The 240,767-nt window shown below is 48.8% G+C and overlaps 9 protein-coding genes and 5 long non-coding RNA genes across 23 annotated transcripts; 7 read left to right on the top strand and 7 right to left on the bottom strand.

Moving 5' to 3' along the window:
- The first annotated feature begins 5,208 nt into the window (after positions 1 to 5,208).
- Positions 5,209 to 13,164, top strand: PPP1R1A (protein phosphatase 1 regulatory inhibitor subunit 1A). The gene is made up of 7 exons (XM_019419637.2): positions 5,209 to 5,460; positions 9,251 to 9,311; positions 10,320 to 10,357; positions 10,678 to 10,741; positions 11,337 to 11,492; positions 12,391 to 12,497; positions 13,034 to 13,164. Exons 1-7 carry the CDS (start codon positions 5,377 to 5,379, stop codon positions 13,037 to 13,039), a joined length of 516 nt encoding a protein of 171 aa, XP_019275182.2. The 5' UTR covers positions 5,209 to 5,376; the 3' UTR covers positions 13,040 to 13,164.
- A 978-nt stretch (positions 13,165 to 14,142) lies between these two features.
- Positions 14,143 to 41,846, bottom strand: PDE1B (phosphodiesterase 1B). Of its 2 annotated transcripts, XM_019419635.2 has the most exons (16): positions 41,576 to 41,846; positions 41,363 to 41,485; positions 24,890 to 25,003; positions 23,352 to 23,534; positions 23,089 to 23,155; positions 22,625 to 22,741; positions 20,322 to 20,462; positions 19,812 to 19,912; positions 19,578 to 19,703; positions 19,351 to 19,452; positions 18,105 to 18,225; positions 17,723 to 17,804; positions 17,284 to 17,392; positions 16,676 to 16,806; positions 16,048 to 16,167; positions 14,143 to 15,552 (listed from the first exon to the last, which is right to left on the bottom strand). In XM_019419635.2, exons 2-15 carry the CDS (start codon positions 41,470 to 41,472, stop codon positions 16,064 to 16,066), a joined length of 1,608 nt encoding a protein of 535 aa, XP_019275180.1. In that variant the 5' UTR covers positions 41,473 to 41,485; positions 41,576 to 41,846; the 3' UTR covers positions 14,143 to 15,552; positions 16,048 to 16,063. The 2 variants fall into 2 exon arrangements, with proteins under 2 accessions (XP_019275180.1, XP_053750796.1); XM_053894821.1 differs by lacking the exons at positions 41,363 to 41,485; positions 41,576 to 41,846 and adding an exon at positions 29,407 to 30,180.
- A 5,523-nt stretch (positions 41,847 to 47,369) lies between these two features.
- Positions 47,370 to 86,104, bottom strand: NCKAP1L (NCK associated protein 1 like). Its single transcript, XM_019419633.2, has 31 exons — positions 85,935 to 86,104; positions 84,716 to 84,826; positions 83,891 to 83,983; positions 78,290 to 78,346; positions 77,660 to 77,802; positions 76,630 to 76,720; positions 76,402 to 76,539; positions 75,541 to 75,589; positions 75,286 to 75,442; positions 72,537 to 72,593; positions 72,183 to 72,279; positions 71,521 to 71,630; positions 71,218 to 71,350; positions 70,665 to 70,746; positions 70,425 to 70,483; positions 70,064 to 70,209; positions 68,558 to 68,690; positions 68,168 to 68,287; positions 65,949 to 66,094; positions 65,534 to 65,665; positions 63,840 to 64,058; positions 61,581 to 61,711; positions 58,772 to 58,869; positions 58,543 to 58,636; positions 58,304 to 58,386; positions 57,924 to 58,004; positions 54,866 to 54,959; positions 53,831 to 53,947; positions 53,346 to 53,455; positions 51,774 to 51,863; positions 47,370 to 47,895 (listed from the first exon to the last, which is right to left on the bottom strand). Exons 1-31 carry the CDS (start codon positions 86,034 to 86,036, stop codon positions 47,764 to 47,766), a joined length of 3,405 nt encoding a protein of 1,134 aa, XP_019275178.1. The 5' UTR covers positions 86,037 to 86,104; the 3' UTR covers positions 47,370 to 47,763.
- Positions 86,105 to 89,840: 3,736 nt separating this feature from the next.
- On the top strand, positions 89,841 to 96,136 carry LOC109249256 (gametocyte-specific factor 1-like). Its single transcript, XM_053895567.1, has 7 exons — positions 89,841 to 89,945; positions 91,508 to 91,620; positions 92,064 to 92,188; positions 92,357 to 92,457; positions 93,625 to 93,691; positions 95,149 to 95,219; positions 95,963 to 96,136. Exons 2-7 carry the CDS (start codon positions 91,528 to 91,530, stop codon positions 95,974 to 95,976), a joined length of 471 nt encoding a protein of 156 aa, XP_053751542.1. The 5' UTR covers positions 89,841 to 89,945; positions 91,508 to 91,527; the 3' UTR covers positions 95,977 to 96,136.
- Positions 96,137 to 104,458: 8,322 nt separating this feature from the next.
- On the top strand, positions 104,459 to 119,699 carry GTSF1 (gametocyte specific factor 1). 2 transcript variants are annotated; one of them, XM_019419630.2, is made up of 9 exons: positions 104,459 to 104,668; positions 106,268 to 106,312; positions 111,935 to 112,035; positions 113,825 to 113,951; positions 114,390 to 114,473; positions 114,922 to 114,985; positions 116,355 to 116,449; positions 117,360 to 117,396; positions 119,492 to 119,699. In XM_019419630.2, the coding sequence occupies exons 2-8, from the start codon at positions 106,297 to 106,299 to the stop codon at positions 117,374 to 117,376; spliced, it is 504 nt and encodes a 167-aa protein (XP_019275175.1). In that variant the 5' UTR covers positions 104,459 to 104,668; positions 106,268 to 106,296; the 3' UTR covers positions 117,377 to 117,396; positions 119,492 to 119,699. The 2 variants fall into 2 exon arrangements, with proteins under 2 accessions (XP_019275175.1, XP_019275174.1); XM_019419629.2 differs by lacking the exon at positions 104,459 to 104,668 and adding an exon at positions 105,551 to 105,694.
- On the bottom strand, positions 115,896 to 144,712 carry LOC109249254 (uncharacterized). 2 transcript variants are annotated; one of them, XR_002072510.2, is made up of 4 exons: positions 144,605 to 144,712; positions 125,144 to 125,360; positions 118,104 to 118,214; positions 115,896 to 116,822 (listed from the first exon to the last, which is right to left on the bottom strand). It is a non-coding gene; the product is annotated as an uncharacterized LOC109249254 (long non-coding RNA). The 2 variants fall into 2 exon arrangements; XR_002072508.2 differs by lacking the exon at positions 144,605 to 144,712 and adding an exon at positions 127,844 to 128,019.
- Positions 144,713 to 152,947: 8,235 nt separating this feature from the next.
- Positions 152,948 to 175,538, top strand: ITGA5 (integrin subunit alpha 5). Its single transcript, XM_019419628.2, has 30 exons — positions 152,948 to 153,439; positions 159,841 to 159,971; positions 161,566 to 161,678; positions 161,814 to 161,934; positions 162,112 to 162,173; positions 162,263 to 162,308; positions 162,573 to 162,698; positions 162,930 to 162,974; positions 163,112 to 163,155; positions 165,258 to 165,314; positions 165,494 to 165,546; positions 165,854 to 166,062; positions 166,371 to 166,562; positions 166,790 to 166,835; positions 167,001 to 167,102; positions 167,287 to 167,342; positions 167,482 to 167,636; positions 167,962 to 168,099; positions 168,233 to 168,300; positions 168,681 to 168,831; positions 168,917 to 169,009; positions 169,156 to 169,235; positions 169,353 to 169,433; positions 169,543 to 169,648; positions 170,084 to 170,236; positions 171,401 to 171,487; positions 171,567 to 171,680; positions 172,529 to 172,630; positions 173,225 to 173,347; positions 174,439 to 175,538. The coding sequence occupies exons 1-30, from the start codon at positions 153,060 to 153,062 to the stop codon at positions 174,520 to 174,522; spliced, it is 3,318 nt and encodes a 1,105-aa protein (XP_019275173.2). The 5' UTR covers positions 152,948 to 153,059; the 3' UTR covers positions 174,523 to 175,538.
- On the bottom strand, positions 156,910 to 159,515 carry LOC109249252 (uncharacterized). The gene is made up of 2 exons (XR_002072507.2): positions 159,381 to 159,515; positions 156,910 to 157,176 (listed from the first exon to the last, which is right to left on the bottom strand). It is a non-coding gene; the product is annotated as an uncharacterized LOC109249252 (long non-coding RNA).
- Positions 163,557 to 172,065, bottom strand: LOC128775093 (uncharacterized). The gene is made up of 2 exons (XR_008419737.1): positions 171,190 to 172,065; positions 163,557 to 168,386 (listed from the first exon to the last, which is right to left on the bottom strand). It is a non-coding gene; the product is annotated as an uncharacterized LOC128775093 (long non-coding RNA).
- Positions 175,539 to 179,198: 3,660 nt separating the features above from the next.
- On the top strand, positions 179,199 to 200,184 carry ZNF385A (zinc finger protein 385A). Of its 7 annotated transcripts, none has more exons than XM_019419620.2 (8): positions 179,199 to 179,306; positions 185,961 to 186,097; positions 193,840 to 193,950; positions 195,563 to 195,725; positions 197,596 to 197,838; positions 198,183 to 198,352; positions 198,575 to 198,670; positions 198,818 to 200,184. In XM_019419620.2, exons 1-8 carry the CDS (start codon positions 179,297 to 179,299, stop codon positions 199,046 to 199,048), a joined length of 1,161 nt encoding a protein of 386 aa, XP_019275165.2. In that variant the 5' UTR covers positions 179,199 to 179,296; the 3' UTR covers positions 199,049 to 200,184. The 7 variants fall into 7 exon arrangements, with proteins under 7 accessions (XP_019275165.2, XP_053751847.1, XP_019275172.2 ...); XM_053895872.1 differs by having other exon boundaries at positions 179,284 to 179,306; positions 185,965 to 186,097; XM_019419627.2 differs by lacking the exon at positions 179,199 to 179,306 and adding an exon at positions 184,732 to 184,862.
- Positions 200,185 to 204,607: 4,423 nt separating this feature from the next.
- Positions 204,608 to 206,949, top strand: GPR84 (G protein-coupled receptor 84). The gene is made up of 2 exons (XM_019419619.2): positions 204,608 to 205,028; positions 205,540 to 206,949. Exon 2 carries the CDS (start codon positions 205,548 to 205,550, stop codon positions 206,730 to 206,732), a length of 1,185 nt encoding a protein of 394 aa, XP_019275164.1. The 5' UTR covers positions 204,608 to 205,028; positions 205,540 to 205,547; the 3' UTR covers positions 206,733 to 206,949.
- Positions 206,950 to 212,608: 5,659 nt separating this feature from the next.
- On the bottom strand, positions 212,609 to 216,231 carry LOC109249248 (uncharacterized). Its single transcript, XR_002072506.2, has 2 exons — positions 215,529 to 216,231; positions 212,609 to 213,570 (listed from the first exon to the last, which is right to left on the bottom strand). It is a non-coding gene; the product is annotated as an uncharacterized LOC109249248 (long non-coding RNA).
- Positions 216,232 to 216,494: 263 nt separating this feature from the next.
- COPZ1 (COPI coat complex subunit zeta 1) lies at positions 216,495 to 236,751 on the bottom strand. Its single transcript, XM_019419617.2, has 9 exons — positions 236,656 to 236,751; positions 225,384 to 225,452; positions 223,947 to 224,028; positions 223,240 to 223,331; positions 221,622 to 221,677; positions 220,210 to 220,287; positions 219,998 to 220,049; positions 218,780 to 218,818; positions 216,495 to 217,932 (listed from the first exon to the last, which is right to left on the bottom strand). Exons 1-9 carry the CDS (start codon positions 236,671 to 236,673, stop codon positions 217,885 to 217,887), a joined length of 534 nt encoding a protein of 177 aa, XP_019275162.1. The 5' UTR covers positions 236,674 to 236,751; the 3' UTR covers positions 216,495 to 217,884.
- LOC109249247 (uncharacterized) lies at positions 220,021 to 222,303 on the top strand. Its single transcript, XR_002072505.2, has 2 exons — positions 220,021 to 220,416; positions 221,600 to 222,303. It is a non-coding gene; the product is annotated as an uncharacterized LOC109249247 (long non-coding RNA).
- Positions 236,752 to 240,767: the final 4,016 nt, after the last annotated feature.

The following is a 240,767-nucleotide window of genomic DNA, read 5'->3' on the forward strand; positions in this document are numbered from 1 at the left end:
TGGTTCAAGAAGACGCAAAGCACTTTGGAAATGAGCAGCCCCTGTGTTTGAATCACCAGCTTTGGCCCCATTCCCGAGAGCGCCAGCTGCAGGGGGGTGTACCCACGCCTGGCAGAGTTGCAACGATGGGCTTTTTCACAGGCAAACCAGGACGTACACAGTGGAGGGAGGCTGGGCCTTCCAAGTCATCCCCCTAGACGCCACACATCCCCACCATTGGTGCTGCTGGGGCTCACAAGAAGCTCTGGAAACTTCTCTTGCAGAGAGACCTTCTAGATGGGTGTCAGAGCCATAGGGGACATGCAGCCTCACTCCGGGGTACCCGCACCTCAGTTCCAGATCAAGTTCTTCTCCCCACCTGGCTTCCCTCCTTCACAATGCATGACCCCTGAAGACTCTCAGGCGTTTCCAGAAGAGCAAAGCCACTCCAAAGCACAAAGATTCACTCTACCATGAGGATTTTCAGAGCATATGTCACAAGACCTCAGATGATTCCAAAAGTTTCCAGAAATGTTTGAGAAACTGCAGCAAATCGGTATGAACATATGGCTTCCCAGGGGGACCACTTGGATGGGGTCGTTGCTCCTTTGGGTGTATAAATCAGTCTCTAGCCTCACCTCCTCAGAGCTATATGTGTGAAAAAGTATGCATGCGGGGTGCCTGGGTGGCTCCGTCGGTTAAGCGTCCAACTTCAGCTCAGGTCATGATCTCGCAGTTTATGAGTTCAAGCCCCACATGGGGCTCTGTGCTGACAGCTCAGAGCCTGGAGCCTGCTTTTGATTCTGTGTCTCCTCCTCTCTCTGCCGCTCCCCTGCTCACGCTCTGTCTCTGTCTCTCAGTAATAAATGTTTAAAAAAAAAAAAAAAAAGTATGCATGCATTATGTATCCAACAGACAGGGGTTTAACCCCTGCCACAGTGGCCAGGCAGGGAGACATGCAAAGATAGAGGTGAGGTCCCTACCTCTGGGTCCCAACCCTGGGTCTGAGACTTCCCAATATGTGGCTAGAGCACCCCTAACCCCAAATGACAAAATATTAGAATGGGGAGAAACCCACGTAGTCACCTGCTCCCCTCATTTACAGGTGAGGAAACAAAGGCCACTGTGTGTTCGGGGTAGGGAGGTAGCGATTGCCCCACAGTGGCCCAGAGAGTTGGCAGCAGAGGGAAGAATTGACCTCTAACCTCCCAAACGCCAACCCAAGCGGCCCATCCCAGCATCAGTTTGCTCCACGGCCCCGCCCATGAAGAGTAAAATAAAGATCCTAACATATGCCTCCCTCCTGGTCAGTTGTGAGGAGTCGTGAATTAATGCCTGAGAAGCTGAGTGGGGGTAAGGAGGACAAATAAATAAGAGAAGACCGTGCTGAGAGCGAAAAGAGCAGCCCCATCAACCCAGAGTCCAGCTCCCAGAGCAGGGCGGGTGGGAGCTAAGGCTAAGTGACTGCATCACCAAGTCACATCCCTGTAGCCTTAAATATTTCATGGACCCAGAAGGGCACTGCGCAGAACAGCGGCCGCTCCTCCGGCCTGGCTGTGACTGCAGCGGGGATGGGAACGCTCCTACAAACGAGCACGCTCGCACAGACACAAGCGAGCTGGGGAAGGTCTGGGGCGGCGCAGGCTCCACCTCTTATTCTAGAGGGTTCCAAGAGCGGATGGCAGGACCTCCGCAACTCCCCAGCCCCGTGTGTGAGCAACCCGTGCCTTCTTCCACCCACAAGCCCATCAGACACAGCCACTCACCCAGCTCTGGCATGAATAAAGGTCCAAACAGGACACACGGACAGACCCGTTGTAGCCCACGCGGAGACCCCAGCACCAGGAGCTGAGGCCAGTCACACTCCACCTCCCCACTACCCAGAAACGCTTCGCCCACCCGCACCCAGCCTCCTCCTGGAAAAGCCAAGCCGGGTACTGGGAGCTGTCTCCTCCCTCTCCCGGCTCTCTCCTCCTCTGCCTCCACCCCAGCACCGGCTGCTCCCCAGACCCTTCTTCCCACACAGACCCTCATGGGGCATCTCCCCAAGGCCTGAGCAATCGGGGCCCCTCTCCCTACCTGTAGCTTTCGGACCATGGGTTCGGAGACTCTGGAGCTTGAGGAAGCAACATGAAGGGTGGGTGTAGGACTTGGGGAGGAATTTCCATGGCCAGACCAAAGTCTGAGGGATACAAGGGAAAGAGGCCCAGGCAAATTGGATGACTGGGGTAGGGTAGAGGTTCTCCTGATGAAACCCTGGAGGGATGTCTCCCCAAACTCTGCTGTCTGCTAGGAGATAACAAGACAGTAACGACAGCAGCCATGGGTTCATCGAGGGTCTTCTACATGCCAGTATCTTACCTCAGATGATACCCTATCAGGTGGAGACTCTTCTCCCATTTTACAAATGAGGAAACTGAAGCTCAGTGAGGGGATTCTGGGGCTCCAGAGATCCAGGAATGTGAGAATCCTGGCTTCAAGTTCCAGAGTCCCGGTGGAATGGGGTAAGGGATGTGCCAGTCACCTATGTAGAGGATACTCTGGACTCTGCTCTGGGTATGCATGGTTGGGAGGTGAGTGAGTGAGGAGGAAACCAAAGTGCCTGCCTACTAATGGGTCCTGCGTTCCCCACCCCATCTTTATTCTCTTGGCTTCAGTGTCTTCTTATCCCCTCCCTCCCCAGTCACTCTGGTTGGGGGCATGGGGGTAGTTTCAGGGGAGGGGCTGGGAAATACAATCAGTTGTTTTCCTGGTTGGCCTTGCTACGTCAAAGAGAGGCTAAAGGCAAAAAGATATCTGCACCCCCACGTTCATGGCAGCATTATTTACAATAGGAAGACACACAACCACTGATGGATGAAGCGATAACCTTGTGAGATAGATATAGATAGATATAGACATAGATTAGAGATAGATATAGATTTATAGATATAATGGAATATTTTTCAGCCATAAAAAAAATGAGGAAATTCTGCCATTTGTGACAACATGGATGGACCTTGAGAGCATTATGCTAAGTGAAATAAATCAGACAAAGACAAATACTGTATGACCTCACTTATATGTGGAATCTTAAAAAATAATTGAACTCAGAGAAAAGGAGATAAGATTGGTGGTTATCAGAAGCGGAAGACAGGGGGAGGGGGAGTGGAGGAAGGTAGTCAAAAGGTCGAACCTCCAGATTTCAGATAAATAAGTGCTCAGTTGGTTAAATATCAGACTTCAGCTCAGGTCATGATCTCACGGTTTGTGGGTTCAAGCTCCGCATCGGGCTCTGTGCTGAGAGCTCGGAGCCTGGAGCCTGCTTCGGATTCTGTGTCTCCCTCTCTCTCTGCCCCTCCCCTGCTCATGCTCTCCCTCTCTCTTTCCCCAAAATAAATAAACATTAAACAAAATTTTAAATAAGTAAATAAATAAGGGATGGAACATACAACATGATGACTATAGCTATATAGCTATATAGGGAAGTTGTTAACAGAGTAAATCCTGAATTCTTATCACAAGGAGCAATGTTTTTCCCCTTTTTTTCTTTTTCTTTCTTTCTTTTTTTTTTTTTTTTTGTATCTATATGAGAAGATGGATGTTAGCTGACCCTATTGTGGTCATCATTTCACAATATATGTAAATCAAATCATCATACTGTATGCCTTAAATTTATACAGTGATGCATGTCAATTACTTTTCAATAAAACTGGAAAAATGTTTTTTAAAACAATGAAAAGCCCCCCCCCCACAAGTGCATCCTGAGTGTAGGGGGTCATTCCTAGAGTCTAGTGACAACAAAATGGGGTCAGTTAGCATGCAAATGGAGGTCTGGCTGGCCCACTGGGTCCCTATACCCCAGTGTTGTCCTGAGAAAACTGAGCTGAGCCTGGCATGTGTAAAGAGATATGGCTGGGGGGAGGGGGGGGGGAGGTTATTTTGGGAGGTAAAAGGGGAAGGGGTGGTGTGAAATCCAGGTCAGGGAAGGGTTGCCCAGGAGAGGAGGCAACTAAGAGTTGAGGCTGACCCCTTAGAGGAAAGAGTGATCATAGGGACCCCAGAGAACCAGGCATTAATCTGTATGGAACTTGCAGTTGCTGGGCTTAAGGCTAAAGAAACAGATCTCTGGCCCTGGCCCTGGCCCAGCCCCTCCCCACATTACTCCCTGTCCCTTCTCCTCCCTACTTCTTCTCCTCCCCCCCCAACCCACCCCCCCCCCCGTGGTTCATCAGCACTGCCCCTCCTCAGGTCCATGGCACCTCTTTTCCCCTCTATGCGATGGCCCCCAGGCCCTAGCATGGTGCCCCCAACAGCTCCTATGAATATCCTATCTGCCTCACTCACTAGTCCTGATTGACATCTGGTCCTACACCAAGGTGGTAAGTTCTTCACCTAGTCTAACCTCCATCCCTTCAGTTACAGCAGATCACTTTCATTATCCCGCCAGTAGTGGAACTGGAAATCAACCCCAACTGCAAACGAGCCACCCCACCAGGAGTTTCCCTTCCATCCCCCAGCATTCTCCCCTTGCAGGCCTTTCACCTGCTTTCCCAGCCCCGTAGTTTAGCAAGCAGAAAGAGAAATCTATTTCACAAGCATCATCAGCTCCCCACCCCCAACACTCCTTCTGCTGAGTCCCAGATGGTCCTCTCTCCCTGAGCCCTCCACCCACTCCCATCGGTACTTCAACAGAGAGGCTCTGGCCTCTGGAGACTCTGTAAGGCCTCAGTTCCCCCCTGCCTGCCGGCCGAGTGAACAGAAGACCTGCGCCCAGCCCTCACACCTCCCCTCCGAGTTTTCCCCTTCGCTCTACTGTTTTCTTCTCAAGGGAAAGTCCCTCTCCGTGTCTAGCCTTCATCCCTCCTGCTGCATGCCTAAATCCCCTTCCCTTCTTTGCTCTATGAGACAACCCCTTGCAAGATCATAAACGAAATCTTCCTCTCGCGTTTGCCGCCTCCTCCTGCCAGCGCCCCTCCACCTTCCCGCTCCTAAAACCTGTCCCCCTAGCCTGGAGAAGTTCTCCGTACCGCTCCCCACCCCCACTCCCTGCCCCGAGCTCTGAGGACACCCGGAGGCCCGCCTGGGCCGCCGACCCAGTCTGGGACCCGGCCACGCCCGGCTCGCCCGCCCGCGGGGCGGAGACCCCCGCAGCCCGCGGCGCAGCCACGACGGGGTTAAGGTTCCGGGCGGGGGGGGAGGGGGAGGGGGCCGGGAGGGGCGGGTGCGGAGCCAATCGGCGGCCGCAGAGTCCCCGGGGCCGCGAGCGGGGAGCGCCGAGCAGGGCGCCGGGAGCCGAGCGCGCCGGGCTGGGGCCGGGGCCGGAGCGGAGCGGAGAGCGAGCGCGCCCGCCCCAGCCCCGAGTCCCGCCGCCTTCCCTCCCGCCGCAGCGCCGGCCCAGCGGCCGCCGCCCCAGCCATGGAGCAAGACAACAGCCCCCGGAAGATCCAGTTCACGGTCCCGCTGCTGGAGCCGCACCTTGACCCCGAGGCGGCGGAGCAGGTGCGGAGCCGGGCGGGGTGGCAGGGGACTCGCCCTGCAAAGAACGAGGGACCTCCTGGGCTGGGGGATCTGAGAAACCTGCTTCGTCCGCCCTCGGCAGTGCGCCCCTGTGAGGGCGACCGCGCTCAGTTGGGGGGGAGGGGGGTCTTCTATCCCCTCCCCCACTGTTGGAGCCACCTCTCCCTGTCCGTGCTAGCACGAGCGCCTCCACTCGAAGCCTGTCCCCGCAGAGTCGCTCTCTGCGCCCCAGCCCTGGGGGAGGGGGCCTGCCTGAGGACACGACCCCAACCCCCTTCGCCAGTCTGGCATCCCCCACTCAGTCAACCCCCGCCAGAGTTTCTGAGCTCGAGTGGGGGAGGGGGCGCCGTAGGGGCCCGGCAGCCTTGCGGGAGGGGTTAGGGGAGGAGGCCGGGAACGGAGGGAGCCTGGTGCTGCAGAAAGGAGTTGAAAGAAGAGAAATAGCTCTCCCAGCCCTCCCCTCATTGAAGGCCACCTTGCGTGACTCCAGAGAGTGAGAACCAGAAGGAACCTAGGAAAACCAAGAGCGCCCGGGCTTTGGGGAGAGGGGTGGTTGGGTCTGCAGGCTGAGGCTCCCCTCTAATGCAAGTCTGGACACGTGGGTCCTTATTCCCAACTCCTGCCCTTCGGAGCAGAGAGTGGGGGTGGCCTGCAGAGAATGGCGCTGGGAAGCCAGAGGCAGGGGCTCTCTGGGAGCTGGGTGCAAGGGACTCCCTAAACACGGGAGCAGCACTGCGCTGGCCTGGGCTCAAGGGGTGGGAGTCAAGGCCCTGGCCCAGCCGTGGGCCTGGCCTATTTTTAGCTCAGAGCAGCCTGGCAGAGGCGGCAGTGGATGAGAGTGTGTGAGCAAGTGTGTGTCTCAGGGAGAGTGAGCATGTGTGTGGAGAGGGTGACCACCCGTGGTCACTACTACCGCCCATTTGCCAAATATTTGCTCATTTGCGCCATCTCGTTTTGTGTTCTCTGTCCATTTGCCTGGACATCCCCGGTCCTAAAGAATATCTGTCGGCCACAAGGTCAGTTCTCCATTTCCCCTACGCGGCTGCCAGGGCTCTGGCGGGGCCTCCCCACCTGACAACACCCTGTGACCTCTTGGGATGGGCTGGAGAGGGTTCTCTGTGTGGGCTCCAGCTGTTTGGGAGAAGAAGGTCAGGATCTGAAGGGAGGGATAGGTGCACATAGTCTCCCTGCAACTTCAGCTTCCCCAAGTGTGGGGAGGGGTGAGGAACCTGATCTGTCCTCTCCCTGGCCTGGGGGGAGCCCCATCTCCAGACCCCCAAGGTGTGACAGCAGGATGGACTGTGGTGAGGCCTCAAGCCTGGTGAGGATGAGCAGGGTGGAGAGCCCGAGCCTGGGGAGTGTCCCCCCAGAGTCAGGGGCAAGACTGTTAACGCCTGGAGGCAAGGGATTAGCTAAGATACCCTCAGCCCCAGGAAACGGGCGTGAGTGTGGGCTGGGGGTGGTTAGGGGTGAGGTTCCAAGGACTGCCTTCCACTGGCACAGACAGGTCTCCCTGACACCTACATCTGTTTGGTGTTAGAGACGGCAGGTGTCCATGTGTATTGGGAGGAGGAGGGGGTAGTCCAGCTGGTTCAGGGGTCGGGAGACACAGGAGGAGAAGATAGTTCTCTGGAGCCAGAGGGAAAAAGAGAGAGACGGGACTGCCGCCTGTTTTTCTCCAGTCTTCAGAAATCGGTGTCCTGTCCACTAGACCTGAAATTCTAGCTGCAGCCTAACCTCAGCCCTTCTCGCTGTGTCGTCCAAGTGTGTTACCCAAGCAAAAAGCTCCAGGCGTGGCAAGAGGGCCTAGTCCAGACTGACATGGGAGAGCAAAGGGGGTTAGAAGCTAGGAGTTACAGAGCACAGAGTGGCAGGGGATGGAGGGGCGCCCACGGCGACCAGGTATTTGGTGTGACTGGTTTGGCAATAAATCAGAGGCAAAGGCACGAGGTATCCTTGAGCACTCGGAATTTGGGGAGGTGCAAGAAAAAGAAGAAAGACCATCTATTCACTTCCTAGTAGTTCAGGTACCTGGGGTGGGGGTGGGGGGTTACTTTAGGAAGTCTGACTTTACTCCCTTCTCTGATATCTCTAGGATATCAAAATTGTCAAAGACTCTGAGCGCCTAGAGATCTTGTCCAAGGTTAAGGAAGGGACCTGTCCAACATCACAGAGCCCTGGTGCCCTCTCAAAAGCCCTTTCCGGCATGCTTGTGGTCTCCTTCTCGGACTCCCAACTTCCACTAACACCCCCACCCTCTCCCTGTCTCTCTGACTCTTCCACAACCAGCACTCCCCCTCTGCCTACAGCAGGAGAGAAATAAAAAGGAGTCCTCTCCTAGGAAAGGATGGCCCTCACCCCACATTCGGGAAGAACAAGTACCCGCCTGCTGGTGCCCAGCACATCTGTACCAGGAATGGCCAGACGGACTCACAGCTCATGTGTGTGTAGTGCATATGTGTATGCATATGTGTATGACTGCACACACACACACACACACACACACACACACACACATGCACACACACACACACAACCAGCACTGCCAGGGACCTTGAAATGTCACCCAAAACAGATGCCACTGGATTTTCCAGAGAAAACAGTGACCCACCCCAAGAGCCCCCCATTCTGTGCATCTCACTTCTTTGGGGAGAATCCCCCTCTCAGACTAACACTGTGCCTCTTGCTAAGGCTGACATCCATTTTCTGGGCATAGAAAGGGGCGGGCGTCTTACCACCCCCGCCCCCAGTGGTAGTGATACTAAATAATGGACACAGAGAGAGAGAGGAATTCCATCCTTCAGTATCCTCGCCCTACCGTGCTCAGCCCTGGATGATCTTAACCCCTCTCCCAGCCCTTTGGCTTTCCCCAGCTCTGCTCCCCCGGAAGGTTGCTGTAGGGACTCCAGCCCCATGCGTTCCCCTCACTTCCAAGCCTCAAAACCCTCCTGAGAAAGGAAAGAAAACCTACATGTCCCAAGAGTCCTTGGACTGACTGCAACAACAATCAACTTTATTGGCAGCCTGGCAGAAGAGCAGCAGTTGGCAGAGGGGCTCAGAGGCCCAGGAGTCAACCAGCTTTTATATGTTAATTTCTTAGAATGGGACCCTGGGCCCCCCCGCATAAGATTTTTCAGGTAACTTTAGCACCACCCCCCCCCACTAGGTCCTGCCTGTATTTTATTTACCGTTACAAGGATTTGCCCAGACCACACTTGCTGACAAATTAGAAAGGCAGTGTGTCCGATGACAGAGGGAGAAATTTAGAGAGGGGCATGGAATTTAGAGAGGGGCATGGGCGAGGGAACGCACCTTCAGACCTACCTTCCTGGTGCCGTAGCCCAGGCTGGGCTGGGTGTGAGGGGTGCTGCCCACAGATGCTGGCGCACAAAACGTTCCTGTCTGTCTGGGGTGGTGGGCTAGAAGACTGGGGGAAAGCCCTCGTGCCCTGTCAGGTTATTTCTGACCATCGATCAGGATGGACGGAAGGACAGCAGGCCAGAGATCGATGCATTTGAGCAGATACAGCTGCTGAGAGGGAGAGCTGGGGAGATGCGGAAACAGAAAGGGGGATGGGGGATAGAGGGGGCGGGGGTGATCTTTTGTGTCCCTAAGGGAAAGGGATGGGTCCAAGAATGTCCACCCTGGGACCTGAGGCTCAGTGTAATGTGGTCATTTTTGAGGTATGTTAAGCGGGTGGCCTGGATTATGTTGCTGAAGGGTACTGGGTGGGTCTTTGAGACTGCCACGTGCATTTGACCTCTCCCCTCAGATTCGGAGGCGCCGCCCCACCCCCGCCACCCTCGTGCTGACCAGTGACCAGTCATCCCCAGGTAACCCCCCCAGGATGGGTCGCTGAAGGGACTGGGGGCTGCTGAGGGGGTCCAGTGAGAGAAGGGGGGGCGCTGGCTGGAAGAAGGGCAGATCTGAGGAGTCCGAGAGCTTCTAGGTCCCAGGGTCGGGAAAGCGGGCGGCTGGATTAGCAGGAGGATTTCCTTTGCTTTGGAAAGATGGAGCAGTGCTAGGGAGGGGAGGGAACGCACCTGCGTCCTAAGCCCCCCCAGGAATTGGGGTGGTCAACTGAGTGCCGTTGCTGCGGCAACAGTCTTCCAGGTTTCTCGAGCAACTGAGACGCTGAGGCCCCCACCCCCAGAGGCAGTGACAGCTGTGAGGGGGAGACACCGCCTCCATCAGCTAGCCTCACAGCCCCCAGAGGGGAAGGGGAAGGTTAGACACAGCTCAGGGAGCAGCTGGCATGCCGGTCACCACTGTGCCCAGCAAGGTCTGGGGAGAGAACAGGGTCTCAGGGAATGTCGGGGAGAGGTGGTCATGCTAATAAGCCAGACTGGAGTTCAAGATGCCTGAATGTCCGGCTTGCCCCCAACTACCAAAATTGGTTGTACCTCCCTGCGCAGGATAAACTTGCTCTTTTTTATCTGGTATTCCCTCCCGTGCACGGTTCCGTTCTGAACCTGGGGTCGGGGCAATGATTGGGAGGAGAAAGAGCTATGGATACTTCAGAGAGAGGAAAGGAGCAAAAACACCACACCGATCCCACTTCGGGAACCTCCAGGTCTGAGGCGAGGATGTAGATACACGATGGACCACAGAGTCAAGGACAGGACTACGTACCGGGAAGAAAGCAAGGCAGGGGGGAGCTGAAGAGAGCAGGCCTGGGGCAGCCAGACATCAAGGCTGACTTCCTAGCGGCCGATGTGAGGGACAGATCAGGAAAGAGGTGATCACAGAGGCTCCTCCCCTTGGGAAGTCAGCTCTTTTTTGGGGGTCCCCCCCCGGGTTTTCAGTCCTCTTCACTTTCTCCTTTCCCTGTTCCCCCTCAGAGATAGATGAAGACCGGATCCCCAACCCACTTCTCAAGGTGAGCTGGTCCCTCAGGCTCAGCCCAGCCCAGAGAATTATTAGAGGATTATTCCTCAGCCCTTCCAATCTCTAGGGCCTTCCGACTCCCCCTTCTCTGCGTCCCTCCCAATGAGCGGACACACACTCACACCATATCCCCCCACACTCAGTCTCTTTGCTCACTGTGGGGACGGGGGTAGGGGTGGCTGGGAAGCAGGAATGTTCTCCCCCACTTTCTGAAGCCCACGCCGACCCCCCAATCTCCAGTCCAAAGCATGGCAAGACACAGAAGGTGGGCGAGACCGGCCGGCCCCCATCTGTGCCCTGTGTCCTTCACAGTCCACTTTGTCCATGTCTCCACGGCAACGGAAGAAGGTGACGAGGACCACACCCACAATGAAAGGTTAGGAACACCCTTCCCATCCCCTTCTGCCCCGCTGTGCCTGAGGCTGAGCCGTAGACCTAAATGACCCCTTTGCAGGGAACTGTTGCGAAGTCTTGAAACCTGCCTCTGTTAGAGTTGAATCGTTTGCTAGACAGTCTGGGCTGGACTCCGGTTCTGGCTCCCACCAGCTGGGTGGCCTGGCAGAACCTGCTTAACCTACTGAGCCCTGAGTACCACCTCACTATGGCAGTTAAATAAAATATGCAGTGCTCACCACACAGAAGGTACTCAAATATTTCTTGAACCTAAACTGAGTCTTTTCTTTTGCCCCAAGTATCCCAGCAAGTTAGGAGGGTCTTTTCTTCCTGAAGGCCCTGCCCCTCGCCTCTCTGACTTTTGAAGGAAGTATGTTTTATTGTCTAGCTTTAGGCCCTCCTTAGTGCCCAGCGCATATCTTTCCCCACCCCCCCCTCCCCCCCACCAACCCCCCCCCCCCCCCCCCCCCCGTTCAGATCTCAGGGGATGGAAATGTCACACCAGCAATGTCTGCCGGCCCTTCAGCGGCGCTGTTGAGACTCTGAGCAGTCACGTCCCTCCCTTTCTGTGCCCCCAGAGCTCCAGATGATGGTTGAACATCACCTGGGGCAACAGCAGCAGGGAGAGGAACCTGAGGGAGCCGCCGAGAGCACAGGGACCCAGGAGTCCTGCCCACCTGGGATCACAGACACAGAAGCGGAGTTAAGGCTGGGCCCTTCTGGGAAAGCACAAAGTACGTTGAGGCTGGGGAGGGACTGGCCCGGGAGGAGGCAGACCTTAGCCGTGATAGGGAGGGGTCTACTAGGAGCCGGAAACTGTCCTGGGAATATGGATATGTCTGGATGTATTCCATGTATTTGCGTCTCACCTTTGCTTACTGAATGAGAGCAAACCCTCCCCACCTGGGCTGCAGGGCTCCCTGCTGTACGGGGGGAGGGAGCGAGCCCACCGTGGTGGGTCCAGCACGCACAAGCTAGAATCCTCCTCACTTGACCAGCCCGGAGGCCTCCAGCGACTCACTTAACCTCAGTCTGTAAAATGATAACGACGTTGCCTATTGCATTGGGTTGTTTGCGAAAATGAAAGGAGACCGGTTCCTAGCCCAGCAGCTGACACATGCAATGAACCGGAAGCTGCTGGTAGTGCTGTTAACACATCTCCACAGTCCCTCATCCCAGGTGGGATTCCAGAATCCAGAGCTTTTCCCATTCTACGAAGGTGACATGGTGTGTGTATATATCTACTGATATTACGTAATACCCTCCAACAGAGCACCCTGTAATCACACACATTAATATTTCTGCAGTGAAATGAATGGTCCTACCAAATGGGATAAAGACTAAAAGGAGTCCCGTTATCATCTCAGGTCAGGTTTTGCCCAATTGTACCCAAACTTTTTTGAACTCCCCTTTGAAGCGTTTTTTTATCTTTCAATTTCTGATTGCAAATTTAAAAAGTGAGCCTGTAGTAATCATTGTGATGAGAGAAAACACCGCTGGGCTTGTCCGGTTGCCCGCAGCCTGGTCTTGGGCCCCTCTCAGAGGTCACTGGATGTAGTGAGAGGAGCAGCTCCCTCTCCAAGCTTTCATGAATACTGCCTCTCCCTCCCACCACCCCTTTTCCCTCCTTAGAGCCTGCAGAATCCATCCCTAAAACTCAGGAGAGGGGCAGTGAGAAACCCAGCACAGAGGAACCCACAACCCATATACCACCATTGGATTCCCAGGGAGCCAACTCGGTAAGAGCCTAGGGCTGGGGCTGCCTGGTCTACAGGAGAGCAGGCTGTGTCAATGAGGGCAAGGACTAAGATCTGGAATTAGGGGATGGGGGAACAGAGGACCGGCTTCAGTCACTGAAGAGCTATTGTCTGAGGCAAGAAGATTTGGGGGTATTACGTATCCGTGGACAGAGAGAAATGGGATTAAGCTGCAGGAGGAAGGGTTGAGGTTAGACTCTGTATTGGGGTTTCTGGCTCCTGGACTGGGTGATGAAGTAGACCGTGGACTTTCTGAGAAAGGGCATTTGGAACCTAAAGGGAGAGCCTCATGTCCAAGCTGGGCGAGCAGTGGTCATGCCTGGAGCGGAGGCATTGATGAAACAGCCTCGTGGACTCTGATTTTACGGTCCTCCCTCCCCTGCGTAGGCCGGGCAAGCAGGGCGACTGGCGTCAGACATCAGAGGTTAGATGCTTGAGGATGGGCGGACTAGTAGGGATGGGGACAGTAGGACCTCTGGTCTCTCACATGCCCTCTTTCTGCCCCTCCCCCACAACAGGTCTGAGAGTGAAGGAGGTATCCTGGAATCAAGACTGCAGTTGGGATGCATGGACACTGGATTTGTTTCTTATTCTTCACTTTTGGGAAAAATCTCCTGTTTTTAAAAAGTGATAAATTTGGTGTTAGGTGCTTGGCATTTTCCTTCTTTCCCAACTTAGAGAATCCTTTCTCCCTCCCTTCTTGTCCTGCCCCCTCTACAACTCCCTGCTCTTCTGCCCAGCTCCTTCTGGAAAGAAATGGGGAAGCTGGGCAGGAGAAATGGGGAAGCTGGGCAGGAGCCTTGAGAAGGGGTTGGGGTGGGGGGAGTTCTCCCCCAACCCTGCCCTTACTTGCTCTGGGAAGAGAGATGGGGGTCAGACAGGTGGAAGGACTAACTTCCAGGGCACCAAGAAGGAAAAAAGGCCTGGGTTCTCTTTTCTTAATTGCAGAAAAGATACCGCCACCTGGCAGGGTTGCCCTGCAGCTGTGAGACTTGGGAGTTGTAAGGCCGGTCCGGCTGCGACTGTGCTGTGGCCGCCGCCTGCTGGACAGGAGGTGGAACTGCACCCTGGCTCGCCCATTGGAAAGAGGTGTTGCTTGTGTGGATGCCTTTGCAAGTCCTCCAAACCTTAATGATTCCCACACTTCAGGGTGTGTTCCCTCCTCCAGCCATGAGGAGACCACACCCCCTGCTCCAACCCGTTAGCAAAGACGCGTGGAGAACACAGTGGCTATTAACAAAGAGGCCTTTGCTGGGACCAGGAAAGATCATCTCTCCCTTGTCCTAGACACTGAGGGGCCAGGGGAAAACACAAAAGCCAGCACAGGCGAAGAAACTTCCATAGTCAGGCCTCTCCTGCTTTTGTCTTTCCAGGGGGGAGAGGGGAAGAGGGAAGGCAAGATTCGCCCTTCCTTACTGAAGCAGCACTCTGATGGAGAGAAAAAGAACCTGGGTGTAAGGTCCCACTTCTGCCATTCCTAGTATGTGCTCTCAGGCAAGACCCCAGCTTACCCACCTACACATCAGATAGGGAGAACACCACACCAGGATTTTCTCGAGCTTAAGGAGTCCGTGTACATGAAGATGTCCAGTGGACTTCTACCCAGTGAACACCAAACACATCCAGGCCTGGTCTCCCTTCTTTATTGATCTCTGGCTATAGCAGGGTTCTGGGAGACCCAGGGCAGGGGTGAGTCACATGCGTCTCTGCCCCACTCGGGGTGGGGTAGGAGGGACAAGTGTCAGGGTGGCAGGTCTGAGAGACCATGGATATGGACTTCACACGAACAGGACCCACTGTACAAATGCATGGTTGGTATTTACAAGAAAGGAGGAGGGCAGTCACCTGGACTTGGACCTTTCCTGGGACAAGGCGGCTCAAGGAGCCTGAGAAGAGGAAGGGGCACAGGGCCTGGCTGGGCAGTCTTCAGGGGACACCCGGCAGCAGCCCTGAGTCCCTCCCACCTGCCTTCCACCCACCACCCTCCACTTGTCCCGGGGGAGGGGCCTCTTGGTGTCAGCAGCTGGGCAGGTGCTGGAAGGGGGAGGGAGGGGAGGGACCCTCTCTGTTAGCAGTGCAGGATTACTGGATTCTACGTCACCCTCCCCATGCACCCTTGACCCCAACCCAGCTGGTCTCTCCTGCCTGTGCTCCTAAGATGCATCCTGAAGGTGCTTTGCTGGGGAGACCTCAAAGCACTTTACAGACATTGGTCGGATGGGAGCCTCCTGGCCCCAGGGGAGGGGAAGGAGGCAAAGGGCTCAGGACAGCCAGGGTAGGTAAGTGATAAGCCCCAAGGGCCTAGACCAATCCCAAGTTCTTGAGGACCCCAGGGAAGGCTTCCTCTTTTCCCCCAGTCGACATTTCAGAATGGGAGGGAAGGAAGATTGGGATGGAGCGGGGGGCGGGCTGAGGATGGCGCTGAAGCAGTACAGGTCTGGGGTAAAGAGGATATCCCCCCCCCCCCATTCCCAGGCCCTAGAAAGGTATCATGCCCTGAAGGAGCCCACTCACCTCTTCACACATAGGGCTCTGAAAAACCCCAGCTTTCTATCCTATTCCAGCCCCTCCCAGGGGAGGAAAAGGGGGACCCAGACCCGCCAGCTAAGATCTGGGGGGGGCTGAGGGAACCCCCCAAAATGTATTGCTTAGAAACTTGGAGGCAAAAAGGATGGGGGAGGGCCTGGGGGCTGGCATCTCTGACCCTCCCCTCTGGGCCCTGGGAAGCCTCCAAGAAGCTCCCCTCCCCCAGCCTGCCATCTGGCCACTGAGGGGGTGGGGCAGGTCCAGAGGCAGGGGGATGGGCACAGTGACCATTGGGACCCTAAAGTTCCCCAGTCTTGCTGCTGGGAAATTGAAGTGTGCCCCAATGGGTGTCGGGTGGGGAGGGGCCCTTCCCCCAACCCCACAATCTCTGGCATTTGGCCTTCGGGTGGGTTGTCTATTCCTCAACCTCCGTGCTCCCTTGGAGCAGATGGGGGAGCCGGTCCCGATGGATGGTGCTGATGACATCGAACACTTTGGACTCACTGAGGACCTGGGAAAGAGGGAGAGGTCTCAGTGCTCAGCTCTTTGCCTTATCTCCAGCCTGACTCACCTTCTCCAGGTCCCCCCACTCAGTCCCATATACAGTTGTGCCCAAACCACTTGCACAGGGTGCCCAGCCAAGGGTGTGGTGTTGGGGGATGGTTTTCGACCTCACAGAATCTTGCACCCTGACTGGGCCCTGTTCCTGAACCCTCTCAAAGGTGCTACAGAGGCTGGCTGCTCAGGTCCTCCCTGTTCTGAGGAGCTTCTTCCTTCCTTCCTGCAGGGAGTGGACAGAGGGAGGGAAAAATTCCTTGCTTCCCACTCACACCCTGGCTCAGTTCTGTGTCCACTTCCTCCATTTTCCTCCCCAGGAAGAGTGAGGGAGAACTTCACATCCACTGAACCCCAGAGATGACCCTTCTAAGATGCCTTGTCGGACACCCAGCTCTCCCTACTCCCTACAGAATCTCCAGACCCTCCCCACTCCACCACACAGGCTCACCCGGCCCAGTCCCAGACTAGTCCAGATTCCCGTTCTGGTTGTGTTCATCTTCAGCAGGGGAGGGCAGGGTGTCTTCCTCACAGGGGGACAGTTCGTCAATGGACATCTGGTTGGTGATACCTGCAGGGGACATTTAGGAAGTCAGGACCAGACCAAGAAATATTTTTCCCCAGAACCCAAAAAGTATATAGAGAAAAGTAAAGGATTCTCATGCATCCTTCCGCCTTCAAGATGAACTATACTCAACCCATGCCAACTTAGGGAGAGCCCCTCTAGCCGTGCTAACATTCACAACCCTCAATTCACCCATAAAGGAAGAGATTTCCCAGCCAAGGCCACCAAGTTACCCAAATCTAACGGGGCGCCATTTGCAGACCACAATATGCATGGAGTCCCTCGGGTTGTGGAATATGGCTGTTCTATCTTCTCTCCTGTCCCCGTTCTAGAATGATCCAGGCCAGTCAGCTCAACAGTCTTTCCTGGGATCTAACTTTAGTCTGATTAGCTCCATCCTCAATTCTGGGAGTCACACAAAGGGACACTCCAGGGCTTAAGGAAAATGGTCCTGCTACTGCTCCATCAGCCACCCTCCCCACAAGGCCTCATCCCCGCTTCCAACGGTACCTACCACTTGCTGCCCGTTCCTTCCATTTCTGCTTGTTCTCCTGAATGTATTTGGTCCAGGTAGAGCGGAAGCTGACCACATCAGGGTTGGGGTCTCCCACTTCCACATCCAGAGAAGGCTGGCGCCACTGGAAGCTAAAGCAGGCCCCCCAGCTCGAGAGGTGAGACCCGGCCCACTCCAGAGCTGCCTTCACCAGCCCTCAGAGTGGAGGGGAAGGAAGACCAGGAGGAGGCTTAAGGAGACTTATCCTTCTCTCCCTTTCCCTCTGCTAGGTACCCCCAAGTCCCTGGCCCTCTTCACTCAATTTCACCCCTCCCTCTCCACACCTTCCCTCCTACTAGAAGGAAAATAAAAACAAGATTAGCAGAGAGGCAAGAGAGACAGAGCTAATGGAAGAAACAAAAATTGGTGGAGGGCACCACAGGTGCGGGTCACACCCTTCTGGTCTCATCCTTTCACCCCTGTGTGTGACACACATCAGGGACTCCCAAGTTTTGAGTAGCCTGCTTCTCCGCCGGCCCCACCATGGCTGTACCTCCTCCGTGGGCTCTCTGTGAGTCCCTCTTGCCTCCCCCAGAAGCAGGAGACCCGGCTACCCCAGCATCCCTCACCTGGGCTGGTTTTTAGACTTGGAGTCGTCATCCACCAGGGGTTGGACGCTCTTCTCAGCCACATCAGTCAACACAGAGAAGGTGGGCTCCACGATGAAGTCAATGAAGCCTGCAGGGAAGGGGGAGCAGGATGGAGAGGCCTCACCTGGAGGGCTGGGCAGAGGACGGGGGCCTGTGTGGCTGGCACCCCCTGCTGCGTGGAAAATGGGGTAACCCGGGGCTGAGGAGTCCCCAGTGGGGGCAGCCTTTGGAATAATGCCTTTCTGACCCTGCCTTTGCACCCCCAGGCCTTTCACCCAGGACCCCGTGCTCTAGCACAGGCTTACTCGATAGGAAGACTGGTTTTGAGGGATGGCAACTTGGAGCAACCCTGGGCCAGGCCGAGAAGGCATCCTCTCCCCTTCCCGGTACTCCCCTCCTTATGGGAAAGGACACTCACCAATCTGGGACTGCGCCACCAGAGTGGACGTGCGATCGCACAGTGGAGAGAAGGGCAGGCCCAGCTCTGCCTCCTTGTCACCCTGGGAAAAGACAGGGCAGGGAAAGCTGGAGGGGGTGCCTCAGACTACCAGATCCAGGGTGAGGCTGGGGGAGCTTGGGAGTTGTGGGAGAAGAGGAATTTCAGCGCCTCTGGCCTGGAAATGGATGAGACGCAAGGGGAATGCAACTACAGTTAAGCTTCTGGGAAAATGACATCTGATCCCAGGGGTTTGGGATCAAGTCAGAGGTTGCAGGTAGCTGCACGAAGATCTGGAGGTGGAGTGCGAACCTGGAGAACAAAGGGGAGAGAAGGGCAGGGGTGGGTGAAGACGCCATGCTACCTGGCGGAAGAATTCCTCCATGAGGGCCTTGGTCCAGCGGCTGTGGACTGACCACTGCTTGGTTGGGTGGCTGATGTCAGCAGCGTGGAGCAGGAGAGACAGGGCCTTGGACTTGTCAATCCTGGCCAGGGCAGGTGGCAAGCGAAGGGAGACCAATCTTTTAGGATAAGGAAACCTGGACCATTCCTAACTTCCCATCACATGCATGTCCTTGGATCCTTGCGGGCAACTTCAACTGGTCTCTGAGATGACACGCATGTGCACGCACCCACACAGGTACACACGCGCGCACGCACACGCTCCTATACGTATAGGGAGCAGCCCGAGCTCTTGGAACCAGAGGCCCTGGGTTCGAATCCCCACTCTACCTACCACTCCCTAGCTGTGAGACACAGAGCAAGTTACTTAAAATCTCCATATTTCACTTTCCTCAAGGCTAACTGGAAATAGTAACAAAGTCCGCCCCACAGGGTAGTTCTGAGAATTAAATGACACACAACATACAAGCATTTAGTAGAGTGTCTGGCACGTGGTAAGTGCTGAGTAGTTATTATCTATAATAACATTAGTAACAATTATTATTATTATTACTGTTATATTATTATTCCCCGACAATGCCACACTGCACGCTGTCCCACGCAGAGACGCCGTACGGGACACACCTTCAGGACACACACACACACAGTCTGTTCTCTCTTAAACGCATTTATAGACTCCCACCCACTTTTAAGCAACATTCAGCAATCACGGCATTTGTTCTGTGCTGTTTTTCTTTAACCTCCAATGATTCTCTCAATAGCCCTATTAGCAGCGGAACTGGCTGTAAGCCGTTGCAGGGAAGCCTGTCACTCTCACACTGCACAGAGAAGAAAGCGAGTCCAGAAAGGTTGCCTGATTTTGCCAACGTTCCAGGGAAAGGCTGTCCTGCAGGGGCTGTAACGTTCATTTCAGACTCCTGGCCCAAAGTGCTCTCCAGGAGACCGACAGCCTGGGCTGTACATAAACCCAGGGCCGTGGACACACACGTGTCACACACACACACACACACACACACACACACACACACACACACGTACACACACACACATACACACACAGGGCCACAGAGACAGACTCAGATACCTGGGGCCAGGAGAGTTCCTACATCCAGGTAAAGACCTGGCACCCCAATTGCCCACATACGTGTCCCCATTTCACACAGCCCTCACTCTGGCCGAGTCCCGGTCACACCCCCACCAGATGTCACCTCTCCAGCTGCTGCAAGGCCGTCTTCATGCACTTCACTTGCTGGAAATGGCAGGACATGTCTGTGGCCAACACCATCTCGATGACCAGGGCCCGTAGCTCTCTGGATGGACAGAAGCAGAAAAGCGATCAGCCCCTACAGCACCCAGAGGCAGGAGGGCCAGGAAGGAGGAAGACAGGGTTGGGTGAGGGGTCTCTCCGGGACGGCCACTGCCGCCTTCGGCTCACACAAACTCATCCTTGGTGAGGTTGATGAAAATGTTCATCTCATCATCCTGCATCATTCGGAAGACAGAGCTGATGTGGTGATTCTCCAGCACGGAGCGATCATTGTACAAGATGGCACATTCTGACCTGCAAAGCCAAGGGTCATCAGGCCCAGCTCCCTATAGGTGGCGACTCCGGTGACCGCCCCCACCCCCACTTGGCCCCTCCTGCCCCTGCCACATCTGCACCCCTCACTTGGTCTGGATGTGGAAGCTGTTGGTCGTGCCTGTGTGCTCATAGTCATGGATGGCTGCAGCAAAGACGATGGCTAAGACCTCGATCTCGGACAGGCAGTGCTGGGAGAAAGGGACAGGATGAGAGGGGTCTGACCCCTGCCCTTCACTGCCCAAAGACCTCCACACCAGGCTATACCACTCAGCCCATCCCTTCCATTCTTCGAGGCCAGCTCTTGGGCTAAGACGGCAGGTTTCTCAGCTCCCAGAATGGCGGAATGCCCTCCCTTACCCCACCATGCAACACTCCCACTGCATCCCAGCACACGTCCCCAGCATTGCCCATGAAGTTATGGTCCACCCAGGAATTCTCTAGAATTGAGCGAAGTCCAATTTGACTTTGTAAAGACTTTGAGATACCAAAGGCAAGGAACCAAAGAGACAGAAAGGGAAATGGGAGTACAGTCTGGACTTCCCAGTTCTGCAGCCGTTAGACCCTAAACCACGGAAGAATGATCTCCTGGGCACCTACCACCATCCCTGTGCGGAGCAAGAAGCAATGGACTGTCTGGGTAACATCTGCTGCGTGGATCTGGTTGTGGTAAGGGTTCTTGTACTTCCCATAGCCTGTCTCCAATGCATCCAAGAAAGTCATCAAAAACACAGTGGGAATCTGCAGTGGGAAGGAGAAAATCGAGGATCTGCAGGAATGGCCTGCAGCCGAGGACTGACATCAGCAATGCCGCCTGTCTACAGGAGGCAGTGAGGCCCAGGGAGAAAGCACGAGCTCGGCAGTCAGGTGAACCTGGGCTCACACCCCGCCTCCACCACCTGCTGGCCCTGTGACCTTGGGTAAGCCACGTGCCTCCGATACTTCATTGCAGAATGAAGATAATACCACCTACCTTGAATTTAATGAGATAAGTACAAGGCACTTAGTAAGTGCTCTCTAAAGAGTAGCTGTAATTATTATTATTTCCCTGGGGATTTTTAAGAAAAGAAAACTTCCCTCCTATCTTCCAACCACCCCATCCCATCCCCAATCTGAGACCATGGAGAGAAGTTCAGGGGAAAGAATAAGATGACCCTTCCAGACACACCCACCCACCCACACCCACACACACACACACTCAAGCACCGGGAGCCAGAGCTCTGTCCAGCTACTGTGAGTTGTCTCCGTATATGCCCTTGGAGCATGCCTGCCTCCTTCAAAGGCCCAAGGCTCCCAGAGGGCAGGGCTGGTGTCTGCACCAGTCTCCCTGGATCTGCTGAGGCTGTGAGGAGAGCGAGGTTCAAGACTGGGGCAGGCTTCTGTAGAGGTGAGCAATAGTGAGGAGACGTAGAAGATGCACCACTAATCAGTCAGACCCTAACATCTCCCACCCCCACCCCGGAGGGCTGTGCCCCAAATTCAGGGAATTTTAAAGGACCGTTTCCATGACAACTGCCCTTGCTTCTGCGTTGCCATGGTGTCCCTGGAGGGAAGGGAAGGGACGCAGGGGAGGGGCTGGGTGCCCAGGAAGGGAACGTGGAGCCTGACAAGGGCGGCTCCGACTGGAATCTCTGCCCTGAGTGAACACTAAAGCAGGAAGTGCCCCTCTCTAATTGCCTTGGCGCACAGTGGACCGGGGCTGGGCCAAACCCAACCTGATGCAGTTATTCTCGGGGTCCCTCAAAACCAGTCCTTCCAGGCAAGGAAGCAAAGTTTAGGAGAACCTGGCGTCTGGAGTATGTCTGAGAACCAGTTTGGAGAAACAGGAGCTGGGAAAAAGCTTAGGAAAAGGAAGACCCTGCTGTTCTCTGGCCTGGAGAAGGCAGGATTGGAAGGAAGAAAATGAGGCTGCAGAAGGACTGGCCTCAGGAAGGCACCGAGGAAAATCTCAACTGAGCATCTCAGGAAAGTTCTGGAAACCTTGAGAGTTGTTGTAAAATGAGGAGTCAAGGGTCAAGGAAAGGCTCACACGCACCAACGGCGTATAGCAGTGAAGCAGAGGCAGAGGACGGTTGGACGATCTTCCAAAGCCCTCCGAGAAAGGCCCCTCCAACTAGACCCCTTTGTCCCCAGCCTGGCCCCCTCAGAACATTCACGTTTTCCTCTGCTCTAACATCTAGGCCCACCCCCACCTAAGCGCTGGCCAAATATTCCCAATGTGACCCTTCAACCCCTTTACCCTCCAACTCCTAGTGTGGTTTTTCCACATGGAAGTGGTTTTTTCCAGCCCCTATTCCCCAAAGACACTCTCCCCTGGCACAGAATCTGGAGAGGACTTTAATCCCGTATTCTTTGTGGTCAGCCAAGCTGAAGAACAAACTGAGTTCACACACCCTCCCTCCCCTCAGACAGCCCCACCCAGCCTCGCCAAGAGTTGATCCTCTCCATAAAACTCCCTGGCCAGAGACTAGAGTTGAGGGGGAAGGGAAGGAGTAGCCAGGAAACAAATGGAGAGACTCTAGTCCCAAGGGCACAGGCTGACAGCATCTGGACTCTAGGCCTCGGGTGTCCACAGGCAGGAGGCAGGGTAGCTGACACAGGGAGTTGAACCTCAGGCCAGCCTGGAGAGGACAAGTTATGAGAAAGAAGCAAAGCGGGAGAGAGCAGAACCCTAGGCTGGAAGGTTGCAGACCTAGAATCTTCTCCTCGAAAACAATAAATGAAGTCAGAAGCTCAGGATGGAGCAAGTGAAAGAGAGGCTGCGTGGGTGGGCACAGGGACACTTCCCTGATGGTGAGACTGAGTGAGGGAGCCTGTGGGACCTGCTCGTTGGGAATCTTCTAGAATAGGAGTGATGGGAGCCGAGAACCCTGCCCAGGAAGAGGGGTCCGATGCTGCCCAACCTTAAAGCGGCTGATGAGGTTATGCCGAGTCAGTAACTCAAAAACAATGGTCCTCAGGGCGTGGTCATCTGCTGCCCGGTTCAAGGAGAAGACGTCAAAGCACCAGAGGTCCAGGTTCTGTGGAAACAACAGACTAGGCAGGGAGACTCCCAGGGGAGCTTCCCAGCCTCCGCGAGGGTTACAATTAGACTTCAAGGAGGACTTCCCAATGTTTACAGAGGCTTGGGAAGCAGGAAGACAAAGACGTGGTGAAGCGGGGCCTCCTTCTTCTCAACACATCTCTCAGTACAGAGGAGACAAAAACGTAGGAGTCTGCCTCTGGAGTGGGCAACATGTCGTTTTGAGGAGCATGGGAATGGCAGTTAAAAGGGAAAGCAAAAATCACCCCATGAAGAGTCGGAAAGTCCCAATGAGCATTCCATCCCCCACCCTTCTTCCTCTTTCCCAAAAACCCGGGGGGTCACCTTGAGACAGTTGAGGACCACAGTGGAATAGGTGGGGCCCACAGAGGTATACGTTCTCCGGAACATCCTAAGGGCGAATGATGAAAAGAAGCGCAGGTAAGAAGGTTGGGGAAGTGGGGTCTGAGTGGGGCAGGCTGTGAGGCTGCGCGCTGGGCGCAGGGGGGCCACACTGGCGGTCCAGTAGGGGCCCCGGAAGCCCTGGGTGTCTGGGGGACAGGGTCACATCTAGAGGCAGAGGGAGGCTGGGCACGGGCGGGCCTCACCGTTCCACAAAGATGCCGGCCTGCACGGCGTGCACGATGCTGCGGAACTTGGGCTTCTCCTCCGCGCGGCGGCCTTTGGCCCGGGCCTGCTGCGTGAAGGTGGAGGCCAGCCAGTCCCGCACCTCCGAAGGCACAGCATCCGACCGCAGCTCCTGCAGCTCGTCCTCCGTGTCCAAGATTTGCCTGAGGCCCCGGAGGGGGAGTCACAGAACAAAGACAGCGGGTGCTTCCACAACCTAGAGACGCTGGGCCCAGCCACACCCCACCGCTCAACAACTCTCCTCGCTCCCTTCTCTGACCCTCCCTTGCCTTTCTCTCACTACATTTTTTTTTTAACGTTTATTTATTTTTGAGACAGGGAGAGGGGCAGAGTGCAAGCGGAGGCGGAGGGGCAGGCAGAGGGAGACGCGGAATCCGAACCGGGCTCTAGGCTCCGAGCTGTCAGCACGGAGCCCGCCGCGGGGCGGGGCTCGAACTCACTAACCAAACCGTGAGATCGTGACCTGAGCCGAAGTCAGAGGCTTACCGCTTAACCGACTGAGCCACTCAGGAGTGCTCTCTCACTACATTTTTTAAATGTCTGTCTCTCTCTATCCGATGCCTCCAATAATGAAACAGCTCACTATGTGAGGTAGTGAGCCTCCCAACTCTGCAAGTGCTCAAGCAGAAAATGGACCGGGTACCGCCTTGTCAGGGAGCCTGGAGACCGGCAGCACTGTCCAACGGAAATAAAATGCAAGCCACACATAAGTAATTTGAAATTGCTTAGTAGCCATATTAAAAAAGTAAAAAGAGGGGTGCCTGGGTGGCTCAGTCGGTTAGGTGCTGGACTTTGGCTCAGGTCACGATCCCCTAGTTCGTCAGTTCAAGCCCCACGTTGGGCTCTGTGCTGGCAGGCAGCTCAGAGCCTGGAGCCTGCTTGGGTTTCTGTGTCTCCCTCTAGGTCTGCCTCTCTCTCTCTCTCTCTCTCTCAAAAATAAATAGACATCAAAAAAAAATTAATAAATAAAATAAAAAAGTAAAAAGAACCAGGTGAAACTCATTTTAATGATAAGGTTTCTTTAACCGAATACACCCAAAATATTAGCATTTCTATGTGAAGTCAACAAGTATATTGAGATATTTTACAATCCTTTTTCTCACTCTTTGAAAACCAGCGTGCATTTTACATACACACACACGACTCAATTCATACTTGAGCTCAACAGCCACCTGTGACCAGTGGCTCCCATCCTGGGCAGCACAGGTCTAGAGGGATTCCTCCCCCACCCGCCAGGCAAGAAGGTTAGGACCACATGAGCTTCAAGGTCCCTTCCAGCTCGGAAGGTCTTCTCTCCTTGGTACCTGTGTCTGTCTCTACCTCTGTTACTCCCTATCTGTTCCTCTGCTTCTTTACCTCCATGACATCTCTATCTACAGTTCTGCTCTCCCATCCTGCTCCGGCCCTGGCACGCGTCTCTGTACCAGCTTTCTGTCTTACTCCCAACCCTGGATCACTGTGCCTGTCTGGGATCTTCCTGTGTGTGCAGCTCTCTCACCGTGTCTCGTCTATATAGACGGCCTCCAGGAGAGAAGCTGTGTACTCCAGGTTTTTCTTCAGTTCCTCGATGTTCACTTCCCCATTCTCCAACTGCTTCACCATGTAGCGCAGCCTGTGGGGGGTGGGTACGCAGAGCCCGGTCAGACGCTGCTGCTACGTTGTCGTAGTAACACAACACCCTCTGATGGGGTGCATGTTACAGACCCGGCCTCAGTCTTCCACAGATCATTACTCTTTCTAACAGTAAGCATCATAGCTAGTGTCTCTCATCCCAGGCTACTGCCACTGCCTATATTAAATTTATCTACCCCCAAAGTTTCATCCTGGGCTTTTTTCTGGCCCCACCATCCCCACCTATCTCTGACCTCTCAACACCTCCCTTCAGTCACTGTTTCCTGAAAACTCTGGCTCAGACTGCCCCGAGCGCAGCACCATTAGGTAGGTACAAGCCCCTGGGGCAATGTTTTGGGGATGATCTGTTTCGTAGCCTGGATAACCAAGAGCTGAGATTGCCAATTTCCCCCAGAAGAGTGAGCTGTGGGGTCAACAGCAAGCAAAAGAGCTCCCGAGATTCTTCCATTATGTCCCTTGGTCATGGCAGGGAGGGGGGTACATGTCCACAACCCCTCCGTCCCTGTCAGGGATGGCGAAGACACAGAACAAAGACCAATCTGAATGCTTTCGCCTGGCCTCACTCCATCCAGGCAGAGCTAATGGATTATGATTCCTGAATCCATCAACCCGGACAAAGCAGGATTAACCCCTGCCTCCCCAATGCTGTGCCAAAGAGAAGCATTGGCAATGTGTGACTGTGCCGATCCCCAACGTCTGCCCCACAGCAGCTTCCCCCAGAGCCAGAGTGGTGGGAGTGAGGTCATGGGTCTCACTTACGGGATGCTTTGCCTGAAGGTACAATCCCTCATCTTTTGCACCCGTGAGTGCTGGGGGTCAGAGATTAAGTGGGAGACTTCTTAGAAGTCCAGCGAGTCCAGCCCAGGCAGCCACAAAGCCAACAAAACTCTGACTTTAGATGATGATTTTAAAGAAAGCAAAGAAACATTCCCCTCTCACTCTTTCCCCCAGCTCTGCCCTGCCTCGCCTAAAACCAAGGTGGGGGGTGAAATGGTAGCCATGACACTTCCCCACTGAGAGGGGCTTCAGAAACCCAAGGTCACCCTATGAGTCAGGAAGGAGAAAAGAATGAGTCAGGGACCAGAGGCTGAAATTAGCATCAATTCCCAGGGATGCCGGGGAGGGAGAACAATGGTACTCCTGAACAGAAGCGGCTCCAGAATCCTGGGGTCTCAGCAGCTTTGGAAAGGGGGTGCCCGAAATAGCCAGCCAGAGGGAGAGTCACAGTCCAACTCTCACCTCAGGGGCCAGCAGTCCTGATGAAGACAGTCAGAATGCAAATGGGGCAGAAGGGAAAGGGGGAAAGGGAGGAAGAAAACAGTTGAGGACGATGCGGCAGCTTCCTCAGTGGATCATCTTCAAACCCCACTTCTGACCTTCCTGCTGCATGTGCAAATGGCAGGAAAGAAGCCAGCTTCAGTAAAGCTGCTGCCCCAGCTAGGGCTTCATTAGGGAGGTGGGATAGAGGCTAGTCAACATAAAAAAACAATGAGCTGGGAAGAGGGACTGAGCCAGCCTCTCCCAGACTGCTATCCCAGAGATGGCAGAACAAAGAGGTTCGCTCCGCCTCTGGGCCTTTGGAGCCCAGGCACAAGCCAGGGCTTCCCTTTCCTGGTCAGTCCCTGTGGCCAGGGACCCTCAAATCTGGGGACACACAACCCAAGAAGAAAGAAAAGCCTCTGGTCTCATCTCTCTTCACGGATTCCCGCCCCAGCCCTCATCTTCCACTTTGGTCAGCCCTTTTTAAAACCCAAAACTAAACTCACCAAAGTTCTTCCACTTCCTTTCTCGACCCACCTCTTGAAACATCCCAGCACAGGCTCCCAAAGTGAACAGCCAAGCCCACGCGTGTTCATTTGCATGTATTCGCATAATCGTTAGCAGTGCCGCCAGCTCTACATTTTAAAAAGTGATTTCTCCCACATTATCTCATATTATCTTCACAATGGGCCTAGAGGGAGGGAGGGAGTTGGGAGGAAATCGCTACCCCTATTTCCAAGGCAGAAACCGAGGCTGAGTTCTGGGAGGCAGGAATCCTGGATTCAAATCTATCACCTCTTGGCTCTGAGCCCTTGGGCAAGTCACTGACTAATTCTCAATCAGGAGCTATCAAAATGTGGCCTGCAGACCACTGGCACCAGAATCACCTGGACTACTTGTGAAAAATTGAGATTCTAGGTCCCCCTGCATACCTACTGACCCAGGATTTCTGAGGTCATGGTCCAAGGATCTGCAAACATGTTTAACAAACACCCAGGATGGTTCTCCTGCACACAAGTTTGAGAACCTTTCTTTTAGAGCCTCTTTTCCTTCATCTGTAAAACAGTGAAGATAATGATAAACCACCTGTGAAGGGCTGTCAACAAGAGGACTAAATGAAATAATGTGTGCGAAGGGCCTGACACACAATGATGGGTTTCTATAAACGTGATGTGAATCGGAATGAACTGACCAGCATCACGCTGGCCCCACCCCAACCAGCTCACCCGCCGTTGCCTTTGAATCCAACAAGCGCCTGCCTTCTCCATCCCAAGTCCGGGTGAAGGGTGAGTCTAGTTTGGACGGAGGCTGGTGATTAGGAAGCCCCCTAACAGGGGAAATGGGGCAGTGAACCTGGCCATGATCTCTCCTTCATAGTGACAAACCTCTCGTGGGCCACACAATCACCTGATGAGGGAGGTTAAGTGACTGGCCCAAGGTCACACAACTTGTCAATCTCAGTCAGGCGGGCAAGCCCACGACTCACACTACTGGAGCCTAGCTGTGCCCCGCACACCAAAGGTGTTGGGCAGAAGGAGCTCCAGCATGTAACTTGCGTGGAGAGAAGCTAGAACCCATTTCATCATGGCTCCTCAGTGCGCCACCAGGAAGTGCTCGTGTCTGTCGGCCCATAGCAGCCTGTAAGCACCTTAGCGACGCTAACAGTGACTTTGCTTATTCTGCTGCTATACCCAGCACAGCACCCAGTACGTGCTCAGTGAATGTTCGTTCAATAAACAAAGGGAGAGGGGGCAGAGGAATCAGGTGCGGAGTTATCTGCCAGAGCTCACGATGGAGATCTCTGAGGCAGGGCTTCTGAAACCCTAATGGAGAGCCTGCAGAGAAGAATGAAGTTGTGGCTGGCTTTAACACACCCTTCCCTCCAAGTTCCTCCTGCCTCCCCCTCTAGATCTTGCTCTTTTATAGCTTCTGGTGAAATCTGAACCCGACATGATCCAGACACCAGAAGGAACGGGGAGGGAGGGAAAGAAAGATTAAAGAATACATTTGACAAACGGGGAGTCCAAGAAGGGGACCTGGACTCGGGCAGCTAGAAGGCTCCAGGTGCTGGACGTCACCCTCCTGAAGTCCTCTATCTCTCCCACACCACCCTTCCAGCCTGGCAGTGGCCTTGGTTCTAAAGTCCTTCAGGGCTGCGGAGTTAGGATCTCCCCAGACCTGCCCACAGCCCTCACCTCAGCATTCTGCAGGAAGTCCCACTTCTCCACCTATGGCAGTATCATTCCACCCCCTCTGGTTCGGTCCTCAGAGAGTCCAGGAAAGGGTCCCTTTCCCTGCACAACAGGATGCTCACCCCTGTCCAGTCCTCATCCCGGCCTAAGGAAAACTGGAAGCTTCCCCAGCAATCCTTCCACCTCCACCCCTAGCCCTGTTTCTCCACACCCGCTTCTTTCTCCTTTCCCTTCAGCCCCTGCGCCCCAGGAAAAGTCTCAGACCCTGACCCCTGGGAAGGCCCAGTCTCTCCCAGCTCTAGGCAGCCGAAAGGAAAGGCTCAGGGCAGTAACAATCCCAACACCCCAGAAGAGCTCAGCTTCCCCAGCACTTCATTTCTTTGGATCATCATGGCTGATGATCTGGCCATTTCCAAAGCTCCCTGTATTACTTCCAGCAACCACACTCCTAAAAAAATCACTGTGAGTGGGCGCTTAGGACAGGACTGCCTCAGGTCAAAGGGCTAGGGGTTGGGAGAAGAATCCTATTTCCCTCTGGGGTTCTTAAGACCAGATGAGGAGATTTCAGAGGAATGTGAGGTCCTAAGGATGCTGGGGTGAGGAGAGAAAGGGGGGAGGCACTGCTAAGTCACCTGCCACCGTTAATAGGAAGCCAAAGAAAGGAAGAAGAAACAAAGAAAGAAACAAAGAAAAGGGAGATGGAAATGGAAGGAGAATAAGGCGAAGGGTAAGACAGATGGTGTAAAAGGTGGAGAAGGCCACATACACACACACACACACACACACACACACACACACACACACACCCCACATATGGGGGCCATCAAGTCTTGATCCCTCCCCCTCCACCAAAGTACTAGTGGTGGACCCACAGCAACCTGTCCTCCTTCTCCTCCTCCCCCCCTCTCCCCTTCTCAGCCCTGGTGCCTACCTGAGGATGGGGACCTGGAGGTGGCTCCTTTGCACAGGAACAGGGTTTGCCATGGGAATCAAAGTGTCCTACTTCAGAGTTATCAAAATGCCGCCCCCAGGGCCCCAGGGCCCCTGAGGGGAATGACTCCCTCTTGGGCCCAACTTCCTCCTCCAGGTCTCGGCAGAACTGAGCAACTGACCAGAGAGAACTTTGGGGAGGGGAACAGGAGGGGCCTGACGGGAGGAAGAAGGGAGTGATGAGACAGAGAAGCAGCCCACAGCAACTGGGTGAGAGGCCACGGGAAAAGTTTCACATCTGAATCAGACCGAAAACAAGAATCTGTTCTCAGAAGAATCCCAGAAAGGACAGAAATAGCACAGTCCAGCCCCTTGTTCTGAGGAGGTGGGGCTCCTCTTTGGGGAGAAGGGGTGAGCAGAAGGCTTAAGGGTACAGGGCCAGGGACCCACCCTGAACCTGTTGTGGAGAGGAAGTCCGCCCGTGGGAGGGGAAGGGACCCTGCAAGGGCCCCCTGGAGGGGCTAAGGCAGATTCAGCTCCCTCCCAGGGTCTTCCTCCGGGGCCATTCTTCAAAATGAGCTTTAACCCACCTGAAAGGACAGAAGCAAGACAGCATGAGAAGCAGAAACTACAGGGGAGGGGCTTATGGAAGCCAGGAATCAGGGGAATCCTCACCCAGAGACCCGCTCAAGGGGGAGGGAAGGCCCCGCCCAAGCAGTGAATGAAAGTCGGGAGGACTCACTCATAGAAACCAAGAGGTTGGGCAAGTTACTTTCCCACTCCCAGCCCCCCCCCCCCCCCCCCCACCGTGGTCTCATCTAGAAAACGCGGACTGGGGGATAACTGTGAATGAACTGGGGAGAGGCCAGTCCAGCCCAGAGGGAGAAGAGAATTGATGGGACAGCCTAGGACGGGCCTGGGACCAGGCACCCCCCACCCCCCACCCCTTCCGCCTCCAGGCTTTGCTCTCGCTCAGGTTGGGGGACAGAAGCCGGCCTCTGCGGCGCGAAGTGGACGTGCGCGTACAGCCCCAGCCCGCCTCCCGATTGGCTGTGAGGTGACGTCACTGATACAAGCGCACCGGGGCCGCGATTGGTCAGCTGAGGGGCCGGGCGGGGCCAAGGAGGAGAGCCCCGGGTGAAGACAAACGCATCCAGGGAAGAGTCCCGCGCGACTGCCTTCTCCTTAATCCAGGGTTTAGAGCTGGGGATAATATGGAGATGAGGAAAGGGGACTAGTGGGGATGAGTATGACAGGAGAAAGGGAAAAGAGAAGAAACAGACCAAGAGCTAGGATTTTATGACGGGAAGTCTTCCCCCCGCCAGCTCTATCCCCAAAAAGCGGAGAGAAATTAAAATACCTTGTCACTGTGCCAAAGCCTTGAAGGATTATAAACAAATGAAGTTTGGGAACCTGCTGTTTCTCAGTCTCACTGAGCACTGGGACAAGTGGAAGTGGGCTTCAACAGCAACAGAGGAATGGAGGTTAAATATCTACAAGTTGTTTCCTGGCGTACGTCCCGGTAGCCATGAAGCGGGGCTGCTGCAGATTTTGGAAGAAAGGAAACCCTCTCTGGGCCCATCTCATTCTCTCTGCTCTCCCAACACACACACACACACACACACACACACACACACACACACACTGATGAGTGTTTTTTAGAGAAAAAAGGGACTAGACCCAAAGTCAGAGACCCAGAACTTGACACCCAGGGAATGAGGGACAAGTCACTGGCCTGGCCTGTGGACATGCTTGCTTGGAGGGACATGCATGGGCTAGGAGTGGAGGAAGGTGGTAGCCAGCTGCACGCAGCCTGGAAAACCAACAAACACCAAGCCAGGGCAGCTCCCCCACCCCCCACCCCCAACTCCAGGCCCTGCCACGTCAAGTACTCACGAACCTCAACCCTCCCACAGAAAGGTGCAGGTTTCTTTCCCTCTGCTCTCTTGCTCAGTAAAACCAAAGCTGGTGGGACAAGTGACTGCTGACCACCTCACCCCACATACATACATGCTGCATCATCCCAGCATGTATCCCATACCTGCTCATCCCAGCCTGGTATTATTATGAACTGTTCCTAATAAGGAAGGATATTGGCCAACCACCACCCCTTCCTGGGGAGAACAATTTCACACACATCCACTCACCTACGCATCTACAGACACCCCACACTTCTGTCTGAGCTAACGAGACTTCCCTGGGTGGAAGGCAGGGCATAGATAGGATGACCCCAGCAGCGTCCAGCATGGGCTTTCCTTTAGTCCTTAAATTTAGTTTAAAAATAGCAAGGAGCACAAGCATAACGCCTCCCTCCCAGGCCTTTTCCCAGCATTCCCCACCTGCACTGAATAGGAGTTGGGACAGGGGGTAAACAAAGAACTGGAAACCCTGCCTCTGGTCAGAGGAGTGTAAGAGAGGGGGTGGAGATGGGGGAGTGGATGAGAGCAGGGGTGGAGGTGGGGAGGGTTAGGGAAGGGATTAACTGGCTGATGTCAAGGCTCCAAAATCTCAGAAATTGAAAGAGCCAAAGAAATCACCTACATCCAATGGAAAGAGGACATGAATTAAAATCAGGAGACTTTTGCCTAGACTTTGTCACCATGTATGACCTTGGGCAGGACACTCTGAGGTCCTTTCGTTGTCTGTAAAATGGGAAAGTAATATGTGCTTCACAGAATTCATACAAGGATCAAATGAGATCACATGAGAGCACCTTGCAAACTATAAAGTGATACATGAAGGTCACAGATTATTCCTTAGCCCAGAGCTTTATTTAGTTAGTTATTTGTTCAGCAAACATTCACTGGGAGTCCTCCATGAACAAAGCCTCCTATGCTCACCCTTGTACCCAGGCCCCCTGGTGTGGAAAAGCCCCAGTCACCCTGCCACCACCACTCCAGATGTTTAGGGCTTCTCCCTGGCTCCTGAGTCCACAGGGGCCAGGAGGCAGTCAGAAGCAGAAAGTGGCAAAAATGCAGAGTGCTCCAGCAACCAAGAACAACCAGATCTCTACCTTCCCCAAGCACTGCTGCTCCCCTCACTCCCCTGGCTTCCCCCATTGCTATACAAGCAGCCTCAGTTCTGGCAGCTGGCTGGGCACGGTGGCGGCGGGGGTGGCTCTAGGGATAAAAATAGCCCCCCTGGTGGCAGAGCTGGGGTGCCATCCTGGGAGGCAGTGGGCCTCAGGTTGACATGGCAGCGGTAGTAAGAGATCTCTAGGCACTGGACGGAGGAGCTGGGTGGAGGGAGGGTGGTGGAGGGCGGCAGGGAGTGGGAGAAGAACAGAAACCAAGAGAGTGCAGGGAGAGGAGGAGGAGGAGGAGCAGTGAGGACTAAGGGGGCAGGGAGGGAAAGAGAGATTTGAAAGATGCTGAAGAAGAGGGTCTGGGGAAACACTGAAGCAGAGGTGAAGGGGCTGGCCCCAACCCATGCTGTGTCTGAAAGTACTCCTCCTCTGCCTCCTGACCAGAAGCCGTTTCTAACAGGTGTTCCTAGCAAAAGCCCAGAACAGCTCAGATCAGATGAGGAAGAGGGTAACCAAACCGCTTGAGCCTCAGCCCAGACCAATAAGACCCCAGATATCCTGGCTCCCAGCCCAGCCCAGCCGGCAAATGAGTCACCTCTCCCTGAGGCTTCAGCCCTTCAGAGAAGGAGGAACTGGGAGGGGTGGGCAATAGAGTCCAAGGAAGGCTAGCTAATGAGGGAGGAGGCCCCCAGGACCCAATCCTTAAGATCTCTCTCTCTCTCTCTGCCTCACTTGTCCCTCCCTCCCTGCATTGTTTAATTCTGCTCATTAACCACCTCCATGTGGACCACCCCACCAGCCCTCCAAACCACATCCCAGCAGATGTTCCAGCAGATGCCCTGTGTCCAGGGGGCCTAGCAGATGTTGAAGGCGGCCTGGGATGGGAAAGTGAGCTGGAAGCTTGGAAAGGGACTGACTGCAGGTGTGATACTCCAGCGTGGCACAAAACTGTGGACTAGCGAGATTGGAGCCTAGTCCCAGCCCTGCCCCCCAACCTTACCAACCATCTCTAGGCATCACTTTCCTCCGCTGAACATTTTTTAAAATTTTTTAATGTTTATTTATTTTTGAGAGAGAGAGAGCACAAGCAGAGGAGGGGCAGAGAGAGAGAGAGAGAGAGAGAGAGAGACAGACAGACAGACAGACAGAATCTGAAGCAGGCTCCAGGCTCTGAGCTGTCAGCACTTGCGAACTGTGAGATCATGACCTGAGGCAAAGTCCACGCTTAACAGACTGAGCCACCCAGGCGCTCCCTCCTCTGAACATTTTATGATTCTCAGATTCAGTGCCTGGGTTGGAGGCACTCAGGAAACAAGATGCCTGGGTCTCGATTCCCTGGTTCAAGTTCATCCTTTCTGAGTAGCTCACCGCTTCCCCAACTCACCCCTACCCTGATGTAAAAGGAGGGTGATGGTTTTCTTCTTTATCACAGGAACGTCACATTCTAACCTCCATGAACTTTCCAGGAAGTTCTCCTGTGTATCTCTGTTTATTCCATCTTGCTGCAATCAAAACAACAGCCAATCTTCTGGGCATTTCAAGAAGGAACAGAAAGGAAGAGAACAACCAGGACACAGAAGTCTTTAGGGTGAGTCTGGTACAATCTGATTTATAATATTTCTTCAAGACTGGAATTTCTAAAGCTACTGTTTGGTAGATATGGTCCATGTTTAGGGAGCTTGGCGACGCTGTTGGGATGTGTGCTCACTCAGCTCAGGCCCCAAGAAGTTTCCAAACAAGGTGGGCCTAGAGGAGAGAGCCAATCACATTAGATATGGAAGAGCTGATAAACAGGGGAGCAGGGAAGCCAAGGAACAGGAAGGAAAGGGACGTTTCTCTAGCCCTCGGGTCTTGCCTGCCAAAAAAATCACTAAGCCCCCTGGAAGCTAAGCTCCCTTCCCAAAACTAAATGGTGCCAACAGCAGCTGGCAGCCTAATCACGCCACTGCAGCCACAGTAATTATTTGCAAATCTGACTTCTCTTTGCAGCTATGGAATCTGCTGACCAAGGACCCAGGCTGTATCCAACAGCACCACCTGAAGCACCCCCTTTCTCGCTCTTCTCCCAGCCTCCTCCCCCCACCCAGGTCACTCCCTGGATATACCCTACCCTTTTCCCACCAAGCCTGCTTCTTCACCAAAACCTCATCACGGCTCCCTCAGTGGACTCCTGCCAGGTCTAAGATGCTGAAGTCGAATCCTAACCTGGTGTTTCCTTCTCAGACTCACACAAATGCAGCAGGAGCTGAGGGGAGAGAAGCCACTGCAGGATAAAGGGGGGCGGAGGGGTGGATATTCAGGACAAAGGGGCAAAAGCACCTGCATTAGGGACCTCTCGGCATTGAATGGACAACAATGAATGTTTTTTTCCCTTCACGTTTTTTTCCCTTTGCCCCCACTAAATAGCCCCAGGATGCTCTCCCAGTTCCCGGGGACCATTAAGTCTTCCTCTCTAGTGGAGGGTCTCATTATCTAACAACTTCCCATCTCTTGGGTGTCTCCCCTGCACCCCACCTGCTGCCCTGGTTTTGTCCCTTTTTCTCAGTCCTGAAGAGGGTTGGAAAATAGCTACTCAACTTCCGTACCTGAGAAAATCAGCCCCCTGAGATCCAAAGGCAATTACTTGGCTTCCTCCCCAGGGAGGCTGGGAGGATGAGGTCACTGAGAAGGCAAAAGAAAGGCGGTGCAGAAGGTGCAGAATACAGCCGTTGAGGCTGGACTCCTAACGTGGTCCCAAAGGGCGCCTGCAGCAAACTCACCCTGCACTATCACCACCATTCCTGGGGGCAGGGAGGGGGAAGAGGAGGGGGAGGCCCCAGGGATGGCCTGGCCCCTGGCCAAGGTGAGAAAGGGGTAGGAGAATTGAGGGCCAGAGAAGCCAGGTCAAAGGGAATAGGGAGAGAGGAAGTGGTACAAGAGATAAGAGCAAAACACACCCCAGCAGAGAAAGACAGGAACAAAGGAGGGAAGGGACAGAGGAAAGGATGCAAGAAAAATAAAAGAGGAGGAAAGCAGAGGGAGCAGAGGAGCCGGAAACAAATCCTCGATGATTCCTTTAAAGACTCACAAGAGAGGGAAAGATCTGTTTCAAGGTCCCCTGCTCCTCCATCCCAGTCAGATGGGAGCGGCCAAAAAAAAAAGGGGAAGATAGGAAACAGCTAGTCACTTCATTGACTTCAGGGGCTCCCTGGACAGCGGGCAGGTAGAAAGGGGTCTCGAGAAGTCTAGGCTTTTCTCTCCTGCTGGGTCTCTCACCTGGCCTTCCAGTACCGGTACATCACACCTCACCATCCTCCCCTTCCTCCTGGCAAATGCAATCTCCACTGTAGAATTTCCTCTCTCGGTCTTTCCAACTGGCCTCCTGGGGCCTCTGGGCAAACAAAGTGATATTTGGGTTCTGAGAGACTTTAGAGATTCTCTAGTATAGGATGTGGCATACCTGATCATATCACTCCCAACAAGACCTAGAAATTTAGGATAAATGCCAGAGAAGAGTTTCTCCAATGCTCCCAGAACTCGCCAGTGGCAGTCCCGGGGCTCCCCACACCCACCATGTCTTAGAACTACAACTGGCCCATCCACTTCTAGCTTGACCCACTGGGAAAAGGGGTGACGGGAGTTAAGTCCTTCTCTTTTCTTTTGACTTCAGTGTCCCACATCCTTTGTAAGACAGCCAGCCTGCAACCCCACTCAGTCTTCTACTGTCTAAGCTCAGACACCTGTCTCACCCCTCCAGACAACCATTTATCAACAAGACTCTACCAAATCATGTCCCAGACACCGGGACTTCAACCCATTAAGTAATTCATATTCCTGCTTCTTGAATCTTTAGCTTTCCCCCCCCCCCCATCCAAGCCAACGGTCACCCATTCATTCCCCCTGCCTCTTCACACAGCAAGCTCTCCAATGCTGAAAGAACTCCAGACTTTGCCATCTACAAACCTTCACGTGGATGGTATCAAATGAAGAACTGAGATCAGAGGGACTACGTGTGACTTCAAGGTCATGCAGCTACTAACTGGCGGCATGGGCACACGAACTCCAACTCAAGTCTCCCACCATTCCCTATGTTCTTCCACCACCACCACTCGGCCATGCTCGTTCTCTCCAGCCACCCGCTCCGACCAGAGGTTTGTGAAGTTCTTCCTTTGGTCTAAATTGATGTCCTCCCTCCCTGCACCTCCCTTTCCCTTACTGCAAGAGTTTTTCACCTTCTACCATCGAGATGCCTCACTCAAGACACAGCTGATGAAGGAAATGGAAAGACGGGAGGTATTGGTGAGACGGGGGGCTAGAAAACCCAGGAAGGAGAGATTCCCTTTGCCATGGTTGGAAATAAAAGAGGGACTTGGGCTGATCTGAGGAAGGAGGCACTAAAACTCATCCCTGCCAGGGCCTGGGAGAAATGGGGCCTTTTCTCCAGAGATCCAGGGAGCCACAGTTTATCTTGCAATCTTCACAGCAGCCCCACAGCCATATGCAGAAAAAGGAGAACGGCTGCACAGCTTTCAAAAACAGTAAGAGCCACTGAAGATCACTCTGTGGGTCACATACAAAATGAGGACACAAGGGGGGATAAATCAATCAGTGAGGCACCCAGTCCAGTCCCTCAGCTTCCTCCGACTGCCCTTTTCATCTCCCCAGTATTGTAAAAAAAAAAAAAAAAAAAAAAAAAAAAAAAAAGTTAGTGTATCGCAAACACATACACAAGATCACACATACTTATTATCCCATTACCTACATGCCCATGCGCATGCACACACACACACACACTCATCATCATCATCATCATCATCATCATCATCATCATCATCTCATTCATACATAGGACAATTTCGGGTATTCAGGGAAGTGCATGTCTTCCCGACATATTTATTATCACAAATGCCATTTATAAATATGAAAACAAAGAGGCATCCTCATGGAGGTCTGACTCCACAAGCTGCCCCCCCCCCACAACCTTCACCCAGACACATATGTACCCATGTCAGGCATTACAGTTTTATCCTCATACATCTCATCCACACACCCAAATAACGTTTCTGTATCCTCTCTGCAACTCCTTCAGTTCCAGGCTCCGTCCTGTGGTCCTCAAACACCACGCCTTTCAAACATCGCCTTCTCAAAACACAATACCATCTCCTTTTCCTCCATCCCTATCTCCTGCTACCCCACCCCCCTCCACCCACACGCAGGAACACACGCACCACAGAATCAGAGACAGAACTGGGCTCTGTGACATGTACACATAGACTCATTAATTCATTTGTTCATTCCTTTTATTTAACGGCATTTATTGAGTGCCTATTATGTTTCAGGTAGCACACTAGACTCTGATGAAACAAAGAAGACCAAAACTAATGCCCAGCTGGGTCCTTGTTCCAGCTCAGCCGTAATGACCTTGAACCACAGCTTAGGACATAGCACCTAGATCTGGGGAGTCCTGAGTCCATGTGAAGAAAGAAGAGGAAGGGATTGTGTTTATACTATCCCAAAGGAAAAGGGAAGTTCTGTCTGTAAAATTCCAGGAGAAATTGGGACAGAGAGAAGAAAGTGATGCTTGCACTATCCTGGGAGAAAGAGAAAGAATTCATTTCTATGCTTTTCTTGGTGTCTAGGCCCCCTCAGAGGAAAAGTTTAGGCAGAAACTGGAGTGGTAGAGCTTTACCACTTGGATGGATGTAGCAAAATGAGGAACAGGGTGCCTTATCCCCTCTCCACTGCACTTTACTCCAGATTACAAACTCCATAGGAGCAGGGACCGTCTACTTTGTTCACTAGTATATCCCAGCCTCCAGCACGTCACCTGACCCTCAGGAGGCAGTCAATTAATAGTTGTTGAATGAATGAATGAGCTAAGGATGGCAAGCCAACCAATCTCTGTTCACAGATTTTCTTGATTCACAAAATACACAGAAAACCTCCTTCTACTGACCCTACCCTACACTCCTCAAGGCCCTCTCGTCTCAGAGAAGGGTAGGCAGTCCAGTCAAATCCTTCACTCAGAGTTAGAGATACTCACCCTGCTCGACCCATCATCTCCAGACTGTCTATCCCAGCCTCTCTTGTGCCTCCCCTCACAGGTCTGCGCTGTTAGGAAAATTTTCCTGCCAGGTAGAGGTGAAATCCCATAGCTAGAGACACTTCAGCTCATAGCTTCCAGATTTTAAGTTAATCTTTGGCAGAGTCCTACTGTGGGAAACAGGAGTCCTGGATGCCCTTCCCAAGAAGAAACTGCCCTGCACAATGAGATTCATTGATGGGCTTTGTATGGGCTTTGTAACCCAAGGCAAAAACACCAGACCCAGCCTCCCTGAATGGAGGACTCCCTCTAGATGTCCTATATTAGAAACTGAAAGGCTATGGGGCGCCACCTGGGTGGCTCAGTCGGTGGTTGAGGGTTTGGAGTGACTTCAGCTCAGGTCATGATCTTGCAGTTCACGAGTTCGAGCCCCGCATTGGACTCTATGCTGACAGCTCAGAGCCTGGAGCCTGCTTTGGATTCTGTGTCTCCCTCTCTCTCTGCCCTTCCCCTGCTCACGCTCTGTCTCTCTCTCTCTCTCTCTCTCTCTCTCTCTCAAAAACAAATAAACATTAAATAATTTTTTTAAAAAGAAACTGAAAGGACAGTTGGGGGGCTGGGGGGATAGGATATGTTGTGTAGAGGCCTTTATAAGGCCTTTATACATATGTCTTCATTTCTATTCAGAACCCACTCATGGGATAATCATGTCCATCCCCCTCTTTCCACATTCAAGCCTCCCCAATATTCAAACAGGGCCAAATCCAATAAGCCATCAACTCGGGATCTACCTTGATATCAAAATCTTTCTCTGCTCTGAGAAAGGGAGATCAAGAATCTATTCCTGGTGACTGATAATATGAAAACGGGCCTTTTCTGGATAAGTTATGACATGCAGCTAGCACTCTTAAGAACCAGACTGCTGACAGGAGTGAAGACCAGAATAATTCAATCAATAAGGCTAGCGATCCCTGTCCACCATGATCTCCTGTAAGGATATCTCAGCTAATGCAGTCTGTAGGGGCAGCTGCTTCTATTCCCTTCTTTCCCTGGGCTTCAGTGCCTCCTCTGGGGATCCTCTTCTCTCACCAGTGAGCACTTCTCATAGTCAAGGAAGAAAGAGCAATTTTCTTCCAGGAAAGACTTTGGGTTAGAAAGGTGTGGGAGACAGTGAACAGGTAAAACCCGCTCTCTTGCAGGTCTCATTCATTACCTGGAAAGGAGGCAAGGAAAGTATATGATGAGCTATGAGCGCTATGGGGAAGCCGTCCTGGGACACCTTGAATTCTCTAATGTATGAACCATGAGGTCCCTTCTTTGCTTTTCCACCACTTCCTTACCTGCCCACCCCCACCCCAACCCTGGCTTAGTCACCATTAACAGAGCACCGTCTTCTGTCAAGAATCACCCAGTGCTCCTCCCAACAAAAATCAATTCAATCCGGTTTTCCATTTCTTCGTCCCAGAACTCATTCCAAGGCTGCGCTTCATAGAGCCCAGCAAATTGCATTGGCTGGAGGCAGCAAAGGAGAGGAACTGAGAAGCACATTTGGATGCCAAGCCTTGTTGCCCACTGTGCCTCAGTTCTCCCTAAGCCCTCTCCGAGCAGCTACAGTATAAATCAGACAGACCCACCCAATATCAAGGGGTCATCTTATTACCATAGATATAGTATTTTAAAAACAAAGCAACCACTAGCATCCATCCATCTCCTACCACCGTCTCTCCCGCTGCCAGAACCCAGTAAATGGAAAGCTTCAGTGCTCACTATTGAGGATAATGGGGAGGAACTGGGTTTCAGGGCTATGGTTCCCGCATTTCCTCACCAAACATCTACAGCCTTTTTCCTGGGACCATTGGGAGTCATATCAGGGAGAAGGACACCTTCCCTTGTTCTCTGATTAAGAATCAACAGACTGCGGAGATTACCCGATGGCGTCTGACTGCGAGATAAACATGGTGCATGGTCTGTCTTTGACCCAATCCTCTCCTCCTCTGAGGAACAGAAAGAAAAGTTGCTTCCCTCCCCTGGGACCGGAGTATGGGACACCTGAGTCCCTTGTTTCCCTGTTTATCCATCCTCCCCCCGTGCCCTTCTCCTGCAACAACAAGAAAAGATGCCTAAATGTGCTTGGAGATCCTTGGGAGATCATATAGCAACAAAAAGGTTTTGACAGTTACCTTATCCCTGTCAATTAATTTTTCTTCACCACCACCACCACCACCACCACCACCACCACCACCGGGGGCTCCCAGGTAGGGGCTCCACCCCCCTCTTCCAGATCCCAGATGGGTCCCCCATCATTACTGTGCACAGTGGATTTCCAGGCCCCAAGAGAAATGAGGGGCTCAGGTACGGGGCGCCCCCCATCCCCATCCCCTGAAAGATGCAGGAGGCTGAAACCACCAATCCCAACGGAGACCCATATGACCCACAGGTTGGCACAAGTATCCCCATGCACTAGATCTGCAGCTGTGTGCCATCACTCTACACACATCTGTGTGTCCCACGGACCCTCATGCACACACATGTGTTCTCACATCTGCACGACCCTGCACACGGATACGTGTGAGTCAGCCTGGCACCTCCCGAAAGCTGCCCGTCTGCAGCCCTGCCACACGGCGCATCCCGTGCCGCCTCTCCGCGCTGCGTGTGTCCCCCGGGGGGTCCACCGGCACGGGCGCGTCGTTAGCTTTGCAACTCCTAAACCCTCTCCAACCGGCCGACTTGCTCCGCACATGCCTTTTGCACATGTGGCCTGGCTCTGCGCGTCAGGGCCGCTTATTTCCTCGCACCTGCCAACATGTGTGCCGGAGGGAATCCACCAGCCCGGCTCCAGCTACCCACCCACCCCCACCCCCTTCCGGGCTCCCTAAGATCCCTTCCCCCCACGCCCGGCCGGGGACTCACAGCGAGCGAAGCTTAATCCACATCTTCTTGCTGGGGGCTGACTTCAGCTCCAGGGGTGACGGGCAATCCGACTCCAGCATCTCGGGAGGGCTGCGGGGGGACAGCTCCATGCTCAGCCTCAATCTATGGAACCGAGGGAGGAGACGGCACCGCGGCTCAGCCTCAGCCCCAAGCCGGGAGAGCCCCTCACCGCCCGCCCCAACCACTTCCCACCTGCGGCTGGCGCCGACCAGCCAGGCCGGGATCTCCGGGCTCGGCCCAAGCTGGCGGAGCTGCAGTTCCTGCGGCTCCTGCTCTCGCGCTGTCCAGCCGAGCTCTGGCTCCCAGTCCGAGCCCTCCGCGCCGCCGCCGCCGCCGCCGCCGCCGCCGCCGCCGGGGCCGCCTCCTCTGCTCTCTCCTCCTCCCCCGGCCGGCCCCCCTCCCTGCGCGCCCTCCCTCCTCGGCCTGCCGGCTCGTCTCTCACTCCGCGCAGCCCCTCCTCCCCCTCCCCGAGGAGCGCGGGGGAGCCGGGGGCACACGCAGACACAGGCGCCGAGGGCGAGCGCACGCACCCGGGCGCCCGGGACGAGCGGCGGCGCGTGTGCCCCGCGCGGGGGGTGCGAGTGCGTGTTTACAGAGTGCCTGGCGCGCGGGCGGCCGCAGCGCTCCGTGTGGGCGGCTGGGCGCCTTCCCCGGTGTGTGTTTTGAGTTTCGGTGTGCGTGCGTGTGGCTTCGTGGATCCGCGGGTGCCTAGCCGCCCGTGCGCCCCAGGTGGGGCGGGAGGGGGAGGGGTCGAGTCCCCCCGCCGCCCCCCACCCCCCGCCACTCTCTCTCTGCCTCGGGGAACCCGTGCGCCGTGGCCGACCGAAGCCATCCACCCTCCGAAACCCAGCCCCAGACCAGACAGACCCTCACACCTTGTGCTCCTGCCTTCATGTGAAGGGAAAAGTTCAAGGTCTGCTCTGAGTTGCCACGGGATCCCGTTCCTCTCCCCAGTTCCCTTAACTTGGTGGTCCTGATATGTCTCCATCCCTGTGGCCTTCCCCCTCGTGCCTCTCTCCATCTCCCTGGCCTGTGGGGGTTTCTTCCAAGCTTAAAGCTCTCCAGACGGAATCCACCAGAGCAGGCAGGACCGCATCATCTTTGTACAGAACTCCGCAAGAACCAGGAAACCGTTCCTGGTATCTCATCTCAAACCCTCCTGTAGCGGGGCCTTCTTATTTCCTCTTATTCTGTCTTCAGTAAAAGAAATCTAGTGCCTAAGGGCCCACACCAAACAGCCTGGCTGCTGAAACACTTGTAAAACAATTAATGAACCCAAATTTGAATTCAAGACCTTGTGACAGGCAAAGCCTCTTGCATTGGACTGAATCCTACTAAGGATTCTGGCAGGAACCACCTTAGGATTCCTCAGAATGGCTCTCCTCCTTAATAACCACCTACCTTGGCATTATGGGAAAATCCTATGTAAATAGAAACTGGGGATGTATTCACTAACTGCTGGATCCCAAGCAGGCCACTAATCCAGAATCCCAAACTGTGAGTTTTCATTTCAAGAACCCTGGAGGTTGGCAGGAGGGATGATCAGAAGATATTTACTCCATTCTAAATGGGGGAGGGGAGTTCTCCCCCTGCCCCCCCCCCCCACCTTCCCAGGCAATGGAGGAGAAAAGAAGCAGCTGGACAGAAGTGAAGTGGCAAAGACTTCCTACATAAAAGAATTGCCTTTTAGGGGATTAGATTAGGTCGGGCCTTCAGAACTAGCAGGACAGAGAAGAATCAGCAACACCAGCTCCCAGGAAGTTACACAGGCAGAGGCAGAGGTGGAAAAAAAGCAGAAAGAGTAGGAGACTTCCCTCGCTGTGTCCATCGAACTTCCGCATCCATCACCCTTTCCCCTCTCTCCTGAGGAAGAGCCCCAGGCAGGACAAAGCTGCAACCCGAGACCCCAGTCAGACTCCTACGCAATCCAGTTCTCAAACTCGAGAGCAATCACCTCCCTTAACAACTGAAAAAGAATGGGCTGGAAACTACAAAAGAATTGCAAATTAGGATCCAAGCTAAGGAGCTTCCCAAATTAGGCAGGTATTTAAACACAAAGAGGTGGGAAAGAGGCGGGAGATGTACTTTCAGAGGGATCTCAGATCATCCGTTGACACTTCTTGTCAACACAATGGCATATCCCACCCCGATCTCCCAGGCCCCCAACTCCCAACCCATTTGAAGAAAAGGAAAATTCACCAACACAAAACAAAAAGTTATTCATGAAGGATGCTTTAGAGTCCATCGAGTCTAACCCCCTTCATTCAACAAATGGGAAAACTAAGCCCAGAAAAATGACGCGGTCCCCACAGAGAGTAAAGCAACAAAGCCAGGGCCAAGTCTCCTAACCTTTTTCTTGTGTTTTTTCCATTCTGTGGCTCTCTTTCTCCTTCTTTAGTTACCCGTCCTGGTGTTTAACCTCAACCTCTTCCTTCTGGCAGCAATCTCATTCCAGTTCTGCCTTCCTCTACCTCCAGACAGATAAGAACCAGATATATCTGCTCCATCCACAGGCTCAACAGACCACTATTTTTCTCTCCCTGTCCTCTCGTCCCCAACCCCCCTTTTCCAGGTTCCTGCTGCCAACCTCATTCCTTTCCTTTTTCCCTTCCAAATGGCCCCTGCCTCTCGAAGACCCTGCCTCATCACTCCCCTAACCCCACAATGCCTCCCAACAAGCTCTGAGTTTGATAGAGACCAAAAATGATGCTTTGGCAGCAGTGACGGATGGATGTGATGTGCCTCCTACGGGAATGCTATTTAAAGGGGCAGCCTCACAATCCTCTCCCTCCAAAGTGACAAGAGAAAAGCCTGCTCCTCAATTTCTCCAGAGCTGCAAACTCAGCTCAAGTTAACTTCTGACTTCCTCAACCTGCAGCCTGGCCTGTGCGCCTGCTTCCTATTCAGGTGGGAGGAGAGCGCTTGACACTCACTGAGGTGTGGGGGCTGAGGGGGGACTCATCTTCAACTCTTTTGATGACAGCTACTTGGGAGAAGCAGGAGGCCCTGTAGGGGGAGAACTGGAAGAACACGCTTCCCCCAACCTCGTGAGTGCATTTCAGCCATGTGCCAGCTTCTTCCGAGAGTCAAACTTTGTTGGAGAAGAACTGATACGGGCACAGAGGACCTGTGTGAAGGAAGCTTTTCCCTAGCTGGAACCTCCCTCCCTCCTGGGGCCCGGTGCTCAAACGGCTGGCCGTTCCTCCCAGGCCAAGGACCAACAGGCAAGATCCCCTCTGCCAGGCTCCGGCCCCACCTGCCCACTGAACCGAACACCATAGTGGGGGGAGCAGTGTTTGTCCCTCCCAAAGGAAAGGGATCTCCTCTACAAGCATCTCACCCCAGCCCCGTGGGAGAGATAATTCCATCTCACTGCCACAAACAAGTTAATGGAGACTTTAATGAAAACACTGCACTAATCAAAATGCTGAGCCTAGAACCTACTCTCTGCCTGCAAGACAAAACAAACTGGAGTCAGAATTTCTCCCTCAGAATTCATTCCTCAGTTCCTTTTAAGGCCTGAATAAAATAAGCTGGGCATCTGATAGCAGAAGGCGGCTTATCGTGGATTGTGTCCCCAGCTGTCTGGGGTCAGAGAACCTCCTGGTCAAGGAAGCAAACCGCCTGAAATGCTGATGGGTCCCTTCACCTCTAGACACTTTTTGTTTCAGGTGGTGAAGGCCATCATGTCCAAACCTTCTCCTATTCGCTCATTCTAGGGTCTCTGGTTCCTAACAGCGAAAGCTCCCAGATGCGGAAGCAGTCTGGTCAGGTAGAAAACGTCGAGGATTGAGACACCAGACTCGGGTCCTGGGTCTAGACGTACTGTTAAACACGTGACCTTCATGAAATCATTGAACGTCTCTGAATCTGTTGACTGGCCTCAAATAGGGAAGCCTTCCCCAGCTACCTTGCAGAATTGTCATAGAAGTTGTGAAAGCACTTCGGAAAAGTATACGTAGCAGAGAAATGTGTGTGTAATTACATGTTTGTGAAAAGATATTATGTCAAATGACAACATTTTCTAGAAAAGGAGAACAGATTTGTATTGCCAAGTGTTCGGGAAGGCGAAGGGGATGTGGCTGTAAAAAAGCTGTACGGAACAACATTTTGTACACACAGAGGAACAAGAATAAGTAAAACTGGGAAAATCTGGATTAGATCATGAATTGTATCAATGTCAATATCCTGGTTATGATAGTAGACTATAATTTTGCAAGAGGCTACCTCTGGGAGAAACTGGTAACGATACACGAGAGCTCTCTGTGTTTTCCTTTTTTTTTTTTAATTGGAGTATAGTAGACACACAGTGTCTCTGTGTTATTTCTCACAAGTGCATGTGGATTAATTATCTCAATAAAAAAAATTTTTTTAAGTAAGCTTTACACCCAACGTGGGGTTTGAACTCATGACCCTGAGATAAAGAGTCACGTGCTCTAAGGACAGCCAGCCAGGCATCCCATCTCAATAAAAATTTTAATTGAAAAAAAAAGAAGTATCATGTCTACCCTCTACTCTCCTGCAGCAACTTATCTCTTCTGTCCTTAAGAGGCTCCTCTTGGGGTGCCTGGGTGGTTCAGTCAGGCAACCAACTTCACTCAGGTCATGATCTCACAGATCAGGAGTTCGAGCCCCGCATCGGGCTCTGTGCTGACAGTTCAGTGCCTGGAGCCTGCTTCGGATTCTGGGTCTCCCCCTCTCTCTCTGCCCCTCCCTGACTCACATTCTATCTCTCTCCTTCAAGAGTAAATAAACATTTAAAAAAATTAAAAAAAAAAAAAAGAGGCTCCTCTTACGTAGTGCTACACGTGCATGGAAAAGAGGTCTCCATCTCAAGAGTAAGATCTTAGCAGAGTAGGATGCAGGAGTAGTTGTTCAGATACGTCTGAGACTCCTCTTCCTGATCAACTTTGCCCTCAGTCTCAATAGGCCTGACCCTGAATCACTCCTTTACAACATAATGTCCCTTCCACAGCAAGGAAGGACAACCAGCTGACGCCTGAAGCTGGATCCTCAGTTGCTCCTATCCTGAAGAGCAGACAACTGTTGCTAAGAAAAACTTGTGTATCGATTATGAATGCTAAGTTTAAGAACTATTGACTAAGCCTGGGTACTGAGAAGTAAAGATCAGACGTGCATACAAAATCCCAAAACAGCTATCAAATAGCTTAATGATGGACATGACCCTAATTAATCAACTAATTATATTCGCCCATTTCCACCACTCTCAACCTGTGACCTACAGTCTGTTGCCCCAGTCCTCCTTGGCCGTGGTGCACAGAAGTGATGGATGGGGCCACTGTTTTCCTGCCACGGAGTTAACTGAATCTAGTTTAGTGCTATCTTGAACGCCCCAGGCTTTGTGACACTTGAAATTCTAATTAGTGCAGAAAAGGGCTAAGTTGAAACAGCTTGGACTCCCTCAAGTATACCCACTCTCAGGGCCCTATAATCTAATGAGGTCTATGAAATTTAAGATCTAGCAGAGAAATCCCTGCCTACAGCAACAGCTGTACCCAGGATGACAACAAGGGGATTTGGGTTAAATTAGGGGCTCCAGATAGCAGGGAGAGTATCCCCAAACAATCTGGGAGGGAGACCCACATGACTCGGATCCCACTCGTTGTGGTGTGACTTAGAATTAGCTAGATTGACTCATGGCTCTGGGTTGTGGCATGTCAAAGAAAAAGCAGGAGGGGTTATGGCTACACAGATGGGAGAACTTAGTCCCTACAAGGTGTGGTAGAGCAGGTGAGGGCAGCTGGGGCCAGAGAGAATCTCTCAAGGGCACTCCCTCTTGTAGGCAGTAGAGATGGAGGAGAGGAAGAGACCCGTGACTCCTGAAAGAGCCCCCACAAAGGAAAAAGGAAGTTCCTTTGCTATTAACTACTTTGCAGTAGGAGCAGGCTGAATGTTTGCCGAACACATTTGGAAGAGGAAGAGAGGAGATAATCGTCCTAATGAATGTGCAGGAGACAATAGCAGCTCCAGTGGGAGAATTATAAGCTCATTATGGTTTAATATGATGATTGATCATCTCTGCCCGCCAGCATTATCCTAGAATAGTGATGAAGGTCGAGAGACCCATGCCAGTCAGAGCTCAAGCACCAGCCACCACAAGCTAGAAAACATGATTTATATGTTACTATGTTAAAATGTACACACGTGGCCCCAGTTCCCTAATTTTTCCCGTCACCTGTCCTCCGTCTCCCGCCCCCGCCCCCACCCCCTACCGTCTGCCCCATTTCTCTTTGATTTCTCAGCCGTGGATGGTTTTGGTTTTGTTCCTCCATATGTCTGTTCATCAGCTCTGGCTCCTGACCCCATCCCTTGAGAAAATGGCTACAGCTTCCTGGGTTTAGGTAGGTCCAAATGGCCCTTCAGTGGGTACTAGTTGGCACTCGGTTCAGGTGGAAGGTCCGGGATACCTCCCGATAGGCATTTCGAAGCAGGACGTAAGGGAAACAGGACTCCAGCATGTCCAGGGTCAGGAAGGAGGACTCCTCTACCACCTGGAAGGGAAACAGGTCAAGAGATGAGAACCTCAGGGAGGGTATAACTCTGTGACACCCTGTTCCTTCGTTCAGTTTCCTGGGCCCTCTGAGGCTCTTAGAGTTGCAAGTGAACAAGTTTCTAAATCACACCCCCTCCTTCTTCCCCTCACTTGGTTTAGCTTTAGGAAAGCAACGTGGCCTCTTCAGCTTCCCTATAATGGCCCCTGTGTCCCTTCTCAGGGTTACAGGAAAAGGTCAGAAGCAGAAGGCAGGAAAGAATCACTTCTCCAGTGGCAGAAAAACTCCCATTTTCCCCATTCTGGATGCCAAATCATTTGCGGGGGGCAGCACAGAAGCAGGTAAGGTTGGATAAAAGCGCCAATGACAGAGCTTTACAGAGAAGGCAACAATCACCACTGCAGGCCAAGAAAGAAGGGCCTGGAATCCACATGGGTCCTCTTGTGCTGGGTCTCAGTCTCCTCCCTCCCTCAGTACAGTGCTTGGGGAGCAGTAAGGATGCTGCATAAAGGAGCAGGCATGATTAATTAGTTTAATTAGAAGCCTGTGTGCTATGGTGATCCCAGCAGCCCCCACAGCCAAGCAGAAAGATAGATCAAGATGCCTGGATAAGACTGAGGGTAGAGGGGGTGGGGGAAGGGGGGCATATTAGCGAAGAGCCCACAGCCTAGCATTGGGCTGGAGGCTCCCCATCCCGGAAGAAGAAACAGGGTGTATTTCCTTCAGTGCTCTCCTCATCCATGAAGTTGTGGGACTAAAAAACACACTCTGGAGAGAAGTGTCCTGTATCCTCTGGCAATTTACACAGATGGGCCCTCCCCAATATGTCTGGTGTTTTTGATTCCTCAAAATTCATCCTGGAAAGAGAATCTACTATATCAACTCTAATGTGTTTATTTCTCTGAAGTCCTTTCAAGTTTTAAATTTTATAAGATTCTGCTATTCTCAAATATGTGCACATACAAACGCACACAAACAGCCTCAGAGGAACAGACACGGCAGGCTGGAGGAAAGGAAATCTGCCAGAAAAACAGTAGCTCCGATCGTAGGTTGGATAACACAAGGAATTTCTCGCTAGGCAAGACTTTCAAACCGTAAGCCAGGAGAGAGATAGGGTCTCTTTTCTAGGATATGACCCTCAGGTCCAGGGAAATGAGTGATGGCTTCACGAAGAATCCACTGGCCCAAGACTTCCTATTCTTTGCTCCATTAAGCACAGAGGATAACACGGCTCCTAACTGGAGGAAATTCATGGCAGTAGAAACAGCCCTAAAGTGAAAGCCAAGACACTTGGGTTCTCATGTCCATATATTTTGGGGGAGACCTTGCATGTGTCATCTTTCCCGCCCTCTCCTCAGTTTCCTCACCCATAAAGTGTAAGGACTGGACCAATTGCCAGGATCTGGTCTCATCCTGACATCTAGAATTCTATGATTCTCTGAGAGCCATCTCTTCCCCGGCTAAACCCATGCCAGGAACAGGCTGGCAGTAACAGGGGTGGGCACTGCCCAGGCTTGACAGCCAAGACAGAAAGACCCCCAGGGAGAGAAGTGCCTGGCCAGGAGTTGGGGCTACATGAGTAGCCTCTTAACTCAGAATACAGTTCCTTCCCCTGTATTTCCGTGGGGAAACATTTGCATTTAAATTGCTTTGCAGCAGCTCCTCCCTAGGTCTCTCCCTCTAACAAAAAGGGCCTAGCTCTGTCCCAGCTACTCGGCTGCCTCACTGTGAGGCCACAAGGGGCAGACACCCTCCCACATTGAGGGGGAGGGGTGGGGGGGGAGAGTTGGGGACGAGCAGGGGACCAGCAAAGCAGAAGGAGGCAGGGCTGAGTGGCCATACAGAATCGCCTCCAACCTTACAGAGATGACAGCTGCCCAAGTAAATGACGAAGCAAATGAAGAATCATCCAGAAACTAAAATGAGCGGCAGAGAAAGAGAACTAACATTCGTTGAGCATGTATTATGTACTAAGCACTTTCACATATATTTTCTTATGAATCCTGACACTCTATGGCAAGGACTACGGCCCACTTTTCTGGATAAAGAATCAGAGTCTCAGAAAGGTTAATTAACTTGCCCAAGGTCATGCTGCTCCAAAGACTGTGCTCTACCTAGCACACTACTGGCCTTTGCCCTCATCTGCCTCCTCTGCCCTTTCACCCCTCACCATACACCCCTCCCTCCCCCCACACCCTCATTCCATTCTCTTCTCATCTCCAACAGGATCCTTAGCCCAGTCTAGGCCTTTTTCTAGCTGAGACACAGATCCCACTCCATGCCTGTGTATTTACAGCAGACTCAAAGGGAGTCCCAGGCATGCCTGCCCCTAACATCTGTGGGCCTTGCCAAGAGTATAGCATACTATGTGATTAAATAAATCAAACTATTATGTTCTGTTGTTCAACCTTCACAATCTACCTTTATAATTTTGTGGAAGGTCAGGTTTGAATTAAGAATTCTTAGACTCAAAAAAAATTTTTTTTAATTAATAAATAAAAATAAAGGCACGCCTGGATGGCTCAGACAGTTAAGCATCCGACTTCAGCTCAGGTCATGATTTCACGGTTCACGGGTTCAAGCCCCCTGTGGGGCTCTGGGCTGACAGCTCAGAGCCCAGAACTTGCTTCTGATTCTGTGTCTCCCTCTCTTTCTGCCCTTCCCCTACTTACACTCTGTGTCTCTCTGTCTCTCTGTCTCTGTCTCTGTCTCTCTCCCTGAGCACTAGAGGTAATCCTCCAACAGCACAGCCCGCCTCAATAGGATGCACTTGGGGAAGAAACTTTGCACAAGCCCTACAAGTAGGCTGGAACCGCTTAGCAGAGAATTCTGGGGTCCCAGAAATCTTTAGTGTGGACTTCAAGGCGGAGCATAGGCTCCAGATGGGCCTGTCCTCTCCCCATACGCCAGAGGAGGGCCTCTGAAACACAGGGGTCAGTCCCGGAGTCTCTCCTGACCATATCTAAATGCAGTACTAACCTGGAGAATCAGACATTTAGAGCAAAAGAGTGAGTAAGCGTGTTGAAGAGGAAAACAGGGTCATGAGGAAAAGATTTTTTTAAGTTAACTGAGTCAGAGTTCCCAGAAGTTTCTGCCAAAGTAGCAAAAAGCCCACAGCTTGGGAAGAAAGAGATAGCAGGAGGCGCCTGATTCATGACCCACCGCGCTCTTGGTCTTAATAGCTTTTCAGGGGAAAATTCTTTCCTCCTCTGAGCCCCCAGTTCCCCACCCCCAGTTCAGCTCTGTATTATTCCGCACCCTTCCCATAGTACTTCTTAAGGACAAGACATACAGTGGTAGGAAGTGGTCAAGTAAAATCAAACATGCACTGGACAGGCAGTTATGGATGAGGGACACAGCTGCCCCATCAGATCAGACTTGAGAATGCTGCAGGAAAAAGGACCCAGTCAGCCAGGGACAAGGTAGGCCCTGTCCTGCAGAGAAGTCATTGAAGACTCTACCTTGGGATTACAGGACAAGTCTGGAAGGTTAGCCAGAATGTGAGTCCTAACGGTCAGGCCGAATTCAGTTCTGGGTTCAGGCCTTTTTTTTTTTTTTTTTTTTTTTAATGTTTTTATTTATTTTTGAGAGAGAGAGAGAGAATGTGGGGGGGGGGGGGGGGGAGGCAGGGCAGAGACAGAGAGGGAGACACAGAATCTAAAGCAGGCTCCAGGCTCTGAGCTGTCAGCACAGAGCCCCACATGGGGCTGGAACCCATGGGCTGTGAGATCATGACCTGAGCCCAAGTCAGACGCTCAACCGACTGAGCCACCCAGGTGCCCCTGAGTTCATGCTTTTGAGTCACAACAAGGCAAGGACACAAAACCCTCTGGCCTTTGCTCTTTCTGTTCCCAGACCAACTTAAACCAAATACATACCAAGCGCATGAGCAGAGAAATGGATTCCCGATTTCTGGTTTTAAGCTTGTCAGTCTCCTGGCCCAGCTGCAGGAGGCTGACAGAAGCCACCTGTAGGGGAAGAATTTGTAAGAAAGCAGATTTTTATGGAGGTCAGAGTGGGACAGCCTCAGGCTACAGGAAGTTAAGCAAAGATCAAGGAGGAGAGTTAAGAAGTGCTGCGATGTTCCTGGAGACTCTGGGTGGAAAAGTAGCAAATCCCCTAGGCTCCAGAGACGCGCTTTGCCTGTAAACCAGGCAGGGCAGACAACAGGAGGTTGCCAGAGGTGCTGGGGGAGAGGCTGCAAGGGGCGAGGACAAAAGCTAGAACAAAGACAGGTAATACTGTATGCTGGAGATTAATCCCTTTTCCTAGGCAGCCTTCAGACAGCACTGTCACCAAGTTGTTTACAGCTGACTCCCCACCAGACTAGAGACAGAGCTGGGCCTCTGATTCAGAGGCAGTGTTCTTCACATTCCCCTCCTGTCAACTCCCAAATGCCTGTCTTCTCCATTCACCTCCAGGCCCCCAACAGATCAAAGAGGGAGGAAGAAACATGGTTAACTGCATCCCAGGCCCAGGTTACTCTCATTCAGTAAAGAAACAGGGCAAACGGAAAAGGGGAGAGGGGGTCCCTTCTCACCCCATCTTAGAGATCTGGTACGAATATTCTTTATATCTAAGATGCTCGGATCCCATTCTGATTGGCTGGCTGGCCCAGTTTAAATGGAGACCCTCTAACTAAGCTTCCAGGAAAATGGTATGATTCCGGAGAGAATATGATTTACCGTGTGTCCTCCTAAAAGGAGACAAATGAGGCCCTAATTCTTAAGTCAGGCCCATGCTTTGCAGAGGAAGAAGTTCCCCATTGTTGAGAATGCTGAAGTCAGGCAGTGGGTAATGGACCATGTATCAGAAGCGTATGGATTGAATTCTACCATGGAGGACTTAGAATGGAAAACCCCAGGGTTTTCAACAATGGAAAGAGACTACTTATTCTGTGTTTTTCCAGAGGCAAAACTTAAGATAAATGGTGATTGTTACAGGGAGTCAAACCTTGGCTAAAAATATTTTTTGAAACAATTTTTCTCGAATAAATGGGATGTAACCTACAGTAGAATCGGCTGCCTGATTATAAGCCCCAGTCCTAGAAATCAAGCCCAGTGGTTCTCAAAGCGAGATCCCAGGATGAACAGCATCAACTTGGGATCTTGGAAACGCACATTTTCTAGCCCCACCTCAAATCTACTGACTCAGAAATTCTCCAGGTGATTCTGATTTACACTAAGGTTTGAGAATGTGAAAAAAGGTTCCGTTGTTGTTTGTGAGGATTAGAGTTGGAAAGGGCTTCCTTATGGGTTCTAAAACTTGGTGTCTCCAATTTGATTGTGCATCAGACGTCCCGGAGACCTTATTAAAAACAGAGGACTTGGGGGTCCCTGGGTGGCTCAGTCAGTTAAGTGTCCAACTCAACTCTTGATCACAGCTCAGCTCTTGATCTCAAAGCCCTGTGTTGGGCTTGAGGTGGGCTATGCCTTGGGCTCTGTACTCACCACCAGAAACTCCTTGAGGTGAGTTTCGATGTTCTTGTTGTAGAGTGTGAAGAGGGCAGCAGATACCTGGATGATGGCTTTGGTCAAGCAGTGAATATTGTTGTTGTAACCTAGGTTATGATTGACAGAGGGGGAGAGACACAAAAAGGAATAAAGTGAGCCACCCCAGGCTGACCCCAGCTGGCACTTTCTCACTGTTTCAGGCTAGGCCACCCCCGTTTGACACCAAAAGGACCAGGAGGCATTTGGGGGATGATATTCCTAGAAACATCAGAAGATATTTAGATATTAGGATAAGGGTATTCCTAAGAAATCTCACTGGAATTGAATTTTACGGAGACTTCATTCTCAAGTGTTCTTTGAAACAGAACTTTACACCTGAGTCAGAATTCTGTACATTCTCCAGACAAATGTCTCCGTCTCCTCTCCCTACCCCAGGAGACTATCCTAATAGCACTGGTCCCTCCCACCTACTCCTTACTTACCATCTTTCTCAATACTATAGAAAGAAGAAGGGTCAGCGGCAAGGAGTGGGAGGGAAACAGCAAGAAAGATCAAGAGCAGGCAGGCCACCTTATATTCTTCCTCAGGGGATGAAGTATCTGGTAAGACGAAAAAAAAAAAAAAAGAGGGAAAGTAATATCAGCAAACAGGAGTTATCTTCTATAGAGGTCCTAGTTCCCAGGATTACTGGGAAGATCCTATAAGAAAATTATCTAGGAAAACGCTTTCTAAAGCACTGCAGGCAAGTCATTTTTGCTGAAGGGGAACAGGACTGGCCTCCACTTCTCATGAGGGGCCTGATCCTGGAGGCCTCCTCTGGTGACCAAAGTGGAGCTCTTGGGGAAGGGCTCTGCAGACATGCAGTCAGAGGACACTGTCAGCTGCCTGATGGGGTGGGGAGGCAGGAAGGAGAGGGAAGAGTCTTACCAAACTAAGAGAGAAGGGCCAGTCCAGCAATTTTAAAAGGGCTTGATACCAGCCCCTTGGTTTCATCCCATTCTGAGTGTGCGTAAGAAAGAGGAAATGTGTACCGGGAAATGTAAAAGACAACAGGAGACGAGAGGAAGAAGTGAATAGCATCAGGGTGATTCTATGGGAGGGGAGAGCACCAGATCACTCTGAGGCACATAGATGCTGTACCACAGCATGAAATCACATGTAACTCAGCATGAAATCACATGTAACTGTGGCTTGCTCTCTCATTGTCTCATTTGCATTAATCTTACCTCCCCAACTAGAGCACAAGTTCCTTTGAGTATTTGCTGAGCATCAAAGGGGCTCTCGCTTAATATTTTTTAGCAGATTGACAGGTCAACTGGTTGGAACGTGGCTAGGAATCTAAATTGCCTATGTAAATGTTTTCTGGGGGTTAGGGACTGCACTTTAAGTCTTTCTTTAGCTCCCAGCTTATATCCTCTGAATTCACAATCCCAAGGGAAGATTTCTTTTGACATTGACATTTTCCCACCTGAAAATAATGGTCCAAGCCCTCCCTTGCCCACTTTCCCCAATCTTACCAGCTTTCAGATTGGCAATGGCAGCCACCAGGGCTGGGTCAATGTCACAGCCCACTCCTGCAGCAGAGGCCAGCTCAAAGATACTCAGGGTCACCTAGTAGAGAAGAAAACAACATTCTGGACAGGGTTCCCAGAGGAAAGTGTTTGACAGAAGCTACAGGTAGTCAGGATTCCCGGATCACAGATGTTAACCCTTCAGTGAATTATCATCTTTTCTAGGTATTCTTTTCATAGCTCTCCATAACCTACAGAGAAAAGGCACAAATGCTTTTGTTTGGCATTCAGATACTCCACAGTACGAATTTCCTCTCTCACTCTTAATTCCCCAAGAGCTTCCTACAGTCAATGCAACCAGAGTCATCAATTCACTGCCTCCAAACTACAACTTGCTTCCTTACTGTCATACTTTGGTTCCCTCTTCATCTACAGTGTCTTTTCCTGACCTCTACTTATATCTAAGTGACACCCACCCCTTGAGGCTTAACTCAAATCTCATATTATGTGTGAAGCCCTCACTGAAACACTTCAGGCCCAATTCATCTCTTCCTTCCTAAAGTGGTACCACGGACTTATCATGGATCACACATGGTATTATCAGTTACCTTTTCAGATAGGAGGTGGCACATATGGCTTATCTCAGCACCTAGAAAATAATCCTTTACAACCTCATGGCATCTGAGGGGAGATAAAGGCCTTGGAGTGAGAAGATCTGGGTTCGAATCCCAGGACCACCACTTTCTAAATGTGTGACCTTGGCTAAAAGTTACTTAACCTCTTTGAGCCTCAGTTTCCTCATCTGTAAAACTGGGAGAACAATACCTCACAGAGTTGTTGTGGAGATTAAATTAGGTCACATGTATAAAGCATCTACCCTACACACTCAGAGTCACTAATAAACATTAGTCACCAATCAACATTATTCCTTTCCTCCTCTTCCTTTATCTCAAAGCCAGGAACATTGCACTTCTTTTTCTCCTCTTTAGTTTTTAACACAACGCTAAGCACATAGAAGGTATTCAATTAATATTTATTGATTGATGGAATTTAAGAAACAAAACAGATGAACATATGGGAAGGGAGACGGAGAGAAGAGAGAGAAACAAACCATAAGAGTCTCTTAACAATAAAGAACAAACTATGGATTGATGGAGGGAGGTGGGTGGGTGATGGGCTAGATGGGTGACAAGCATTAAGGAAGGCACTTGTTGTGATGAGCATTGGGTGTTGTATGTAAGTAATGAATCACTAAATTCTACTCCTGAAATCAATATTGAACTGTATGTTAGCTAACCAAATTTAAATTACAAAAATACATTTATTGATCGATACTTGAATCTCTAGTACTTAAAATCAAGTTCCCGGGATATGGCCCCAAAGCCCCACTCCCATGCCGAGTATTTAGACCTCATTTGAGGTTAACCAAATTACTTGAAAATGTTTGGAGAGAACAAGGACAATTGTTTCAAGAGTAGACAACTGGGTGGGGTAACTTTAGCAAAGCACCCTACAGATACACCAATCAACACACACTTCACCTATGGTACTTGTCATGGAAGGCTCACCTTTGCCACATCCTGCTCTGCCCTTTATTTAAATTCCCTATAGTTCATGGGTCTGGGGAGATCAGGGACCGGGTCCATGACCTGTGATTTTTCTGGAAGAAGAAAGGGATGATCGAAGGAGTCTTATTTTCTCTTTCCCTAATCTTCACACTCCTCTGAGACAGCAACAGAATCTCTGATGGACAGGCCACCTCTCCTCCCCCCCAACTCCGGCTCCAACCTACTTATTTTCACAAGCAGGCAGGGCCTAAAATCAGTGCTGCCCAGGAGATACAGGTAGACAAGCTTCTGACAGGCTATAGCATTCGTCCCCGACATCAGCAGCTTCCAGAAACCCAAGTTCATTGTAAAAGAACGGTCAGAAGGGGCAGCCAGCCCAGTGAAACATCAAACCCACATGGTCCCCAGGACTGCTTCAGCCTGAGGTTCAGGGGGAGAGAGGGGAAATTTCATAATTCCTTTGATCTCAAGGCAAGGAAGTTTTTCTTAATATCCAACTTTGATTCTTCCTGCTGACCAGTTCCCTCTTAATCACAGAGCTCTCTCCATGAAGAAGTGGCCTGCCCTATGTGTCTGAAGACCCTTGTTCCCAGCCTTTGGCTGTATATCCTACATAACAGACCTGTTTGTTTCAGGTGATCCAAAAGACAAGAAGATGTTGCAAAGATGGGGGGGGGGGGGGCGGGCAGAGAAGTGGATGTTCTACTCAGGGTGCCTGCAGAAGCCCCTCCTCCTCTCTCCATCTCTGTAGTAGATGCAGGCCTGAGCCAGGTGACACAGACATAGAGGAATCAAAAAGTTTCAGAACCAGGAGGAAGGAAAGGCCAGAAAAGGGAAACTGGGCTCAGGTGGAGAGGGTGGGGATGGAAGCAATAAATCATTTTACAAAAAGTACCTGAGCTCCTGACTGAAGAGGGAACTTGTTTGCACACAGTTCAGTATCTAATTGGCACACTTTAGCTAGAAAAAGCCGCCGATGCTACCCTAGATCTTACCTTTCTCCAGTAACGTTTCCCCAACCCTCTCACAGGTACGCCAGGCTCCCACCTCTGTCCATCCCCCTCATGTCTCTCCAGCTCTGCCCTGTCTCTCCAAGAATATCGTCTGACCACTACTCCTCTCTCTACAAAATCTCTCCCAGCTCCTTCCTATTCAAATGCCGGCTCCTTGGGGCGCCTGGGTGGCTCAGTCAGCTAAGTGTCCAACTTCAGCTCAGGTCATGATCTCGCAGTTTGTGAGTTTGGGCCCCACCTCGGGCTCTGTGCTGACAGCTCAGAACCTGGAGCCTGCTTCAGATTCTGTGTCTCCTTCTCTCTCTGTTCCTCCCCTGCTCGCTCGCTCTCTCTCAAAAATAAATAAAGATTTTAAAAAAAATTCAAATGCTGGCTCCTTCCCTACAGTATTCTTCAGAGCCCTCCCTCCCTCACGAGGTCCTGGGTACGTCCTTTCTACAACAACAATCTCCTAAGTGGATTGCACTTCGAGCTGTCCCATACCTTGATGTCTGTGTCTGGGGTGACAAACTCCTTCAGGCACTCTATGGGACCCATGAGAAATGGGCAGTGGGAGGAGAACACCTGGAGGAGAGAGAAGATAAATGAGTTCACAGGGCAGTGCCAGTACCTGCAAAGATAGACGGAACAAACATAACAAGGGCCCCAGCTTGGATAAGGGCCCCACCAGCCTCCCACACGGCCCTCGCATCATGCTTCTAGGTGTCCTCTGCTCATCTGTCCCCAGAGATCTTCCGGGACCTCTACCAAATTACGTTCCCCCTCTCTCCTCAATGCTCACCACACATCTCCACGATTTCTCATACAAACCCTCCCCTCAGGGGCATCTGTGATTCTGGGGCAGCCCTTTGCCCTCAGCTCACCTCCCGAAGTCCCTCCTGGGCCATGGCCCTAAAACTGAGGATAACTCCAATGATGGTCATGCGTTTCAGCACATTATCAGCCCCTGCGGAGAAGGAAGAGCGTGAGAAAAGTAGAACTTAGGAGACTAGTGCGGGTTTTGCTTCTGCACACCCAGCCTAGCCCCGCCCCACTCCCCCAAAACCCCTGTCATCCGTAATGCCATGGCTACAGTTCCTTGTCCCATCAGGGAGGTGCTCACCTATCAGCTGGGGCAGCAGAGAAGCCATCAAGTCTGCCTTGCTAAAGTTGGATCTGATCTGAACAAGTACATCCATGTTTTCCACCACCAGCTTCTGCAGCCAGGACACAGAGACATGAAGCAGGAGAAGACAAGACTGTGGTACATCCCCCCACCCCCGGACCAATCTCCTACTCCTGCCCCTTTTCCCTGAGGCTGCGCCTTTTCCCAGGCCTTGTTTCCACAGTACCTTCAGTTCCATAATCTGAGAGGTCACGTGCCACATCAGGTTCTCACTCAGGAACTTCATGCCGTAGGGGCCCAACAGTTCAGCCAAGGCCCGCATCTCTGAAACAGAGTTACAGAGGTCCCGGGTGGGACTCAGAGGGCACTGGAGTGTTTACACCACAGACAGACGGTAAATCTGAACATTTACAATATTTTTCCTCAAGGAAAGGAAGTGGGAAGTTGGGGAGCAGAAGTGGCCTGCAATCCTACATTTAGGTGACAGACCTGGCCATCCTGTGGGACCATTTACCCCCTCCCCACTGGTACTCACGCAAACACTTACCGCAAATGATATTTACTTTACATTCTTACAGGAAGCGATCCTTTCCCAAGTCCCTTTCTGTGGTACCTGGGTTTTGCTCTTGCAAGACTAGCTGTACTAACTTGTTAGATGTAAGACCTTAAACAAATCACTGACCCTTCTGAGCCTCCATTTACCTCTCTGTAAAATGAAGAAATTAATATCTGCCCCGAATACTTCACGGAGTGGATATGAGAGTCAATAAGAGCCCATGCTAAAAATCTTAGAAGCCCACAAAGATATATATGATTAAAGGATTATTGATGTGATCATTATTAACAGCCCTCTGAGGTATACAGTACATTCTTCTGGTTTAACAGACATGGTCAAGCGCTTGTTCAAGGTCACTTAACCAAGTCAAGGGCTGGTACCTGAAACCTAGCACAATGTCTTCTTATTGCCCCTTTCTGTAGATACCACAACTAGTTTCTTATCTAAGCTCTGGTGTCTTCTGTGCTCCTCCCTCTGCTTCCCTTATTGAATGCTTCACTGTCCAAATTTTCCTCTCCTGGACCTACCTTTTCTTTTTCATAACCAACACACATCCCCAGAATCCCAGTTGTTTTTTCCTCTAAGTCCTTCCTCCCTCTAGTCTGCCCCGGATGCCTTATCTGTCCCTACTCATCCCACTTTTGGCTCTTTGTGGGTTAAACGACACCCTACTGGGGAAATCCCCTGTTGGAAACATTAGTGACAAATCCAAATAGGAAGGAGCTCCAGCGATGGTCTTTGGCCATGCATCATCCCAGCAGAGAAAATCGTACAAAACCAAAAGTAGCAACAACAAGAGACCGGTAGCAGAAAAGTGAGTTTAGCGTTGTTAATAGGAGTTCAGAGGGGAAAGAAATCAAGGCTCACGCTCAAGCTGTTGAAGGCAGGACCAGTTGATCTCTGCTTCCACCAAGAACAGAGGAAGTGGAACTTGGTCAGAGCCCCGTCTAGAGTAAATACTACACACTTCTGGCCTCTCCGATTTATAGTAGAAAAAACTGAGCTGAGAATTAGAAAAAGATGTGCCACCTGGTCAACTTGATAATGCCAAAATGGCTGATAGAGAGGAAGAGGGGCTGAACTGCCTCCCCTGGAGAGAGAAAACACACTGATCATCCAGTTCAGATCTGCTGAATCTCCTTACTCTAGTCTTCTCAACTCCAGGCTAGTAACCCTAGGCCATCCTTCTCTTTCCATCTATCTATTTTTACAGTAGCATTGCCCCATCACCATGGTAACTCGGGGAAATTGGGGTGGGGGTGGTAGAAGGGGGAATCAGCCTTACCTCCTGCTGCTCATCAGTTGTCAGCAAGACCTAAAGCTGATTTTAGATGCTGCCTACAGTTTGTGGGTGGAGTTGATGAAAGGGGACATCTGAAGCCTCCAGAACGCAAAGAGTAGGGTCAGCTTACTGATGGAGTCAGAATGAGGGTAAGAAGGAGACAGCACTGGACAACAGAACTGTGTGCTCTTCTATAACATGCCCCCCCCCCGCCTCAAACAAGGAAGGGGAAGAATGGAGAAGGCGGGGTCAGGAAAGCATCCCCCACCTGTACCAGACACCATGCAGGAGCCAGGATTTACATGGAGGTGAAAGGAGGGAGGAAACAGTAGGATAGTTCATCAATCAGTCAGTAAAACAAATCCATTAAAAAGGATCTGTATGGCTTCCAGCCCTCTTTTAAAAAGAGAAGGACACCCCAACTCATTCACTCCACAATCCTTACCCACCGGCCTTAAGACACAAAAGTCCTTCTAGACACTGGGAAGCAGCACTGCATGTGATTAAGCACCCAGGTTCTAGAATTTGACTGCCTTGAGTTGAAATCCCAGTTCAGACATTTATGAATGTGTGACCTTAGGTAAGCTCCTTAACCTCCCTGTGTCTCAGTGTCCTCATCTGTAAAATGGGGGTAATGGGAGTTCCTACCTCAAAGCCATTGTGAGGATTAAAGGGATTAATAGGTGTGAACATTTAGAACTTAGCCCACAGCGAATGTCATCTATTATTTTATCATCATTATACATCAGCAATCCAAGCTCTGGCTCAGGCCCTAAAATTTATCCCTCAGAAAGAAGATGCCATGACATCAGACCACTATTTAATAACTCCAAATATCAGAATTCCCTTCTTACATTTATTTATTTATCCTTTACCCTTCATTATATGTCTAACTCTTTATTCTGTGTGGAAATGGAAAATAACTATTTACCACCCTTCGAAAAATAAACCCTTTCAGTAACTTGAGTGGCCTTACCTAGCTCCCAACTCCCCTCATTCTCCCTCTCCACCTGCAACCCCCCGGCCACTCCTCAATTCTGGCTCTCACTTAGGATCTCTTTATTGTCCCCAACGTGTAATCCCGCAGAGATGTTAAGGAGCCTACAGAATGAGCCTCTGGGAAGGTCTGGAGGCTGAGATGCTGAACTGAGGGGAAAGGCTCAGCTCCTCGCCAAGGAGACCAGGCCCGGGGCTCACCAGAGATGTCAGAGAACTCCTCTGCGCTGAAGTTCTGCTCCCCCTCTCTGGGAAGGCTGATGAAGGCCTGCATGGCGGGGGAGAGGATGATGGTGCCACTGCTCGCCTGTCTAAGCAGACTTTCTAGGTACCTAAGGGTTGGGCAAGAAAGCACACGATTTTAGCATTCGATTGTTTCTCCCTGCCATTGCTCCCCACTACTACCACTGGGCTCGGGAAGAGAAACTCTGCCAAAGGCTGGGGTGGGGGGAAGAAACTCAAAGAAGACAGCAAAACACTCTAATTAACACCCCAAGCCATTGACTCAAGAACAACTGGCAATGTTGTAATTCTGCTTCTCCTCCAGTCCACAGGGTATTTCACGGGCGCTGTCAGATGTAACAGTATGCACTCCCCTCTCTCAGCCCCTGCTCTTTTCCAACTGTTCTCTCCCCTCACCCTAGGCCTCTCTCTGTCAGGTAAGACAAGCCCAAACTGACAAGAAAAAAGTTCCTACTAACTGGGCTCCTCTGAAATATACTTAGCCTCAACCTCTCCAATGAGAATGTTGGACTGAGGGGGGGCGCCCGGGTGGCTCAGTTCGTTAAGCGTCCGACTTCGGCTCAGATCATGATCTCACAGTTTGTGGGTTCGGGCCCCAAGTCGGGATCTGTGCTGACAGCTCAGAGCCTGGACCCTGCTTCAGATTGTGTCTCCCTCTCTCTCTGTTCCATTGTGTCTCCCTCTCTCTCTGTTCTCTCCTGCTCACACTGTGTCTCTCTCTGTCTCTCAATAATAAATAAACATTAAAAAAAATAAAATAAAAGAATGTTGGACCAACCTGGAACCTGCTTCAGATTCTGTGTCTCCCTCTCTCTCTGCCTCTCGCTGTGTCTCTGTCTCTCAATAATAAATAAATGTTAAAAAAAAATTTTAAATAAAAGAATGTTGGACTGAGGACATAGGATTCTAGAAGCCGAGTCCCAAGTCAAACCTCCTGGACTGACAGAAGCCTTGTGAGCACTGGTCATCCAGCCTCCAAATATCCCCTCCTGACCTCCAGGCAAAGGAGGGTGTGGCCAGCCCCTGCCACTCACCCAGGAACTAGCTCTGGGTCTAGGTCTTACAGAAGTCCCCTGGGTGGGGGGCAAACCCAGCCGTCAAAGGTGAGGGGTTTTTTCTTTTAGTTTGAATTTGTTGTCAAAATTTTGAAACTGGGAGACTTTCCATTAAAAGTAAGGCGCTTCGTGGGGGTAGTGATCAGGTGGAGGTAAGGGGTGGGTGCCCCCTTCAGAGAAGCATGCCCTCTTTAACAATTCAAAGTTTTCACCTAACCCACAGCACCCATTTTCCTTTCCTGACACGCCCCTGGTGGCATTCTTACTTGCAAAACTGGTCTCCGTCTTTCCCCCTGCTCAGGGGGGCTCTTTGCAGCCTGGCTCCTGCTGAGCTGATATTGGATTAAGAGCGCCACCCAGTGGCTTGGGGAGGTAGGAATCCGGCTCCTTTCCAGCCTTAAACTCTCAAAGGAAACATTGCTAATCCCTACCTCCTCTGGTTTTGGAGAGGCAGCTCCCTTCCTATTAAAAACAAACTGCTAGAGGGGCGCCTGGGTGGCGCAGTCGGTTAAGCGTCCTACTTCAGCCAGGTCACGATCTCGCGGTCCGTGAGTTCGAGCCCCGCGTCAGGCTCTGGGCTGATGGCTCGGAGCCTGGAGCCTGTTTCCGATTCTGTGTCTCCCTCTCTCTCTGCCCCTCCCCCGTTCATGCTCTGTCTCTCTCTGTCCCAAAAATAAATAAAAAATGTTGAAAAAAAAAATTAAAAAAAATAAAAACAAACTGCTAGACTCGACATGGTCTTATCTGGGATGAAGTGATTGTATTCTGGAGATACTGCATTAGACAGAATAGTCTTCAGGGAGAGAAGCTGGGCAAAGAGAAATAAGAGAACTTCAGAAAGAGGAAGAGAGAGCATTTGAAATTAAAACAGTAAGAATCCAGAAAAGGAAGATTAGGAACTGGAGAGTAAGAGGGGAAAGGTCAAATTACTACAGGGTAGACGAATGGGTGTTACATGGAAGGTCAGAAATAGATGGTACATGGAAAGAAGGACATCTGGGTTTGCCCCCCGCTTATTGCTCTAGTCCTCTAGCAGAAACAAGCCTCTATTTGGGGGTCTATGACCCTCAGAGCTGAAATGCCTGGACCCAAGGTCTGACCGTGTAAGGGCAAAAGTGGTAACAAAGGAATAAGGCAGTAGAAGAGGCTAAGCAACACTGACCAATTTGTGTAGAGAGTGGTGATCGTCTGTTCCCCACACGAGTCCAGTGGCTGTGTCTGCTGCAGGAGGGCATTGCGGATGACTCTGGAAACATCTGCACCCACAAACTGGGCCAGTGACTGTATGAAACCGACATATGCCTTGACTCCTGCCAACAGTTCAGAAGGCCTCGCGATCTCCTGGGTCGTGGCATTGTAGCCAGCCAGCCACACAATGGCTCTGGGTGACAAAAATCATAATCACAATCATAATATTAAACACAGCAGCAGCACATTTATACTGTGTTCCAGGTGCTGTGCTATGATTTAACTACACACATTACCTCCTTTAAATCTCACAGAAACCCAAAAAGGTAGGTACATTTGTTTGTGCTCTGCTCAAACCCTGTCAAGGCTCCCCATCTCACTCAGAGTCAAAGTCAAAGTCCTTACAATGACATAGAAATACCTACACAGTCTGCCAACTCCTCCAACCTAGTCTCTAACCTGACATCTGACCCATCAGTCCCTGGCTCATTCTGGTCCAGCCATCCTGGCCTCCCCCGTGTCCCTGAACATTCTAGGCAGGTTCCCATCTCAGAGCCTTTGCCCTGGCTATTTCCTCTACCTAGAACGCTCTTTCCTCAGATAGTCACACACTTGGCTTCTTCAGGAGTTTACCCAAATGTCACTTTCTCAAGCACGCCTTCCCTGGCAATTCAAGCGAATAGATTACAAATTCCAAAACAAAACATAGAAGACTGGAGTATTATTTAAGACAAAAAACAAAAACAAAAAAACCAAAACCTCTTCCCCTCATTCCCCTAATTACTGACTATAGCACTCAACTCCAATATAAGGAATATTCCTCCTACTTCAGGGGGCAATGGAAAGAGAGGCAAAGTGAAGGGAGGGAATCTATTTTATTGAAGCCTGTATGTGTCAGGAACTTCGTACACATTATTACCTTTAATTCTATACCAATTCTCAATTACAGGTAATTCTCATTATAAGGTAAATATCATTATCCTTATTTGCAGGGTAGGAAACAAGGCGCAAACAAGTCAGATTCCCCACTTCAGTGTCTTAACTAATGGCCAGGATGTCAACACAGGTCTCCTGACCGCGAAATCCCCGCTCACTCTACTAAACCACTAAACCAGTGGTGATCAGTTCTGGTTGTTTACCAAACCACCTGTAGAATGTTGGGACCTTTTTTGTTAATTGCATTTTAATAAAGATACTTGAGACCTATGCCAGATTAACTCCATCAGAGTGACCACCAGAATGAATCTAACAGAACCCAACTTTAAGAACTACCATACTATGCAGGGGCACCGGGGTGGCTCAATCAGTAAAGCATCCAACTCAATTTTGGCTCAGGTCATGATCCCAGGGTCATGGAATAGAGCCCCATGTCAGGCTCCACACTGAGCATGGAGGCTGTTTGGGATTCTCTCTCTCTCTCTCTCTCTCTCTCTCTCTCCCTCTTCCTCTCCCTCTCTCCCTCTTCCCCACTTGTGCTCCCTCTCTATATATGAAATAAATTTTTAAAAATTTTTTAATAAAAGATTCTCTCTGCTCCTTCCCCGTTCACGCACACGCACACACTCACATGTGTGTGCTCTCTCTCTCTCTCTCTCTCTCTCAAAAAAAAAAAAAAAAAAAAAGGACTACCATACTATGCAAACATAGAAGACAAGGAAAGAGTGATACCTGTTGAGTCTGGCCTCCAGATGGCTGCTGAGATACTCAGAAGGGAAGATCGTGTGTTCAAACACAGAGAAGCTGTGCACATGATTCATTGTCAGTGCCAATTCTGTCAAGTTTAGGTGTAGCTTGTCCATGCTGGGAAATTGAGAAAGTAAAGCGAGCTTTAATTACAGGGCTGGCACTACCTGCTAGTACCCAGGAAGGATTTGTCAGGCCCATGACCCTCAGACCCTTTCAGCTTCTAGGACATTGATGCCGCCTTCAAAGGCAAAGTAGGAAATTCACACGGAAGTGCTTTTCCATATCTGCCATTTGCCACCACCACTCCCACGTTCTTCCGCCGAATCACCTTCCCTCTTCCCTGCTCTCCCTTCTTGGAGGCAGTGGCCACCTGGCCCTCAAGGGCCCAGGTCCTCACTTGGTGACGACGCTGCGGTTCTTCCGGTGACTCTCAGCTCCTGGCTTGTCTCTCTCAGGTTCTCCTTTTCTGGGAGTCTGCCTCTGCTTCATGATTTTCTTATTCTTGGCTTTGCTGATGGTAGTGGCACAGTGCTTAGGTAGAAGCTTTAGGGACAAACACAAGTGAATAGTGAGATCCATTTCTAAAACTGACAAGGAGCCCATCTCGCAGACCCTCCACTATTGTCTATTCTTTTATTTGTCTGCCTTTCTCCCTCTTTCCTTCCAGCATCTCCTCCTTGAATGGGGGCCAATTTGAAATGCACTCATTTCTTTTAGGTATCACTAAATATCTCTCCATGGGTAGGGCTCAAAATCTAGAAACGGCAGTGTTTTTTATGGATCAGATCGTCAAGTCCCCACTCACATCCTGAGAGAAACTCTTTACTGATGGAAAAATTCAAGTAAAAGGAATAGGACCTAAGAGCTCCACGCAATTGCACTTTCTAGGATCTTCCAACCTGGGAAGAAAGTTATTTTTTGCTTGGATGGAACAACCATCTCACTTTACATCCCTTCATATTCTGTCCCATGGATACAGATGCCCGTGCTACGTAGCTGTACAAAGATCCAGAGCTCACAATATGGCCAGCACTCTCTTTCCACTTCTTTTTTTATTATTATTAATCAATTCTGTATCTCTTCTCTTCACTGAGATAGCCCAGTCAGCTGCACAGAAAATATAAGATAGAATTATATATTCAGGTTTCTCCTTCAAGATAATCATCTTCGAATTCTCTCCACTTAATCCAATGCTGCGGAGCCTGTGCAGAGCATGTCTGGAAACTCCTCATCCAGAATTCCTCTCAGAGTAGCGTAAGCACCATGAGAAAACCGGTTTTGGTACTTCACAGTCATGCTAAGAGATGTGACCCTAAAGATGTGTCAACCCTGATATTATGCCAAAACGTCTGCGGTAGATTCTGAAAGTAATTCCAAAATAACGTAACTCTGCTCGTTATGGCAACATCACTAATTATTTATTCCAAATGATAACTTTAGAGGGGGCAATACTCATCTGGGCACAAAGTCCTGGTGTGCGTGAAAACAATTACTCACATCACGCTTGAGTCACCCCTGATACAACACTGAGCAAATCTCTTTCGCGTCCCTTGCATGTAGTAGGGACTCAAAATAAGTGAAGAATATGCCTGCAATTCTACTTGGTTGCCTAGCTTCTGGGCATTCATCACTTAAATTTCTTTCTGGCATGTGTTTGTACTCCTCTTTCCCTTAAACCAGGACATTCCCCAAGGGCAGGGATTGTGTAACTTCCTTCTGGGACCCCATCCCAAAAATCCAGCACAGAGCTTAGGGCTCAGTAAGAACCAAATAATATAGCAGCTGACATCTATTGAGAGCAGTGTACTAAATCTTTAACATACTCTATTTCATTGCATCTCTATGATACCTCTGTGAAGAAACTATTTTTATCCACATTTTACATATGAGACAATGGGAAGGTTACGTAAGTAATAATATTAACCATCCATATGTATACACAACACACACACACACACACACACACACACACACACACACACACAACCTGGACCCCCTTCTACCAAAGTTGCTACAAAGCCTGACTCAAACCCAGGAAGGGTGGGTAGTCTAGGAAGCCTGAAAGACTCCAGGACAACAAGTTCCTCATTTTCTAATTTTCTGAAATTTAGGTTGAGCTAATCATGACCAGGTGCTGTGAGTCAGTCAAGGTGGGGCGTGGGGGAAACAAGCAGACAAGGACAAGAAAGCAGCCCTGAGGATAAACACAGAGGAGGTGCCTGAAAATGTTCACATGGCCACGGATTAGGGTGCAGCTGGACAGAAAGGTGAGACAAGACAGGTGATATAGGGGCCACAGTCCTAATTATGCATACACAGGGCAGAGAGGGGAGGGGGAATAAACAAGGGAGCTAACTCCTCTCTCAGAACGCTTCAAGTGAGAGCACAGATTTTGCTGGTATGCAGCTGTTCAAATAAGAGTATTTTTAGACACCTCTATCTCGTCCTAAGGGAGTAAAGACTGAAGGAACTACACTAAGAAAAGAAACCTGCCATAAACTCAAGTACACAAAAGCCCTAGCTCTACTTGGGAGAAAGGGTTAGAGAACTTGGCATTTGACAGGAAGACAAGGTAGACAGAGGGAAACTGAAATAGAGAGAGAAGACTGAGCCTACCTGCTCGCTCAGGTTTCGTTGTTCAGCACAGAGCTCCAGGACGCAGTTGCTGGTCTGCTTGGCCAACTCTTCAAGGAAGGAGTTGCAGTGATGAAGGCCATGGTTCTTCAGGTGGGGGTACTTTGGAAAAGAGGAACCAAGGAAGAAATTGTCATCACCAAGACAGTCACTTCTTCCTCATAATCTGCTCTGAGCCACCACTCAGAAGAAGAAACTGAGACCCAGAGAGAGGACACGTTCTACATCAAGCTGAGACACTTAGGGTCACATGTCACATACCTATGTTTGTACCCTTCTTATGACCAAAACCAACCCTTGGAATTGTGTTTTGTGGAATATGGATGAGATGTGATTAGAGAGATGACAGGGCTTAGAGGTCAGGGTACCCACCTCCTCCGGGCACATCTCATGAGTGCAGTGGACAAAATGAGCACAAATCAGAGGGAAAGCAATGGCATAACGTAACATGGTAGGTTCCTCCAGGGTCACGGCAAACATCTTCTCAAAGATGCGGAGATGGAAGCTGCAGACAAAGGGGAAGCAGACTTAGAACCAGGGTTTAGGAGCCAGCTGGTCCCTTTGAGGTGGAGAGAATATTCATTCTTTCAACAAATATCTACTGATCTTCACACCTCCCTCCCTCACTTCCCTCCTCTCTCTCTCTCTACCTCTCTCTCTCTCTCTCTCTCTCTCTCTCATTCTAAGTAAGCTCTATGCCCAACATGGGGCTTGAACTAATGAACCGAAGATTGAGAGTCACATACTCTACATACTTAGCCAGCCAGGTGCCCCCACAACTCCCTACTCTTAAGGTAGACAGGAAACCAAGAAACTTAACCCTTTTCGATTTTCATACTGGACCCCATGGTGGTTTAGTGCTAATCTTCTTCCCTGCCCTTGTCCAAAATTTGTTATTCTTCCCTCAGAGCCTCTGCATGATTTAAATTTTTTTTTAATGTTTATTTTTGAGAGAGACAGAGACAGAATGCGAGTGGGTTAGGGGCAGACAGAGGGAGACACAGAATCCAAAACAGGCTTCGAGCTGTCAGCACAGAGCCCAACGCGGGGCTCGAACTCATGAGCTGTGAGATCATGACCTGAGCTGAAGTCGGACACTCAACCGACTGAGCCACCCAGGCGCCCTAGAGCTTCTGCATGATTTGGGCTATTCCCCCTAATTTAGAAGTCCTACAGTAATATTAATTCACATCCCTCCCAAAATTCGACCACTGAGGCTCCAGAAAACTTTCTCAGGTTAATTCCATGATACTAATCTTTCCTCAACCCTATATCCTCTCAATATCATGCACTCTTTTTACACTTTCTTACATTTGCAATTATTATGTTGATGTCCTTTTCACATGTACATGGGTGTTGTATCTCCCCACCTATACTGAATGCAGAGAACAGAGCCAACATATTGTGTTGTTTGTTTGATCTGCCAAAGGACAGAGTTATGTCCAACAGTGGTCACTTGATAAATGCTGAATGATACCTAAGGAAGACAAACTAATTTTCATTCTCCAAAGGCCCTATTCTCCAACTCTCTCAATTATTTTCAGCTCCCTCCACTGAAACCCCACATTTTCCATGTCTCTTTTAAATCACAATACCCCAAGAATAAAAAGAAGCTGCAGAAGGTTCCAAAGATACCAGTGTGGAAAAATATATACTGATGAATTATCACAGATAATTATCCTAAAGAAAGCCAAAACAAAAGGGAGTCAACCTAAAATTCCTATGACTTGGTAGAACCTGGCATGAGTGAGTTGGAGCACCTGCCTCTAAGGAACTCTCAAACAATATTTTCCCATCTGTTGGAAGGAACTACTGTTCTCCACAGAAGCCAGGGAAGAGATCAGGTCAAATGATAAAGAGCTCTGAATAAGGGCATACCAGAAAGTAGACAAGTCAGAAGTTTCCACCAGTATAGTCTCTACTGAGTCCAGCATTCGGGAGTGAAAGACAATGAGATTCATCACCTTGGCTAAGTCAGGATTCTCGTGAAGGTGCAGGGGAGCCTTAGCCACACTGGTATATGCCTGTGGTTGGAGTTAGGAAAAGGGTGGAGAAGAACAAAATAAATGAAAAGGACAGCCCACCTAGGAGCTACAGTTTGGCTAGGGTTTGTCCTGTCAATCAGTAGTTGTCAATGTTGAATCACTCTATACAGCAGAGATTAGGAAATAAACAGAGAAGGGATTGTTGAGGAGGAAGAACCCTGAGAATGCGGGACCATTAACAGGAACAGACCTACCTGTAGACGGAACCAGTCCAGCCTCAATCCAGAGAATTCAAATTTCTCTCCACTATCAACTACAAGAAAAACAGAAGTTTAAAAGAAAATAATAAAACAGCACCCTATATCAAACTCCACAGAATGGTAGGTCCTTTTCAAAGTCATCTTGTCCCACTCCCTGGCTCAAGAGATCAATATTTCTAGAACAAAAGATGTTCACCCTTATATACCTTACCTTCTCCTCTTCCCTCCAATTACCTTGTTTGAGATTGAGATTGGAGAGAGTACTGACGAATGAGGACATTATAATGGACTCCTCCTCAGGACACACAGACAGGTTCTAAAAGAGAAGTTCAAGTTGACATCAAGTGGGTAGAGGTTCCACCAGGACAGAAACCAGGACTACAAGGCTCAGTCAGTTCATGAAGGTAGAAAGAACTGGTAAGTGCCAGAAACAGAAAGAGCTAACCAAGAGATGGAGGAAATCCCCTGGGTTCACTGCCATGCTAACACCCAGTTTCTCTTTATTTTTCTCTCCTATTTCTAAGTAGCATTTTTCTCTCCTATTTCTTCATGTAAGAAGAAATATTCTCTCCTAAGTATTTTTCTCTCCTATTTCTTCATGTAAGAGGGGGGAAAAAAAAGACCGTGGAGATTATCAGTCTTTTTTTTTTTTTCTTTCAACAAATGCAGAGAGGAAAATCGGGCTTTTTGACAATCTACAAAGCATGAGATTCAGCCAGGGTGGCCCCCAGCGGGAAATGACCAGGGATCACCCTGACAGTTCCAAAGTTTAGTTAATTAAACTTACTTGAATGATGTCACTGAGCACAAGGGCATCAAATCTGGCCAGGTACTGAAGGTGGTATTGCTGTATCACTTTGATGTGTCTCCGGACAAGAGCCCTAATCTCCTCCAATAAGAAAAGCAATTCTGCAATGCTCCTGCAGAGTCGAGGAAGAGAACAGGGAGGTTTTGAGGCTAGAAATATCAACTGAGACAAAGACAGTGATAATAGAGCAGAAACGGAGACCTCCTGAGGTCATTTGATGCCTCCCTGTCCCATTTCCCAATCCATCTAAGGTCAAGGCTCTTAACCATGTCAAGTACTTACGAGTCAACATAGTCCTCAGGTGTCTTTGTCTTGGTGACGTTTTCTGTGTGGCGAACCAGCCAGGTGACCTCATCACGAATGAAGGACAGAGCCATGAAAGCATAAAGGGCCTAAGGAGAGGACAGAGATTATGAGAATTTTCAACTTTAAAAATGGATTTCAGAGCACAGAGAACGATCACGATAATATGCCTACGGACACAATCATGTAACCTCACCAGCAATAGTAGCCAATAATAAACACAGAGACCCATAAAAACCACGTGAAACAGAATCAGACATGCACGTATGTTGACATTAGCTCACAGTCAATACTATTTCATCTCTATTAAGTCTTGGAAATATTTAGTAGGCATTTATGTGGTTTGGCAAAAAAAAAAAAAAAAAAGCAAGCTCTATCTTCAATTAGATCACACTCAAACAGAGGATAAGACAAGTACACAAATAGCTATAATGCATCATATACTACCCCCTGATGGTACCCAATAAAAAGATCCAAAAAGTTTTGGGGTGCTCCAGGAGGATTCAAGGGAATCAGTGTATACATATATAAACAGATCACGAACGACTCAGAAATGCAAAAACTAACGAATGCCAAGTCACTCCCCCACAGAGTCTTTCATCATTGGTCATCATTCCCCTGCCAGCCTTTCATTTTCTTGCCTTAGGACCCAGCAGTCCTGGCTCATCTGTTAACACAGTCTCCAGCTCCTTCACTGCCATCCGCAGAAATTGGCGCCGTTGACAGTGAAATTGGCCGCTAAGGAAAGAAAGTAGAAATGAGAGAATAGTGCCTCTCCCATCCTTAAAAATCCTCCTAAGGCATTTAGGAAGGGGTATCAGATAGGAGGAACATTCAGTGCTGCCATTAGACTTGGTAAGAAAACACAAGAATCTGTGGGGCAGCAGCAGGTTCTTGGGTTGAAGCAATTAAGCTGTGGGCGGTTTAGGTGAGAACAAAGGTCAAGAGAGATTCCTATTCCATCCCCTCTTGGAGAGCCCATTCCCCACCTTTACCTGTTTGCAATTACATGCTCCTTGCTTTCCTTTATGTCTGCCACTCTCTTGCCATACCTGAAAATTGACACAAGCACAGCAGGGTTGGCCACACCACCAATTAGAGACCTTGTCCCACCTTCCCAGTCCTGAGAGATTCCAAATGACAGCCTATGTATGGGAAGCATGGGCACCCCTCACTTTCAGGATCTTTCCAAACCCAACTTTTCTCCCTGGCCTACTAATAAGAGACTCATACAGCTTAGAGATTATCCAGTTCTCCTCACTATTTTCGGATGAAGAAAATAATATCCAGGGAAGAGGAACGACTTGCCCAAGGTTACATAGGGTTGTAATGGCAAAACTGGGTCTGGACTTCTTGTCATGTGCTCCTGCCTTGACACCATTAGGCCAAGTACTCTTCCAGGTTTGGGGGAGACAAAAGAGGCAGTGCACGGGCCCTGCTCTTAAGTAGGAGTAGTTACTCCAGCTCTACCTTGGATCCCATTCTCACCCTTCTCCTCTTAGAATTTTTCTTTATCAGTTACCTCTGTCACTTGGTCTCTCCCTCTCCACCAGTTTAGTCTCTACTCCCAACACATAAGTTCAAAGCCTCCCTTATCCTGAAAGACTTTCACTTGACCTTGACAATCTGCTGAACTTCCTGTCCTCCCACACCACCCAACTCCTCCAAAGACACACCTAAACTCTTTACTTCCTCACCTTTCACTGACCCCTGAATCCCACAAAGCTTTTGACACTTAAAAAACTGTTCTCTCTAAAGTCAATGTGAACTGTTGAATCACCAAATGGCCTTTTCGTTGATCTTCACTGGTCTGTGATATTTGACTCTCCTGACCATCTCCTTTTTCTACTAGTGATCCAGGCTCAAAAATCCCACATTACTTTAGGCTCTGTGTGTTCCCTGTGTCCCTTAGATCTGTCTTCTCTTGTCCTGCATCACTGTTGCCACTGCATTAGTCAAACTTCATAACCTTTCTTTTCCCTTTTCCAAACCACTCCCTTACTGAACTTGGCACAGAATGAAAGAAATTTAGACTTGGAAAGTATCTTAATTAAATCAGGATTCAACTCCACAGCATTCCTGGTAGATAATTTTTTCACCTCTACATAGTATGATGGAAAGCGACAGGATTAGAGTCAAATAATCTGGAATTATTTCCTATTTCCAATGAGTGGCATTGAGATTTAACTCCATTTTCTCATCTATAAAAAATATATTAATACTTACACATGAGTATAAGTACCATGAAGATCAAATTAGATCATTTATACCAAAAACCTCCCTCAACTATAAACCTTACATCTTAGTTGTTGTTCTCAGTGATGGGGAACTGAACACTCTTCAAACGTGCTTCCATTCCTTAAAAGCAATAATCATTTGGGGCACCTAGGTGGCTCAGTCGATTAAGCATCCGACTTCGGCTCAGGTCATGATCTTGCGGTTTGCCAGTTCGAGCCCCGCATCGGGCTCTGGGCTGACAGCTCAGAGCCTGGAGCCTGCTTTGGATTCTGTGTCTCCCTCTCTCTGCTCCTCCCCCACTCATTCTCTCTCTCTCTCTCTCTCTCTCTCTCTCAGAAATAAAGAAACTTCAAAAAAAACAAGCAATAATTATTAGAAAGTTTTATAGGTATAAAGATATGGATGTAGATATAGACCCAAATCCACCCCTTGTAACTTCTAATTATTAATCTTAGACTTACTCTCTCTTAACTCTGACAGTGATTCTTTTTATGGTAATATCCAGTTGTTGAGAGTATGAGGAATAAGAATTCTCATAGACTGCAGATAATACAGCTGTTTGGAGGGCAATTTGGTAGGAGCTATTAAAATTTGGTATATGCATACCCTTTACCCCAGCAATTCCACTTCTGAGAATCTACCTTAGAGAAATGTTCATGAAGATATGCATCTAAGAATGTTCATTATAGCATTGTTTGTAATGATTTTTTTTTTTAAAAAGGAAACACTCTCAACTATGCTTCAGTTAAAAAACAAAGAAAGGAAAGTGGAAATGGTTCAAATGTCCATCACAGGGGATTGGGTAAATAACTTATGTTACAACCACATAATAGAATACTATGCAACTGTTAAAAAGAATAAGATTAAGTCACTATAGACGGACATGAAAAATATCCGAAATATAGTAAGTGAAAAAAAGCAAACTGCAGAACATAATGTAGCGGCGGGTCCATTGCTCTTTAAAAATTGCTTATGTAAGGCTGAAAACACATTCACGCCTTTACGTGTTACAGACACACAAGCATCTGGAGGACATACGCCAAACTATTCCGGGAGATGAGATTGTAGTCAACGTCCACTTTCTATTTTGTACATTTCTGGATATTAGTGCGCAATAATAAAAAAGTAATAAAGATATGTGACCCCTTCCTCAATCCAACGCCTCCTTCTCTTTATAGTTCTCTCTCGATTCTTCCCTTCATAGTCAAACTTCTTAAAAGAATTACTTATTAAATTCCTTATCTCCCATTTGCTTCTAAACCCACAACCCGGTTTTCAACCTTACCACTCAACTGAAGTTGTGCACAGGAAGGGCACAAAGACCACCTTTACAGCCAAATCCAATGAACATTTTCCAGTCCTCATTTTCTTTGACTTCTCAATGTCATCTAATGTAAATAACCGATCTTCCCTCCTGAGAATGTTTTCTTCCCTTCACTTCTGTCTTCCCTCTTCCCCAAAACCCTAAAAATCTCAAAATAAGATTAGTTGGCTCTCATGTCTCACCCTTTCCAACTGCTAAATAAGTCCTCGGTGACCTTGTGCACCTGTAGCACATCCTCCCGGATTAGGGTGATGTACAGGGAGCCCTGCAGACACAGCTTCCACAGCTTCTGGCACTGGTTGTTGGAGTTGAGGCACCCATTACAAAGAAGAAACCCAACTGCAGGTGGATAAAATAGTGCAGAGGAAGACTTTTAGAATTTTCTATCCACGTAACACGCTGCGACATCTACTCCCACCTGATCCCATGAAACTTACTGATAATCCAGCGCTCCATCACTTCCACAGATAGGTACTCACAGGCCATCTGTGAGAAGAGAGGCAGAGATGGTCAAGCAGTTATTGAACCTGGTCTTCCCCTAAAGACTAAGGCAGTCAAGACCAGGGCAGTCAAACTAGAATTTAAGTATCAAAACCAACTTTTATTTTACCAGACTGACTCAGGACACTTTGATAAACCAGTAGCTGGGGAACCTGCCAATCATGGAGGTGAGGCAGTGGAAGTGAAACGAGCAAAAATGAATACACTTGAGAAAAGGAAATGAAGCTTGGGCTGGAAGTTGGGACAACGAAACATGTAATATAATATCTCTCTAACAGCTTAGAAAAGCAATACTCAAAATGTTCTCATGATCGCTTCCTCCTTTGGATTCTTTTGCCACTTCAAGTACAAATCACTCATTTGGCCTTTCTCATTCATCTTGTACCATCTCTTGTATTTTTATGACTACGTGGCATATATTCCCTCCAAGAGTTTATGTTGTTGAAGCACGGATGTTGGGCCCATATTAATTGAATAAAAATATTTGTTCATTAACTGATGCCTATGTTTAATTTCCTGCTGGGCTGAATAGGTGTCTAATGACTCACTTTCATCTGTCCATTCATTCTATGATTATTCATTAAATTCTTCCTATGGGCAGCCACACGCTAATCCTGGTCCAAACAAAAGCTCGAATCCAAACATGATTTTTTAGCTATAAGAGGTTATCAACTTAGATGCATATCCTAGAAGAGGGCTAAAGCACTCTTAGGGATGATATTTCTTGAAAGAAGCACTCTCTACAGAGATGGCCTTGGCAAAGAGAATGTTATCACTGACCAAAGAAGGGAACGTACTGTGTCTGAATTGGCAGGGTTAATCATGGCTGGGGGGCTGCTGATGAGACTCAGAAGCTGGGCACTGCGCCACTGCTCAGCCCCCTGGGTCCTCCGGACGAAGAGGAAGTGCAAAGAGAGGAGAGCTTCACTCACAGCCTGTGGGAAGAAACAAATGAATCCTTAATGTCAATGACGAGGACGATATACTTCCACCAGAGGAATTCTCCACTCTCTCAGGAAACATGCCTTCGTGTGAGGCCCAAACTCCTCTGTCAACTTCTTCAGAGGGTGATCATACTCCAACACCATCTGCCCCAGACGGGCAAAACTGGGGTCACTGGAAAAAGCATAGGAAAGAAGAGTTACAGGTCTCCCTTGACCATGATATAAACTCTCATGTTTGCAGATGGGATAAAGCTGTGTGCATAGGCTGGCATCCCCCTCCACCTTCAAAGATATAGAAACTAAACTGTGAGTTACATATATAGATAACCCATTCCAGACCCAAGTGTATCAAGCTATTAGATAGAACTACATAGTTTGGGGCAGGTCCATGAAAGTTTCTGCCATGTAAGTACCCAAAAGAGTACTGAACACATGATAGGTACTCTATAAATTCACGTTAATTAGTTGCAATTCGAGTAACATGCCTAGGTCCAAATCTGTACACAACCCAAAAAGATACAAGTAAATTCAAAGCTAATGGGTAAGGCACGTGCCTAGGTATTCATGGAGACACATGGGAATACACATCATACATAGAACAATGTGTCACAGCCTACTCTGATTCTTCTCGTCTTCATTTTTTCAGCCCTTAAATACTTTTATTTGCACTAATGGAGGGGCACAGAATTTCAGATAATCCAAAATCCATTTATATTTGGCTTCAAATGTACTATCATACATTACTTACCTCTAATGGCTTTACCTTGCTAATATTATTCCTACCAATACTAAAAAAAGAAAACTTTATCTTCCTTTCGCAATAACCTGAAAAGCACAGTGGAAGCCAGCCCAGGATTAAAAAATGATCAGAGACAATGCAAATTGGATAATCCACTAGAAGATGCTCAAGAGTTAACTATATGTAAAAGAGCTGTGCACTTGTTGACATATGCCATTATAAGGATTTAAAAAAAATTTTTTTTGGCCTGGATCATCATGTAGAGTGTAAGTCCTCAAATGAGAAAACATGGATTCTATTTCCTTTGTGTCCACCTTGTACCTCATACCACCATGTATGAGATTCTTCATCTCCTAAATCCCTTTAACTCACCTATGCCCATGCAGCATCTCATGGGCACAGTTGTACATGCCAATGAGTACCCGTCGGTCTTCAATCCGTGACAGAAGTAAAATAACTGAGGTGTAAGTCACGATCAAGTCCAGGTAGCTCCGGGTGAAGTCAAAGTTGAGATTCTGCAAGGAAAATACATAGGAACCCAAGAACAGCAAGGCCAATTAATCCCTATTTCACCCACCATTCCAGACAGTACTAAATAGACTCCGAAAGGGTCTGTTCAGAAGGAGGAACTGGTAGGATGGAAAATTCAGAAGGAGAAAATCGGAACCACAGTCAGGGGTTAAAAATGAGCTCAAGATACAAAAAGGCCAGGAAATTTGGTAACATCTGGAGGTTAGAAGAGGTGGAATAAGAACATTTTGGTGTCATTGTTATATTAAATAAATCATACTGCTGATCTGCTTCACATGTAAATATCCTTTAACTTCAGCACTTTATACAAAAGAACCATAGTCACGGAGTGAATAATACAGTATATTATATTAAACATATTGTAATATATTATCATCCTGAAGGAATAGCCATTCTTCCAGTCCCTTCCCAACCCACACTGTTCCAACCAAGACCTTTTCTAGGGTAGAAGAGAATGACGAAGAATCTTACAATATCAAAATGGCACTGGCAGGCATCAATGGTGTTGAGAAGCTCATATACATGATCCTGGGGGTAGAATTGGAAATGAGAATGAATAAAGAATAAAGAGAAGGTGACATGTACTACTAGAATTTGAAGGGAAGGTTCTCTCCCTTAGAGGTCCTAGAGAGCCACTGAGTTACATAAGGGAAGCTGAATAGAGGGAGTTTCTCCTCCGGAAGCCATCAGTGGGCCCCCATTAAGCTTACCCTACCAAATGCCCAAGTTTCCACAGACACAAGTCACTACTATATTACACATACTCTCCCTAATTTTATCATCCCAGTGCCCCCTTCCTCCACACACACACACACAAAAAGGTTACAAAATGCAGATCATCTGATAGGCTGTTTCTAAGATACCGGAAATTAGACCCATTTTTTATTGATAAATCCCAAAAGTTTTTCTTGTAATCCATCTCCTGTTTTCAGAAATTAGTCATTAACAGATGAGACTACGACCCAACCTGTGTTTCTATTTACTGACCACTTACTATGTGCTAAGTACTACTTACTAGGTAATTTGCATATCCTTCATTGAACCCTCATTCCAGTGTGATAGGGATTCGTTTTCTTTTCATACATAATTTTACCTAAATAAATATGCAGTTTTATTGTGGACACTTCCCTCCCCCCACATCGGCACCACCCTCCATCCTGCCCCAACCCCCAGGTAAACCAGTTTAACAACCCAGTATGGCCTTTCTTAATTTTCTCCCTATTTATATAGTCTTATTCAGTTGGGGGGGGGGGGGGAGGAGAAAACTAGAGAGAGAGGTTTTCTTCATCATCATTTGTGTTATAAAATTGAGATAATGTTATATTCTTCTTGCCATTTTGTTTTTCTCATCCAACCTTATCTGCTTAAAGTCCTCCAAGTCATCTGGTAGAACACTAATGTACTTCTTTTTAATGGTCACATAATAGCCCATGGTGTGGTCAATTCATTCAGCCTTTTTTCCCACTGATGGACATTTTCTTTGTTCCCAGTCCCTGGCCTCTCCTTTGTTCCCTATTCCTAACATATTGGTACTTTCATTTCTACAAGGTGGAACTGCTAGATCAAAGAATATATATATTTTTACTTTAAAAATGTGTTGCCAAGGACTTGAGCAGATACTTGATAATAACAAATATACACATGGCCGATAAGCAAATGAAAAGATGTTCAACGGTATTGGTCATCAGAGAAATGCAAATTAAAACAACACTGTATACCCATGAAAAGGCTAAAATTTAAGTCAGTTAATAGTAAGTGCTGATGAGAATGTGGAGCAACTGGAACACTAATATATGACCGATGGGAGGAGAAAAGGGAACGACGACTTTGGAAAAAAAGTTTGGCAGTTTCTTACAAAATTAAACATACACATACCATTTAACAATTCAATTTCTAAATTATTTTCCCAAGTGAAATGAAAAATATGTTGCCACAATGACTTGTACTCAAATGTTTATAGCATCGTGGGCATAATGGCCACCAATATGCATAATGGACACAACCCAATGGCCATCAACAGGTAAATAGATAAATTGTATCCATACAACGGATCAGTACTCCACAAAAATAGGAAATGAATCACAGTTACATGAAACAACAGAGAGACATCTCAAAAACATTATACTGAGTGAAAGAAGCCAGATACAAAAGAATGCATGCTGTATAAATTCTAATTATATGAACCTGTGGAAAAGAGAAGAAAAGAAAATTCTAATCTAGAAAGCAGATCAGTGGTTGCCTGGGGCCAGGAGTTGAGGAGATAGGGATTGAACTGGGAAAAAAAAGGCTCAGGAAACATTTGGAGTGATGGAAATTTTCTATACTCTCACTGTGGTGGTTTTTACATAGGTGCATATATGTGTCAAACTTATTAAAACAGGAAAAAATGTTTCCACGTTATCTTCCCCAAAAGACCTAATCTAAATTAACACATGGGGGATTGGGGCGCCTGGGCGGCTCAGCCAGTTGAGCATCTAACTCTTGATTTCAGTTCAGGTCGTGATCCCAGGGTTGTGGGATCAAGCCCCATGTCCGGCTCTGTGCAGAACGTGGAGCCTGCTTAAGATTCTCCTTCTCTCTCTCTCTCTCTCTCTCTCTCTCTCTCTCTCTGTCCCTCTCCTCCATGCATGCACACTCTCCCTCTCTCTCCCTCCCTCCCTCTCTCTCTCTCAAATGAATAAATAAATAAATAAATAAACAAACAAAATTTAAAAATAAATTAATACATGGGGAAACCAAGGGTAAGAGCAGTTAAGATACATGCCCACGATCACTAACTAGTAAGGGATAGTATCAGAATTAGAACACAGAGCTCATGATTTTCCCTGTATACTACATGACTTCTAAATCTCTGTCTACCCCTATGTTGCCTCATTTGCTAGGAGGGCCTTTCTACCACATCTTCCTGAAACCCAATTCCCAAAGATTATAGATGAGATTTACTATCAGCCACTCACACAATGTCACTACATAAGTCATCTTCTAAAGGTAAGAATCAAAAGAGAATGGAATTAGCATTTGTTGGCCTATAACCTTACTATATGCTAAACACTGAGCTAGATGTTTTCCCTGCATCATCTCATTTAATTCTCACAAATACCCCACATAGATCTTATTTCCCCATTTTATAGATAAAGAAACTGGAATCCAAAGAGTGTCCTTTCTAAATTTATACATCTGGCAAATGGTAAAGCTGAGATTTGAAACCAGGTCTGTCTGATTCAGAGCCTACCTACTTTACAATGCACAATATCTCAGTGTCTCTATTATTCCTCTTACCCTAAATGAGCGATACCATACACCCTGGGCTCAGAACTTTACCAATGCAGCAACCAGAAGGTGTCCTAAAATCCCCTTTGGACCCAAAGGTTTCCTAGTTTATATGCATCCAGCATTCTTTCCACCACCTCCACCAGTGCCTGCCTACCTTCTTCCTAACCACTACCCTCAATTCCAAGATTAATAACTTCTGACCTGACCCTCCTTCAGACTTTACAGTTTTCCATGACCCCACTTCATTGTGTGATGAAAGGCCTGGATTAGCCCCCTCGGGTAGATTCGGGGCACCCAAAGCAGGGTTCCATACTCTTGTTTCATCTGAAGAAATCCTATGGTACCATCACAAACTTGGATTGCTCAGATGGCTAAAATCTGTGTTATTTCTTGAATATGTAAATAACATGCTCATTGCAGAAAAATTATAAAATACAAACAAGCATAATTTTAATTCATTTTTAAAATCACTCAAAATCCCACCAATCAGAAGTTCAAATTTTCTTTATATGCGTGTTTCCCCATATAAATATACATATTAGAGACATCTTATGTCTTACTGTATTATAATTTGCTTTGACATTAAAGAATATATGAAAAACATTTTTCCATGCTGATTATCATAAATATTATCATCTTTCACAGCTGCATAATATTCATTTATAGACATATACTCTGAACTTTTAACCGAACCTCTATATATCGGATACATCAATTATCAATTTGTCACGATCTTAAATAAGGCAAAAGAGTACATTATTTTTTTTAACAGAGTACATACTCTTACATATCTCTGTACTTCTGATTGTTTCCTTAAGAAAAACGTCTAGAAATAAAATTACTACATTAAAAAGTATGTGTTTTAGAGATGCCTGGGAGCTTAGCCCCTTAAGCGACGGACTCGTCTCGGCTCAGGTCAATGATCTCATGGTTGGTGAGTTTGAGCGGCAAGTCACGCTCTGTCCTGACAGAGCAGGGCCTGCTTGGGATTCTGCCTCTCCCTCTCTCTATGCCTCCCCGGCTCATTCTCTCTCTCTCTCTCTCTCTTTCTCTCTCTCTCAAAACAAACTTTTTAAAAAAAAAAATATGTGTTTTTAAGACTTTTGAAACACATCATCAATTTGCCCTTCAAAAACATCATACCAAATAATTTTTACAGTTTGTTTACATTTACAAAAATAGTACCCGCTCATTATTTAAAACACAAAGAAAATATCATCTATGTAGTATTGCTACCGAAACTACAATCAGAGAGTTAACAAATCAGACAAATCCAAATTGAGGGATATTCTGAAAAATAACTAGTCTGGACTCCAAAAAGTCAGTGTCATCAAAGACATAAGGAAAAAAAAAAAAAATGGTTGGGAACTATTCTAAAGACTACAGGGGCGCCTGGGTGGCTCAGTCGGTTAAGCGGCCAACTTCGGCTCAGGTCATGATCTCACGGTTTGTGAGTTCGAGCCCCGCGTCGGGCTCTGTGCTGACAGCTCAGAGCCTGGAGCCTGTTTCAGATTCTGTGTCTCCCTCTCTCTGACCCTCCCCTGTTCATGCTCTGTCTCTCCCTGTCTCAAAAATAAATAAAACGTTAAAAAAAAAAATTTAAAAAAAAAAAGACTACAGAGACATGACAGCTAAATCCAATGTGTTATACGTGAGACAACTAGTAGAATGTGAACACGGACTGTATGTTAAAACTAATAATATTGCAGTAATGTTACATTTCCTGAGTGCGATAATTATATTAGGGTTATGTAAGAAAATATTCTTGTTCTTAGATGTATGCTAAAGTATTTAGGAAGGGAAATGGCACGACATCTGCAACTGACTCAAATGGTTCAGGAAAACAATAAAGATTAGCAAACATGGTAAAATACTAACAATTAGGAAATCTAAGAGAAGAATAGAATCATATTCATTGTAATATTCTTGAAATTTTTCAGATTTGTAATAAAATATTGGGGAATGGTACTTAAAATACTTGAATACTTAATAATGCTTAAATATATACAGTGTAATAAATTAAAGCTAATCATAGTCTACTTCCAAAGGTAGTTATTCCTAACAGTTAAATGTATAATGTTCCAAATCTGCCCAAGTACATACTAACACTATATATATATACAAGCCTATGTATCCTTTTATTTATTTATTTTTATTTTTTTAATGTTTATTTATTTTCGAGAGAGAGAGAGACAGCACAAGCAGGGAGGGGCAGAGCGAGGGGGAGACATAGAGTCCAAAGCAGGCTCCAGTCTCTGAGCTGTAAGCACAGAGCCCAACGCAGGGCTTGAAATCACAAACCGTGAGACCATGACCTGAGCTGAATCAGACGTTTAACCAACAGAACCACCCAGGTGCCCCATAAATGAAATGTAATTATATCATACACTGTAACTTGTTTTTCTTTAACCAAGATATCCTTCCACATCAGTACATATCCCTTACTTTTTCTTTTTTTTTTTTTTTAATTTTTTTTTTTTTACGTTTATTTATTTTTGAGACAGACAGAGACAGAGCATGAATGGGAGAGGGTCAGAGAGAGAGGGAGACACAGAATCTGAAACAGGCTCCAGGCTCTGAGCTGTCAGCACAGAGCCCGATGCGGGGCTCGAACTCACGGACCGCGAGATCATGACCTGAGCCGAAGTCGGTCGCCCAACCGACTGAGCCACCCAGGCGCCCCAATCCCTTACTTTTTCAAGAAACAATATTAAGAAACATAAATGAACATCTACTAAAGAAGGAATAGCCTCAGAAGGATAATGCCTATACTGGGGTCCTAGGCTAGAGAGAGCTCACCCGAAATTCCATGACATCCACAAATGACTGGTAGTAGTTGATGAGGAATCTAATTATCTCAGATTTTTCTCGATGTACTGGTCCTAAATGTTGCTGAGGGAAACACAAAGCAAAAATTTTAAAACACAAAATAACACAATTGTTCAAGGTAATCCAAGAAGAATAGGAGTCATGCCTAAAACATTCTTGAAAAGACTTGAAATACACTAACAGGCAAAGTTGGAAAATCTCCAATGCTTTGAAGGTCTTAAACAGAGGAGAGTCTCTAGGTAAGATGATGCGTATAATCTTGACTAGATACAGAGTGCTAAATGAGAGGAAACTTCAAGGTCTCTTTCAGTCAAAGAGGCTTGTCATTTATATTAAAGTCAAAAGAAGCAGAATGAGAAGATGCTATATGTATAATGGTAAGAAATCTAGGGCTAATATTTAATGGAGGAGAACTAAGGAACATTCCATGAGATGCCTGATTCTCAGATAATCAGCAAGGAAACAGAGGGGGAAACAGGAACAACGGTAAAATAAATGTACCCTGCTGGGTTGACCAAGCTGTCTTTCTCTACAAGAACAAAGTGTTTTCATGAATCTTGCAACAGAGAAAGGGGCAATGCTTTGCTCTAGCTTACCCTGAGAGAATCCCATCTTATCTCAGAACTCTCAAGATTACAAGAGCCTGAAGCCCTGTGGTTGAGCCCAGGAAAACTAAAAGGAGGCTACTCTATGCCCTGCCCAAGTTCAAAGAAAGGCAGTTAAAAGAGGAGAGTTTAAGCCATCCAAGCACAGAATTATTTCAGAGAAAAGAGAGGAGACGGATCATGTTCTCACCGTGCTGCTTCGGACATCAATGTTGGGAAATTTCTTGTTGATGTACTTGAGAGAAGGTTCCATGGACTTTTCCAGTAAAAAAGGTGGCTTGGATTTGGGGTCTGAGCAAGTCTGCACCAATAAAGCACACTCTGTTTCAACCCTTTCTCCTGTCCCTCCAAACATACCCCTCCCTGTAGCATTCATTCTCACACAGTCTCATGGAAAGGGAATCTGAGAATTCATAATGAAAGCATTATGAAAGTCTACTGTTAAGCAGACGAGGAACAAGCTCCAAGACATGAAGCCAACTATCAGTAGAGCTGAACAACCTGGGTATCTTGTCTCACGGAGAAGAATTCAGTGAATTCAGCGTCTGCTGGGGCCCCAGCGCAAAGAGGAAGCTCTCTCCCCACCCCTCAGCTGAAGCCGGAAGGAGTGAGAAAAGCAGCTGCTCCTGAATTAGACTTCATGGGCAAATGTGTCACAATTATGTCCATATCTAAGTATCTCACCCAGAGGGCATTTGTAGGAGTCACGGGGTCAGACAAACCATGTTCCTGGTGATTTGTTTTATTACAAAATGCATAAAAGTTCCCTCTCCCTATTTTCTCTTCCAGAAACTCCCCACTCCCGCCCCTGTCTTTCTCTCTTTACTTCCCTAGGCCCAGCTCCTTGCCCCCCACCCACCCCCCACCCCACAGCCCCGCCTAGTCTCACTCTTGTCACCAGCCTCTCTCAACTCAACAGATCCTATCCTAAGCATACACACACAACCAGAGCATGAACTCTCAGACTCTAAGTATCTCAGAAGGCACCTACCCATATTTTATTGAAATATCTATTTTTTTCCTTTTAGGTAAGTACTTCCATGGAAAAGTTTTTGCCAGAGACCCAACTTTGGATGTCTTCAGAGTATGGGAGATCAACAATAAACAATGAGACCCAGAATTCTAGATCCCAGACCTTATTCAAGTGACTCAGAACAAAATTATTTCCTACCTCCATATGCCCAGCAGAAAGCAGACACTCTCATTGGGGCGAGAATCATATCTAGAAGGGGAAAGCCCTTAAAAAGAGCCTCCCGTTCTGCCTTCCTACACTGGCTGGCCTATGTAATCCGAGTGACTGAAGGCCAGTGGGAAAGAAGAGGAGTCTAGCCCCTGGAACTGCCAGCCACGGGGTCCCCTGCCCTACTGTTGCTGGAATAATTAGTACTGGCCCAGTTGTTCATGCTTACCTTCTTGATGTTATACATGCGGATGAGAACCCCCTGACCTCGATCATTCAGAATAGTGAGCTTCTCGGCTAATTTATGCTGGTAGGCAGAGGTCAAAGACATGATGGCCACCGAAAGAGAGGAGTATCCGGACAGCAATGCCGAATCTCCCCAAATACTTTCAGCTTGGGTGGTGACACCCCCTGGGCGGAGGGACCCAGCCTGGTTGGTGCGCTGGTCTTCCTGTAGCCTCTACAATTGGCTCATGGGGGAAAGCAGTCATTACAGCTCACAGGCCTTCAGAATCTTCTTGTGCTTCCTCTTGCACACTCAGCAGGAGACACTTCCTCTTTCTAGCTGTGTAGCATTTTTGGTAAGACTGTGAAGTTGGTGGAGGCAGGGGAGAGGGACAGGCTTTCAAGGCTCCTCACAGTCTAGCACCAAACTTTTGGGCCTTACCCCTTCACTAGAGTCCTATAAAAAGCTCTGCACCAGACAAACAAGTATCGACTACCCCGCTCCCATCCACCTTTAAGCTTTTTCTCTTTTATATATCCCTATCAAGAACACCTATGTTAGGGGCGCCTGGGTGGCTCAGTCGGTTAAGTGTCCAACTTCGGCACAGGTCATGATCTCATGGTTTGTGAGTTCGAGCCCCACATCAGGCTCTGTGCTGATAGCTTGGAGCCTGGAGCCTGCTTCAGATTCTGTGTCTCCCTCTCTCTCTGCCTCTCCCCTGCTCATGCTCTGTCTCTGTCTCTCAAAAATAAATAAATGTTTAAAAAAAATTAAAAAAAAAAAAGGAACACCTATGTTATTCTCAGCTGAACCTTAGGCCTATCCATCTTTTAGGGCCCAGATTAAATCCCAAATCCTCCACATTATCCCTTCCAGTGTCAAATACTATACAGAACACCATATTCTTCACTATATTTTTAAGTATATGACTTATCTCCCCCAACCACATCATAAGCCCCTTAATGACAGGAATTGTATCTAATACTTCTTCATATCTTTCACAATACTTTAATACAGTGATTCTTAAAATGTGGTCATATCAGCATCATCTAGAAACTTGTTAGAATGCATATTCCCAGGACCCACTCCAGACCTACTGAATCCAAAACTCTGGGGTAGGGTCCAGCACTCTGTGTTTCAATAAGCCTTCCAAGTAATTCCAATGTACTCTCAAGTTTGAGAACCACTGCTCTTGCACAAGAGTTCATTTATTTTTTTTTAAGTTTATTTATTTATTTTGAGAGAGAGAACAGTCACACAAGTGGGGAAGGCACAGAGAGACAGTGCGAGAGAGAATCCAAAGCAGGCTCCACATTGTCAGAGCAGAGCCCGATGTGGGGCTTGAACTCACAAACTGTGAGATCATGACCTGAGCTGAAATGAAGAATTGGATGCTTAACCTACTAAGCCACCCAGGCCCCCATCTAGTACAATGGCTCTTAAAGGTGCTGAAGAAACTGAGATCAATCCCTATCCTCTGAGATTCAGGATTGGTAACTCTGCAGTGAGGCCTAGAAATCTGCATTTCTAAGTACCATGGGAGGATTTGGTGCAAATATTCCATCAAATACATGTTGAGAAACACTGATCTAGAACACCACCTCTTGGACTCAACCACTTAGTAAAGTTGCTGTCTTGTTTGTTGAATTATTAAGACTAAATTGGGAAATAGGCCACATGAAGAACCATATTAACTGAGATCAACAAGGGAAAAGTAGTTAATAGACTTTAAATCTTAGAAGGCTGAATAAATTTTAGCACTAAAAAATTCTTGCCATTCTAACCAGGCCTTAGCTCCCTAATTCAAGAAAACCAACTCACTTTCATGTTTCTTTCAAGGAGAAAAGCAGAAAGCCCTCAGAAAAATTCTACATTAAACAGAGTTGTCTTCATATCTACTTCTTTTCCAATACCTTTTCTCCACTTTTCTTTAAAAAAATTTTTTTAACATTTATTTATTTGAGAGAGAGGGAGAGAGAGACAGAGCACGAGCGGGGGTGGGACAGAGAGAGAGGGAGACACAGAATCTGAAGCAGGCTCCAGGCTCCCAAGTGGTCATCAGCATAGAGCCTGATGCGGGGCTCGAACTCATGAACCGCAAGATCATGACCTGAGTTAAAGTTGGACCCTTAACCGACAGAGCCACCCAGGCACCCCTTCCACTTTTCAATCATTCTCATTTTCCATATCCAGGGCTCTTACATTATTCCAATAAATCCTGGGATGGAGGGATAGGAGAGCTGATTGGCATTATCATATACAGATCTTAATATGTTTGTTCTCAAGATAATGTCTCTTTTAAAGAAACAAGATGACAGTGCTTAACACACAAAATTTCAAACATCCCTAAGGGAAACTTTATACTCCTGGAAAACAGAATCTGCCTTTCAGTTTATTTACTAGATAGACTCCCTAGAAAGCTAGGGGCCTGGAATGAGGTGTTATTGGCCCTGAAGATTTGAATTACCCGCTATTCTCAAAGAAACCCAGGTTCTACTAAAGACATTGGTGGGATTTCTACTGGTCTTTCACCTTGATGGGGGAGATTAAGAGCAGTTGCTGAGGCACCAACAGGTAGGAAGCACAGCTGCCATATAGCCGCAGCCTTTTTATCAGGTTAGTATAGTTTCATTGGATCTTTTTCACTTGCATTTGTTATCCTCCTGAAAATTTTGTTGAAGACTCTCCATACCAAGCCAATCTTTTCTCCTGTTCCCAAATATATACTCCCCAACCCAGCAGGGACCAGCCTAGTAGTCTACTGTGAATGTGCCACATTCATTTCTGCCTTTCTCATGATGTGTGCTTTCCCTCTTGCTGACCCAAATCCTACTCGATCTTCTGGATCTGGCTCCAAAAGTCCTAAGTCCGGCCCTTGCTGAACTCCTGCAGTATTTGGTCACTACCACATATTTTACATCTAAATTAGGTCCCATCTTTGACTGCCTGTTTCATACTCTACTGCCACCCCAGCTGAACTGTAAGATTGCTGGAGACTGGAAAACACTTATTTGCTTGTATTTAGTATATGTGAAAACCCTACATTTTGGCATAGGACAGATTTTGGGCTTGAATGTTAGTTGAGTCCAATGGACAAAGCCTTATGATTTAGAGGCAAGGAGCCCAGGTTATGGAGCCATAAAGCTTGAGTCCACATCCCAACTCTATCATTTAGCAGCTCTGATCCAGTTTCCCTGCCTGCAAAATGGAGATATTGATAACAGTTCCTACCGAAAAGAACTGTATTAAGGTCCTACATGCGAAGTGATGACCTAGTTATATACTAGGGACCCGGTACTTTAAGTGCTTTGTATGTATTACCTCAAATAATTCTAATGTTATTCAAACATGTGCTAGCTTTGTAACTTCAGGATCTCTCTCACTCACGGAGTTGGTTTCCTAATCTATAAAATCATGGTGATTCCTCATATACCTGTAGAAGTGGTTACATGATATGGTGTTTGTAAACATTCAGCTCAAGGCCTGGTACGCTGGATTAAGAATGCCAAAAAGAAAGTAAAATTTGGGTGTTTTTAGTATGTGATGAGCTTATGTCACTTTCTGTGAAATTCTACTTGGCATCGCATAAATAAAAAGGCCAGATTTAAAGATGGGACTAATTGTTCCAACTGGTAGACTTTAGAGAAACTTCACTGGAAAGACCATGCAGCAGTTCCTCCTGGAAACTGGAAGAACCCTTCTGAGGGTGGTTCAATTACCCCCGGGCAGGGCCTAGTAACCCCGGCTACAAGTCAGAATCCCCTGTGGAACTCTTTTAAAGCCACAGTTAGCCAGACCTCATGTGTGAAGATTCTGATCTGCTAGTTCTGGAAGATCTGTCACTTTAAAACTACTCAGTGATTTTCATGCACAACCAAGATTGAAAAACAGTCATTCAAGACTTAACTATGACATCAAAAACTTCCAAACCTCTTGAGAAACCATAGACCATATGGTGGGAGAAGAGGAATTGAGTAGCTTGAACAGAAAGTTGATTTACATCACTTGACAAAGGTACTTTGCTCTCCCTCACCCCAAACTTCTGCGAAATTTGCCTTGTTCTGACTTGTAGGATTGTTTCCCTCTTCAGATTCAGACACACTTCCCTTCAGATTCTTGAGAGACACTGCTTCAAGAATAACGTAAGAGATCTCAAAGGCCTCTAGACTCAGTTTAATTGTCAAAGTAGCTTCGAGGCTACAACATTCTCGCCAAGTCTAATAGTATTAAATCAAATGGCCTCCATTATAGTCTTGGCCTCCCAACATGGGATATTCAGCTATCGATAATTAGACAAATGGTCCAAGCTTACCAATTCTTGCTGCCACTTTTGAAGCACTCTTTGTTAAGACCAGCCTTATCAGTCTGATCAAACTTTATACTTTTCTAGGCTGCTGGATAAAATAAGGGTTTGGGGTTATCTGAAGACTACATTTTAGTATTAAAGCTCTTCTATTATCTTTAAGAATCTAAAGATAACTGTATGATACTGGATTATACTGCAGGTGTTATTTTCCAGAAAGCCAATTCACTTTATAATAAGTGTTCGTGGCTCTAATATTATCATTAACATGCAGTGTAAGCTTGAAAGGGCCACCCTGGCTTGCGTTCCTGAAAGGCACCTGAGTGTAAATCCCTGGACTTAATCATCTAAATGCTCTCAGGAAAATCTGACATTTAACAGTCTAGCTCTGTGCCCTTTGTCTATGCCCTAGGCATGATCCAAAGCAGAATTGAAATGGGCTATTCTAGGCACTTTTCTATCCTTCCTTCTTATGCCACTCTGCCTTGATCCTCCCCCCCCCCCCCCATCTCAATCAGACTATGCTGTCCCTGCTTTGCAGAAATCTCAGCTGTAGCTGTTGCCTGGAAACTTGGGAGTCCTTGAAGTGAATGTCTGCTAGGATAGCTAAAGACAGCTAGCCATAAGGGAAAGTAGGCCTCCTATTGGCAGTCAAATGTGGCAGATTTGAGATGGTATATTCTTAGTTCTTTCTAGGAGTCTTCATATGCTGATACGTACAACTTTAAAGATTTCAGACTGGCATTCGCAGATAATTATAAAGTAGCCTGAACTTGAACATGATACTGTTCATTCTTCTCTTCCCCTCTCCCCAAAAGGGCTATGCTGATCTGACAAGTAGCATCTTTGTCTAGCAAAGGGCTTAATTTAGATAGATTTGGCAAAGAGAAGGAAGGGAGCAATGCTGAACTGTAAAGGAACCAGCTGCCCCAGCCTTGCTTTCCTGAACACTCAAGCTGATGGTGAATTTCATCTTACCCCAGTACTGTGAGCTTTCCAAAGAGCCTTGTCTGTTTAATACTCTATTTGGGGGCACAGAATTCTATTCAAAAGAACCCATGAGACTAAAATATATGTATAAATGTTAATTTTTAGTTTTCCAAGGCATGTAAGCCGTGAAGTTCTCCTATTAGCTGACTAGGCTATTGCTTTAAACATGCAAAACTTTCATAGGGAGATACCCATATCTTTGCCTCTTTTTTTGAGAACAGAAAGTAGGCCTATGTCAAAACTACTTGATCTTAAATGTCAATATTTTCTTTGTCAACCCAAGGTTCCTACTATTTAGGCCTCATGGAGCCAGAAGTCCTAGAAATATGTCCTTATGACCCAAACCACAGGATGCCAGCCAGCAGGTTACAGTACCACCTGGCATCATGTAGAAAGGTACGTTTTCCTGGTTAATACAAAATGTTGGGATATCTGGGTGGCTCAGTCGGTTAAGCATCCCACTCTTGGTTTCAGCTCGGGTCATGATCTCAGTTTGTGAGTTCCAGTCCTGCATCAGGCTCTGTGCTGATGGTGTGGAGCCTGCTTGGGATTCTCTCTCTCCTTCTCTCCCTCTCTAATCTCTCTCTCTCTCTCTCTCTCTCAAATAAATAAATAAATTTTTAAAAAAATGTTAAATCACTGGTGGAAGAAATATAAGCTCAATATAAAAAGTTAAAAGATTAAAAAAAAAAAAAAAAAAGAACAAGCTTCTGACCATACATAGCACTTAGCAGTTCTTAATGTTGGAAATGGTTTGTCTTCAGCATTTCATGAAAGGAATGGAGGGTAGAATACAGGCAAAACCTAATAGCCATTTCACAAGAGCCTTTTTCTTTTAGAAAAATCTGAAGATAGCTAAAAAGATGGCTAATTGCAAATATAATGCTTGCCATGTGGTCCCAGTCAAAAGGCTCAAGGAACATGAGGCTAACTGTGTCAATAGAACTGCTGTAGATGATGGTAAGTCTTTTTTTGGGGGGGGTGGGGGGGAGGATAGATGAGTGGCATCAAGTTCTTTTGCCCCATGCCCTCCATATTTCATAACTAGGGAAGTCTTAGCCCACTAAGAGGAATGAAAAACAAAAGGAAGTTTCTACTCTGCTTCTACAACTTCTGATCTGCTTTATTTCAGAGCCATTAATCTTCCAAAGGTTATTTCTCCGAGTTTGGAGCCAAATGAAAAACTTTCTAATACTGCCAATCAGATTCTAGACCCTGATGTCTGGAACATAGGTGAGCAAGGGTGAAACAGTGAACACAGCCATAAGTGAAGGCTTGGACCCTAAGTCCTTCATAGCTGATAAGTACTGTAGTCCTGGATAAATGAAGTCTTAATACTCCTCCCACAAAATCCTTCAACACAGTCAAATAAATCTGGGAATTTCATCTGCATCTGGAGAAGCAACCCAGCAAAAAGGGATCTAATTAAAACCAAAAATCATTTATAACAGCTTAAAGAATCTTACCTTACCAATATCTGGTCACTTTCCATAGAAAAAAGTATTGGTATAAATTGAAACGTGTAGTCTAAAAGGTTTGGATTTATCCCATCTCAAGTGATATCCTTTCTCTAAAATGTAGCATGCCATAAAGAATTCACTAGTTTTTCAGTCAGTCTAGGTTCAACTATAGGCTGTGGCCATAAGGAAAGTTACTTCTCAACCACATCTCCCTCACCTATAAAGGTATAACACCTACCTTATAAGATAAGTATTAAATAAAGATGTATGTGTGTATTAGAATAATGCAAGTTCCTTTAACAGATAAAGTTCAAGTTGTATTGATATCCTGGTTTAACACAACAGAAGTTTCCTTGTGTAGCCCAATGCAAGCATTCAGTGGGGATGGTAGATTGAGACCACAGGCTCTTTTCATCTGTGACTGTCACCTTCCACGCTTGGCTTCCCAAACTGCCACAAAAAGACAGTGGAGGTGCAGGTGCCTCTTAAGCAGCTTGACCCAGAAGAAAATACTTCCACTCACATTCCATTGGCAAAAACTAATCATATGGCCACACCTAAGGTAAAACTGGTGGGAACGTTGTCCCTGGCGGCACAGGCAATTCCCAGCAACAACTATGGAAGAGAGATTCAAATCTCTGCTGCCAACTAGCTTTCTCTGCAACAATCTAAAAATGCTTAGTACTGGGGCACCTGGGTGGCTCAGTCGGTTGGGTGTCTGACTCTTCAGGTCATGTTCTCAGTTCATGGATTCGAGCCCTGCATTGGGCTCCATGCTGATGGGGCAGGGCCTGCTGGGACTCTCTCTCTCTCCCTCTCTCTGCCCCTTCAGCATGCGTTCCTCTCTCTCATAAAATAAACAAACTTTAAAAAAATTAAAAATTAAAAAAAAAATGCTTAGTACTTGTATCACATCTCCATCCTCTCTCCTCCTTTCTAGATAACACATATCATTCTCCTTTATTTGTTCTTAAGACATTTGCTCCAAAAATGCTGGTTTGTGAAAGGTAAGATAAATCATCTTACAGAAGTCATTGGAATAGTAGGGCACCTGGTGGCTCACTCAGCTGAGCATGTAGATTTTGGCTCAGTAATAATCCCAGCGTCATGGGATTAAGTCCCACATTAGGCTCTGTGCTGAGCATGGAACCTAAGATTCTCCCTCTCTTTCTCTCTCTCTCCCTTTGCCTCTCTCCCTCGCTTGCATACTCTCTCTAAAAAAATTTTTTAAAGTTATTGGAACAGAGAGAAAAATACCTTTAAGTTCAATTCTTAAAGCTAGATGGCCACTACGTCATAGACCTGGCAGATGCCTAAACTTCAATTATAAATTTTTAAAAATCTATACTCATGGGCTCTGAGTACCTCCATTCCCTCCCTAAGGCTCCACTTAGGACTTTAATCCATTAAGGACTTGATTACACAGGTTCTCAATTCTATCTTATATTTTCAAAAATAAAAAAAAAAATCCTAAAATTGTAAAGGGAAAATAATTATTATACTACACATGAACCAACCTAACAAGGATCCCCAACCTAACAAGCTTGAAGGGCACATCTAAGAGTTAGAGAAGCCAGGGCACTTGGGTGGCTCAGTAGGTTAAGCATCTGACTCTTGGTTTTGGCTCAGGTCATGATCTCTTGGGTAGTGAGTTTGAGTCCCACACTGGGCTCCGTGCTGACAGTGCAGAGCCTGCTTAGGATTCTTTCTTTCTCCCTCTCTTTCTGTCCCTCCCCTGCTCTCTCGCTCTCTCTCTCTCGAAATAAAATAAGTAAACTTAAAAACAAGAGTTAGAGGGGCACCTGAGTGGCTCAGTTGGTTAAGTGTCCCACTTCAGCTCAGGTCATGATCTCATGGTTCATGGGTTCAGGCCCCGTATCGGGCTCTGTGCTGACAGCTCAGAGCCTGGAGCCTGCTTCAGATTCTGTGTCTCCCTCTCTCTCTGCCCCTCCCCTACTCGAATGTACTCTGTCTCTGTCTCTCAAAAATAAATAAGACATTAAAAAAATTAAAAAAGTAAAAAGAGAGAGAGAGAGAAGCCATCAATGGAATTACCCACCACATGTACAGGGGTATGGGAAGTACAAAGGGACTGTATAAACAGAAGCTTGCACGAAGTCAATAATTCCTACTCTGACAATAATATAGTAATTTTAATCTCTGGGGCACCTGGGTGGCTCAGTCAGTTAAGCATCTGACTTGTGACGTTGGCTCAGGTCATGATCTCACAGTTTGTGAGATGGAGTCCCACACCAGGCTCTGTGCTGACAGCTCAGAGCCTGCTTGGGATTCTTTCTCTCCCTCTGCCCCTCCCCCACTCATGCACACTCTCCCTTTCTCTTTCCCAAAATAAATAAATAAACCTTTTTTATAAAGTAATTTTAATCCCCTAGAACTGGTTATCTAAACTAAATCTTCAGTGCTGGTCTCCAACTAATTTTCCTTTTTTGGTTATCTTCTACAGTGACTCAGGAGACATAAAAAAAGAGACTATGGATGAAAAACATCCTAACAACTATAAGTCCTGGAGAAAAGGTAGCGTAACTTTTTTAAACTAGTGGGTCCCTGGGTGGCTCAGTCAATTAAGTGTCTGACTCTTGATTTATGCTCAGGTCATGACCTTGGGGAAGTCAAACCCCAAGTCGGATTCCACACTGGGTGTGGAGCCTGTTTAAGATTCTCCCTTTCAGGGCACCTGGGTGGTTCAGTGGGTTGAGCATCCGACTTCGGCTCAGGTCATGATCTCGCGGTGAGTTCGCGCCCCGCGATGGGCTCTGTGCTGACAGCTCAGAGCCTGAAGCCTGCTTTGGATTCTGTGTCTCCCTCTCTCTCTGCCCCTCCCCCACTCACACTCTGTCTCTCTCTCCTTCAAAAATAAATAAACATTTAAAAAACAAAAAAGATTCTCACTTTCCTTTTCCCTCTGCCCCTGCCCCTCTCACACTTATGCTTGCACTCTCTCAAAAAAAAACTAACAATATCATAGTTCTATGATATTAACATAGTTTTAACTAATCACTAATGTCGTATTCTAAATCTTCAAAGTTTCTTAGACAAACTTTTATTCTTTAAAAAAATAAACCATATTTTCTACTCTAAGTCCTTCTCCACACCAAATAGTAGAATGCAAGGAAAGTCCCAATGCCTTTAAGTCAGAGTATGGAGAAAGAACTGTCTAAAACTCTATTTGAAATGCAACTAACACATATCGAGCTTAGGTCTTCTATAAAAACACTATAAAAAATGACACTACTTTAATGTTCTCTTTCTACCCATAGGTCAGAAAAACTGATGGAGAAGCTGTGGATTAAAGAGCCAGCAGACAGAAAATGTATTGTCCTTTTTCAAACTTTGGGGGAATCTTAACTGTCAAGTTTTAGATAACAACTCCAGTCATTGTTGGCATCTTAATATGTTTTTATTTATTTAAATAAAGAATATCCTTCCTGTGACCAGCTTCATTTGGTTTTTTAGTCTTCCTTGTTTTCATATCCTCATTTGTCAACCAAAAGGCTAGAGGGCTTTTTTGCCTATTTCCCTTATTAGTGGAGGAAATACAGTAACCTTAGTCATATCCTTTTTTGTTTTTCTTTTTTTCCCATTTATTCAGTTTTAAGAGAGAGAGAGAGAGAGAGACAGAGCGAGAGCAGGGTAGGGGCAGAGAGAGAGACACAGAATCTGAAGCAGGCTCCAGACTCCGAGCTGTTAGCACACAGCCAGACGTGGGGCTCGAACTCACAAACCATGAGATCATGACCTGAGCTGAAGTCGGACACTTAACCGACTGAGCCACCCAGGCGCCCCCTTAATCAGATTCTTTATCCTCCGATTATTTTTTTCCTACTCCAAGTCATGTACTACATGACCATCAGATCAACCTTCTTCAATTAATTTTGTACAAACCTTCCATGTTTAAAAGATACAGTTTTGGGGAATGAAAACTGGTGCAGCCACTCTGGAAAACAATATGGAGGTTCCTCAAAAACTTAAAAATAGAACTACCCTACAACCCAGCAATTGCACGACTAGGTACTTATCCAAGGGATACAGGGGTGCTATTTCTAAGGGACACATGCACCCCCATGTTTACAGCAGCACTATCAATAATAGCCAAAGTATGGAAGAGCCCAAATGTTCATCGATAGATGAATGGATAAAGTTGTGGTATATATGTGTGTGTGCGTGTGTATACACACATACAATGGAGTATTACTGGGCAATCAAAAAAAATGAAACCTTGCCATTTGCAACTATGTGGATAGAACTATAGGGTATTATGCTAACCAAAATTAGTCAGTCAGAGAAAGACAAATATCATATGATTTCATCATACGAGGGCTTTAAGATACAAAACAGATGAACATAAGGGAAGGGAAGCAAAAAAATATATAAAAACAGGAAAGGGGATAAAACATAGGAGACTCTTAAATATGGAGAACAAACAGGATTACTAGAGGGGTTGTGGGAGAGGGGATGGGCTAAGTGGGTAAGGGGCATTAAGGAATCTACTCCTGAGATCACTGTTGCACTATATGCTAACTTAGATGTAAATTAAAAAATAAAAACTTTAAAAAGAAGTAAAAAAAAAAAAAAGGATACAGTTTTTAGGAGCATCTGACTCAGTCAGTAGAGCATGTGACTCTTGATCTCAGGGTTGTGAGTTTAAGCCCCATGTTAGACATGGAGACTACTTTAGAAAACAAAACAAACAAAAAAGATATAATTTTTATGAGAAGCTGAGTCTGGAGCATGTCTCCAAATCTCCCTTCTTAACTCTATAGAAGTCAGGTTATTCCAATCTTATATACACCTTATTCTTTGCTACTCTGTTCATTTTTAAATGTTACCCCTTGCCCTTCAACCATTGAAATCTCTTTCTAGCTGTTTTTTTGTTTGTTTGTTTGTTTGTTTTGTTTTAAGGCTACTTCTTATGCCTCACCACATTTAAACTTACCAAGTGTCCAACCTCAACCATACCACAAATCTTCACAAGAGAAGTCAGAATCACATGCTGCTTTGTATTTGCTATACCATATATCACTAGCCTGGTGCTATGCATCTAGGAGATATTCACATACTTGGTGCTTAAACTGAATCAAGACCCAATTTATAACAGGCCAAAATTTGTTCCTTTTAAGCTGTTGTTTTTGTTTTTTGTTTTTTGTTTTTTGCAGCTAGCTAATTTTAAAATGACTTCAGGGACACCTGGGTGGCTCAGTCTGTTAAACGTCTGACTTCAGCTCGGGTCATGATCACTTGGTTCATGGGTTCCAGCCCCACATAGGGCTCTGTGCTGACAGCTCAGAGCCTGGAGCCTGCTTCGGATCCTGTGTCTCCCTCGCTCTCTGCCCCTCCCTGGCTTGTGCTCTGTCTCTCTTTCTCTCTCAAAAATGAATAAACATTAAAAAAATTTTTTTAAATAATGACTTCAGTTTTTTGCTAGTTTACTGATTAGTTCAGGTATAGTTAGACTTACAATTAAAAGTAGAAATTGTAATCAAATGGATATTTTCTGACCCTATGAGACTTATTCCTACCTAAATACTTTCTAGATCCTTTTCAGATGATCTTTTTCTCCCCTTTAAAGCAGAAAATAGAAGGGAGAATAACTAGATACCTATAGAATCTAGCACATTCTAGTATACTTTGTACAAAGGAGGGCTACTGACTTGCTCCCTTGTATTTACATAATATAAACAAGATTTTCATCTAAGGCCTTACACAGATTTTGATTTTTTTAAATTACACTTTGGTATATTAACACCAAACTATATGAAAATTAAAATGTTTCCTAGGTGGAGCACCTGGGTGGCTCAGTTGGTTAAGCATCCAACTTCAGCTCAGGTCATGATCCCATGGTTTGTGAGTTCAAGCCCCATATTGGACTCTGTGCTGACAGCTCAGAGCCTGGAGGCTGCTTCAGATTCTGGGTCTCCCTCTCTCTCTGCCCCTCCCCAGCTCACAGTCTCTATCTCTCTCTCTTTCTCTCAAAAATAAATAAACCTTTGAAAAAAACTTTAAGAAAATGTTTCCTAGGAAAAATAGCCCAAAAGACAAAGATGTCTTCCTTTATCATATCTTAGGTATATGGTATCGTCCCCTAAAAGGCCATGTAGTCTTAATTGATTGGTGTGACCACATAATCTTTCCTTCAAACCAGGATACTCTTGAGCATGAAGGGGGAACAATAATTATCCTAGGATAACAACAACAACAACACGTTGGCCACCCTAGTCTTAAGGAATAAAACATCATTAATTAGGCAGCTGCCATTCAAAATATAGATGTCAGATCTACTCAAATCTCACTTTGAGAAGTTTTGAGTTCATTGGAGGAAGGCACAATAGAAACTAAAATATCACTTTTTTTTTTTTGGCCTTTGACGTAACATTTGGTCAAAGCTTTGAAAGTAAACAAACTTATGGAAAAATACTTAAAAGGAAAAAAAAAAGCAAAGTTTCAAAGTAACTGCCTCAAAGCCTGCCTAGATCCCCAAAGTCTTAACTATTCCCCCATACTCCCATAACAGGTGGTTTATGTCTCCATTTAATGTCCCTTCATTCTGATTTATTATTATTCTATAAGGTGCTTTAGGAGAGACATGATCTTGACTATGTAACAGTTCTGTGCCTACAAAAAAAAGAAAAATCAAAGTTGCTGAACATGAAGAATGTATATAGACATGGGGTATAAAGAAGACTCAGTGCCCTGGATTAAATATTTATACTGAATAAATCAATCTTTCAAAAACCTTGGTAACCAGAATCACTCATTTTCACCAAAAAGTCCTAACAAGGCAATTTAAGTTGTATTTATGTAATGCTAACAAGCCTTCCTAGCTATGAAGTTTCTTCCCTACAATCACATTTAGGATTTCTACTCTTACATTCACAGTATGATGGGGAAACAATTGCTAAGGCCCATTACTCATGTCATAATGTACCAAACTATAGCTCATTGGTTCCCCAGCTTTATCTTATTGTTGGTCCATACTTCTTGACCTTTCTGTGCAGGCTTCCCAAGCAACTGTGGTATAAAACGAGGAAAGGACAAATCTCCAATATTTTAGTCTCTTCTTCCCACGTTTTCTTACAAGGTAGATGATGTCTCACAGTTGTCCTAACAGCTCCTGACAAAATACACCTGTGCTCTAAAATAATCAAGTATCTACTGTGCTTGCCACACTATGTTAAGAACTACAGTGGCGTGGTCCATTATAAAGGAACAATGTTGACAGTAAGAGTATAAGGCAATGGTTCTCCAACTTTCGTGGGTATCAAAATCACATGAAGGCCTTGCTAAAACACAGATGAAAGGACATCTCACCCGAGCTTCTGATTCAGTACGTCTGTAGTAAGTCCTAAGAACTGGCATTTTCTCAAGTTCCTAAGTGATACTGATGCTGCAATTTGGGACCACACTTTGAGAACCACTGGTCTAACACACAGTTTAAGTGCTAGGAAGGAAGGAGGGTGGAAGGAGGTTATAAGAAAACATAAGAACTTAATCCCAGGCAAACATTAGGTTTCAGAGAAAAAAATGACCCTTGAGTGACATTTTTATCTTATTTTTTGTTTTATTAATAATTTATTTACTTTTTAATCTACATCCAAGTTAGTTAGCATATGGTGCAACAGTGATTTCAGGAGTGGATTCCTTAATGCCCCTTACCCACTTAGCCCATCCCCCCTCCCACAATCCCTCCAGCAACACTGTTTGTTCTCTATATTTAAGAGTCTCTTCTGTTTTGTCCCCTCCCTGTTCTTATATTATTTTTGCTTCCCTTCCCATATGTTCATCTGTTTTGTATCTTAAAGTCCTCATAAAACATTTGACGTTTTTAAAAATAACAGATCAGAATGACAGAATTTTAGAACTGTTCAGTGCAAGATTAGTCCTTTATGTAATTTTTAGTGGGTAAGATTTCTTTAGTATAATTCTGCCATTCTACCACCTTTTCAACAAACTTCTTTTAAGCAGTTCCATTTCCTCACCGATTTGTTCATAAGCCAAGTGATACTCACAATGGTTTGCAAACTTTGACTTACAATTTACATCTTAGCTGCCAGCATCAGAAACAGTGTGAGGAGCTATTTGTTGCTGACTCCTGGAAAAAGAACTAGCTGGAAGTCACAGAAAACACAGAGAACAGATTTCTCAAGCCCACTGGTAACTGTTATAGGCAATGTGGATTACATAGGTATATGACATTTATATATTAAGCCACAGAATTAAAGTACAAATTTTTCAAAAATCACTACTTCTTTTTTTTTTAATGTTTGTTTATTTTTGAGAACGAGCCCGAGTACAAGCCGGGGAGGGGCAGAGAGAGACGGAGACACAGAATTCGAAGCAGGCTCCGGGTTCTGAACTGTCAGCACAGAGCCCGATGTGGGGCTTGAACCTACAAGCTGTGAGATCATAACCAGAGCCAAAGTCAGACGCTTAACCAACTGAGCCACCCAGGGACCTCTAAAAATCACTATTTTTATTCACCCTTTATTATCCTGTGTTTCTCGAGCTTAATATTGGTTATTATTCAATCCAAACTCCCACTAGGGACTCTTCTTTAAACATAAATTTATTTTCTTTGGCTCCCTGCTGGCAGCACTTCTCTGTGCTACTTTCCCCGAAAAATTGTAACCAGGCCCAACTTTTCACCCTCCTCTACAGCAATACTTCCCAATCTATCCTCATCAGTAAGAACATCTATTATGATCCCCTAGCTCTCTCATTTTGAAATATTTTGCAACTGTATTTATTGAATAGTTTTCCTATTTTTTTAATTTATTTTTGAAGGAGAGAGAGAGACAGAGCATGAGCAGAGGAGGAGCAGAGAGAGAGGGAGACACAGAGTCCGAAGCAGGCTCCAGGCTCTGAGCTGTCAGCACAGAGCCCGACACAGGGCTCAAACTCACGAACCGCAAGATCATGACCTGAGCAGAAGTTGGATGCTCAACCAACTGAGCCACCCAGGTGCCCCAATAATTTTCCTATTTTTAATTATGCACTTAACTACTGACCGGCATCTATAATTAGATAAGAGAATCAGGATTTTGTTGACAGCACTCAAGCCAGAAACAAAGAAATTTAATATTTTAGTCTTCCGGTGGACTAAAGTTTCAGTTTTATTGGGCTATCTCAAACACTGAAACTCCCAAAGAATCTCAAGGACTACTGGAGTTCCTTCCATCCTAAAAGCTGAGAAAACTAATTTTCTAACAAAGATTTGTTTTTTTAATCACTAGGGTACAGATCTGTCTTTATAGTCATTAGTCCAGAGTGTTTGTTTTTACCTTATAATTATTAGTTCAAAAATATAATCTATAGGGGCATTTGGGTGACTCAGTCAGTTAAGCACCAGACTCTTGATTTTGGCTCAGGTCATGATCTCACGGTTCGTGAGTTGGAGTTCCATGTCCAGCTCCTCGCTCACAGTGCAAAGCCTGCTGGGGATTCTCTCCCTCTCTCTCTGCCCTCCTCCCATCCCAAGCATGAGCGCACACACATGCTCTCTCTCTCAAAATAAACTTTTTTAAAAATTTAATATACATAATCTATAATTTAAGGACAAATGCTAGCCTATCATCAGAGAGAACCAGCCAGGATCAGATTCGGTTTATGGTATTAATCCTAGCTAGCTTCTAGCTCCTAGACTAACCCTGTGTAAATGCCTTGGTTTGTTTTTTTCCCTTTTCAAATATATTCAACCTGGCTGAAAAGCCAGTCTGAAAGACAACTCAGCAGGGATCTTAGATAAAGCAGGAACTTTCTAGGTTGGAGATGAATGAACAAAGCATTTAAGAATAGAAAGAATAGATGTGTGGCGCATTTTTATTTTAAAATCTCCACTGAAAGTTGGGGGGGGGGGGGGGGAGTTTGTTTACAAGTTGGTGGGCTTGTTCACTCCTGCTAAATGGAACAGCTTTCTCAGCTGAGGATCCTGTCACCCTGACGCATTACTGAACGCAGTGAAGCCTGACTTTGGATTCTGGTTTGGAACCCACCCACCCCTTCCGTCCTCTCAAGCCCTAGGTCTTCCTCAGAAATTTCAGTCTGCAGGTATCTGAAAAGTACTTATGGGTCACAGTAACAATGTCAACAATTTCACCAGCTTACTGCAATTTGAAGCCTGAAAAATCACATTTCACTTCAAATCACATTGGCCCCACCAATCTGCATGAATGATGTGATAAATTAAGAGGTTTAGAATTTCAGAAAGGTTACCTTAAGATATTCCTAACAATCTGAAACCGATTTGCCGAAACAGCAGCTTTCTCTAAAATGCTTTGTGCTAGGCTTGCAGTGAAGCTTTCATTCTTAGCTATTATCTTTCAAGAAGCACTTTAACAGCTTGCTCCTCCTTCACAGGAATTATCCAGGCCACTCAGGTGAAAGAATAGCTTTCCTAAATGCAAAACAGTGCCTAGGTCAGTGGTTCCCAGCCTTGACTGCACATTAGAATCATCTGGGTAGCTTTTTAAAAATAACTATGCCCAGCCCTTTCTGATTAACTGGTCTGGAAGGGGAACTTGGGCTCCCCAGATGATTGGAATGTACAGACAAGATTAAAAATCACTAGCCTACAAGAATGGCTTGGGCAGGGCACCTAACAACACATTTCTTTTTAGGGTCTTAATATGAGCCAAAGACTGTGATGCACACTCCTAAGTCCAAGAGCTGATAATCTTAAAAAAAAAAAAAAAAAAAAAAAACCAACAACAGGTAACGAATTATGTTTAGAGTATTCTCGGAAAAATAAAATGTACCATCTGTGATCCTTTTCACTGAAGCCACATTCAGTTCATGCTATCAGGATAAGTTCTCCTAAGTCACATTTAGGCTCTATTAGTCACTGATATGTTTCAAAAATCCCAATATTTCAGTACTCAGACTGATCTCTCATACTGCCTCCTATACTTTGGACAGTACAAAAATTTTTGTCATATCATATTTTTACTTCTTGGTTTTGAAAAATAGTATCACCAGATCTACCATAACAGATGTCAACATCTTCCTTTTTTCCTGTCTAACCTTCAAAGACCACAAGTCCTTTTTTTCCATAAAGCCTTCCCAGCTTACTTTGGGCCTCAGTGATTTCTTCCTAATGTAAATTTCCAGTCCTGACCATATTTTTGACATCTGTTATACTGCTATTTTGCCTTTCATCCACTCTAGGCCTGTTTTCCTAAGCACTTCAGGGACAAGTACCGCGTGTGTGCGTGTGTGTGTGTGTGTGTGTGTGTGTATCACAGTTTCCACAACAGGGCGAACAAATCTATGTTTGGGTTTCCATTATCAAGTTAAGCTTTCTGGCTCCCTTCACCTCTCCAACTCTTTTCACTGAGCTCTCCCCTCAACTCTAAAACTCCCTTTAACCCAACGAGGTCATCCTCCCTCCCAAGCATTCTTACCTACTATTATTGACTTCTGAATTTTAAGATTCTACAACGCTTGCTAAACAAAAACAACTAGATTCCTGTCCTTGGTGTTTTGTTTGTTTAGGCTCTTCTGTAGGCTTGTCTCCTTTACGATTTCCCTCTTCCCGCCCCGCAAAATCCAAATTACACTTCTACCTGGGTAACTGACACCAACAAGGCTTCCTTCCCACCAGCAGCCGGCCCTAACCAGTCTCATTCCCGCTTCGAGCGCACATTCGCCTTCCTAAGATGGCCGCCACGAACCCCGAGGAAGGCAGGGCGGGTTCCACCCACGCAAGGCCACTACCGTTCCGGAGACCCCCAGGAGGATGGGCTAAAAAAGGAGAATGGCGCGAGGTGGGGGAACCTGAAGGGCAGGAAGGGGCCAAGGCGGGGCCCACGGCGAGGGAAAGGAGGGTCCACGCAGCCCACGCTCCCGCGGAGCAGAGGCCAGCGTCACAGGAAGTGGGGGCCCCACCCTCCAACGTCAGGGGCCGGAAACGAGCGTTGCTGGGGCGCGGAGGTGAGGAGAAAGCCACTGTGGGAAGAGCGTGTCTCGACCAGGTAGGGAAGGCGAGGCCCGTCTGGCTTGGGGCCGCCGAACACCTCCCCTTTAGTGTGCTGGGACACCTTCGCCCTCTAATATCTTCCTTTTTCCTCCCGTAGCCTTGGGACTGTGGGTTCCCGGCGCTGCTGTTGTGACTGCGCACCCCGAGGGCCTCTACCTCTTTTGTCTCCATTTTTTTAAGTTAACCACCTTCCCCCCCCCCCCCCCCCTTCTCGAGTTTAGTCTCCTTGCTTAAATCTACTCTGATTGTTTCGTTTAAAGGAAGAAAAACGATAGTTTTACTGAGACCCCATCTCTGTTAAGAGTTTAACCGGTCGCTTCAGACTACATCCAGCCCCCCAAACTTGACTGCTTCACGTAATTTGTCCATTTCACCGCGGTCTAGTACTAGGGAAAAGGTAAAGAATCGCCTGTTAACAGTTCGTTACGGAAGATACTTCAGTGGACACGGCTGAATGATGAAGCTATGGGTTCCAGGGCCCTTAGTCTACTCTAATTAGGCGTTCTGCCCCCAAAGTTTACGGTGGCTTAAAAATCAAGGAACCTAATACTTGGTTCTTCTTTCCAAACCTCTTAGTTTTTATTGAAAACGTGTAAAGTACGTATAAGTAAAACTTGTCAAAAGGCAGATCGGGATTTCTTAATCCAGATATGAAAAATATTTTTTACAACACTTCCACTAACAGTTGTCATTAAGAAATGGGCTCCACAGCAAATTTCTAAACTAGAGTTCCAGCTGATCACTTGTATTTCCTATCATAGATTCCAAGGCTGCTTATGTCATAGAATGGGGGGAAGGGGTGTAGAATTGTATGAAGGGCCAAAGCAGAGCTTGCTCTAGAGACAATAGCCGTAAATCTAGCCAATTTTCAGGAGTTTCCTATGAGAATGGCTTTATATAAATTTAGTTCTTCCCCATAATGATGTTTGTTTAATCACAATGCTAAATAGGGGGAGATCTTCAGTAGAAGAGGATCCAAACTACAGAACTATTTCCTATCCTTTAATCGTCTGCATTTCTGGTGGAGAGCTGTACTTTTGTTACTGTGGTATCCATAAAATGAACAGTTCTTAAGTCCTAACATTCAAAAGTTTTCCCTCAGTGGTACAGGGAATGAGTTCTAACTGGAGGCACTTAACCAAGTGTATCCATTTTAGCATAGGAGATTGGCAGGGGGGAAGGGAGGTGAAACATCACTGGAATAAGTGTGGCACTTCGCAGTCGTGCTTAGAAAAAGTCACAGAAATAATAAGCTAGAATGGCTCTGGGCTTATTGGATCCATTACGTGTGTACTTAAAGTAGACTGCCTTATCACCTGAATACAGTTTAAATTAGTAGTCATATTTGGTTTTTCTTAACTGTGAGCCCTAGAATTTATTCCAAGAACGTGTGTTAGGCAAGCATGTTAAAATACTTCAAAGTAGTAAAGAATGCTTTAAAGGAGGGTAAATATTTGGGGGAACAGGACAGTCAGGCTTTCTTATATTGAACTTGGGTAGCTTCAATTCCAGTTCGACTCCCCTTTTTGGGACTTCCTTTGGTACATTTTTATTTCTGGTTACCTGAACCACTGCTTTTTTTTTCCCCCCTCAGCACTTGGATTCAGCTCCTTCATTTCCAACATGGAAGAAACTTACAGTATGTACTTCTTGTTGCTTTTAGAAAATAAGTTAAATTCTTTACATATAGTTTTATGTCTGACAAGACTTTGTGTGTTGGGAAGGATTCACATTTCTCCCTAAACTGCTGAAGATGTCTATGTGGTAGGTAGTAGAGAAATACCCAAAGTTGAAATAAGACACTTGAGGGGCGCCTGGGTGGCTCAGTCGGTTGGGCGTCCAACTTCGGCTCAGGTCACGATCTCACAGTCTGTGAGTTCGAGCCCCGCGTCGGGCTCTGGGCTGATGGCTCGGAGCCTGGAGCCTGCTTCCGATTCTGTGTCTCCCTCTCTCTCTGCCCCTCCCCCATTCATGCTCTGTCTCTCTCTGTCTCAAAAATAAATTTAAAAAGTTAAAAAAAAATTTTTTTTTAAAAAGAAATAAGACACTTGAAATTTATCAAGCTTTGAAAAGGCTACAGTTGGGACAGCTGTGTTAAACTATATTTTTATTAAATGAAGCATTTTAATTTCTCAGGACTTCAGTTGCTCCTATTAAGTACAAGGGGCTAGTAACCCCTGTTTTCTTTCTATTGTGAGGAATAATATTGTGTACATAATGATGTTGACGTACGTTGAATTTTTAGGATTTAAAGACATCCTAGGAAGAGTTCTTAATTCTCAAGTGACCCAGGCACCTTAGATGGCCCAAGAAGTCAAAAGGGAGTGAGCACCTAGAATCATACAAACGTAAAAACAAAAGAAACCTGAAAAATCATTTCATTTAACGTTCAGATTTTACCTACGAGAAAATAGAACCTGGGTTAACTGACTTTCCCAAGGTCGCGTAGTAAGGGACAGAGTCCTATGTTTTTCATGTGCCATGCCATACTTGATACCATAAGGCACTATGCTTTCTAGGTCCTAACCAAGTTTAAAGAACCTCTGCATCAGTGAATGGATGAAACTTGTCAGCGGGGCCTGCTTTGTTTCTTACTTTGCTGTCTCGTTCAGAATGTCTTTAGAGTAAGTTCCAACGAAAGGATATTTTTGTTCCATTTTACCTTCAAGGAAGAGTCCAGTAGAATCTTTATTACCAATCTATAGAAACTACATGGAAATGGTCGTTATTAAATATCTACATCAGAGGTTTTCAGACTTTTGAGCATGCAGCAGAATCACCGAGGGAGCTTGTTAAAACTCAGATTGCTGGACTCAATCCCACAATTTCTCATTCAGAAGGTCTGGGACCCAAGAATTTGCAGTTCTGACATGATTTCAGGCGAGGCTGCTTATCAGAGGACCACACTTTGAGAATCCCTGATCTAGAAAGCTGATTCTCTTTGGTCTTCCGTAGGGCTCCCTCCCCTACTCCCTTAATTTTTCTTAAAATATTATAATTTAAGCCTGGAATTCCATGTGAGATAGGCAGATAAATATTTATTTCTTCTTGGAAGCTTACTACTCTATTAAATTAGAAAGCAACAACTCCCCTTTATGTCTCTCATTCTTTACTTTTTTCAGCCATATGTTTCTATTTTGCTTAGAAAAATATCACTTGGGAGTGTGTTAGAAATGCACAGTGTCAGGACACCATCCCAGACCTACTGAATCAGAATCTGCATTTTAACACAGTCCCCAAGTGATTTAACGCCTAGGGATTATGTTAAAGTTTGAGAAGCTCTGCTTTAGAATATACTTGACCTTCTCAACCTTAAATTTTAACCTTAATCTGATAGATTGTGGGGCCCCTGGGTGGCTCAGTTGGTTAAATGTCTGACTCTTAGTTTGTCTCAGGTCATGACCTCATTGTTCCTGGGATCAAGCCCTTCGCTGATGCTGAGGGTACAGAGCCTGCTTGAGATTCTCTCTCTCCCCCTCTCTCTCTGCCCCTTCCCCACTTACATGCGAGCACGCGCACTCACGCATGCACACACATGCTCTTTCTCTCTCAAAAATAAATAAACTTAAAAAAATTAATTTGATAGATTCCAGAAGATTTCCAGTTTCTGCTTGGGAGCCGTACCTCTTAGCTGTTGATACTTTTGTTGGGTCTAGTCCTGATTTCTATGAAGTTTCCTCCATTTTTTCTCACGTGGGTTCCAGGCCCTACCCAAGGGTAAGGAACATCTGAGTCTGTGCTTTTAGAGGCAGCTTATCTACAGGGCCTACTCTGTTTTCCAAATTAAGTTATATTCCCAAAAAGCCAGACAGAGTTTTTGCTGAGCAGTTTGATAGTATTTATTACAGGTATTTAGGACTTTAAATACACCTGTATCTCAATGCCACACTCTTAGGTATCTGTCCAAGAGAAATGCTCATACGGTACACAAAGAAGTGTATACCAGATTGTTAGTCACAACATTATATATAATAACAAAAAACTGGAAACAACCTAAATGTCCATCCGTATAAAAACTGATTAAAAATCTATGGCCCATCCCTATGCAACACTAAAATATTCCTGTTATGGTTTGGTTGTTTTTGGTTTGTTTGTTTGTTTGAATATTCCTTGTATGCACTGACATAGAAGGAGCTCCAGGATATATTAAGTTTTAAAAAAAGGGGGCAGGGGGTCAGAGCATCCGGCTGGCTCAGTTGGAAGAGCATGCAACTCTTGATCTCAGGGTTGTGAGTTCAAGCCCCACATTGGGGGTAGAGATTATTTAAAAATGTAAATAAAAACTTAAAAAAAACAAATAGCAAAATAGGTGCAGGAAATCCTGTCACATACTACTATATGGATGAACCTTGAGGACATTATGCCAAATGAAATAAGCCTGTCAAAAAAAGACTACCCTAGGGGCGACTGGATGGCTCAGTCTGTTAAACGTCTGACTTCGGCTCAGGTCATGATCTCCCTGTTCATGGGTTCGGGCCCCGCATAGGGCTCTGTGCTGACAGCTCAGAGCCTGGACCCTGCTTCAGATTCTGTGTCTTCCCCTCACGCTCCGTCCCTCAAAAATAAATTAAAACATTAAAAAAAATTTTTTTTTAATAAAATAAAAAATTTTAAACAAGACTACCCTATGCTTTTACTTATATAAAGTATTTAGAGTAGTCAAACTCATATAAACAAGAAGCAGGATTACTGGTTGCTAGGGATTGGGGAGAGGAGAGAATGGGGAGTTGTTGCTTGATGGGGATAGCATTTTGGTTCTGGATTGCTTGATGGGTATAGCGTTTCAGTTCTGCTAGGCAAAAAATTCTGGAAACTGGTTGCACAACAATGTGAATATACCTAACACTACCGGACTATAGACTTACAAATGGTTAAGATGGCAAATTTTTTTTTTTAACTTTTATTTATTTTTGAGACAGAGAGAGACAGAGCATGAACGGGGGAGGGGCAGAGAGAGAGGGAGACACAGAATCGGAAGCAGGCTCCAGGCTCTGAGCCATCAGCCCAGAGCCCGACGCGGGGCTCGAACTCACGGACCGTGAGATCGTGACCTGAGCTGAAGTCGGATGCTTAACCGACTGAGCCACCCAGGCGCCCCAAGATGGCAAATTTTATGCTGTGTATCTGTTTATCACCATGAAAATTTTTTTACTTAGAAGTAAAATAAAATTTTTCAAATCTAGAAACCAGTTGAGAGCTGACCTAAGTTACCAGAGGCCAGGAAGTAAAGCGTTAATGGTAGGAAGCCATCATTATCAGCTCTGATGCATGGCACTGTACGGGTAGTATAACGTGTACGAGTCATAAGGTGTGTCCAGTCAGTCAGCTGCTGACATGGCCCGACGTGCTCATGATGGAATGGATTAAATGAAGAGAAACTAATAAGAATTCTATCTGTAAACTCTCCCTGGGTGTCTTGAAGCTTCAGAAATATGAGCCCGGTTGGCGTAACAAGCCTGCCTGTCCTCTAATACTTTTCCTTCCTATTCTTTCCGTCCTTCAAGTCACCTTTCTGGCTCATTTGCATCACGATCATGGCTAGCAGTCTATTCCATGTTTACCACTCTCCCAGTGAAACTGCCTGTTTCAATTCCCCACTGACCTCTGATTTTCAGAGCAGTCTCCTGGTTTATAAGCTGCTTATCAAATGTGAATTGTTTACATGATTTCACTTTTATCATTGCCTTCAGTGATGGCAACAGCATTTTATTAGGTTGCCTCTTGTCCTCATAATATACTCAGAATGTGCTTAGCCATTTAATTTTCCTTTCTTAACCAAGCTTGTTAGAATTTGGGGCTCAGCTTGGGCATCATGTGAAGTCTACAGGTAGCATTATCCATTTAGAGAAACTTCTTTCGTAACTATAGAGGTAATTCCTGAAAGTATAGTCTTCTTTTAAAAAAAAAAAAAATGTTTGTTTTTTTTTGAGAGAGAGAGAGAGAGGGTGTGTGTGTGTGTGCGCGCACACGAGCGGGCAAAGGGTAAAGAGAGAGGGAGACACAGAATCCGAAGCAGGCCTCAGGCTCTCAGCTGTCAGCACAGAGCCCAACGTGGGGCTCGAATCACGAAACGCAAGATCATGACCTGAGCTGAAGTCAGATGGTTAACTGTGCCACCCAGGCACCCCAAAAGTATAGTCTTCTAAGGGTAGTTTTAAATAGCATGATCTAGGTTAGGGGCTTTCTTTCACATATGTCTGCAATTGTCTTAAACTTAGGAGGTTCTGTTTTTGTAGCTTACTTTTTTTTTTATCTAACTTGATAATCACTAGATTAGAGAATTCTGGTTTTTCCTCACCTGTGTTCCAAACTATGAAAAGTAAAACCACCAGGGCGCCTAGGTGGCTCAGTTGTTTGAATGTCCAACCCTTGGTTTTGGCTCAGGTCATGATCTCACACTGCGTTGGGTCCTCACTGACAACCCAAAGCCTGCTTGGGGTTCTCTCTCCCTCTCTCTCTTCTCCCGCACATGTGAGCACACATACAGGCATATTCTCTCTCTCAAGATAAATTAAAAAAAAAAAAAAAAAAAGGTAAAACCACCTGTCTGATAAAGGTATTGTTTTCATTTGAGAGGTGTCTGCAGCAACCAATATCAGGAACTACTTAACAGTAGTCAAAACAAACGAAAAAGAAATCTAGATCTAGAGCAGTGCTTATGAACTATTTTCACGACCTGGCATACTAGTAAATAGGCAGGAATGCTGGCAAAGGGTATTAACTACCCTCAATTTGCCCTAGAACTGACTGATGGGGGATAGAGGGCACACGTGCAGAGGAATCCCCCATCAATATATTGGCACACCATCCATTCTGACCTTTAGCATACTGGTTGGGAGGCTTTGGTTTGGCTAGCTAGAGGTAAGAATGACCCTGAATTAGCACATCTAGAAGGGAGAAGAGGCTGTCATTTCATTTAACTTTATTGTTGTTTTCATTGTTACTCTTCGTATAAAACAAATTTATGTACAACCAAATATGAACTAATAAGATCCTATCTTATCAATATCCTATCAAGCTATCCCATGATAGCTTGTTTTGCTAGACTTCCCAAGATTTGGTGGTAATACAGTTTTATCTTCTCGGAGTTACATTTTCGTGTTTAAATGTTTAGTCACCCTTTTTTTTAAAATGCCAAGTTGTCATTAGACTGACTTGTTCTATTGTTAAAGATTCTGTTGAAAAATCCAGTGTGTCTGGAATACTGGAGTTGTACAAAGGCTGGTTGGGTTTATGTTTATCCTACCTTTCTCTCTTTTAGTCGATTCCCTGGACCCTGAAAAGTTATTACAATGCCCCTATGATAAAAACCACCAGATCAGGGCCTGCAGGTTTCCTTATCATCTTATCAAGTGCAGAAAGGTAAGATATTGTTTGCATTATTTGCCTTGTAATGACCTCCTGAGTTCTTTTAAGAGGCCAGATTTTGTAAATAACCGTATAATTTTAACAAAAGTGTTTTAACTTAATGCCGGAATTGTTTTAGGACTCTAACTACCAACATTTATAGAAAGGAATTTATTTCTTGAGTACATAAATTTTTTCTCGTTTTCATTTTTTTCCCCCTTAACTAGTGAGAAAACACCCTTTATATGCTCTTTTCACTCTTTGTAAAACAGAGGAAACACTAATTTTGCTAGCAACGAGAAATCCCTCTTGGCTTGTAAATTTGATGTGTTCGTTGTCCTGATAAGGATTGAGTGCCATAATACACTTATTTTTTATTTTTTTGTTTGTGTGTTTAGCAGTGTTAGAGAAGTTGAACAGCTAGAGGTTAGCCTAAGAAAAGATTCCTAAAAATAATCATTTCTCCAAGTTTAAACAGTAAGCGTCTTTGGGGTTTGGGAGGGTGGGGGGGAAGAAGTCATCTGAGTTTTTTCTCTGGTCTTAGCTGATGTAAACTACTTTAATTCTGGTATACTAATTGAGGCACTTAGAAAGGATTTTTAGAATACAGATGTCAGATACAGAGGGCAAAGGTCTGCAAGGACTTTTGCTTGGACAACATTTTTGGTATTTAATCCAAACTGCATACAATTCATGTATGCATTAACATCCTTTAAAGGGTGTTTCTCTTGTAATCTTGGAGACATGGTTGTAATGCCATTGGTGATCATTTCTCCACCCCTTTTGAATCTCTAGAGCAAGGATCCCTTAAAGTTGAACCTGGATAATCTGGACCAGCAGATACCACAATGACTTCCTTCCCTAGGCTCTCAAACATGCCCCAAGGGTAAAGGTTGGGAAAGGAAGCCAAGCGATAAAAAGACACTGTCTTTAACTCTCTTCTTGTGATGCTCTTAATCTTTCACCGCAAAAATCTTTGCATTGGAATGCTTGCAAATTCCTCACAATTTTCTTCATCCTCTGTTTTTCTCTAGTGTCCTCCCCCTTCACATTATTTTTACATTTTTGAGTATCATTTGTGATACGTGTTTTGCTTCTAATAATAAATGAATTTCTTAACTGCTGATATACTTGCTACAGGATTTGGGTGATGTTAAATACTTTGTTGTTTTGTTTTTTAAAATAAGAAACTTGGTCAGCAGAACAGACCCTCATTTGGGCTTTTCCTCAGTACAATAACCAAAATAAAGGTCAAATTGTTCACAGCGTCATTTCAGGGATCGTTACTTTAAATAAGTGTTCCTGTGTTAATCTAAAAAGCCATTGCTTTGCTGCTTCTGCGGCTCCCTTCCAACAGCTATTTTCCAGCACTATTGCATTGCAATAATAGGGGCGCTACTGCAATGCAGACCAAGAGCGTGTTTCCGTGTTACTGTTTCCTGAATATCACCCTTCAAAGACATCCAGAGAGCTCCACCGTTATAGGCTGTGCTGCCAGAGTCTTGTGATCCTGAGAAAGATGGCTCAAATACCCAATCCGAAATTCACCATGTCCTTCCGTATAAGCCACTTTTGACCCAGTATCTGTGTTGTCAGTCTCTGTGATCCTAACAAAGAAACTTATGTTTTGATGATCTTGAGGTCACCTGTACAGTCTGTGTGAGTGATAAATAATTCCCTCTCACTTTTCTACCATGAGTTTGCCTCCCATAGTTAAGCCACAAGTTTATTGAGAGATATTAGTGGAGTCGTTTATAGAATAAACCTCCTTATTTTGACAGACCCCTTAATTTGTGTTCTGCAGAATCATCCTGATGTCGCAAACAAATTGGCTACTTGTCCCTTCAATGCTCGCCACCAGGTTCCTCGGGCCGAAATCAGCCACCATATCTCAAGCTGTGATGATAAAAGTTGTATTGAGCAGGATGTTGGTAAGACTAGCTAAAATGTTCCAGTGCTAGAGGTTAGCCCTAGCTATGTATTGTGCTATGTTGTCACCTTGATTTTTGACTTTCATCATTTCAGAAGAATAATACCTTTCTGCCTTTGAGTTTTTTATCTCATCAGTAACAGGTTGTCAGGTTGTGTTTGTCAGACTGCTTTCCCTTCTGAACAGCCTGATCCATTTTACCAATAATTCATCTAAAAATAAGAATCATTTTATTGCCGTAAATATGATAAATGTCTTTGTTTCTGCTTCTCTTTCTTCTGTCAGCAAAGGGATAAGACCTCTCTGTTTAGCTTTTGTAGCATCCATTTTTCGGAAACAAAGACCTGTTAGGCTACCCTGCAACCTTTTAGGCCATTGACCCCTTTTAACATAATTGGCGATGTCCCCTTCTTACAGCAGAGTCTTTATTATCTTGCAGTCAACCAAACCAGGAACCTTGGACAAGAGTCTCTGGCCGAGAGCACCTGGCAGTGCCCTCCTTGCGATGAAGACTGGGATAAAGGTGAAGTGTTTCTATGTCTTTTTCTTCACAGTGTCTAAATTCTCAAGTCATTTGCTTTAGACAGAAGGAAGATTTTCCTTTTTTATGAGCACACCATGTTGTGCAGAATGCCTTATTATTTTTATTGGGCCCCAGAACGAGCACATTTGTATCACTGTGCAGACACGTGGAACAGCCTATCCCTCTTGATTGGAAGAAGCACTTCTTTACATCTGTTTTTTTCCATAAATTGTGTTGTACCATCTGTGTTTGGTTGTTACTGGGCACGTTTATTATTATTTATGTTGCTGTGTTTATATCCTTCAATTAAATCCCTGCTACTGTGTCAGGCAGGGTACTTGATCAATTTTTACTTGCTTCTCTAAACTTAGGTGTATTATTTCCCACCTTACAGATTCAACTAGCATAAACTACAGCACCACAAACTGTGTTTTGCTTTCTTTGGCAGATCTGTGGGAACAGACCAGCACCCCATTTGTCTGGGGCACAGCCAACTACTGTGGCAACAACAGGTAAATGAAATGGTCTCGTTCCCAGCACTGCCTCCCAAAATCCAAGTGCTCTGTTACCAAAGGAAGCCACCAAAGCCTGATTTGATCTCGTTCCTTAATGGTGTTACTTGGTGGTAATGTAGTCTAGATGTGGTTTTGACGAGTTATTTTCCTTTTTTATTCCTCAGTTCATAAAAAAGTCACATGCTTTGTGTTAATCACTATGGGAACACAAAAATACTAGCTTATAGCCTAGCAAGGGAGACAGTGGTACGAGACATTCTTGTGTCTGTTTGGTTTTTTTGCTAGGTTCACAGTATTTAAACACTTTGAAAAAAATTCTCCAGCTACACCACATGGATCAGTTTTACTCTGGGTAGCTAATGTCTAAGGAAAAATAATCTTAAAAGTTTGTGACTTGAAACTGGGTAAGCCAGAGTACCTTTGGGTAGGGAAGAAAATACATCTCTTCTTTCCACTGATTTGTATCTAAATCTATAAGATTTCTCATTACTGGGGAGCCTGGGTGGTTCAGTCTGTTGAGCATCCCAACTCTACATTTCAGCTCAGGTCGTGGTTGTGATTTCATGGTTCATGAGATCAGGGAGTGGAGCCTGCTTGGGGTTCTGTCTCCCCTGCTCATTTCTGCATATTCACTCATTCATTCTCATATTCTCTCCCTCTCTCTCTCTCCCTCTCTCCCCCCTCCCCCCCTCCCCCCTCCCTCCTCCCTCCCTCTTTCCCTCCCTCTCTCCCCCCCAAATAAACTTTAAAAAAAAAGATTTCTCATTACTACTTCATCTTCAAACAAGACCAAATTGCAAATATTCAGAAATGAAAATATTTATGGATTAGAAAATGAAGGAATGAGATGCTAGACTTCATTTTTCCCCAAATAGAATGCTTATCAATTTTTATTTCTTAGCTCCTAAGATAAGTTAACAATTGCATGTGTACCTTATTGTGTGTGTGCACTAAAATAGAAGAACGTGAAGATGAATTTTAATAGTACAGTTTTAATTTTCCCTCCGTCCTATGAGATGTGTTGCCTTTGGTTTGGTTGTCTTGGCATTTTATCTCTCATATTTGTTGAGTGAGTTGATGAGCCTGTCACACAACTGAACAGTAGATGGCATTGCTGTTTATCTCAATTTCTGGAAAATGAAAATGGTCAGACCCATCTTAATGCTTTTACAGAACAGTGAGCTTTTCAGAGAAGTAGTAATCATTCTAATTGCAAGAATGTTTTGATGGAAATGTGTTTACATTTCAGAATGTAGTTTGCTGTTTTCCCCCAAATTACAAAAAACACATTTTTGATGGTCTTGTGTGTGCCTGCCTGGAGAATACAGATAGGCGGGCATAGGCAAATTTGTCTTTCTTTTTGCAGCCCTGCAAGCAACATAGTTATGGAACATAAGAGTAACCTGGCTTCAGGCATGCGTGTTCCCAAGTCTCTGCCGTATGTTCTGCCGTGGAAAAACAGTAAGTGAAATAAAGGCAAAATGCTTTTATTCTTTTCATTGTGTAAATATGGTTGGTCTTGACTAGCCAAAAACATGTTCAGCGTGAACACATTACACTCGCATGACCCTGAGAGTGAGTGCCTCCTTGAATTTTGCATTCTGAGCACTTCGCTTTCTTCACCCTAGCCCTGGCCCTGGTTAATAACAGGAAAGTACAGGATCGCAGAAACCAAAAGAATGTGCTCAAGTTGGGGTGACCACTGACATCAAATACCGTGGGCAAATTTGGGGACCAATAAAAAAGCTATTAATTTTGCCTAGGAGGAAGTCATCCCTGACATTCAAGGCATAATATCAATAGGAAACTGGGATTCGAAATGGATTGCAGAGACCTAAAAGGAAATGAAAGAGAGAAAATGAAAGTAATAAGTCAGAAGAACTGGCATTAAGAATAGTATTCCGATGTCTTCCCTAGGCATCAGAGGCCGTTCTGGGTAAATAGGTACTGAATTCATATCATATCACCCTGATAAATTCCCACACCCAAGATACTGTCATTTTTATTTAATACGTACTTTCCTAATGTTGCTCCCAAATGCACATTCCCTTGATTTCGGTCTCTGCTGCTGTTTGAGCTAATTTTGTAGGTGGCTAAAAGATTCCCTTTAAAACATTTCCCTTTGGATACTTCCATTTCCAAAAAAAATGAGATCACCAGATCATATGCCTGAAGGCTTGATAGGTAATGAATGAACTATTCTTTTCCCATGCGTTTGAGTAGAACCCAATCACTAATTTTGAATTCTTCTACTTTTATATTGTAATTCAGCCTACCCCAGGAATAAGTCATTTGTGTTTAGTAAGAATAGGGAATGGAGTGAGTTTCAATTGTCATGGTGTATTTATTTTGAAATATTTCTACTCCATAGATGGAAATGCACAGTAACTGAATATCTATCTCATCAAGTAAGTGTTTCAGTTTTATTTCACTATCTCTTCAGATGGTAGCAAGATTTAACTGGACATAAAGCAATTTGGGTCCAATTTTCTTTCAGATTATGGTACCAAATTAAAGCTTTGTGTGTGCCTGTGTTTTTTAAGTATATAGCTTCTATTATGGCTTTACACGCTAATGAATAGGCATTTACTGGTTAAATTAGAATTCTGTTAACATGCCAAGTTGCTTTCCCTAACGTTAATACACATTGCCTTTTTCCTTTTTCTTTTCTTCTTTTTTTTTTTTTTATCAAAGTTGCATTCTAGATCTATCATGCCTTTTTAATGGGCTTGAGATTAATCAGACAGCTGTGCTTCACTGCTCTGCAATTTTTCCTTTGCTGTACAGTTTAACACTCATCAAAAAATTCACTCCTTTTAATGAGCACTTAAAAGTTTGGGGTCTCTAAGAGTCTTGCACTGTCGATCTTATCTGAATACCTGATTTAGTAGAATCTCACAAAATCTATATGAAGGGAGCAAAATCTTTTTACAGAGAAAGCCTTTCCTTGAGGTAACCGTGTACACCTATGGCAGAGCCAAATTTGATGCTTCAAATGCTATTTTGGTTGAGGTTGCCCGGCCGTCTTGCTCCTGGCAAAAGGAATATTATTAGTCTAGGGAGGAGATGATATCCCCACTGTCATGCAGATAGTAGGCTCTCTGTGAATATTTACTTAATGAGTAATTGGCCTGATGCCTTCCAGTTCATTCGCTTCCTCTGGACAGTGAAGCAGGTGGATCTCCTGTGAGTTAGGGTTCATGTTGTACCAAAACTGATGTTTCTTCTAGTGAGAAGCAGAAAAGAGATTCTAAAAGCAAACACCCTTTAGCCACGGACAATATTTACAAGTTGCTTCTAGGTACTATCCATTTTTCTTGGTAGGTTCTGATGTCACATGGTTAAATACATCTGGAAACCAGAAAATTAGATTTGGCCCCAGAAGAGAAAGTGCTACAGCAGCACTGGGGTGTGTCAGGAAAGCACACACTGACCTGGATGAATGGCGAACTTTGAAGCCTTCTCTGACACGCCTCCCAAGATGCTTGGTGCTCATCTCGTCTGGATAGCTACCTAATAAAAATGGTCTAGGGGCGACTGGCTGACTCAGAAGAGCATGCAACTCTTGATCTTGGAGTTGCGAGTTCGAGCCCCACATTGGGTGTAGAGATTACAAAAAAAAAAAAAGTTACTCTAAGATGAAAGCCTAGGAGAAGCTCCTGTCTCTAATGCTGAATACTAGATGTTCCTCTCCTTTGGAACTTAACTCTTTGCTGTTAAACCCCTTACATGCTGAAAATGTATTTTTCTATATAACCTCTGAGGAACCAAGGGAAAAAAATTATCCTAGTTTAGGTAAGAATCCTTAAACAGCCACAGACCTTTTTCTCTTAATAAAAAATAAAGCATCATATTTTGAATGTCTGTTGTAGAATGCTGTAGCTTCTTTGGAAAGATAAAAAAAGAGAAGATAGGACTTTATCCCTTAAGGAACTTAAGTATGGGTGGAGGTTTTTTTTAATACATATACATAAAAAGGATCGGTTCACCTTGCATTTACTATGCTTTTATCTCATTGTGTTTTTATAAACAAATCTTTTTACTAGGTACGTGTCTCTAAGCAGGTGATATATTAATTTTTGTTCCCCTAATGTGCATTGTAAACAGCTCAAAAAATATTACTGAACTAATGAGTAGATAGAGTATGTGAGAAGAGAAAAAGATCAATATGTTAGTTGAAATTAATCCAGAATTGTCTCGAGGAGTCAATTGTATGGATAGTCAATTCTGATTTTCTTCTCACTCATGAAACTGTTGACACAAGGAGTGTACATCGATCTCTGTGTAGAATGTTTTTAATTCAATTAACAAGTTTCTGTGTGCTTAGTGGAACTGAAAAGTTAAGGGTCAGAAGGTACTTGGTGTTCTGCCATTAACAACAGCAGATTCTTCCAGCTGACCAAGAGATTTTAATCAGGTTATGTGGCCTGTTGTCAGATGTAGTTGGTGTTTTTATCACTGACAGGAACTAAGATCTCTTCTTTTTCTCTCATTTCCTTGCAGATGCCAGACCCTAGAAGACTCTTGCTTCTTCCTGCTACCAATGGGTTCTTCATTTTTTTTTTCTCCTAATTATAGAAAGATAAACTGTGACTTTCAAACTGACAAGTACCTTTTTCTTTTTTCCTCTCTGCTTTGAGTCTCATTCATTTGATGCAGGAAAGAACTCTCAAACTCAGAAGAACTGCTTCAAATAAAGCATCAACATAGATAGCTTGATAGTTTCATTAAGTACCTGCAGCCCCAAGATCAGAAATCACATCCTGTTCCACATTAATGAAACATAATTATTTAAAGTTATCTTAAAGGATCCAGCTAAAGCAGGCAAGAAACTTGGGTTGGGGAAAAAAAAAAAAAAAAACTGTATTTATGTTCTCTGACACACATCAGCAAGCTTCTTTTTAGAATTTATAGGAATGGGCCTTTTTTGATCAGTGCATCTTTTTATCCAGAGTCCTCAAGATGTTGATAGCATTTATATAGCAAAATACCCCATTCTTGGTTAAAATCTTAGAACATCTTGCTCTCTGAATATTTCCAACCTAGGGTAGGTTTCTTTTCATCTCTCCCACATTCCAGCTGGAAATTGTACTCGGTGTCAAACCAGGTGTAGATTATGTAGGAGTGAAGATTGGAATGGAGAGGAACAATGTATGCGTGGGGAAGAGATAGGCTTTCCACCTGTGTGTGAAATTTGATTAAGCTTCAAAGCTTAAATTTGTGATGGCCCTGCCAACTACCCTGGGATTTGTGTAGAGTAAGTTCAATTTCTGAAACACCCAAAGCTCGGGCTGTCCTAGCATCTGGTTGGCTCTCAAGAGGAAACCTCATGATTTCCCCAGACCAGTTTTTTTGTTTGTTTATTTGGATTATCTGTGCGTTTTTGCTTTTTTGTTTTTGTTGATTGGTTGGCTTTTTCAGGTTTGGTTTGGTTTGAAGTCTGCATGGAGAGGGATATAGGATGTGGTATAGATAAGGATTTGGATGAAGCATGCTTACAAATAATTTCAAAAATGATCTGTCTAGCATTGTTTGTGGGTAACAGATAAGGGAGAGTGGGCTTTTATGGAATGCCTCCTTTCATGAGTTTTCCATTGGAGTCTCTCCTAATGAAGCAGAGCAGTTTATTTAGTTGCCGTCTCTAAAAACAGGTTCAAGATAAGCCCCAGTACAAGGTATTTCTGCTTCTAGCTGTGTGATCTTAAGTGAATAACTAAACCTTTTCCTCTGGAGATGGTGATAATGTATGGAGGGGGGAGAAAACACCCATTATGCCACTAAATCTGGTTATTTGTATATCAACCAATACCTCACAACCTAACGTTTTAAAAGTACTCGTCTTACTGGAAAATTACAAATCCCTGTTGATTTCATTTGTTTGGGTGATAACAACAAAACTGTCTATTCTGTAGTTGTAATCCAGAACACCTAACCAGTTTAGGAAGAACAAGCAGGGGTGTGAGTCTCATTGCAAAGAATTAACTGCTTGAATACAACTCAACAAAAGAATCAGAAATCACAAAGTCACAAAACATCTGACCTTTTCGAGTGTGAGTACCACTCACTGTAGGAGAACGCCTACCTGTGTTAATTTCATTAGCTCACAAAATAAACAAGCCTGCTGTTTCTTTAGTAAACTAATGATTAAAGCAGCCAATTTGTCTGGTCCAGGAGCTTTCAGGGACTACTTGGGATGTTTATTGGGCCTAGAATTCACTAGTCTGGATTTAGTTTACTAGAGATTTTTGGAAATTCCCAAAAACTAGAATAAAGAAGTGACTAAGTCTATACATCTGTCAGAATTGGGAAGGAGAAACTTCTCTGTGAGATCCTCTTTTTCAGAGGATGACTTCCCTTTGGAATGTGGACAGGTAAGCAGCTGAATATTCTGCCTTAATTTCAGTTAAAGTCAAGTGTTACAGGTTAAATGCAGAGGTATTTCACAACTTTAGCCCAGAGAGCCTTTGAGGCCCGCATTTCAATCTTATCCAAGGCTTCCATACTCTACCCCAAGGAGAGGATTTGCTTTTTGGAAGATTGCCTTTCGCTGTAGGGGTTCTAGAAGTGCCATTGTGATTTGCAAATGTTCTTACCAGGGATAAACACATGGAAGTAAAAATGATTCTGAGCTCTCCTGGTAGCTGTACCCGAGCTAAACAAGGAGAATATCTGGATTTAATTTCAAGTAATGCATGGTAGTACCTTTTCCTCGTTAATCTCTTAGACAAAATGTATATACCTATACTGGCATTCTTGGAGTCCTTTAGTGTTACTTTTCCCAGTTCATTTTAAGCTTTAAAGTAGGCAGACACTGAGGAGATAACGTTGTGTTTATATTACCATTTTTAAAGAAGCAAGTTATAAAAATCAAGGTGATTTGTATACTATATTTTAAATGATTGAAGCAGGACTGGCCTTGGAAAGGAGACCTTTAAGAAAATACACATTTTCTGGGGTGCCTGGATGGCTCAGTCGGTTAACTGTCCGACTTCGGCCCAGGTCACGATCTCACAGTTCGGGAGTTCGGGCCCTGCGTTGGGAGCCTGCTTCAGATTCTGTGTCTCCCTCTTTCTCTGCCCCTCCCCCACTCACAGTCTGTCTCTCTCAAAAATATAAAAAATAAACATTACAAAAAAATTTTTTAAAAATACACGTTTTCTTGTGCCAACTCAGTGGGTAGCATAAGGAAAACCACCAAAATTCTATGAGAAAAATACTGTAGTGACCACTCATTCTTTTGATGACTGTCTTCCTGGTACGATTAAGGTCCAGAACATATTCACATCCTACTTTACAGTCCTGGCCTCTTCAGAAGTCACTGAGGACACTATTAACCTGCTACCCCAGTACCAACAGGCTCAGGTGACTTTCTATAATAGCTGTACTGAGGTCTGACCAATGCAGACCTTTGTATGAACAGGACATTTGCCCTTTACACAGCAATTCCACTGCCTGGTCCAACTCGCTTAACTCATAAACTTGGTAACTGGTGAGACAGATATAAAAGTTAAGATTGTCTATAGCTAGGAAAAATAGCATCCTAGGCCAGATAGTACCCCTGGAGAACAACCATATGGTCAGCAGATTTGCATTTGTGTTTACCTTAAAGACTGTTTTATATAAAAACTAAAATAGTGGAAGAGCCTTTGAAGAAACATGAAGACAAGAAGACCTACACATTTTTATGGAGGATGTAAATCCAGGTTGTATGAAATACTTCATATTAACCCAACCATGCCTCTTCGTTTTTATTAAAATGCTTGTCATTGAGGGGCGCCTGGGTGGCTCAGTCAGTTGAGTGCCTGACTTCGGCTCAGGTCATGATCTCACAGTCCGTGGGTCTGGGCCCCACATCAGGCTCTGTGCTGACAGCTCGGAGCCTGGAGCCTGCTTCGGATTCTGTGTCTCCCTCCCTCTCTGACCCTCCCCCGTTCATGCTTTCTCTGTCTCAAAAATAACGTTAAAAAAAATAAAATGCTTGTCATTGAAATGAAGTCTGCTTTCTAGTTCATTCTCAGGCTTGGGTTCTAGGTTTTCATTGGACAAGGTGACAGATTATTTGTTCCTTGTGTTGGTTTTCTGTAGAGGAGAACTTTCTAGCAGAGGTACAAATTAAAAGTGATGGGAAGTTTTGATTTTGAAATTAGAAGCTCCATTGAGATATCCTTTTGTTGAATTGGAGATGTCAACAGAAGAGTCAGTGTTGTAGCTTTATAAAGCCCTTGAAAAACATATGGTTCTGCTAGGTGTGTAACTTTGATGCCCACCCAATCATATCTCATAGCCTTGGAGCTGGAAGGGGAGTTTAGGAGCAAAGCTTTATCTTACATATGAAGAAATAGGTGCTGTACAAATGTGGAACATTTGAAAAAAAAAAAAAAAGCAGGGGGCGGCGGGGGTGGGGGGGGGCAGGTTCCTGGGTGTTGGCTTAGTAAGTTGAGAGTCTGACTTTTGATTTCGACTCTGGTCATGATCCCAGGGTTGTGGGATCAAGCCCCGTGTTGGGCTCTGTGCTGAGCATGGAGCCTGCTTAAGATTCTCTTTCTCCCCTATGCCATGCTTCTCCACTTATGCTCTCAGATAGATGATAGATAGATAGATAGATAGATAGACAGACAGACAGAGACAGATAGGGAATGATAAACACAAACTTCAAGACAGTGGTTATCTCCAGTGGAGAAGCTGCGGGGATGGGATTAGGGAAAAACACAGTATATTATTCTATTCAATAAGTTGGGTGGTAGGTTTCCTGGTGTTTATCTGATGCTTCGTACGTGTGTATTAAATACTATATAACTGGGCATTAAATACTATATAACATAGCACCAGGCTATGAGCTGTCAGCACAGACCCTGGGTGGCTCAATCAGTTAAGCATCCGACTTCGGCTCAGGTCATGATCTCATGGTTTGTGGGTTCGAGCCCCACATCCGGCTCTGTGCTGACAGCTCAGAGCCTGGAACCTGCTTCACATTCTATGTCTCCCTCTCTCTCTGCCCCTCCCCTACTTCCACTCTGTCTCTCAAAAATAAATATTTTAAAAAATAAAATGAATAAATACTATATAACTTTAAAACATTAGGAACAAGTATTACATAGTTGCAGAGTGCTTACTGTAGGCAAACCACTGTTCTTACTTGACATTTTACATACTTTAACCCAGGGTTAGGAAAAAGAGGCCCAGAAAACTATCTTTGCCAAGGATCCATGGCTTATTAGTACTGAGCTGTGACCATAACCTGGGACTTCTGATTTCTAATTTACTGCTTTTGGCTTCTAGACCCTTCCTGTTTCCCTAAATGGTAATTTGCACCCAACCTCTCACTCTCCCAGGCTGTGAGTTTCCTTTTGAACTCATTTCCATGTCTGTCACCTTGGACTTCATAGTCACTCCGGTGGCCTAAATCAGCACCCTGAATTCTCTTGACCGCATTGCTTTTTTACTGTCTCTGCATCACCAATTCCCAAGTCAAGTGGAACCCACTATCTCTTACACCCTATTTCTTCTGGGTTCTTGAGCATGGTGGTAGAAAATCACCTAAATATGCCAACTGACTCCACTGCAGATGTATGATTTCTTAACTCGGGTATTCATTCTTGTTGGGCTTTTTCAAATTTACCTGGTGACCACTGCACCCTTTTTATTGTTCTCAACTTTATCTTTTTTAAATTTTTTTAAATGTTTTATTTATTTTTGAGAGAGAGAGTGCAAGCAGGGGAGGGACAGAGAGAGAGGGAGACACAATCCGAAGCAAGCACCAAGCTATAAGCCGTCAGCACAGAGCCTGATGCGGGACTCGAACCCACAAACTGTGAGATCATGACCTGAGCCGATGTTGGACACTTAACTGAGTCACCCAGGCGCCCCTATTGTTCTCAACTTTATAGTCCCTATTTCCCATCCTTACTTTCAGCAGATGGCTTTGCCTCTTACTCTCTAGAGAAAATAGTGGTCATCAAACTTAGCTTCCTCTTTTTCCCATCCCCAGACTAAACTCTTAGAGCATCCACTTTGCCTTTATCTCAGGGGTATGCTTCCTCTCCAAGGCTAACCTCACCCTTGCTACCTGCTCTGTATCCCAGTGTATTAGTTATCTGTTGGTGCATAACATTTCCCCAAAGCTTAGTGGATAAACCAATAATAAACATCTATTACCTTCAGAGTTTCTATGGGTAAGGAGTGACTTAGGCGGGTGATCCTGGTTTGGGGTCTTTTATGTGATTGCAATCAAGATCAGCCCGTGCTGCAGTTTCTTGTACACTTGACCGAGGTTGGAGGTTTTGCTTCTAAGGTGGCTCACTTACTCGCTTGGCAGATCAGTGTTGGTTGGTGGCAGAAATCTGAGTGTCTTCACAACATGTCAGCTGCCTCCCTTCAGAGAGAGTAAGTTAAGAGCAAGATGGAAACCGTAAATTATTTTATGACCTAACAAGAGTTACACAGTATCATTTCCACAGTATGCTTTTGGTGACACAGCTGAGCTGTGGGAGGGGGTTTTACAGGAGCACGAGCACAAGGATCACCGGGGACTATCTTGGAGGCTGGCTGTCACACCCACTTCTATCCTCCACTGTCTTCCAGAAGTTATTTGCTCTTTTCTCTTTACCTTAATTTTATTTCTCTTAAACTCTTTTTATGTGTTATACTTTTCGTTAATAAATAGCCTTTGGGGCGCCTGGGTGGCTCAGTCGGTTGAGCATCCAAATTCGGCTCAGGTCATAATCTCGTGGTCTGTGGGTTCAAGCCCCGCTGTCTCGGGTTCTGTGCTGACAGCTCGGAGCCTGGAGCCTGCTTGGGATTCTGTGTCTTCCTCTCTCTCTGCCCCTTGCCCGCTCATGCTCTGTCTCTCTCTGTCAAAAATAAACATTGAAAAAAAAATTTTTTGTAAATAAGTAAATAGCCTTTAAGCTCCAAAAATGCTAAGGTTACATTTGTTCTTTTAAAAAAACACACACACCTAGGGCTTCTGGGTGGGTGGTCAGCGGGTGAAGCGTCCAACTCGTGGTTTCAGCTCAGGCCCTGATCACACAGTTCATGGATTCAAGCCCTGAGTTGGGCCCAGTGCTGACAGTGCAGAGCCTGCCCAGGATTCTCTCTCCCTCTCTCGCTCCGCCTCTCCCCCATTCTCTCTCTCTCTCTCTAAATAAACATTAAAAAAATTTTTTTTATCTAGTAATTCTTTCCCAATTTACCTAATAATAGTTGCAGAGGCTTTTTGAGCACTTGATGTGCCAAGCACTGTACAAAAGCACATTGTATGTGGGGCGCCTGGGTGTCTCAGTCGGTTGAGCTTCCGACTTCGGCTCAGGTCACAATCTCACGGTTCATGAGTTCAAGTGCCGAGTTGGGCTCTGTGCTGACAGCTCAGAACCTGGAGCCTGCTTTGGATTCTGTGTCTCCCTCTCTCGCTGCCCCTCCCCTGCTCGAGCTGTGTCTCTATCTCTCTCAAAAGTAAATAAACATTTAAAAAATTAATTTTTAATTAATTAATTCCAATTAATTCCACATAAGCCCATGAAGTAGATATTATTAGGTCCCCATTTGGTAGATGAGGAAACTGTGGATTATAGAATATACAAGATTTGACCAGAGTTACTTAATTACTGTATGGAGGAACAAGAATTGGAGTTAGGTCTGTGACCCCTAAAGGCAGTATTCTCTTTTTTTTTTAATTTTTTTTTTCAATGTTTGTTATTTTTGAGAGAGAGACAGAGTGTGAGCGGGGGAGAGGCAGAGAGAGAGACACACACAGAATCCGAAGCAAGCTCCAGGCTCCGAGCTGTCAGCACAAAACCCGATGTGGGGCTCGAACCCACCAACTGTGATATCATGACCTAAGCCGAAGTCAGACGCTCAACTGACTGAACCACCCAGGCACCCCCTAAAGGCAGTACTCTTTTTTTTTTTTATGTTTATTTATATTTGAGGGAAAGAGAGAGACAGAGAGACAGAGCGTGAGCAGGGGAGGGGCAGAGAGAGATGGAGACAGAATCTGAAGCAGACTCCAGGCTCCGAGCTGTCAGCACAGAGCCCGATGTGGGGCTCGAACTCACCAACCACAAGATCTTGACCTGATCCGAGCTGGATGCTTAACCAACTGAGCCACCCAGGTGCCCCTAAAGGCAGTATTCTTAATCCCACTGTGTTTTATACTTGCTCCAGCCCTGCTGTCTCCCCATTCTGTTCATAGTCAAACTATAGTGAACTCACCATCTCTCCAACACTGTGCTGTTTAGTGACTGTACCTTGGTACATCTTATTTCCTAAAATGCATTCGTTTCCTCCCTGTGCCAACACTTTTCTGCTTAGCATCTTCCACCTTCAAGTTCCAACTCAAATGTTATCTCCTTGGATAACTATTCCAGCCTCTCTGATCTAGGCTCCTACTGTCCTCTGTTCACACTATATTTTTAATGTTTATTTACTTTCTGAGAGAGAGAGACAGGGTGTGTGAGCGGGCAAGGGGCAGAGAGAGAGGGAGACACAGAATCGGAAGCAGGCTCCAGGCTCTGAGCTATCAGCACAGAGCCCAACACGGGGCCTGAACCCACGAACCGTGAGATCATGACCTGAGCCGAAGTCAGACACTTTTAACTGACTGAGACACCCAGGCGCCCCTGTTCACACTATTTTTAATAGCATTTATTGAGTTGTGTTATAATTATCTTCTAAATGCCTGCATCAGGCAAGGTTTAGAACAGGAAACAGAAACTCACAGTATCTCAGTATTCTTAAGGAAAAAGGAAACTTAATGCAGAGCATTAAGTGCTTACAAAAATCACTTGAATAGCTGGAGAAGCAAACTATGGCGGGGCCTCTAGGAATGATTCCCAGAACACTACTGAACTAACCCACCTGGGGAGCTGCAGTCTCCGATGGCCGCTGAAATACTGAGTTTGAGAACATAGCGCCGTATCTACAATCCAGGGATCAGGAAGCTGCCACAAACAGTCCTACAACATATATAGTATCGGAGTTTTACAGAGCTACTGACCGATGTAAACATCCAAATGTATGGTCAGCAGAGGAAGGAAAAAGGAAACTAGATAGTCAGCACCTGAAGCACTGAGAGTTTACTCTAGGGCCTGTTGAGGTTTTTGAATATTTGTTTTACAATAAGATTAGGTCACTCTTTTTTTTTTTCATGAGGAAATTGGTTACTTTCAAAGTTCAAAGAAAAAAGTACCATATGGCAACCTGCCCCCATGCTAAAAAAAAAAAAAAAAAAGCCAAAAATTTGTTGCTACAGTACGTGAGTACTAAGTGGACAAGGGCAGGCAAAAACTACTTGAGAAAAGTGGTTATGAAAGCAGTTGACAGAAGTGACATTGAACTGAGAGTCCGTACAAACATACCTTCAATCTAAGACCAGCCCCGCGACCTTGGAAAACTTAAACTTTTCTGTGCCTCATAACTGTCTTCATAAAGTGAGACTGAACTTAGATAACCTCCGAGGTTCAATCCAACCCTACAATTCTGTTTTCTTAGTTATTCAATTGAAAAACATTTTGTATTTATTTTAGAGAAAGAGAGTGCAGGCGTGGGGGGCGGAGGGGGGCAGGAGTAGAGAGAATCTCCACAGACTCCACTCTGCACGGAGCCTAGCGCAGGGCTCTACCCCACAACCCTGGGATCATGACCTGAGCCAAAATGAGGAGTCGGACGTTCAACCTACGGAGCCACCCAGGCGCCCCCAAAACACTTAGTGTTGTTTTTGTTTTTTTTTTAAGAGGAAGATTATACAACCATTTTTAGGGCTTTCTTTACTTTTTGATCATTCTGTAAAATTTTCCTGTCAACCTTAAAATATTCTCTGAGGCCATCTAGATGAGGTGAGAGAAGCAGAAAGTAACGTAGAAAGTGATGGGGTTTTGCTTCACCATGCCGAGTCACATGGAGTGTTTTAAAAGCACACCAGAGCAACTTTGGAGTTCCCTACTTTCCAGTCTGCGGTTTTGGTTACTCTGTCCCCAGGTGTCAAGGGGAAAAGAAATTCTTTAAAGAATCATCACTGATTCCGGGAGCTAGAAAGGCTCATCACAACCTCAAAAACGAGGCTTGTTATAAAAAAAAAAAAGTGCATTAAAAGCTGCCTCCAGGCTGTGTTAGCTAGGCGAGAGATTAAATAGAGCTTTCCCCATGTCCCTGCAACCTCCTTTGGGCTATTTGAGGTGCTTGCTGGATTTTTTTGGCCTATTTTTTCTTTTTCCTTCAAGACTTGCCCTTCATTCTCTTGCTTCTCTGATGCAAACTTCTTTTCAGAACACAATTTCCAGACAAACCTTCAGATGTTAGCCAAGGGTCGGTACTGTTTTTAGTTGTTATTTCCTTCAAAATAGACACCGGCGGCGACTGGTGCTGTCTTTTTTCAGAGAATCTGTGTTGTTCCAGGCTCCGCGTGCAGCCCGTGTCATTCCTCCCCTGCTAATATGCTTTCTTAGCTTGCTTCACGCGTGTTTACCAGCTCCAGTTTAGTCCCTGGGCTCTCCACCCTTCACCCCGCCCCCTGAGCTGTGCATTTCAAAACGTAGAGAAAAAAATGACAGCTTCTTCTCAGGCCCCTCCGGTGAAGGCTGCAGAATCACCAGGGCCAGTATGTCAGAGTGTACAGCCTTTACCAAAACTTTGCACAGACATATTTTGGATAAGCAGAAGAGAAAGCCACTCAACATGTAACACACAGCCTCTTTTCCAAGGGCCTCTAACAGACGGGCAGGCCCAGGGCTGCCTCTCCTCAGTGCAGAAGATAAATGAGATGACAGTGAATGAGCAGGGTTTAGTCCTTAGCCAAGGATGATCCAAACTCCGATGTTGTATCTATTGCTACATGCAGCAAATTAAATGGGACGTACACATGAAGATTTGTTATAGTTACAGTCCTGTCCTCGGGCCTTTTATAGTCAAAGGCACTGTTTCTCAAAGCATAATCCAAATATCACCTACATCATAATTACTTGGGTGCTTATTTTAAAATGCAGATGCCTGGGCTTTGGTCCAGACTTACTAAATCAGAATATCTGGAAGCAGCACACAGGAATCTGTTTTTCACAATACACCTCACGTCATTCTTCTGTACAGTAAGGTTTCTAAAAGTACATGTTACTTTGAATAAAGGCTTTTTAGGAATTCACCAGGAAGATATTCACACTATTTGAGTTTTTAAGGACCTAGGTCCTTCATGGATCCTTAAAACTGTACACACTAATCACAAAGTAAAGAGTATAGTATAGTAACTATTAAGAATATGAGATAATAAAGGAACGGTACCTGAATCATAAGGTCATTTAAAGGCATAAATGGGAGGGACACCTGGGTGGCTCAGTGGGTTAAGCATTGGACTCTTGATCTCGGCTCAGGTCATGATCTCACTGTTGCTAAGATCAAGCCCCGCGTCAGGCTGTGCACTGTCAACTTGGGATTCTGTCTTCTCTCTCTGCCCCTCCCCTGAGTTCTCTCTCTTTCTCTCTCAAAGTAAATAAACATTTTTTTAAAGGTATAAATGGGGAGGAAATGCACTAAAGTTTTTAATAGTGTTAACTATAAGCACTGTAGTGAATAAACTGAGGATATTTAATACACAGATGACATGATGTACACACAGCACAAGATTATCCCCATACATTGTCTTTACTCCTTGATTTCCAATTTTTAAAACAAAAATTTGAGGGGCACCTGGGTGGCTCAATCGGTTGAGCATCCAGCTTTGCCTCAGGTCATGATCTTGTAGTCTGTGGGTTCAAGACCCGCGGTGGGCTCTGTGCTGATAGCTCAGAGCTTAGAGCCTGCTGTGGATTCTGTGTCTCCCTCTCTTCTGCCCCTCCCCTGCTTGTGGTCTGTATCTCTCTCTCTCTCAAAAATAAATAAGCATTAAAAAAATTTTTTAACAAAAATTTGAAAGACAGAGGGCATCCTTTCAGTCAAGGTCAGGCATCCAAAACAATAAAAAAGAAATGACTGCTTTTTACTTAACCTTGGTAGATCACAATGTAGTCGGGGAAAGGAGAGTAGATTTCTGGATCTGGTGTCATTTGTTTCCCTAGCCCTGTACCCTCCATGGATTGACGTTATTGTGTGTCCTACTCAATTTTAAGGGTATTTATTGACACTGTCCCATTTCACCAATAAAAGATTCATTTGAGAGCTGTCACTACTTATAAATGACCTTCACTTCTGAAATGACTTTCATGGTTTCCACCATGAAATGATTGAATGATCGCTGGTAGGTCCTAAAGGAGTTGTCTTTGCTAGTAGGCATGGGAAGAGAACAGCCATGAGTATGAGGAGAGCAGTAGAGAGGACACCCCACCCCCCGGATCTCCCATATCTCTCTGTCAGGTGGGGGACATAGAGACAAGGGCAATTCTTTATCTATCTTTTTTTCTCCCTGCCCCTAAGGTGAACAGGGACCCTGTGATCTATGCCTAAGTATAACCCCACCTACCTGCTGCTTTCTGTTTGTGGACATAGTTAACAGGTGTGAAGAAGGGCATAGATTTCAACCACCCCCCGCACCTAGGGCAACTGATGCAAGGAGGTGAGGCCCTTTATCCAGCCTCTTAGAGACTTTTGGAGAGGGAAAGAATAGCATATGGAGGAACTTGTACCCAGCTCTCCCTGGAGTCCAGCCTTCTGAAAAGGCAGTTTCTAAGAGAGAAAAATGTGGCCTCAACAGATTGAGAAGGAAGAATTTAACCTTGGAATAAAGGTGGAGTATTAGTGAAGTTTTACTCTCCATATTCCAAAGAGAAAGCTAAAAGCAGGGTTGTCGATCTCCTTGGTGTCCAGCAGGTAGAGATGCAGTCTAAGTCTGCCTGGGGCTGCAGTGGAAAATACTGGGCAATAAGCAGCTTCCAGAGTCTTCTGAAGCCTGAGAGAGAGAATAAGCAAGGTACCTTTGTTGCTTCCCAGTCCCCACTTACCTAAACCTATTTACACCCCATTTTCTTCCTTCCCTTTCTTGGAGACTTTGACCTCACACTAGGACCTCTCAGCTTCTGATACGAGGCTGGGAAGGAGGGATACAAAGAACTCTAAGGTGGCAGAAGGATGGGAAGAAGGGGATCACAGACACATTTGAAGGAGTTTCCTGACGTCCAGGTCTCGGCTGTGTAACACAGATCCTGGGTTGGCAGTGAGGTGTCCTGCCTGCCGGTCTAGAAATGCCAGCATCTTAAACCCATGGAGAGACCATGCTTCTAAAATTCTGCCATATATATACACAAATCTAAAAGTGACACAAACCAGGACCAGCAAATCAGACAAGATGCAGCATAGGTATCCCGCCAGCCATGTGGCATCTGTGGATATGCCAGGCACCAAGTAAAGGCATGGGTGGGCACCCTCCCTACCAGTGGGCAGCAGGCCATGACCATCAGCTGGATACGATCAGCCTGCCAAACTGGAGGGCATCCCAGGGCATTGTGCCCATCTGCTTCCCCTGCCACAGACTGAATGGAGCCCAGAACTTCTGCGAGAACCTCCTGCATATGGAGAAATAGATTCAGTCTGTCACTGAGAGCGACAGGAGAAAGGGAGGCAGGCAAAGGGGGTAGCATTCTATCTGCAAACCATAGCAGAAGCTCTTCATCTTTGCCCTTCCATTGGAAAAGAAAAGTCTAGAAATGGACCTTCTGAATATAACCCAGAACTTGAGGTTGAGTGTTAGGATAAATGGGAGTGGGATACACGGGAATTAGTAGAGTGGAAGGCAAACGTGGCTTGGTGGAAAGAACTAACTTGGGATAAAGATACTTGGATTCTATCCCACGTTAGCTGTATGACCTTGGGCAAGTTACTTCATTTCTCTGGGCCTTGGTTTCCTTATCTGTAAAATGAGGACATTGGACTAGACAGTATCTAGAATATCTTCCTCCTCTAATATCTGCTATTCAGTTTTGAGCAGTGATTGACTCTCCCTTGTTTTTTAAATTTTTTTTTAATGTTTATTTATTTTTGAGACAGAGAGAGACAGAGCATGAATGGGGGAGGGGCAGAGAGAGAGGGAGACACAGGATCGGAAGCAGGCTCCAGGCTCTGAGCCATCAGCCCAGAGCCCGACGCGGGGCTCGAACTCACGAACCGTGAGATCGTGACCTGAGCTGAAGTCGGACGCTCAACCGACGGAGCCACCCAGGCGCCCCGACTTTCCCTTGTTGAGGGTGACCCATATAGCACCCACAGAACCCTGTGTGACCCCAGGCATAAGCTGTGTCTAAACTAAGGGAACCATGTACTGGGGGGGCGGGGAGGGGAAGTGAAAGTTCTGAGTTCCTAGTGTCCCTACTCGTGCTACCTCTGTTCCCACACTGGACGTCCACCGCCACAGGGATGTGAAGTCCACAGACCTCCTAGTCTTCTGTGTACTGAGAAGGCTGGAGGCCCTAGTCAACCATGTAACTCAAAGAATCTAAAACTATTGTGTCAAAAATAAAGTGATGCTCATCTAGGTAATATCCTTTGTGCAGGATTCCTCCCCCACCGTCTGCAGTTTCACTTTCTACAGTTTGAGTTACTTGCGGTCAGCCGCGGCCCAGAAGCAGAGGAGCCTCAGACAAGATGTCAGAAGGTCAGTAGTAACCGATGTCATTCGCCTCTCTGTATCTCATCACGGAGGCATTATCTCATATGATCATCGTAAGAAGAAGGAGGAGTACAGCACAGAGATATTTTGAAAAAGAAATCACATTTATAACTTTCGTCACAATATATCATTATGATTGTCTTATTGCTCTTGTTAATCTCTTACTGTGCCTAATTTATAAATTAAATGTTATAGGTATGTGTGTATAGGAAAAAACAAAGTATGTATAGGGTTCAGTACCGTCTAAGTTTCAGGTATCCAGGGAGATATCCCCTGCAGATAAGAAGGGACAACTGTACTGCTACATACTGAGTCTGGGCCCAGTGCAAGTCTGTCTCTGATCTCTGCTCCATTGCCTACAGAGCTCCCCCTCCTCACTCAAGCCCCTTCCTGCTGATGCAGATTCACAGTAGGCTGGCCATTGGTTCTGGCTGCCTGTGCAATGTTCACCTCGCCCCTGGGCAAGGACTTGTGCCTGAAGTGATCCTGTGAAGAGAGCCAACACTTCACCTTCCCCCGCACCCCACCCCCAGGCACTATCTCACTTCCTTTGTCCAGGTGAGTTTCCAGTATCCTCTGGATACTGGAAGTTTCCATAGGATACTGGAAACTCCCCATTTACCAAAGCTTCCCTATATACCCAGGCCTAAGAACATATTCCACTCCCGAACTGAGAACGGAGAATTCTGGGGGATTCCGGAATGACAAATAACAATACTCATCCTGAGACCTGAGTTCTACTCCTTTATCCTCACCTCCACCCTGGGGACTCGTAAATACCCTCAGAAATAAAAAAACGGTCAGAATGGACCGATTGACATCTTGGTTTTCCTCATTCGGATGTGTCATACTGAATTTCAAGGGGAATGTCATTTCACCTCCCATATTTTGCCAGATATTTCTTTTTTTTTTTTTTTAATTTTTTTTTTCCAACGTTTTTTATTTATTTTTGGGACAGAGAGAGACAGAGCATAAACGGGGGAGGGGCAGAGAGAGAGGGAGACACAGAATCGGAAACAGGCTCCAGGCTCCGAGCCATCAGCCCAGAGCCCGACGCCGGGCTCGAACTCACGGACCGCGAGATCGTGACCTGGCTGAAGTCGGACGCTTAACCGACTGCGCCACCCAGGCGCCCCTTGCCAGATATTTCAATATGCTCTAATCTCCAAGGCGGAAGTGGGAAGGGAGGTGATGCAGTAACTTGAAGTAAAATAGGTAGAACTCATGAGTCCTACTTTCAAGGAATTTCTAATCTGCACTCGGTACCTATTGATGCATAACGAATCGCCCCCAAATGTAGCGACTTAAAACAACAGTAAACATTTATTCTCTCACACAGTTCCTGTGGGTCAAGAACTCAGAAGCAGCTTAGCTAGGTGGTTCTGAGCCGAAGGTCTCTCATGAGGTTGTAGTTAAGATGTCAACGGGGGCTGCAGTTTTCTGAAAGCTCAGCTAGGGTTGGTCACCTTGTACTGCAAGGTGACTCATGTGCACGAACTCAAATTCTGGCAAGTCGGTGCTGGCTCTTGGTGGAGGGCCCTAGTTCCTCACCACATGGGTCCTGCCATAGAGCTGCTTGAGTGTCACCATGACATGGCAGCTGCCTTCCCTCAAAGCAAGTGATCCAAGAGGCACACCAAGGTAGAAGCTGCAGTGTCTGTTTATGACTCAGCCTTGAAAGTCACATATGTCGCTTCCACAGTATTGTATTGTAGGAAGCCATGTAGGAAGGGAACACAGAAAGGGCATGAATACCATGAGATGAGGATCATTGAGCTATCTTGGAGGCTAGCTACCCCATAATCCATCAAGGATTTCAAGGTTATCGTAAATAATATATTATGCTAAATAGAGGAGGTTGGATGTTTAAACGCCTGCAAGAAATTTTTTTAATGTTTATTTCTTTTTGAGAGATGGGCAGAGAGACAGAGTATGAGTCGGGGGAGGGCAGAGAGAGGGAGACACAGAATCTGAAGCAGGCTCCAGGCTCTGAGCTGTCAGCACAGAGCCGGGCGCGGGGCTCTAACTCATGAACCACGAGATCGTGACCTGAGCTGAAGTCAGACGCTTAACCACCCAGAGCACCCAGGTGCCCCCGCCTGCAAGAAATTTGAGTATGCTCACGATAGATCAAATTCCATACTTTTTCACAAAATGCCATTAAAAGAAACTAGACCCTTTGCCATTGCCCTGAAAGAAAGAAAGAAAGAAAGAAAGAAAGAAAGAAAGAAAGAAAGAAAAGAAAAAAAAGAGAAAAGAAAAGAGAAAAATAAAATTAGACCTCAGCAGATTCTATTTTCATTGAAACTGGTTCAATTTGATTTTTGAACTCCTTAAAAATATTCTTCAAAGTAGGCTGAGATTTCATGATTTCATGGTGCTCTTAATCTTTTTCAAAAAACATAGGCCATGCTGCTGTAACAAAGAGACCCACAGAGTGGTTCAAATAAAGGAATAAACCAGAAGGAGATGGGTAGGTAGTCCTTGACTAGTGGAGAAGTCTTGTATGGCTTGGTGGAAGGTGGCTACTTAGTTTGTCACTATGTCCCAGCAAGCAAAAGGAAGAAAGAGGAAGCCAAGGGCAATCAGCTTTCCTTTTTAAGAATATGACCCAGAAGTTGCACGCATTGGTTCATTCACATTCCATTTACCAGAACTTGGTTATGTGGCCACTCCTACTATAAGATAGGCTTGGGGGGAGGGGGTGGCGTCTGGACAGCTCAGTTGGTTAAGTGTCTGACTGTTGATTTCAGCTCAGGTCATGGTCTCATGGTTCATGGATTCAAGCCTCACGTCCGCCTCTGCAGTGACAGTGCGGAGCCTGCTTGGGATTCTCTCTCTTTCCCTCCCTCTCTCAAAATAAATAAATAAACTTTCAAAGAAATTTAATTTAAAGGAAAGAAAGAAAGGCTGGGCAGAGTAGTATCTAGCCAACAGCCATGTATCCTGCTAAACTTCAGTGTGGGTAGCAGAGTGGAAGGGTCGTATTACTAAAAAAAAAAAGAAGAAGAAGAAGAAACTGGACGTTGGGAGACAATGGTCTCTACCATACCTGCAAATCTGGTTCTGTGGGGACAGCTTCAAGTGAACAATTTTAACAAGCCGTTAGATCACATCTCCAGATACATTTCAAGAATTGGATGTATATCCAAAGCACGATAGCAAGAAGTGCTATCTTGCTAGAAGATTATCTTGTTAAAAAAATTATTTGTCATGGCACCTGGGTGGCTCAGCCGGTTAAGTGTCTGACTTCGGCTTAGGTCATGATCTCACAATTTGTGAGTTCAAGCCCTACATGGGGCTCTGTGCTAACAGCTCAGAGCCTGGAGCCTGCCTCAGATTCTGTGTCTCTCTTTCGGCCCCTCCTCTGCTCAAGCTCTGTGTCTCTCTAACTCTCAAAACTAAACATAAAATTTTTCTTTTAATTTTTTAATTAAAAAATTGTCATACAGTTCAGAAATTAATTTTGTAATATCACTGTTATGTTTACCTTTGCTTTTTTGGGTTTTTAAATTTTCTTTTTATGTTTATTCATTTCCTGAGACAGAGACAGAGTGCAAGCAGGGGAGGGGCAGAGAGAGAGGGAGACACAGAATCCAAAGCAGGCTCCAGGCTCTGAGCTGCCAGCACAGAGCCTGATGTGGGGCTTGAACTCATTAACCGCAAGATCATGACCTGGGCTGAAGTCAGATACTTAACCGACTGAGCCACCCAGGCACCCCTACCATTGTTGTTGTTGTTGTTGTTTAAGTAAACTCTACCCCCAACATGGGACTCGAACTCATACCCCTGAGATCAAGCGTCACATGCTCTACTGACTGAACCAGCCAGGCACCCCACCATTGCTTTTGCAAAAAGGTTTAATTTATTCAAATAATATTTACTGAACTGGGCAATGTGCTAGACAACGGAAAAACTGAAGTAAACAAGACCCTTACCTCACAGAACTGAGTTTAGTGGGTGTGAGAAAAGACAGGATTGATTCATTTTCAGAAATACCAAATAAAAGCTGTGCTGTCTAGTTAACAGTAGGTTTACAACCTGTTGGAAATATATATGAACCCCCCCCCCCCCCCATAATGGAGTCCCAATCCCTTCAACACTTTACTTCCTGGTTCTTCTTACCCTCTCTGTTTCAGAGGCTTATTTTCGTGGGCTTTGCAATGAGCATGTGTCAAAGACCAGAGGGAGGAAGGACTGAAAGACTCTGTCACCTCAGGAAATGTACATTTGCTCCCATCAGACTACTTTTTTTGTTTGTTTTTAACGTTTATCTGTTATTGAGAGATAGAGACAAAGAGCACGAGCAGGGGGAAGGGCCAAGAGATGGAGAGATGGAGAGATGGAGAGATGGAGAGACAGAGAATCTGAAGCAGGCTCCAGGCCCTGAGCTGTCAGCACAGAGCCCGACGCGGGGCTCGAACTCACAATCCACGAGATCATGACCAAAGCTGAAGTCAGATGCTTAACCGACTGAGCCACCCAGGGTCCCCTCATCAGACTATTTTTTTACCTTACTACTAAGCCTTATATGGGCATAGGCGACACCCGGGTAAGGTTGTAACTTCTGTAGTACTCAGCCAATGAGGAACCAGGGGCGGGACTTGCATACTAGGAGATAAATTGCCTGCTGTGACTGGCCGAGCATGCCTGTCCATCAGACACCTGCTTTTGCAGGAACGTTGACGAAAGCCTGGCTTCACTGTGCTCCAAGTCTCCGAGTCCCTCCTTTGATTGGGTCAGTGGGCTTATTTCTCACAGTGGGCAAGACAAACAAGAAGATACAGTGCAATGACTAGAAGTCTAGGGAACTGGGAGAGGATTAAGGAGGAAGTAATGTCTGTGCTGAGAACTGACCAATTAAATACATCCCGTTTCATTCAAAGAGCTTATCAGACTTTGAATAGATTTCAGATTCATCAACCAGATTGGATGAGGTTTTAATATTTGCAGTCACGCACTGCAGCAGGTGATGATACATGCACCATGTTCCTTTAATTCTCCCAACAAGTCAAGGAAGGTATGACTTCTGCTTTACAGATGAAGGTACTGAGACTCAGGAATGTCAAGTAACTTGTTGTGAGGGAGGCAGCATTCGAACCCAGGTTATCTTTCCAGTATAACATATGCCTTTTCTGTACAGATTAAAAGCATATTAACAAAAAGCAAACGTTAGCATTAAAAATTATATGGAATATGCTTTCATAAAATATTTACCGTTTCTTCTATCATATATACATCCAAATGTACTCACTTTCTAAATGTATTCACAAGGACTTTATAAATACCCTGTATAATTAAATTCTAGACTGTGTAGTCCAGACTATGAGCACAAGAATTCAGAAGAGAGGAGCGTGACTGAGAGTTAGAAGGAGTTGGGGAAGTTTGTGCAGGCCTTGATGAGTGCCTTCCAGATGTTGGAATCACAGGAGAAAACTAAAGATAAATTCAGCACATTAGTAAAACAATACTGAATCATTGAGCCTCAAGGGACTGACTTAGAGGTTGTATCGGGAAGAGGCTTTTTCTGATCCAAACAGGTAGGGGTCGAAGGAGGCTTCAATACCAATTTATCCCCATTTAAGTGGCCCTGGTAGCTGTGGCCCAACTCCCTCCCCTTTTCTAGGAAAACATATATTCCAGCATTCCCAAGATCTCCCTCTCCTCCTCCTGTATCATCATGTTATCACTTTGCATATCAAGAAATATATATTGGGGAGCCTGGGCGGCGCAGTCAGTTAAGCATCCGACTTCAGCTCAGGTCATGATCTCACGGTTCGTGGGTTTGAGCCTTGCATTGGACTCTGTGCTGACAGCTTGGAGCCTGGAGCCTGTTTCGGATTTGGTGTCTCCCTCTCTCATGCTCATACTCTCTCTCACTCTCTCAAAAATAAATAAACAATAGGGGCGCCTGGGTGGCGCAGTCGGTTAAGCGTCCGACTTCAGCCAGGTCACGATCTCGCGGTCCGTGAGTTCGAGCCCCGCGTCAGGCTCTGGGCTGATGGCTCGGAGCCTGGAGCCTGTTTCCGATTCTGTGTCTCCCTCTCTCTCTGCCCCTCCCCCGTTCATGCTCTGTCTCTCTCTGTCCCAAAAATAAATAAAAAACGTTGAAAAAAAATAATAAATAAATAAACAATAAAAAATTAAATATATATATATATGTATATATTATTTTCCTAATGCTAGTCTGAGGGCCAAATCAATGGACAGACACACAGTCCTTGTTCCAGTAAAGCTTCCAGTCTAATGGGGATGCAAACAGATAATTTAGAGAAAAGAATGGGGCAAACGTAGCCCAAAATGAAGCATAATTGCTCCCCTTAGATGTACTTCTAGCTATACCATAGAGAGGTCACGGCAAACTCCTTTACATGGAAGAGAACACCAGGCACGGATGGCACGGTCCCAGGCTGAACCAGGTTACTTGAGCCCCCCAAACCTCTGGTCAATCCAGAACAGTCACCTGGAAAAGGGGGAAGAGGCCTTACCTCCACTGGAACACTGCCTCTCCTATCTCTCCCCACAAATGAGCCCTGAGTGGGAAGCTGACCAAAGGAAGAAGTAGGAGGCGCTGCTAGGGTCAGACAGGACCCGGCAACCTGGACCCGGGCCAGCGGAAAAACGCCATTGTCTCAGTTGCTTTCTCAACTTCCTGCCCTCAAACATCTACCTCACCCAACAGGCACACTGAGTGTCAGGCCTCCCGCTCTACGCTCTACCTCCTGGCGAGGAGGCATTGCACACCAAGAGAGCCAACCCCAGCGTTCTCCTAAAGTGAGAGGGAAAAGCCGCCAGACCCGTCCCCTGTGGGGAAAAAATGACATAGCTCAGGCTTTTGGATCACTAGAGGAGGATGGTTCTAGACCTTTAATGAAGATCCAGGATACACTTATCTCCCCCAGGCTGCCCTCCTTTCTCAGGGCGGTCATCGGAGGAAGATCAGGGGTTTTCTGGCAAAAGTGAGCAACAGCTAGATGGGAAAAGAGTGGGGGTGTGTCTCTGTAGGGGTCTGAGCCTTGAGGCATGTCACATTGGTGTGGTTTGTGGGAAAGGAGAATTCAACAGACTGGGTGGGGCGGTGGGTGTGTCCCAAGTAGAATGAGAGCGAGATCTACCAGAGCGCAGTTTTGTGAAGATCTCCAGGCTCCCGGCCCTACCAGCCCTCACCCTGAGCCCATTTCATGACTCTAATGAGACCAGATGCTCATTCCCAGCTGATTCCCATTCCCAACCACTGGCTTCCAGCTCCTTGGTCCCTCCCCTGTCTCCACACTCACTCCTCTGGCAGGATAGCCGGGCTTTTGGCTGGGAACCGAGCTCAAAGCGGAAACGGGCAGTTGGGAGGTGTGATTTATGTCTCTGACTTCACCCCAGGCTGGAGCCCAACACGTGGACCCTCCTCCCCTCAAAGTGTCCTTTTGGTAAATTTCCTCCTCCTCCTCCCCCTCAGAAATCTCAGGCTCTTCGAACGGGTCAGAGGTCATCTGGGGGAGCCTCCACCTCCACTACCATCCCCCCCTTCCACCACCCACCCCCACCTCCTGCTGACCGGTGATGGAACAATCTATTAACTTTACAATCGCCCACAGGAGGCAAGATTCCCCTATCAACCCAAACAATAGGGAAGTCCCTCTGTATATCTAATTCCCTTCTATCCTGCTGTTGAGCCAGTAGTTAGTTGGTGAAACAAAGGGCAGCTAGTTCACTCAGAATTCAGCCTCTGGCCTCCCAGGCTCCTGTGGCCAATTTAAAGTAATTCCCCAACTCTATGATGATACCTTCTATCTCGAAAGGCAAAGGTATCAAGGTGCCATAACCGGTAACTGTCAGGCACCTTAATGTGCATATTCATTCCCTGTCTGTCAAGGGCTGCAAATTACACCCCTCTGTCCTTCAGCTAAGTCACTCCTGAAACCCAGAGCAGAAAAGATCTTCACAGAAAGTGAGAATCCCCACAACTCCTTCCAGGGCCTCCCACCTGGTAAACACTTAGAAACGTCCTAATAGCAATCTAATTTGGGGGGCACCTGGGTGGCTCAGTCAGTTGAGTGTCTGACTCTTGATTTCATCTCACAGTTCGTGGGATCAAGCCCCACGTGGGGCTCTGTGCTGACAGCGTGGAACCTGCTTGGAATTCCCTCTCACTCGCTCTCTGCCCCTCCCCTGCTCGTCTGTACTCTCTCTCTAAATAAATAAATATTTAAAAATAAATAATGTTTAAAAAAAAAAAGAAATCTAATTTTGCCTTTTCCTGCTTTTTCAGATTCCTCATCAGTCAGATGGCTTTGTTAACTTTAGAGGGTTGTTGGCAAGATTAAATAGACAAATTATTTGAAAGATAGAAACAGCTGCCTCATCAGATTGTTTTGAGGTTAAATGAGGTCATATACGCATAATGCTCAGATCTGTACCTGGTACTTAGCTAATTTTTCCCATAATACCTCAAAAATTGGGGAGGAACCTGAAAGTTTGCCCCTCCTAGACATCTAGAGCTCCTAGCCTCATTAGAGTCTCCTTGGATGGGAAGCTCAGATTCCTAGGTTTTAATTTCTGAAGGTACATGGTTAAATGAATGAAAGAATGAATGAATGAGTCCATCCTCCATTCACTTTTCTGGGGTCTGGCCTGGCCTGGCCTGGTTTCCTTCCCATCACCCCCTGCAGAGTCTCTCCCTCAGAGCCCTGAGCTCATCCTAGTTACCAAGTGTTTGTTTAGTCCTGCCCCCCCCCTCCACCACACACACACACACACACACACACACACACAAGGACTCCAACCCCCATGCTGGTTTTCCCCCACTGAGTTCTTTTTTTTTTTTTTTTTTTTAACGTTTATTCATTTTTTTATAGAGAGACAGAGTGTGAGTGGAGGAGGGGCAGAGAGAGAGGGGACAGAGAGAGAAGGAGACACAGAATCCGAAGCAGGCTCCAGGCTCTGAACTGACAGCCCAGAGCCGGACGCGGGGCTCGAACTCAGGGACCCGACCGACCGTGAGATCAGGACCTGAGCTGAAGTCGGCCGCTTAACCTACTGAGCCACCCAGGCGCCCCTCCCCCACTGAGTTCTTATATAGGCATCTGAATGTGTTGGAGATGGAACTTCAGGGACCATCTAGTTCAATTCCTTGGTTTAAGAAAGAAAAAGAAAAAACTGAGAACCAGAGAAGAGCAGGGTCTTGCTCAAGCAGGAACTTCCAGGTCAAATACCTGGATCCATCCCAGAGGGTCCCTGCCTGCTGTCAGAGCTAGAAGAATTCTCATTCTCCTCTTCCTTTCTCCACCTCAGTAGGTAAAATAAGTCGCTATTTTTTAATGCCTAGAACAAAGCAAAGGCTGGAAAAGGGCTCAAGGAAGTCCCTCCACACACACCTGTGGTTTCTTCTTCATTCTTCCCTCTTAGCCCTAGATCTTATTTGGGGCCCCTTCTAGCATCCCCACAACCCTCCACCCCCACCCCAGCCCTCCAGTCACATTTATTTGGCTTCTGTCCTAACCTGCATATCACTTGCGTGTCACTCAACAATACGCTTGTTGGGTTTTGTTTTTGTTTTTTTTTAACGGACCAATGACTCTCTGGGAGTGTTTAGTCTGTACCCATGCTAATACCCAAGGGTCCTTAATGGGTCACATTTAACTGGCAGCTTCTGTGAGCATCACCCTATAAGTCACTTGGGAATTCCTTATGCCTCGGCCAGTGAGGCTCAAGTATTCCACAAAGCCAGTGGGTCAGTTTCTCCTAAAGTGAAGCCAGATCGCTTGGGTTTGAATCTCAGCTCTTCCACTTACCCTGGACTAGTTACTTAAACTCTCTGTGTCTTAGTTCCCTCATCTTAACAGGTTTAACAGTAGCTCCCTCATACAGTGTCAGTGCCAAGTAAATGAGTTAATATGTGTAAAGCTCTCATAGTATAGTACATAGTGTGTATTATAATATGTATAATCGTATATAGTATATATAACAGTAGCATACGCTATTATTATAGGAAAAGACAGTAACCCTAGGAAGCCCTGCCTCTACTCCCACCCCTATATATACCTGGGTCATATGGCCTGATTCCCCTCTTTTCCTGAGATCCCATTACCCTCCTCTAAACCAGTCCATATGGCCCCTGGGCAGTCCTTAATGCTTACCAAGCCCCCTTCCCTCCCCTGGGGCCCAAAACTGGATATGGGGGAGGGAAGGAGGAAAGGAGGGAAAAAATGTGGCCATTTTAGGGCAGAGGAGCTATTAGAGGGGAGAGGGAGTGGGGGCAGCAAGGGAATAGACCCAGAGTTGGGAGGCTCCTTATTGGGAAGGCCCCTGTCTAATTCTGGGAGACAGAGGCCAGGCCTGGGCACTCAGCCAAATCCAAAGAGCGGGCCCCAGGCTCTGTCCTGGCCCCGAAGCCAGCACTGGTGAAGGGACTAGATGCCCAGTTGCTTTGGGCCCTTCTCCACACAGTCACAGCACACAGACCCTACCCCAGTTCTACCCCTTCTGCCTAAACCTCCGCGACCATTAAAGTGGCCAGAGCCAGGAGGAGGACCTCCCCGCATGCATGTGTTGGGGAGATGGAGGGTCTCCTGCTTTGGCTGTCTCTAGGACATTGCCCACCACCCACAACCCTCACTACCTCCCCTCCATGTCCAATACTGTGAGCTCCTCCTACAGGAATTCAGCCAGTTCTGGGGAGACCACTGCCAGTGAGGGGAGGCCCAGGGGTGAGTAACAGTTCCCGCGGGGATAGGGGTGCCCATGACTAATCAATGAGAGAGTGAGAGAGGAAACTTACATTCCTTGACTTGTAGGGCAGTGGATGGAGGTGGGAGGTGGGGCAGGGCAGACCGAGGCAAGGACAGCCAAGTAGGGATGCAGAGAAGGAAGCTAGGCTGCAGGGGGGGTGGGGGTGTCTCTTCAGCCCTGCTGTCTCCACATCCCAAGCTGCAGGAGGGGCAGGCCCCAGGTAACCAAATACCTGGGTCCCTGCTTGGTGCAGGGGCTTCCCATCTTCTGGCCAATGATCCCCTCCCACAGTTCATTCAAGTGGGGCTACTGACCTTGAAACGTGTTATGAGAGGGCCAGACTGGCATCTCATTTGCATTCCTCGGCCCCTATTCCCACTCTTCTAGGGGTCCCCGTTCCCAGAACACTCAGCTTGGAAAAACTCCACTGTGCCAGCCTGAGAGCTACACTAAGGGCATAAAAGCGGAAATGAGCTGGGAGCCAAGGTGGCTTGGGGAGGAAGGAAGCCCGTCTGCCGCCACAAAGGAGTCAGGAAAGAGAGGGGACAAACAGCCAAGTGCTTCCTGCCCACTCTCTTTTCTACCTCCCCACCGAACACCCCCCACCCACCTCTTCCAGAGTGTCCCAACATCTCAGGGCCTGGGGGAGATGGGGTAAAAGGGTGTGGAGACCCACACTGGACACCGTCTACCGCTTCCAGCTCCGCAGCCTTTGTGGCAGGAGGCCAGGGGCTACTCTCGCAGCAACCCCTGCATCCACTGCTGGCCGATCAGCCCCACGTCAGCCAGTTCCCGAAGCCCCTTGCCCCAATTTTTTCCACTGAGGAAGAAAGTGACCCATTCCTCCTTCTGTTTTATGGCTTGCTTTCTCTGTCCTTCCGGTTATCTGTGGTTGTAAGAGAAGGCCACTGGCTAGAGAAGGGGTGGGGCGGTGGGGAAAACAGGCAGCTCTCATCCCTCAGGCAGCTCTCTCACCTCCCCCTGCACTGACAAGAAATCACACCCCAACTGTGGCCTGTTGACCACTCAGGACAGAGATGCCCCCCACCCATGTATGTGCATACCGACACATGTGCAGGTGTTCAGACCACACACACACACACACACACACAGATTCTCACCTCACGTAAACGTTCACATCACACAGGATCTTTTTCCAGCCCAGCCAGCACAAACAGTGAACATTCACGCAGGGACACAGAAACCTGGGCCAACTTGGGCCCAAGATCTATCCCAGCGTTGACTCTTCTCCAGGCCTATTTCTCCTCTGGCCTTGCTTCTCCATGGCTTTCCCTACAGAGCACAGCAGAGGTAAGGTGGAGCACCTGAGGGTGATCCATCCCCCAGCCTGCTGGTTGTGAAACTCAGTCAGCTCTGTCTGGGTTTCTGGAACCCAGCCCCCATCCCTGAGGTGATCACATGGAAAATGTCCAGCTGCGGTTGCTTGGAGAGATGAGCTCAGCCAGTCTGAGTGGGGCTGGGGGCCTGCATTCAGCGTCAGAGTTTCCACCTCGGACCTTACCCCTCCTCCCACCCCCAAACACCACCCCAGGGATTCAGGAGCAGGAAAGGAGCCAGAGGGACCTCTGACACAAATGTCTCAGCCTGGGACGGATTTATCAGAGGAGGAGAGACACTGAGTGGAGAGCAGACGAGAGCTGGAAGCACCTCCGGGTCTGTTTCACCCCTGCCCACACACTTCATGGAAAGAAACCCATAGAAGAGGAATGCAGGAGACCGGCCTGTGGTGTGATGAGTTCAGAGGAAGCCGACTTCAGAAATTGGTACCCAAGGGGTGGCGGTGAGGAGGACAGGGAACCAGAGAAAGAACAGTCAATTCAAGGACCCCAAAATGGCAAGAAACAGACAAAGCTAGGTCCTAAATGGGGAGCAGGTGAGGAGCAGACCAGGCAGCCTGCAGGCTTCCTGCCCACTCCAAAGTGCCTCTTGGTGGCCAGCAGAGTTCCTGCCCCAGCAGGAGGAAGGGATGGTCCCCCAGTTCTATCATCTCCCACTTGCCATGCCTCCTCCCTCCCTCCACAGCCTCCCTCTTCCCCCTACTTCTTGCCTTCCTGGCCCTTTCCCCTTTCCTCCTACCATCTTTCCAGGACCCTTCTTCTCGCTGCCTCCACCCCTTCTGTTTCACTGGCTCTGCTGTCCAGTCGCTCTGCCTGTTCTCTTTCCGTGGCCCCTCTCTGTCTACCCCTTTGCTCCTATTTCATTCTCCATCATAGTCTGATTCTCCCTCCTCCTTCTTCTCCTTTATTATTCCCCCGAGCATGGCCCACTCAACTTTGTACATAGTTAGCACTCAAAATGTAGGCGGACTTGGGTCAACCACACTTCCTATGTGCCTTGCCTGGTTCTCAGCACTTTAGAGTAGACACATCTTTACTGGTTAAAAGAGTGGAGCCGTGGAAGGTTTTGAGCTGGGAAGCAACATCATCAGAGCTTTGGTTTAAGGAGATTAATTTGCCTGCAGCAAGTGGGGCAAATTGCAGGGGGAAGGAGACCCTTCTTTCTCCCCTTTCCCCTCTCCCTCTCCAACTCTTTCCTTCCAACGCTTCCAGTCTTCCTCTCCTTGACCACAACTTCTCCCTCTCTCCCTTCCATGAATCTCCCCTCCTTCCCTCCCTGCACCTCCATCCACCCAACCTCCTTCCAACACCACCACCCCCCCTTTTGTGGCACATCTGTAAGCAATTGGCTTGTTGGGGGGGGGTAGGGTTGTGATCTCTTCCCAGCCAGCTGTGGGGGTGTGGTCAGCCAGCCGTGGCTGGCTGGGTGTGAGGGTGTGGTCTGAAGAAAGGGCTGATCTCCCCAAGGTGAAAGCTTTGAGCTCCATTCCAATCTTTCCTCCCCCAGTCACTCAGCTCTCTACCAAACCCCATTTCCCTTCTTCCCAGATCAGTCTCTATCACACACACACACACACACACAGACACACACACACACACACACACACACACACACCTCTATCTTAGAGACCTGAGGACATGAGCCCTAACTAACCCCAACCTCCTAACCCCACAGTTCTGTCAGCTGGGACCCCCTAGCCAAGGCTAGATCTGAGACTTTGGCAAGGAGGTGTTGGGTGCCCAGCCTCTGAGCTGCTGGATAGCTATCGAAAGGGATCTATGCCAACAGGTCAGGGAACTCCTCCCCTTGGCTTCTCCCCTGGGGCTTTGAAGTCCAATCAAAGGTTGAGGTCAGAGGTGAGAAGGGACAGAGGCTCAAAGGGCATAGCCCATTCAACCCTTGCAGCAGGTAAGGCAGGAAGCCTGATATATGTTTGCACTTGTTAACTGTGTACAACACTACCTTCTATTATATTATTATCTCAGCTCAGTAAACCACAGCCTTGGAGTCCAGAAGTTGACTAAGAATCTTTTAAGGTTTGCGGAAGTTCCCCATCAAGCTATAGCTGTAGCAGAAAGGGAGAGGGCTCTGCCCGTACCTCCCCCCCCCTCCCCAGGAGTGCTCCATAGCAGTAAGTTCCTGAGTCTCAGTCCCAGAGACTTTCTGTTTTACCCTTCGGGGCTGGCTGCTGGCGACACCTGGACCCCCTTGCAGGGGTCACTGCGTGCCCCATTTACCCCCAAATTCAGCACCCCAACAGGTTAGATCTCTCTGAAGGGAAGGGCAAGGGATAGACCTATTCTTAGCCCTGTACGTGATCCCTGGAAAACAAATGTGTTCATTACAAGGTGACGATGGACGGAGAGGAATTTGCAGCCAAGGAAGGAGTGTGTGTGTTTGTTTAGGGGTGGAGAGGTGAGGAGTGCAAAAGGTCCAGAGACTCATGGGGAGGAGGACTTCTGTCTTTTCATGAGAAGCAAGCAGGGGGCACATGCTGGCCACCAACCCCAACCTCATGCCACCGCAATTTTATTATTTTGTTAAGGAAACATGGCATACTTGTGCTGTACACACACACACACACACACACACACACACACACACACCCTGATGCCTGCCTGACCAAGGATGTTGTCATCTCTATATAGCCAGAAAGAGCTGAAGTTAATGAAACAGTATGTCCGGGTTTGGGGTGCAAATCCCAGCAGTCTCTTGCCCGGCTCCCAGCCCCTTCCAATGCCCTAATTTCCTGTCTGGGATTGGTAATCCTTCCCAGGAGAGGACTGGAAATGGCAGGCAAACTTATGGAGGTGGGAGGGACCGCCTGGCTCATCTTCAGCCCTCACAGCCCCGATCGGATGTGTATTGGGAATCCTGGTGTTCCAGGTCCCTCCCTGATGGGCTCCAGATGTGCTTACATCTGGGAAGGCCATCCCAGGAAACTGCTGCTCCCGCCCACAGCTCCCACCCCGGATGGATCTCTCCTCCAGCCCCCAGGCCCTTAAGCACAGAAGCTTCAGGCACTCCTTTCCTGTCCAGAGGTAGGTACAGGGCAGCAAGGGGGAGAAAAAAGATGGAAAGTAATGGGGGTGGGGTGGGTGAGCAAATAAAATGAGGTCAACGTTTAGGACGCCCCAGAGAATCGTATTTCCCTTTTAACTTCCTATCTGGGGTTGTTACATTTTCTGTAGAATTCTGTTCCAGGAAAAAAAAAAAAAAAGAATAGAAAACCGAAGAGGGTTTGGAAGAGAAGACTCCAGCTGGGGTGGGGGAAATTCCTTCCCATTGATCTGCTTGTTTTGTACTACCGGATCTTATATTTTTTACCCCAGTGTCTCCTCAGCCCTGCTCTTCTCCCATCAATGCCCTTCCCCCTAATTCCTGTCCCTCTGTCTCTCCCTAACCTAGCCCAGCTTGGGAAATTTCCCAGTTTGGTTCCTACCAAACTGATATCTGGTCACAGTCTCAAGCCCTAGGTTCAGAGCCCTGGAGCACCAAGAGAACTCAAGCATCTTATCTCCCAGGACTGGTCTTGTCACTCTAGCAAACATCTCTCATCTACCCCTCCCGTGCTCTGAGCAAAGTGGGGGTGGAAAGGGGCGGGTAGTCTGGGTTTATTTTAGGTCTAGGACATGGGGGAGGTCTCCCCACCAGACAGGGAGTGGGGGTGGTGGGTGGTGACTCACAGATGATGGAGCCATCAGTTCCCCTAGACTGAGACCTGAGTCAGGGCAGTGACAGAGCCCAAGGGTTCACATGGCCTGCTCCCGTCCTTTCCAACTGCTCTCTCTTAAATACACAAGCTCAGAGCAGTGCCTCGGTGTTAGCAGGCTCTGGACCCAGACTCCTGAGATAACTGGGCTTCCACTCTCCTTCCAGAGAGCCCCCTGCAGCTCCATAAACTTCCTAAGTATCTCTCCTTCCATCCCTCTCTGAGAATGACTCCAACTCATCACCCCACCATAGGGCAGAAGGAGCGGGACCCCCAGGCCAAAGCCAGGAGTCATAAACCACCTAACTCCTCTGGCCTGGCCCCTTTTGTCCAGCAAACTCTTACAATTCTTGTTTGTATCAAGCGACCCCGAGAACATGATATTTGCACAGTCCACCAGGGTAAGTGAGAGCCACCAGCCTGGGGTTTCTGGCAGTCCCGGGTCTCTCCAGGCTACAAGGGTTGAGGGGATCTATATCTGTCTTGGGGTACCTACAACCCATTTGTGTGTGCTATACCACACACCAGTGAGGAAGTTTTATTTCACGAAGACCTCACTCAGCCCAAACCACCCAAATGGGCTTCGTACAGACCCAACAAGGCTTGAATCTATTCCTTGAAATCAGGACACCCGGCCTCAGTGTTCTCAGAATTTCCAGGCATTTGAGAATCTAAAAGAAACAACCGAGTCTCGCCCCAGAGAAATCACATGCATACTTCCATCCAGTTTCAGAGGATTCATGGGTTGTGTACCCCATCTTCCCCCTACCACACCCTGGGGACAGTGACCCTAGCTTAAAGATCCCTGCTCCAGAATCTTCCCCCACAGAAACCAGCCCAGTTTAGAGCACTAAACTGACAGTACAGTGGGAAAAGCAACGACCTGGGAATCAGTTGGGATTGAATTTGAATTCTACTTCTGCCCCTTTCTTTCTGTTGATCTTGGCTTAGTCACTTCACTCCGTGGGCCTCAGTTTCTTGACAATAAAATGAGGATCGTAATACATTCAATGCTGAAGAGTTAGGAAGAATTAAGTAGGATAAAGACAAGTTAAAGGTCAAGCCCAGGACCAGGCACAGAGCACATGCTAAATAAACCTTTATCGATACTCCCCAGCCCTCTCCCATCCCACTGAAACTAAGCATGGCTCCTGGCTTTAGAACTTGCACCACTACCCTGACCACCTCTGCAAATTTACTCTTCTGGTTCTGAGGCTCCAGCCTTCAGGCAGGCAGGCTGGTGACAGCAGGAGCCTGGTGAGTGTCCTGCCCTTGCCCTTCACCCCTTCTGCCCTTCCGTCAAGCAGACTGTGATTAATAAGTGTCCGTCATCACAGCAAATCATTCCTACGGAGCGATGATGGGACAGAGGGTACCAGAGAGGTCAGATCTGAGAGAGAAAACAGAGACACTTGAAGATACACAGGCTGGGCCAGAGACAAGATGAGACATACACAAAAGAGAGAAAGCGGAGAGGAGACAGAACGTTTAGAGGTCAGCTGCCTAAGAAGAGAGGGCATTGGGTTGAGTCAAAACACTTAAGTTCTAGACTCACCACTAACTTGCTAGTCGTGTGACCTTGGATAAGTCACTTCATCTGTTGCCACCCATTTCCTCTTCTGAAAGAGAGAGTTGGGCTGATAACCTCTAGGTTGACCCCCTCCTGACTGACCTTTTTAGGCCAGCTTCCAGACCTGGAGGGCTGTGCTGAAGCCGTTCCAACTAGGAGGGAACCCTAAGCCAGGCCTGACCCGGAAGCAGAGGAAAGCAGAGCCAGGCAAAGGCAGGCATGGTGAGAGGAAAGGCAGGAGGTGTTGGGGCCACTGGGAGAGGACTTATAAGGGCAGAGAGAGCCAAGAGAGGAGGGATATTGGGGAGAGTAGAAAAGCCAGCCAGAGAATGACTAAGGGGCTCCCGGTATAAACAGGAGCCGGGAATGGACAGGGAGGGGGCCTGTTTGAGTTGGCCAAGGCTGGGGGTGTGGAGTGGGGAGGAGGACTGGGGCAGGACACTATGTCCCCTGTCCCCCACCAGGGCTCCTGGGAGGAGCTGAGTCACACACCTCCCTCCCTATTCCCCTCCCCGCCCCCACCCCAAGCTCCCAAATCCTGGGAAAAATCTAAAGAGTTGGTGCCTGGGCTGGGGAAAAAAAAAACAAAAAAACAAAAAACACGAGAGAGCTGGGTTCATACATTTGTGCTTTGCTGGATTATACAGCAGTCAGGCTGCAGTTCCTCTCTTCCCAAAGGGGGTTCTCAGCCCTTGGCTTGGGCAGTTTTCACCTAGAGGTTACCTTTGCAGCAGTGGTGGGCTTAAGATTCTGACCCAGAGATTCCTTGGGTTCCTCGCCTAAGAAAGGGTCAGGACCTGAAGATGTGAGGGTGGAATGGGGCCGGCATCACCCCACAATCGGACCAGCTGGCCTCTCCCTTGGGCTGCAGCTGGCTCTGGAGAGGGGCTTTTAAAAAAACAGCTGGGTGATTTGGGACAGGAAGTAGAGTAGCAAAATGAGGAGACTTGTGTGGAAGGAAAAAGCATTGACTCTGGGTACTTTCATTCTGAGTCCCCCAGGCCAGAGTGGGTCAGGGGCCTGGGGAAGAGAAGAGGCAGGGTTTGATTTGGGGGATTATTATTCTGGAAGGGGAGAAGTCCTGGAGAAAAAAGGCAGGAAGGGGGCGGGGAAGGAAAGTTTAGGAGAAAATCAAGGCCCCTTGGTCCCCCTCCCCCAGACTAAGATAAAGACTAGAATCCTGAAAGGTGATCTCATCACACAGAGCCAGGGCTGGGGGAAGGGGTGGGCAGGGGGTCACTGCCTTCCCTTGAGAAAGAGTCTCTTCCTCTATATTCACAGGGGATCCGGGGATAATGGGTTCTGGGTTCCAGCTTCCAGAACCTAAAGGTTGGGTGCGTTTGCAAGACGCTACCACCACCACCAACCACCCCACCCCATTCTACAATTCTTCAGGCCAGTTTGATCAAGAAGTCACTGAGGGGCCCAAAGCACCCCCCTCCCAACCACTCCCAGGCTCTTGGTCAACTGCCAGTTTCTGAGGAGGGTCTCAAAAGAGGTTTCCATACCCTACAACCAAGAAGGGGGTGTCCTGAAGTAGAATCTTCCTGGTGAGTGATCCCCAACTCCTGGGTTTTCAATTCTAGCAGCTTGGAGGAGGGGGTGAGGCGGCGTCAGTACTCGAGGAGCCCCGGTAGGTCCCCCATCAGATCAGGCTGCCAGGGAGCACTCTGAACCTCAACTCCTGAGTCTCAAATCCAGCTGGCAGGAACCCAGGCACCCAGTGGCCCGGGAAGGCAAGGGGAATCCCAGTTGGCTAGATGCCAGAGGTGTCTCCTGTCTCTTTAGACCCCAAAGTCTCCTCCCTGAAGGAATGAGGGAGACCCCCCCACACACATATACAGGCTCCCTCCTCCCTTTAGAGGTGATTCCTTTCCTCATTAGGAAATTCTCCGCTCCCTTTTTCCGACTCCTTTTCCGAGCGTTTACGTTGTACATCTGGAAAGGAGGGGGGAGGAAGGAGGGGAAAGCAGAGAGAAGGAGGGGGGAAACCCAAACCCGCCCAGTCTGACCCAGTCCAGACAACCGGCCTCCAGCTGGGGCTAAGGAAAGGGGAGTGGAGAGGTGCGGCCCCCCCCACGCCCCTTCGGGGTGGGGGGCGCGGGCTCAGCGTTCCAAGGACCCAGGAATGCCCCCCCTCTCGCCCCCCCGGCCGGCGGGGGGAGGGCTCAGCCGGGAGTTTGGCAAACTCCTCCCCGCGTTGAGTCATTCGCCTCTGGGAGGTTTAGGAAGCGGCTCCGGGTCGGTGGCCCCAGGACAGGGAAGAGCGGGCGCTATGGGGAGACGGGCACCAGGGTTCCCTCTCCACGCCGTGCAACTGCGCTGGGGCCCCCGGCGCCGACCCCCGCTGCTGCTGCTGCTGCCGCCGCTGCTGCTGCTGCTGCTGCTGCCGCCGCCACCCAGGGTCGGGGGCTTCAATTTAGACGCGGAGGGCCCAGCTGTGCTCTCTGGGCCCCCGGGCTCCTTCTTCGGCTTCTCGGTGGAGTTTTACCGGCCGGGGACGGACGGGTGAGTGAGGAGGGTTAGTGGCGGGATGGGGGCTGGGAGGGTGGGGGGCTGGAGACTGGGGGCGCGGCTGGAGTCTGGAGGGGACCAAGGCTTGAGTCTGAGAGGCGGAGTTTGGAAGGACTAGGGCTGGAGTTGGGGGCCCGCGCCAGAGTTGGGGGCCCGCGCGGGAGTAGGGAGGGGACAGTGGCCGGCGTGGAGCTGGGCGCCTGGAGTTTGAGATCAGTGGGGAGACATGTGTGGGGTGGGGAGAAGACACGAAACTGGAAGCTGGAGAGGTCTGGGCAAGGGTCTCGGGGCCAAGGAAAAGGAGGACGCACGAATGGAGAGCAGCGGGTCTCTGGCTGAGATCTGTGAGCTGCGGGGACCCGGGGCGGATGAGGGCGGAGAGGGGGCGCGGAGGCCGGGAAGGGCTTTTTGGAGCCCTGCGGGACCTCAGGACTCCTGAGGGCCATTGTGCGGAGGGAGGACGGGTCGTGGTAGAATGAGCTGTGTGTAGTAAGAGGGGAGTCTGAGACTGAGGGGGTCCGGAGGTTAAATGGGGACCAGCCCCATCCTCCCCTCCCCCTCCGCTCAGACTAGGAAAGACCCGGGAGGGGGATGGCGGCTCCCTCCCCTTTCTCCTCGGGCTCCTACTCCGCCCACCACCCCCAATCTCCGTTCAGACGAGGGGACCCGGGAACTTGAGGAGAGTCCCGGGACCCGGGCACTGGGGGCGCCGGCGCTGTGGCGGGCTCGGCCAAGGGCGGGTGCTCGGATGTGTCGGGAGGGGTGTGTGTGCGCGCGTGAAGGGGGGTGGGCGGTTTCCCTCTTCCTCTAGCTCTTGGGAGGAAGAGAAATGCCGATTTCCTGTAGCCTGTAGTCTGGAGCTGGACTGAGACCGGACTCCAGGGCTGGGGTCGGAAGCTGGGGAGACGCGGGCTCGCTGGGCCCCAGAGCGTCATAACATAGGACATCAAGGACTGGAGAAGTCTCAAAGGAGGGTCCTCATTCCCAGCTCAGCAGGGTGACAAGCAGACCGGACCTGACCGCCTGGAAAGTGGGGAGCCCATAGACTTAGGGAAACCGGAGTTAGAGCTGAGGCAACATGGGAACAGGAGTGTTTGTTTAAATGTGGGGGGTTGGGAAGGAGGAGGAGAAGGTAGCTAGCTGCCCCTGGGCCCGGCCAGGGACTCCCAGGTGCCAGATTCCTGATCCTCCACACTAACTGGGAAATCCTCCTTCTTCTCCGTCTCTGGGCTCTGAGCTTTCCACTGGTCCCCGCCACCACCACCCCAACCCCAATGTCTCAGGGTTTGATAGAAGTTCTGTCAGAGGTGAGCTGTTTTTATATAGGATACAGTTAACTGATCTCTATGTGTTTTCTTTAATTTTTGGAGGAAAGGGGTTAATCTAGCTAATTCAATGGGGGGGGGGGGGCACACAAATTTCTTCTTTGTCTGGAGAACGAACGTGGGGATGGGAAAAAAGAAAGATGATTAGGCCCCAGCTGTTGGTTCTGCGCTATTCAAGGTCCCCACCCAACCCCCACCCCACCCCCCCTGGCCTCCTGCCCAAACCCCATTGCATCACCCTGGCCTGGAGTCTCTGCCAGGCCTGGCCTCCCCCAGGCCCCCTCAAACTGCTTACCACAACCCTAATGGAATAGAGAAGACCCGGCAGGGAGGGGATGGGATCCTCCCCCATATCAGGGTAAATCCAGTTGTCTGGCTCTTAACCTCGCTCGTACCCCACCCCCACCTAGCTAAAGTGTCATCTCCCTTTTCCCAACACTCCTTTAAAACATCTGGACTTTCCCACACTCCCATTCCCTAGGTGTCTGTCTGGCCCCTGGCCTGATCCTACAGGCCCTAAAAGCAGTCTTCCAAACCGGGACCCCGCTTTCTCATCCTCCTCCACCCCCTCCTGCTCATCTCTCCTCCCAAGAGAACCCAGGTGTCCAGCTTGCACTCCTCCCCTCTCATTTTCTCTTACAATACACCCTTAGAATAGGGCTCTGAACAATCCACCTCCCCAGTGACCGACCTCCCTCCACAGCTGGGCCTGCAACCCCTTCCTGCCCAGTGGTGACAAACACAGCCCCCACCTGGGGCCATCATCCTGGAGACGGAGGGCCTCAGTGTTCTTGTTCCCCCTACAACCCCTCTCACAGGAACCCTGAAACAGCATCAAAGGGCAGGGTGAGCACAAGAGAGGTTTATGTGGCAGGAAAGGGCCAAGCTTTAAGTCAGGCAGAGCTGGGCGTGTGTCCTGGCCCCACCACTTGTTCTTTGTGTGGCCTAGGGCGAGTTACTTAAGCTCTGTGTTTGTTTCGTAGTGTTTTCACGAGAATCAGACACCTAATTTATGAGCCTGTTCTGAGAACTAAATGAGACAATATATACAAAAGGCACCTGGTCCATAGAAGGTGATCAGTACACAGGAGGCATGATTTTTACAGGGTCGCTTTCTGTTTTCTGGTTTTCTCCTCCTTGGATATCACCTAGTTCTTTGTCTAACTCCCCCCCCCCCCCGCCCGCCCCCAATCTCTTACTCGCTTCTAGTATTTGTTTATAGTAGTGGTCGTAATAATGGTCCCTCACATTCCTTCACACTGTCATATCAATTTTTCCATCGGATGGTTACAAAAATCTTTGCCTTAGAGGAAACGCTATTACCCCATTTTATATGCACATATAAAGCCGATGCTTCAGGAATTATAGAAATTGGCTTAGGGACCATTCAAGGGCAATCCATCATTTTATAGGGAGCAAATCCAAAGCTTAGAAAGAAGTGACTTGGCCCAGGTCACCAGCTGGAAAGATGCTCAGCCTTAACCCAGCTCTCTTTCTCTTCTGGTACTGCCACAACTCTTCCTCACCAAGCAGCCGGACATATCTCTTGAGAACACACTGGGGGATGTAGATGTCCTCCTGGGGCCTGGCCAGGGCTGCTATAGGACCTACAGGAGCTGGGCCCTGATCCACTTGACACTCCCCGCCCCCAATCTTGCCAGGCCAACAGAGTCAAACAGTAACCATGTATTGAACAGGAACCTGGTTAATCAGAAGCCTGGCTGGGGAGATAGTAGAGGGGAGAGAAGGGGGTAAATTGGCAACAGGGTAGACCAGAACCTTGGCCTAGGAATGAGGATTCGTGGCTTCTGGTTCTTATGTCAGGAAGGATTCCGAGTGACCTTGGCCATGTTCCCTAACTTCCTTGGTAAAATGAGAACATGGGACTAGGTCAGCAATCTTGTAATTAAAGTTTTTTCTTGGGGGCACTTGGGTGGCTCAGTCGGTTAAGCGTCCGACTCTTGATTTTGGCCCAGGTCATGATCTCACAGTTGGTGAGATTGAGCTCCACATCGGGCTCCGTGCTGGGTATGGAAACTGCTTAAGATTCTCTCCCTCACCCTCTTCCCCACCCCTGTTTGAGTGTGCTCGCGCTCTCTCTCTCTCTCTCTCTCTCAAAAAACAAACAAACAAACAAACAAACCACAACAAGTTTTTTCTGTATTTTTGTTTAAAATCAAACAATATCTTTCCAGGGCATTCTGTATAAAACAGGAAAAAGAGGTTGCTCTAAAAGAAGATGGGGAGGACTGTCAGGACCAAACTGGCCTCCTCAAATGTCATGTGGCAGGAAGTCTGCAAGGAAGGCATCTGCAAGGAAGTCTTCAACCCAGTGGATGCTCTCTCTGGTGCCTTGCAGCTGTGGTGATCCGTGTCTCCGAGAACCAACTCTAGAATTTCAGGGATCTGAGGTTTCAAAAGAAATGATGGCAATGATTTCTTCCCTTGAACTCGGCATTTTGGAAGAGTTTATCTGCCAAACTGCATTTAATAAGGAATAATTAATTCCTTTTCCCTGTTGTCTTTTTTTTTTTTTTTATCAACTAGAAGTTAGAACAAGAAGATATCTGTAGCCGCCAATCAGAGCTTTCAACCAATTTGAGATATAACCAGCTTCCCCACATCAGTTGATATAATTATAGCCCAAAGCAGATACCCTTGAGGTTTTAACTAGCCCAGCCACCTTATCAGGTAAATGCATGATTTCCGTTAGGCTTTCTGAAATATTGAAAATAGCGCAAGGACGCTCCACTGTTACCTTCGTGGACCCCTAAGAGGGCCCAACTGTTGCCAGATTTAGGAAGCAAGGACTAGGAGAGGGAGAACAGCGATAAGCTCGGTGACGTGCCTACCCTGACACCAGGCACTTTGCTTGGCACGTGGGAGAGGGCACTGTTTATTGGGATGGAAGGGCCACTGCACCCGCAGGTATAAGTCATGGGGTGGGGACGGGCATCTGAGTCTGTGTCCCTTGCATGCACACCACATCTCCTGAACCCTCACACAACTACAATGTACACACCCCTGGCTCACGAGCCTGTGGGCTTCCCAGGCTTTGTAAGGTCTTTCTCGCCTTCTAACCCTGCCAGGCTCCAAGCTTCTTCCACAAGCCAGCCCAGGAGCACTCAGGCTCAGCTGCTTCCCAAGAGCAAGGGGTGTGGGAAAACTGGGAGTGGGAGCAGGGTCCTTTGGCTGCAGCCCTGTGCTGTCCTGGAAAGGGAGTGTTGGAGCTCCAAGAGACTTCAAGACAACCTGTTCAACCTCTTCACCCAAAGAGAGAAGGGAAAGGATATTGCCCAAGTCCACACTGAGCTGGTGCCTGACCCAGAACTCCTGACTCATGGTCCAGTGCTCTTTTCACTGCCTCCTGTATCATAGCTATTCTCTGGGGCTGCCCCTACTAAGAGAGGCTTGCACCCCTCTCTCCTCACCCAGCCCCGGGACAATGCACTCACTCTCTGCCTGCCACCAAGCTGTGGGTCTGGCAGCTGACTGGGTCCCTGCCTTCCAACTCGCCAGCTCCCACCCCCCTCAACTGGATGTAATGCCTGAGTGAGAGGGGTGGGGCCCTGCGGGTGGGAGACAAACGGAGAAGTGAGAGGTTGGAAACAGACAGGAAGCCACAGGCAGTAAACATTTCCTGTCCCTAGGGTAACCAGGGCTCGCACCCCACCCCCCTTCACTCCAGGAACTCTCCTCTCTGGCCCCCCTCCTGTTCCTCTGGACCCTGCCTTCTCCCTCCTCTGTTCTCATCCTCCCTTCCTCCCTGCCCACTCCTCATTTCCCCCTTCAGTACCATGGTCCTGCCCCCTCGTTGCTTCCATCCATTATTCCTCTTGAACCCCACCCCACTCACCCCTACCCTTCCTGGTCCTCTTGGAAGACACCCCTAGCTTTTGGGACCTCTACCATACTAACCCACTCGGGCTCTTTCCTGGTAAGAAAAGCTAGGGAACATACCCAAATATCAGGGAAGGGATGACACCGGGAATGTTGAAAGCTGAAGGGGGCCAGAAACCAGTAGAGATGAAGAACACAAGATTTGAGATCAAGAGAGAGGATTAAAAAACCAAAACGAGGAAAGCAAGTAATCATAAGGGCAGAAGGACAGAGAGATTGAGAAGCAGTGTCTGAGGCAGGTATGGGAGGAGAGTTGAGGCCAGACTGGCAGGGACACCGGCCCAGGGGCCAGGTCCAGTTGCCCCCAGCTGCTAGATGCAGTCCTTGTGGGAGACCTTGGAGGAGAAAAATCAAGAGGGCTGATGGCTGCATGGAGACCTTGGAGACAAGGGACCTCAAAGACAATGATAGAGGCAGAGTCGAAGGTGAGAAGATTGCCCAGGACCTTAACTCTGACCACCCCATTACATAGGACCCCCAGCAAAGGCAACTTTCTCCTCATCATCTCGAAGCACCGTGTTCAGAGCTAACACCCCAGGAGAGCAAGATTTGAATTCAGATTCCTAGGGATGGTGTGCAGGAAAGGGGTTCAGGGGCTGAACAGAAACCCAGCCAAGATGGGGAGCTCTACCCCAGAGCCCAGGGGAATCTGTCCTCACCATCCTCCAAGCTCCACTCTCCACTTCTACTGACTGATTCCCAAGACTCACATTTTCCTCCTACACACCCCAGGGCTGGGCAGCCCGATGCCTGGGTCTTGGCCCAGAGAAGGACTTTGGCTTGGGACAAGAGGGTAGAGGCTAGGTGAGAGGATGAGAGGACCCTGGAGCTCCAGGGGCTGCATATCCAATGCCGGCAGCTCCAGAGTGGAGATGGAGAAGATGGGGTTCGGGGCCTCTGGCGCCCCTATTCCTTTCTCAGAACTGACTCCGCTTCCTCCTCTCTTTAATAACAAGGGAAGGTGGTGGAGGGGGGTGGTTGTTGTGTTAGTGACAGCGCCACATGGGGACCGCCTGACTCCAGCTTGTGCCTCTGGCATCTGTGGCATCTTCTGAGATATAAATACAACCCAGGGGGCATCTACCCCACCCCCGGCCAGCCCCTGGCCCAGAGGCCTGGGGGGACTGGAGAAGGAGTCACTCTGAACCGCCTCTCCTTTCGCCTCCACAGGGTCAGCGTGCTGGTGGGAGCTCCCAAGGCCAACACCAGCCAGCCGGGAGTGCTGCAGGGTGGTGCCGTCTACCTCTGTCCCTGGGGCACCAGCCCGGTACACTGCACCCCCGTTGAATTTGACAGTAAAGGTAAACCTCCTTGGTAGGCGGGGAAGCTCAGGAAGGGACTGGGGGTGGTACTGCGGCTTGGAGGCGGGCCGAAGGGTGCCTTGAGGGAGGGGTGGAGCCTGTCCAGTTCCACGGCCACGTTCCCTCCAGGCTCTGGTGCTCCAGCTCAGTGTAGAAGCCGTGCAGCGACTCCCGTGGCACTCACACCATGTTCCCAGTCCAGCCCAGCCCAAGGAGGGCGGGCATGATTCAGAAACATGTGGCTCTCATTTCCCCTGAATCACCCACAACTCTGGGAGGCCAGGGCAGTAACACAAAGACAGGGAGAGTCACACAGACTTTTCAGTCCGTTTAACTAAGCACTGACTAAGTGACAGTGCACGCCAGGCACCGTGCTGGTGCTGCAAGGGACTGAAACATGATGAAACCACTGCCCTCGGGGACCTCAAGGCCCAGAGTAGATGCAGAGATGGCTGGGAGGGATACAGATGGAAAGATAAACAATAACAGCTAACGAACGCTTCAAGAGCACTTGCTCTGTGCCAGGTACAGTCCTGAGCGCCCGGCATATCTTAACTCACTTAATTCACTTAATCCTTTCAGTATCATGTGAGGTATTAGCCCCATTTTATAGATGACAAAATGGAGGTTAAGTCCCTTGTCCAAAGTCAGCTAGTAAATAGTGGAGCAAGGCCATGAACTTGAACAGTCTGGCTCCAGAGATAAAGACTGGGGTAAAGGGACGAAAAGAGAGATAAAAACACGGAGATGATGGCAGGGACAGGAATAAGATCATGAAACACATTCATTTTTTTTTTTTTTTTAAGTTTAGTTATTTATTTATTTTGCGAGAGAGAGAAAGAGACAGAGAGCAGGGTAGGGGCAGAGAGAGGGAGAGAGAGGATCGCAAGCATTCTCTGCTGACAGCCCAGAGCCCAATGCAGGACTCGATCCCATGAACTGTGTGATCGCGACCCAAACTGTTATCAAGAGTCAGATGCACTCCACCATTCAACGGACTGAGCCACCCAGGCTCCCTGCCCGCCCCGCCACTTTTGTTTTTAAATCTGAAAGACAGATGAGAATCAAAGGAAAGAAAAAAAACGTACTATAGAGAGCAGAGACAGGGCTTGGAGAGATAGACAGATGCTGGGAGAGAGACATAAGGGAACAGAGATCCAGAATTGTGAGAAAGAGCCAGAATTGTGAGAAAGAAGGGATGGGACAAGGTGCTGTTAGAGACACCGACTCAGGTACAGAGAAGCATAGCCAGAGGACTGCCCTCTCGGGAAACAGCCATTCTTACTTACCACCCCCGTGGCCCCACATCACTTCAAGCGTCCCTGTCCCAGCTGGGTGAGGAGGCAGGGGCACCAGGGGACGGCAACTCTAGAAACGCTAGGTTCTGTGTGTGCACCCATGGATGCACACGTGTCAGGGAAAGGGTGAGTCAGGCTACACAAAGCAGACTCTGAAACCCCCTCCCCACTCCTCCCAGTGAGTCATGGAGCTCAGGGCTTGCAAGTGCCCGGGCACCCCCAGACTGAGAGTGGGGGCCGCTCTAGGGCTCAGCCATCCACAGCCCGGCATGACTCCCTTTTCTCACTTCTCCAAGGCTCTCGACTCCTGGAGTCATTACTGCCCAGCCCAGAGGGAGAGGAGCCTGTGGAGTATAAGTCCTTGCAGTGGTTTGGAGCGACGGTTCGAGCCCACGGCTCCTCCATTTTGGTGAGGGCCCAGCAGGCTGACAGTGGCTCTTAGTGGTGTGGTGTGGTGTGACCAGGGGAATGGAGCAGAGGCCTGAGGGAGTGGGGGAAGCCCTGTTGGACTCACCTGAAGCCCCCTCCTCCTGGGCCCCGCCAGGCCTGTGCTCCTCTATATAGCTGGCGCACAGAGAAGGAGCCGCTGAATGATCCCGTGGGTACCTGCTACCTCTCCACGGACAATTTCACCCGAATTCTGGAGTATGCACCTTGCCGCTCAGGTAGGGCAAGAGGGGGCATGTGCCCTGTGTCTGCCTCCTCCCTGTGATTCCCCACCCCGCTTAGCCTTTCTGATCACTGTCTGGTCCAGGGAGATCCTTTCTCTGGTTCAGCTCTCTCTCCTTTCCTGTGTGACCCGTCTGTGCCGGGCTCCTTCCCACCACCTTCTCCCCTCACAGATTTCAGCTGGGCCGCAGGACAGGGTTACTGCCAAGGGGGCTTCAGTGCTGAGTTCACCAAGGTAAGAGTGTGGGCTGGGAGAGATGCAGCTGTGGGTGATGTCCCAGGGGGGTCAGGACCAGATGTGGACTCCTCTCCTTCCCTCCACAGACTGGGCGCGTGGTCCTGGGTGGACCAGGGAGCTACTTCTGGCAAGGTAAGTCCTTCCTCTGCTGTCCCTTAGTCCCCTGGCACACAGCCTCTCATCCTTCTTCCAGTCTGAGGTCACCATCCTTCCCTCTTCCCTCCCTGTCCAGATTTTCCTCTCCCTTCCTTGAAACTTTTGTACCCTTTTCCACCACCCTCCACAAGCTTCCCTTCCTGGAACCAGACTTCTGCAATCCCACCCAGTCAGTTCCCGGCGCCCCCCTCCCTGCCACCCTCCTCCTCCGTCCGTCCAGCTCCTCACCCCCTTCCCCAGGCCAGATCCTGTCGGCCACCCAAGAACAGATTGCCGAATCCTATTACCCCGAGTACCTGATCAACTTGGTTCAGGGGCAGCTGCAGACCCGCCAGGCCAGTTCCATCTACGATGACAGCTACCTGGGTGAGCGAGCCCCAGGGAGGAAATAGGGGGGAAGAACCTCCGGTGGTCTTGTCCCAACCCCTGCACCCCCCCCCACCTCTCTTCTTCCATTCGGGCATCCTTTGTCCCCCTGCCCCACTTGTGTGCAGGCTGTGTAGGAAGGCCCAGTAGGGTTGGGGAAGGAACTGAAGGATGGGCGACAGCAGAGGGGTCCCCCCAGGAATACTAATATCCACCCATCCTGTCCCCCAGGATACTCTGTGGCTGTGGGTGAATTCAGTGGTGATGACACAGAAGGTGAGTGTGTCTCCAGACGGGGGCCAAGGGAGGGGACGAATGGAGACCCAGGACCTAGGGCCACAGGAACCCAGACACCATGCTGGTCAGATTTCCCTTTCCCCTCCCTTAGCCCACAACTTTCTCTTCCTTTGCAGACTTTGTCGCTGGCGTGCCCAAAGGGAACCTCACTTATGGTTATGTAAGACCCAACTTGACCTTCCCTCCCTCTCTCCCCTTCCCCTCCCCTGGTTAATCTCAAAGAACCATGCATGGCAGTTTGTGAGGGTTCAAAAAGCGGATCAGAACACGGGCTCTGGCGGCAGACCTGGGTTCAAGTACTGGCGTTTACTCTGAATGAGTCATTCTGTTATTTATTCATATACCCCCCGCTGCATTCCACAAAATCCCCAGACCTACTTAGCCTCTCTGAGCCTCATTCTTCTCTGTAGAATGGGATAATAATAGTTCTGACCTCACGAGGCTCTTGTAAGGATGAAATGAGATAACGCCTGTGAAAGTTCTTAGTGAACTACGAGGCAGTGTACAATTGGTAGCTGTTATTATTAGATCGTGACAAGCGCTTTAGAAAGGACACAGATAAGACGGCCATAGGAGTTCATTCAATTAACAACATTTATGAAGGCCAGGTCAAAGATAAGAAGATGAAAAAGACACCATACCCCATCTCGTAAGGTGCTTCTAATCAAGTATGTAAGATAAGACACACATACAATTATAATCCAAGGTGTATCTACTATACACGATCTCGCCGCTGCGTCAGGCTCTGTCCTCTCATGATGTGTATTCTTCACAACAAGCTTCTGGGGGTAGATAATACCATACACATTTTCCATGTGAGAAAGCTGAGGCTCTGAGACCAAGTAAGTGGTTTAAGATCACCCAGTTAGTAAGGGGCTGGAGAGAGATTTGAAACTAGATCCGTCTTGGTCCAAAGTCAGCGTTCTTTCTGCACGATGAGAAGTTTCAGAAAAGCAGTTAAGAGGATATAGCAGTTAAGAGGAAGGAATAGCCTACTTTTCTAGGGCAGGAATGGATCGGAGAAGGTTCTTCTTTTTTTTCTTTGCTTTTCCTTTTTAAGGTACATACAAATTAGTTAGCATCTAGTGCAACAATGATTTCAGGAGTGGATTCCTTAATGCCCCTTGCCCATTTAGCCCATCCCCCCTCCCACAAACCCTCCAGGAACTCTCTGTTGGTTCTCCATATTTAAGAGTCTCTTTTGTCCCCCTCCCTGTCTTTATATTATTTTTGCTTTCCTTCCTTTGTGTTCATCTGTTTTGTCCCCCATATAAGTGAAGTCGTATGATATTTGTCTTTCTCTGACTAATTTCCCTTCACATAACACCCTCTAGTTCCATCCACGTAGTGGCAAAGGATCAGAGCAGGTTCTATGAAGGATCTGTGGAGATGTGGCAAGAGGGCATCCTAGACAGGAGCATGGCAGAAAAGGAAAAAAGTCAGGCCATTGTAGCAGACTTGTGGGCTGACTGAGCATGAAGGGAATAAGGAAAGGTTGAGGAAAAACAGATTAGTTGGGGCCAGATTCCCCAGGGCATCCATCAGAGGACCAGTCGAGAAGTTGAGAATTTGGGCAGCGGCTGCAGGGAATCACTCTGGGTTTCCAAGCCAGAAGTGCCCCTCCTGGATCCACTCTGGGACCATCAGTCTGACTGCGGCAGTCGGGGCAGGGTGATGGAGGCAGGAAGAGAGCCGGGGGGCCGTCCAGCAGTCTGGGAGAGGACTCACCCCAGAGTAGGAGCAGCGAGAGTGGGGAAGGGGGCAAGGAGCCAAGCGACCAGGGGACTGGTGGGGCCAGTCACTGAGGGGAGACCAAAGGGAGACATGAGCTGTTTGTGGTTTGGGAGGCCTGAAGGATGAGGGATGCCTGAGGTCTCAGGGTGCATTCAGTCGTTCAACTAATAATTACTGTCTGCTGCTCACCGAGCACGACTTCAGGCTCTGGGGAGAAAGCAAAGGACAAAACCAAACTCCTGCCCCCGCTGGTCTTCTATTCTAGTGGGTAGAGATGGACAACAGACAGACAAACGTAACCTCTGTCAGTAGTTGATAAGTGATGGAGAAAAATAGTGAGGGTGCCTTGTGGTGGAGCTTCCTGGCAAAGAGATGGGGGTGTGAGAGCAAAGTCAGGAGGGAATTAACAAACAAGCGGTCTGTGTCTCCAGCAAATGCCTTCCCCCTGAATATCCTGTACCTGTTTGTTCTCTACCCGTGGGATGGTCTGGGAGTCCGGGACCAATGGGTATATCTCATCATCCCCAGGTCACCATCCTCAATGGCTCGGACATCCGATCCCTCTACAACTTCTCAGGGGAACAGGTGAGGACACCCCCCACACACAACCCAGCCTGGCCCTGTGCCACCCAAGTCCCAGGCGTAAGCCAGTGAGCCCAGGCTCCCTGGAGTCTCTGACCTCCCCAGCCACAGTCCCTGCTGATCCTGTTGAGTGACCTCCTACTTCTGACCCAGTGCTGCCTCTGTGTCCACCCCCACCCCAGATGGCGTCCTACTTCGGCTATGCAGTGGCTGCCACAGACGTCAACGGGGATGGGTGAGTAGTGGGAAGAGGGCATACTACGATGCCCTTCCCAGATCCAAGACCGAAGAGCGGGGGGTAGGACAGAAAAATCCAAGGAGAGTTTTTCTCCAGGCTTTTGCTCTGGGTTCTCCTCCTGTGCTGTCATCTCCTTGCTCAGGAGCAAGGAGAGAGCTGAGAGCTAAAAGACCACAAGATCTCAAGTCTTCTCACTTCGGTGGGCAAGAGCCTGGGATCCAGGAGGCCTAAGATGTCCTGGCACTGGGACTGGGGAGGTGGCAAGGCAGGGTATCAGGGTGCCTAGCTTTTCCCCTTCCCTCAGGCTGGACGACTTGCTGGTGGGGGCGCCTCTGCTCATGGAACGGACAGCTGATGGGCGGCCTCAGGAAGTGGGCAGGGTCTACATCTACCTGCAGAACCCGGCTGGCATGGAGCCCACCCCCACCCTCACCCTCACTGGCCATGATGAGTTTGGCCGATTTGGCAGCTCCTTGACGCCCCTGGGGGACCTGGACCAGGATGGCTACAATGGTAAGCACCAGAGGTCCCAGGAGCTGAGGAGGAGTCTGGAGCCTGAGTCAGAAGAGGTTTGGGGAGAGGCCGGCTGTCAGCTAAGATACCCAGACCCCCCAGTGACTTCCCTAGGAGGTGTGTTGACTTTAACCCCACTGTCTAGGTCTTGGGGCTTGAAGAGATTGGAAAACTGGGAATGACAGATGGAAAAAAAAAAAACAAAAAAAAACAAAAAAAACCCACTCCTGGGTTCTGGGATCTGGTGGTAGAGATTTGGATTCTTGGATTCCTGGCCTCCAGACTAGTGTGTGTTCTGTGTCTTGCAGATGTAGCGATTGGAGCTCCCTTTGGTGGAGACACCCAGCAGGGAGTGGTGTTTATATTCCCTGGGGGCCCAGCGGGGCTAGGCTCTAAGCCTTCCCAGGTTCTGCTGCCCCTGTGGGCAGCCGGCCACACGCCGAACTTCTTTGGCTCTGCCCTTCGAGGAGGCCGAGATCTGGATGGCAACGGATACCCTGGTGAGTAGTGTCCCAGGCCCCTCTCACCTGAGAACTCTCCTGGTCCCGGACCCTTACCCCCACTTCTGCATTTTCCTAAGCTCCTGGGTGCAGTTCTAGGATAATGCCACCAGGTGGTGCTGTCCCCTCGCCTCGGCCTCCTTTGAGCAATGACACTAGAGAGGGTTAGGAAAGGAGGACCTTAATGTGGGGCTCGCTGTAAGGGGTAGTTTCTGGACTTCTTGCAGATCTGATCGTGGGGTCCTTTGGTGTGGACAAGGCTGTGGTGTACAGGTATGAATTCCAGGGGAGAAGTGGGAACTGGGGAACTTCTCAGATGGGCTAAGGCTGGGAAAGTGTACAAAGGCCACTGGCTTCCCGGGGCTTGGGCATCAGCTTCCTGTGCCCAGGGTTCCAGAGGAGTCTTAGTTCTTTTGACCCCATATCCACTCTTGGCAGGGGTCGCCCCATCGTCTCTACCAGTGCCTCCCTCACCATCTTCCCTGCCATGTTCAACCCAGAGGAGCGTAGCTGCAGCTTGGAGGGGAACCCTGTGGCTTGGTGAGCAGGGGCCCAGGAGATTACAGAGACTGAGTCTGGAATACCTCAGTCTGGGCTTGGACGTGGGCAGAGAAACCAAGTCTGTGGTAGGGGACGAAAGGAGGTGCCCCAGTCTGGGTCTTTCTAGGGGGGAGCCGGAGGCTAGGGTGCCCGTTCACCAGCTTTCCTCTTGGTCTTCCTCCAGCATCAACCTTAGCTTCTGCCTCAATGCTTCTGGAAAACATGTTCCTGACTCCATTGGTGAGAGAGACTGTCTGAATCTCTTAGGCCTTGGGATAGGGGGTGGGGAGGAGGGGGAGGGGACCTTGGCACCTCCCTTCTCTCTGAATAGGTTAGGAGGGAAAGACAGATTCTCCTGAACATATGTTCCTGGCTGCAGGCTTCACAGTAGAACTCCAGTTGGACTGGCAGAAGCAGAAGGGGGGAGTACGGCGGGCACTGTTCCTGGCCTCCAGACAGGCGACCCTGACCCAGACCCTACTCATCCAGAACGGGGCACGGGAGGACTGCAGAGAGATGAAGATCTACCTCAGGGTATGGCCCAAGGGCGGAGAACAGACTGGCCTGGGGAGGGCGTCACAGAGAACTGGGGCCCCTCTTGGAAAAAAAAAAAAGAGAGAGAGAGATTAGGAGAGTCCAATGAGAGGCTTAGGATTTTGGGGGCAAGGAAAGGGGACCTTCTGTCAGAGGAACTGGGAAGCAGGCTGTCAGGGCCTCAGAAACAAAGTGGATGGTCAAGTTTGGGCACCTGGATTCTTGAGGGCCCTGCATGGGCCAAGAGACATGTGAGAGGCTGAGGAGCAGGGCCACCAAGTCCCCAATGCCTCCTGACACAGCGAACCCTCTTCCCCACCCCCAGAACGAGTCAGAATTCCGAGACAAGCTCTCCCCAATTCATATCGCCCTTAACTTCTCCCTGGACCCCCAAGCCCCTGTGGACAGCCATGGCCTCCGGCCAGTCTTACATTACCAGAGCAAGAGCCGCATCGAGGACAAGGTGAGGAGATGGGGGAGCGATGAGACCCGGGAGGAAAGAGACCTGGGCACCTTGGGGCAGTGCCCTGGAGCGGGGAGCCTTCAGCCCAGGAGGAGGTCTAAAGTCCGCCTCTCAAGGCTAACCTGCTCCCCAGGCTCAGATCCTGCTGGACTGTGGAGAAGACAATATCTGTGTGCCAGACCTACAGCTGGAAGTGTTTGGGTAAGTGAAAGCCAACAGCAACCTGGGGGATTCCAAGATGCCAGGGTCGCATAGCAGAACATGTGGTGTTTGGAAGCACTTGGCACCTGAAAAGGTAGAATAGGGACATACTAGCAAGCTGTGTGACCTTAGGAAGTCACTCAACTTCTCTGAGCTTCAGCTTCTTCATCTGTATAGTGGGAATAATAGCATCCATTTCTCTGCCTTTTTGGAAGGACTAAATGAAATAATCTACATAAAACATCTGGCCTACTTCTGGCCATAGAGTTGGAACGCAGTAAATGGCATCTGTTATTATTATTATTTATTATTGTTATGGTTCATTGTCCTGATTTGGGGATTAATTTCCCAGTGTCCTTTGCCCCGTGTTCCCCCTCCAGGGAGCAGAACCACGTGTACCTGGGTGACAAGAACTCCCTGAACCTAACTTTCCACGCCCAGAACGTGGGTGAGGGCGGCGCCTATGAGGCCGAGCTTCGGGTCACAGCCCCTCCAGAGGCTGAGTACTCAGGACTCGTCAGAAACCCAGGGGTGAGAGGGGATTCTGAGGCAGGGTTTGGGAGGAGACCCCGTCAGAGGGGCACCAAAGCTTTACCTATACCCACCCCACCTCCAGAACTTCTCCAGCCTGAGCTGTGACTACTTTGCTGTGAACCAGAGCCGCCTGCTGGTGTGTGACCTGGGCAACCCCATGAAGGCAGGAGCCAGTGTAAGTCTGGCACAGGAGTGAAGATCTGAGAAGACAGTGACCAGCCTTTCCAGAGCACAGCTGTGGAATAGGGAAGGGGGCTGGAACTGGGGTGAGGCAAATGCCCAGTCTGACAGGCTCCTTTGTCCTCCCTCCTTGTCCCGCAGATCTGGGGGGGGCTGCGGTTCACAGTCCCTCATCTCCGGGACACAAAGAAAACCATCCAGTTTGACTTCCAGATTCTCAGGTAGGGAACCAGTGGGGCCGGTGGGGCGGGGCCTGGTGCAGGGGGCGGGGCCTGGTGCAGGGGGCATTCTCCTTAGCTGGGCTCCAGCACTGCCTCAGTCTCTCCTCCATCCCACAGCAAGAATCTCAACAACTCCCAAAGCGAAGTGGTTTCCTTCAGGCTCTCAGTGGAGGCTCAGGCCCAGGTCTCCCTTAACGGGTAAATTCCCCCAGGGCAAAAATGGGGCCTTTCTGGGAGGGGAGATACTTCTAGGAAAGGGTGCATATGGAATCCCTTCCACTGTCCTCTAAACCACCCTCCTCTTTAGTGTCTCCAAACCCGAGGCAGTGCTATTCCCAGTGAGCGACTGGCATCCCCGAGACCAGCCTCAGGAGGAGGGAGATGTGGGTCCTGCTGTCCACCACGTCTATGAGGTGAGGGACGGTCAAGGCAGGGGCAGGGAGGCACTGGGCTGGTTCGGGGCAGGCTGCTGGGAGTGGAGGGGTGGGACCAGAATGAATGACAGGGAAAGGGGAGCCACTCACTGTAAGTGACTGATGGCTGGGACTAGAGAGAGGGACTGAAGAGAAGAGAGGAGGGAGGGGGAGGGATAGGCAAAGGCCTGGACAGGTTCCTTGTGAGGGAAAGCCAGAGGAGAGACCAGCCAGTTAAGTGACTTGGAAGGGAAGGATGGATCCATCTCCAAGAGTGTTGGCTGGAGAGGATTTTGTCTCTACCTGTTGATCTCCTCCTTCACTTCCGAGGTGGGAGACATGCAGGAGGGGAAGGCGGGCCGTAGTGTCCCAGGGTCTCAATAGGGCAGAAGCCTTCCCTTCCTTCTCAGGATGATTGTGTTCTCCTCTCCTCAGCTCATCAACTTGGGCCCCAGCTCCATTAGCCGGGGTGTGCTGGAACTCAGCTGTCCCCAGGCTCTGGAAGGTCAGCAACTTCTCTACATGACCAGGGTTACAGGACTTGGTAACTGCACCACCAGTCACCCCCCCAACTCACAGGGCCTGGAGGTGAGAGGCCTGGAGACTGGCATGGGGAGAGGGACCAAGGTTAGGGGGGTTGAAGAAGGTCCCTGGAGGCCTGGAAGAACAAGGATGTGCCTGAAGCTTAGGACCGAGGTCACTGAACAAGGGGCAGAAGGACCACAGACACCTCAAGGCTGTGGGAGGGAAAAAGACCATTTTATACACAGCCTAGAATATCCTTCCCTTCCTTCCGGCCCAGGCATACCTCTAGGGCCCATCTCTGTCCCACCTTCTCTGGGAAGGCCCCTTCAGACCTGTTTCCCTGGGCCCTAATGCCTGGTTTAAAGTTTGTTTACCCATTGGCAACATTTAATTAAATGAGTGTCTACACTGAACACTGTTATAGGCTCAGGAAATATCTCACCGAACAAAACTAACAAGGCCCCCACTCTCATGGAGCTTACATTTTAGTAGAAGGTAATAGACAATTAAAATTAAATAAATAAATAAATAAATAAATAAATAAATAAATAAAATGAAAAAGGGAGGGGCGCCTGGGTGGCTCAGTCAGTTGAGCACCCGACTTCAGCTCAGGCCATGATATCAGGGTTCGTGAGTTTAAGCCTAAGCCTCACATCGGGCTCTCTATGCCCCCCACCCCCGTCTCTCTGCCCCTCCACAACTAACACTCTCTCTCTCTCAAAAATGAATAAACATTTTAAAAAATTACATTTACATTATATTACATTACATTAAAAAGGGAAAGATTAACAGGTACTGAAAAGTAATCGACATGCAATGTTAACATGGAAAGGCTAGGGGACCAGAGCCTTTTAATGAAGTCATCAGGGAAAATCTCTTGAGAAGGTAACAGTTGAACTGAGGCCTCAAAGACAAGGATGAACCTGCTTGTGAAGACTCAGGAAAGAGCATTCCAAGCAGAGAACAGCCAGTGCAAAGGCCCTGAGGCAGGGATGGGAACCTAACTATTTACTTACACATCTTGTAAACTCCAAGGACCAAGTTTAGTTCGTGTCTGTATTTCAACACCGAGCTTGCTGCCTTGCCATAGGAGATGGTCACTGGATGGACGAAAAGAACAGATTGAAAAAAAACATAGGTTGAAGCTGCTCTGGAACCCAGGTGCTGGCTGACTTCAACACTGTGATGGGGCAAGAGTGGTCCCTAATGGTCTCTTTCTTCTTCCAGTTGGATCCTGAGGGTTCCCAGCACCACCTGCTACAGAGACGGGAAGCTCCAGGCCGGAGCCCTGCCTCCTCAGGACCTCAGATCTTGGTAAGTCACATTGGGACTTGGGTTCTCAGAGCCACCAGAAGGGCAGAACTCCACATTCAAGTCTCTCCTTTCTTCCCAGAAATGCCCCGAGGCAGAGTGTTTTAGGCTGCGTTGTGAGCTCGGGCCACTGCACCGGCAAGAGAGCAGAAGTCTGCAACTGCATTTTCGAGTGTGGGCCAAGACCTTCCTGCAAGTGAGGGAGCCTTACCTCAGCCCTGACCCTTGACCTTCAGAGCCTCCTGATCTTCCCCTCCCTTTCCCTAGTGCTTAAGCCAACTCCTTTGGTGAATGGGACCCAGGCACTCCCACTCCCATCCCTCACCCTCTAGACTGGGCTGTGTGTCCTTTGTGCCACCTGGTGGCCACACTGGGAGTGACAGCTTCCCTCTCCGGGCCCGTTCAGAGGAGGGAGAACTGGAGAGAGACCAGCATGCAGAGAATGATAAAAACAACAGAGATGGAAGATGAATCCATAGTGGAGAGACAAGCAGATGTAGGAATAGTAAAGAGCAGTTATTTACTGAGCAAACGCTGTGGGCCAGGCAGTGTCCTGGCTGCTTAACCCTATCAATGATTCAAAAAACTTTAAAATATATATATATTTTTTTTTAATGTTTATTTATTTTTGAGAGCGAGACAGAGAAAGAGACAGAGCATGAGTGGGGGAGGAGCAGAGAGAGAGGGAGACACAGAATCCAAAACAGGCTCCAAGCTCTGAGCTGTCAGCACAGAGCCCAAAGCAGGGCTCAAACCCACAAACCGTGAGATCATGACCTGAGCCAAAGCCAGACACTCAACCAACTGAGCCACCCAGGCGCCCCTCAAAAAACCTTTTTATCGAACATGCCATCATCTAATTATACATTATTTAGTTACACCTATTTAATTACACATCTGTTATCTCATATAAGGAACACAGATATTCAGGAGAGAATGGGTCCAAAATAGGAAAGATCACAACCTGAGCCAGATCATGGGGAAGCCCCTGTGTCCTCTAGATCCTAAGGGGGGCTTCCCCGAACACCTTGTCCCCACCCACAGCGGGAGCACCAGCCATTCAGCCTGCAGTGTGAAGCCGTGTATGAAGCCCTGAAGATGCCTTACCGAATCCTGCCTCAGCAGCTTCCCCGAAAGGAACTTCAGGTGAACCTGGGCCAGAGGTCTGGGCCAAGGACACCAGGGCTTGGAGTACTGGGCCTGGCACTAAAACAGGGACGTGGGTGGGGGCCGGCCTCGTTATTGTAAAATATGTTTATTGAGCATTACTAGGTGCCAGAGCCTGGGCTGGATCCTGGAGATATAACGATTAGCAAGATGGACAGAGTATCTTCACTCCTGGAGTTCACAGTCGAGTGGGCAATGAGAACACAGTGTGACAAGTGCCAGGATATTTAAGGGAACACATCACGGGGACAGTGAAACGCAGTCTTGCAGGGTCAGGAAAGGCTTCCTGGAGGAAGTGATGTTTCAGCCGAGACCTGAAGAATAAACAGGAACTACCAAGCTAATTAGTCAGGAAAGGTATATTCTCTGGGGAGGGGAGTCAGCAGGGGTGAAGACCCAAAAGTAAGAGACAATGACGCACCTTTGAGGAATTTAAACTTTATAACGTCCAGAATTGTGTTAGGCCAACATGGGAGGTAAGAGGTGGGTCTTGGTCCGATGGCAAGTGGCAGCCAAGCGTAGGGTGGGGAGAACTAAGGACCCTTCAGTGACCTCTCCTGACTTGCTTCCTAGGTGGCCACGGCTGTGCAGTGGACCAAGGCAGAAGGCAGCCACGGTGTCCCATTGTGGATCATTATCCTAGCCATCCTCATTGGCCTCCTGCTCCTAGGTCTGCTCATCTACATCCTCTACAAGGTCAGCCACATCCTACCCGTGACTTGGCCGCCCTTTCGTCAGGTTCTGCCCTTAACCCAACGTAGTCCCAAGCATCTATCTCCAGACCAGTTCTCCAGCCACGTGCCCCTACCTCTGCCCTGGCCACAGGCATGCCATCCTGACCCTGCCTGTCGGATCCTTCCCTTCTAAACCGCTAGCTCAGAAAGAGTCTCTTGACCCAAGCTGCTAAGCTTGCCTGGACTTAAAAAAGCAATGTTACTCACAAGTGGCAAATATGTGGCATTTGTGATATCACTTCCTACAAAAACTAATGGCAGCCATCACCACTTGACTATACCCTAGAAGTGGCCTTAGAATCCTTCTCAAGAGGCAGCTACTATTAAGCAGTCAGACTTGGATCTTGAATTCAAAACTATTCACCAGCCCTGGCCTAACTGGGGGCAATTTCACAGCACTGATGAACGAACCCTGTATACCAAAAGCACTCCCAGCATTAGCCCTCCTGGCCCATTGGACCTACTGGAGAGATAGTCTTTTTTTTTTTTTTTTCTTAATGTTTACTTATTTATTTATTTTGAGAAAGAGAGAGGGAGAGAGTGCACACGCGCATGGGGGAGGGCCAGAGAGAAGAAGAGAGAGAATCCCAAGCCGTACACACTGTCAGCATGGAACCCAGTGCGGGGCTCGAACTCACAAACTGTGAGATCATGACCTGAGCCAAAATCAAGAGTCGGACATTTGGGGCACCTGGGTGGCTCGGTCATTAAGCATCCAACTTCGGCTCACGTCGTGATCTCACAGTTCATGAGTTCCAGTCCCACACTGGGTGAGCTCGAGCCCCCGTGAGTCCTGCTTCTCTCTTTCTTTGCCCCTTGCTCACTTGTGACCTCTCTCTCTCAAACTAAAAAAAAAAAAAGTCGGACACTTAACTGACTGAGCCACCCAGGCACCCCTGGAGAGGGAGTCTTAACAGCCAGGAATTTAGGCCACTTTCCCAAGATGGGGAGATTAGAAGCACTAGAATCACCTTCATTTCTGCTTAGGATAAGATCTGGGGAGAAATGGAAGCCAGAATATCTAAACTCTCCCTTCTTCCCCCCTCTCATTAGCTCGGATTCTTCAAACGCTCCCTCCCATACGGCACCGCCATGGAAAAAGCTCAACTCAAGCCACCAGCCACCTCTGATGCCTGACTCCTCCCAGTCCCAGACTCCCAAGCCTCAAGGCCCAGTCCCCCCACCCTCAGTCTACTGACAGGGAGGGGGCTGGGCGCTTCCTGAAGGTGCTGAAGGCCAGGGAGAAGCTCCTCTCCCCAGCCCAGAGACATACTTGAAGGGCCAGAGCCGGGAGGTGAGGAGCTGGGGATCCCCTCCCCCCATGCACTGTGAAGGACCCTCGTTTACACATGCCCTCCTCATGGAGAGGGGAACTCAGATCCAGGGATAGAGGCCCCAGCCTCCCTGCAGCTTTTGCATTTTGGAGAGAGTTTCCTGAAAACAACTTGGAACCAGACCTGGGGAATCCAGTCCCAGTTATCTGGGCCAGATGTGCCACCAGGACTTACTGTCCAGCTCCAGCCTGCAAAGATCTATTCTCAGCCTTGCCAGAGATCCACAGGAAGCCCCCCAGCTAAGAACCTGGAACCTGGGGAGTGAGACCTGGAAGCTCTGGACAGCCCCCACCCCGGTGGGCCGACAAGGAAACACTAACCGTGGATGGTGCCCCAGGCCCAGCTCAGGACAGATCCCAAACGAGGATCGATGCTGGCTCAGAACCAGCTCCAAGGGGACTCAGAACTTTAATGGGGCCAGATCGAACCTGGGGCCTGGGGTTGATCTGGGACTCAGACTCAGACATTGGGAACCTAACCAAGCCGATCCAGGACTACATTTGAGCCTGTTCCAGACCTGGGCCTGGAGGCCCAATCCACCTCTGACTCAGAAGAAGTCAGGAATTGCCCAGGACCCTGAAGGGGCCATGATGGCAACAGATCTGGAACCTCAGCCTGGCCAGACGCAGGCCCTCCCAGTCCCCCAGAAAAAGGGGAGCCCACTGTCCTGGGCCTGCAGGATTTGGGTTCTGCCCACCAGCTGCACTGACGCTGCCCCTTCTCTCCCTGCCCAACCCCCCCTCACCTCAGCTCCGGACATCCGGGACTTATTTAAACTCTGTTGCAAGTGCAATAAACCCGGCCCGGTGCCCCCACTGACCAGAGCCGGAATTTGTGTCCTACCCCACTCTTTCCAAGCCCATCCTGGAACCAGATGGCTCAGTGGATAGGAAATGTCTGTTTTTCACAGCTTTTTTCCACTGGGAGCCAGGAGTATGACCCCCAGGAACTATAGAACCACTTTTTGGGTTCCCTTCTCTCAGGTGAAAGAGATGATGTGATGATGGAAGGGGTGAATGGAGGACTTGACTCCTCTGCCCGTCACCCAGCTCCACCAGATCTGGTTCCCAGCGCCTCCCGGAGAGAAGGGAAAGAATTCCTTCTTTTTGGGTTTGAGCACTAGGGAAGAGTGCAAAGGGGGAGGTCCAAGTTGAAGGTGGAGGACGATGGTCCAGAATGCTCACCTGGGCTTCCCTAAATCAGAATAATGAAATGGCTTGAGAGAAAAAGCCACAAAACTAAATCAGAAGAAAGCCAGTTAGGTTTTTGTTTTGTTTTGTTTTGCTTTCACTGCTTATTGTATACTGGTAGGTAGAGAGGGTGTTAAATAGTTTGCATACCTTATCTCATTTCGTTTCTCTATCCATAATCCTGTGAAGTGGGTACAATTAACCCCATTTACATGAGGGAAAATTGACGTCCAGAGAGGTTATATAACTTTCCCAAGGTCACCCAGTGAGTGCGAGAGCATAGTCGAATTTAGCCTTGTCTGACTGTGAAAGCCCTCATTCTTAACCAACATGGTTTAGGTCTTTGAAGAGAAATCAAAGTAAGGGTGCCCCTCTGGGTCCTCTGTCTTTTCAAGGCCTGTCCTAATGTGCCACAAGAGGAAGGAGAGGGGTGAAGAAATTCTAATGGATTATCGGAGGCAGATGTCCATGTCATGCTAGACCAGAATTCAGCCACCAGAGGGCAGCATAGCCACAAATTTGTGGGAATTTGGGGGATGGAGAGTGCGTGAAGTCCATCTCGTTCTCTTTCCCCATCGCCGGGGTTATTCTTTTTAACTTAAGCTCCTGCCTAGCAGTGCCTACGTCACCTTAAAAATATCTCTCCTGGGAGACCAAGGCTGCTGCACACTCTAATCCGTGACTTCTTGATAATTCTGTACCCTAGAACTTCTTCCCAGAACCCATAAATGAAGAGGGACTGATAAGGAGGAAGAGACCTAGTGAGGCCAAGAGCTACCCAGTATTTCCAAGGATTGCAGCTGAAGCATAACAAGACACTGGGAATTCTCAAGGAAGGAAATCTCATACTCCCCTTCTTGGCGGAGGGCTGGGATTGGCATCATCCAAATTCCAGGGGGCAGATCTGAGATTTCTTACACCATCAGCAGGAGGAAATGAGGAGGGGAAGTGAACTGTGACCACTCAGCTGGGTCATGGGTGTGTCTGTGTAGTGCCTGTACCTTTGAGTCTCAGAGAGTGACAAGGTCTCTCGTGAGGGTGCACAACGTAAGGAAGGAATTCCTTGGGCTCAGAAATGCCGCAGTTGTAATCTAGCACCAGGCTTTCTGCCCCTGAACTGTAATTCTCAGGCTCTGGTCTGTTTCCCTTCCAAAGCTCCCAGCCCTTCCAGAGAATGTCTGCCCCTCATCCTGAGACTTGAGTGATCCAGAGGGACATGAGGGTAGGGGGCTAGGAGGCCTGAGCCCTATCCTTATCTGTTTGTGTGTCTCGATGGAAAGGAGGCCCTGGGAAGGGAACAGCAGCTGGGGGTACAGGGAGGGGGAGGGGACTCAGGAGAGGCAGCTGGCAGGCGGGAAGCTGATCTGGGGGTCTCAAGTTTCTTGACATCAATTAGAGCAACCAGCCTGGGCTCATTAGTAGCCCGGGGTGCAGGGCTCATCAATAATGAATTCACCCCGCACACTGCCCCCACCCCCAGCTGCCTGCAAGGTCACCCCGCCCTCCAGCCAGCTGCCTCACCTTGGTAAGCTAAGCAACCCCTCTTCTGAGAGGTCTCTTCTGTGACCTCCCTAACTCAGAGTCCCTGGAGACAGCGTGGGATGGTGGACAAATCAGAGGGCAAAGGGGTCTGTATCACCAATCAACCACACCTGATGCTGACTCTGTTTTTTTCTGAGTTCACCAAGGAGGAGAAAGAACGGGAAGAGAAAAGGAAAGGTGTGAGGGGTGGGGTGGGGGGAGGCTAGATAACAGGGCCTGGGGAGAAGCAGGCTTTGTGACACTAGAGTTGAACAACATGGTGGCAGGTTGGAGCTGGAGTAACAAGACCTCCTCTGATTGGCTCAGAGACCCTACATTCTCCCCCAAGGCCACAGTTGGGCAGCAAGGCCACAGTCCCCTGACATCTCTGGGCCTCTGGATCAGAACAAGACCAAGGCATTGGAATCCCCAGCATTCTCTTGCCCTTGAGCTGGAACATCTTTCTGTCAAACCAGATCAGTGGGGTAAAGGCAAGAGACTGCTGAAGCTCAGAATCAGGAATTTGAAGTTCTCATACCTTAATTAGCCATCTAGTCCCAACTCCCCTGCTGAACCCAGGAATGCCAGTCCCCAGTCCCCTTCCCTGACTGTTCCAAGACCCCAGTCTCAACACCCTTCTACCAACCTCTTCCTCCCTGCCTCCACCCTCCTTATATCCCAAGCGTTCTACTTCCCAGTTACACCTCCTTTCCCTCTGGCGCGGGGGCTGGCCTGAAGCTGGCCGTGTGGCATTCTGGGAAGTCCTCCTGGCGCCCTCCCTCTAGGGGCAGGTACAGACAGGTCCAGGCTGTGGCAGCTGCATCTTCTCCAGACACTTCACAGACTCCCAGACTCCAGCCTCATGCTGGGGTCCCAGTTGCCCACCTCTAATCGAGTCCCCTGATGGTCCTTAAAATACATCCAGTGTCCTGTACTCCCCCCCCCCCGACACTCCCCAGCCCATACATTCGTCCCTATTCTCCATTCTCCCCTCCACCTCACCACACACACTAGTCCTCTACAATCCACACTCACCTTGGTGAATGCCCTGGGTTCAGACCCTGATGCCTGATGGGTGCTCCCATCCCCACCCCAATTCAGGTCCTCTCTACAGGGTTGAGCCTCAATTCTGGATCCTCTATCATCTTCTGATTGCCCTAATAAATCATTTCAGTGGCAAGCTTCTTTTTCCACCTCTTTGCATTGATTGCAACTCTCTTCATGCAGACCTTCCCTGAGGACCTAGGCATTTGAACCCCAGCCAGAGATCAACCTGGGACCCATCTTCAGCCCCACATTTCATCCCTGAAACCCAGCCCCCAGGCATCCTGCTCCAAAGTCAAAGAAACAAAGGACCTTAACATTCTCTGCACTCCCCCCACCCCGACCCTGCCCAGCCTGTCACTCCGGAGAGGACCCAGGTGTCACACCCATCCCAGGCTCCATCCCTCCCCAGAGGACTGAGGCATCCCCCACCCTATATCAGCCCACGACCAGACTTCCTGCCCTCAGACTCAGCCCTTCCCGGGAACCCAGGCATCTTAGTTCCCAGCTTCCTCCATCACCTCACACCGTCTTGTAGATGTCTTGTTCCCCCGGCCCTGGCTGCAGTGACACGGTAAATCCAGGAGGCCCAGGGGCAGCCAGTAGGAGAGGAAGGGGCGAGGAACCGTCAAGACGCCCCCTCATGGAGCCCAGGGTGCCCGGGTTCCCCCTCCTCCCGTCTTCACCTGCTGCGGGCTCCGCCCCCGCTCCGCCTGGGCCGGCCTCTGCTCCTCCCCCGACTCCTCCCCCTGTACCCCCAGCCCGGCCAGAACGGCCCCCGGGACAGAGCGACGCGGAACCCCGGGCGCCTGGGTCCCCAGCATGATCCTCGGTGAGTGGGCTCTGCGGCTCTGGGCTCCGGGCTCCTGGGTCCCTCTCAGTAGGTCACCCCCCCAACCTCCCGGCACCGCGGTGACTGCGGCCGCCCGTCAGCGACCGGTTCCCCCTCCCCCTTCATCTGGCTCCACATCTGGGGGTCCCCTCTTCCCCTCTTCCCCACGCTGCCGTCTCTCCGGGTAATTTAGGGAGTGGTGAAGGAGAGAGCAGAGCCGAGTGAGACCCCCGCCCCATAATGAGGATATTGCGTATTCATGAGGCTCATGAATATTATATGACGGTCTACGAGAGGCTGGGGGAGAGGGCTGGTCCTGGCCTAGTGGAGTTGAGGGAAAGGTTCTGACCCGTCCCCGCACACACTCTCCCTCCCCCACCCTTAGCTCAGACACTCCGACATCCTTCTGGGCCCAGGATAAGAGGGAAAGGAGGAAGTGGGGGGCGGGCGGGGAGAAGATGGTGGGTGTAGCTTCGAGGTGTGTGTGGTGGGAGGTGGGAACCTGAGGGCTGGAGATAAGGGGGCTGGGTAGAAGCAGGGGTGGGAAACTGTCCTTCCCGGGGCCCCTGCGGCTCGGATCCTGTCTCCGCAGCCATCCTGCCCCAACACGCCGGGACCTGCCCCGCTCTCTCCTTGCTCTGGCTGCCTGGGCCCTTCCTTCCCAGCTTCCTTCTTCTTCCTTCTTCCCCCACCCCCACCCCTGCCTTGGGCCAGGGGCGCCAGGAGACAAGGGGCAATGGAGAGAGTAAGGATGGGGGAGGGGAGCCCCCGCGGGACTCTGACAACCCTTCAGCCACAGCCACCCCATCCTCATGACCTACATCGCGAGGGAGCCCCTGGGTGGGGGAGGAGAGGGACTAGCTGTGCGTCTGGACTCCTCCTCAGCTCCAGGGGCTCCAGGCCCCTGCCTCCACAATAGTAGGCCGGCCTGCTGTGTCCTCTGACCTCTGACCTCTGCCCTGGTTGGGCCGGTTCCTGGGCCCTGTTTATGGTGGGAGATGCCCCCCCACAACCGGGCCCAGACACCTGTGGTCTCCCTGCCTCCCAATGGAGGGCTTGCCCGGCCTCTGCTGGGTCCCTCTGCAGTTTGCTCTTTGGCTTCCCTTCTTTCGTCTGATCCCTGTTGACTTCCCACTAGTGGTCTTTCTCCCCTTCTGCCCTCCTTCCTCTCTCTCTTTCTCTCCTCCTCCTGTACCTCCTCACTCCTTCACCATGTTATGTCTGCCCGCTCCACCTAACACTCCACTATACCTCTTCAGTGAATGAGGGAACAGAGGCGTGAATGACTGGTGCCTGCCTCCTTCCCATGAGTATCTCCAACAAAGAAGAGACTCCCCACCCAACTATGAAGACTATTCCCAGCCTAAAGTGACCCTCACCATCACATCTGGGACTCAGGTCCCCAAAGCACAGGCCCCACATTCTTCCAACGTGTGCAATCCCTACATGTTGGCCCCACCCTGGACGCAGGCTCCACCCTGGGCACGGGCCCCAGAGGGAGCATCGTGCTTTTCCAGAATAAACCAGTGTGAGCCACACTTCCCCTTGGTCAGTGGGCTCTAAAGACGACCTCCGAGACCTGCTCAAGCCTGACCAAGACCCCACCACAGGAAAAATGCCTGGGTCTGCCAACTGGACCCCCACCACATCTGCCTGATGTGGGACAGGACACTGTAGTTAACTCCCTCCTTGTGCCCACCTACAGAGGGGCGGGAAGCCTGCTGGCCCACACACGCACGTTAGCCCTCTGTGAGGAAAGGAGAGAGGGAGGAAACTGCCAGCCAGGGCTCAGGCCTTGCCCACCCCCCTCCCCCACCCCCTGCCCAGGGCCATGCCATTGTAGGCTTTCAAATACTGAGGCCCATTGAGTCCATGTACGTGGTGACCCTGACCAGCAGGTGGGGCCCGGCCTACCTGCTTAAGATCTACACTGTGGGCCCAGGTTTAAGCAGATGGTGGTTCTGGGCTCCGTTCCTTGTTCTGGGCCTTTCTTACTGTCCTCTCCAACTGGGTCCCATGGGGAGAGGGGGCATTGAAGAAGGCCCTGTCCTGTCAGGTTGGGAAGATTTCCCAGGGATCTTCCCTCTCTTCCCTTCCTGGCCACCTCCTCCCTTTAGGCCCCGCCCCCGCCTACATCCACCCTGGGGTTATTAAGGATGATGTTTTAAGTAGTTGTTCATAATCATCCCCTTGTTCCTTTAATCTTTGACTTCAAAGCCTTTCCAGCCCTCAACCTGCCTCCTGTCCAGATGAGGGAAATCAAGGCAGAAAGGAACAGAAACATGGGATTTGGTCAAGAACCCAGGACGCAGGAGTTCAAGGCTCTCCCCTCATTCCCCAGTTTCAGGCACTGTTGGGGAGGAAGAGGCCAAAAGGCCTGAAGAGAAAAAGAGATGGATTAGAGATGAGATCCCGGTCCAGTCTCCAATCCAGTTCCTCCCTTGGCTCCAGAGTCTAATTCCCCCATCTTAACCCAGTGCTGATCCAGGCTTTTCACCACCTGGGGTTAAGGCCCTAATACAACTTGCAACCCTAACGCCAACCATATATCTCATCTCACTCTCATCCTGGCCCAACCTCCAAGACCAGCACTAACCCACAGCCCTACCCTAACACCTCTCCTGGCTCCTGTTCTTACCAGACAGGACCCCTCCCTGAGCTAGCTCAAGGCAGACACTCCCATTCTTTACTACAAGGGCTCGAGGCCCCAGACCTGACCTAAGACAGCCAAGGGGCTGAGACTCTGACCTGGCCAAAATTTCTGGGAAAGGGAGGAAGAAAAAGACCAGACTTCAGTGGGATGGAAGGAGTTGGATGTGGCTTGGTTGTGGCTCGGTGTGAGCGGGATCAAAGGGCCTAGGGCTAGGTAGGACCTAGAAAGAGCCAGATGGACATCCATCCAAGGGTCTGAGAGTTCATCCCCTCTAAAGTGCATTGGGAACTGTCTTTAATAAAGCATTTGGCAATTCCCCCACAGAGCTGGGTGGGGCTCTATCTGCTGGAGGTAATTACTCTAATGAGCTTCCCTCTGGAGTGGCCTGCCCCAGCCAGGCCCCAACTCCTCCCTGCCCTGCCTGACTTGTGTGCCATGCAAGAACACGTGCATGCATGTGTACACACACACACGCACGCACGCCAGTTCGATCTCCTACCCCCTCCAAACCTGCCCAAAGACCTCACCTAGTCGGATGTCAGAAGCCCTGGATTTCCTGCTTCCCCAGACCTTACTATGTACCTGCCTTTCCCTCCAATACCCCATCCCTAGTCTACCTACAAAAGTGTAGTGCTTGAAAACCCTGTCTCTGGAGCCAGACAGACAGGTTCACATCCCTCACTAGCTGTGTGACCTTGGTCAAGTAATTCCCCCTCTCAAAGCTGATTGTCCTCATTGATAAGATGAGGACTCGTTCATTTAACAAACATTTATTTAGCTCCCTTTGTGGCATGCCAGCAATTTACATAGATTCAATCCTCTCCACAACTCCTTGAGGCAGTACTATTGTTCTCATTTGCCAAATGAGCTAGTTCCCCAGCTTCCGAGCAGTGGAGACAACCTCAGGGAGACGGTGTATGTCCAGTGACTGACACGTAAAGAGCCTTCAAAAAGTGGCAACTATTATGGAGCGCCCGGGTGGCTCAGTCGGGTAAGCGTCCGACTTTGGCTCAGGTCATAATCTCGCGGTTCGTGGGCTCTGTGCTGACAGCTCAGAGCCTGGAACCTGCTTCGAATTCTGTGTCTCCCTCTCTCTCTGCCCCTCCCCCGCTCACGCTCTGTCTCTCTCTGTCTCTCAAAAATTAACGTTAAAAAAACAAGTGGCAACTATTAGTATTCTCAGAAAAAGGGAGAGGGGACTGAGGCTTGGGCTTACCTGAAACGAGAGAGCTCTGCTTCTGCCCACTCGGCCCGTGAGCTGCCATTCTGCCCCTCTCCTCGTCTCATAGCTCAGTAGACCCAAAAATGGGGAGACACAGGAATGTCCAGTTACCCACCTTGCTTCCTTGCCTCACTCCATCCTCCCTCCCCCTTCCCCCCCACCCCTTTCCCTCCTGGGTTCTTGTCCTGGAGGAGAGGAGTTGCTGGCCATAGGGCACTGAATCACTGCTGTTTGTTTTCCTCCAGCCCCTGGAAGATGCAGGGACCTTCCTCTCCTTGAACAAGATGGAAGTCTGTGCTGGGACCTCCATCCCTTCTGAGTGACACTAGAGTCCTCGGGGGTTATGTAGCAGTGAAAGAATTTGCAGCAGATTTTGATTTAGCTCCCAGCTCTGATACTTACAGGCTATGTGACATGAGCCAAAGTTTTTAACTCCTCTGAGCCTCAGTTTCCTCGCACGTCAAGTGGGAAAAATGGTATCAGCTACCCCCATAGAATCATAGCTGCCTCAGAGATTAAATGTGATAATACTCAGAACTCATTACCTGGCACATAGCGGCTCCACAATACGTATTTTCTTCTATTCCCTTTTCCAGAACCCATCTGTCTCTTCTGAGATGGGGGCTTGAGGGATGGGGGCTTAAGAGAATTTAGAGCTGGGAAAAGGGTCAAGGAGCTGGGCTGCTCTGGGGCGGGGCAAGTGCCAGCCCCAAACCAGCTGCTAGGGGTGGGTGCTGGGTGCCGGGGACTCTGGGAGCGCTCAGGTTTCTCTCACCATTCCTGATGCTGCCCGGGGCTCGTTAAGGCTGCCCTGGTCTGGTGTGCCAGGCTTGGGGTGGAGGGGGGGGTGTTGTGCATGGGGGGAGGAGTCCTGAGGGGACAGACCAGGAAGGGGAGGTGGTCAAACTGCCCCTCAAACCATCTGTCCCTCTCTTCTCTCTCCCTTTCTTGCTCTCTGCTCTCTGTCAGTCTTTCCACCCTGGGGTCTAGCTCTGTGTCCAGCTTTTCTGCAGTCTCTTTTTTTCTCTCTCATTTCACTGTCTTCCATCTCTCCATTGTTCACTATTCTTTTCTCTGTCAGTATCTCTGTCCCTTTTCTCAATCACTTACTCCGGCTTCTGTCATTTTTTCCCCATTCTCTCTCACTCACTTTTGTCTGTCTCTTCTCTCTCTCTCTCTCTCTCTCTCTCTCTCTCTGCTCTCCCCCTACCCTATCTTAACTCTGAGATGGCAGAGGAGGGAATGGACACAGGGTGTACAGACCTCCAGCTGCCCAAGAGCCAAAGCCAAGCATCCTGCCCTTTCCTTCAAACCCTTAGCCCTCTAGAGCCCAAGCTCCCAGCAGCCTTGACCTCAGGGACCCTGGCCACCCACCCTGGCAGAAGAGCCAGACCCCTCCAGACCTTTCTGGACCAGCTCCCTGCCCCCAGCTGTGCCGGAGCCCTCCCCACCCCCTCCCTCTCGCCTCCGATTCCCTAATCCCTGCTCCCCCGCCCTCCCCTCTGCCCCACTTTTCCAGGACTCTGATTGGCTGATTCTACTGACTGGACTTGGGGGGGAGGGGGCTGGCAAGGGAGGGGGCTGGGGGCAGAACCAAGGGAAGGGGAAGCTGTCAGGCCCAGGCCCCTGGGGGGCCGGGGCCAGGCCACTGCCTGGGGGCAGCAGGCACCAGAAACTGAAGGTATGCAAAGGGGCAGTCTCTGTGGAGGGACCAGGGAAGGATCCTGGGGTACCCTCTGCCCCAGTAAGGTCAAGGGAGGACGGGGCCAAACTTGCAGCCTCCTGGCTTTGCCTTTGTTCCTGGGAACCCCTGTTGCTGGCAGGGGGTTGTTAGAGCAGGGAAGGGCAGCCAGGGTTCCCTGACTGGTGGACAGCGAGGTCACAGAAGGGAGCTGGGCTAGCGGAAGCCCAGAGGGGTCCTCAGGGCCTTTGGCCTCCTCCCACTGGAGCCTGGCAAGGTTCCTCCCATGGCTCTGAGGGGAGGAGAAAAAGTTTCAGGGGAGGGTGGGTAGTGGAGTGGCTGGCCTGGACTTTCATTTCCCCTTGGGGTCAGACCCAGGCATTCCCCTTCCAGAGGCCCGGGTGGCGGTTCCTCCTGCGGTGCTGGAGCTGAACGCTCTCAGGGAGACAAGGGGGCTTGGGGGGAGACAGGAAGGTTGGGAGAAGGGGCTCTGAGAATGGGCCCAGGCAGTCCACCTCCCAGGGCAAACGCCACTCACTTATCACCTACCCCCAGAGATGTCAACAATTAACTAAGAACAGCCAGGACAGATCACAGCTCTTTGGGCAGCCCGAGAGACTCAGCGGCCCTCCTCCAAATCGAGACCTCAACATTCCCCTCTGGGCAGTGGGAGGAATCACCCACCTGACCCTGTCCCCCCTGGGGTGAGACCTCGCCTTTGGGATTCCTTGGGGAAAAACAAAACCAGAAGAAGGGAGTGGCCAGAGCCATGGGGCTCCCTGAGTCCTGCTGATCCAGCAGAGAAGATCTGTCCTCTTCCTGGGTTTGTAAAATGCCTAAAGGTCTTGGGGGAGGGAGGCTGGAGAAGGGGGAAGTGAAAAACACCCAGAAGGGAAGGGCTGGTGTGCACTCTCCCCTGGGCCCACAGGGCACCGTGCTCCATTGCTCTGGAGCTAGCAAGCAGGGGAAGTGTGTGTGCGCATGGGGGTCACACTTCTGAGTGTGGGGGCCCCAGCCGGGGAGTGGGACAGACAGGTTTGGGTGGGGCTCCTAAGCTTCAATCTTCCTGCCCCACGTAATGTTTTCTCTGCCCTTCAGGCAGCCTGAGCCGGGCAGGGCCCCTCCCTCTGCTTCGGCAGCCCCCCATCATGCAGCCCCCACTGGACCTCAAGCAGATCCTGCCCTTCCCACTGGAGCCAGCCCCCACCCTGGGCCTCTTCGGCAACTACAACACTGTGAGTAGCAGCCTGCCTGCCCACCCTACCCTCCTGAGACCCCAGCTCCTTCCTTCACTCTGACTCACCCCTCCCTGATTCTCCTATCTACTTCCTTATCTTTCCTTAGGACCCCATCTCCCCGGACTTCTAGTCTCTAGTCAGTTACAAGCATTGTTGGCTATCTGGTATACTATTAGCAGCAATAACAATAGCAGCTCCCATTTGCTGAGCCAGACCCTGTGCTACATGTTTTATATGAATCATCTCACTGAGTCCACCATCTAGAGAAGCAGTGAGACCCAGATGGGTGATAGTGATTACAGGGAGGTGGGAGGGGTGACAGGTGCCGAATCCAGAAGGAAGGGATAAGCAGGGTCACAAGCCTGCCTGTTTGTAAATTCTAGCTCTCTGGAACCCACAGTTGGGTGGGGAGGATCAGTGGGGTAGGGCTTAGAGGCCTGGAAAAGTTGTCTGGATTTAATACAGTATGAAATAGGGAGCCATTATCCATTGTTAAGCAGCAAAATGACTTTGTCAGAGCAGTGTTTGAGGAAGGTGATTGGGACAGCTGGATGAAAGGGAGCAGAGGTTGGAGGAGGCTGTCCCACCAAGGTGGGCCTGAAGGGCAGCCTGGAAGGCCACACCGGGCCAGTGGTAGTGGCAGTGTGAGTATATAGGAAGGGGGAAGGGCAAGGGGTTTGTTTCCAAGGAAATATTCCTAGGCCATGGTGACCAACTGATATTTGGGGATAGGGGAGAAGAGAGAGGATGAGTCAAGACTGACTCCAAGATTCAAACGTCTGTGGCTAGGAGGGAGAAGTCACCTCAACAGAGGCAGGGGTTTATTTTATTTTATTTTATTTTTTTAATTTTTTTTTTTTAACGTTTATTTATTTTTGAGACAGAGAGAGACAAAGCATGAACAGGGGAGGGTCAGAGAGAGGGAGACACAGAATCTGAAACAGGCTCCAGGCTCCAAGCTGTCAGCACAGAGCCCGATGCGGGGCTCGAACTCACAGACCGCGAGATCATGACCCGAGCCGAAGTCGGCCGCTTAACCGACTGAGCCACCCAGGCGCCCCAACAGAGGCAGGGGTTTAGAGGAAGAAGCTGGTCTGGGGTGAAGCTGTGAAGCTCACTTTAGGACATGGTGAGTTGGTGAACCAGTGGGACATTGAGCCAAAAACGTCCAGCAGACAGTTGGAATTTGGGACCTAGAAAGTGGGCTAGAGCTAAAGGTTCAGGGGAAGTCGGCTTTAGTCCACGCAAATAACCCACCATCAAACCATATTCAGCTGCAAAACGTCTACTGAGTATCAACCATGCAGCAGGCACTGCCATAGATGTTTCTATACCTGATCTCATTTCTCTTCACCTCAACCCAACAAAGTAGACGTTGTTATTCCTGTTTCGCTAGGGAGGGATTAGTAATTTATCTACATTGACATAGTATGTGCCTAAGGTATGATTTGAACCCGTAGCAACTGATTCCAAATGGAGTTCTCTTTATACCACAGCTGCTTCCTCCAAACTCCTCCCAAAGAATCCAAACCAACATCTGCACTACACTCTGAAGTTTACAAAGTACCCTTCATATCTTAGTCTTTATAGCAACCCTATAGGGTAGCTATTGTTTAATCCATTTTACAGATGAGAAAATGGAATACTGACTATAAGCAAGGCACTGTTTTAGATAAAATAGAGACGTGAAGGTAAACACAATACGGTTCAATTTTAAGAGTTTGTGGGTTTTTGTTTTTGTTTTTTTTAATGTTTACTTTTGAGAGAGAGAGAGCACAAGCAGAGGAGGGGCAGAGACAGAGGGGAATAGAGGATCCCAAGTGGGCTCCGTGCTCACAGCTGGAGAGCCCGATGCGGGGCTCAAATTTACGAACCCGCGAGATCATGAGCTGAGTTGAAACCAAGAATCCGATGCTTAACCGACTGAGCCCCCCGGGCACTGCTGATATGGTCCAGTCTGGAAGGAGTTTCTATTCAGGGGAGAAATACAGAAATGTATGCAGCAATCTAGAACGCAAAACAGGCAGAGTTATAAATATTGTGACAGAGACACCAATGATGGTTCAAGTGAACAACAAAATTTTTTGAGCACCTACTATGTGCTGGGCACTGTACCAGGTGTCAGGGACACAGGACTCAGCCTGTGCCCCTGGGGAGCTCATGTTTAGTAGGAAAGATAACAAGTTAACAGTTACCCTGTAGGGTGAAAAGAGCTGCGTCAGAGGCATTTAGCTTGTATGGGAGTCCAAAGGGGTGTCAGGAAAGACTTGCTGAATGAGGTGGTGCCTAAGGGACCAACCAGAGCTGAGCAGGAAAAGGAGAACAGAGGAAAAAGGGATTCAACCCGGAGCAGGTGACATAGGATTTGGGCTTTGAAGAATTATTCGTAGGATTTTAAAAGGGGCCTTAGAGAACATTCCAGACTGAAGCAAATAGCATGAATAAGAGCTAGAAAAGAGCACTTGAGGGGGTCCAATTGATTCAGTTCGACTGGAGCAGAAGGTGCTGGGAATACTTCCCCCATCTACACACCTCATTGACGCTTGCCCTTAGGTCTCTCATCATTTCCCCCATTTTGTAGATGAGGAAACACAGACCTAGAGAGGTTAAGTGACTTGCCCAAGGTCACAAAGCCATGCAATTCGCATGGGTAGTTCAGGGTTTCTCACTCCCCCAGGGTTCATGGCTCGACTGCCTCTGGTGAGGACTAGCTATTTAAAGCCATGAGTCCTGATAAGCCCAGAGAGTGCGGCAGGGTGTTGAGCAGCACCAGCTCTGGCATCTGACTGGCAGGATTTGAATTGACATTCCGAGAGCACTGGCTGTGTGACCTTAGGCAAATGGCTTCACTACTCTAAACCCGAATTTTACCAGATAGTAATAGTACCGACTCACAAGGCTGTTGCGAGAATCGTATTACATAATCAGAATAGCTAGCACAAAGTGGATGTCTGTCTGGTGTTGGCGGCTATGATTATTATTATGTCATCACTATTATTTTTATTTAAGAGAGGACCAGAGACAGAAAGGCCAAGACTCAGCTTTTTGGAATAAGCAGAATTAGGTAGTAGGAATAGGAGGAGGCTCCAGCAAAGGATGTGGGGGAGCCACTGGAGGGGGGTAGGGATGCAGCCTGGTGCCTGTAGAGTTGGAGAAGCCAAGGGAGAGAGTGTGGCGGGCTGCATCAATAGTGTCAAATTCTGCAGGGGAGTGAGGACTGCAGAAAAGCTGCAGACAGACCTTTGGCAGTACTGTGCAGCAGTTAAGTACATGGCTTTGGAGTCAGGCTGCCCAGGTTTAAATTCAAATCCCAGTTCAGCCACTTACTAGCTTATGACCTTGGGCAAATTATTTAACCTCTCTAAACCTCAGTTCCCTCGTCTATAAAATGAAGATAATAATAGTACTTATTCTGAATAGTGGTTGTGAAGATTAAATTAGATAATCCATGCAAAGAGCTCAGTACAGAGTCTGGCACATTCCAAGGGCTCAGTCAACATTAGGTGGTGGTGGTGGTATTATTCATGGCTAATGGATTCTGGACTAATACAATACCTCCAGATCTCTCTCCTACTGGGGCAGTTCCTACCCCTTAGACCCTTCCCTGTATTATGCTTTCCTCTGCCCTTGGACGTCTCTCATTGTCTCCCAAAGACAGCCTCTCTCTACACTCAGTCCGCTGCTTCACTCATCTCTCTGTCCTAGACGGAATGGGAGAGGGTGAGAACCAGAGATGATAGAGCGGGAATCCTAAGACCTATTCGGAGAGGATGAGGAGGTGTCTGGGGGAGGGAGCGGCTCTGCCCTCCTGACCCTGAGCCCCCAGTGTTGCTCCTACTTGACCGCCAGAGGGCAGCAAGTGCACGAAACATAAGCTCTTTGGGAACCTAGCTGTCCAGCAGGTGGCGGGCGAGGGGAGGAGATAGGAAGAAGAGGTTAGGGACGTTGTCCCCAGTATGAGGTCGCTTCTGCTCTGGGCGCCTCCCAGCTCCACCTTTCAGAGGAATCACTGAGAGAGCAGTGCCTGACACCTAGGTACCTGGGCTCGATTTCCCATCCCTAGTAAGGGAAGTGACATGTAAAAAGGGCACAGGGGCCGTGTGCAGAGGGAACACGGGTCTGGGGGCTCGGAAAAGGGGTTGTCAACAAGGGAGCGAGGGCCAGGGTGGAAGGGATGGAAGAAAGGAGAAATGTCCGAGCTAGAGAAATAGAGCCGTCCATTAGGATTGGTGGGGACAAGGGACCCAGCAAGGATCCTCAGTGGAGGAAGCCGAGGTCACCTGGTCAATGCCCGATCGCCGGACCGAGCAGCCCCTCACCAGGACAAGGTCTACCACCCTGGAACGAGTATCCGGATACGGACACCCTCTCCTCTCCTCTTTTCACCCTAGCCCCCTTCCTCCTGCTCAGGCTCCCTAGCCCCGCCCCCGTCCGCGGCCCGCCCTCGGCCCCGCCTCCGGGGCGGGCTCCGGTCCCGGCCGGCACCGCCTCCCCTTCTCGGGCCGGCCCGGCCGCACAGCCCCGAGCCACCCGGGCAACGAGCGCCGCGTCCCCGGCCTGCCCGGCCCGGCCAGGCTCGGGTGCCCCGCCCGGGTCCGCCACCCCGGGCCATGGAGTCGCGGCCCCCGGGGTCCCGCAGGGTAAGCCACCCGGCCCCTCCTCTCTCCCTGGCTCCCGCCGCTGCCGCAGCGCCCCCCCACCCTATCCCCGCCCGCCCCTGGCGGGCGGGCTACCTCTCCTTTCGCCCGGTCCTCGGGTTATTTGGCCCATCCCCCATAACTGGCGCGGTCCCTGCCAATCTCTGGATCCCAGCTGGCACCCCCAGACTACTGCCACCATACTGGATACCCCCACCTCTGCTTCTCAGATCCTTGGAGTCCCCCAAATCTTCAGACTTCCCATCAGGTCTTACATGTACCCTTAAATTACCACGCCGCCTAGATCCTTCTTATCCCATCCCGGCATCTTTCCTTTTCCCAGCATCCCTCCCCCACCAGCTCCACCTGCTCTTTAGACACCCCCTAGCTCACTCTCTTTCCTATTTCAATCCTTCCTGTCCCTGTGGTCTTCCCATCCCCGAGATTGCACCCTCCTTCTCTTTTCACCTTTATTTGGGGGTGGGGGGGAGGATGGGGAAGTGGGGTGGTCAAACATGGGGCAGCGGTTTCCATCAGATAAAGGGCAATGGAAGGAAATATAATCATGGCCCCCTCTCCTGTTCCTGATCTGGTTTCCTCCCTTCCCTCCCCCTTGCCCTTCCTGATTCATTTTGCCCCAGCTTTAGGGAGCGATTCCCCTTCATGTCTGCTGTTGTGGAGGGCAGGTGGGAGAGGAATGTTTTGTGGCCCTTTCCAGGCAGTGTCTAGGCCAAAATCCCAGGGTAGGGGCTCTGGAGTGGGATGGGCTGTGGGAGATGTTGGCCTCCACCCCTCCCCAGAGAGCCCTCATCTAGGTCACCAGGGCCTCTTGACCTTGGCCTGGAGCGGCACTTCAGTGGCTCACGTTCCACCTGCACAGGGATTGGGCCCAGGAGCCCTCACCTTCAGCCTGGTGTCTCCTCAGTTCCTGGAGGAGAGGGTGGGAAGGACCCATGGCGCACTGGGTTGATACCCTCTTTCTCACCACTCCCCAACCCCTGGTTGGTGTTTATGGACTTAAACCTGAGGAGGGGTGTATGCAAGAGAAAAGGCTTTCACTCTGGAAGAGGGACCCAAGTGGGGCAGGGACCATTCTCCTGGGATGTACGTAGGCATGGTCAGCCCACAGGTCGTCCTCAGGGCACTGTGGGAAGCAGGCTGGGGTGATGGGTGGGGCAGAGACAGAACCCTGGCCTCTGCTGTCCCCTCTCCATCCCACTCCTCTCTCCCTAGTGCTGTCATCGACTTAGGTTTCCTGGCCTAGATTGGGTTTCTGTTTGGGCTGAATTCCATTCCCCACCCAGCATATGAGGAAGTCCAGGGGCTGAGGAGAACCCTGGGGCAGGGGGAGGGGGGTGTCTCTGCATAGGGAGGACTGACACCTGGAGACTGGGAGCTGAGAGCAGGCATCTGTCTCCCCTTTCTGATTAAAGCCTGTCTCCAACTTGGTCTGTCTTTATTTCTGCCAAACACATCATACATTCACACAGATAAACACACAGCTGAAGATTGCACAACCTGACCATTCATGGCATCGGCAAAGCCCCCGACACAGAAATGTTGATACATAAATGATGTGCACACAGCACATGACACTCCTTCACACTCCACCCATGCACAGATTGATCACAGCCTGCCCAGACACCCGCAGTCACACCCCTTCTTCCCCTGTTTGGCTTTTCTTTGAATAGGACCTGGGCTTCCAGGAGGTGAAAAGTGAGCTACTGAAAGGGGCTGCTTCCAGCCAAGGGCAGGCCAAGAGATGGACACTTGTCAGACAGACGAGTCATCTGAACTTGGTCATGGCTCCCGCCTCTACGTCTACCAAATGAGGCAGCCCATGTCACAGGGGTGCTAAAGCCCCCTTCCAACCAGCCAGTGAGACTACTGGGGAGAGCCAGGATCTGTGGACTTTCCAGATTCCAGCCACCTTCTTCTCCCTGCTTCACATGCCTGTCTCTCACCAGTGTCTTACTGGGAACCATGAAGACCTGAGCACAGGGGAGGGCCGCAGCTGAGGAGCTAAGGACCCCTCAGGTCCCAGAAACTATTTTTCACTTGATCCTTCCACCGGGAAGACCAGGCTTCAGTTCTAATTTTGTTCTGTTTTTATGAGAGGTCCCAGCCATCACCCAATCCTGTTCAGCCTCGGGTGCATTCCAGTCTCGCCTCTCCCTGGCTGCCTAGGGGGCCAGAAGGGAGGAGGACTGTGCAGGGAGGCAGTTTTCATGCCTCTAGGCCCCTGGCTTCATCCCTTGATAGCTGAAGGCCTCAGAAACTCCCATCCTCTCCCTTCCTCATGTGAACTCTTGGCAGGAGACTGCAAAGACATCTGCTGACCCAGGGTGGGGGCAAGACTGTTCCTAATCACGCCCAGCCCCACAGCTCTGCCCCAGAAGCCCTGTGATCAAGGGAGGAAGAGTTCAGAAGATCTCTCCACTGCCTCAGGCCAGCCCAGCTTCTTAGGTCCTGCCCCCCCCCCAACCCCCATTATTCACTACAGCCATGTACTCTCTCCTGAGTTCTTTTACTCCCTTAAGACCTGCTGCCTTAAAGAGATCTAGGGAGTATGTTAGGGCAACCTGGGGCCCAGAGATGGGAAGCTGGGAATGTCTGTCTCCTGGGACCAGAAGCTTGGCTTGGTAGACATCTTGCCCCGGAGTGGGTCCAAAGAGTTCAGAGGCCTCAGCTGAAGGCCATAGGATCTAGGGTGCTTTGGGACTTCCCATCAGTGGGCCTTTGGTGGGTTGGCCGAGCTGTACATCAAAAAGACCGAGTTGGATCTTCATGGTATGATGAACTGAGACAGCAGCCCAAGTTCAAGTACCAGTTTTGCTATTAACTGGTCGTGTGACCTTGGGCCAACCACTTCTATTCTGTCAGATGGGGGCACTGGGCCAGTTGGTCTCTCAAGGCCCTTCTAGTAGGGTGAGGATTGGGCTTGGAGGGGATCAGGGGACTGAGGCTCAGAACCCTCAGGCAAACTGAGGGATAGGGACGAGGCTCTGAGCCCTTTGGTTCAACCCAGCTGCAACCAATGTGGGGGATGATGGACATAAGCTTGTGCTGGGGTTCCTGGCTCACCCCAGCCTGCCTCCGCAGATGGACCCTGTGCAGAAGGCTGTGCTCTCCCACACTTTTGGGGGACCCTTGCTCAAGACCAAGCGGCCCATCATTTCCTGTAATGTCTGTCAGATCCGCTTCAATTCGCAGGTAAGAAGCCTTGCTGCTCGAAATGGGTGGGGCAGCAGTAGCCTGGAGATCTCGGGAGAGCAGAGGGCAGAGGAGCTCGGGCGGGGGGCAGAGATAAAGGGGATATCGGGAAGAGCAGGGAATGGGGACACTGTAGGAGGGGCAGGGGCGGATGGAAGGCACTTGAGAGGGACAAGCAGTGGCTGTAATTTCAATGTGAAGTCGGCCAGTCCTCTCAGGTTGACCCTTCCCTCCCTTGGGGACTGAGGCATCCCTGGCTCAGAATTTCCTAGAATACAGGTGGCCATCATGTCTGGGTGCAAGAGTGGCCTCTGGCCCACTGGTCCTTGGGCACTGGGCTGAGTTAGGTCATTGACTCCCCTGCAGAGCCTGTGCCCTCCGGGGCCTCTGCTAAACTCCTCCCCTGGTCCACCCACTTCACTCTAACCTGGCTTCCTCCTCTGTCTGTCCTTTCCCGTGGGGGACTTTCCATGGAGAGAAGCCACCCAAAACGCAGAACCTAGGTGTCCGGCCTCCCAGCTATCCTGTCCTCCTTGTGAGGCTCCCTCGGGACTTCTGTGTGGGTCTAGAGGAGACTTTGTGGGGTGCAGGTTCTGAGAGCTTTTGGAGAAAAACAGCAGAGCCTCATTCTGCTGAGTAGGGGGAAATAAAGCACGTTCTGTTTCTCTACCCAGTCCACACACGCGCGCGTGCACACACCCACCATGCTGCCAGGCTCTGCACACCACTGCCTCACCCCTGGGGTATCAATTTTCTTTCCCTACCTATCCATACTTTTTATTTCTACTCTATCCCTGTCTGGGTGACCTTGTGGCTCCAGAACTGTATGTCCTAGGCAGGAGGTGCACGTGGGGGTGGGGGTGGAACCAGGACCAACCCAGCTTTAGGCCTCTCGGTTACCTCAACCCCAGGCATCCCCTCTCCCAACCCTGGCTCCACTCCCTGGTGGAGGGTGGAGGACTAGAGGGGCAGGGGGCCAATAGTAGGCAGCCCTCCACTTCCCTCCCCCACCAAGTGGCTCTGTTTTGACAGCTGTCTCTGCTGCTGTCTCTATCTCCAGAGCTGGGCTTGGGGCCAGGGTCCTGCAGGGTGTCCACAGAGGCTTCAGGAAAAATGAGAACCAGGGGGAGTAGTCAGGGTAGGGCCCAGGCCTCAGGGCTCTTGGGACTCTTCGCCCGAGTGTAGAAGCAGTCCAGACTGGATCCAGAGGCCGGGAGACACGACACACGCATAGAAGGCCAGGGGGCCAAGAGACTGCTAGCTGGCTGGATTGCTGGTCCCCTCCCATTTAGAATTCTATTATAGGTTGGGGTAACCCTCCCTCACCCAGAACTAGGTGAGAAGCCTGAGTCAGCAGCCAGGCCCTGGGTGTGGTGGTAGGGTGGAGTCTGGGCTAGGTGAGGATCCAGGTTCCCAGCGACTCAAGGTTGAGAAGCTAGTCTGAACCCCAGGAAAAACCAGGGCTCCTCGGCATGGCTTTACATCCCACTGGTATAGTAAGAGATTCACTGCAGCCTCCTGAGACCACCCCGAGGACCTGAAGGAACTCTGTGGGGAGCATGGTCGGATGAAAGGTGATCTCAGATTCCCTTTTTTTCTTTCATCCCTAAAGAGCCAGGCTGAGGCACACTACAAGGGTAATCGCCACGCCCGAAGAGTCAAAGGCATCGAGGCTGCCAAGACCCGAGGCAGGGAGCCTGGCATCCGGGAACCTGGAGACCCAGCTCCCCCAGGCAGCACCCCCCCAAATGGGGATGGCGTAGCCCCCCGTCCAGGTGTGTCTGAATACCCCGACATTGTTCAACTGCTCTCGTCTCTGTTCTTTGCCCGCTTCCCAGAATTCTCTGCTTTCATCTCTCTCTTCCTCAACCCCCACCCCCCACCCCTACCCAAGGTGAGTCCAGGAGCCAAACACAGTGATACAAAATTTCCATCCTGTCACCCGTACTCCCGCCCCAGCTCCTCTCAACAGAGTCCCCACTGTCTGTCCTCCCCACCACCCAGTGACTCAGAGAGGGGCTAGGGTGAGGCCACCTGGCAAACTTCCTCAAGAAAAAGGGAACCATCAAATCTAGGGAGAGGCCTCTTCATCTTGGGGAGAGGGACAGGGAGGGAATCAGGATATCTGAGGGCCTGCCCACTGGGCTTCCCCTTGGGGAGACTGAGAGCTCAGGACACTCAAGCAACACCCCGGATGATCTTGGTTGATCTTTTGACCTCTCTGGCCCAGTCTGCGTCCTGGGAGTGAGACCTTAAGATCTTGGAGATCTTTCCCAGGTTTACAAAAAGCAACTCTGAGACTTTCTCCCTCATGGCTGGTGGCCATCCTACTCCCAGCCAAGAAATTGGAAGGAAGGAATATCAAGACAGGAGGATATGAGCCCCCCTCATGCTGGGATTGCCACATCAGATATCAGTCATGATCAACTCCAGAAAGATTGAACATCCCCATTTCCTCCTTATCCTTGCCTGTCCTTTCTGCCCCACCCCAAATAGAATGAGAACCAGGCATCCACATCAGCAGCTTGGGAACCAGGATCCCACTGTCAACTCGCACACACACACACACACACACACACATCCCTCAGGGATGCACAGATAGGACAGGCAGGTGAGCTGAGTTCTAATTGTGCTCTGGCTGCTCTTAGCCTGGTCACCTTTTTTTAACTTGGCAACATCTCTGCAAAACGGGGATGACGCTGATAGTGGTGGTGGTAGATAACATTTCATATTCTGGGTGCTTTATGCATATTACCTCATTTAGTTAGTTCCGACAGGATATCTCTAAGGAGATAATGATACCTGCCCTACTTTTGTAAACGACGAAGCCCTGTCCAGTTTGAGACGTGGGTGTGCTATCTGGATCGGAATGGAGGTCAAGGATGTCAAACGAGTAAGAGAAATAAAGGGAAAGATCACAGGATGGACAAGCAAAGGGACACGTGCAGGGGTCAGGAGGTCCCTTTCTGCCAGTGCCCCACCCCCACTGCCTGCGGTCTCACAACCCGGAAACTGGATCGGCTGCTGGAGCAAGAATGGGAGTGCTAGAGTTTCCCCTGTACAGAGGCCAGAACCCAGCGCTGAGGCCTGGGGCCTGTGCATCTTTAATCAAGCCATGAATTATAGAGCAGCCTGCATCCCTGTTCCCTCTCCAGTTCTGCTGTTTCTGTTTCCCTTTTGCCGTGTCTGCGACTGTCTCTCTCGACCTCTCCTCACACTGCCTCTGCCCCTTCCTAGAGCTCTCTGGCATGCCTCCCTGGGGACTGGGCAGGACTCTGGGAAGGGGCTGGCCAGGCAGGAAGCCCAGGCTGGCTGGCAGGCCACTGAGGGGTGAATCCTTGTTCCATGCCTCTCCCCAGGGCTAGGCTGGCTGCCAGCTTCAACCTGAAGGGGAAGCCACTGCGGCTGGACCCCTCAACCATTCCCAGCTTCTCGAGAATGGGCCAGGCGCTGGAGCCTCACACCCAGCCTGCAGCAGCTAGACCACATCTGGCTCGGGCCCAGGGCATGAGAGCATGCATGTTGTCACAGGGTGGGGACTCCTGGGCCCTTGCCCTCCAGGAAATGGGGGTGGGTTTCCTCCACATAAAGAATCTCCTCCAAAAACCATCTGAGGTGACCCCTATGTTTCTCCCCCAACAACAGTCTCCATGGAGAATGGACTGGGTCCAGCCCCAGGATCCCCAGAGAAACAGCCTGGCTCCCCATCCCCTCCCAGCATTCCGGAGACTGGTCAGGGTACAACCAAGGGCGAAGGGAGCACTCCAGCCCCAGCTTCCCTGCCTGGAGGCAGCAAGGAAGAGGAGGAAAAGGCCAAGCGGCTGCTCTACTGTGCCCTGTGCAAGGTGGCAGTGAACTCCCTGTCCCAGCTTGAGGCTCATAACAAAGGTAAGGACTCTCCCACCCCGACCCCTATTCCCCTATCCTCAGCCCACTCCTCCTCCCCACCTCTAACGCCCCTGGCTTCCAACATCCGGGCCCCTCCAAGACTTACCAGCCTATCTCCCTCCCTAATCATCTCCCGCTTACTTCTTCAGTTCCCCCTCTGCTTAACTCCTCGACCTGTGACTCTCCCCTGACCTACCTTGTGTTTGGGGGTGTCCCAAGGGGATTGGAAAACCCCCACACTTGATGCTTCCCCCTATTTTAATTGGGAAGGTGGGTATTTGCTGCCGAGGAGGCCTGGAGAAGTTTTCCTCCACCCCTTACCTTCTGCCCTCTGCGGGCCCCAGGTACTAAGCACAAGACAATTCTGGAGGCCAGAAGTGGGCTGGGCCCCATCAAAGCTTACCCTCGTCTGGGGCCCCCCACTCCTGGGGAACCAGAGGCCCCTGCCCAGGACCGAACCTTCCACTGTGAGATCTGCAATGTCAAGGTCAACTCGGAGGTCCAACTGAAACAGGTGGGTCCAAGGCCTTTCCTGGGAATTCTAGGGAGCTCTACTCACAAACAGGGAGCTTGGGTGAGGGCGCTTCTCTCAGGTCCTTTCCTTGGGACCACAGAAGGGGCGGGGCCAGGTGTTTTGGGTGTGCCTACCGGCTCGTCGGTTACTCCTTTCCGGGTGGCTCACAGCCCCTTACCCACTGCCCCTCCCTACCCACCCACCCCCACCCCCACCCCGCAGCACATTTCCAGCCGGCGGCACCGAGACGGCGTGGCCGGGAAGCCCAACCCGCTGCTGAGCCGTCACAAGAAACCTAGAGGCGCGGGGGAGCTGGCGGTGAGGCCTGGGCGCTGGAGAATTCGGCAATTGGGGGACCGGAGCTGGGAAGAGAAGGGGACGCGGGCCGGCACGGGGAGGGGTGGGGTTTGCGGGCCGCAGAATGACTCCTCGGTCTCCCTTTCCCCGCCCCTCTCCCCGCTGCAGGGCACTCTGACTTTCTCCAAGGAGCTGCCCAAGTCCCTGGCGGGAGGCCTGCTACCCAGCCCCCTAGCGGTGGCTGCGGTGATGGCAGCGGCAGCAGGCTCCCCGCTGTCCCTGCGCCCGGCCCCAGCCGCACCTCTTCTCCAGGGACCGCCGATCACCCACCCCCTGCTCCACCCGGCACCCGGGCCCATCCGAACTGCGCACGGACCCATCCTCTTCTCCCCCTACTGACCTGAACCCCGAACCCCCTCCCATTCAACACCTCCCCCCCCACCTCCAGCCGGGACCCAGGCCTCCGGGCTCCAAGCCTGCCCCTACTCCCGGCACTCCCTGAATGATCTCTCTCTCTCCTTCCCCCCCACCCCGAGGTACGGGGTTCCAGGAAAGGGGAGGGGTAGCGGGGGAGGGGGGCTTCAGAAGGGGGGGAACACCCCAGATCTCAGGGAACCCCGCCCCCTGCCCTTCCCTCTCCCCTAGAAAAGGGGGGGCCGTCTCACCCCCGAGCCCCCTTGGAGACACCCCCCCTCCCAAAAGCCATGTCCATTCAGCCCTTCCCCCCCAAACCTAGCACAAAACGGGGTTCACAAGCCATGGTCGGAGTCCGGGGGGCAGAAATGGATTTTTCTTGGCAATAAGCGGACTCTGGGACTCCGGCCCCTGCCCCCAAACTGAAGCGCTTCCGTGAACACCCCCATCCTCCGCAGGGGGAGGGGAGCAGGCGGGATCCTGGGTCCCTCAGAAGCACTTTGGTTTTACCGCCTGCAACCTCACTGTGCCCGCCCCGCACCATGCCCCAGCCCCAGGTCTAGCTGGGCCCATCATAGGGGGCAGCACTTGGGGGCATCTCTGGCACTTGGGTGGGACCAAGTAGATGCCCCTACAGACCCTTCCCTCACCTTCTTCCTCCCCAGTCTGGATTCCATTCTTTTCACCAGCACCCATCGCCCAAGGGGTACCGAGGGGGGCAAGGGGTGTCCAGTCCGAGCCCACCCCCGCCTCGCCTTCCGCAAAACTGTGAGCAAAAAGCAATAGAAGCCTCGCCCCCGCCCCTCCCCTTTCCGCAGGATTCGCTGAGTCTGTAGCCTTCCCCGTCCCAGCTCCTAGACCTCATGGCTGTCCCTCCCACCAGACACCTCCACTGCACAACTCGGGCGGGGGCGTGACCTCCCTCCCCCCACCCCACCCCCTCTGTGGTTTCCGTATCGTCAGCCCTTCTAGCAGCCGACACGGGAGAGGGACGGGCCCCCACTGGCCTTCCCGTCCCCATCAACTCTTTCTGCTTGACAATGTAGCAACCCCGGCCCCCCACCCACGTCTTCCCTTTTCCTTCTCCCCGACAATAAAGTCTGGATTCGTTGCCCTCCGTCCCCCAGACTCAGACTCTCAATCTTTGCCCGCCGATATGGGAGCTATTCAACCGGAGATCTGTCTGCATGGTGAAGGGTAAGGGTACACAGGAAAGGGGGCCTGAAGGAGGGGTCCGGAAAGACGGGGGTGGGAGAAGGCAAGATCCAAAGCCTGTGCAAGGCGAGCAGAGGCTCCCAATATCACTCATCCCCACTCCCGCCCAGATCTAATGTAAACTTGGGCCCTGGGGAATCATTTCCAGTCCAGGTCTCAAGTCTGCAGCCGGACTGTAGCCGCGGCAGTTGAGAATTTTCCACGACTCCACCACCAGGCGGCGGCAACGACATGGAAACGGAGTCTCCCCTAGGCTAAGACGCTCCTGTGGCACATGTGTCTCGAGATTCTGGAAAACAAGTCTAGATCCAGCCTCAGACAAAGGAAAGAATCCGGGCTTTTGTGCCTCTGATGGGAAACCCACGCCAGGAACACGCAAGGCATGGGAAGACGCTGGGACAGGGACTAGGCATCTGAGCTCTAGGCACTGCTGGGCCCCATATAGTGACCTTGAGTTAGTCCTTCCCCTCTCTGGACCTCAGTTTCCCCATATGCAAAATGAACAGCTTTGGGTCTCTTAAAAGTTCATTGAGACTTCATGTTCCAAGACTAAAGAACTGAGGCTATGCCATTTACAGATATGCAGGTATGCTAGAACACCTTCTCCTCTGGGTCCCCTACAGGTCTGTGGGACAGAGACGTACACTCTGTTCAGCAGCCTGGCACATGATGTGGGGGAAGATGTTCTTTATTATCTCCAGAATTCAGCTCAGTCACACTTCCAAGAACAGTACTGACTCTGGGACCCCTTCCCTCTAGCCCTGCTGGGTGGCAAGAAAGAAAGAAAGGCCAGACCAGAGCCCAGCATCTTCCCAAGGGTCCCCCTGAATTGCATCTCCTTTGCTCACTTCCCCCCTCCGCCCACTTCCAGTTTTTCGGAGGGAAGGTGAAATAAAGATTGTTAAAGAGGAAGGAAAGGGAGGGGCTCCGTCAGTTAAGTGTCCCGCTTGTAGCTCAGGTCTCGATTTCTCCTTTCCTTGGAGCTGGCTTGGGATACTCTCTCTCTCTCTCTCTCTCTCTCTGCCCTTCCCCCACACTCTCTTTCTTTCTCTAAATAAATAAATAAATAAATAGGGGCACCTGGGTGGCTCAGTCAGTTCAGCATCCAACTCTTTTAAAAAAATTTTTAAAGTTTATTTATTTAGAGAACCAGCAGGGATAGGGTGGGGGGCAGTGGGTGCACAGGAGCCATAGCAGGCTCTGTGCTGACAGCAGAGAGCCGGATGTGGGGCTCCAACTCACAAACTGTGAGATCATGACCTGAGCCTAAGTCGACCTGAGTCGAAGTCAGATGCTTAACCTGTTGAGCCACCCAGGCACCCCAAGCACACATCTGACTCTTGATTTCGGCTTAGGTCATGATCTCAGGGTCTGTGAGATAGAGCCCTGCATTGGGCACTGTGCATGGATCCTGCTAGGGAGTCTCTCTCTCCCTCTGCCTCTCCCCTGCTCATTCACTCTCTCTCTCAAAATAAATGGACATTTTTAAAAAATAAATAAGTATGGGGCGCCTGGGTGGCTCAGTCGGTTGGGCGTCCGACTTCGGCTCAGGTCATGATCTCACGGTCCGTGAGTTCGAGCCCCGCATCGGGCTCTGGGCTGACAGCTCAGAGCCTGGAGCCTGTTTCGGATTCTGTGTCTCCCTCTCTCTCTGACCATCCCCTGCTCATGCTCTGTCTCTCTCTGTCTCAAAAATAAATAAATGTTAAAAAAAAATTAAAAAATAAATAAAAAATAAATAAGTAAACAAACTTAAAAATATTAAAAAAAGAGAGAGAGAAGGAAAGGGAAATAGGGGCCTCCTGGGTTTGTCAGCTATGAAGTTGGGGGTGGGAGTTCACTGTGGGTTTAGAAATGGAATCCAACAAGTTTAGGATGGTTAGGTGTTTGTGTTTTGTTTTTTCAGGCCATCTAGCTTAAAAAAAAAAAAAAGCAGAGACTGGAGATCCAGAAGTCCAAGTCCAAGAGGCAAGAGTGGTCCTATAAGAAAGAGGATGGAGAAAAGCAGGGGCTGGATCACACGTGGGGATAGAGATGGAGGCTAGAAGAGACTAGAGTGAGGAGGGCTGAGATACATACCTCTAGCCTGGTTTAAAACTGAATTCATGATTCACCCCGTTCCCTAAGCCTGCTGCTATGCCTATTTATTCCCTATCTTCCTGATGCAAAGCACCACCAGCCACTGGGAAAACTGGGAATCAGCCTAGTCTTCCCTCTTCCTAACCCTTCATCCACTAAAGCACTAAATAAATCCTCTTACCGGGTTAATTTGACTTCTTACTGACCCATGGATCCTGATCATTGTTCTGTATACCCACAGCCACTGCCCTAACCAGGACTGGCTGCAGAGCTCGTGGTCCCAGTGCAAGAGGAAAAAGCAGGACTTCTTGTTCAAAATGGATCTTAAGACAGTGTGGAGTGTTAAGCCAACCCCAGCCCCTTGTAAGTGCAGGGCCCCGTGTGATCACACATGTGGCATGTCTTTGAAGCTAGCCCTGGCCCCAGCTCAGGCTCTGCCTCTCTCCTGTCTGAACTGGTGCCTCTTTACTGGTCTCTCTCACTGCTGGCCTGCACGCTTTCACTCCTTACTCACAGCTTCGTGAGTGCAAACCTCCCTATGGCCTCCAGGATACAACCCCAGCTCCTCACACGATGCACAAGGACTTCCTCCACCCCCGTCCTGCTCACTTGTCCAGGATCTTCTCTGTTGCTCCCTACCTCCCAGTATTTGTTCACCTCTACCTAAACCTCTGCGACTCTATGCATCCTGTTCCCTTTGCCCCGAATGTCCTTCTACTTACCTCCCTCCAAAAAAACTGTTCATTATTCAAAACCCAGGCCAGCTATCTCTCTGTGAACCCTTTCCTGACCTTCTCCTTGGCGATTTCGCTCCTTTAAGTCGCTGCTACCCTTTAGAGTAAGGGTTGGTAAACTTTTTCTTAAGTGGCCAGACAGTAAATATTATAGGTTGTGCAGGCCAAGAGGCAAAACTGAGGGAGGGTATTATGTAGGTACTTATACAACCATTTAAAATGGAACCATTTGAAAGTGGGGGAAAAAAACATTCTTGGCTCATGGCCCCTACAAAAACAGATGGTGGTGGGGCGGGCAGCGTGCCTGGGTAGCTCAAGTCAGTCTTGATTTCGGTTCAGGTCATGATCTCACAGTCCATGGGATTGAGCCCTGTCTGCACTGACAGCAGGGAGCCTGCTTGGGATTCTCTCTCTCCCTCTTTTTCTGCCTCTCCCCATGCTGGCGCTCTCTCTCTCTCTTTCTCTCTCTCTCTCTCTCTCTCTCTCAAAAATAAGTAAATAAACTGGGGAGCCTGGGTGGCCCAGTCAGTTAAGCATCCGGCTTCGGCTCAGGTCATGATCTCACGGCTTGTGAGTTTGAGTCCCACGTCTGGCTCTGTGCTGACAGCTCAGAGCCTGGAGCCTGCTTCACATTCTGTGTCTCCTTCTCTCCCTTCCCCTCCCCCACTTGTTCTCTGTCTCTCAAAGATAAATAAATATAAGAAAATTTTTTTAATAAAATAAAAAAATAAGTAAATAAACAAACATTAAAAAAAAAAACAGATGTGGGGGCGCCAGGCTGGCTTAGTCAGAAGAACATGCCACTCTTGCTCTCAGGGGTCATGAATTCAAGCCCCACACTGGGGATAGAGCTTACTTAAAAAAACAAAAACAGGGGCGCCCAGGTGGCTCAGTCGGTTAAACGTCTGACTTCGGCTCAGGTCATGATCTCACGGTCTGTGAGTCCGAGCCCCGCGTTGGGCTCTGTGCTGACAGTTCAGAGCCTGGAGCCTGTTTCAGATTCTGTGTCTCCCTCTCTCTCTGACCCTCCCCTGTTCATGCTCTGTCTCTCTCTGTCTCAAAAATAAATAAACGTTTAAAAAAAAAAACAAAAACAAAAACAAAACCGATGGCAGCCCAGATTTGGTCCATAAGCCAAAGTTTGCTGACCCCTTAGAGAATCAATTAAGCATTTATATATCTATATATCTGTGTCCCTTGCTAGACTATGTGCAAGCCCATGTGTCACAACTTCTTGTATCCCTAGAGTCTATCTCAGAGTCTTGTGCATAGTAGGCCCTCAGCACGTGTTTGTTGAGTGAACAGATGAATGAATGAACGATTGAACGGCGGCCTGTGCTCCTGTGGGGAATGAAGCCAGAATACTTCTTTTCTCACCTTTTTTCACCTGGCTCCTTTTATCAGATGTGTTAGGGTATCACATGGGACCCCCTGATTTGAACTGTCTCTGAGTCCTGGAGAAAAGAAAGGCAGAAGAAAGGCTCCTTCCTGACAAACGCAAGGCTTCCGGGGCGTCCAGAATTGCTCCTGGAACTTGGTCTTCTCTTTGGCCCCTAGAGAAGTGGCCCAGGCCTTCTGATGACCTGTCTCCCTGTCCAGACAATTCTTGGCCACGAACTTGTAGGTGTCCTGCTATGCAAAGAGGGGAGAGAAACACCTTCGTCTTTAGCAAGGAGCGAAACAGCTTTGATGTAAGTAGCAGGGGATTTTCACCAGAGAAGCCCAGATTGCACTAGCCAAAACAAAATGAGTAGGACTGAAGAGAAGGGAGGAAGTGGCTGAGGTTGAGAAACTGGGGAGTTTCTTATCCGTTCAGTCTCGTTTATTAATAGGAGACACACGACCATGTCCTGGAGCCTGACCGCCCACCAGAAAAGACTACTCAAGTGAGTTGGACTTCTTCCACTGGAGTGAGAATTGAAGGCTGGGAGACTCAGGTGAGTACTTTTGTGGTGGGTGTACTTTTACTCTCTCTGTCTCCTCATCTCCCGGATGATGAAAAAAACAAAACGAAACAACAAGACCTGAGACCTGCGTGTGTGTAGCAGACAAGGGCAGAGGGGACCAGTAGCATCCTGAATAGAGGTAGGGAATTCCTGGGTGGTCTTAGGGGAAAGAGAAAAGATTAAAAAGTCAGAGGGCACTGAGGTTACTGAGAACATCTGGATGGATATTGAAGAGGCCTGGAGTTTGGAGCGGGCGGACACCGAAAGATATTTAGAGAAGAATTTGGGGGAAATCTTTGAGAATGGGAGAGGACTGAGAGAGCCGAAGGAGGGGGGGGTTGGGGATCTCAGGAAAGGTTGGGGATGAAGAGGCCTGGGAATGGCTCAGGAGGCTGGCAAGCTTGTGAAAAAGCTCAGGTGTCCAGGGCCCCAGAGCCGTCCAAGAGACCTAAGTTCAAGGCGAGGTTCTGACTCCTTCTTTCCCTCGCACTCTCCTCTTCAGCCTCCATCATGTGGAACACCTCCGAAGCCAACTTCTCCTGCTACCATGAGTCCGTACTGGGCTATCGTTATGTTGCAGTTAGCTGGGGGGTGGTGGTAGCTGTCACAGGCACCGTGGGCAACATCCTCACCCTGCTGGCCTTGGCCATCCAGCCCAAGCTCCGCACCCGCTTCAACCTGCTCATCGCCAACCTCACAGTGGCCGATCTGTTGTACTGCACCCTTCTCCAGCCCTTCTCTGTGGACACCTACCTCCACCTGCACTGGCGCACCGGCGCCACCTTCTGCAGGGTCTTTGGACTCCTCCTCTTTGCATCCAACTCCGTCTCCATCCTGACCCTCTGCCTTATTGCCCTGGCACGCTACCTCCTCATTGCCCACCCTAAGCTCTTTCCCCGAGTTTTCAGTGCCAAGGGGATGGTGCTGGCACTGGTGAGTACCTGGGTGGTAGGCGTGGCCAGCTTCGCCCCTCTCTGGCGTATCTATATCCTGGTGCCTGTAGTCTGCACCTGCAGCTTTGACCGCATCCGAGGCCGGCCCTACACCACCATCCTCATGGGCATCTACTTTGTGCTGGGGCTCAGCAGCGTCGGCATCTTCTACTGGCTCATCCACCGGCAAGTGAAGCGAGCAGCACAGGCGCTGGATCAGTATAAGCAGTCAAGTATCCACTCCAACCATGTGGCTGGGACAGATGAGGCCACACCTGGTCGTTTCCAGGAGCTGGACAGCGGGCGGGCGTCAGGAAGGCCCAGCGAGGGGATTTCGTCTGAGCCGGTCAGTGCTGCCACCACCCAGACCCTGGAAGGGGACTCATCAGAGGTGGAGGACCATCCCAGCAGGGAGGTAGGTCAGCAGGCGGCAGAGAAAAGCCATCCAGAAGCACCTGCCAAGAGCAGGCCGACCAAAAGAGCCCAAAGAACTCAGGACTCTCCGTCAGAGTTTGGGAAGGTGACCCGGATGTGTTTCGCTGTGTTCCTCTGCTTCGCTCTGAGCTACATCCCCTTCTTGCTGCTCAACATCCTGGATGCCAGGGTCCGCGCTCCTCGGGTTGTCCACATGCTCGCTGCCAACCTCACCTGGCTCAACGGTTGCATCAACCCTGTGCTCTATGCAGCCATGAACCGTCAGTTCCGCCAAGCCTACGGCTCCATCCTAAGACGAGGGCCCCAGAGTTTCCGTAGGCTCCGTTAGAACTGTGTTCCCCAGTCACCAGGATCCAGCACTGTCTCCTCCAGAACAGAGCTAAAGTGGCCAGCTGGTAGGGGAGCAGACGAAAGGAAAGCCTGTGGGCATTTTCACAGACAACTTCCCCCATCCCCAAACCAGGCTTCTCCATCCCTTGATCGATGCTTCAGCTCGAGGCTGCCCAAGATGCATTATTAATTATTAATAAATGAATTCTATCCTTCTAGGGCTCAGATGTGGTCTTTGGGGAATAATAGGCCAGGACCGGTGTGCAGCTGGAAACTAACAGCTGAGGGTTTGGGTAACCTAGGTCACGGCAAGGTTGGGAAGCAGAGGACCTAGGACACAGCCTTCAGCTGAGGGGTTTACGGGCATAAAACATGTGAGTTGGTTTAAGAGGATCCACCTGTCTTTTCATTTAACTTCCCAGAAATGGCTCCTGTCCCTAACTACTACTGCCAGGATCGGCGCCCCTAGTCCCCTAATCCCCGCAAACAGGTTTATTTAGCTCAGAAAAGTTTTGTAATCCAGCTTTTTTTTTTTTTAATGTTTATTTTTGAGACAGAGAGAGACAGAGCACGAACGGGGGAGGGTCAGAGAGAGGGGGACACAGAATCTGAAGCAGCCTCCAGGCTCTGAGCTGTCAGCACGGAGCCCGACGTGGGGCTCGAACTCACATTCCGGGAAATCATGACCTGAGCCGAGGTCGGAAGCTCAACCGACTGAGCCACCCAGCCACCCTGTAATCCAGCTTTGATAGCCACACTCCTGTGAGTCCAACGCCCTGGCCCTTGCCCTAGCCGAAGAGAATGGTCATGGGAGAGGATCCCTGCTCCGTGGACATGAACTGAGTTTAGCTGAGGCAATGGCAGAGAGGGGTTCCGGCTGCCCTAGCAGTGACACCAGTCAGACCTAAATCAACTGAAGTCCTGGCCCCTCACTTCCCCCCGACTTGTTCTTGTCATCCTGGGTTATGAGAGCAGAACAGAGACTCTAGTTAACAGGGCTCAGGGGTCCAGCTGAGGGGAAACCATGTTCCCTTCCTCTAGCACGACCAACATCCTGTCACCCTAGTCAGCACCCGTGTGAACTTAAAAGAAAGCACCTGTGGCCACCAGGTGACGCTGGTTCTCTGTGTTTCCTTGTTGAGGACCGAAGGTGTCAGAGGGACCGGGAGGCCACAGACAGCCTCCCACCCAGCCAGCAAGGGCAAAGACCCAGAGATCTGCACCCCTTTCCCCCCTCCCCCCAAAGCTTAGGCGGGAAAGTAAAGAATTAGACATTTATGATTACTCATGAGATATTTCTTGTCTATTTGGTTGGAAATGGGGGGAGCAGGTGGGCACTGGGCAAGCACTGGAATGTAAGAGTCATGTAGACAGTACCGCTGCTCTGGCTACATGCTGTCCCCTCCCTGCTCCCAAGTCCACGGTTTGGAGGGAACAAAGTGAAGTCCAGAGGGATTCAGACAAGCGCAGAAAGAACCATAGGTCAAGGTGGACAGATCAATGTCCTCACATTCAACCCACTTCCAAGTCCCAGGAATCCTGTGTCCTAACGCAGAACACGTGCTTCTGAGAGTTCTTCTTCCAAAGAACAAAGATCACAACAGCCTCAAAACTGAGTCAAGTTCAGGGTGCTGAGGCAGGGGCCCAGACAGGTGGGGTGAACAGCAGGACCAATAAAGAACATCAGCTTGGGAATGTAGAGACAAGGGTTCTCGCCAAGGCTCTCTGATAATTAGCTCTGTGAAGGTGAGCAGGACCCTGGACCACCGGAACCACAGGCTTTATCGCGGGTGCAAAGTTGGGGGTGGGGCGCAGTCTTACCACGTGCCCCGTGCTGTCCTAAACCCTGTAAATATATTCTTTCATGTAATTCGTACAAATTTTACCATTAAGTATCTATTACAATCTCATTCTCACAAGTGAACAAATCGGAGCACAAATAGTTCAAGCAATTTGTCCAGCTGGGAAGTAGTATGACCATGACTTGAGGGCAGAGAGTCTCGCTTCAGCCCACATGTCTAACCACTACAGGACAGCTGCCTTCCTAAAACTAGAATCAAGTTACCAGATAATTCCTAAAAGTGCTTCCTGCTCCACCCTTCTAAGATTCTGGAAGCTGGCAATTCTCTGAAGGTCTGTAAAAGGGTTCACTTTTCGTATTCCTTGAAGGCAGTTCACAAACGTTGGCAAGTAGAAAGGAGCAGCAACAGAGACTGAAGTTAGACCTAAGGAGGGACTTCCCAATTCTCAGTCGCTGGGAAAAAATGACTCACGGGGCACAGGAGGAAACCCTGGAGTCTGAGACCAGAGAGGCCAGATATTAGCAGGAATACAACCCCCTCCTCTCTCACCCTCGACGCCCTCCCCGCCCCCACCCGCCTCTAGTTTCAACAAACAACTTAGTGAGGAAAAAGAGGCGGAGGAAAAGCAAACAGGTCTCTCAGGCTTTCTCTTGCGGGTGTGCGTGGCGCGTCCGTGTCCACGCACGAGGTCCTTCGTGGGGCGGCGCTCACGCGTGTCTCGGGGAAGTGTGTGCACTTGGGGGCCCTCATGAGTGGGAGTCAGTGTCTGTCTCTCTTGGTCTCTTTATCTCTGTCAGTCCCCCGCGCGAGCCGGATCTCTAATCGCTGACTTCCTGACGCTATCTCTCGCGGCTTCTCTTTGTCTCTCTGCATCTGTCCGTCTCTCCTGTAGGCTGTCTTCGTCTCTGGTACCTCCGTTATCGCCTTTTTTCTCCTCAACTCCTCTCTCCCTCCTCGCTCTCTCCCCGTCGCCCCTCCCCGCTCTCCCCGCGCCCCCTCCCCAGTCCCCCGCCCGGGCAGCGCTCGCTCGCTCGCACGCTCTCTCTCTTTCGCTGTCTCTCACCGGCAGATTTATGGTCAGCCCAGGGCTTCTCATTGGCCAAGCGCTGACAGGACTTGATTTAACGCCTCCTCTCATTGGCTGAGCTTGACAGGCCGATTTACGAGTCACTCCACCATTGGCCAAACAGCCTTGGCCCTGATTTATGGCTCGGTGGCTTCGGGGAAGAGGGGGGCGCAGCTGGGGAGTCAGGATGCCCCTCCCCTCGCCAAAGCTTTGGTCTCCCTCTCCTCTGCTTGCTCCCCTTGCTCTCCTCCCCTCGAGGAACCGAACTCACTGTACCTGTTCCTCGAGCCCCCCCTCCTCTCTGCTCTTTCATCCCCCGGGGAGGAGAATTGGGGTGTGGTGATGGTGGTGGGGGGGATCCCCAGCAGAGGATGGGGTCTGGAGTAGTAAATATAGGCGGGGGGGGGGTGCGAATCTGAGGGGTAGGGGTGGGGTGAGCGTAGAGTAGGGAGAGAAGATTGAGAAGGGAGAGAGAATGAACTGAAGAGTGAAGCGGGAAACTGAGGGGATGAAAGGGGTGACGGGAATAAAAGGAAGGCTGGGGAGAAAGGGGAGACTGAGGGACAGAAAGAAGGGGCTCTGAGGAGAAAAAAGGAAGGGCTGAAAAGAGGGCGCATTTGAAGGGGCAACGGGGCTGAAGCGGGTGGGGGGGGGCGCGGGGGGCGGCAGAGCGGTGGGAGGGGGGGAGATCCGGGAACTGAGAGACTTATTTTCAAACCTCACTATCCAGACTGCTGCATAAGAGACTGAAATTTCCCTTCAGACAATAGCTCTGAAGAGGCAGAGGCTTAGAGGAGCAAAGGTGCAGTAAGAGAGGGGAGAGAGAGGGGCAGGGAAAGAGAACTGAAAAGTAACGGGGAAGAAACTGGAGAGAAGGATGGAGAACTAATAGAGAAGACAGAGCTAAGGTTGGTTTTTATGGGGTGGGGGGTGGGGTGTAGTGAGAGAAGCCGAATCCCCAGAGGAACGACTGAGAGAAGCCTACTCCTCCTCTCTAGAAAGACCCATAGGCGCCTGCAAGGGGGCGGGGGATGGGGGGGGGGTGGAGGGCAAGTCCCACGCCTCCCCCAGGAGACGTTCTACCTCAAGGCTGCGGTGGGCTCCCCTTTCCCTACACCTCACTCCTCCCCCTTGCCCACCTCCCCAGTTAAATTTATGAGTTCAGGGCTGGCCTTCAGGAATTAGGAATATTTATGCTTCTTTGAGAGTGAGGTTTGCAAGGTGATAAATAAGGGGCCATGGGGGGGTGCAGCTGGGGGTTCCTATTTTTAGCGTGGCCACTTTCCCAAGGCCCCCACCCACCAATTCCCTCTCATCCTGAGCCAGAGAAGGGAGCGCCGAGGGAGGTGGGGAATGGGTTTCAGATATCAGGAAGGGGGTCTGGACTGCCCTGGAGAGCCCCTCAGAGGACTGCAGATCTTTGCAGCAGAAAGGATTGAAGGCAGATGGGGGAGGAACTTTCCAAGTGTCCTGGCATTCTTATAGCCCCTGGAGTGCAGTTACAGCATTTCTGCAGAAGATGGAGAGAAGTGGGGAGAAGCCAGTTTCCCCTCTGCCCCCCTAAGCTAAGTTGCTGAGAAATGGAGGAGAGGAGCCAGGAAATTCACAGGCAGGTTTCTCTGGCAATTCACGTCCCTCACAGGGAGAGGAAGATTTGAAATCCCCCCCCTTCTCCCCGACCCCAGACCACAGCCTGGGTCCCTGGGAAAGGAGGCTAGGAATGTGGGGCTCAGGGCATCTCCTAGGAGTCTCAGCCCCCAACCTGTCCACCCCCACTGCTGGCTGAGAATTAAAAACAGCCAGTAGTCCTTGATACTCCCTGCCCTGGGCCTCCAGGAAATGAGGGAGGGAGAGGATCTGTCCTGTGATCCACATACCTTCTCCAGCCCCTTAGCTCCAAGGACCATGTGTTTGTGACCCCCAGCCCAGTCAGAAGGGCTCTGACTCTGGGCTTGGATAAGTAGTGAACAAAGATAGAGGTCAGTAATATGGGGGGTGGGGGAGTATCTAAAGAGAACAGAGAGAGCTGGAGAAGAGGTGCCCCCCCCCCCCACACACACACACAACACTGTGCCCTCCATCCACTGTGGCTTTAGTAAGGATGGCCACCGTGCGTGCACAAAAGCGCACACACTAGACTCTGCTGCGTGGAGCGGGAAAAGGGAGGGAGAGAAGGGTCTAGACTGGCCCTTTAAGAGCCACTTAGGGTCAGAAAGCCTGGGCTACAGAAAGGGGAAGGAGCTGATGTCAGAAGACGGATGGGCAGCAAGATGGGGATTGATGCTAATGGGGGAGTTAAAGCTAAGTACCCAGACACTCAGAGGGCAGAACTGCAGATCTGTCTTCCTTATGCTCACTACCCCCCCCCCCAAACCAAGGCTGTAAATCTGCCTTCTCAATTGGGGGAAGGGGGAGTGAGGAAAAACGAGATGCTCTCTTTTCCCTTTTCCTGTTTTTTTTTTTCCCCTCAACCTGCACCATCCGCCATCCCCCACCCCACTTCTTTTGTCCTCTCCCAATCCATGACCCTTTGCCACTAAAATTTCCAAATGTGTGGCTTTCCACAGGAATTGAGACAGTGATTTCAGCTTGTAGAAGGAAACTGCGAGAAGGTCTCCTTCACCAAATCCCGGGTGGGAATGGGTTGGTGGGATTGTGGTGAGAGGCCAGGAGGCTGGAAACGCCCAGTTTCCTCAGTTTCTCTTCCTCCCAGCCTCTTCTCACTTGGGGATAACTCTGGCGGCCTTCTCCCAGGACAGGAGGGTAAAGAGGCAGGAAGCAGGATATCGGGTGCCAGGAGCTGGAATGGGTGCGAGAGCTTCAGAGTTGGGTTTGTGGAGCCCTCCGACGCACTGAGGTGCTAGACGGTCTCGTGGGCCTCCAAGGGCAGCTAGGGGAGCTGCAGGAGCTGTCCACGGAAAGATACATGGGCTGGTTTCTCGGAAACTCCTGGATCATACCGTTCCCTCTCCTTGCCCACATACCCTGCCTGCTGAGTAGAGACGATTTCTGGCCAATAGTCTCTTTATTGTAAAGGCAGGGTCCAGCTGCTCCTCACGACCTCTCAGGAGGCAGTTGGGGATCTCAGGGAGGAAGGTCTCCTCAGAGGGGTTGGAGCTAATAACCCTCGGGGGGATCCATGTCTTCCCTCGCTTTCAGGTAAGCCTGGATCTCCCATCTTCCAGGACCTGGAAGGACCTTTCTTTCTCTCTACTGGCAATCAGGGCCTGTTCTGGAGAAGTCCTTCTGTATTAGAGGCCTGCATCTCATCGGTTGCAGTTGTACACCTGAACTCCTTTCTAGTCCTGGAACGAACTGCTGCCTGATTGCTTCTGGTTCCCGAATCTTCCTCTGTACACATAAGAGAATGACCCTGAGATGTCAGTCTCCTCCCTTCCCTCTTCCCGGGTTTTCCCTCAGAGGCCTAAAATCACCCCGAGGCCATCCTCTCTCTGTTTCCTAACTCTGCAGGGACAAGGGAGAGAGCAAGGCTGGAGTGAGAAAAGTTGGGGGTTGTGAGCCGAAGCCATCGGAACCCAGGCTCCCAGCCTCCCAGCATCTGGCCAAGCACTCCCTCCCATCCCAGGGAGGTCAGCCACTGCCCTCAGCCCTGTGCTCTGGCTGCCTCTCTGTCCTGATGATAAATCCTGTCTTTGTCTCCCCTCCAACCCGGGGCCCCAGGCAGCTGGGGGGTCAGAGGCTGGGGGAGGGGTCGGGGTGGAGGGGGGAGAGACACAAGAGTGGGAGAAGATGGACAGGAGCAGCTGGTGAGCAGGCACTGGGGGTGGGCGGTGAGGGGTTGGGGCCTCTTGATGCTACGGATCCCGACTGCACATTCCAGCAGGCCAGCATTCTGAGCAAGAAAGCCAGGATTCTTAAGATGCGGAAGGACCTTGGGAATGGCCCCCGGGAAATCAGAAACACCGGGACACGGGGGTTGCTGTGGGGTTCTTCAAGGAAGGAGGCTGCTGAAAGAAATGGGTGAATGAGAACCTGTCCCCACCACCGACCCCTACACAAATGTGCTGTGCACTCAACACACTGAGACAGACAGACAGACACTCGTGTGCACACACACCCAAGATTTATGACCCATCAGCATGAGGGAGCCGGAGCCCAGGAGAGCCAGCCTGCCCCTTGGCTGTCCCCTCCCCAGCTGTCTTCTCTTGCTGTGACTTTCCTATCTCCATCTCTCCATTCTGTTTCTCGGCTCCCAGGCTGGTTGTTCTTTCCTGGTTTCTCCCACTCTCCCAGTTCCTTATGCTGGCTTTCTGCTAACTCTCAGACTCTGCCTCTTTGTCAGTCATTTTTCTCTTTCGTTGTGCTTCTCGATCTTATTCCCGCCTCTCCGATTTCCTTGGACTCTCCATCCATCCTGCCTCTGCTTCTCTTCAGCCCCACTACCTCACTGCCACCCAAGAGCCTCAGAGTAGAGGCTCTGAATGAGTGCCTGCTTTGGTGGGAGGTCTGGGACCATACTGTGTTAGGATATGGGGTGGAAGGGGGGACAGGGAAGCCAGATGACCAAGGAGACAAGCTCAACTAAGGGAGGAAAAGTAAAGATGAGAAGGAAGAGAGAAAAGCTGCAGAAGGGCAAACACTAAAGAGAGGAGGGTAAGGACTAAAGGTTCCCTGTAAGTGTATTTTGGGTCAGTGTGAATAGGAGGAGCTGAGGGGCATCTACTGAGTCATAGTGTGACACAGATCCAGCAGCTAGATCTGGAGACTCAGCCAGAGAAACAAAGATGTGAGGTCCAGCAGGCAGCCACAGTTCTGGGTTCTCTCACCTACCTGAGAAGGTCTCACAGACCTCTTTTCCCCTGCAGACAGTCTTGGAGTGCCGGTTCCCTCCCCACTTACCTCCTCCTCCCCTAACACCTCCCCTCCCCACCAGTGACATCAGCTGTGGCTGCCGCTGCTGTCCTCGTCCCTGCTGATGCACTCTCCCATGGGTGAGAGAGAGGCCAGTCACCTCTGCCCCACCCATTCATTCTCCAGTCCAGGAGCTGGGGCTTAAACATGCCAGCACCCTAGGGTGAGAGGAGGAGAAGGAGGAGGAGGAGGAGTCTGTACCAGGAAGCCATCTGCAGGACATGGGGGATAAAAGAGGGAGGCATGGGCACCAGGGGAAGGGAGAGAAGCTGGAGGGGGGCACTTGAGGAAGAGGGACTGTAGCACTAAATCACCCTGTGGGGGGGCTCCCTCTGCCTGAGCTCAGTGGGGTGGGTAGAGGATAGACATTTGGGGAGGGGGGGGAAGAAGAATGGGGAATCGCCACATCTGGCAGGCAGGTGTCTGGCACTGTTCAGGCTGCAGTCACTTTCCCAGCCAAAGGGGAGGAAGGGGGAGAGGGGAGGAGGGGCTTCCCAGGGTTCCCTGGGGAAGAAGGGAAAGCTTACAAAACAAGAGACCCAGCATCAGAGACCAATGGAGGGAAATGATCAGACCCCTGTCCCCGGTTTCTCTGCTTTAGTCAGTGCTGGAGAAGGGTTTGCTCATAGTCCTGGAAGAAAGCTGCTGGCCAAGGGACTGGGTAGGCCAGGGCAGGCCGGGGCACCAGAGTTCCATTCCTCGTGGGAAACAGAGGAGGCAGGAGAAGTTCAAACGAGGCCAGGCTGGGGAAACAGACTCAGAGCATTTCAAGTTTGAGATACAGCTCCATTCTCCACACCGTCACTGATCAGCAACCCCTCAAGGCTCGCACTGACCTGCCTTCCCCCCCACCCCCCAACCAGGGTCAATGCTGGGTGGTGGTAAGTAGAAAGGTTAGGATGGGAAGGCCGGACACTGCTTCCTCCCCGTCTCAGACAGGCAACACCAAAGATCCCTAGCCCTCATCCAGCCCCCCTCCGCCCGCTGCCCCATACCCCAACTTTCAATCCAGGACTACAGAGGTGATAACCCAAGCATTTTCTTTTTTTTCTACCTGCTGAGGGGGGATTCTGGGCACAGGTGCCCCACAGCTGACGAGCTTAACTGCCAGGTTCTCATACAGCAGGCAAGACTGGACAACTCGGTTTCATGTCTTGATGCTGGAGAGGCTCTTCCCACTCCCATCACCTTCCTTCCCTCCTTTCCCGAGGTCCTAATGTGGTCTCTCTGGCTTACTCCTGGGATTGAAGGCCCATCTTACGAGCTGTAGAGGTGACTGAGGAGACCCTTCAAAACTGCAGTGCGGAGGAGGGCTCCCCACGCTCCCCCCTCCTTAAAATCCTGCGGAGGAAGGGGGAAAGAAAACCAAAGCATTCTCCTGTCGCCGCGGCAACCATAAAACCCCCAGCTAAATCCATCTTGTGAGCTCACCGCCCCATTAAGATGCAGGGCCAGGCTCTGAGCCAGCCCAGCCACATTCATTTGTGCGAATAAAGGTGGAGGAGGGGGAGGGGAGCAGGCTCTGGAGGGACGGGGAAATGGCGAGAAGAGGTTATTTACACCACCGTCCTGACCTTCTGGAGCAGCGCTGGCTCCGATAAATAACCCGCTCAGCGCCATTTCAGAGCAGGAGTGGGAGGTGCAGGAAGGGAGCAGGGGCTGAGGAGAGCCCCCACGCAGGTGCGCGTCTCCGGGTTACTAATGGCTGAGGCGGGAGCCGGCAGCTGGCTTTGGGGGTGGGGGGGGGGAGCGCTCGGTTCCCCAGGACTCCCACTGAGAAAATACCACCCCCACCCCACCCCTGGCGCCAATTTCCAGGCGAGGGGACGGAGGGATGCCAAGGAGGCAAACAGCCCCGTAAATTAGGGGTGGGGGTGGGGGGAGGTGGAATGCTGGGGAGTCTCTGAGGTAGGAGGGAAGAAATATTATAAGATGGGGAGTGATGGGGGGGGGGGGCTAGAGGAATAGAAGCAGCTGCCAAAAAGAGAGGAAGAGGAACAGAAACATCACACAAAGGCAGTTTGGAAAAAAATCTGTTTTATTCCTCTTTGCGCACAGCAGTAGATGAGGGTGGCTATCTCCTGACTCCATACATCTCTGACCCCAAAAACGTCCCCTCAGATATGCCCGGTTATTCACCCCACTTCAGTCTTGGAGAACTGGCAGTTAGTGGGTGGGGCAGAGTGAAGCCTCAGGAAGGTGTTTTTTGAGACATTTTTGTGGGAAGTTTTGGATCAGGGGGAAAGGTTAGACCCAAGAGTGGGTGCTCCGTCCCCATCTTCCTGGGGGAATCCAAATCCCAAAGGTTTTCCGAAGAAGGGCACCTCTCTCAGCGACCCAGGGAGGGAGAGAGCGCAGACCTACTGCCTGGATGTAAGGCTGAGGCAGAGAGAAGAGGGGGTTAAGCAACAGAGACTGCAGACCCAGGGCAGAGGAGTGAAATGCATGTGGGGGGAGCGAAGGGGACAGAGCCCAGAGGCCCAAGTCACAAATCCCACCCCCTCCCCAGTTCTGAGCAAAACCTCTTCTTCCCAGGATGAAAATGGGAGTTTTAGTTCAGGGACCGGCTTTGCTCCAGGGCACAGCGAGGACAGGCCAGGCAAAGATCCCAGGGGTGGCGAAGGTGGACAGAGTCCAGGTAGTGGGACCAGGAGATGGACAGTCCTACAGTGAACACTCACAGACGCACAGCGGTTCTGAAGCTAGAAGCCAGGATCAGGGTTAAGAATGCAGCTGTGACTGAAATACAGACTTTTATAAGCCCTATCCCATAACATTTAAATCCCTACTTCTTCTACTCTGTCCCCTGCCCACGAGCTGTTCCCCATCTTTTCTCCCAAGGCTGGAGGACAGGGCAGTAAGAAGGAATGGGAGGAAACGCTGAGGCCAGTGAGTGAGTGGGCCTGTGGCTGAGACTGGAATATGCCACCCCCACTCATTCTATAGAAAAAACATTGTCTCCCTCCCTCCTCTTGCTAACATATGGGCTGTTGGGATGAAGGCCTGGTAAAGGCAAAGGGAGGAAAACACTCAGCACATTCTTTCTCCTGCTTTGATCTGAAGTGTAGCTGCAGCAAAGGGCACCGAAGTTGAGAAGAAAATATGGGGGGGGGGGTGTAGGAGAGCATGACAGCACAATTCGGTGTAGAAAGGAAGAGGGTGCTTTCCCTACTACCCTGCGTTTGAATCTGATGGGAGCTTTACTCCCAGGCTGTTAAAAAAAAAAAAGTGTGAAAGAATAGGAAGCATAAGTGGGGGTTTGGGGGAGCAACCACAGAGAGGATGGAGACTTAAGGATCCCTTGTGATCCCCGAGATGACCCTGAGAGCATTAGTTGGGGGACTGGATGAGAAGTCACAGCAGATATGTGGATTTTCTGAGGGGGTGAGGAGCCAGGAACAGTGAGGTCTTCACCGAAGAAGTGACCACTTGATCTGCTCTTTGGCTGACTGCAGCACCTGCAGGGACAAGAGCGGCAGTGAGGGGCTTGCCTGGGGGAGGGGGGCGGGGGCGGGGCAAGGACAGAGATTGGGGCTCTCCTTCCCCGCACTTGCCTTCCCTGTCCTTAGAAGAATGGCAAATAGAAAATCCCCAAGGGTAGAGGGATGGGAAGAAGCTCTCTAAGGCCCTAGAGGGTTGTCAGTTTGGGAAATTCCAAAAAAATTCAAATCCACTGGGGGGATGAAGAGAGAAGAGGTATACCTGGGAGGAAAGAAAAAAACTGGGGGTTACTGGACATATGTTAGAAAGGAGGGGTTACCACATCCAGATGGGCTTCTTAGTGAGAATTCCAAGTAGGTAGAAAACAGAATCCCTCCCTTGCCTCCCGCATCAGGTAGATAGTCTATCTGCAAAGTAGCAGGATGGATCTGCAAAACCTGCTTATTCTAGAATATGCATTTCCAGCTTAGCCCTCATTTGGATAATAAGAGAAGAGAGAGAGAGAAAGTGTGTGTGTGTGTGTGTGTGTGTGTGTGCGCGCGCGTGCACACGCACGCACACAGACCATCTGCTTAAGGCAAGCCTCTGCTGGGGAATAAATCACTGAATGAGGCATCAGGCAGGGAGGGTTTGAAGGGTACAGAGCAAGGCTGACAGCCACTGCTCACAGGGAAGTGGGATGGGAGTTGGGTGGGGTAGGGAGTGTTTGGCTGTAGGAGTCCCAGTTCTCTGGAATAAGAGGGAGCCAAGAAAGATGTGTCTTCGGTCTCTAGACTCATTCCAACTTGGGCTGGGGTGGAGTGTTATTCTAGTCTCTTTAGTGACCCAGTCTGTCTGGAGAGGAAGAAAAGGAGAAAGTCCTACCTGAGACACGGTCTGCTCCGTAAGCGGAACATCTTCACCCTATGGCACGGAGAAACAAGCATTTAGCATGGGAGAAAGATGGAGTGAGACCCGACTGACGTTTGGTAGTGGAGAAGGAAAAGGCAGATGCCCGACTTCTCTGTCCCTTCTAGGTGGTACAGCCATAATTTTACTTGGCCAGAGGGACTGTGAGCAGAAAAGGGTCATTTCATCCATCCTCTGTTTTAAGGCAGGAGGACTTCTTAAAAGATTTATTCCATTCCAAGTAATCAGCAGGTTATCTGATCCTCAACTTGGGGGTGGGGGACCTGATTCCCTAGTCAGAGAAGACCTTCCCTGAATATCAATATCGCCAGGGAAAGGATGAGGGGGAGCCAGGGGTAATTTAATGGATCCCGCAAGGCCTGATGGGTAACGACAGCATGTTAATTTGAAGAAATAAACTGCTGCAACAGCAGCCTGAGAAGAGGAAGGCGGGAGTGGGTGGTGGGGGGGACCCTCTCTCTTGCCACATAGAGACATATGTTAGAGGAGAAGATTAAACTATGCAAATGGAGCCCACGGCAGTTAAGGGAGAAGATTTCCCATTACCCGGCACTGTCAGCCTTCACTCTGTGGAGGTCAGAGCTGGGACATTCTATGAATGGGGAGATTTGCTTTGCTCAAACATCGAGGCACCCCACAGTTTGCTGGTGGGCTCTCTCTACACCCACCATTTTCTCCCCAACAGACCTGGAGGCTTCTACGGTTAACCCAAAGGCCCCTTTCTGGTATCCCTAGCACCAAAGAGGACTGAGGTTCTGCAAATAAATGCTTCCTGATAGACAGGTGCTGTCCTTAGTTATGTAAAGACTTTATGACAAGGAAGACACTCCTCTGCCTCACTTGATTGGGATCCATCCCCAAAGGAAGTATAAGCCAACCTCAACTTCCTTTATAGTTTCAGAATCATTAATATTAAGGTTTCTTTTACTCATCTTTGATTCAATTAAGTATGTACTAAATGTCCCCTCTGGGCAAAGACTGTATGAGACGCTAGGCAGCAGGTTAGGGACAAAAGTATGCCCCTTCTGCTTCCCCTCTTTGAGACAGTGAGAATTTGAAAGGGGAGGAGAAGGTTGTATGTATTCTACGAGCCCTGACCTTTAGATAAATTTAGCAGGTCTGGCCCTAGAGGGTGAGTAGACGGCAGATGTAGGGGAGCACACTCTTGCTTACCCTTAATGCTACCCGGTGTACCACTTGCTGGGGATCACTCTCTAGGATCACCCTAAGAAGACAAAGAAGAGACCATCGTTCACTCTGGCCTGAAGGACAGACTCATTGTGGGGATACTCTGGTCACTAAGGCCACTTGCCTTAGGACAGAGGCAACGATCCCACCCTCTCACCCCAGCTCCAAGGAGGTTCCAGGCAGGTCAGAAAACTCACCCTCCATCTACGATTTCATCCACAGCCAAGAAGAGACCCTCCATGTTCTCCAGCAGAGCTCGCTTTTCTACATTTTTCCTGAGTCCCCAAGAGAAGAGAAAAATCAGCCTAAGACACATAGGAACCTAGCACACCGTCTGAGTTGGGGATCCTAAACTAGACCAACAAAATGCCTCCACCAACCGCACAGACTAAAAAGTAAGTTAAGTAAGTAAATAAGAACTTTTTGGCTAATCCACTCTAAGCTTATTCCTATTCTTAGCTGCTAAGTAAGGATCAGGAATGTCAGGAAAGAGAGTCAAAAAAATAGTCAATTTCTGACTATCCAAGAGTTGATTATCCAGAGCTACTGTTTCTTCCCTACCTACCGTGATGCTGCTCATGACAGTGCTCATAAACACTACCATCAGTGGGTGGAAAAAAGCAAATAAACAGCTAAATCCAATCTGGGGGTGGCGGGAGGTGGAGAGGAGTTGAGTGCAAACTCTATTTGCACTCAAGCTCTAACAGACTTTCTAAGCCTCTCCCCATTCCCCTGCTCCCCCTGCGTCCCCCTCCCTCACCAGCTCTTCTCAGGCCTTGAAAAGAAGCCCAACCAGGGGGCTGGGAACAGTCAGGGCCCTCATCCACCAGCTTCAGATCCGGTGGTTGTACATGTGGCCAGTCACATCCGTCAGCTTGACTCTTTCACTAGATCACTGAAATGAAGTCTATTCATTCACCTGGCTAAGAAATAAATCATCCCCTTCCTGAGGAAATCTGAGCCATTCGCCCTGCTGATTTTGTGGGGCTGAGAGCGCCTGCTGTTCTGCTCCGGATGGCGGATGGCTGTCTGTACTGGGTTCACTTGGGAGCTGCCAGGGGAATGAAGTTCAGAGCCCTGGATGTTTTCAAGGAAAGTATCTTATATCTCTTCTGTTGCCCATCTACATGGGGAACAGAGGGCTGGCTGCTGGGGAGGTGGAGGGGAGGCGAGGGTAAATGGCATATTCTTCCTGTCCTATAGAAACGAAAAACTAAGGACTAAAGTTAAAAACTGGGAATCTTGCCTCCATTCCCAGGGTACTGATGTTACATCTGGGACACTTCCCCACACTTGCCCTTTCCCTATCTTCTAATGAAGTCTAGAAAAGCACCTTAAAGGTACTCAGAACTCTGACAGAGCCACTGGGTAATATGAGAGTAGACAGACATTGCTCCCTCCCAATCCCCTTTCTTAGGAGAATTATCCCCCAGGTGGGACACACTTTCCATCCAGTCTTCCCCATCAGTGCAAATTACTCTGAAATAATAAGCCTAACTTCTCAAGGTAAATCAATTCCCTGGAGCCTCTGCTAATTCCCCCACAAATTCCTGGGCCTGATGAATAGTGACTTTCTCTCCCAAACAGATGTCAAGAATGGCCTGCTCACCTCAGCATCTGGCTCAATGAGTCAAAGAGGCAATTCAGAACAGCCATGAGCATCAGCTGTTGGGAGACAGGAGAAGCAGAAGGATAAGGTTCAAGGCCCTGAAAGCTGCTACCTGAAAACAAAACCTGCCAATTCATTAAGCATCAAAAGACATGGGCTTTCACAAAGGACCAAAAGCATAAGGTGGAAGTCAGAGCAAAAACAGGAAGAGGAACTGTGGTTTCTCGCAGAAATTAATTCTGCTACACGATCCCACAATTTGAGACCTCTCTCTGACCAGACTGTTCAAACTTTCCTATTGCAGTCCTCTACAGGTCTTTACCAACTGCGTATATGTTACCGGAGATCTTAGGTAAAGAAATCATTAACCAAACAGTAACTAAGGTCAGAGAGTTAGTGGAAAGAGTATGGACTTTGGAGTCAGACAGAGTTGGGCTTAAATCCCAGCTGAGCCATTTCTATATGTGTGACCCTGGGAAAGTTATTAGGTTGAACCATATGAAACTGCCATTTATACAGTTCAATGGTGGTCATATGCAAGCAATTTCATATTGTTCCTCATGTTTTGGTTTCCTCATCTATAAAACAAGAACACTAATACCCACAACTCACATAAGTGCTGTAAGGATTAGGTAACAATGTACCTTACAAAGCACTTAAAGTAGTAAAAGCTCAGAAAGAATTGGTTCTCTCAAACTTTTACTTTTGCTTCAAATTAGGTGGGGGCTTATTTTTACTTATCTACTCTCCTAGACGTCGCTACCTGAGGTAAGTAGCTTTTCCTGTGCATAGGAAGCAGGTTAGGACTATATTCACAGTTTTCTCAAGTGACCCATTCAGAATGTACGGCTTCAACATGACCCTGAATGTTGGCTAACTGACCCAAGCTCAGTCAGATGTGGAGCCTTCATAGTAGGAGCAAGCATCCCCTTGACCTTGACCACACCTCAGAAATCTACCTCTGAAAACACTATGCAGGGAAGACCCTTGATACCGTATATCAGTATGTATGAAAACATATCTGGTGTCTCCAACGTGAAGATAAAAGAGCAATTGGGGGGGGGGGGTGCCTGGCTGGCTCAGTTGGAGGAGCAAGCGACTGTTGATCTTGGGGTCATGAGTTCAAGCCCCACGTTGGGTGTAGCGATTACTTAAATAAATAAAACTTAAAAAAAAAAAAAAGAGCAAGTGGGGAAAAACCTGCATTCTAGGTTGATTTAAAAAAAAAATTTTTTTTTTAAATGTTTAGTTTTGAGAGAGAGACAGAGAGACAGAGTGCGTGTAGGGGAGAGGCAGAGAGAAAGAGGGAGACACAGAATCCCAAGCAGGCTCCAGGCTCTGAGCTGTCGGCACAGAGCCCGACGTGGCACTCGAACTCATAAACCACAGATCATGACTGAGCCGAAGGTGAACACTCAACCGACTGAGCCACCCAGGGGCCCCTAAGTCGATTTGTTTGCTAGGCCACATTTGTGAGGGCAGCAGGACTCTGATAACTTCATTAGCCCAGTCAGAAGCCAGAGGGACGTGGCCCTCCTAGGGTCCAGAACCAGTAACTGTCCTGCCTATGGTTTAGGAAGTGGAGTCAGCAATAGCAAAGAGCGATGGGGATTCTCACCTCATTTTCATAGGAGCTGCCAATCACATAGAAATAGAGATCGATACTGCTTTTGTATACCACTGTCAGGCCTTCCAAGAGGGCGATTTCACCTGGGGGTGGGGGGAAGGTGGAAACAGTGGGTGGCCTGAGATAAGGAAGTAGGTAGAAGGAGTTCCCATGAATTCCTGGCATCCAGCTATTTGGGCTCAAGGAAGGTAGGTTGTAATAAAGTCCAAAGACCAAAGTTGACCTGCTTTTTCTTTCCAGGTGGTAAAAGGGAAGTATAAACTTGGGGAAATCGAAACGTATCTTCTCCTCTAACCATCTCCCCCGCCAACTACCCTTATTTCCCTCCTTGTATATGAGACAGGATACTAGTCGATCCTTCGGAGGTGAAAATGCAGAGCGGTCACCTTTACAGACTTCCATTTACCTGCCCTAATGGATGCGGTACAATAAGCAGAGCTGCAGTTAAATTTGTCAAGTGAGGCTCATAAATCCAGGGACTAGACAGGTAGCTAACAGCCAACCTTCCAGCACGGTATTCCCGCGTGAGGTACACTCACCTCCCCATTACATTTCTGAAGAGTTTATTATATGAGGGGAGGAGGAAAAAAGAGAAAAAAGGAGGCAGTCGTTTTATCCTTTCTCTGCAGTCCTGCTGCCCCCCCCCCGCCCCCCACGGTTCCCCCCACACCAGGAGCAGTGAAAGGAAAATGACCTACTGTCAGTCCGATGGGTCTTGTTGAAAATGTTCTTCTCAAAGGCCTTCTGCTCCTTGACACTGGGGTAGGTGTCGTCATAGTACTGGTCAGAGGGAAAGGAGATGGGTTGGGTCATTAGAGCTGGGAGCCCAGAATGATTAGTGATTGTGCTTTGCCCTGGATCTTGGATTTCTTTCCTTCAAGGCATGGGGTGAGGGAAAAACACTGACACGAAGAAGGAAGAACTATGGAGGCAGGGAATGGGCAGTGAGTAATTGAATACCAAAAAAAAAAAAAAAAATTTTAGGGACCCTGCCATAGGCAAGCCCACCTCACACTTCTAAGACTATAAGGGCAGAGGCCTACAAGCCCTACGATGAAGCTCTACCCCTGTCTGCACTCTAGGAGAGCAATCCCGAGACTGATCTCATGGAGTGCTTCCTAGGAGCTTCCCTACATCGGGGGAGCAGTGCTAAAGAATGCAAAAGACACTAGAAGCACAGAACACTTCTTCCAGACCCTCATGCACAGTATGAAACTGAGGAATGGATGGGGGAAAGGCTGCAAAAAACCTCCTTCCTCTAAAGAAAGGCAAAGCCTATCCAACCTCTCTCGTATCTTAGCTCTCTTTTCTGAAAACTGAAAACAGGAGACCATCTAGCACGTTGCTGAGCCCACTCCCAAGCTCTTCCTGGCACGGGGGCGGAGATACTAGGCTGCTAAATCGCTCTGCTCTTTAGGGGCTAATCCGTCGCAGTCAGCTGAAGACCTATGACAGGTCTGGCATTTAGTAACTGGATAACTGTTTCAAAAGGTGTCCTGCATAGTTACATCCAATTACAGGGAGGAACAGCTGGTGAATTCTAAACTAATCTCTACCTGCTGATTGATTTATGCTGTGCTCGCCCGGAGTTAATACACCAGGGACAGAAAAAATTTCCACAGGAGGGGGGAGACTATGGAGGGAGAGGAGAGGGGTGTCCTTTCTCCTCTCTTTCAATAGATCCAAAGTTAGAAACATCACACTGGGGAAATCAAGAGGTAACAAGCTTGGTGGTGACTGCAGACCTAGGGCTGGAACCCTGGAACTGCGAGAGAATTTCCTGGGAAAACGCAGGCAGGGTGACAACGCAAAAGGAAGGGGGACAAGAGTGATGGGCATGGGCAGCCTGCTTCTCCTATCCAGACACTGTACTGTTCAGAAACCAAGGTTCCCAAGGTTTTCCCTGCTCTAATGCTGACAACAAAGGAGGTCAAAATCTGTGGAAGGCAGGTGTGCAAGCAGGGGAAGTAAGAGACAGAAGCAGTTTGGGTTTTCATCTGGAGTGGTCACAGGAAAATGGAAGAATTCTCAAAATTATAGTATCAAGGAATAGGCGTTAGTGGGGGCAGTCCCAGGTCCAAATCTCAGAATCAGCCTTTGTCTTGCTCCTCAGTGAATTTCAAAGGGAATCTCACCTTGGCAAAAAGTCGATCTCCATCATTGTCCAGAATCAGGATGGCTTTGACAGTATACAGGGAGGGTTCCTGAAGAGATAGGAACATACCTTCAGTCCTGAAGGCTCCTGCTACCAGTGGCAAACCAGCTACCTTCCCCTAGTCCCACTGGGGCTGCAAGGGGATACAGAGGTGCCTCTGCATGTCCCCTATCCCAGCCTGGTTAGATGTAGACAATTCCCGCCGAGAACGATCAAGTGGTGAATGAACTGAATTGAGGGAGGGGGCATTTCGACAAAGAACTCCAAAATAGCATCAGAGGAACAGTGTCTCTGAGCCGGACTCACAGAGGATTTAATCAAGGTAGGTCATGGAATGTTATTTCCAAACATTATGCTACAGTTATTTTCCAAACTACCCTCCCTCCCTGCTCTCCCACGTACAGGTAGGTATGGAATGTGACCAGATTAATTAATAGGCACTGCACGAGGCTATCTGAAAATAGGATTGAATGCCCTAGTGTACTTGGAAGTTTCTGCAGTCCCAATGCAGTAGCAATGCAGAGGCATAAAGCAAGCCTTCCCTGAACCACCCACACACTGAGCAGAGGGAAACGAACACGCATGCGTGTGCACACTCGTGCACACAGACACACCAGTTCTGAACGCAGCCCAGCGAGACATCCATCTTCCAAGACTTCCCCTATGATCCCAGTTACTCTACGATACTCCCAACACTACCGCTTAACTTGCCAAGACAAAAACCATTCTGAATTTTGGGGGAGTTACGAAGCAGTAAGAAGAGGGTCTAAGAAGCCGGGAGCCTGGAGTTAATGAGCAGGAGGGGAGTGTTCTTTCACTATCAACAATCAAATCTTGAGGATAATGGCTCTCGTAAAGGAACCACGGCCTCAGCCTTAATGGTTACATCCAACTGCAAAGCATATCACATTGCAAAAGCTCCTCTACTCCTGCAACTTCTAACGAACCAGCTAACCAGGAGAGGAAAAGGAAGGAAACGGAGGCAGTGTTATGTGTGTAGAAGGTGTCTGCAGGCTCATATTCCTTGAATTTCCTTTTTTTTTTTTTTAATGTATTTTTTAAGTAGGCTCCACGCCCAACGTGGGGCTCGAATTCACGACCCCAAGATCAAGAGTCGTGTGCTCCACCAACTGAGCCAGCCAGGCGCACCTCACATTCCTTGAATTTTTTTTAATGTTTATTTATTTTTGAGAGAGAAGAGAGCGAGTGAGCAGGGGAGGGGCAGAGAGAGAGGGAGACCAGAGACAGAGAATCCCAAGCAGACTCCACGTGTCAGCACAGAGCCCAGTGTAGGGCTCGAACTCATGGACCGCCAGATCATGACCTGAGCCGAAACAAGAGTTGGACGCTTAACCGACTGAGCCACCCAGGAGCCCCACATTCCTTGAATTTCTAATCAACATTACTTACCCTTGCTCTCCCTCCCCTGTGCTGTGAGACAGGGCTGTTGCCTCCCTTTCCTGGCCTTGCTTAGGAAACCCGCGGTTCTCACAGGGGCCAAATGTAACCTCCAAGCATGTGGCATGTGTTTAATAAAGACCCAAGAGTGAGCATGAAAGAATTATTGCCAAGGATCCAGAAACTCCAACCTCTACAAAGGTAAACTGTCCCATGAGGCGCCAGGAGGTTTCTGGTTCCACGCAAAGAGCCAACCCTGCCTCGGGGAATTAAGAATGAGAGTAAAGGGAACCCAGTGTTTGGACAACAGGGTGATGAAGAATGTAAGCTTTCCTCACCTGAATTCTTGACAATAGCAATTTCTGTCTTTTGTTCACTGATTTATTCCAAGTGTCCAGAACAACATGTGACACACTAAACTCTCAGTATTTACTGGATAATTGTGACAAGAAATGAAGTTTGAGAATAAGGCAAAAATCTCTTGAAGTAGTAAGTGTCCAGGGGAACTCTTTTTTTTTTTTTTTTAACGTTTATTCATTTTTTTTTTTTAAACGTTTATTTATTTTTGAGACAGAGAGAGACAGAGCATGAACCGGGGAGGGTCAGAGAGAGAGGGAGACACAGAATCTGAAACAGGCTCCAGGCTCTGAGCAGTCAGCACAGAGCCCGACGCGGGGCTCGAACTCACATACCGTGAGATCGTGACCTGAGCCGAAGTCGGACGCTTAACCGACTGAGCCACCCAGGTGCCCCTAAACATTTATTCATTTTTGAGAGACAGAGCATGAGCGGGGGAGGGGCAGAGAGAGAGGGAGACACAGAATCCAAAGCAGGCTCCAGGCCCTGAGCTGTCAGCACAGAGCCCGACGCGGGGCTCGAACCCACGAACCATGAGATCATGACCTGAGCTGAAGTCAGGTGCTCAACTGACTGAGCCACCCAGGCACCCCTCTAGGGGAACTCCTATAATTAGACTTCCATGTATCAGTATACATTCTGGTGTGGCCATTTGGGGTGATACTACTACCAACATATCTCTGCTCTGATCAACACTCCATAGAGATGCCCACTCCATACACATTACTCCCTGGAATAAATAGTCTGTCTCAAACTAAGGAACTCTGTGTCTAGCAGAGGCAAGTCTTCTAGAGTCTCATCTAAAAGGTCACAAATAGAGAAGCTTTCCTCACTCCTAACCCCCACAGAAAGATCTCCCCATAACGCGGGCTTAATTCCATAGCAACTTGAGGGTCCAACCTCAAATGACCAAAAGGGAGACACCAGTGGGAATGAAGGAAAGGACCAGAGGAAAAGAAGCCCACAGGGAAGGAAATTTGGAAGAGAGCATTTTTCCTACTTTCCCCTGGAAATCTTTGGCTCTGTTCTTCTCTCCACATTCACAGAAACCTTGGAGAGCTTCCTAATGGTTTAAACTGGGCATTAGTCTGGCATAGATAACTGGTTCCTGCAGCCATAGAGTCTGGCATCCCTAGAAAGAATGGGATGGATCCCAAAGAAAAGAAAAACCCTTATAGCCACCAGCCAACTAGGAGAGAGACAATGCCCTTTGTGGCCACTGGGGTATGAGTGCCTGAAACTGCTGGCAAAGACAGAAAGAGATTCCTGGGCCTTTCTTGCTGGCTTCCTAGAAGATGTTATCAAGGAAACCCCCCAAATAGGAACTGGATGTTACTGGGAAGGATAAAAGGCAGGCAAAGGAAGGCAGGGAGAAGACCAGATCTGACTCTGAGAGAGGTAAGAAGGCACTGGAGGAAAGGCTGGTCATTTCAAACGAGGGAATAACCATACTCAATAAAGCCAAGAATTGAGGCATGAGCGGATGCTGCTTCAACTCTGCTACAGCTGGAGCCAGCAGCATCTCCTTTACGTCTGTCTCCTGCCACCTCCTGACTACAGCCGGTGCCACTTCAGCCTGGGGCCTTTATCTCTCGGGAGCGGGGGAGGCCAAGAGTTCCTCTCATACCATAAAACTAGCCAGTTTAAAGGCCCCAGAAACCATGACTGGTAATGTAATTTCATTTTGAGTTTTTGCAAAGGGCAAGTTTATAAATAACTCCCAGCTATTGAGAAATGGGCCTCCTGGACAATGGACTAGGTTTGACCTTGTAACACATTAAATGCTGATTACTGAAAAAGACCCTACAAGCTTAGGCCATGTTCAAAGGATTTAAAAGGTCTATTCTTCCCTCCCACTCCCAAATGTGTAGCTGCTAGAAAGCTTTCGAGACAAAGTTCTGTGATGCACTGACTTTCAGAGAGCCACAGCCTGAGTGTATAACAGAACTTCACCTCAAATGCTAATAGTGCCTGGAAATGACATGTAGGCAGATTGTTTGCGGGAGGTTGGGTGGCTCAGAGAGATTTTCATGTACATTTTTATTGTCAAGGAAATTAGACGGGACTCCTCAGGAGCGCTGAAACAACACCAAACAAGCAACCAGCCTGCTGCAAAGGAGTCCCCGATCTCAATCAGAGGATTTCTGTGGTCTGGTGAAAAACACCTCCCAGTACCCCGGCGACTAGCACACGGGGGACTACAGGGGAAGTCATTCCTAGTGCTGCCCCCTGTGGGCCTTCAAATGACCTGCAGCTTCCTCAGCAGTGTAATCAGCAAAAATATTAAAAAGGCAGCTCTGAATAGAAGTTCTCTGTGTGTCTTGTGAGTCAAACTAGGAGAGATAGGCTCTGAAAAAGCACTGAATTAAGTCAGTTCACAGCGTACAGAGTCAGAAGGCACTCTGCGGTAAGATCATGAAATGTCACCAGAAGAGGAAAGGGGGGGGGGTGGAGAGAGGGGAATCTTTGCAGCAGGCACACAGGATATCTGGGGGCTAAGACCAATTATTTTTATTTAATTCACGGGGACGGGGGGGGATGTGACCAAGAAGGCTTTGTGGAGCTAGAGGATGCTATCCACACAGCTGAAGGGGCGCAATAAGAACCTGGTTGAAATTCCTAGAAAGTTCTTCATTTCCCACTTAGAAAGAAATCTTTATGGCCATGCCAAAAAGTAGTACCCTGGCTTGGCAACAGGTCTTGATCAACAAGAAACAAGACGCTCTTCCCTCGACCCTTTTTTTTTTTTTTTTAACGTAGGCTCCATGCCCACCGTAGAGCCCAACGCAGGGCTTGAACTCACGACCCTGAGATCAGGACCTGAGATCAAGAGTCAGATGCTCAATCAACTGAGCCACCCTGGTGCCCCAACTCTATTTATAGAGCAAACCAAGACGGTAAAAACTGGAAGGAAAAATCCCTAGATACTACTCCCAGCTGCTCTACGTAGCTAAGCAGGTATTTTGCTCCCTGACTCTGTGCCAACTCCTTTAACATGAAAAGCTCCTCTGGGGTTGAGGGCTCCAATTTGCCAGCCACAAGCCTAGGGACTTCAAACAAAAAGAAGAATTAGCTCCAGGCTTGGGAAGCATAGTTTTCACACACTACCCAAGGGTTTGCTTAGATTCAAGCACAACTCAGGAAAGACCAGGAGCCACAGGTACCACAGAACATTACCCAGTTGCCATGAGACCAAATACTGGTTATAAAGAAGAAAGTGAATACAACCCTTAGGAAGGAAGAAGTGATGTCAGGAAGAGACACCTAGAAAGAATCTTCCTGTCTGACAGAGACAGGAAATGTGAAAGCACGGTCACTAAGAACTCAACCACTATAGGAGAAAATGTCTCCGAACTCCTAAAATCCTTTATTGTAATCTGGGTCGGCCATTAACTCAAGTTCTACCTTTCTGGGGGACTCTGCTTCTTCATCAGAGAAATGAGAGGCCTGACCTAGATCAGTTAAGGTTAATACCTTAAGTTACAGCAGACCTTTTTGATAAGCTGATGAAATTTATGGACCCCGTTACCAGAAAACTACACATTCACAAATTCTTATGATTTCAAGGAGCCCAGTTAGAATTAAATATGATACTTTGTGAGGATAATAAGATGGTGTGGAGAGAGGAGGGGGAAAGGGGGAAATGAATGATACTTTTGAAAATCACCCCCTCTCCTCTGCCTCGAACCAAATAATGACTTCAATAAATATGTGTGTGGCCTTCATAAATTAATAAATGTGACTGAGAAAACTAACACAGCCAGCAGGGGGAGCAAAGGTCGGCACCATACCCCTCCAGCTTTCAGTGACTGAACTTGGTGGCTGTGAGACAGGCAAGGACAAAGATAACTGAGCCTAAGCTCTTCAGAAATGCAAAATCTCAGGTCCTCTCTTAAAACTGAGAAAGCCAGGGCACCTGGCTGGCTCAGTCGGTAGAGTATGCAACTCTTGGGCTCAGGGTTGTGAGTCTGAGCCTAGAACTTATTATTATTTTTTCATTTCAGAAAACCTCATCTGGAGAAGTTTTCCCCAGAGGGTGCACAGTCCATTCTCTAACTATTATGAAAAATTACAGAAACGCAGGACAAAGCAAAGCAGCACTGGAAAGAGAGACAAGTCAAACAAGCAGAAATCAGAGCACTTGGCACCTGAGGCCTGAGAGCGACATTAGAACTTCCCGCCTTCCCAGTTGGGTAATCCAAGAGCTCTCATTTAAATATCATCAGTAAAGGGAAAAATCCGATGGAACTAGATCTATTTCTGCAGAGTTCTTGTTTATAACATTTCGGGCTATCTACCCTGCCCCTAATCTGCTAGTCTAAAAGAATGGGTCGACAGCCTCTGTGTTTGTCTTTCAGTCTACCAACCCAAAATTCAAAATCATGTCCTAAGGCCTAATTGCTATCCTCTGCCCCAGTTTCAGTCTCCCTCTAAAAAGTATACAAATAATAGAAAAGGAGTTGAAGAAAATTGGTAGGGCTATCCAAACCATCTGGCTGTAGGTGGATACACCTGCCTTGACAGTGGGAAAACTAAACGCCCAGATAAGGAGACACGCATTTCACTTGCAACATGTGACTTAGGTTACACAGCAGGAAAGTCTTCTGAAGAGATGGGTGTGGTCAAACGCCAGAAGAGGAAAGCTAGGAAATCGAAGGATAAAGAGAACTCCTCTAATAATCTGATCTGGGAGAAAACCTATTCTGCACAGCATCAGGGAAGACGGAACGTGAGAGGGCCCTTGCCAGTACAGGCATCTTATGACGCGCATGGACTCAACCCCCCAATCCATCTTCGTCAGCTGCTGGAGGGCACTCTGCCTTCCATCTTTCTAATTACTCTAGTGTAAGTGGATAGGTGGACACGGATTCAGTATTCCTGTTCGATCCTTTATTTGCTTCTTGATTTCCCCTTTCCATGACTAGTGGTCAATATCCTAACTCTAACCAAGTCGTGTCAGCGGAGTAAAGAACAGTAGCAGATATCTAGATAAAAAAAAAAAAAACACCCTAAATCTGCCACTAGGCTCCCTCAAATATCTGGATAATTGCATTCATCCTCTGCTTCACAGGGAAGACCTGGCTTCTCAAAGGTCTTTCTTCACATGGAGACCCCCTCCTCCTCTTTTGACCATGTGACAGCTCCCCTAGACCTTTGATATAATTTATACCTTGCCGGGGACCAACTCTTTCCCACCACTGTGAAGGAGAGGGAAAAAATATATATAAATACGTCGGAAATCTATAACGAGGTCTTCTTGGAGGGCAAGACACGGAGAGAGTTAGAAGCAGCGTCAATTGCTCTTTGGGGGTTTTAGTTCAAGCCGAGGTCTGCTTCCAGCAATCAACCATTAAAACAAGCCGGCCAGAGTAACAGCACAGTTTATTCTGATCATTTAATTTGAAGTGTCAATAAATTAAACTTCAATCAATTAAACTAGGTGTGCAATAACCCAGATGGACACCCCGACACCAACATAATCACAATAAAAATTTTTATGGCTGCCAGGGACCTCACCGGGGGCAGTGCTGGCACAGCTCGCGCCCTAGCTGAGAAATATATCTCCACGGCGCAGGATCGAGGAGATTGCTTCTCCTAACGAAATGGAGGGGCCAGGCACCGGCAAGGACGCAGCTGGGAGAGGGGCACAAGGGACTGCCAGGAACGAGATGGGAGTGCTTTGGGGGCTTAATGTAATTGATACCTTTGCCCAGAGCAGGGGGAGGGGGCATTCAGGCCAAGTACCTCTACTGTTAGTGCCAAAGGAATTTAACAAAAGCCCCATTAAGATGATTCAGGAAGCGAAGGCCACAGAGCAGTATCAACCTTTAAGTCATTGATGTATTCTGCATAGTTTCCTCCTCCACAAAGATGCACGCTCTTGTGCACTCTGGATGCCCTGATGTTTGAAGGAGTCTTAGAATTTGGGATGTGGTCATTGTTTTAGGATAAAAAATGGTATAAAGGGAGAGAAAGAATGGAATTAAGTCTAGTCTGAAAAGCACTGGAAAAACACTCAGAAAGTGAATCCAGAGAGGTTTAGGAAAAATGAAACCTATGAGGAAAGATTGAAGGATCTAGACTGCTAGAGTAATTCAGCTTTGAGAGGAAAAAGAAAAAAAAAAATAAGGTAAAGGGGGAAGGGAGTAAGTCATTATCTTTAAGATTTCATAGGTTATTAATGGAGAATGGTGACCTGTAGAGATCCCTCTCCATTCACAGCTAAGAAAGGGAGCATCAGCAGAAAACAGCAGGAGAGAGGAAGTTAAGTACAAAGATGCAGGCTGGGAGCACTATTAAGCACTGGGAAGGAAGTTGATGAAAGGGTCTCTTTCCTTAGGAGACGACAACAGGACCTGAGAAAGATTAGACAAATCTGCTTAAAACCTAGAGCTAGATTACTTAATTCGAAAAAGAAACGTGACCCACTGTAAAGTACCTAAATGAAGGGAACCTACTGGTATTTAGAAGTTCCCATAATCAGATTAAGTTTCGGCAGATGTTTCTTCTTGACCCCCTCTAGATTACCCTTCCCTTCTTCTCAATACCCTATGGCTGTGTGCCTTGTAGAGGTGAGAACAGAGGAATGTACATTCATCAGTTTTCCCTAGAGGTCCAGTCAAAACAAAAATGTGAACAAAGGAAGCCTACAAGAACTTTAGAAGGTGTCTGTCTCTTTAAGGAGTGGTCTGTTAAATATTATCTGGGTACAGTAAACTCTAGTTCAGTAGACAGCTAAGGTAAGATCCAGGGATTCCTCATACTTTTCACAACGATGGTGATTTAAGTACTCAGGAGGTGCTGCTGAGTAAACAGAGGAAGGCATGAGGTTAAAAAGGACCAGTGCAGAAGGGTGATTCTGAATCCGATGGAGCTAAATTCCATGATCCAGTTTGTGAGGGTAGAGAGAAATAAACATTTAGGAAGTATCACCTGATTCTCAACTAGGGTTCCTCATCGGAAGCACTGAATACTGAAAACTATTTAAATGACTACTTTTTTTTTTTTAACTTCTCCCAAGGATGGTACAAACTAGTGCCATTGTGGATACAGAGAAGTTGATTCATTACATTAATGAATGCCTTAGGCTTACTTCTCTCCTAGAACTCTGGCTGAGAAAGGCTGGAATGATGAGAAAGATACATAAATTCTTAATTGGGGGCCCAAAATATAATGAAATTGTAAAGAGCTGACACAGAGGAAGGAAAATATTAGTTTAATATCATAAGAACTTTGGAGACCAGCACACGAATTGATACCTGTTAGTACTTTGTCCCCAATAAATGCTTTATATAATTGATGCTTAAAAGTACAGTTCTGCATACTGGAGAGGTATACTCCAGTACGTGCTTCCCTGAGCAAGCCCTCTTCTCTATAATTTGGTTTCCCCTAAACCCATCACATAGATTTCTCATGACAAAGAATCAATATGGTTTTATATTTATTATTTTTTTATTTACTTTTGAGAGAGAGAGAGAGAGAGAGAGAGAGAGAGCGCGTGCGCACACGCATGAGCAGGGCAGGGGCAGAGAGAGAGGGAGACACAGAATCTGAAGCAGTCTCCAGGCTGGCTCCAAGCGGTCAGCACAGAGCCCGACGCAGGGCTCAAACTCACAAACCGTGAGATCATGACCTGAGCCAAAGTCGGACGCTTAACCGACTGCACCACCCAGGCACCCCAGAATCAATATGGTTTTAAAAGCAAAGTTCAGGGGTACCTCACCAAGGTAGCAGGAATCTGGCATCTTGGGTACAGATCAAAATGGATACAAGGAAGAAGCAGACTGAAATAGACTTCAACAAGGAAGCAGACTGAAAACTGAGGTAAGAGAAAATGTGTGAGATTTTCATATATACCTCCCGCAACTCACCACTACACACATATCCCTTATTAAGACGGCTCCCCAAGCATCATGTCCCTCACTCCTATACCTCTAAGCAGGCTCCCTTGTAAACAGATGTAGGGAGCATTTAAAAAATTCCTAAAAATTTCCAAAGAAACCAATTCCCTGGAATTTATCCTAGTCTGTTAACTGGTTAAGAATACTGGCTAACTGCCTGGTACAGAAAATAACTTATTAAAAACTACTCGGGAGGTGCGTGGCTGGCTCAGGTAGTGGAGCCTGCGGCTCTTGATCTCCAGGTCATGAGTTAGAACCCAACACTGGGCGCAGAGATTAATTAAAAAATAAAAAATTTTTTAAAAAATTTTATTTATTTTCGACACAGAGAGAGACAGAGCATGAGCGGGAGAGGGGCAGAGAGAGAGGGAGACACAGAATCTGAAGCAGGCTCCAGGCTCTGAGCTGTCAGCACAGAGCCCGACGCGGGGCTTGAACTCACAGAGTGCGAGATCATAACCTGAGCCGAAGTCAGATGCTCAACCAACTGAGCCACCCAGGCGCCTCAAAAAATAAAAAAATTTTAAACCTCAGCTTTTAAGCTCGCTACCTAGACTTGATCAATTCATATGATGAGAAGGAATTATCCCTATCTTTGCCATTTTGAAAGAAATCAAACCTGTTACTGTCTTCTACCTGATGAAAATCTGGATATGTACATGTATTAGAGCAGAAAAAGATGCAAGAAAACGTCTTTGGAAAGAGCCTGGAGTTAATCAAGGAAGGAGGTTGGCCGCTGAGTTCCTACGCACACATACATATTAACATCCCCAGACTGTAAAACAGAGCACTTTAGAGAGAAATCCGCCAGTCTGGTTCCAAAGAAAGGGTAACAGTATTTTGTTTTAACAGGCAAAACGGATTATACGGGTAAAGAAGCTAAAACACTCTTTTAGCCACCAAAATTCTCATATAACCAGAGGGACAGTTAGCATCCCAGATCTTACAATAAGAATTCTTAACGCCTTAGAAGGGGAGAAAAAAGGAGAAGAGAATAAGGAGTCTGGAAAAAATATTCTTTAATCCATGCTAACTTATCAGGTACTCCAGAACTTTGATGGAATACATTTACCATGACAAAACTACATAACAGGGATTAACAGAAGACCTAAGTAAAAAGAAAACCGTTTTTTTGAAGATATGTAACAGAACTGTCAACGGAAAATGAAACTATGACAACCACCAGGAGGACCCTGTGATGACAAACAACTGCAGTCTAGTCCTACAATTTGGGGCCAGTTTGGAGGTCTGGAGAAAGTCAAATCAGAGTATCATCCATAATGCTCAGAATCAGGAGAAACCTAAAGGACCCCAATTCAGTATGCTGATGATCCTATGCGTTCTAAGGACTCCATGTGCTCCCTTCAACTTTCCACGGATTCTGCCCTCTCCCCGGAAGAGCTTTCTACTCTAAACCGAGGCTTTACCTCCTACAGTTCCTACACCAGGCCACACGCTTATTCCAGGGGCTGGCAGAACCTTCGGTCCCCGAGGATTACCCGGGATTCCCCTTTCTACCCCCTCCCAGTCAGGATGAACCCCAACTCCCAGCCCCTCTGGACACCGCAGCACCTCGGCGGCCCCTCCGGCTCCTACCAAAATCAGCGCCTCCATCTTGCCCCGCAGCTGGTGCCGACGTGGAGCCGCAAAAGCAACACCGCCGCTGATTGGCCCTACATCCTCATTAGACCCCGCCCAGGATGAGGATTATTGGACTATATCGTAACAGCTATTGCTTTATTGGCCAATCAGTGTACTAGCTTGCTCAGCGGAAGCAAGGTGTCCAGCCAGAAGGCGCAGGCATTTGATTGTCAGATTAAACACTCAATACAACGCCAAAACCTCAAGGTTGAATGGGGCGGGAGGGTCAGGGGGCGGGGTTGTTTCCAAGGGGAACAGAGGAAGCGATTATTAATTTTCAATTGGTGGAGAAGAGACCACGTGATATCCGTAGGCCTGATTTAGCAGCTTTAATCCGCACTCCCTTTAGGGGGCGCTGTGTCTCCTTAGCCCTTAACACAGGACAGCTCGTGACGGAATCGCACCGGAATCCCCAGTCCAAGAGCCACATATTAGGTAGGCCCTTGATATCCAAGGTTGCTTTAGCAAACACTGCTAGCTCTTCCCTCAGACTCGCTGAGTGCAGCATCCTCACCGGAAGTCTGCACAACCACAGAGTAAAAGCCAAGAGATGCCCAGTGTATTAAATAAAACGAGGCCGCTGGGAGTTAACTGCTACAGTAACAATTTCCCCAAGATGGAGTCCCAGGCTTTGCTGGGCCCAAGGAAGGACAAGAAGCCAATGAGTTTCTAAAAGTAGATTTTCTTTGACCGGACGTGAAATGGGATGTTAGAGCTTTGGACCCTAGAGAGGAGAGAGTAGGAGGGACAAAGGGGTAGAGGGTCCAGGATAAGGAAGGGTGTAGGGACAGGGTCTGCGGTTTTCCAGTAGGGACAAGCTGTTGCAAAATGAGAAAAGAGAAGTTTACTGAACGCAGGGATTTCACAATATGGAAAGGTTTTGATGAAGTCTAGCTTTCCCCTACCGCTAGGTTCCTTGGTCCTGACACCCCTTAGGTCAGGGACACCTATTGCCTTATCTCTACAGGGATTTTTTTTTCCCCCCATTTCTGACAATTATGTCTTCAGGAGCTCTCCAAGAAGAGCACCCAAAACTATCAGGAGTTTTTCTAATAATTTGAGCGTAGAGTCAGAGGGCCTAAGAGAAATGTATAGAACGATACAAACTATAGAGCTAACATACATGCTATGAAGGAAGGTATATGATTTTTTGGTAAAATCCCAGGGGACAAGCCTCACATCTGGAGAAAGTAAGGGCTTAGGCTTTATCTGTTCCAAATGTCCAAATGGGGAGTTATTCAGATATTTAGTTAGCATTGTGCCTGGCATCACAAGGTTGTCCTTAGCTTGGCAGCTTAATGCTAAAACTAACATTTGGGGTGCCCAAGTGGCTCAATGGGTTAAGCATCTGACTCTTGATTTTGGCTCAGGTCATGGTCTCACAGTTGGTGAGTTTGAGTCCCTCATGGGGCTGTGCAGTGTCAGTGCTTAGGATTCTCTCTGTCTCCTCTCTCTCTGCCCCTCCCATGTTCACACGTGTACACTCTCTCTCTCTCTCACAATAAATTAATTAATTTTTTTAAAATGAACATTTAATGACCATCTACTATGCGCTAGTCACCTGCTAAATCTTTGAATATATTATTTAATATTTTTAGAAAAGCTTTATGAAGTAGATGGTTATTATTCCCATTTTATAGATGAGAAAAGTAGAGTTTGGAGCAATTCAAAATCGACTTAAGGCCATACAGTGATTAATTGACCACCATACATTCCAACATAGGAGGTCTGGTTCTAAAACCATGTTCTTAGCTACAATCCACTCTTCTGATTTGTGGTACGAGCCTCTTGTGTATTCCAGTCCTACCTGAGGTACCTTACACCAGTGCTAGATGTTCTATAAGGCCATGAGGAGGAAAAGTGGGGGAGGGGGCTCCTTTTTCTTTAACAGAGTAACTGACAAATTTTAACAGTCAGACATTGTTCCAAAAGATGGCTCATTCTTTTCTTTCCAGGCTATTACGTGACTGTGCTATAGAGGGAAAACAACTGGCTGGATAGGAGATGTTAATTCTTGTAGTGACTCAGACTTAGTAAGTAGGAGATTTCTGGGGCACCTGGATGGCTCAGTCCATAGAGTGTGCGGCTCTTGGTCTCAGCGTTGTGAGTTTGAGCTCCACGTTAGGGACAGACATTACTTAAAAGTAAAATTTCTGGGAGCACCGGGTGGCTCAGTAGGTTAAGCGATCAACTCTTGATTTCGGCTTGGGTCATGATCTCATGGTTCATGAGTTCAAGCTCCACACTGGGCTCTGCACTGACAGTGTGGAGCCTACTTGGGATTTCTGTCTCCCTCTCTCTTTGCCCCTCCGGTGCATGCACTCTCTCTCTCTCTCAAAAATAAATGAATAAAATTTTTAAAAAATAAAAAATAAAATAAATAAAATAAAATCTTTGGGGCACCTGGGTGGTTCAGTTGGTTAAGCATCCAACTCTTGATCTCACCTTAAGTCTTGATCTCACGGTCATGAGTTCAAACCACGTTGAGCTCCACGCTGGGCATGAAGCTTACTTAAATAAAAAGTTTTTTTAATCTTAAAAAAAATAATTGAGAGACTTCTGTGTAAGTCATTGTACCCTCTCTGGACTATAGATGCCACTTCTGGAAAAATGGGGAGGCTCAGACCAGAGATTTTTTTTTTTTTTTTTTTTTTTTTTGAGGATGCCTGGCTAGATCAGTTGGTAGAGTGTGTGAATCTTGATCTCAGGATCATGACTTTGAGCCCCATGTTGGGAGTCTTAAAAAAAATTAATTCTTTTATTTTTATTTCTTTTTAAAGATTTTTTTTTTTATTTGTAAGTCATCTCTACTCCCAACATGGGGCTCAAAGTCAGGACCTCAAGATCAAGAGTTGCACACTGTACTGATTGAGCCATCCAGATACAGCCCACCAGAGATTTCTAGGGCCCTATCTACAGTTAAAGTTCTATGATCATTCCTGGTCCTTTTGCTTCCACCTCCCCTTCACCTATAAAACCTCTAGAATCAATCAAATAGGAAATGCATACATCCCTCACCTCCCCCCCTCATAAATATACACACACATAATATAAAATCATGTATATACGATTATAAACAATTTATTAAAAATGTATGGGAGGGGTGACTGGCTGGCTTAGTCAGTGGAGCGTGTGACTCTTGATCTCGGGGTTGGTTGTGAGTTCAAGACCCACATTGGGTGTAGAGATTATTTAAAAATAAAATCTTTAAAAAAAAATTTAAGGGGCGCCTAGGTGGCGCAGTCGGTTAAGCGTCCGACTTCAGCCAGGTCACGATCTCGCGGTCCGTGAGTTCGAGCCCCGCGTCAGGCTCTGGGCCGATGGCTCGGAGCCTGGAGCCTGTTTCCGATTCTGTGTCTCCCTCTCTCTCTGCCCCTCCCCCGTTCATGCTCTGTCTCTCTCTGTCCCAAAAATAAATAAAAAACGTTGAAAAAAAAATTTTAAAAATAAAAAATAAAAAAAAAATTTAAAAAAATTTAAAAAATAAAAATAAATAAAAATAAAATCTTTAAAAGAAAGGGGGGATAGAGAAAAAGACTGGAAGAAAATATATCAAAATGTAACTGGTGGTGTTTTTGAACTGCTAGGACTTTTTTCAATGTTTCTGTATTTTCCGCGTGTTCTAAAATGTGTGAGTGCTGGGGCGCCTGGGTGGCTCAGTAAATTGAGCACCGGACTCTTCATTTCAGCTCAGATCATAATCCCAGGGTCTTGGAGCTGAGCGCTGTGCTGAGCTCTGAGCTGAGTGTGGAGCCTGCTTAAGATTCTATCTCTCCCTCTGCCCCTCTCCCCTGCTTGAATGAATTCTCTCTCTCTCTCTCTCTCTCTCTCTCTTTCTCTCTCTCCCTCCCTCCCTCCCTAGAATAGTAAATGAAGGGGCTCCTTGGTGGCTCAGTCAATTAAATGTCCAACTTCAGCTCAGTCATCATCTCATGGTTTGTGGGTTCGAGCCCCACATCTGGTTCTGTGCTACAACTGAGAGCCTGGAGCCTGCTTCAGATTCTCTGTCTCCCTCTCTCTCTGCCTCTCACCCACTTGCGCTCTGCCTTTCTCTCTCTCAAAAATAA

This window comes from Panthera pardus, unplaced genomic scaffold, assembly GCF_024362965.1.
Source record: "Panthera pardus isolate Hobbes unplaced genomic scaffold, ASM2436296v1 HiC_scaffold_6, whole genome shotgun sequence".
Lineage (NCBI taxonomy): Eukaryota > Metazoa > Chordata > Mammalia > Carnivora > Felidae > Panthera > Panthera pardus.

What these genes read in the sequence shown, in the direction of transcription:
- PPP1R1A (XM_019419637.2), top strand. Translation starts at nt 5,377, where the DNA reads ATGGAGCAAGACAACAGCCCCCGGAAGATCCAGTTCACGGTCCCGCTG. An exon ending in CAGTGACCAGTCATCCCCAG is followed by an intron (nt 9,312 to 10,319) that starts GTAACCCCCCCA and finishes GTTCCCCCTCAG; the next exon opens with AGATAGATGAAGACCGGATC. An exon ending in GACCACACCCACAATGAAAG is followed by an intron (nt 10,742 to 11,336) that starts GTTAGGAACACC and finishes CTGTGCCCCCAG; the next exon opens with AGCTCCAGATGATGGTTGAA.
- PDE1B (XM_019419635.2), bottom strand. Translation starts at nt 41,472, where the DNA reads ATGGAGCTGTCCCCCCGCAGCCCTCCCGAGATGCTGGAGTCGGATTGC. An exon ending in ACCTCATCAGCCGCTTTAAG is followed by an intron (nt 20,463 to 22,624) that starts GTTGGGCAGCAT and finishes TTCCCACTGCAG; the next exon opens with ATTCCCACTGTGTTTTTGAT. An exon ending in AAGTCTAAAAACCAGCCCAG is followed by an intron (nt 16,807 to 17,283) that starts GTGAGGGATGCT and finishes GGCCTGCTTTAG; the next exon opens with CTTCCAGTGGCGCCAGCCTT.
- NCKAP1L (XM_019419633.2), bottom strand. Translation starts at nt 86,036, where the DNA reads ATGTCTTTGACCTCTGCCTACCAGCATAAATTAGCCGAGAAGCTCACT. An exon ending in TGGATGTCATGGAATTTCGG is followed by an intron (nt 78,347 to 83,890) that starts GTGAGCTCTCTC and finishes TTCTACCCCCAG; the next exon opens with GATCATGTATATGAGCTTCT. An exon ending in CCTGAGGACTATGTTGACTC is followed by an intron (nt 71,351 to 71,520) that starts GTAAGTACTTGA and finishes TCGACTCTGCAG; the next exon opens with GAGCATTGCAGAATTGCTTT.
- LOC109249256 (XM_053895567.1), top strand. Translation starts at nt 91,528, where the DNA reads ATGGAGCCAGAAGTCCTAGAAATATGTCCTTATGACCCAAACCACAGG. An exon ending in ACCTGGCATCATGTAGAAAG is followed by an intron (nt 91,621 to 92,063) that starts GTACGTTTTCCT and finishes TTTTTCTTTTAG; the next exon opens with AAAAATCTGAAGATAGCTAA. An exon ending in ACTGCTGTAGATGATGGTAA is followed by an intron (nt 92,189 to 92,356) that starts GTCTTTTTTTGG and finishes GCTTTATTTCAG; the next exon opens with AGCCATTAATCTTCCAAAGG.
- GTSF1 (XM_019419629.2), top strand. Translation starts at nt 105,613, where the DNA reads ATGCTAAATAGGGGGAGATCTTCAGTAGAAGAGGATCCAAACTACAGA. An exon ending in CAACATGGAAGAAACTTACA is followed by an intron (nt 106,313 to 111,934) that starts GTATGTACTTCT and finishes TCTCTCTTTTAG; the next exon opens with TCGATTCCCTGGACCCTGAA. An exon ending in AACTACTGTGGCAACAACAG is followed by an intron (nt 114,986 to 116,354) that starts GTAAATGAAATG and finishes TTCTTTTTGCAG; the next exon opens with CCCTGCAAGCAACATAGTTA.
- ITGA5 (XM_019419628.2), top strand. Translation starts at nt 153,060, where the DNA reads ATGCCCCCCCTCTCGCCCCCCCGGCCGGCGGGGGGAGGGCTCAGCCGG. An exon ending in GGAACCTCACTTATGGTTAT is followed by an intron (nt 163,156 to 165,257) that starts GTAAGACCCAAC and finishes CATCATCCCCAG; the next exon opens with GTCACCATCCTCAATGGCTC. An exon ending in AGAGCCGCATCGAGGACAAG is followed by an intron (nt 168,100 to 168,232) that starts GTGAGGAGATGG and finishes CCTGCTCCCCAG; the next exon opens with GCTCAGATCCTGCTGGACTG.
- ZNF385A (XM_019419620.2), top strand. An exon ending in TCTTCGGCAACTACAACACT is followed by an intron (nt 186,098 to 193,839) that starts GTGAGTAGCAGC and finishes CTGCCTCCGCAG; the next exon opens with ATGGACCCTGTGCAGAAGGC. An exon ending in CGGAGGTCCAACTGAAACAG is followed by an intron (nt 198,353 to 198,574) that starts GTGGGTCCAAGG and finishes CCCACCCCGCAG; the next exon opens with CACATTTCCAGCCGGCGGCA.
- GPR84 (XM_019419619.2), top strand. Translation starts at nt 205,548, where the DNA reads ATGTGGAACACCTCCGAAGCCAACTTCTCCTGCTACCATGAGTCCGTA.
- COPZ1 (XM_019419617.2), bottom strand. An exon ending in CAAGACCCATCGGACTGACA is followed by an intron (nt 223,332 to 223,946) that starts GTAGGTCATTTT and finishes CCCCACCCCCAG; the next exon opens with GTGAAATCGCCCTCTTGGAA. An exon ending in TACACCGGGTAGCATTAAGG is followed by an intron (nt 218,819 to 219,997) that starts GTAAGCAAGAGT and finishes TCCGTGCCATAG; the next exon opens with GGTGAAGATGTTCCGCTTAC.